This window comes from Akebia trifoliata, chromosome 1, assembly GCF_017979445.1.
Source record: "Akebia trifoliata isolate Shusen 1 chromosome 1, ASM1797944v1, whole genome shotgun sequence".
Taxonomy (NCBI): Eukaryota; Viridiplantae; Streptophyta; class Magnoliopsida; order Ranunculales; family Lardizabalaceae; genus Akebia; species Akebia trifoliata.
Window position 1 is genome coordinate 33,160,954 of NC_141375.1, and position 274,873 is coordinate 33,435,826.

A 274,873-nucleotide genomic window follows, 5' to 3' on the forward strand; every position below is an offset into this window, starting at 1 on the left:
ATATCCATTTTTGTAAATAACATTTTCTTTTTTATGTTTTACAAAAAATTACTAAAAATGGGCATATATCCATTTTTGTTACTTTTAAAAAGACAATTTTTATTTATTTATTAGAAGCAATGAAATTCAATCCCAATCCTACAAATTGTACATTTAACTTTTTATCTGTTCATTTGACTATGTATATATGTTGAGTTGTGCTACATTGGAAACTGTAACCAACACAGTGTTGATGTGATAGTGCATAGATAATCATAAATTTTTCCTCGAGATACACGTGAAAAAATCAATAATTCCATATATACTACCGCATCAGCATAGTGTTGAAAACAGTGCCCAACAAAGTCACTGCAGCATATTCCATATTATTATATTGCTTTTGGGGGTAGTTCTCAAAGATATGTGTGTGTAAGTTCCCAAACGGTTTGACCACTATTACTTTCGAATTTGGGGGTTATTTTAGTAAATTTTGGGCATAATTTTGTAAATATCCTATTTAGTTTAAAGTCCATATTATTACTAAATTAATCCCACAATGCAAAAAAATAAGAATGATTGAACCAAGCAATTCCACATTCAATTGGGTAGATCTTTGTGATCAGCCATTACCTGATAACTTATAAGATCATTGGACTGAGGCTTAGACCTGTAGCTCAGCTGGTTTTGACACATTTCAAACCAACTTTGAGGTTATATTAAAAAAGAATTAATGATTTTCTAATTAGAAATTCTTCACTCGGTCAATACTCAGTTGGTGTGGTATGGACAGAGATCTTTTTCTCGTGATACACAACTGTCCATCTTTGAAGGGGGATGTGCAGTTGTATATCTCGAGGAAAAAGATCTATGATTTCGTGTCCATGCCATGTCAGTTGAGTATTAACCAAGTGAAGACTTTCTAGTTAGAATATTAGCACTCTTAAAAAAAAATTCATTGAATTGACCAAAATTTTAAGATAAGATTCTGATGATGATAATAGTGTATTTATATATATATATTGGAATTGAACTACCATTTCATGAGCTGATTATTTTCGATTCTGGATAATTGTTCATTTTAATTACCAATTAGTCAATTTAAACCTGCAAAATAGTTATTTTAAAAACCTTCGAATTTGTTTTCGTTCACATTTTGGCAATTAAAATGAACAGTGGACCGGAATCATAAATTCGTCAAAAGTTGATCACTTTTTCATAAATATCCCTTTTTCCCCCTTATTTTTGCAGGAGTTTGATCGAGTTTACGGGCCTGCATGGCATTGCATTGTAGGCTCAACATTTGGATCATTCGTGACATATTCTACGGGTAGTTTTCTTTACTTTTCCATGGAAAAGATATTTGTTTTGGTGTTTAAGACAAAGATTCAAAGAGTCTTAGATTGATCAAAAAATTTATATAAGGTGTTAATGATGATATATGTATTTGGTTTCTAGACTTCTTGATGGTTTTGTATATAATTATATATCATTCTTTTAAGTTGCCATTTCCTTTTTTCTAGTTTATATTTTCCTTTTATCGACAAGCCTATTTTTTATGAGATCAATAATTCAATGATGATAGAAAACTAATCGAGGTATACGATATCATCACCCACAGACTTTAACAAATATATCTTGAGAAGTCAAGTTATGGCAGCGTTTCAAAGACTAGATTCGGTGGTCCAACTAGATATTGTAATAAAAATGGTTAGTCCACGATTTATTTTTCATGAACGTAATTTTTCTATGAACATAAGAGAAGTTAATTCAAGAAAAAATATTCATATTTTATTTTTTAAATAATATAAATTAGTCCAACCAAATTGTATCAGAATTCAATAATTTTTTTCGATTCAATCATCTATTTGGTTTTTAAAACATTGGTTTCTCACTTTTCCTTCCTTACCTCTCCCAAGGGTTTTAGACTCTAGGTCAACAAAGATAAGAGCAAGGTATACTATAAAAAAAAAATAAAAAAAATAAAAAAAATAAAAAAAAATGTTAGCACATCTTTAAATTAATTAAATTCATTTAATTTTATGATCAAGGTGAAACAATTATAAGAAAAAGTTGGTGTGATGAGAGTATCAATGTGCCCCACAACTCAAAATGGCAAAAGGAAAGTAGGGATATTTACCAAAAAGTGATCAACTTTTGACGAATTTACGACTTAGAATCATTGTTCATTTTAATTACCAAAACGTGAACGAATTTGAAGGTTTTAAAGTGACTAATGTTACCGTTCAAATTTTGATAATTAAAATTTACAATGAGCCGGAATTGTAAATTCATCAAATTCGGCTCAGGAAATGATTAGTCACCCAAGAAAGTAAGCCTCTTAAATTACATGGGAATGAATATGTAATTCTTCTTCCAAACCATCGGCCCTGCAGGACCTTACGTGACATGAGAGATAAGGTTCCTAAGCCAATTATATCTCAATTAATTTATCATACCTTTTCAGAGAGTGATGGTGATGATTTCTCAACAATGGTTCACAGCCCAGAGAAAGAGATCAAATTTATTGTTTTAGATACATAGAGAGGCCAAATCAAACCATCATATACACACCAATTACTCAATGAGAAATTGTGTTTGTGCGTGTGAGAGAGAAAGATTTCACAATTTGGTTGTGCAGTTCAAGGCATAAATTCTCAACAAATACGACAAATAAAGAGAGAGAGAGATCCTTTATACACAAGAACTACATACGTCTTCTACATCCAAGCCACAGATTACAAAACCATCTCTATAACCCACAACACAACATTAACCAAAACAAAACAAAACAAATCATAATCTATATATATTGTTCTTAGGGATTAACTAAATTTCTCTTATACATATATATGTTGATCATCATAAAGATCCAAAAACATCAAGATCGATCCTCAATGAACGCTAGGGCTTACGCTTTTTAGTTTTGGATTTATGGGCACTAACAGGTTTTCTGAAAAGACCGAAGAATCCGCACCCTTGGCCCTTAGGAGAAGGTGGTTTGAAGGTAGGTGACACCTTACCACCCAAAGCCACAAACCCGTACCCACCACCTCCTCCTCCCGTCGAACGGCTACGTTCCATCATCCCGATCGATCCGACACTATGAGATAATCTAAGATCGTTCAATTCTACAACACCATCTTTCTTCTTCTTTTGATCCAAATCTTCCTTCAAAAACCTATCTTCCCATATTAATCCAGATGAACCTTGTCTTCTAAATGAAGTAACAGATCTTTGCAAACCACCCATCTCTCTCTCTCTCTCTTATGATCTAGAGCTAGTTTTCTTTGATGTGTAGACTTGAATTTCAATCCAAATTCCTTTCCATATATATAGAGAGAGAAAGAGGAGGGGGAGGAGAGAGAAAATGACAAATAGGGAATATAGAGAGAGACAGGTTATAAAATGGCATCTTCATGCTAAAATTCTAATGAGGCACCCCTGGGTTTTGGTAAATATTTTAGATACTTTGTATTTTTTGAACTTAATGACACACCCCTTCACCAAGGTCTTATATAAAAGATTAAGAAAAAATGATCTAAATACCCTTGTCTTTAGCTTCTTACCCAAAACCCTTGATTTTTTTCTCTTGATAATTCATGATTTACAGATCCTTCGTGAGGCTCTCCATCTAGAATTGGCAATGATCCGAAATATACCTAATGTTCAAACTAATCGGATTGGATTTACCTCAATCAGCTTTGAAAAAATCCAATCCAAAATATATTTTGATAATTATTATTTTTTAATTATTCTTAATTTCATATAAATACATATAGATAATACGTTTGTCTTTTTGGTTTCCCCTATATTTGTAGTGGAAGGTAGATTTTTTTTAAATTTTATATTTTCAATTTTTTTTAAACATTGATCATTTGAAAATAAGTCACATGTTCAAATCGGATCAGATCAATTTCATTAAGAATGAAATTAAACGGATCGGAATTGATTCACACATTCATTGATCCATTTGGATCAGATCAAGTACATATTTAAAAAAAAAATTGGATTAGTACTGATCCATTGCCAGTCCTATCTCCATCAAACAAATAATTGAGATAAGTAGAAAGACACAAAGTTCCTAGAGATCAACACCATTCTTTTTAAGGACTAATAAGGATTGAGTTGTGACCCAGAATGGTGTTCCCATATAATCACATATGGTGTTTACATGGCACATTTTGGTTGGATTTAAAACCCATAGGGTTGCGTGCACGACTTGTTTAGGAGTCTTATGTGTTTTAAACACTTACCAAAACTTGCCACGTATATATCGTTCTAGATCCTCTGTTTTTTTAATGCCCTGGGGGGGGGGGGGGGGGGGGGGACGTCCAACTAGGAGGACCAAAAGAGCAAAGATTGGAACCAAGACATATGGGTCTCTCCCTTGGGCACGTGCAATACACTCTCTGGGTAAAGGAGGGTGCATCCTTGCAGGTGACCCCCAAGGAAATATTGCTCATACTAGATATCGAATTCACAAATTACATTGTTTTGGATTCTTAATCTAAAGATTTACCAAGAATACATTTTTATTGAGAATCCCAAGCATCTTAACAATCTGTTTGAAGGAGAGTCTCAACTCTCAACCATGATTTGAGGCTAATTTTTTTATTTATTTAAATAATGAATACCAAGATGATGATATTAGGACTAAGACAAGTTTTTTTTTTTTTTTTTCAATAGGAGATTGAATATGAGGGTATTTATGTCTTTTTCATTAAACTCTATTTCATCAGGTATCTCCAAAAATCAAATGAGTATGTCCAAATTACCCTTACAATTATCATAAAATTTTCAAAATGTGAGGCTTTATACCTCAATTTCTCCTTTTTCAATATGGCATTAAATATGTATACTTAATATTTAATTATTGAACGATATGCCCATTCATGAAATTGGATTCTCTTTCCCAAAATCTTTACTCGAAAAAAAGGAAATTTTCAAAAGCTAACTCATTCAAGTCAACGGTTGTAAAAAGGTTCAATCTGAACCTGGTCAAAATAATGGTTGGATCCGTTTTATTCTTAGTTATTACATTGATATACCAATTAATATTATTGTTTGGATTGGATCCGTTGACCCGTAAAAATGAACATAATCCTAGGGATATGAGCACTCCTCAAGATACAAATTTTCTTTAGAATACTGGGTTTCATATTTTAACGATCAGGATGTAATTTTGTTCATAATTAAGTCATCTGATCTTAAACCTTAGTATTTTATTTATAATGATGAGTTTATATTATATTTGTTTATTAAGCTCTTGGTCTCTACGTACATTTCATGTTGTTTGTATGATGTTTGACTGATTCTTTCAAAAAAGACTGATTCTTTGTCCATCGAACATGATTGTCATCCATTTCCAATAACGTACCACCTTGATATAATTGAATGATCAAAACAATCTCAATTATTAAAATACAATCCCGAAGATCAAGTTTTAAATCAAACTTTAGGTGAGATATTACAAATATGAACAAAGTTGACCTTGACCACAAAAGAGTAGAGTAAAAATTATATTAATCAAATTATCATGATACAAACAAAGTTGACCTTGACCACAAAAGAGTAGAGTGAAAATTATATTAATCAAATTATCGTGATCAAGTCACTATTTCGGAACCCCTGGGATATATATATATATATATGTACGACGGATTTTTTTTTAAAATTATTATAAGGAAGGAGTCAATAAAATTTTGTGGATTTCTAACATGAAGCTAGTTCTAAAATTACTTCATTCCTTATTAATCTTGTAATTTTAATGGTTTGTGATGAAAATTGCTCTAAAAAAAAACAAAGGACTTTTTTGTTGAAGTCCACAAATGGTGGCCCAAACATTCATAGATCAACAAGCCTGAAAACTACGTGGCTTCTTTTGGGGCCTTTGCCTTCGATTAATCTCAAAAGAAATTTAAAAAAAAAAATTTATTATTATTATTTTTGCATAAAAACTTTACAGAAGATATCAAAATTTTGACTTAAACCAATATTGCCTACATAGTTTACTTTTTATACAAAAGGGAAATATAGGCAGTTTAGTCAACTTCCTTAAAAATATTTGCAGTGCAGAATGAAGTTGTAATTAAGTTATTTTCATGGATTCAAGGTCAAGAAGCCGACAAGCTTTTAAGTAATAGAAAATGTATTTTCTGACCTCAAGTTTCGGGTCAGGTAGGAGCCTCAATCCAAAGATTTTTAACTTTATCTTCCATTTTATTTACATTTTTTTTTTTTAATGACTTAAGATATACCCTTTCTTGTTTCTGATCCATATATTTATAATATATATATATATATATTATAAAATATGTATGATATATAAGTAATTGGCTACCCACCTAACCAGCCTAGGAGCTAAGCCTGAGACCAGCCCTGAACACAAAGCAATTAGTTATTTACTAAGGTTGCTCATGTCCTTGGAAGCCATTTGGACATCAGTAGCTCAAGAAGGGTAAATAAACCCAAAAACAAAGTTGATATCAGACATTTTAATCATCTAGCCATGTCACTTTCTAGTAGGGGTGCAACTTGATCGATTCAAATTGAGAACCAAACCAAATTGATGACTTTGGACTGGTTTGGTTTGAAAGAAGTTGTGGTTTGAATTTGGGTAAAAAAAAAATGGAAATTTGAACCGAACCAAACTAATAGCTTTAGACTGGTTTGGTTTGGAAGAAGTCATTCAACTTTGGGTTAAGAAAATAGAGAACTTATGAATTTGGTTCGGTTCTCAGTTCAAAACTTGTATAGAACTGAACCCTTATATAATAAATAAATTTGTATTATTTTAAGAGTTGGAATATAAATTAATGACTTGTCTTTTTATGGATTAATTAATAATTTTTTTTTATGGAAACATTAATGACTTGTTATATGAAATTTCTCCTTTTTCAATAACTATATATTGCTCCCAAACAAGTTCATAGGATATTGGAAACCCATAAAACCGAAATGAACCAAACCAATCTTAGTTTGGTTTGGTTCTGGTTCTTAGTCAGTGGAAGCAACCTATGTTGGTCTGGTTCTGATTTGGCCCCTATCTGAACCAAGTTGCACCCCTATTTTCTAGTCCTGAAGATATCCCAAGTACAAACACCCTGCACACACAAACCATTTACAGTGAATAGATTATGAAGTAATTAGCAACAAACTTCTAAATGGATCTAAACACAATTCGATGACCCTAAGAATATCATAACCTTAATTCAATGATCCTAAGAATATCAAAATCAAAGGTTATCACCTGACAATTAAATAAAATTCCCATAGTAGAAACATGGTGATAGGATTTAAAGGTGTCCCAAGAATATGAAAAATGGGTTTATGCTACAAATTTGACAAGGAGCTAAGTGGTTTTGATGACAAGTCAGTACCGTCTGATGTACCCTGATTGACCCATGAAGAGATCAGGTGGTGGGCAATAGCAAAGGGACCAGGGATGAACATTGGAGTAAGTTCCCCACTTTCAACGTTGAAATCTGCAGACAAGCTCTGCCCCTTCTCGACGCCCTTGCACATCTGGTATACTTTGGCAGTAGCCGTTCTTTGTGCCTTCTCATATTCAGTATAGGTCAATGCTTTCTTGACATCTTCTCTACTGTGCCACTGAGCATCTAAAGAAAGAAAAAAGAAGTCCAGGGGTTGAAGTTATTAGGTTGCATAAAAAATAATAGTATGTTTAAATATGGTGTGTCCACATAACTCAGATCTAACAACTTATAACTCATAAAGGGAGGTTTCTCAATTTGAAAAAAGAGATGAAACCATTGAGTTTTTGAACGCAAGTTGCGCCCTAGGCCATTAGGTTGAGGGCATGTCTACCTGGGTTCAAGCATTGCGTCACCCCAACTCCATTATCTCATAACTAAATCTTTGGAGTCGTGTGGGTGGAGATTGGCCCTCCCGTGCGTTGCGTGCGGTCAACTCAAAAATGAGCCCTTGACGGCCAGTGTCACGAAAAGAAAAAAAGAAAAAGAAAAAAAAAGGAGATGAAACCATTGGTCGTCTTTTCATATAACAATGTAAAGCATTTGACAACAGACTCACTCTCTTTCCCATTGAATCTCCAAAATAATATGATGCAAGTGATCAAGTTGCAGCCCACAAGTGCCCATGAATTTCGGGGTAAGTTCTTGTCAAAGTTTCTCTGTTTTATTGTTGTATGGAACCAAAAAAAAAAAAAAATCCCAAACAAGTTGTGCAAGTCATAGACTTCAATGAAATTTTGTTGAATATTTTTAACTGGGCTTCAGTTTTGTATAGCTTTGGTGGGGAAGTTGTCTTTCAGGAATGCAAAAAAAAATCTATTTTAAGTAGTAGTTTGGTTCTTTAGGCATGCACTATAAATTAATGCAGAGTGACAATGAAGGTGTTGCCTGAACAGCTAAATTCTGATGAGGCGGAGGCAAGGTGGCCTTTTGGAGGTTTGAATATTTTTATTTTGTTTGTGGGTCCTTTGGAGATTGAAGGCCTTCACTATTTCTTGAGTAACTAGATGCACGTAAGGCCTTGGATATTCAACTTTGGCATACCTATTTTATATTTATAAAAAAAATAAAAAATTAAGGGCAAAATGATTAACATACCTTCTAGCTCCTCCTTGTCCACATGTATTTCAAGAGATTTTGCATATGCAAAGAACCCCATCATCAATTGGCATGGCATGCTATTTGGTCCAACTGTAAGCATTTCAAAGTGAAAAGAAAAATTAATTTCCAGACAAGAAAATTATGTACTAACAGTATCTCTCCATTTGCACAACGGGCATAGACGTCATAAAAATATTGCTAGCACAAAATCCCCTAACTAATACAAATATAGAAATTATATATATAAACAGTTAACAAATCAAGTATACGTGAATTCTTAAAAAACTCAAACTGCAAGTAATACTTTTATCTAATATAAAAGTGATTCTAAGGTCATGGGTAGAAATTTTCTTGTTTGTTACCAAAATGACCTCAGAGATTTGGTGTTGAACCAAATCTCCTCCACCTTCTCTCATTATAATAGTAAAGAAAAGTGACACTATAAAATAGGACCAACTTGATAGATTTTTGTAAGATCAAGGTAGCTTGTTGGTTTAAACATTTTCGAAAACCCATCAACATTTCTTGTGACGATCAACAAGGTTCAGTTGCTAATGTGTTTGAACACACAAGTTGCCATGATAAGGTAGCTCTTAAGCTACCTATGATTCAAGGAAAACCAAAATCATCTGAAAGTCATGAAATCTGTACGGAGATCTTTCTTCACACATGCACAAACCATATAAAAATAAATAAATAAATAAAACCCATTTTGCATTCAATGTAGATTTTCTAATATATTTCTATACTATTATAAAGTGAAACATACACTTCATATACAAGCATCCCATATCCAGTATAAAAACATGTTCGGTTGTTAAATGAGGCTCATGCACTGTTCTATCTATAGGGAGAACTTGTGTTGCCAAAATTTCCAAAACAACCCATTATATTATTAACTTCTCTAAGATTTTAAAGACAATTTAGTTCTTTTATAACTGTGTAACAAGGACACCCCATTTTCTATGAATGTGCCATGTGTAACACCATGTCATATCTACATGTCAGAAATATGTTGACACACATTACCAAAAAAAGCTCTAAATTTATATAAATATTTTTTGACTACTTATAAAATAAAATAAAAATTGACAAGCACATTTTCTGAGGAACTATGAAAAACTCAAAGCGATTGAAAAGTTGATTTACGGAATTAAATGAAAAAAATTCAGGACAACTTTTAGTCCTATTGTTGCCTCTATAATAGTAAATTTCTAGTACAGAACCTTGCCATTATATGATGTGCCAACACATATTTTTCCACATAATTTTTTAAATGTTTTGGAAATTGCTTCATATCTGTTAATAATAAAGTAAAACCTTTATAAATCTCCTTGTTTCTTACAATTTTAATCTATTTAAGTTTGACGTGAATGACAGGCAATTGCATGTGCCCTCACCTACTAGTCAATCTAATTGTATATTTAATCCAAACATGTTTCTATTTCTTTTGCTATTACGAACCATACTTATGTAATGCATATAATCTAATTGACATAATTGCACCGACATGCTGATGTATCTGGTATCACATGATGCTTGAGTAACAAGTCATACCCACAACCATTACATGTGTAGTTAGTATAAACCTAAGTTTCCAAATTCGATCCTACTATCTGAACCTCAACTTTGTACGAAGCTAACCAGTTCCTGGTACGGTTCGTCGAATACAACAAACCACATACCAATAGATTTGCAAACCCAATCAATGTGGTTTCTTAGAATTGTTTCATTGGGTTGATGAACCGAGATGTGAAAATACAACAATTTTGATTGAGAAAGAGAAAGGGGCAATGCTAGCGTCCAGAGTTCATGAGAATGTTAGCAAACTCCACAACCTTTGACTTTCCACAAATTCCCTTTAAAAGCATTTATTATTTAGTTTTCTAACAAAAAAATAAGTCAACCATTCTTATTGTGCATTGATATGTTTGTAAATAATTTTTTCAGAGGTTTTTTAATGTTTACAAAAATGACATTACACATTAACAAGTTTGCTTTTTTGCAGTCACAGAAAAATAATTATTCTTTTTAAGGCAAATAAATTTAGTTCTTTTTTTTTCTCAAGGCACGATTCACCATCAATGAATATTTGATTTTTTTGTCATCTTTTAGCCACCACCAAATAAATACTTACTTTTTTGTATGCTTTTTGGATTATGGATACTTGATGATTGTAATTTGACTAATACGACACTTAAACTTTATAAGGCAATGATTTTTATTTGGGATAAGGCTACGATGAAGCAGTGCACAACTCTTCATGCCACCCATTTAAATGTAGGGGGACAAAACAAAAACATGTTTGTGAACAATGTGACACGAAGCTCAAGAAGATACCAGGCCACGGCTGAGAACTATGATAGACAACTTCGCCCACTTCAACACCAGTCTCTTCCCATGTCTCTCTCCTCACAGCCTCTTCCAAGCTTTCTCCTGGCTAAGAACAAGTGTAAGTTACATATCAATACTCCAACCCAGACTTCCATTAAATGGTAATGATGCAATCTTTTACTAACCATTTTTTAACAAATTAGAAATATTAAATTGAAGTGGATACACATATATTAAAAACCCAATCAAAAGGGTGCTTGGTTAGAACTCAGAATCGCCTAAGACAACTACAAGTTAGGGGGCATTGGATCGGATGTCAGATTTAGAGTTGACAATTTAATTGGAAAAATATTATGAAAATAACAACAATACCTCAATAAAACCAGCAAGGCAACTCCACATACGGGGTACAAATCTTGATTGTCGACTCAAAAGTGCACGGTCATTTTCTTTATCGATGACCAACATAATTACAACCTGTTAGAATTTGTTACCCACATGGGCAACATCAAACAACACAGCATGGAAAGCTTCAACTCTATAAATAACACAAACACTGATCAAAATCAAAGGAGCGGTGGGCATCATAACATACTGGATCAACACGAGGATAAGCTCTCTTTTTGCACAGTTCATTTGAGCACTGCTTCCTTCTCCCAGCATCTATGGGGACCATTCTATCTCCACAATGCCCACAAAAGCGTGACATATTGTGCCATTCTAGCAGAGCCCTAGCCTGATTTAATGCCAAAATAAGATAACCCATACATAACTTTCAAAACTAACAAACCTTAGCACTTTATAAATGGGATTTGCAATACTTATATAATGTCACCCATGCTTCTAAAGTGACCATAATTCAACTCAAAATCCCTATAAGATTTCAACAAATGCTCAAATATGAGTTTGTGGATTGGACGCCACAGGGAGTAAAATCAGTTTGCCAGGCTTCAATTTTGGGCTTATTTTCTGATTTATAAAACAGGATTTAAATGATCATCATCTTAGCCTATCTAAGTACAATACTACCTGTAAAAAAATATTTGTAGAAATTTAAAATTCTTCATTTACGTAGAATCAGAGATTGAAAAACCAATTGCTGAATCATGTCCTAGACATTATTGATGAAATTCAAGATAGTATATCTTTGGCGATCTCACGTATACAAAAATTTTGTTAAAATTTGTTAATGCTCTCAATGTAACTAAAAAACCCAAATTTTCTAATTTTTTGTTCAAAATTGAAAATGCTCTCAATGCAACTAGAAATCCAAAATTCACACAAAGCATCACTTACATGACCGGCAATAGCCAATTCCCCCATTGCGTGATCATCAGTCCAATCGGTGGCAACCATTAAAGTCCGCAGTTCGACAAAGCAGAACCGTCTCTCATCCAATTCAGGAACAGAACCGCCATCGGCCGACATATCGATCACCCAATAAACAGTATCATTCTCCAACTCTGATCCAAGGTAGACGAACGAATCCGCACTTAAATGAGATTCAGAATTCTCCAAAATATGCCTGAAATCAGCCAAATTGATCCAACCCAGATTCCAAACTGGTTGGGAATTTTCGGTAGAATCGAAAGAACAGGCCAAAGGCCTACCTTTCCTGAAGGGCAAGACCTTGAAATTCTGTGAAGACCCTTCATGGGTGTTGTTCTCCAAAATTAGGGTTTTTAGGGTTTCAAGAGCTGAATTTGGAGAATATGGGTCACCTGGTTTAGGAGTTTTGGTTAGTAAGGGATTGCCAGCGAAGGCGTGAACCTTCAAGTTTATAGACATGGTTGAAAGTTGAAACCTTTTTCTCTCTCTTAGTGTTAGGGTTAGGGTTTGGAATTGGGATGAGAGTGTGCGAGAGAATGAGATAAGGAAAGTAGAAGAAGAAGAAGAAGAGAGAGAGAGGGAGAAGAGCATTTCTCTCTTTCTTCCATATTTTACAAGGTTGAAGAAGATACTGGAGTTTAGTTGACAGATTTACAGCTTAGGATTATGACACGTGTATTAATATTTCTGTGGATCCCACATATCATTGTTTGGTGATCCGACCAGTTGCGTGTCTGCAACTACCACCTAATAAACTTGACGTTAGAACTAAATTTAGAGATGCAAGAATATTTGTAGAGAAACCCTTTCCAGGTTGATCTACCAAATTTAGAGATACACCTCCAGATTTTGAAGAATATTTGAGAAACCCCAATTGACCATGGTCTTCTATAAGAGATTAACAAAACATACTGGAAATTTTTGGTGGATTGATACACAAACATTCAATTTTATTGGTGACTTTTAAGTAATTAGATTTGATAATTGATCCAACAATAAAAATCACATTTGAACATTTTAGATGAATTATTTCAAACTTTCCATTTTAATAGAGAACAGAACCTCTTTGGTAAAAACAGGAACATTAACCAATGTTTGGCCAACAATCTAATAAAATCGTAAAAATCTCAACCATTTGATTCCATTAACCAATGTTATTCGAATCGAAGGGAGGAAAGAATACAATGTAGTCGATGAAAATGGACATTTCCGTAAAAGACTCTCTGAATGTACCACTCCTAACATCTTCCATGGTGAAAAAAAGATAGAAAAATATCAATCAAACTAACCAACACTATGACCAAAACTGAAAACTGAAGAAAGACAAAATTGAAAAACAAATCACCCATTTCCATGGCCTTGAAACAAAACCCAAACAAGCAAAACCAATCAAAATTCCCTAAATCTATAGAAAAATGGTGACATAGAACTCTGCATTCGAACTCAAAACTTAGTTCTCAACTTTGCTTGGTGAGCTCTGTACAAGAGGTATGTCGTCGATCCAATCAGCATAGATGCGGCTAATCTTCTCAGGTCCTTTCCACTTTAATAAGTTCCTTTTACCAAGTACTTGCTGCTTACAAGAAGCCCCAATCTCTGCCTTAATTGGTGATGTATCTCTGGCAGGAATAGAAAGAGATCGTGATGGAATAGCAATTACATTCCCCATTTCTACTTCTGTGTGGGATCCAAACTTCTGCAATTCTGTGAACAAAGCAACAGTCAACATCATTATTAACCATTAGTTTGCACCAGGAAAGGTTTCAATGATTTCATAGAAATGCACATTCATTATTTTTTTAAACATATGCAACATAAGCTGGCATCAAACAAGAGTCAGTCGGAGTACATTTTACAACTGCTTTGACTAATTGGCATAACACCAAGGCATGATTGAAGGCAAGCTGGTGTTGGACATGATGACTTCAAATGCTTTCAATTATAAAAAATACGTCAGAAGGCCAGTTTCGTCCTAAATAATAATTCCCTAATAATTCCAATCTAAATATCAGTGTTAATGCTTTTGGTACAAGATGTAACAGTATGATATAAAGATACAAAAGCTATAGATTGGAACATTAATGTTCATGAGAAAATAATTTGAGTTATATCCTAATACACAAAAAGAATCGGTCAAATATGTTTCAAAAGACATTTGTATCTATAAAGAAAAATAAATTAAGGTGTTGCTCTAATTTTATGAGAAGATGAAGGTCCCACTGTCACATGGGTATGAGAAGATGGTAAAACCCAAAGACTGAAGTGCTCATGTGTGAACAATAGTTTATTTCTGATTGACAGTAAACATGCATTATCAATGCAACAAGCTTTGTCCATGCCATCTACTCGCCTCAATAACATTAAGCTATTGATATTTTTCAAAAACTAATATCTTTCCTTCATTTTTGAGAGATAAGGAGTGAAGGCAAGTTTAGGACCCAGATCTGGGGAATTAGCACTCATATACTTCACCAACTGACCAAGATGGCACCTTCTTCAAACTACGATCTTTTTGGCCAAGTAATACTTGATTTTATGAATCACTTCTTCTAATAGGGAATTAAATGAAAATGTGTATAAGAAGAGCAAAACCAAAGTACAAAGAGCCCCCTATACAATGAGAGCTACAAAGGAGGGATTGATTCAACCGAGAGTCTGAGACTACAATTCAAATCAATCCAAAGCTACAGCTTTGGTTGGAATGATTCACATTGCTGCAACAATTGGGATAGCACTTCAACATGGATGAAAAGGGAAAAGGGAAATGGGAAATGCGTATTGGAAAATTCAATCCCATGACCATAGAAACTTCATAAATGCTTATAACCTTTAGTGATGGTTAATAAATATATCGATTTCAAGCAGGAAACACGGAAAAAAGATTGGAAACTCAAAGATTGACACAAATTATCCGAGTGATCACGGATTAAGTTTTAACGCTACAGTCCAATTTTTCAAACATTTGGGTATTATACATAAATAGGCCATCATATAGATTCAATAACAAGTTTTTCAGTGAAACATGCATAAAAAATAAACAAATCCACATCAATAACATACAAGAATAATAATAAGAGCTAACGGAATGACAAATAGATTACCTGCTTGTCCATGAGCAAAGTGACACTTCTCGGCAAACGGGCAATGACCCGTTGTTTCCCACTTGTTACACATCCTTGTCTTCCAATACACAGGCTTTTGATTCCCCATGTTATAATCACCACTAAAATTCATGAAACCATTACCGTCTGGTTGATCAGACCCATTCATGTTGTCCAACGAAGAATCTGTATTCCCAATAGTCACCACTGAACTCTCCCTAAACTTTGCCGGATCTTCGTGAAGAAAATTGCATCTCTCCCCATATGGACACTCCTCCCCATTATAAAACTTCTTGCAGAGCTTAAGCCTAGTGATTAGTCTTTGGTCATTTTCCCAATTTGTCATACGTTCGTCCCCTTGGGAAGCAACAATTTCCTGCCAATTGGGCGGAGGTTTACGGACATCTTCGATCCCATGAGCGAAGTTGCAATTGAGCCCATATGGACAAGTGCCCGCTTTGAATCTTGCACAAAGACGGGTCTTAAAGAAAATCCTGCCTATCCCTCTCTGAACAGGAGGATTTGGTGGAGGCATTCTTGAATTTTGAATCGTATTAGGGAAAGAATTTGGGGGGATTTCTTCTGCGTTTCTGGGTTTTTTGAAGGGTGGGAATTCGGCATTTGATACGGGTATCAATTGTTCATTATCGATTGGAACTTGAGGCCAGAATCCCATACCTTCGCTTCCGAAAGGATAGGATGGTGGGAAGAATTGAGGACCTTCGCTTCCGGAAGGATATGGTGGTGGGAAGAATTGAGGTGGAGTTGCGGGAACACTCATATTGGTCGATTCTAGGGTTTGATAACAGATTTGTTTCTGATCCGTCAAACAGACAATTCAATCGGAAAAGAATTTTTTTTAATAAAATCTCAAGAAACCCAGATGAATTCGATCGAAGATTTCTGATTCAGTGAAAATCAAGAGAACCGAAATGAGAGATTGGTCGATAACGAAATTCTACAAAAGAAAATCAAGAATCAGGGATGGAATTTGATCAGGCTAGCAGCCCTAATCACGTTGAAGAAACAATCTTAATGGGAGTTTTAGAAGAAAAACTGCAAAACCCTAAAACCTAATCACACCGATTGTTCAAGAAGAGCTGTATATAAATCTACTGAGAACCCTGTTACGCCAACCTGGATTCGGAACCCTAATTTTTGCTGTAAACCTTACAACCCTAAATAGTTTCCAAAAGCCTAATTCTAACTTTACTCGAATTCCAAAACCCTAATAGGAGTCGGATTTGTTTTAAAATCCTACTAAAACCGTTCCTAAAAGGACGGGACCAAATTTGTATCCCACAAATGGCCCAATCTATAACATTTAAACTTAGATATGTTATTGGCACCCCAACGTTTACTTATTGCACCCCAATTAAAATAAAAAACTTGAAAAAATTTCATAAACATGTGCAACTTATGACAAAATTCCGATTATAGTACACTATTCAGTTTTAATTTCCAAAAATTGCTTTCCAGCTAGATCATCACTTTTACAATCAACGATCTCGCTGATAAATTATCAATGAGGACAAATAATTTTAAAGTAACTTTTATAATCGACAATCACGTTGAAAAATTATCAGCGAGATCGTAAATAATGTTAAAGTCAAATACCCTTGATATTTTTATTGTCGAGATCACTGATAATTTATTAGCGAGATCTTTGATTATAAAAGTGACAAACACACTGGAAAACATGTCTTGGGAATAAAAATGAATAGTGTATTGGAATCAGAATTTTGTTATATTTAGCACACAAAATAGTAATTTACCTAAATACTTAAGTCCATGATTGAGGATAAATAAAAGTTGGGGTGCCAATAGAAACTTTCTCTCTTTCTCCATTTTTTTTTTTATTTCTATTTGTTAGATTCCAAATTTTATGAGGGCCTAATCCTAATTGTAAACAACTTTTGAAGTTGTTTCAATGTGTCACAAAGCTTCGTAACATTAAAATAATAATTTGAATCAAACTTTTGTAATACTTGAATGGTGTGTTTTAATCCTTAAATAAGATGTAATAAATAATTTAAGAAATTGAAGTGTCATAAATCAAAGTTGGGGTGACAATAGCAACTCTCTAAACTCAGTCATGTTGTAAAAAACCAAGAAAATTATTAATTATGGCCTATAATCACATTGTATAATTTTTTAAATTACAAAAATATCATTTACTATATAAAATCTTCAAAAATTCTTTCATCAATATTTTAAATTATAATAAGCCCTTCTTATGCATATGTGTTGATTTGAAATCAAAAATAGATCTCACAAATGCCCCCCACCTTTACATTTAAATTTAACACAAGTAGGTTATTTTGGTTTTAAAAAAAAAAAAAAACTAAGAATTTTCAAAATCTTTTTTTATAACAGGTATCCATGTGAACAGCGACCTATCTCGTATCTAGACTTTGTCCAATCCATAGACCATGGTCTTGTCCGAGGACAAGTCCTGGGGCACGTGCAATGCTGGCACATCACATTCGGGGTGCACATTGGATTGGATAAATTCAAGAGCTGAACCAATCTGAAGTATATATATATTGTATTTAAAAATAAAATCTTTTCTTAGTTTCGTTCTTCTATTTTCTATTTCTCTCTTCTTCATGTTTGAAAAAAATATAACCGTCGTTCGTCTCCTTCACCTCGTCACTTCGTCGGAAAACGAAGAGGTAACCATCTCTTTCTCTCTCTCTCTCTATCTCAATTGTGTTAGTATGTTATGAAGATGTAACTCATCAAAGTTTTCAACTTCATCTCCTCTATTTTTTTTTATAACAAAAACTCATAAAAAAATATATACAAATCTCTCTCTCTCAACTCTCAAATGGATTTACCTATTTATGGAAAAACTTTCTTAAAGAGTTTGATTCGTTAACTTTACAATAACCTTTATGTCGTGTTTGTTATATGAAATATATTATACGAACCTAGACTTGGATTCGTTAATCTATCATTTATGGATTAGTTTTTTCACTAATCCATCAAAAATACCAATTTTAAAATTGTAATTTTTTTTTACTCTCATCGAACTTCCTCTAATTTTTAATTTATACAGATTTTAGTCAAAATTTAATCATAAAATCATTTTCATTTTTAAAATAGGCATTATTTATGATATGATCTAAAGGATTCCTCTTTTGAAAGAAAACATACTAATTTTTCTATTTTGAAAGTATGAGAACCGAGAACTGATCCAAACCAATCCGAACCAAGGTTGGTTTGGATTGGTTCGATTCCAAATTTGTAAAATCGATCATATTTGGTTCGATTTCAATTTTGCTAAAATCCGAACCATGTGCACCCCTACATCACATACATCAGGTAAGTGAGGGTGTACCCTCATGGGTGGCCCCTGAAGAATTAATGCTCTTATTGAGAATCGAACTCACGACCTACATTAATTGCTTATCGATCCGAAATTGCCATTGACTCAACTGCTTGGGTTAAATCTTTCTCAACTATTATAATGAGAGAGGTCCTGGATCCTAAATAGCCCCCTTTACATTTAAATTTGATACAATCAGGATCATTTTGGTAAAAAAAAAATCAAAATAATTGCAATCCCACTTAATTAGTTTTTAAAATTATAAAAATATCTTTTTACTTGAAGAAAAAAAAAAATTCTTGACTTTCCTCTGCCATTGAATTTTAGATGGTATTCGGGCCTTTGGTTTTGTGTTCCTAGATGTAGGACAGTCAATGGATTGAGCCTGATTTAGTGCCAATTCAATAAGGATCCCATTGGGCTCGGGATTAATTATGTAAGCATCGGATCGAGTTTCATAAAATTATAAGCAAATTTTAAGAAAAAAGGTGATGATGGTTTACTAAAGTTTGCAAAGTGAATGAGAAATAAACAAAGATATTTAAAAGTACTTTTAAATTATAACCATATTAAGTTTGGGTTCGAGCAAATCGGGCAACGCAATCTTTATGCCTGAGCCCAACCCGGTTTAGTTTTGTCAAATTTTTTTTTGCCTAAACCCAAGCCGAACCTAGCTAACTATGCCCAGACCTGACCCAAGGTCTGGTTGAACTCATTAGGATCGGTTTGTCCCACCCAAGTTGTAGCCCAATTGAATTTAATTAATTGTCCAACAAGTTGAGTCATCTCCATGACACACAAATCCATTCGGTCGAGTCAACTAAATATATATCAAATATATTATATTTTTAATTATTTTTAATAAAAACATTAAATACAACTACACAACTTGATCGACTTTTTATCCAACTCAGTGAATTTCAAATTGACTTGGCCAAGTTTCTAAGCTGACTCAACAAGTTGCCTTAAATGAATAGTCAATTTGAGATTAAAATCGTGTCGAGTGAGTGAGTTGCGAGTTTTAAAATCTCGGTTTAGACTAAAGAACTGGCTGAATCGCATGTCTTAAAAGAAAAAAATTTGAAATGAAGTTTAAATTTTTAATTTGAAAAAATCAACTACTTCAGAGAAAAAATTTAAAATATAAATTAGTTATAAAGATTACAACGGTAATTATATTTCAATTGCTCATATTTTCTCCATTTCATGCATAAATAATGTGATGCATCCATGGTAAGCTTATGATTGTTTCATTTAGAATAACTTTTTTTATTAGAGTCCCATTTGTAGTTGATTTACAACATTAAGTTTATGACTTTTATTTAGCATAAAGGTTTTATGAGAGTCACATTTGTAATTGATTCATAATGGATTTTGAACGATAAGTTTCGTTCATAGAAGTTATATAATGTTCACATCCATATCATATAGATTATACTCATTGTTTCATGCTACAACTGAATTTTCAAATAAAAATGATGATAATTGAGATATCGGAGTAAACTAAAACATTTAAGCAATTGTTCGGATACATTTAAAAAAAAGTAACTTTCTTACCATTTTTCTCACTTCTTGCCTATTTATATCTACTCATAAATAGTTCTCAACGTTTTCTCATAATCTGGATAAACTTTTAGAAGTATTATTGTGAAAAAATTTGAAGTACACCTTAAAAGCAATTTTGTAGTTCTTCTTTCACTTAATCGCCAAACGACAACCGCCACACCACAGGTATCCATATAACACGGATGGATATAATAGTGGAAATAGAATGGTGTGGAGAATAGGTATTTGAGGAAAAACTATGTCGATTTTGATAAGAACACTTTCATCTTTGGAGATTAATAAAGCTTGTTCACTGGTGGATTGATTTAGAAGCATTTCAAAATTGGATGTTTAAAGTCCGTTATTATCTTTTCAGAGTTCACTCAATAATGAACTCCAGTTGAATGATTTTTTTTTTTTCTTCTAAAGGTTGGAATCCAATCCATTAAAGACAAGGGTTGTATGGGATAAAGAGTTTGAAAATTAAAGTTTTTGAAATTGAGTTTCTAATGGTGCATTGTTTGAGCTGCATAGGTTTGATAAATTGACTAGATATTTGTCGACTTGACTTGCCAAGTTGTGTCCATCTAGTTTTTAGTCAAGTAAAATTGGCTGAGTTGACTTGACAAGTTGTGTCCATCTAGTTTTTAGTCAAGTAAAATTGGCTGAGTTTTGCATCAATGGATTTCAATTGAAATTGATTAGAAGCAAGCTGTTGAATGGACTAAAATTTCATTGAAACAGATTAGAAATTACCAAATTAGAATTACTTACATGATGCATTTGATATATGTTTGATTGCACATAGAAAAATTTGATATACGTTTGATTGCACATAGAAAATAGGTGAGAAAATGATTTATCTTAGAAAATGCAACTTTTGTGCATTTGCTATCAATTTTCCCTCACCAAGCCAACCAACATTCATCGATAATTGATCCAGATAAGTGATATGATTTAATAGATCCATTTTTATATATATATATATTTTTTTTCAAATCATGAGATCATAAATATTTGAATAAATTAATATTTTCTAATAGGAGTCGCACTACCTAGCCTTACTAAGTTTGTAAGGATTTCCCCCTTATTAAGGGTCCTTGGGTTCTTGTTGTGGCAACCAAATACATAATCCGTTGCTTCAAGATTATAGAGGACAAAATTCTTTGAACTTTGAAAAAATTATTCCCAAAAAAATTATTTTTAACCGTTGAATTTCAAATTTAGGTTTGGGAGTTATGTGGAAATTTGGTAACCGCCCATTTTCAAAACGGTGGATCAAACTCAAAATAAATTATTTTTTGAAAAAATTAAAATAAAATTAGATCTGAATTTTTCAATGAAATTCAAAGGGCTATGATGTCGGATTTTACTAATGTGGTAATCCATTTGAGCAAAAATGACCCTTAATAAGACTTAAAATCTTTAATAAGGAAAATGTTTCTCTTTTCTAAGATGATCACCGACCATGAAGAACTCAATTGTACACCATTTTGGGTTGGAATCCTTTCATGAAAAATTACAAAACCATTACCATCAAAAAATAAATCCAACGGTCAAAATTTATCCTAGTAATATATGATATATCCTCAAGAAACAATCCATTAGAATGTTGGATTTTGTATTTCAAAACCAATGAAATATCTACACTAAATTGCCATGGTGCGATGATAATAAAATCATTTTTTTCTTTGCAATAAAAGATAAAATAATAGGAAATTTATGAAATTATAGAATCATCATCAATACACATTAAAAATGTTTTGAAACAAATAAAAGTACCTTAAAATACTGAGTCATGATGAATGCACGCAGTCTTGACACACAGTTGGGTATGCGGCCGATGTGGCAAAGGTACAGAACCATAGATCATTCTCATCGGGATACACAAGAAAAAGATGTGCAGTTCTGTGCCCTTGCCACATCAGCCACATACCCAACCGCCTGCATCATTATTCTAAATATTACATTTGATGCATATAAAATGTTTGATAAATCCTTGTTATTTGATTAGAAAAATCTTAAAAGTAACGAAATTGTTTAATTCTTTGTAACATTTGCCTATGATATATTTCAATATGCTTAAGAAACATTCCAAACATGCCCCCTGACGTGGCATGGGCTAGAACCAAAGATTCTTTCCCTCAGGATACACAACTGTACATCCCCACAAATATGTGCAGTGGTGTATCCCGAGGAAAAATATCTATAGTTCTAGCACATGCAATGTCAAGGGGCATCAAGAAATCATTATTCTTCCAAAAACATTCCAAACGTTCTGAAATATTAAAATTTAAACAATAATAATAAATTGTACGTCGCAATATGTTTCAGTATGTTAAGCAAAACATTGCAATGCATTTAAAATTTCGAAACATACATCAATATCTAGATCCGCTATGTTAAAAGCCCATAATGTTTTAGCTGAAACATTCCAAAACTGAATGGAATCTCAATGATCCAAGTAAAAAAAAAAAAAACACAATATCTAAAATAAATGAGTTCAACAAATAAATTTGCAAAAATATGTTCATGTAAATCTCCATGCCAAATCACTAAAATGCCCGTTAAAGTTTATACTTCTCGACCATGAAGATTGAGTAAGAGAAACATAACTACTGAAACTAAACCACTTACTGAAGCTTTTTTATCCCAGGAAAAGATGGAAGAACTGCAATAAGAGAATCACCATATCCAACAGGTTCTGCAGAGTAAAGCACAACAAATTAACGAGGACACGATACTATTAGTAAATTATAGAAAGTTGACGAAACATACCACCATCTTCTCTTAGTATTTTGGTGATCTCCCCAGAAACATCGGACTGGAAAATAATGAGAGAAAATACACATTCACATAAGTATTTTGTCGCTATATGTAACCAAAAGAAACGGTTGTAGATTGGACCCAAACCTCAATCGGGATCTCGCCACCAAACTGTTCAATGTAGCAAAGCACTTGACCTTCCTTCACTATTTGCTTCTGTTCAAACCAAAGTTCCAAAGATTATCTACAAAGATATTGAGAAGAGAGCTTCTAATGCCACACAAACTTTTGCTAACGCCACACCAAGATGGTGTGCTAATTCTTTTGTGATTTAAATATGAATTGGGGTGGCATCAGCAAAAGTTGGTGTGACAATAGAATCTCTCTATTGAGAAACTTGACGAAAGTAGCTCAGAAAAGATATAGATAATAAATAAATAAATAAAATTACAATGGTACACTAGGAGAGGGACTGACACTAGTTTGCCGGTTTAGGAGTATGCATCATTATGAATATTTAAATCGCTCGGCCATAAAAAGGTAACTCGTTCTTTGGGGAGTTAATTGTTCTGGCCTTGTTCAGAAAATAGCTCGAGAAGCATTTGGGAGGACATACAATCCATAAACCATCCGTAAGCCCAAAAAACATGGTTGATCCAAATGCAATACAATATGGGTACCATAAAAATCAGCACCGTGGGCAACTTAAGCTTCATTACCAAACACCCTCTTTAATATTTGGAAGTCAATCATTTAATTGTAGAAATTTTCTTCTAAAGAACTTAAATCAGCACTATAGCCCTTAAAATTAAGGTAACTGATTCAGTAGTGAAATAAGCAAACATGTCATCTTTGTCTACCAAAAAGTTAACAACTGAGATACCTCTTTACATGATGGAGGTGCACGCTTCCCCTTTATGGTTCGAGACCTCCTAAAATACCCAACCTGCATCACAAATGCTTTAGCAACCAAGATTTTTCTAAAACAAATGATAGTAATTAGTTCTTTAGATTCTCACCCTCGGGGACTGAAGAATCACCAGTCCTTCATCTGTAGCTTTATCAAGAAATGTTTGATTTTGTCCGAAACCATGTATCGATTTGGATATGGCCAGGGAAGTTGTAGAGACTGAACCATTTGAGTCAGGAGTCTCAACGGTTGATTTTGTACTAACAGGAGGAGAGGTTGGTGGAGGTGAAGGTTCACTTTTCTGAGCCAAGTCCCTTGTCACGTATAGTCGAAACCCATCAAGCTAACCATATCAGGAGAAAGGGACATAAAAGAGTTAGAAGAACCACTTTTTTTTTAGTAGAAGACCTTCGTATCTTTAAAAGAAAAATCAAAACAACAATCGAACAGAATGAGAGAACATTTACACACCTTCAATTCAAATTCTGCGATTGAAGATGTATCACAGATCTCCGAGAGCAAAGATTGCACCTGTAAACAAATTTGGATAGACAATACCACATGAAACTTATATGGTCTAACAAGGGCATAGCTCATAAATGATATGAGACAATGACACGACACCTTCAAGAAGCCCGTCACACAATCACATATTTTTTTAATTCCTTGCTCGTATTCATGTCAATATCGACATGTATGTCCATCTCATTGATGTATAAATCGAATTATAAGAGTCTGATCAATTTAAATATACTAAAAGCTTCTTCAACTAATGCACAATTGGAAAATTTTAGTAGTAAAAATGTTTGATTTATTGCACAAATAACACTTATAAAGAAGTGGTACTCACCTCGAATGAATTTGGGATGAGTTGGCTTGTCATCGCAGTAGATTTCTTTTCTTCCAAAGCATCCTCTACATTACTAGCTTCTGATTTTGCATCACCATGTTTGTTAGCTAAACAAATCAATGAACAAGCTAATTGTCAAAAAGCCTTCTAGAAAACAATCAACCATTGATTTCCATACAATTACTAAAAAACCACTTTTGACCCCCTTGTGCACATGAGAACCCCTCAAATGTCCAAAAACAACTGAACATGAAAGGTGACTTTTAGTTTAGCTATTAAATTTTAACTAGGCTCAGTCAAGGAAAAGTTAGCGCACTGTATGCTGCATATCCTTGTTGGCTTTATCCAAAGAATGTATGGATAAAAAAAAAATCTTACTTGATGGAGGTATTCAATGAATTCTAAGATATTAGCTTGAAACAGTCGAATGTTATGTTGGTCGCCTCGCAATGAGGCTCATTAAAAATGCCGAGGCGTAAGGTTGAAACATAAAAGCAGCTAAGGCTTACGGCTTATGCCTCAAACCAAAAGGCTTGCAGAAGGCATATGCCTTTTGGTCAAGGCTTACGCCTCACATTTATTTATCTATTTCTTTCTTTTTTAAAATAAATATTCTCGTCTCTTCTTTTTTTATTCCTTCTTTACTTCTTGTTTTATTAATTAAGCAAGATCTTATAAATTTCATCTTTGTTACCATTTCTTTCTCACATGCGAAGAAAATTGTTCACTTGATTTAATTTATAAATAAGTTTTGGTAGTAATTAATATTATCTAAATGAAGTTATTTTCAAAAATATTTAGTTATATTTTCAGAATAAACATAAAATAGTTACTTACTGTAGAACTTTCAACTATTCAACTATTAAAAATAAAATAATAATACAATATTATTATTTATTGTAATGGATTAATATTTAGAATTCATTTGTGTAATAAACAATTGGGAATATGTGGTTGTTATCCTATTTTTTCAATTGTTTAATATTAGTTATTTTATATCTTGTATTATCTATTTAAAAATATAATGCGTGTGAGGCTTACATTTTACTCCTCGAGGCATTGGCCTATCAAGTGCCTTTCCTCACACCTTAGTGTCTAAAAACATTGGACTGCAATATCATGAATCATATATGTTTTAGGTATCTCCTTCATCCATACCTGTATAAGTGTGAATGATAGGGTCGAATCTTTTGCAAGTGAACATGTTTTCTGTGTTGGTGGTGTTCTTGTACACCAAAAAACTTTGCTTTTATTTTTCTCATTTTGACGAATACGTTATTATCAAGAGAAAAAGGAGTAAAAATCTTACGCAAAATGAAGGTTCCCTAATCCAACATACCATCACAATAAAATCATGCTTCTATATTTTTTATTGTAATTTTTAATACGTATTTTTATATTTACTATGAATATTGTTCTAATGAAATTTCAGCTCTGCATGCAACAAGTATTATATCACATACTTATATAGTGCAAAGACTGTAAAATACTTTAAAAGTCATAACTTTGTCAATGAATAAAAGAAAGAACACTAGACATGTTCAAGGAAGGTTTTGGGCACATAAATTTCTTTACCACCATTTTTGGAGGTTAAAAGTGACACGGTAGGAAATATCTTGATTCCAAATATGACACATACACACACAATTATCATTTATTACGGTAAAAGAGAAAATACATCCGTGAAAAGAACGTACTTTGAATTTCGAAAGGTGGACCACAGCTTACAATTAATGGACTTGCAGATCTCCGTGATTGCACCAAACTAGCAAATTGTTGCGGTTTCTGCCTCAACCAAGTTCTTATAACAGAACAAGGATGTATGTGACCAGACGTGGTTCTGGTAAAATCTGATTTGCAGACTTGAACATTTGGAACTCCTCGTATGCTACCTGAAATAAAAACCAACACAGAAATGACTAAAATATGCCATATTTTCTTCTTGAAATTGTCTCTGAAGTGGATAAGCAAGCTTTAACATAGGAGATAGCAAAGTTCCAAATAAAAAAACCTCAAATGGGCATAGGGCATATTCCGAAGCAAGCCTAGTAACTGTACTAGCAATTTGTAAAATGAATGAGGAGAATGAAGTTCGCATATCAATAAATTGAAAAAATAAATCTCAACGTGAAAGCAATTTAACACCCAAATTTCCAGGAAAGATGAGTTTTTACCGGTCAGAAAGCTACGAAACACACAATAAACAAGAATCTATATAATAAAACAAAACGGTTGTCTTTCCCCAATGTTTATCCCCCATAGAGAACGGTTCAGATTCAATCTTGCACACATCTTGAGGAACAATCTCAACTTTATTCCCTTTACTCTCCTCCCTTTCCAAGAATATCCCTTCAACTTTATTGCATTTTTCTCTTCCACCCCTTTCCGATAATACCCCTCCAACTTTATTCTCTTTCCTCTTCTTCCACTTTTCCAATAATACCAATACAACTTGATTGTCTCAACTCTTTTACCCCTTAACCCCAAAGAGGATGATTGTGCCGTAGGCACGGGCAAAATCTAGTACTATAATATCATATACCAGCTTTGATGTTCGCAACATACAGCGACATGTTCTTTTGTGGTGTGATCATCAAAAGATTAAACACAACTCATCTTTGATGATATTATTTTTCTCATGAACCAAAAAAATGAGATATATAATGATCAATCTGATGTATACTGCATCAATGCCCTATTTCTCCAAATGAAAGTCGCTTCAATACCCCCAATTCCCAGATCACAAGACTCCTTTAGTCACATTTTTTTAATCCTAGGTCTGCGGTATTACCACAGACTTCACCACCTCACCGAGGGATATCTATAGTCACAATTTGACATAGTAAACTACAAATTTTGATTGAAACTTTGAAACCTATTAATTAGATATATATGACATAGATGGACCTAAGTGCTGCTTTGGAAGTTACTGATCCTCTTCACTCTGCCATGGAAAAAATGCTTCTGAAATTCCAATAACTAATGATGAATGTAATCATATAAAATTTCATTGATGGAGACCATCACAGTTATAATCTTCCCTTTCATCTCTTTCTAAGAAGCAACAGTTCTTTCTTTACCCAGTCAACAAACCTTAAAAAAAATATGACGGTATAGAAACTGTTAATTTGGCTATGGTCCTTGAAACCAATTGATCCTAATATGTGTCATGTCGATGGTTCCTCATAAGTGAAATGGGTTTTGGGAAACATATAAGAAAGAGAGAGAGTTGTTGGCAACATTATATGGACGGAACAAGGATAAAATAAAGACCTATAGTGTTTCTAAGCCTAGCCCCACCTTCGTTTACCACACCATCTTCGATTGCAAACATAGGCTTACAAATGGCAATTTAAACTCATACTTAGATCCCAAAATTAAAAGACTTCATACGAGAAAATTTCACTATTAATTTGAATACTGGAGTTTATCAAATTCATATATTTCTATTTATGAGGATAGTAGAAACACAAAACAATACCATAAGTATGAGAAATAGGGAATATATATATATAATACGGAAAGGAGTCTGCAAGGTTTCTTGGCACCATCCATCCAAATAAGTATATACAAAGAGAGAAAAAATAAAAGTGAAAAAGAAAAAGTTCAAGAGACAACTTGAAAAGAAAGATAGCACTATGAGTTTATCATATCCCAATTTTCCAAATAAAATGATAATCTACAACGAAAAAAGCCGGTCCTTGTATTATATATCATGCAATTAAACCCATCGCTCAATTATCCATTAAAGAGGAGGAAAACCAGAATCTAAGAAAACAAGTTTTCTCGACATTGACATGGAAAAATGAGGGTTTAAGTCCAATTTCAAACTGCACAAAATAGATTTTAAAGTATAATAACCATACTTAATAAATAGAGACACAAGACCCAAAGGTACCATTCAAGTAGTATTCTAACTGTAATTGGGTCAAAATACAATGATTGATTACAAATAATAAGATTCTTGAAAATCATGCCCATTTCCTCCTTTGGGAGGGGCATTTATAGCTTTCTGGAAATGTTCATGTCCATAACATTCCAATGACCCATAGCCATGTCATCTATTTCTTCATCCAATCCTCACGCAGAACATGTCCCTTTCCCATTGGACATTGTGTTGACAGGGTATTGGCCTAGAGCATTTCTCTTTCCCCCTTGTTTGGCCTATCATACCCTCACAGCTGCACTTCATCCCATGGTCATCTGATGCCTTGGTGTCCTTTCACACTGCATCATGATGATGCCACGCCACCCTCTACAGCTAACGTCGTCTCCACTTCATCCCAATGTTGGGTCTTCACATTTTGCATCATCCACACTAACAACCTAGGTACAGAGGAGAAATCCCAGAGACCCATCTTTTCATGCATGAAGATCATGATAGATTTACTGGTACCCGCCATTAATGAACAAAATAGATAATAAGAAACAGAGAAGATTTATGGATTCCCATTTTCCCAATCAAGATGATCACACCAAATTTAGTGAAATCCAAGAGCTATACATGACAATTATACTTTTTTTAGGAAGAAAACCAGCATGCAAAAAAAAACAAGATTTTTCAACATTGACATGAGGATTTAAGTCCAATTTCGAACTTCCCACAATAGATTTTTAATTATAATAACAATGCTTTATAAATAGAAATCCAAGACCAAAGGTTAAGACTCAAGTAGTATTCTAACAAGCTAAGAAAATAGGAGAAATCCCAGTGACCCATCTCTTCATGCATGAAGATCATGATAGATTTACCACTACCCACCATTAATGAAACAGAATAAATAATAATAAACAGAGAAGATTTTCAGGTACCCATTTGCCCAATTAAGATAATCACGCCAAAAATAGTGAAATCCAAGAGCTATATGTAAGGTTGGATTTTTTTTGGGTTGATTGTTAAACCCAGAAGAGAGAAAGAGAAAGAAAAAGAGAGAAAGACTTACATGCAGCCATTGAAATGTTGAATCCTCTGAGATAGAGAAGGAACCCAAATAGTGTCTCAGAAGAAACCCAACAATTTCCTCAAGTAGATTACCTCACACAGACACACACACCCAATTCAAGATGTTAGGTGTAGCCACCGCCCAATCCCAAGTGCTAAATCTCACACCTTTTCTGTGTCCAGTTCACACACGCGTAAGATAGCAAACGCCCTTGATTTTTACAAAGCAAAACCGTTTCAGAATCCAGGTCTAGTCCCTGATTCCCTCTGAGAAGAGAATCTTATTGTTTTTTTTAGTACCAAAAATAGCCTCAATATTTTAGGGCTGTCAATTGGGCTGCCTGACCTGCTAAGCCTGCCCAGCCCGCCCAGCCCGCCCCATAAAATTAAGGGTTAGGGCCTTAAATTAAGTCTGCAAAGGTAGGTCCGAATTAAAAAGTTTTCAAATGTTAAATTCAGACCAAACCGAGACTATAATTGTACAATGTAAATAGTAAATATATAACTTTGTATCAAAAATTAACTAAAAAATAAGCAAAAAAACTATTTAGCTCTAATATTTAAGGGCTGTCAATTGGGCCGTGTGGCCTTCTAAACCGGCCCAGCCTGCCCTCCCAAAAACAAAAAAGTTTAAGGGCTTGATGTTAAGTCCGTAAAGATAGGGTCGAGTTAAAATATATTCAGCCGTTAAATTGGGCCTCAACCATACCTGCCTAATATATGTGCAATATAAATAGTTAAATTCTAATCTTGTATCTTAAAATGACTAAAATATTAAGCAAAATTACACTTTTCACTGTTTATCACCCTTAGGCTATGTTTGGATTGAGAGAAATGGAAAGAAGAGAAACTCAATTTTTCTCCATCATGTATGGATTGATTGGAGAGAACTTGGGTCAACTTTGAAATTTTAAAATATCTTAAAAGAGATCTAGGAACAGAGTTGAACTTATTAAATATTTTAGAAGGGTTTCTCTCCTCTTCTCTCCACTTTTAGAGAGAAAGAAAACTCACATTTTTTCTCTCCAATTCTTTTCTCTTCTCTCCCCACTTAACAATCCAAACAGGAGAAATGAAGAGAAACTCATTTATTTTCTCTTCTCTTCTCTTCATTTCTCTCAATCCAAACACAACATTAGAAAATTTCTAACTCTTATAAAGAAAATGGATAGGAACCATAGATGTTTTTCATTTGATATGAGGTTCCAGCCTGAGGTCACTCCAGCACGACTCGTTTGAATATGGATGGATAGTACTTGATTTCTATTGTTCTTCTATTTTATAACCTATTTTGTTTAATATTACTTGGAGTCAGAGACCTTAAAAGTTCGTGAAAGGGTCCACACATTGAAGCTTGATATTATCTTGTAATATAAACTGGTTATGATCTTTCTTATTAGCATTAGTGAGTGTAATTTGATGGAAAGATAAGCTTGATCAAACATAATTATCGGTACAAATGTATTAAAAAAATAATTCTCTTTCACGAACTTAATAATCCTCTCTTTCTATTCAAAGACGGCTCCCCAAGCCTGTGTGGGCTAGATTAGGGTTTGTATGTTTAGGCCCAATAGAGTTTTTGGGTCGGTCTCTCTAGGGCTAGGTTTGTGCTCAGCCAAGCTATGTTGGGATCCACACTATTTCTATTAGAGCGTCCATTATATTGGGTTATAATAAAATAGTACATGATGAAACTCAAGGAGAAAGTATTGATTCATTTCTAAAATACAAGAATCTACGATTAGAGCTAATCAATAAGTTGGAACAACTTTGTACGTATATTTTCAATTTAGAAATCGAAAGAATTCAATTCGAACAAAAGTTGCAAATCTAAAAGTAAATAACTTATGTTGGAATTGATGAAAACTTTTTTTCGATCAAAAGTGTATCACATGGAAATCTATCGTTCGTGCATTTTTTGATAGAAAAAAATCCAAAAGATATGTTGCTACTACTTTGAAGCGATTAAGGATTACCAAAGTAATGTCTAAACCCAATGATTCCACCAGAAAGACACGCTCATTCCCCATCCACCCACACCCACACTTAAAGTGGCGAAAAAACTAATGGGTCCATTCGGTGACCCCTTATTGAACCCCTTCAGAACCAAACGGCAACAAGTTGCCGAGTGAGTTCATTTTTTCCTCTGTAAGTAACTAACCTATTATCGATTGGGGTGCATTTTTGAAAAAAAGGAGTGCAACGATTGTGAACCCACCAAAAATTGTTAAATGATACATTTATGGATCATTGATTCCATGGATTTTTCTTCATTATCTAATGGAATTAGATTAAAAATAATATAAAAAAAAAAAACTGATGGATGATGTCTAGTCATTTGGCTTGAGAATTTCATAATGGGTTTGAAATCTTATTATTATAATTATCTTTTATTATTCTGGTACATGATGAAAAGTGATTTGGTCCAATAATTAGGAATAAGAATAATTAATTTTGGTTCTCTTTTCCATGGAGAATGAGAAGTAAAAAAAATGCAATGACCTTTGAGATCAAGCCCAGCTGGAGCCCACCAATATTATGAAAAAGTTAGGGTGGGCCCTTAGGACAGACCTGACTTATCTGATACTTCCTGTACTACCATTGGTTCTTTTGAAAGGCCACTAATACAAGGGGCGGCTATTTGCACACATAGAAATAGCTCATTTCATCTACTTTCTTGCAACACTCACCTTAATTTTAAAATAACTATCACACACACCTATTAAATATACCTTAATCTAAATTATTTATTTCACCCATGTAAAGATATAAACCATTTTTTTTCTCTCTCTCTCTCTCTCTCTCTCACACACACACACTTACTTACTTCATCTTCGCATCTATAAATATTTTAATGAAGATTTTAAGATTTGATCTTACTTATTTTTTTTACCTTAAACACTTCTAATCGAGTCGAAGTCATTCAAATGAGAAAATTATGTTTGATACGTATATACCGAATCTGTTTAGTAATATTCAGTAGGTACCTACAAAACATGATTGCCAAAAAATCTTCGAATTCTTCAATTCAAAATCCTCGATTTAAGGTTTTAATAACTATTTTCCTTATTTGTTGAAGATTAAATGCAAAAAAATAAAAATAAAAATTCAAACAAAATAAGATAGCTTATAAAAAAAGACTTAAAACCTAATCTTCATTGATTCAACCTCTCTTGAAACTTAGAAAGAGATGAATACGAAGAAGAAGAATGAGAAGAGTAGGAGGAGGAAGGAAGGAAGAAGAAGTAAGTGGATTTTGAATTTTTGTTTGGTAGGTGGTGGTGGGTACAATAAGCCAAAACGAAAGGGTGAAATGATAAATTTTTTTTTTTTACAGAAGTCACTGAAGTGGGTGCATTGAACCATTTCGGTGTGTGCAAATTAGCCACCCCCCTAATACAAAGAGTGGAGTCTGAAAATTCGTTCATCATCTTATTTAGTTGGTCAAACAGATCATTATATGGTCAGCTGATGGACTGTCCAGATTGATGGGTCAGTGAGCCCAAAGAGTGAGGAGCATGGCTTGTAAATGAGATTGGGCAACCAGCTCCAGGAGCTGTCAATGGATCGGGTCATACTAAAAATGTAATCCACTCTGATCAGTTAACTTATGGTAGATTGGAATAAGGACCCGATTTGATAACTTATGGAATGGGTTTTGATCTTGTTTTAGTATATGATGTATAACTTGTGGGAGCCAATTTCCATTGAGATGGATTGGATCCAAATATTTAGATCCAATAAAAACCAAATCCAATAGATGTCAAATTGGACCCAGATTCGACTTGATTATTATCAGATTAGTTCTAGATCAACCCAATTGTATCCGAAAGCGATCCATTGACAGCTCTACAGGATACCAACTCTTCATCAGTCCATGGAAGTCTCATGGGGTCCCACCATTTTAATGGGTCCTTGGAGGACATCATCATCAAAGTCTTATCCCAAAATTTTGGAGTTGTCTAAATGAATCTTCTTTCTTGAATTCTATTAAAAATAAAATAATTCCAATAATTCATGAATTTATAATGATTATTAGATAACAAAATGAACATATAACGTATTACAAGTAAGTTGGTTACAGTCTCTGAGTGTTAATAACAAGACCAGAGTTCAAAACCTTCCTTCACCTATTAATTACTAACCATTAAACCGCTTCATTTGAAAAAAAAAAAAAAACAAAAAAACAAAAAAGTATAGAAGAAAAGTGTACGTAGTTTCAAATCTTTCTTTTTTTTTACACTTTTGTCAGGTATTTATAAAGGAACGAATTAAACGTGCATTCCGCGTGTTTTGTTGAACAAATAATTCTCTTATTGTTGTTTTCAATGATTGTCACAATTCTGATTTTTTTACTTTGCAACGCCTGCTTAATCAAAGCGATTTGACTCGAGCTAAAGCATGTTACATACAAAGGCGTGTACTTGGTGTGGTAGGAATGGTTGGCTGACCAAAGTAATACTACAAGATCATAATTAAAGGTTTTCAAAATGTTCTTTTGAGTCAAAGCGTAGAGTTTATCTGATGTCGTCTCTTTACGATGCTGAGACGTTAAAAGTGTCGATGAGGATGAACTGAGTTAAAGCCAAGAAAACCGAATAGTATACTATTGAGACAATGCTGGGCCCTTTGTTGATATTTTAGAGAACTTGTTCACTTAACATCAATAAAGCATCTGAAGTAACATAAAGCTAACTTAAAGGAAGACAAGAATCTTGCTAAAAGCTAAGTATTGGAGTGTAGGGGGAGACACTAATGACTGTTTAATTGTTTTTGGACCAATAATTTATAAATTTAAGGTCGATAAGGGAACCTATGAAAAGATGTTATCTCAAAAGATACAGAATCCAATGTGAATTATGTTGAAAATGTTCTAAGTAACCTCTTCATGATGAAAAGTCTTTATCAGTAATTGCTGAGGAAGTAGTACTAAGAAATATAGTACTATTAGAACCATAATAATGAGTGGGTAAATAATTTTTCTATGGTTGAAGGAACCCATTAATGGGTTTATCTCTGAAATGGGTCCTCTATTTCTTAAGCCCATGTTCAATATAAGACGATAAAATGATTACTTTATCCCACAGATTATTAAGGTAAGAAGTTGGTGACTAGAGTCCAAGAAAGCTCGAAAGTGGATTATTACTTATTAGCCATGTCCTTAAGGTTTCAAGCTTACTTGTCTGTAAACATCTATGTATTTGCTTTGTTATGTTTGTGCCTTTTATTATGTTGGTGGTATTATATGGCAGAGATTGTTACCCTTTGTTTCAATGAATTAGTTAAAGGATCTCATGTTACCTGTGGACGTAGGCTATCTTGCCGAACCATGTAAATTTTGTGTTGTTTTCTATCTTTATCTTTTATTTGAATTTTTTTATTATTGTCGTTGTTTCTTGCACCCAATTCTACATCATTGTTTAATCTGGAAGTACATAGAGACTTATATTAAGAGAGTGGTCACTTAACAATTCTTAAATAACATTAACCCTTTTGGTTTTGATGTCGTTGGAAATAAATGCCATCAATTACACGGATTAGACTCGCTTGCTCTTGACGATGAAACGTTCACAAACTTCAGAGTCACGATATTGGTTCAGTAAATAAATAATAAAATAAAAAAGAGGGAGAAAAGATGAATTCGAATCATTTGTGGACTTTTTCATGCATCTTATTATTCTCAAGAATTGCATCTTACCTTAATAATGAGCTATATTTTAAGGATTTTTATCTTAAAGGAATCATTTTTCATTTCAGAAATTTCTCTTTAGAGGTAAAATACTCTTAGCCATCCCTTGAATCTTAGGTCTGATAATGGCCAAAGCTCTAAAACTAGTCCATGGGAAAATTATTTTTCGTTGGAGATATGCACAGCTTTGATTTACATTATAGCATTGTCAACTATTCCTTGGGCCAAACCATTAAAGGCAATCTTCTATTATTGATTTTAGAACAATTCCAAGAGAGAAAAACCAAATCAAATCAAAAACAACTTTTGAAGTTTATGCTAAACATATCTCTTAAAATAAAGAGATATTGAAGGGGTTTCATTAGCTCATTGTAAGAACACCATTAACCATATAACAAAGCTAGATACCCTCTCTTAACAGATAAAAAAGACAGTTTTAGTAGCTTAAAATCAGCCAAAAAACACAGTTCTACATGTAATGAGAAAGCTAACAAAACACTGAGGGAAACTGCCCTATGTGGACATAGGTCTTCCACAATGGGTCACTTATAGGACTGGACCCCCTGTGATATTTTACGAAAATCGTTCACCTGACTTAATATAAAAGCTCACTTAAAGGGAGACAATAATCCTCCCAAAAGTCAAGTAATGGAGTGTTGGAGGACAAAGTAAATGCTTGTTTAGTTGCTTTTGGACCTATAGTCTATAAAATTAAGGACAATGGGGGGGAACCTATCATTTTTATCTATAAAGATACAGAATCCAATGTGAATTATGTCGTAAATATCCTAAGTAACCTCTTAATGATTAGAAGTCACAAGAGTAATTGCTGACCAAAAATGTGTAAATCAATTGTTCTATGTTTGAAGCAGCCCATTGGACCGGTCTCTGAAATGGGTCCTCCTCTAGTGTTTAATAAGATGATATAAAATGAGGTATAAAGTACCTCACATATCGTTCAAGGCTAAAAATGATTCTTAAATAAGAATAACTCATTTGGTTATGTTGTTGTGGAAATCAACGTGAGCCATTAAATGGATTGGACTCACCTTTCTAGTCCAATGCGAAGCATGCAAACAATTGGAGTCACACTGCTGGCTTTACTATAGGAGATAACGTGGGATCTTGCATAATACACATTTGAAGAGTTGCATATGGTTCTTATCTCAATAATAAGGAATTTGATTCTTGAAGGAATCATTTTTAATTGGAGCAATATCCCTTTAGATGTAAAATATTCTTAGATATTATTTGAATCTTAGATTGTGATGATGTTGTTGCCTTGGTTGAACCCAAAGCTCTAAAATGGTCCACGAATAAAGTTCTTTTGAGCTCTTTGGAGATATGGCAGCTTTGATTAACATTAAAGCATTTTCAAACATTCCTTGGACCACCCATTAAAAGTAATCTTGTATTATGGATTTTAGAACAATTCCATGACAGATAGACCAAACCAAAGCAGAACAAAGAAAAAAAAAAGAAGAGTTTATGCTAAACATATCTCTATTAATAAAAAAAAGAGAGAGAAGAGATTTGACAAGCTTCTTGTAAGAACACCAAGAACCATACAATAAAGCCAAACTCTCTCTAACACATACAAAGACACTGAGTAGATTAAAAGCAACAAAAACTACATGGTTATACTTGTTATAAGAAAGCTAACAAAATGCTGAGGGAAACAGCCCTATGTGGGCATGGGTCTTCAACAATGGTTCACTTAGAGAACCCAAGCACCAAATGGAAACAAAAGCAAAGATGAGGGTTGGGGAGTGGGGAAGAGTAACTTGGGATATTATGATGGTCTTGTCTTGGTTTTTCTTCAAGACTTCAGTACCTGAAAAATAAAATCCATGAATGTGTTAAGTTTTAAGGAACATAAATGCAACTATGGTTATATTGTATAGGAAGTGAGATATAATAAATCATTAATCATACCCAAACATGGAGAATCTACGGCTCAAACGAAGATTTGCTGCTGGAATCCCTTGGTGCGTTGCATCTGAAACACTCCATCCTGCTAGCAAAATTGTGCTCATTGCACCCAGACCTGTCCAAGTCCAAAAAGAATACACACAAAAGGTTATAAACTTATAATCTTACCCACAAAAAATATGTACAGACACACACACACACACACACATATAAATATATATGTATAACACTCTCTCTCCTTCCTGTTTCTGCTTTTTTTTTGGCCTTTCCAAAGAAAAACAGGACAAAACAGTGGAGAATGGTGGTTCCACAAAATCCATCCTGAAGTGTTGGAAAATATACAAAAACATTTTTTTATTTAATTCAATGAGATTGATAACCAACCCAAAAAAATAAATAATAATAAAATAAAACAATACTTTTCAAAGATTTCATCTTATTATTAGGCCATGCAAACTAGATTTAGTGATTCTATACATACATACAAATACAAAAATAAAAAAGGAAGTTTTTATACCTGGTGCAAATCCAGTCACCAGATTTCCATACAGAGCGGCCACCACTACCACCACCACCGAAACCTCGTGAATATGACATGTCACCTTCATACCCACCACCAGAAGACTCATCCTTGAATGCACCACACCTAAAGCAGGTCGAACGATTTGCGAAGTTGTGGGTACCACAGGTCCCTACTGAGCAGTACCAATCACCGGGTCGAACATCTGACCCGCTAAATCCAAACGAAGAACTTCCCCTACTTCCACCAAAACTTCCATAGTCACTTCTCTCACCAGACCTCGGGTCACCACATCGTTGGCATGAATCACGACGGCTGAAGTTAAGGTGTTGGCATGACCTGCAGTTCCAATCTCCTGGCCTACTCATTTTCTTTGGCTCTAAAAATTCAAAATGAAAGAAACAAAATCTTAGAATATGAAAATCATATATATCTCAACTAAGAAAAAAAAAAACTATCTAAGATTTCTATCTTTTCTATACTAATCTCTAAGACTAAAAGAACAACCCTAAGTCCTTGAACTTGAGGTTTCTTAATGGGTCTAGAACTGATAAAAAACTTAAGCTCACCTTGAGAAAACTAAGGAAGAACAAGAAAGAAGAGAAGGGTAAGAAGTAATACTAGCGGTAGTATAGTAGAAGAGATGGTTTAAGGGAGAGAGTGATTTGGTTGTGTGGGTTGGGGTTGTTTATATACTTGTTTGAGCTACAATAATCGAGATTGTCTGTGGAGGGTCGTGGATGTTCTTTTTAGTGTTCTTCAACTGGCCTACTTGAACAATGGAATCTCTCAAATTTAAAAAGAGAAAAAGAGAGAAAAAGAAAATTTTGGGATGGGATTCCATAGATAGATAATGAGGAAATTAGAGAAAAAAAAAAAAAAAAGCTCATTACTTTTGTGGGGGTTGGGGGAGTGCATTACTGGGAAGTGCACCCACACATGCACTAATCTTACATTAAAGTTCAATTAGTGCCCTCTTTATATGATTCCTGATATATACCATAGTAACTAATTAAGTTCGGATTCGGCAATTATTAGTCGGGAAAATTTCAGAGACTATACAAATGACGTTTTTGGGTTTCTTCCCGTAAACCCATCAACTCCAATCTCCTTATAAACCCTATCTTGTTCTTGAAATTTGAAGGTTAAAGAACAATTAATTCAATGATTCACCAATTTATTAGACTGGTCCCTTTTTTTTTTTTTTTTGAAGAGCATATGGGGGTTAAGGCAGACCTCCCAACCAGAGTATATAGATAAGAGTAAAAAAGAGTAACAATCTCACATAGGGGGTCCCAATGGGATCCTCCCTTACAATGGACATCAACTCAGTAGGAAGATCAGAAGTGAAAATAATCCTAGTGTCTTGAGTAGTTAGCAAGGAAGCAAGCTTATCCACAAGCCTGTTTGCTTCTCAGAAAGTGAAATTGAAGTGTAGGTTTCAAAATTTTCGGTAAAAAAATCACTGTTTATGTCAGTGATCTATACATCTTGTTCCCTTTCAAATATTATTCTCCATATATATCCAATTCTAGATGAGTGATGTCCTCAAATGCTTCCCCCCATCTATAGTTCATGTGTCTGGTCACTCCTTACCCATGTGACTGCCCACCAAAACATGCATAGGGGCATGGGTAACACGACACACATCTTGCATGGATGGATGACTTGTATGCATTCGTTCATGATGGGATAATTAGGGATTAATTCATCCTCCATTGTGGGTTATACTACCCTGTTCATGGGCCCATACGCGATTCTTGTAGCCTTTAGACTCCTATCTGCTAATTATGCCTTCCCTTGAATAGCTCAAAATTCAGGTTTACATGGTTCAAGTTTATATTAGACTTACGTGTGGGGCACTCGAAATTGCCATGGAATCTATTCTCTTTCATATAAATCCATAGCCAAATACCCATATTCCATTCGACATTGTCTACCTTACTTTTCGCAATAATTCAAAAGTCATCAATAGATTCAATGCCAATTGTATGCCAACACAAATCCATAAATTAAGAGAACTTATATTGCCACTCCAGCCTTTTTTTTTTTTTTTTTAATAACACATCAAACAATGAAATTAATGTTTGTGTGGATTATAAGTTGGTCAAGTTAACCTTAATCTAATCCTAATCCAAGCCAAACAACCCATAATTCCTAACTAAAGCAAAACAGGAGAAATTGTAGCCTATATGCACAACAGACCTCACACAAAATCCTCTCAATCTCCAAAACAATGAACCTTACAAAGACCCTTTGACTATGGTATTTATGGCCCACATGTGCTGATGTGGCAAATGGAATCCATGTCCATGTGGCATAGATGATTGCATGTTGACCATAGATTGGATAAGTAGGAATTCAATCACCACTCCTCCTTACCAGACAAAATGAATATTCTACAAATAAAAAACCTTAGACAGAGACCAATTGCTTATTCTTTATCTTTCTTGTTTTCAAGAACACAAGAGAGAGGGGGTCATGTCTCTTTTATCTTATACTTTAAAAAGAAAACCACATCATAACGGTCACTAAGAAAAATAGCTGTTGCTTTTCAATTTTGAATATTCCCTTTTAGTACTTGAACTCAAATTTTCCGTCAGTCAAAAAGGGCTTAAAAACAACCCTAATTTTCACAATTTGCCAAATAATGTGAGGTTTTGGTTACTGTTTTTGGCAAAGTCTATAGAGAAATTTGTTTTCAAATTTTTGGTCAATTTTATACCTCTATAATGTCTTTGAATATAGTTGTTGTATACTTTCCGGAGTTGGATAGCAACCCAACTCCATGTCTCCTTTGCATGGCACCTGGCAAAGTCTTACGAACCAATTCACACACTTTGGTGGACCCACAGTCCAAAAATTGCTTGACTGATGATTTCCACCCTTCTGGTTAGGGCCTGGAACCCACCAGTGGGCCTGTTTTAGCCCAAGTCCAATAGCTAGGAAAATCGATCAAGCTGAGTTTTGATGAGCAGGTCCATTGAAAGGTGGGCCAAATATCTGGATTAGTGTAGCTATCCAACTTCTGAGAGTACAGGATATGCTCACAATGTATTTTACTTACTTGAGTGGAGCAATCTATTCCCCTCTCTCTCTCTCTCTCTCTACCTTATCTTTTCCATTTTTAGTGAAATTTTGATCATCTAGAGAACTAAAAACCCACTTCAATTTGCTTAAAATCCCACCAAAATAAGCCATAAAAAATGAATTCCACGATCTTGGGTAGATAGATCTCATTAGAATCCAAAATAAATCCTTTTTTTTTTGGTAATTTAAGGGAATTTTTTTGTTGTGAAGAGGACTTCAAACTTGAAGTAACACTGCCTTAATATTTTGCCACCTATGTGGACCCACTATCAAATCACATGTGGCCCACCTCTCATTACTTGATAACTAGTGATAGATATATATATTTTTTTTGTTTTTCTGGTGGAGCAACTACAGTCTCACTTTTTCTTTAAATACTGTTCCCACCTACTTGTAATTGTGGTATGCATGTAAAAAAGGGTAGGTCAAAAGTTTCATAGATCGGATGGTTAGGATTATATGTTGAGATTTGCTTATCTGTTGAGGTTAGCTTTTAATTTAAAAGTCAGTTAAATGTTGCGTTGCGACCTTTTTTCGCATGTGTACCACATTTAATTTACAGGTTGGCGTACAATAGGCATGTAGAAGTAGAACGCAAGAGGTAGGAGGCCAAAAGTTTGATTTGCATGGTTTTGGGAAATTTTCCTCTTTTTCATAAATATTTTTATTCAAATTAAGAGACATGGAGAGAGAATATTATATTCAGGATGTCAATTTGACCCGTTATGCAGACCCGACCCAAAAACTAGGTTTAGGGCCTTGATTTTATTTGATCATGCAAATGGACTTCAAAAATTTTCACGTTATTAAATTCGACATCACTGTAGATGCAAAAATTTGCTCTATCTTGAGATCTGCAACTCCTAAGTTGATCTCCTCTCGATACTTGAAATCCTCCTAAGTTGCTTGTGCCACAAAGCTTTTGATGCCTAAGTAGTTTTCAGAGTAATTTTAGTAGAGTTTTGATACTTAAGAACTACGTACCTCTCAATGGTGTAGTCGTGCCCTTTTTATAGACCATGGGATGAAGTTCTCCTTTTTAGACATTTATAGATTCACCCTTATCTCAATTTGATGCCCTTAATTTGTTAGGCTTCTCCTTCTTTTTAAGATTATCCCCAATTCTTTAGAACTTTGCGTGTTACTGCACTGACCCATATGCTTGTGGCCTCTTTACTTCTGACTTCCCCGTGCTTTGAGATGCCACGTATCGCAATCCTGGGCAAGGGTGAACATAGTAAGGAGTTGTGGGGTTAATTGCCCACACAAAACTTTGAGATAACCTTATACTTTCAACTAAGTACATGTCTCCTTTGCACTGCTCCCTCACCTCCCTCTAATTTTTGCCCCTTACCTCTTTCAATTTTTGAAGATGACATTACCTTTTGACGGGGCCTTCTCTCATTGACTAATTGAAAAAGACCTAAATATCCTTCTCTAATTATAATTTGCCCCCACTACAATAAAATCCTGGCTCCGCTCTGTACTCTCGGGAGTTGCATATTTTGACCCTCCACACTAATAGTTGTCAACTAAGATGGAGATTGAACCCCAAATTTTAATTAAAAAATAACTTAAAATGATACGGAATGGCTTTGAAAGGTACATGGATTTAAAATGTTTATAAAATAAGGAAATAAAACTAAGTCTTAACCCATTAGGCCATTCATGCTTGAGCTTAACCGAACTTAGGTCTGATGGAGTTTTGGACTGGTCTAAAGTACAACCCGCCTAATTAGGACAGGGTTAGGGTTCATTCAAACCCGACCCGACCCAACCCAACCCAAACACACCCATTGAGAGTCTCAGGATCCCATGTTATATGAGAGAGAGAGAGAGCTTACGTGGGTATTCTCTTTTTTTATATTATTATTTTCATGGAGATGGAGATTATTATTAGTAAGAGAATTGAACTGGAAAGAAAAGACGAGAAATGGTGAGTTTCGATAAAGATAGTCGAAGCTGATGATGAAGAGAGAAGTCTTCGAGGTTAGATTTGACCATCTTTCTTCATTCATCTTTATGATTTCTGCTCTCCTCCTAATGTCATTTTATTTTAGTTTATTTTTTCTTCTTTCTTTATAACTTTTATTTGAATCTCATGTATTAATTTATTTAAATTGCTCTCTCTTTTGCTTTTCGTCTGTGAAAAATAAAGAAACAAAGAAACATCAAAACCATGGGAAGATCTGCCTTCCATTTTCTTGGGGTCCGTTAAAGGAGTTCGTGTCAAACTGTAAAAAAGCAAAAAATAAAAGAGAGGATTGATTCGATTCTCCTTGGGAAATGCTTCCATGCATGACCATGACGAACCCATCCCCCAACACACCAGTCCCTACTCTCTCTCTCTCTTTTAATTAAGTTCAAGTGTGACTGAAGTTTTTTGGTAAGAGAAAATTACCAAAATGGTAGATGAAAATGTTAAAAATTACCAAATAGGATACAATTAATTTAATGTTTTAGAATTAAAATAAGTTTTCAAAACGATAAAAATGGTCCACTCGTGATTGTAATTAAATTAAGAAAATACCTTTCAATATAATATCCATTTTGAAGATATGTGCAAATGTGTGTGTGTACTCCAGTCATTGGTGTTGATTGTATGATGATTAGAGCACCTCTTGTAATATAAAAAAATCGAAATCAAATTATATAATTGTAGGTATTATATGGATGGAAGGTCCACGAAGAGCCTAGATTGAGATCGTCATTTGATTCACGTAGACTACCACATATGGGCCAAATAACATCTTGGAAAATGCTGAAGTGATTGTGTAGGGCACTACGTTAGATACTGAGCTGACGTGGATATATTCACAAAATCATAGATGCTTGTCAATTCTATTCTACGCAGTGTCCTACGTAGTTCAGTGTGTTTAACACAATGTCTTGCGTAGTCACTCCAACATGACTAACATATTTTATTTCGCACGCGCAATCACTCTAGCACGACTCTAACATCTTATAATTTTTTTTACAAGTATAAATATAAACAAAAAGTAAGACTAGTGTAGATATTTTAAACGAACAATCCATATTTTTAAAATTTGAATTAGGTTTTGATGAATTCAAGTATTTATGAGAATGATATTCAAGGTTCAAACAAATTATTGTACTATTGGATGTCCAAATATATATATATATGGCTTATAATATTTTTTGTTACATGTTATTCACACTAAGGACCTAGTGTTGAAGTTGGGTTGAGAGACAGGTGAAAGTTGGCATCTAAGAGAAATCATTATATCCATGTGTGTTTGGAATGCCAATTTTAGAAAGTTGAAACTCTCTAATTTTCTGTTAGTCTTACAATTCTCTACGCTTATGAGTAGGTGTTATAACTTTTAAATTTTTAATTAATTGAGGAGTCGTGCTGGAGTAACATTAAAATGAACATCAATTCTCACATAACTGATGTGGAGTAAGTGAACACATGGTCATAGATGTTTTTCACTTGTATCTCAATAAGAAGAATCTATGGCTTCGTGCATACATCCACGTCATTAATGTGAGAAACTATGTCAATTTTAATGTTACTTCAACATTTTCCTTAAATATTGAGTTTTGATAACTCACCCCAAAACTCAATATAAGAAAGCAAATGATGATGATGACGATGATTGGAATTGTAAATCTATGATGAATTGTCATAGGTGACCAGACATTAAGATTTTTATTAAGTTTTATAGACAACTTCCTTAGTACAACTATAAAACCAAACAGATCCTAAATATTGCCACTTGACATATTATTCAAGCTGATTCCACGTGGCATGTTTTAACATAGTTGAACATGTAGGACAATTACCAGTGAGCAACATCTCATATTACTTCCAAATGTAAATATTTTAAATTATTAATATATGTAAGGTAATCTATTCTTTTTCTTGGTAAGTTCCTAACAGCTATTTATACTGAATATTTTAATTTTACGTACTCGTTGAGGAATTTTACTATAATTAGATTTGCTGAATTAGGGTACGTTCAGAGTTGGGTTGCATGCACGTGAAAGGGTGATTGGGGTATGATGATGACGTCATCACAATGATGAAATTCCTACTTTTATTTTTTCTTTTGAGGGTTTGCCATCTTTTCATCGTTGAGAAGAGCTGAGTATCACTCTATGCACAGTTCCCTAACCATAAAGCATTTCTAGGGCTTAATTATATCAAGCAGAGATGGGTTGCCTATGGATTGGGCCTGCAGGCCCGCTACCAAGATGGGCCGACATAAAGGTCATAAGCTTTAAGGCCTTGATCGCCTGCAAAGGTAGGATTGAATCAATAAGACAAATTTTGGCTCCCTATATATATATGGGTATATGTTAACACATAATCCCAAGTATTTAAATACGAAATCCAATGGTTGAAATTAAAGATGTATCCTGAGTATACATTATGGATCTCTAAAATAAATCCTAATCGTTGGATTTCATATTTACAACGTTTAAAAACTTGACTAAGAAGAAGTTACGGGGTATTTAGAAAGAAATCCATTTGTTTGGGTTGATTAAGAATCACTATCGTTTGGTGAATTTATTCACAAATATTCAACTTGATTGGTGAGTTCTAACTAGAGCTATCAATTGGTTTGGTTTCGGCCTGGCCATCCTGACCCTACATGGATTGGGTTTGGGTAGTGTAATTAGGCCCGTTTAGTTGTTGGACAAGGATGGCCTGGTAGCTAAGCCCAATGGGTGGCCCAACCATTTACTTTTTTAATATTATAAATGTTTATGATATAAGCGTATAATCATAAATAATTTCAATATGGTCATAGGTCTCAACCCTAGGAATGGCTTCACGCCATTTGTTTTTTTGGGACTGGACTTGGACCAAAGCAATTTATCATTTGTCTCGGCCCAACCATTTGACGGGTTGAATTCAGCCCAAAATTTTAACGACCCGGTCCAACATTAATAATTTTAACACTCCTAAGTTTAGTACCAAAATATGTAGATCCAAAGCCAATTCTGATTTTGATTTTGATATCGATTAATCAAGATCCATCCTAAAGAGAGGGCTATTTTGAAAAATCTAAAGTAATAGGAAGAGTTATGATTTTAACTTTTAATCCTTGAAAAAATCTAACTCAACTCGAGAACGATAGAATGGGCTTAGAGGCTTCGAACTAATTGTCCAGTGTGATTCAGTTACTTATTGACTCATTCAAAATCAGAGTAAATTCGTGCAAATTTTAGAAAACTCGGTCGAGTCAATTGGTTAAATCTTTTTGCAATATATTTAAAATATTTAATGATTTCTTACATGTTAGTGATTAGTATAAAGTGAGATTTTGTACTTGTTGGATCTATTAATTTAGATGAAAAAAAATATATATTTATTTTAAAACACAAACAAATTGGCTTGACAAAGACAAACAAAACTCGGAGTAGGGTGTAAATGGATACCCATTTAATCGAAATTGAAAACCTTGGTTTCGGTTCCCTTTTTATTGGAACCGATTAGAGCCAGGTCTAAAATGGAATCGGAACCCGAAACCAATTTATTTTGTCATTTCTTTCCATACTATAGATGATTTAAAGTGTTTTTTATATTTCAAAATAAATATACGTTATATAAAAATCTTCAATTTTTCGTATAAATTATCGATTGGATATTTACTCTTCTAAAAATTTATTACTTTTATTTAAGATTTTTTTTTTTTTTTGAAAAAAAAAATCATTAATTTGTATCTTTAGTATAATAAATTATAACTATGTTAATAATATGTTAATTTTTTGGAATATATATATATATATATATATATATAATGATTTAATTTTTTTTTTCTCATTCTATGCTTGAGAATCGAAATTAATGGGTACCCATAATTTTTGACAGTTTCAATTCCATTAATTTTGGAATCCAACCTAGAACCGACAAGAATGGAAATCTAACTAAATATAATAAGTATGGTTCTAAGTTCTTTAGGAACCGACCCGTTGACAACCCTAACTTAGAGGACGTTGATATGATATTGGGTTTTAGATCACGGTTTAGACTCCAATGTTGATTCATAAGTTATTTTAGGCCAACAATTATTTATTAATTTATGTTTATAGTTATTAAATGTCTTAGTATTTGCTAGACAAAATCTTATTTTAGAAAATAAAAATATTAAAATCATTAACAAAATTGTTATTTTATTCCAAGAAATCCAGTTGACTCGGCCAACTTGTCGATATTTTTCAAGACCTAGGATGAGTTATCTAGGATCTAAGACGAGTCAATATATTGGACGATTCATAATTTCACATTTGAGTATTTGGCTATGTGACCCGAGCCATCTCGTTCTTTGACGAGTTTTTAAACCCATGGGTTTTGACTTTTGAACATAAACCCTAACTCCGTAAAACCCTCCCTCCAACGATTCAAGTGGAAGATTTTTTTCTTCTCCAAGGGAAAATTTCTCTCCTTCCAGTTGGAAAATTTCCAAAATTGCAGAAAACTCTGTAATGGGTCTCATTGCAGATGCTCCAAGACCAAAGAGAATTCTGAAAAAGAAGAGAGTAGAAGAATCTGATCTAGATCTTGGGAATACTGTTGATGCTGGTAAGTTAAATTTTTTTGTTCTTTGGCTTCTATTGTTGTGGAAGAACCCTAATAACCCCTCTAAATCACCATAGATATTGTTTTTTCCCCCACTTTTAGCTGTAATTGAGACTCTGTGCTTGTTTATGGAGGTTAGACAAATCTTACCCACCTTTTAAATCTGGTTCTTGGGTCTTTGAATGATGTTTTTCTCTATATTGGTATTGGGTCTTTCTAAATTAAAGGTTACATTAATTAGGTCGCATAAATGAGTGAAATTAAGTCATTTTTATAGATATTTTGGGTCTATTTGATTGCAGGGAACTTGTTTTCTAGGGAATCTTAATTCCTGGTGAAATTTTTCATGGGAAAATGAATTTGTCGATTTGATTGACCTTAGGAAAATGTCGAAAAGAGTGTCAGTTTTTTAGTTTTTGGGGATGGGGACTCTCTCAGAGAATAACATTAGGTGGTGGGAAAATCATTTTCTTTCCCTCCCAAGGTGGAAAATCGCTTTGGGTTATAAAATGAATCTTGGAGAAAATGTGCAATCATACACCTGAAAATCACATTTTGCATGCGCAATCATACACATGGTTTAAAATATTGTATCGATTGAATGTTTCGGTTAATGAACAAATTGATACAGCATCGGCCTATACATTCGATACAAACCGATATATTCTGATACATACCCGATACATTCAATGTTTCATATTGGTTTGGGCCAATACCAATACGTATCAATCTATGCATTCCGATATTTTAAACCATGATCATACATACCCTTCATTCAACTCTGTTTGATTTCTTTCAAATGGATATAAATAAAAGAAGGAAGAAGAGATATAAACAGTAGTACTTTTTCAAGCTATATTCTCACTCATTAATGTTGATAGCGTGGTTGCATTTCCAACACCCTTGCTACGGGCCAACTTATATCACTAATGCTGCTACGTAACGACTAATATCACCAATATCCATAGCATACTTACATTTCCATAAACCGATACGACTGTTTATGGTGGCAGAACTTATTTGCAGGGATTAATTAGTCTCACTTCCAAAGGGGGTGGGGACACCCTGTCACATAAATAAATAATTGCATTTGCATCATCCTTGCCATGATACAAATAGCGTCACTAATGTTGTTACATACTGGTTCACAACCTCCAACTAGGCAGTAGACACCGCCACTAAACAATCCTTGATAGATGTTATTCCTCATTAACAAGTATTTAATGTGTCTTTGCCTACTGGTAATTCACTTTCTCGGAGGTTTCAGTTGTTTCAAAACTCTGTAATTTCAAGAGCATTAGTTTTTCTACTGTTGTGTTTCTCTATAATTGTAATAAGGACCAATTTCCTATCGTAACCATTGTTTATTCAACACTTAAGAAACAGTGATCTAATATTACATGCATGCCCAGTCATGTATTTATATCGTCACACGATGATGCTATGCACACCTACCCCTAAGTGGTCACACGTCATGCCATGAAAAAGCCACACATGCTGATTTTTCATTCTGTAGGCTTTACCAACTTGGTAGCCAATCAGATGGGCCCAAACGATGCTTTGACTGAGAAAGAGGGTAATTTGGTTGGGAAAGGATCCATGGATACCTTGGTAATGTCATGCCCTCGTGGGACTCCTTCCAATGCCAACTAACATATCCAAATGAGGTCACTAGTCAACAAAAAAGTTAATATGTAGGTTGTCACATGCGCCGCATATCACAAAGTCTTGATACATGTCAATACTAATGAGGCTAGTCAAAATGAGCACCATTGTCGACCAACTAAGATATGACTTGAACCCATGACCTCAAAGTTGCATTCAATGTATTGGCCAACTAGTCTACGGGTCCAATCCCCACTATAGTCCTTTCACATCACCTCATACTACTACAAATAACACCCCAGGGTCATTAAGAAGGGTTTCACTACTGGTCCACAGCTAGATGACAATGGATATCAAGTAATACAACTTTTGAGAACTATACCTTTTTTTCAAATACTTCCCTCCGGCTTAGCATACTCTCTCTCTCATCCTTGTTTGATGTAACGATGATTGAATACTTGTCAACTCTGTTTAAGAATAAAATAGAGCAACCTTACCCAACGTTTCAACCGACGTGTACATTCTCATGAAAATAATATCTGCATACCCGACATCTAGTAGTATTCGTAATAACCAATGGAAACATTGTGACAAGGCATTACTAATGATGATGTAGTTGTTATTGTTGATATTATAGATCATCCTAAAAATGATATAAAAAATGATGTTTTTGATACTTGATATCATGAGTCTTTGAGGGCTTTTGTTTTTTTGCTTTTCCTCTTTATTTGGGGGCTATCTCGGCCTCTTGTACTTTATTTCTTATTTTTAATCGAAATTTTACACTCGTCAACAAAAAAATAAATAAATGAAATTATGGCGATGAATATATGTACATCATTTTTTTAAATGAAGCCAAGTTTTTCAAAGTATCGTTTTTTTTTTTCCTCTCTTTGGTTGTCATATTGGCGAGATATTTTTTTTAACCTATGTTAAGTACATATCATGCCTAAAATTGACTGTTTTCTAATTCATTGTTGTTTGATCTTCCATTGGCGTCAGATTTTTTTTCATCTATTTTACCTCTTTCATGTTATATCCTGAACCATCTTCTCTACTACCTATTTGATTGAAATAGAGAAGAAGAAATTCATGGTACATGTTGGGTAGATCCTATAGACGTCTTACCAATGGCATACAGTATGTGTGGCTCACATGGAAGATGGTGATAATTTATTTTTTTTATAGGTCAATGTGTCCATTTAGGAGATCTCTTAGTCCAATAGTGGATCTAATTATCAGATTATCATACCATCATATCTTTTCCACTCCTTAGATAAGTCAGATAGTTAGGATAAAAACTAATTGGGATGATTAACACTTGTAAAATCTTATGCCGGGCATACTGAATTATGAGCTCTACACCCTCACATATGCTCTCAATGTTTTATCATACTGTTGGTACACCGTCCTTGTACTCTACTACATGGATACCTTTAATGTCCTCAAGAAAATTGAAAAGGAAAGTTCAGAAGGTGTATCTGCTCGAGAATAACCTCAATGTGGACTTGTATAGGTAATGTAGAGGCTATAGATGGGCTCTGTGTTGATAATGGTCTAGATGAGCCGACCATGGGCGAGAAACTTGTGGGCTTGAACTTATTTGAAGATAATAAAGCTAATAGCTCTAAAAAAGAGGAGCAATCTCCTGGTACGGAACTCCCAAGTGCAGATTCAGTTCATGTCTTGCTTAAGCAAGCATTACATGCTGACGATCGTGCATTATTGTTGGATTGCTTGTACACCCAAGATGAAAAGGTTCGTCATTTGCTTTTAATTTTGTTCATTAGGGAGAAATTAATGTTCAATGCTGTAGTTTATGTGCAATCTCTTAAACCAGCACTGTATGGTGCTTGCAGGTTATTGCAAAGTCAATCTCCCTATTGAATTCATTGAATGTTCTGAAGTTTTTGAACTACTTGATATCTATAATGCACTCAAGGTGAAACCCTCTGGAATTTATCAAAAGACTTCAAATTTTTCCTTTGCGCTTTTCTGATCAAATTCAAGTTTGATGTGGGCACAAACCAAATAAGAAATCACGTGTCCAATGGTGACTGATCGTTTTGGTTTCCAGTATTGAGCTTGATGGGTTTTAATGGTGCATTTTGACTATAGGGGTGCAGTGTTGGCTTGTGCTCTTCCATGGCTAAGAAGTCTGCTTCTTCAACATGCAAGTGCTATAATGTCCCAAGAATCTTCCCTACTTGCTCTCAATTCTCTATACCAGGTCAGAATCTCTGGGTTGAGTCATTTTACTTCAATATGTGAAAGTTAGAAAACAAAGGAGGTCTAGAAGACCTACCTACTACAGAATCAAAAGGGAAATGGTGAAAAGCACAACAAACAAAATACAAACTAACCCCCTAGGGTTGGTGAGGTGGCCAAGACCATGCCTCAAGAAGCGGAGGTCTTGAGTTTGAATCCCCCCTTAGGGGGCCACCCTCAAGGATTTATCCCAGAAATTACTTGGGGTTTGGGTGGGTGGGTGGGCTGCATCTGCCTGGAGAATCAGTTGGGTGGTCTAAGAGGCCCTGATACCTTGGTTCCAAAGTAAAAACAAAAAATGCCTTAAATCCATCCTTACAGACCTACTCCCACTTCAACATAAAATACTCAAAAACAAAAAAAAAAAAGAAGAGAACTTCTATAAACATACCAACTTTCACTTATAACACACCACTCTACAAATAAACAACAGTGTAATTTAACAAAAGGATTTGTGTGTTATAAGCAAAAGTTGGTGTGCCAATAAAATCTCTAAAAAAGAAACCCACACAGAATCTAAAATGCTAATGTTGTAGTCCAGGAGTACATAGAACCTATGTACCCAAAAATCTAATCCACATTTTTTTTTCCCCTCTCATCTCTGCCTACCATCTATATAACCGTGGATTCCAAGAATTTGAAATGTTTTATATGTTATTATTTCTTACCCTTTTCTGCAGCTCATTGAATCTAGAGTTTCAACTTTTCAACCTGCTCTTCAGCTATCAAGTTGTTTGGACTACAGTTTTGTCGGGGTGAGTATGGAACTTTAACAAATAGGGTTAGGGGTCTCATTGGTTGTCGAGCTTCTTTGAGTTAACTCTGCTTTGTGTCTTAAAAACAGATTTCCGATGACATGAATGATGAGATGAACACAGTTCAACCCATTATTTATGAAGATGAGGATGAAAGTGACGAGGATGAATCTGACGAGGATATTGTAGAAACCGATCAAGAGAACGAAGAACACCAAGCAATAAGCGGTTTTAGTGATTTCGAAGGAAGCGATGAGATGAACGAGTGATGGAATTAATCTTGATCTGAAGGATCTTGAGAGGCAAAAAAAATGAAGAACTTGACATTGGTGTGTAAATCACTAGATCCCTGCATTGTGCCCTTAGGGGATATCGTTTTACTGGGCACTGGATTAAGGTGCCCAAAATTTTGATTTTCAACCCTTATTTAGCATTAAAATTTTGATACATCTAAGAAATTCATATTTATCATATAGTTCACAAGGAAAGCGAAGAGGTTTCTCAAATGAGAGATTCTATTGGCACACCAACTTTTACTTGCAACACACCAATCTGTTTGAAATTAAATGATTTTTTCTACATATAGAATGGTGTGTCATAAGTAAACGTTGGTGTGTTAATAGAAGTTCTATTTGGAAATTCAACGTTTTAAGTAGAAATATGTTATTAATAAATAATTTATAACCTATTTAAGCGATTTGTACTGAGGCATGAAGCATGAAGACTTAGACGAGTCAACTCGTTGGGCAAGATGAGATACAACCGTGAATCGTATGGCTTGGATTAAAGACATATTTTGAGAATATTGTGTGAACACGTAATGTTGGATTTTGCATTTACATGTTTGGGATCGTGTGAACACATTTGTTCAATTATTTCTTCCATATATCAGAAGCACAGAAGTCAATTAATTCGGCTGGTATCTTAGAAAAGAAAAAATGGTCAAATGAGTCAATGTGACAAACTATTGACAATGACTTCTCTCACCCGACCTCCAACCCATCTTACTCTCAAACAAGTGTTAAAACCATCTTTAAACTTGACTTGGGGTATTTTGTTTTGGTTATTTATTTATTTATAATAATGACAACTTAATTAACATAAAATTTAAATTAAAAAAAAAAAAAAAAAAAAAAAAAAAAAAAACCTCTCAAGTTCTAACACCAAAATCCTCTTTAGTTAATTTGTGATTATTAAAAGAAATTTTTTATTACCATATCAATTTTTGCTAATACCACTCCAAGATGTGTTAATTTTTTTAACAATTTGGTGTGACATTAAAAAAAGTTGGAGTGACAATATAAGCTCTCTTTTAATAATCATCCACGATGAAGATGATTTGTTTTCCTTATTGGAGGACTTATATGTTGTTTTGAAAATATTGATCGAGTTTTTTATGATAAAAATAATTAATAATTTAAATATTTATTATCTAAATAAAATAATAATTTTATGACTAGGCAATCCTTCGCTTCTCGCACAAAGAAATATTAGTTGAAGTTTTAAAATTTTAGGTGAATGACTTTTGAGAAAATAAAAGAGAAATTGAGGATATAGGTGGTAATAAAAATATAAAGTTGAGGGCAGATTTGTCCAAAAAGAAAAAAATACTGATATTTATCACGTTCAAACAAAAAGCAATTAGTTAGTTCACCTTAACAAAAAGTAATTAGGGATACATACATGTACCCTCGGGATACACAACTGCAGATGGCAGGAAGGTGAGGTCCGTTGTGTATCGCAATGGAGAGAATCTACGGTTCTTTGGCCATGCCACGTCAGTGAGTTTTTGAGTTCAAAAATCAGCACTCTTAAATAATTTATTATACGAGTTAACTCGGCATTCCGGTAAGAGATGAGTTGTACGCATAGCCGATTTAAAAGTCGCGCTATTGGAAAAACGTCCACGTCAGCAAGCGACTTTTAAAGCGAGACTCGTGAGTTAAAATTTTCGACTAACACGCGATAGCTCAATTTCGCTCTCTCTCGGAGAAGGAGCCCTAGAAGAGCTTCTCTCTTCCTCTCCCCACAGAGGACGACTTCGAGATTCTTCGATATTTCTTTAAATCGATTCCTTCGAAGTTCAACTGATCGATTTGCTCTAACAATCACCGAGCTTTGGTAAATCCCTTTACACGAAACCCTAAGAACCATTCCTGTTCAGGATCTGACAAATTTTTAGGTTTTTCTGTCACGTTCTTGTCTCTGATGAGACTTTTTATGGATTTTATGAATAATTTGTTTTGTTTCTTATGTATGTATAGTTTTTCTATGTGTAAACAAGCTGTGATTAGGGTTTTGGTTCATGATGTATGTGGCCACTGTTTGTTAAAATTATCATATATTATATCTTATTTGAAAGTAAACTATTTGAATTTTTTTCTAAATTATGATGTTTAGAATCAGTTTATTTGAATTTAAGGTAATAGGTTGCGGCAAGAGCTAATTTAAATACTTGGGTTGTTTGAATTTGGTGTATGGTGTTTTAAGGAAACTCTTTTAGGCAAAGTTGTCAAAGGCACAATCTGAACTACCATGATCATTTTGTGATATGCTCATCCGTTTTTTCTTTTTATGTGAAATTCACAATTGTATTATCTTTCACCATTGTTTTCATTGGAAGTTTCTTATCCCAATTATATGGGTTGGGGAGGACAAGAATATTGTCGCTCTGTTCGATTATATGTAGAACTATATCTTTTGTCAAGGTTTGTGTTATTAAGTTGCTGGACTAGAAGTGCCACCCATAATCCGACCAATGTATTTCTTATCTAAAAAACAAAGAAATAGAAAATAAAAAATTGAATAAGAAAGAAAGATTGGAAGTTCCAACCCATGTGCTAATTTTTTTTTTTCCTGTGTAACCCATGTACTTACATGATACAGATATCAGTGGGTGGTGTGGTTTTAAATCTGGGTTTTTTTTTTTTTTTTCTGTCTCGTCTCGGTTATGGACGAAACCAAGATGTCTTGGACGAGTTGCCTTGGTTAACAACAAGACAATCGATTTTATCTCATTGTTGTCAGAGAAAGAATCTCTGAATTTTTTTGAAAACGAGTTTGTAAAAATATATATTCATGGTAGCATGGATGTCCTGTGTTTTTCTTGTGCATGGCAGCATGTAGTGATTTGTATCTCTCAAGATTTTTTTTAGCGTGTTTTTGATAAGTAACAATATTTCATTCTAGAGGAACGCTTTTTAGAGAAGCAAAAGAAGAATATTGAAAGAATGCTGAGAAGTTTGCGTAGTAATGGATGCTGTGTTTTTCTTGTCCATAGCAGCATGAAGTGATTTGTATTTCTCAAGATTTTTTTTGAGCATGTTTTTGATAAGTAACAATATTTCATTCTAGAGGAACACTCTTTAGAGAAGCAAAAGAGTAATATTGAAAGAATGCTTATCAGGATTTTGTGTGTGTGTGTGTATTTTGATTGTTTTATTCAATTTTTACTCATAAGTAACAACAATTCATTCTGGAGGAACATTTTTTAGAGAACCAAAAGAAGAATATTGAAAGAATGCTGAGAAGTTTGCATAGTAATGAATTTCCAAGAAAGAGACCCCCCCCCCCCACCCCCCCACCCACCCCCACCCCCACCCCCACCCCCCACACGCACACACACAAAACCCAGCCCAAAAAAAAAAAAAAGAGAGAGAGAAGAAGAAAGAAAAGTAGATGTTTACAATAGATAGTATCTGTGTTTGGGACTTGAGATCTTTTTTGTTTCTGCAATTTTTAATATAGTGGGTTATCTTGTTTGTCAAACAATATATGTTGAGGATGACTCATGTCGAATATCCCTCTCATTCATGAACTATACCAAGATGAGTCAAGTGAGTCATCTTGGTCTCGTACGATATTTAGAACCATGGTGAATGATGGGCTATTTTTCAGTTTACACTGCCTGCGTCATTATATTTCTGTTTTTTTTTTATGCCCCAATCACAATAAGGTTTGATATGAGAAGGGACTGCATGGAAAAAATATTACCTTTGATGATATGGGATAAACAAAGTTTGAAAATAGGAATTTTTTGGAACAGAAGATTGAGTATAGAGAGTGAATTTTATGGTCAATTGATTACATAAGATGCTTGGAAACTCTCCCTACAAAAAAAGGCAAATATTCTTCTGGCTGGAATTTCCTTATCTCTTGATATTGGCGATGGGTGGGTGTGTAAGGGGTCAAAGGAGCTGTGTTCTCAGTGAGATCCTTCTACAGGTGACTGCAGTCTGAGGATGGGATGACTTTCACGTGGCTATTTGAGGGCCAAAAATTCCTTAAAAAATCTCTCATTTTTTTCTCGATGGCCTCCTTGGACGGGACGCTTACTATGGATGGTCTTATTCGTAGGGTTTTGCACTCCGAACCATTGCAGCATATGCAGAATAGATGGTGAGTCAGTTAGTCACCTTCTTTTACATTGCTCTATGGCTCGGGAGTTATGGATGCATTTTTTGGACCTCTTCTTGTTTTTGCTTGCTTCCCTTTGATGGTTAGAGCGGCCTCTTTGAGTCTTGGACGGGATTGGGCTACTCTTTCTCGGTCTAATTGGATTTTCATGACCACTATTATTATCTTTTGAGATTTTGATTGCTTGTCGCATTCATTGACTCTTGATTGTTAATTGTCGAGGAAAGATAATGAAGCATTATTGAAATAGTGCTCTTTTTTTTTTTATGTTAAAGGATTATTTTGAAGCCATCTTATAATTGATTTCTCGAGTTCCATTAGTGTTGGATTTGCTAGCAATTTAGGGTATTTGACTTCTAGCAACCAATGTGGTTTAGGATGATCTCTTAAAAATGAGAACAGAGGTCACGATTGCAGTTTTGATGCAGACCTAGTATTTTATGTATTGAAATTTAATTATATCTTGTTGAGATATGACATCTTTGGGGATCTGGTGAATGAATTTTTCTTTGGCTCAATGGGATAACTTTGGCAGTAGTTTCTTAACGGATCATTTGTTTGAATTTTTATGACCTCTGAAGCTTTTGCTACTGTGGATTTTCTGTTTGTTTCTCTATAATTTTCTTGTCATCTAATGGAATTGTGATTAAATTGGACTCAAAAGTCCAAATGTACTCTTTACACTTTTGTCTTTAGTACTCATCTTCATGTTCCTAACTCACGGCTACGACATCTAATGTAGACTTACCTCCTACATTTGTATAAAGTCTTAGCACTTCGGTTGTGCTGCCGTTGCTGCTTTGGTGAAGAGCTAGATTCTTTCAGCCTTCGGTGTTTGACAGCTGAATTCCTCACAATGCCGAAGGAAAGAAGAGATTGTTCACCATCGTCCAACAGTTGCAGGAAGTCTCCTTATCCCTGCAGCAGCTCCAGACGTGCCATTCGGTCTTCATCTAAAAATCCTTTGGAACCTGTTGAAGATGTAAAAGAATGGGAAGAAACCAGGTGTCCGGTGTGCATGGAGCACCCACATAATGCTGTTCTCCTCTTGTGCTCCTCTTACGAGAAAGGTTGCCGTCCTTACATGTGTGACACAAGCTACCGACACTCGAACTGCCTCGACCAATTCCGTAAGAAAATTGCAGAAACCCCAACAATGCCACCTCAAGAAGAATCTTCTCACTCAAGCACAGACCACCAAACGAGAATCTCCGAAGCCATGCAGAGGTATCTTCCCGATAGAATTTTGACAGGACCCTCATCTGTTGTACCCACTCTACCTTGTGAGAGGCAAACGCCACTAAAGCTCATGTGTCCTCTCTGTCGTGGTCAGATCGAGGGTTGGGTCGCTGATGAGCCCGCTCGCCAGTTCATGAATGCCAAAGCAAGGAGTTGTGCTTGTGAGACGTGTGATTATAGTGGGACATATGCAGACCTCAGGAAGCATGCAAGACTCGAGCACCCTCTAGTGCGGCCATCGGAGGCGGACCCAGAGAGACAACGTGATTGGAGGAGGATGGAACGGGAGAGAGACATTGGGGATGTGCTGAGCACAATTCATTCGGCATTTGGGGAGGAGAGAGCTGATGACAGTGCATTATTGTCCCCTCATGGGAGTATGCTCCTCATTTTTTTCCGGGTTTCCCTATTCGAGTCTGGAGCCAGCAGCACTAGCTGGTCTAGCTCCTCGAGATTGAGAGGGCAATCAAGGGTCCGAAGAAGAACACCGATGACACCACTGTTGGGGGAGATCCTTGAACCGGAGACTGGTACTGACGCAAGAGAAGGTGGTAATGCTAATGATTCATCATCAAGTGTACCAGCTTCACCACAAAGATGGAGGTTGCCAGATGATGAACTTTGATAACGACCTGTTTCAATTCATTTGTTTAGCATATTAGCTTGGAATCTGGAACTGGAAGGAGTGGTTTGTTTACATACATAAAAGAAGAAAACAAATTCTTTGATGTTTGATTTAGCCCTTTTGTACTCCCGTTTAATTGTACTTTATATTAAAAAAAATGTTGAAACTTTCACATGAACGGTTTTGGTGATTCCAAGAGAAGAATTCCGTTCATGGTTGCTTTTCTATTAGGTTGGATAGTCAATTGTGCTGGCAAGGACTCTGGATTACGTCCATTGTACTCTTGGGTTTTGGATTGCAGTAATTACAGAGTACCGCTCCGAGTCTTTTTTTTTATTTTTTAAGGAGTTGTGCTGGAGTAACATTGAAATTGACATCGTTTGGGCGTCTCACTTGTATCTTGATGTATAGCATCTATGGATCCCTAGGCACATCCATGTCGACAATGGCTGAAACGATGTCAATTTCAATAATACTTCAGCATTTTACTTTCTAAAATGAGGTTGGCATCAAGTTCCCGAATTTTACACGATTGAACCTCTCCTTCCACATTTCAATACATGAAGAAAAATGATATAATTTTTAAGCTTTAATTTCTAAGATTGTGGCTTATGGGTGTATGGCCTAACACAATGGATCTACACTTATACTAATCAAATTAATGTCCTGATTTGATAACCACAATTATGTAAATCTATAAGTTTAATCGCACTTGAGGTTAGGATATGTCCAGTCGCATTCAAATTTTGTACCAAAACAATGGTCTAACTATAGTCCTTATGAGATGTTCTCCCGATTCAATTCATTTGGCTCTCATTGTCGGCTGTTTAAGAGGGCGTTGCTGTGTCATTGCTAGTTTTTTTTTTAAGTACAAATAGTTAGTGATATATACAACTGAAAATAGAGTAACAAAAATTAATATTTATTTGAGGTCAAAATTTTCCATTATTAATTGAACTAATTGTTTTAAAATTTTAAAATAGATAGTCTAACTATATAATATGAATCATTTAATGTGATTCAGTAACATATCTTTTTTTATTTAAAATAATATTCTCTAGTGCATTTGCTTATCAAGAGATCAACTAATCTGAGAAGATAAGCAACAAATGTACCTGAAAACAAATGATCATGGAATATGGGTACTACTGTCATTGTAAAGGCCTTTAGGTACGTTTCCCATAGAAGAAGAAATCCTGACAATGCCTATGCCTAGGGTATCATATAAGACCTTACAAGCCTCTGTCAATCAAAGAAAACATGCAATGCAGTAATCAGTTTGTGTAGCAACTAGCATGAGTAAGTTCATAAGAGGATCCAAAACTGCAGACTTGTCTGGGTAGTATACAACAATTACATTGCTCTAATTCTTTAACTCATCCTCCGTGGTCTGACAGCTTAAGGTTCATAGATAATGCTTCGAAAGCCAACCCAGAAAAGTCGAGATAAGCTATCTTTGATGAAACAAAAAGAGTCAAGATGCCACTCCTAAGTAGAATAACATAGCATGATTAAGGTGTATTACGTGAATAAATATTTTAATTAAAAAAAAAAAAAACGATTGATAACCAATCCGAAAGAAAGGTTATGTATCTGGCAGGTGACCCAATGTTACAATGAACTTCGAACTCTTGTCATTCTGATGGCCTCAAGCTGCATTAGCTATAGAAGTTGGAAATGCAACTGATCTCAGTAGGTATGATGGATAATGACGTACAAAAGAAAACTGGGGGTCTGGGAAAAACATGCATTAATTGAGATGTTCTTTCAACCATTAATAGAAGACTAAAAGGAACACAATCCTACTCCACAAGGCACTCCAACAGGAGAATCACTTCACAACACCATGACCTCAGCATCAATGCCATGTGAGGCGAACCAGCGCCTCTGCTCTGAAACCCATATAAGGAATGGCATCTAACTTAAGAGGTTCTTGCAACTTCGCCAAAATTGTACTCACACTGATTAGTGTCCCAAATGTCTTAGGGTACTCTCTTTTTATTTGGAAGTTCCCTGTATAAACATTAAATCTTTGATTAAATAACCCAGGGGAGCAAAGTTGTGGGGTGTAAAGTAACTTCAATTTGTATTCATCTGCTAACATTCATCAATGATGTGAAATAACACCCCTAGATCACATAAAAAAAGAAACAGGACAAAAAAATCATAATAATAACAAGATAAGAATTAAGGACGAGAAGAAATGAGATAGAAGTGTGGAATCAACAATCAACATGCAAGAAGGGCAGACGTGGAACACAGATGCAAGAGCTCTTCAAAAAAAATCTTGTTCATTGAAAATTGTGTGAATTTCCCCATAGACTGTCACATAAACCTACAAAAAAATCTACCAATATTAATTGTTTGTACAGCATATGAGGCTTATAAAAATGACCCTTCAGTTTTCCTCTTTCCATTTTTAAATGGGAGCACAACGTGGCATCGATCAATCAGGTAGATTTTAACCCCTAACATTGCCCCAGATGGACAAAAGACAGAGGATACACTTTAATAGGAACCTAAATATCTTGGAGTTCATTGTAGTGCAGATTATAACCAAGTGTTTAAGAAGGAAATTTGAGGCTTACACCTCGAGGCTCACCTCAGGACAGGGCATCTCCAAAACATCATGTGCCTCATTAAATTTATGTGTGAGATAACCCCCTCCCCCACAAAAGCCTTAGATGAACATTCATAAGCTATTCTAAATCAAATAATATTTAAAAAAAATAAAAACTAGTAAGAAATGGATCGATTCTCTGTATTACTGCATCTAACTTTTATTTATTCATTCATTAATTTTCCATTTAAAAGGAGAGCTTAGCTTATGAGGCTACCTCCACATGCTTTATGCCATGGGTCCCATGTTTGCATTGTAACCATCTATTTTCTCAAAATTGTGAATTACGATTTGAGAACACCCCACCCCTCCAAAAAAAAAAAAAAAAAACCCTTCAAGTAGGGTTGCAACTCTAGCAGTTGTATTGATTTCAAAGTTGCAACCCAACCTTACTGTTGAGATGCTCAACCCAAGCCCAACCTGAAACATAATTATGGGCAAAGTTCCTCCCAAGCCCGATTTCGAGTTGGGTTTCTAGTTGTATAAGTAATACATTAATAATATATATAGAAGTTAAAAACGAAGAGTAGTGGTCAGGTTCAAAATGTTAAGTTGCTTCGCAAGAATAGATGAGTGACGTAATCAACTTGTAGAAATACTAAGAAATGATACAGCAAATTTTCGATAAATAAATTGAACCTAATATTAATTTTTATCCCCAAACAATGCTTACCCAAGTACTAACCAAATTCAAAGGATGCCCATCAATTCTTGGTTCCCGTGGAGCATAAATATCTAAGCAAGTATTCATTGGAAGAACAAGTATCTGCCAGATCCTGATGCAATTTGGTAATTGCCTTCTGCAAGGATCTTAGAGTTGGAAGCAGACTTCTTGAATTCTGCTGAATAGAGTGTCCATGAGCTTTACAGAGCTCCTGCAGTACAAACCAATCACTAATTAACAATGAAATCCGGCATGCATAAACAATGCCTAGCAGCATGAATAATAACAGAAGCTTTAGAAACTATCGCCGCAAGACAGACCTGAGACCATCGAAGAATGAACTCCAAATGTGGAGAACTTTCCAGAAGGTCTGCAAATGCCTCAATTAGCCTCTGCAAATATCTTAAGGGGATTGATGAAGCAACAGCCGGAATATCTACTGGATTCACAGAAACAATGCATTTTTTTATTAGAGAATCTTCATTTAGACGGAGACTGAGTAATAATGCCCTCTGATGTTGATCCTCACTGAGAGCTGCATCAACTGCCTGAAAATATGAAATAAATAAGTTTGTCAGATTGAACAAGTACATGTGATGATAATTGAGAACTCTACAACTATCCTTTCTTGTGGCATGAACAGTCTTCTGAGATGCGAGGTCAGAAGAAAGAAGACTGGGAAAATACTAAGTGAGGAAAAAAGTACCTCAGGAGTAACATCGATGTCAAGATCAGTGGGATCAAAGACAAAGGATTCATCAATTGAATAGACTAAAACACCCTCTGTTGTTGCTGCTGCCCAACATCGACCAGTAGGTGATATCCTCAAGCACTTAGTCTGAATAACAGGCCTTCCAGCATTTGGCATGGATCCGGGTAAATCATACCCCAACTTTCCACGGGTTTGTTTGTCAACACCTTCCTCTACATCGCTATTCTCATCATCAATTAAATCTAAGGGGCCAGTTTCTGTCATTTTCTTTGAGTTTAAAATGTCTAAAACTCCATCCAAGGATAGATTGTGAGTTATTTGAAACCTACGTAGCAATACCTGGTGTGATATGAAACAATCCAAACCATTAGGTTACTCGGTTCATAAGAAACAACTGTCATTCATACATTAACACACACAAAATAGGGGGAAAAGGGGTAAAAAAGCAGGAAAAAAAACAGATTTGAGAAATCTACGTAAAAGCAGACAAGTACAAGTGAATAATATATGTTAGATGTGACATATCAAAAAAATTATTATATAGTAGATGTGGTCTCACTTCGATAACCAAGGCCATTCTCTTCCCGATCAGCTAGAATCTAAGTTAGAATGCAATGCATTCTGTACTGATGAAAATTTGTCACATAATATAATAGTTGGTAAAACAAGATATTAGAACTAAATTCATCAAAAAAATTGTCCATAATTAATAAAGAGGTATCTGAAGACAGAAATCAAGTACTATAAAAAAAAACAAATAAATCATTTTAATCTGTAAATCATAAAAGAATAAATGGATGCAAACCAACCTGATCTGCAACATCATACATGCATATGTATTTGCTACTTCCCGCAGCTAAAATGTAACTGCCATCAGCAGAATAACATAGGCTTGTAAAATACTTTCCTGAGCTTGAATTGGCTGCTGATCTCCGATCAGTCATGAGACGCCCACCAGCAATGTCTCTGCGACCCTCAATTGTGTACATTAACAGGCCATCTATAGGATCCCAGAAATGGATTTGACCATCTAATGTACTGGAAGCCAACTGCTTCCCATCTGAACGATAAACCACTGTAAGAACATCATGTGTGTGTGGAAATGTTTCAACGGCACCTTTCCCTTCGAAAACATCCCACAGTCTAACAGTTTTATCCCATGAAGATGAAGCTAAGATCGCCTGCATGTGTAACCAAAGGATGTTATTAAGCTTTGACACAACAAGAAGTAAAAATGTACTATCAAAATAGAACCAGAAAATCAAGAAAACAATGCCACCAAACATTCCGTGGCCCAAACATAAAATCAAACTTACATTTGTAGGAGAAAACATCAGCCCGTGTACGGGCCCTTCATGTCCACTGAGAACATCCAACAAACGGCCAGTTTTCATTGACCAAACGAAAATCTAAAAATCAAATAGTAAAAAAAAAAACCTGTTAAGGAAAATAATTAGCAATTTCAAAGTATTCTCAAACTCCACACATACCTCGAAAGAATCTAAAGTTCCAGCACAGATTACTTCTCCACTCTGATCTGATGCCAATGAAACAAACTGCCTAGAGGATGGAGTAGTAAATGTCCTAAAATTCCGATAACGGAACAAGTCCCATGCACGGACAGTCCCATCCAAAGATGCACTCAAGAGACAATTGTTACCAGACATAAAATGGAGTGCAGTGACTGCATTAGTGTGCTCAGAGAATGTTACGAAGCAAAAACCTGATGAAACTGTCCATACCTGTAGCAAAATACTGGTGCTTAAGTATGAGGCGTAAATTAAAAGAAGATTAGGAACAAAACAGTGCCTAGCATAAGAACTGCATGTAGAAGTCTCTAAAAACGAAGGTTCAATAAAAAGTCAAAAGGAATTGCAACTAGGAAAATATAAAAGAGAACCTTTTGTAAACAAAGATATATTTCCAAACAAGCTTAGACTTATAGCTCAGTTGGTTTGACTCATTGCAAAGCAACTTTGAGGTCGTGGGTTCAAGTCCAACTTACCCCCCCCCCCACCCCAAAATAAATAAATAAAGCTTTCATGAATTGCTGGAAAAGCTATTGCTAACGGTGCAAAACTAAATTGTATCCTAAATTGAAAACTTGTTAAGGTTGCACCTCAGAATTCCTGCGAACAGATTTCTTATCAGGCAACAAGTTCCATAAATAATTGGTAGTGAAGGTTTGAAGCCATTCATCCCAGATTTGAGTACACTCCTAGTCCTGGAACAACCAGTACCCATGGAGGAAAAATATAAAATACAATCATCAATTCATTTTTTACGAGTATTTTGGGAAATTTCAACCTACATAATTCAACCAAATTTGATACAACCCAGAATTTTGATGAATATTCCAGTAAAATTCCAAATGTGCAGGATTTTTTTTCAAGTTAGACCAGACAAGAGAACTGATGTCGAAATCAGAAATTCAAAACCTAGAATATAAAGACAATGGTATATAGATATATTATCCAAGCTTATTGTAAATATGGACAAGGTTAATAAGTAAAATGCACAAAAGCAGTTTATTTAGGCCAACAGATCCTAAGTTAACAGGGTCAAGCTAAAACCTGCATAACAAACATATCAATGTGCTTTATATGATCACTTACCTTGATTTTGTTATCATCGGCTCCAGTAGCCAAAAGTTGTGAATCTGGTGAATATGCAAGACAATTCACATCAAAGTAATGCCCTTGTTGCTTCAATATGTAACTCTCCGACCGCCACTCCCACACAAGCAATTGCCCAAGTTTTGCACACCCGAATGTCAACCAGTTCCCCGGCTCATTAAAAACCGCAGTCGTAATCTTCTCCCTTGATATCGAAAGCAAGTGAATACAAACAAAATCAGGCATTTGATAGAGCCCAAATACACCATTTGAGAATCCCACAACCACTAGATCAAGGCCTCGATGATAATCACAAGCCGTCAATTTCGCTGGGGCCTGCATAAAATAATCCTTCCTCGATAAATCCCATTTTCCCTCATGAAGAGGAAACTCAATATCGTCATCTAAATTACTATCCGCAGCATCAAAATTCTTCCTTTTTTTATGAGAATCCTTGCCTACATTTTCGTTAGCGGACACACGAGGTCTCTGCTCTGGTGTGCCCGGTGAAGGAGGGTCAGAAACTTTCCCATCCAAATCATCTGTTTTACCATCATTTTCATTATAATTCCAGCTAAAGATTGACCCATCACGTGAAATAGTATAAACCCTACAAACCCTACCCGACTTCTTATCAGTCGAGAAAAATGCACCTATAATTGAATCCCTATGCCCTAGAAACATAAATGGCTTATTAAACCCATTCAATTTCTTCAAACAGAACAATCTCACTGTCAAATCCTTCGAACCAGTAAGAACATAATTCGAATCTGGACTCCAATCCAATGATGTAACAGTTCCATCACAATCGGCAAAAGTCCTTATAAGCTGAAAGGGAAAAAACTCCTTTCGAAAACCTGGGGACCTCCATATCTGAACTAATTTACCAACACCAATTGCAATTAAAGCTCCATCAGGGCTAAATTTGATTGCAGAAACGGGTTTCTTGAACGATATACGATGTAGCACGACGCGACGATGGAGATTGATGAAGAGACATCGAGATCTGTCGTCGATGGAGATGAGAAAGTTCCCATCTGGAGAAACTGCTATACGGGAGATGTTGGAGGAGCTCTCAAATGGTAAAGTTACCGTTTCGGACTTGATAAGGTCTGTAATGGAGATTCGGTTTCCAACAGGGGAGATGAGGTGAGATTTACCAGAAATAATGGCGTTTCCGCCTCTGTAAGGAGCACCGAGAAGGTTTTGAAACCGAAAATTCATTAAGTCTTCGGGTTTTCAATCTCTTCTAAGCTCTGCAAAACGATATCAATCGAAATGTCAGAATTTGAAGAACAAAAATTCCAAAACCCTAACCCTCGTTGTATCCTCTGGTCGGCTCGCGCGCAAAACCCTAAAGTCCCAACCTTTTTTTTTTAATCTTAAACCCCTTCTTCGTTAAAGAAGAAGAAGAAGGGTTTAGTTGATCAGTCCATAATTTTAAAACTCGGTACTCATCTCGTCCAGCCCCCACACAGATGCCGAGTTGAATCGCCTGTTAAACTCTTTAAGTCGGTTTACAATTATTTATTAATCATATTTATGTGTAAATAATTATATAAAACATGATAGTTAAAAAGATTCTTATTTACAAAATCATATTTTTATTTAAAAAATAATCATTTTAATAAAAATAAAAAACTTGGTTGACATGGTATTTTCAAATTATTGAGTGAGCATCTCAGTTGTCAAATAAGATGGTGTGCGAGCATGGTTTTAAATCTCATCCAAGATGGAGACGACTCATCCTATTCATCTCAGGACCGTCCACCAATGAGACGGTTTTACAAGTTGTTTCAAATCTGTTGTGTTTCTCAAAAGTCAGTCTATTGCGTCCTTGTTGAATGAGGAATCTCGAATAAATTAGATTACTCATCTAAAACAACTCGATCTCACCCATATACGAGACAAGACGTCAAAATGAGTTTTAAAATCATGTGTACAAGACAATTTACATGTCTCACCATCCATAATGAACACAATGAAGTTTTGATCATGACAATGCATGTACCTCTTTTGTTGTGATTAGTACCATATTTTAGCTTATAATTGAGTTATGGTTTATATGATTGAAGGAAATTTGTTTTCAAGAGAATATAAATATCTTTAAATTTTATTAGCTCAGTGGAAAAACATTCTCTCTCGAGAACAAAAATCACTTTGGTCGAGAAAATGATTTTCAAAATAATGCAAAATTATACATCCGAAAGTCGCATTTTACATAGGAAACAATTTTCCGCAATCAATCATATTAGACCCTCAATATTATTATTTCTTTCTGATGATGGGGCGTCAACGCCCTATGGGTCCGATTAGCAGAGTGAGCCCACTGGCCTATTAGAGCACCATTTCTCGCTCAAATGAATCCCCGAGGAACATGTAATACCTCACAAAGCATACGTACCAAGTAAGCCAGGATAAAATTTGCCTCGAGCAAAATGTCCTCGGCCATAACAATTTTCAAAAGTTCTATAAGAAGTAATAATAATAAGACCAAAAGTATGTATATATATATATATATATATATAGGGAAATGTTCAGCAACAAACATTTTGACAAACATTTTGGCAAAACATTTTTCAAAATGTGGGTTAGAGGTTTTGAAATGGGCTGATTTTTGGTGATGATGATCTCCTCACCGTAGAGATCATCCTCACCAAAAATCAGCCCATTTCAAAACTTCTAACCCATCAAAAATGGTTTACAAAAAATGGACGGTTCACGATTTTTCAACTTGTAAACATGGGGCTAGAAGTTTTGGAATGGGCTGATTTTTGGTGAGGAGATCATCCTCACCGTAGAGATCATTCTCACCAAAAATCAGCCCATTCCAAAACCTCTAACCCATGTTTTGAAAAATGTTTTGCCAAAATGTTTGTTGCTGAACGGAACCATATATATATATATATATGGGTCACGTTCCTAAGACTCATATTGAGACTCATATTGCGACACACCGTTTTGTCTTATATGGGCAAAAATGTTTGGAATGAGCTGATTTTTTGTGAGGATGATCTCTGTGATGAGGGGATCATCCTGGCAAAAAATCATCCCATTCCAAAACTTCTAACCCATCAAAATTGATTTACAAAAATTGGACGGTCTATAATTTTTCAACAAAAATGGACGGTCTAGAAGTTTTGGAATGGGATGATTTTTTGCCAGGATGATCCCCTCATCACAGAGATCATCCTCACAAAAAATCAGCTCATTCCAAACATTTTTGCCCATATAAGACAAAACGGTGTGTCGCAATATGAGTCTCAATATGAGTCTTAGGAACGTGACCCATATAGAACAGCGTTCCTAAGACTCATATTGGGACTCACATTGCGACACACCGTTTTGTCTTTATGGGCAAAAATATTTGGAATGGGCTGATTTTTTGTGAGGATGATCTCTATGGTGAGGAGATCATCCTGGCCAAAAATCAGCTCATTATGAAACTTCTAGACCGTCCAATTTTTGTAAATCAATTTTGATGGGGTTAGAAGTTTTGGAATGGGATGATTTTTTGCCAGGATGATCCCCTCATCACAGAGATCATCCTCACAAAAAATCAGCCCATTCCAAATATTTTTGCCCATATAAGACAAAACGGTGTGTCGCAATGTGAGTCCCAATATGAGTCTTAGGAACGCTGTTCTATATATATATACATATAGATTGAGATAGTGAGAGCAGATATGAAACATACCACAAATTAACAGGAACCATAACTTGAGACTAAACTGAATGAAGGAACAAAAATTTGTTTTGCCATCATAAGCTAGGCCTAATCAGATAATCCACATAAATAAACCCAAATCATGAATATTTAGATTCCACATTACCAATCCCATTCCCATCTAGATTAATCCTGAATAAATACATTCCAAAAGAAAGAAATACACAAATAAACCCAAATCAGGAATATTTAGATTCCACATTACCAATCCCATTCCCATCTAGATTAATCCTGAATAAATAAATTCCAAAAGAAAGAAAGACACATAAATAAACCCAAATCATGAATATTTAGGTTCCACATTACCAATCCCATCTAGGTGCCAACAAGCCAAGTAAAAAAGATCAAAGTATACTAAAAAAAAGTCTCATTTAGGAAAGACAAGAATCAATACTACTATACCATTATACCCCACACCAAACATCTAATTTTAACCATCCATTTCTATTCATTACAGATAAAATATGTTTTACTTCCGTCTAACTCACTCACTCACTCACGAGCGATCGATTATTCTGAATGAAGAATGGTCTCGGCATTTACGAGCGGGACCCCTCAAGGCTCAACCTTGCATTCAGCCAATTGCAGACTTCATCCATTTCTTGAGGGATGGTGTAGTGCCCAAGCCTGCACGGTTCATCCAAATAATAGATAAAAAAATCTTAAAGATTGGTTTCTAAATCTATCAAATGTAAAACCTGACAAGGTCGAAGCCATACATACCCGTTGAAGGTTCTAAAAGTAAGATTTTGAAATCCGGTTGAACTTAAGACCTGTGCAGATTTCTCTCCATGTTTATATTGGACTACATCATCACCTGAAACAGAAAAATAAAATTAGAATCCCCGTACTAGTCTACTAGAATAGCAGTTCTAGTGCAGAGTTCAGATTTTGATCCTCAAAATAAATAAATTATAACTCATTTAGAAGATCTTTGAGAACCTTGTTATGATTGGCATAAATAAACACATTAAAGCATTTTATTAAACCGAGAAATGTCACACTAGACGTATTATCTAATACCATGGGGATGAAAAAATATTCAAAACTTCGTAACATTGTCTATGACAATAAAATGTAAAATCGAACAAAAAAGAAATTGTCATGTAGGTAGATATAAAGGTTTGTCTGCGATATATTGAAAAGAAACTATTCTTTTATTGGGTCTATTTGAAAGGACTGGGATGGAAAATTAGGGTTTTAGGTGTGATGAGTTTTAATTGTAATGGGAGCCAACTAATGGGGATGAGAACCAGTCCAAAGGCCCCTACTTTTTAGGACAACATTGGAGCCCACTTATAGATTGTTCTAACTGCCTAAAAGACCATTTTTTTTATGGTGCAAACAGCATGATAGACACTGCCTACCCTCCAACTCAGCAAGCTTTTCTCGAAACCTGGGTTGTAGAATATAAGAACTATTGGGAAAACAAGAGAAAAAATAAATTACATAGATGTAGATACTGATTAAGCTTAGCAAATTTTCATTGATAAGCACCTAAGATCCCAAACTTGATGGTAGAAATTCATAAGATGCAACAGGTCATAACAACATAATCTCACATTGAAGTAACCCCATAAACGAAATTCTTATGGTTCCCACAGCCATCATAAATTAAGAAAAGCAGACAAACTCAACCCATATCAATCAATGCATGAATAGCTAAGTCTACTAGTACATGTGCGATGGAGATAAATATGCCCACCTTTTCCATGGCAGAGCAAAAGAGGCAAGAATGCTGCACGCCTCACAGAATCACGTGAACCTTCTATTTTGTTCCTCAAGCTCCTAGAAAACAAAATAGCTGTTGACTGAGATATATATAGAATAGGAATACAATACAAGTGGTGGACTGGAGGTTTGACCGTGTGTGGGTGGTTGTGGTGGTTTGGGTGTGTGTTTTCGTATGTAAGGACTGCATAGCTTGAAAGAAACCAAACCTTGCACATGGAAGCCAGCCACTTAGACCAACAACTGCACTCAAGTTGACTGGGTAAGAGTTGCCATTCCCGTATTTCCCATGAGAAAAACAAATGGCAGAATAGAGAGCGGTTGCAGCACCCATACTGAAGCCCCCAACACCAAGTTTGACTATGACAAAAAAAAAGATAGGCTTGTGAAGTTACAAAATCAGCTCTATGCCCTAAATAACACACTTGTGTAAGATAGTGACCCTAGCAATATATAGATGTATATATAAGAAATATCATTGTCATCTTTCGTTTATGAGAGCATAATATGATTAAGTACATAGAAATACATTAAATGGGTGTGAAGACAACACACATACAGTCCAAAAGTCCAACCTACGTGACTCAGACATGGATGCAAGGTATAAGACATGGTAACTGAAAAAACAAAAAAAAAAGGTTCTGCTACAAATAGCTAACAAAAAAAAAAAAAACCTTATCCCTAAATTTAGGGCGGCTAAACGAATCATGTTCCTCCATTCTGCTTTGTCCAAAGTCAAATCTTCAGTTATTGAAAGTGAGCTTATATATGCTTTCATTATCTCAATGGAAATGCTCAAAAATATAGACAATACCACAAAAAGAAGAAAAAGATATAATCTAAGGTTTTGGGGACAGGAGTCCAACTTAGAATTTGCTTTCAAGCATGAGGTGCATTACACAAGTTATAGAACAAAGCACCCATAAAGAAGAAGGTGAAAAAAAAAATATATATATATATATATATGGGTCCCGTTCAGCAACAAACATTTTGGCAAAACATTTTTCAAAACATGGGTTAGAGGTCTTGGAATGGGCTGATTTTTGGTGAGGATGATCTCTATGGTGAGAAGATCATCCTCACCAAAAATCAGCCCATTCCAAAACTTCTAGCCCCAGTTTACAAGTTGAAAAATCGTGGACCGTCCATTTTTTAATAAACCATTTTTGATCGGGTTAGAAGTTTTGGAATGGGCTGATTTTTTGGTGATGATGATCTCCTCACCGTAGAGATCATCCTCACCAAAAATCAGCCCATTCCAAAACCTCTAACCCATGTTTTGAAAAATGTTTTGCCAAAATGTTTGTTGCTGAACATTTCCCTATATATATATATATATATATATATATATATGGGAAATGTTCAGCACCCTAAGTTTTACCACACACTTTAACAAACGTTTTTTGTCCTACATGGGTTAGAAGTTTTGGAATGAGCTGATTTTTGGTGAGGATGATCTCTATGATTAGAAGATCATCCTCCCCAAAAATCAGCCCATTCCGAAATGTTTAGCCCCACGTTACACGTTGAAAAATCGTGGACCGTCCATTTTTTGTAAATCAATTTTGATGGGGTTAGAAGTTTTGGAATGAGCTGATTTTTGGTGAGGATGATCTCCTCACCATAGAGATCATCCTCACCAAAAATCAGCTCATTCCGAAACTTCTAACCCATGTAAGACAAAACGCGTTTGTTAAAGTGTGTGGTAAAACTTAGGGTGCCGAACGGGACCCTATATATATATATATTGATAAGTGAAATTTTATTGATAAGAGGACAAGAAGTCCTCAAAGCAAAACAAACTACAATATCTCACTACTAACAACAATATCCCACCTAAACAGAAAATCTTCAAAAAACAACCCTCTAAAATCTTTATACTGCTTACACCAAGAGAACAACAAACCAAAATGTTAAAAATCAACTCTTGCATAGAGCTTTGTTTCCCATCAAACGAGCTATGAATGCTATTTTGAAAAGAAACTTGGCAACTTGCAGATTCCAAGACTTCAATTTCTAAACAAGCACAGAATGAGACATCCCAAATTGATGGAGTACTAATATATTGTAACAAAAATATCTTCCTTCGAAGATATGAAATATTTAGTCTAGAAAGCTTATATGAAGAAAACCTACTATCAGCAGGCTCTGTCGATAACAGATTCGCAACATGTGCTGCTGCAGCATCTAAACCCTCCACATCATCAGGGCCATCTTCTGAAAGGTCTCTTACGTCAAACCCTGACATAAATTGAATACGCCCCATTAGAAGATGTTACCAGTGTGACTAGTTCAGCTTTGAAAATTTTGAGAAAGAAAACAAATAACAAAATTATTATTAAAGCTTGCAGAGAACTAGCAATTAATGGTGATAATGAAGCAGCTTATCCAAAGCAATTAATCTTACATGCAGTGCAAGGAAATCCACCAAAAAGTGCTACCGGTCGAGTAGGAGCTGTTGGACATATCCATTTAATCTGCATCATTAGAACCCAATAGAAAGAAATGATAAAGTTACCATGGAAATATGTTACAACGCTCCAAACATCGCAAATAGAGGGAACTAGTGGGACAAGTGAGTGAGTGTGCATTCGCGTGTGTGTGACTGTGTTCCTAACTAAATCAAAAACGTGTATTTCTTATCCTTACATTTGGAAGGGGAAGGGTTTCCAAGAGTTGTGACCAGCTGCACAACAAACCCAAAGCCAAAAAAAAAAATCAGAAAATCCATCTTTTGTAGTCTCCTTTTTGTAAATTTAAAACTGCTCATCAATACTCAAATACTTAAAATTACAATGTACAAGAACTCAGTTGCAGGCAAAGCTGTTTCTTCTCTAAGAAATTTGACAAAACCATTATTGCATAACTCTAAAGATACAGCTTTGAATTTTGTTAATCTATCCGATTGTGACCATGTAGTCAAAGTTGATCATAGCCCCTAGTATCCTCATCAAAGCCTTAGCAAAAACAATTGCGTCGACCAATGTAGTATTGAATCAAGATGACATTGAAAAACCATGAATAAGCTAATATAGATGTCTAGAAAGAAACCAAGTGTACAAACAAAGTAGAACACATCTTAACGTGAATTGTGAGTATAATGTTAATCACATCAAGCATTTAGTTTACTTATTTATTAGTATTAAAATCCTTGAGAGAAAGTGGTTAACCTCTAAGTTCAAATCAGTGGCTCCACTAAGTTGGCTGTATAACCAAGGTAGTGGTCAAGTGGTCCCCTATTAAAGTCTTTCGGCTCATTCACTTTCATGATTCAAGATTGCAAGAAAAGGTATGAACCACAAATCATGTTTATTTACTTCACAGCACTGCTACCCTTTCCAATTGAATCGATTAGAATAAGAATCTTGAGAAGAAAAAAAGGATGTATAGTTTAAGATAGTTAAATTTCATATAAAATGAAAACCCCAAGAGAAGACCAGACATTGACATTCTCCATCCCCTTTTCTCTTGTTTTTTACAACATAAAGTCCGCCATTTCCATACAAAGTATATGCCCCCAGTAAAGAGAAAAAGAATAAAACCACACCTACCATTGTCAAAAAAGAAGAGAATACCATATCAATCTCAGAGAACTTAACTCCAATATAAAGATAAATATCAGAACCTATGTCATGAATCAAGTTGGTATGAGACCCAGCTCACAATGAAGCCTATTCTAACAAGATAAGTTGAAATGAAAGATACTCAAATCATAGCCACGATCTACAAATGTTTAACTGAAGAATTTAAAAATAATAATAATAACACAAAGGACAATGACATTGAAAAATATAGACTCAATACCTCGAGCCATTATCGCCGAGGCCATGTAGCCAAACTATAGTTGCTTGGTGCTTCCCTTTGGGTCTAACCACATGGGTCCTTCCGAACTCAAATGCTCGTCCAGCAGTTCTACTACCTGAAATTTTGCATCGTTGCGGTTTAAGATACAAAGAACCAAGAAAATAGACAAACACCGCCCCCATTCACCTAATATCCATATCAATCTATGGTACATACAAGACCCATATTGAGTAAAAGAAGATAAATCAAATAACTAACAAGAAACCACAAAAGGGCTCCCATTACTAATGACAATCTAGGCTACTATACAAAATATAATGAAGAGAAAACAATTGAAACTAACCAGAACCAACAGCAGGGCCACTAAAGCTCATCTCGACAGCACCGAAGGACCTCGCTAACAAACACAGTTATTACAAATGATTGAGAAGAGATCCTGCAATGAAGAAACAGCCAAAACGACAATCTCTATTTATACACATTTGGGGAGTGTTAGGGTTACAATTGGAATAAAAGCCATGAATATGCATCAGCTATTATTTGCTTACACAAGCTATGAACTGGTCCTGAAAATGCTTAGAACCCCAGAAAGTGAAAGGCACCCACAAAAAGTAGGAAATCTTTATGAGCAGAGAATCCACAATAGATCATAGAAAAAAATAAATCTAAGAGGGTCTCTTTGATTTGCAAAAACAGAGAGAATCTATGCTTGTGGACAGTGTTGGCAAAGTAAAGCAACCTCAACTATAATAACCCAAGAACATTTCTAAAAATTGAAACAGAATAAACCCAAAGTATATTTTTATTTTTATTTTTATATTTATTTTGATTGATGGGTACCCACCCACAAATCACAAAAACAAAAACAAAAACAGAAAAAAAGAGGGAGAGAAGCAAAAACTTGCAGATGTAGAAATAGGAAGGAAATGTGGGTTTTTTGTTTTTTTTTTTTTTTTTTTTTTTAAGATTTTATACCAACCTAGAGTGGACTCACTTTTGTGAAGGAAACACCAAAGCATAAGAGCTTTTCTCCCTTGCCCTTTTCTTCCCTTCGCTCCTTGCCGGCTTACTCACATTTTGTTTGTTTATAGAGAAACTACACACATAGCCAAAGCATCAAACTGGTCCTTTCCTACAAGATTTCATGAATTGACTAAAATGCCCATCTGATTAATTTTTGTTTCCTATCCACACCCACCAACCAATAAGCTTTGTTGCCTTATTGGTAGGTTTGCTTGATTTGAATTCGGGTTCGTGGTTTGTTAATTTAGAATAAATTGCTGTACATTTCTTGATTCACTTAGATGTTCTAGTTCGATTTGTAAGTTTGGTTCGCTTATTTGTTTAATTCAAACATATTGAATACATTTCTTGATTTGCTTAGGTTTTATAGTTCGATATGCAAGTTTGATTTAATTCAAACATACAAGTAAGTTAAAAGTTTACAAAAAAACATCATCATAGAAATTGTCACAATTGTTATCCCATGAACCATCTCTGGAAAGGAAATATATAGGTTATAAGTATTATAAATCAATTAAATTGGGCGTAGACCTATAACTTAATTGATTTGACACATTGCAAAGTAATTTTGAGATTGTGGGTTCAAGTCCATGTTTATGTGCCCAAGAGAAACTAAAGTTTATGAAGATGTTTTTTGAGAAGAATAAAAATATAAATTTATGATTAAAACTCACTTTAATTGCTTATCTTATATGTGTATAGAAGAATACGGCCAGACACAATTGAATTTCTCAAGCAAAATATATTATCTTCACATTATGATTTGTTTGAGTGTTACATTGACTTCATTTAAATGATTTGATGTATTTCATAAATCCAAAATGAAATGTACCATTAATTGTTTTTCTTTAAATTGATTTACATTTTGATTTTGATTTGATAAGAGTGATTTCAATAACTTGGATTTTAAGTTATTTTAGGAAGAGATGAAAGGTCGGATGTCACTTATTATGTAATTGTTACGAAACCCCTTCATAATAATTTGCTTTTCGCATAGAGGGCAATGCGAGCAAACACACAACCCCACAAGCCTTGGGTTTTAGAGACAAAATTTTCTTTTGGATTTTCAACAATGGGGACTGTTAATGTGTTGGATCAGATCCCAAACCTAATTCATTCTGATCTGATAACTTCAGGTCTAGATCAAGGATTCGAACTTCAGTAAGGACCTAAGTGATGGATAATTATTATATATTTTAGTTAGATATGTAATGTATGTTGTATTTCATATGTACTTTTATCAAATTGAATCATGATTTGAAAATACTATCTTTTGGAATCTAGAAAAACACAATATGTCGACTCTTGGTTCCAAAAATTTAAATAGTAGATTTGATTAGGTTTGTATTGGCTAGAGATCAACTAAATTTTGTACCAATTTTGAAGCAATTTGATCCAAACCCAATCTCAACCCTGAGCGCCATGAGACCAAAAAAAATGTGTTGCATATGTCCACAATCTTTAGGGATTTGCTTGCTTGTTGAGGGATTATCACAATTGTAACATTTTATACTTCAAGCCTAACAATTTTATTTGAAATTAGATAAGACATGCAATTCTAGTCGTTAAAACATGAAATTCATTGGGATAAGACATGTACGAGATAGATTTTTCCTATATCTCTATGATATATTTATATTAGAACCCCGAGGGGTTGGCTCAATGGCAATTTCGACCGATAAGTAGTTAATACCCATAGGTCGGGAGTTCAATACATAGTATGAGCATTAATTCCTTAAGGGTCACCTGTGAGGCCACACCCTCACTTACATGGTGCGTATGATGTGCGGGTGTTGCGTGTGCCCTAGGACAAAACATGATTTATGGACTGGGCAAAACCCACATACAACTTGATCTGTTGTCCACATAAAGCTACAGCGTGTTTTGTCTTACATAGGCAAAAGGGTTCAGATTGGGATCATTTTTTGTAAGGATGACCTCAATGGTGAGGGGATCATCCTTGCAAAAAATCAGCTCATTCCAAAAGTGGTTTATAAAAATAAAAAAAATGGACGATTAAGAATTCTTCAACTTGTAAACATGGAGTCAGAAGTTTCAAACCGAGCTGATTGTTGGTGAGGATGATCTCCTCATCGTGAAGATCATCCTCACAAAAAATCAGTCCATTCCAAATCTTTTTTCCGATATAAGATAAAATCAGCGCATATAATATATATATATATATATATATATATATATATATATATATTATTTTAACATTCTAATTTAGGATAAAGTACTTATACATGAGTATCTTTTCATGAGTCCATCATGGATGTCTATAATTATCATTGTTTTAATAATGTATAAGCATCAAATCCGAGAATTCCCATCTTACATGAATCACCACGTCATATGCCAAGGTGTGTTTTGGCATATGTATGTGCCTTCGATTTACTTGACATGTGTCATGTATACACATAACTCTGGCATTTGAATGCACAACACGTGTGAACTATAATTTCACTTTTTTTTAACAAAAAAAAACTTTCTTCTTTTAAGATGATTCAGGAAAAATATTCCCAAACATAAGTAGAAGGGCATTTTTTTTTTTTTTTTTATGTTACTTTAGACCAAACTTGAGGTGAGCGGTGAGCCTAGGTATTGCTTGTGAACAAAAGGGGGCTAGTTTTTCACAAACTTGCCTTTTGGACAACTTTTGAGCAGAAGGCGGTAGTAGCATCATATCGAGGAAAATAAAATAATTTTGATTCGGTGGTTGCCAGCCATTGCATTAAATTGTGGGGTAGAGTTTACTCCGACACCATGCATCTTATAATCGGTAATACTGTGATCCATTTTTAACTTGTTCACACCGACGTTACAAAACAATCAAATATTTTTGTCTTTGAGAATGTTATTTTTTTCAAAAATAATAAAATAAAAAAGATAAATTATTATAGTGTAATACCCCCGTCATACAAACTTAAAATTAGGTCTTGGGATTTATCAACATGATGAGAGAACTATACCTATGTTGGTATTTCTTCGAAAACATATATTTTCACTTCGAGTAGAAGTTGCTTCTTTAGGCATTGGATGTTCAAATGATGGGCCAAGTGTTTCTAGCTCCCCCATAGGAGTCAAAAGTACTCGGAGAAATCAATCCAAACAAAGCCTTAATTATTTATTTACTGTTGTTTTAATTTTGAAATCACCCATATGCCTTTGTTCTGACCCTGGTTCATCTATTCCCTCAAGTCAGACGTATGTCCGAATACCCCCGTCACGAAAAAAAAAAAAAAATTAACCTTGTAAATCAGGTCAACCTTTTTCATTTGGCCAATGATTGGGAAGGCTTGATTTTCGACAATGTTGATTGTCTTAGTGTGGAAATGTTGACGACAAACTATACTTATACCTTATTTGTAGGGCCCAATATCAATAACATTTTAGACAATCATTCTTGGCAAGAATATCATAACCACCAAAAGATTATATTATTTTAAAATTATTAACTATATAAAAATTAAAAATTAAAATATCTAATTCAAGCTTTTAAAATTGATATCGTCATTATTGAGTTTAATATATGTCATCTCAAGGATAAGCCAGGTATCATTCGGATAAATCTTGACTATTGAATTTCGTGTTGTAACGATTTGGATTATGTGTTTTTATGGGAGTAGTTTTTCATAAGTTATATATATGGAACACATGTGCATGTAGCACATAAAATTTTATGGGTACATTTTTTTTACTCTTTGGATATATAAAATTTAAATTTGAGACATCATTGGTCGTCAATTTTCAAAGTCAAGATCTACTAAAAAAAAATTATTTTTTAATTTTCATTTCTTAAATCCAATCTATAACACAAAGTCTAGAGAGTTGAGTTGTCATTTTGACGAATGTCATGATGCACATAGTCCAAATGAGGACCTCGGTCCAAGCTCTACACGGTCCTTCGGCATATAGGTTGGAGTCGATAGATTCATGAATAAACAATAACAATATGTAATCCCTACAACTAAAATGTGAAATCCAATTATTATAATTTATCTTAAGTACATGTGGTGCATCCGTTTCATTTCGTATGTTAATCGTGGGATATACATATATATAACATTAAATAACCACCTTTTTGGTGGAAGAGCGTATAAAGATTTTAAGGCATGACGACTTGGGGGAAGGGCATATGGTGGGATGTATATATATGATCTTAAATAAGAGTGAAAAGACGGCAACTTTTTGTATTTAAAAAAAAAAAAAGATAAAAAGATAAAGTACGACTAGCCTTATTAAGGGTTTTTGGGCTCACTTTGTGGCATCAAAAAACATGATCCAATGCTTCAAGGTTGTAGAGGGAAAATTTTTATAAACTTTGAAAAACAATTTATCTAAAAACAATTATTTTTTACCTTTGAATTTAACCTTTAAATTTGAGAGTTACGTGGAAGTTCAATAGCTATTCATTTTCAAAACCTTGGATCAACATCAAAAAAATGTTTTTTGATTTTTGGATCTGAGTTTTTCCATAAATTTTAGAGGTCTGTGGTGTTGATTGCTAATGTGATCATCCATTTGAGCAAAACTACCCTTAGCAATGCTTAAAATCTTACTATGCTAGTAAGGAAGATATTTCTCATAAAAAAAACTGTGTGAGATTAGGGCATCACTTTTAACTTGTCAACTCTTCCCCTGGCCCACGGGCCCACTCCCAATAAGGATAGAATCAAAGTCATGCTACATAATTATAATATTTAATCCTATAAACCTAAAATGGGATATAAAAGAAATAATACATTTTTGAATTATTGTTTGTTTACTAAGGAACAGCATACCCTGTTTCCACTACTTCTTTAAAGTATTAAAGGTCTTAATTTGACTTAATATACTCTTAATAATACTTCAACTTGAAGATTATACTATGAGTTTGAATAATTAATAGAGAAATACAGGTTACCTAGGCATCCAGTTTCCTTTTTTACTTTTTCATTTTTTTAATTTACATATAGCAAAACCGATTCCCTAGGTAACTTGTATTTCTTGTCTCTATCACATCTGTATCATTGGACATATTGGACCTTAGAAAAGTCGTCAATTTTAATAATGATGTTCGTGTACACGACAACATATGATCTGGCACATCTTCAAGGCACACTAGGTTCACTTTCAATGTCTAGTAAACCATGATTAATATCAACTACAAGCCAAACCAAACCCTCTGAGTCTGGCTCGTTAATCGAGTTTGTCAGAGAAAATAAGAATTAGGGTTTTGATATTGAGCCCACAAAGATTTGGTCAGTAAAAAAAAATTCAATCTTGCAAAGATATTGCATCGTATAACATCAAATGACTTGACCTCTGAATTTTTACTCACAATGCTCACAGACTCCTCAGACCTTACCATGTCAAGCATGTAAGGGTAGTTTTGTAACTTATAAGAGTACTTTGATAAATTAAAAATAATATTCAATACACGTGAGTACATGTGATTGGTGGATCCCACATTTCTGTAAGTTTTGGGGGTAATTTTTTTTTTTCTTCCTAAAATCCACTCATTTATAGTCGTAGTTGCAATGGGCTACTTGACTCTATCAATTACAATTAAGTACTTATGTCATAAATAGTTTCATCTGTCCCGCCTTTCTTTTTAAATGATGGGGGTGTTCAGATCGTAGACCCGACTAATATGAGTGAGACAACTGGTATCTTAAACCACTATATATCGACCAAATCCCCAAAGTACATGAAGACCTTCACAAACATGTTTAAGTTAAAGAGTGCTGATTTTCTAACTAGAAAGTCTTACCTCGGGATATTGTATCCCGAGAAAAAAGATATATGATTTTGTGTTCATGCCACGTTCGTCGAGTATTGACTGAGTGAAGACTTTCAAGATTTGTTTAACTGAATTCAAAGTTTTTTAATAAAACTTTAATGACGATGATGATGGGTGCAAGAAAGAATGGTGCTTTTTTAAGTTTTCTATTAAGTAGGCAATTAGTCAAAAGTGATGATGGCCTTTTTATGTCATGGAAGGACTGATTTCATCATAAATAAGGTCATTCTATGCAATTAGAGTGACTAAGGACATTCCTCTAGAGTGTTACAACATATCAAGCGTAAAAGATTACCATTAGATAGAATTGGAAACCATGCATCCAAACATGAATGAAGTTAAAAGAATTAATATATAATTAGTATTATTTTGATTTTAAGTTGAATTAGTACATATTATAATCACATCGACATTAATGGGATATTAACAGCCACCAAAACCATTTATTTCTTCATTAATGGAGGTTTGAAAACTATAGTTTCATGGAAGAGTTTGGATCGTATGCACCAAGGGTTGAGCATTGAAACCCTCCTCCCACATCCCATGCAAGCCATAATTCAAAGAAATTTTAAAAAGAAAATAATTTAGGCACTAGTTTTGTGGCTTATGCGGCATGTATTAGGGTGTGGGAGGAGGATCTCAATCCTTCGCCCTCGTTGCATATGATCTGCACTCTTCATGAAACAACCATGCATATATGTAAAAGAGTGCGAATCGTATGCACCCGGGGTGGAAGATTGAAACCCCCCTCCCACAAGTCATGTAAGTTGTAATCCAAGGAAATTTTTAAATGAAGATATTTTAGATGCTAAGTCCTTGGATTATGGCTCATGTAACGTGTATTGGAGAGTAGGAGGAGGATTTCAATCCTCCACCTTAGGTGCATACGATCTGTAAACTCTATGTAGAAATTAACATATTTAATGATCAAAATGAACCTAGACTTAAAATTGAAATAAAAGCACCTCATCGACACCCCAAAAGAAGGGAACAGACCTCTGTAGCTCCTTTTCATGTAGTACTTCTTCTATGATGCACAAAACATCACATTTAAAATAATAAAAAATAAAAAATAATAATAAAGAACTACCATTTCAGAACTCTTGTACACATGATTTAGACCAAATTGGGAAAAAAACATTTTTTTTAACATCATCTAAGCCTTTGGAAAGGTATGGCCACTGAACCTCCAACTTTCGAACAATTTTCAACGGTTTACTTTGAATGTGATGTTCACGTGGCACTCTCTTAACCGTGTAAAAGCGCTATAGGAACAATGAACTATAAAGGATCGGCTCCCCCAAAAGAAATGAGAACTTATTTTTCTTAGCATTCCATGTCTAAAACTAAAACCTGTCCCATCTCCCCTTGTACCTGTTATTTTGATCCTAATGGAATCAAAATCAATATTATTCTTTCCCTTTTAGCAATAACGGTGGGTATGTGAGATTGAAGAAAATAGCACATTAAAAAGAGGATTCTGTAAGAAGATCACAGAGAAAAATATCCAATTTTTTTTTTAAAATGGTGGTTTTGTTTAAAATTAGGGATTTAATTAGTGTGATACAGAAAATTCAAAGAAATTATTGTTGGGTTTATGATAAAAATGGTGAATAAAATATTCTATTTAAGTTAAAAAAAAAAGGTGATTCATGTGGAGGAAACTTTCTTGCTTTATCCTCCTATCATAAAATCCTTTTCAATGTCCCTCTCATGTAATAGAAACCAATATTATTCTTCCTTGTGATTATTTATTATTCTCTCATATTATTGGTAAAATTGTGATGTATGCTTTTTGAACAAATATTATTCCATTCTCATCGTGTTTCTGTCACATTGTTCGTGAAATGTATCTCAATGATGATGTGATTGGATTGATGTATGTGGATAAAAAAAATATAGGTACATTCCTCGAGAAATGGGCTTTCCATCTTGATCTTGATCTCACCTAGATGTGGGTCCTTTGAGGTTTGAGCACTAGTGGTGTACTTGTAAAGACACTCTAAGTGACTTTGCAAGCTAATATCTTTTGTTTAGTTTTAGGTTCTATAAATCTTACAAAAAAAAAATCAATAACTTAGTATGGGTTTGATAGCGCTTCAAAAAGTAATTTTTCATAGTTTTTACGATTAAAACTCAATTTCGTGCTGCGATTTGCATTTGATAACATTTCAAAAAGTAACTTTTTTTTTAGTTTTTTTTACTATAGTTTTGACGAACGGAACAAATGAGCTTCTCACAATTGTGTTTAAAAATGAATAACTGAAATGATCATAATACCCTTCATCAAATATCTTATTTCCAATATAAGTCTCTTATTTCCAATATAAGTCCCACAACCTAAAACCCAATGAGCTCTCTCTCTCTCTCTCTCTCACTTCCTGTTTTTGTTCAACCTAAACCCCACAGCAATGGTGATCTACGATCGACGCCATTGATACAAACCACCCAATTTCGTATAGCATAACAAACATCCAATTGACTAATCCACCACCTGATTCGAAACCAAACAGACCTCCCATCATCGATCTTCATGAACCTTACGAAAAAAGCAAAAGAGAAGCCATGAAATGAGCATCACAATTGTTGCCTCTAGAAATATTGCCTAAGATTGCATGAATTTCTTAATTGAATCGAAAGAGAAGATCGTCATGAGGAACATTAGAAAGTAATCGATTCCCGAGCATCTCCCATTCAAGTTTAGAGATTCAAAACAAATTGTAATTTTTTTGCAATCCAGGATTGCAGGCACAAAAGGTTGAGTTGAATCGAAAGGAATTTGGTGGACATGGTGAGAGATTTGCCATCGATTTGTTGTTGCTAATTTCTTCATTTCTCAAATCTTTTTTTTTTTTTTTTTTGAAATTAAGATAGAGAGAGAGAGAGAGAGAGTTGTATCCAAATTCTCTTTGTCTAAACTGAAATGGACAACGGAGTGGACAAGAAAGGAACTCAAAGTTGGTTTTATGACAGGCGCGGATTTAGTAGATGTTATCTTCTTCTTGAATGTCCATGTGAATATAATGAAAATATTCTTTAGTAAAGCTTATAGTACGAAAATATCCTTCGTTTGGGTTGATACTTGTTACATGCTTACATGTAGTTCAAAATGAATTTGTCGTTATAGAAATTTCTGGGCTAATCTATGAACCAATGGCTTGACGCTACATGTATTAAAAATTACAAAATCTGAACTCTTAACCGTTTAGAAATTTTCTCTCCACTGAGAAAAATGAAAAATATATCATGTATGCATTTGTTGGCAATCAAAATTTCAATAGAATTATAAAATTTATAAATTTATTTAAATTAAAATGATTATTTTTATAATTTTTTAATATAAATTTATTATATTTATATATATTTAGTGTAATTATATATTTATTAAGGTATTCTAGTCATTTTGTACATTTTAAGTGCATTATCAACATTAAGGATATTCTGATTATTTTACCAAAATACTGTAAAATCCAACAGTTGTATCCAACAATAATTATCAAATTCTAGTAAATAACACAACACTTTTACAAAACTCTATCAACACAAGTTTTTTAATATTCAAACTTTTTACAACTGCTTCTTACAGTAGAGTTTAACTGCAAATTTTGACAGCATTATCAAACGGGGCCTTAGTGGTGGTGAAAATTGAACCCAAGCCTATAGTATCATCATCTTCAAAGAGTTTTTTTATCGAATCCTTTTAATGTTGGATACTACTGATCCAAAATCTTCCATCCCTGAAAACGAAGAATTAACCAAGTTGATCACTCATCCAAAGTACCTGTTAGTTGAGTCGACCCATTTAAATTATTATTATTATGGGAGCGGTTCGGCAGCCCTAAAGTTTGCTAAACATTTTTTGTAAATCACTTTTGATGGGGTTAGAAGTTTTGAAATAGGCTGATTTTTTGTGATGATGATCTCTACGGTGAAAAGGTCATCCTCACCAAAAATCAGCTCATTTTGAAACTTCTAACCCTAGTTTACAAGTTGAAGAATCGTGGACCGTCATTTGTAAATCACATTTGATGGGATTAGAAGTTTTGGAATATGCTGATTTTTGGTGAGGATGATCCTACTCATCATAGAGATCATCCTCACAAAAAATCAGCTCATTTCAAAGCTTCTAACCCATGTTTTGAAAAATGCTTGGCAAACTTTAGGGCTGCTAAACCCTTATATATATATATATATATGGGGGGCGTTCAATGGCCAACTTTTTGGCAAACTTTTTGGCAAAACATTTTTCAAAACATGAGTTAGAGGTTTTGGAATGGGCTGATTTTTGGTGAGGATGATCTCTATGGTGAGGAGATCATCATCACCAAAAATCAGCCCATTCCAAAACCTCTAACCCATGTTTACAAGCTGAAACATCGTGGACCGTCCATTCTTTGTAAACTGTTTTTGAAGGGGTTAGAAGTTTTGGAATGGGCTGATTGTTTGTGAGAATGATCTCCTCACCGTAGAGATCATCCTCACCAAAAATCAGTCCATTCCAAAACCTCTAACCCATGTTTTGAAAAATGTTTTGCCAAAAAGTTTGCTAAAAAGTTTGCCCTTGAACGCTACCCTATATATATATATATATGGAAACGTTCAGCAACAAACATTTTGGCAAAACATTTTTCAAAACATGGGTTAGAGGTTTTGGAATGGCCTGATTTTTGGTGAGGATGATCTCTACAATGAGGAGATCATCATCACCAAAAATCAGCCCATTCCAAAACTTCTAACCCCATCAAAAATGATTTACAAAAAATGGACGGTCCACGATTTTTCAACTTATAAATTGGGGCTAGAAGTTTTGGAATGGGCTGATTTTTGATGAGGATGATCTCCTCACCGTAGAGATTATCCTCACCAAAAATCAGCCCATTCCAAAACCTCTAAACCATGTTTTGAAAAATGTTTTGCCAAAATGTTTGTTGCTGAACGGGACCCATATATATATATATATATATGGGACATATGTAAAGACATATGTAAACACAGTGGTTTATCAAAATATGGCTTAAAAGTTTCGGATTGAGTTGATATTTTGTAAGGATGGTCTCTATGATGAGAAGATCATCGTCATAAAAAAATCAATTCAATCTGAATTTTTAAGTCCATCAAAAGTGATTTACAAATTATTGGTAAAAAATTGATGATCCATATTCTAAATCACTTTTGATGGGATTAGAAATTTCAAATTGGACTGATTTTCTTTTTTATAGGATGATTTTCTTATCATAAAGATCATCCTTATAAAAAATCAGCCCAATCCAAAACTTCTAACCCATATTATTAAAAATTATTATTATTACATTATATATATATATATATAGGGAACGGTTCAGCAACCCTAAAGTTTGTCAAATATTGTGCCAAACATTTTTCAAAACATGGGTTAAAAACATTGGAATGAGCTGATTTTTTGTGAGGATGATCTTTATGATGAGGATCATCCTCACCAAAAATCAGCCTATTTCAAAACTTCTAACCCCATCAAAAGTGATTTATAAAAATTGGACGATTTACGATTTTTCAATTTGTAAATTAGGGTTAGAAATTTTAAAATGAACTGATTTTTGGAGAGGATGATTTCTTCACTGTAGAAATCATCCTCACAAAAAATCAACTCATTCCAAAACTTCTAACCCATGTTTGGATATATATTCATTCCATAGGGATTAGTAGGTGATTATAGATAAAACATTTTTTTAGCAAAAAAATAAATTTAGATATACATCGAAAATCACAAAACCCAGTTGACACGACAAAAAGAAAAATTCTAATATTTATAAAATATCTGAAATCTGGGATGAATCAATGTGACGGAAGCTTTACTTTAGAGCATGCAACACATAGCAAATGAATACGTCGATACGTGGCCCTCCACTCCACAAGTTGCTCGCCTTCCAGCTGTGGATCTGCTTGGATGATTGGCCGCTTCATTATCACAAGAGGCCAACATCATTATCTCAATTTTGTCCACATTCAATAGCAATGATACCTCTATCCATTCAAGTCTTATTCTAGGAAAAGTAAAATTTTTTTTTTTTTTTTTTTCAGATTTTCAAAAGTCATCATTTTCAAATTTTAAGATGAGTTGACCTATTACCAGATCATGATTAGATGCAATTCCCATCATAAGAAATGGGTTCAACGTCTAATTATTTAAACAAGAAGAAGAGAATTTCAATAAATTTTCTACTACTTTATGTGAAACTCGTTGAGTCGAGGTCGAGGGTCAACCAAACCCTGGATCAAGGTTCGGCTTGGCCTAGTGGCTCACCAGGAAAAATCTATTATAATTTTTTTTTTTTAAATGAAATTACTCTAACAAATTCATCTACTTATCTTCCTTCCACTTTCTCAGTCATTCTCTTTCAGTTTCGATCTTTTTATCCGTTTTGCCCTAAAAGCTCAGATGGGAAGATATTCCTCTTGGGATATTCCTAGGAAAGATGTACTGATCCCTGGAATACTCATGCTTTTCCTAATTTCACTGGTACATTTGAGAATGATTTTTTGCTCAAAGAATTTCTCAAAGTCGCATTGCTCAAACTCTTTTAATGTGTGCCACATCAAGTCTAAGGAGGGTAATTTTGTAAATTTGGGATGCAATCAATACGTGCTGGCTTATGCGATTAGTGGACTCCTCCGTGAGCAAATTTTTTTGAGTTGCGCTGGAGTAACATTGAAATGTACATCGATTATACTTTTCACTCGTATCTCAATGAAATGCATATATTGTTATGTGTGCACCACCACATCAGAATGTAGAATCGATGTACATTTTAATGTTACTTCGGCATTATCCAAAAGAAATTTCCACATTTGATGCTCTTCAAGGACTCCCCAGATTTTCCGTTGTGTTTCTTGGAAAACCAAATAAAAGTCTATATAAAACTCAAAAGAGTATCAAATGACATGTGAAACCTTCCTAGGTTCCAAATCCCTTATTGCATTTACTTGATTTGTATCAATTCTTTACAAAAGAATTAGGTGAAAGTTTTGTGCTCCTAAAATTTACCATTATACTTAACTAGCAAAAACCAAAGCAGACGAATTAGGTGAAAGTTTTGTGCTCCTAAAATTTGCTGGATGAGAAGGAATTTCAAGAAAGACTCGAGAGGTAGCCATTATTTGATACGAAAAGAATCCGAGGTCCAATGGACAATCAGGTCATAAAAGGAAAAAAAATACTGTCGGATACAACATCCCTGAAAACTAAGAATCGAATAGGAAATGAAGCAAAAAAAATCCAGTTATTTGAAGCTACACAGTATAACCAAAACCGTCTCATCATCTCAGTAAAATTTATTCCGGCAAGTAAGTTGCAAGCCACATTAATTTAGTGGTGATCATCATCACCATGGCCATCTGGAGGTCCGCCGGGACCAACCACTTCCAACTGAAAAGAAAAGCATCGAAAGAGAAATCAGAAGCAGCCAAGTTCAGAGAACAATTGAATTAATGTGGCATAACAGTGGTAATTTAAATTCCAACTGTTATAACTCTGGAGTATGCAAATGATAAAATCAAGGGTAATACTCCATTTATTACCATGAAATATTGAGAGCACACTGGACATTCATGCGGTTTGCCTTTCTCCAGCCAAAACCATACAACATCATGCTCATCCTCTGTAAGTAGGAGGGATAATCCAAGTTACACAGTGAATTAGAGGTATGGTAGAATGAATTCTGATGATTATAAAATTACAATTCACATGGACTTACCGCCTTCTCCACCGGGGCACCCAACAATTCTTTTGTCATAGACGGACTTAATAATAGCAGGCGATTCCTAGAGCAGACATTAGACAGAAATACATGTATAAGAGATTATGGTTTGAGAACGAGTGAAACTACGTATTCATGCAAACACACAAAATACTACCCTCAGAAACTCAATAATTTAATAATTGTGTGAGAGACTCTGCATGGACAATTTTGCAAGTCATTGGACTGGAGAACTGATGGGCAGACTTTATGGCATTCACTATTGCAAACATTATTTTTTTAAAGATGATCCATATAGGGTAGAGAAATGGTTTTATACCAATCTCAATAATCAAGCTGCTTCTTTTTAGCTTTTTTTTTTTTTTTTTGAAAATTAAGACCATTTTTAGCTTTCTTCTTCCTATGCCAAGAATAAATAAGCTTCCACGACAGTAATTTATTAAAATAAATAAATCAGAATACCGAGGGAAATGAATAATAACGTTGTGAATCACCAACTTTTGTATTTGCATTTATTAAGAAACAAAGAGGAAAATCATCTGCGTTAGGGACAACAGACCATTAAAAAAAAAAGCAAAATATTTTGGCTCACACTTTTTAAGATATATAAACTAAATAAACCCAGAACAAAAACCATGCACTAATATTTTGAACTTTGAGGATTAGTAGATTTTACTTCAAATGAAACCCCACTTGGAAATTTTTTGTGAAACTCACAATATGAGAACCACCAAGTCCACATAAGATACTTGTATCCCTGTCATGAGATGCATTTCTGACAATGAAAGCATCCAAGCCTAACAATTGGCCCTAAGATTTTTTCCTTATTTGCATATTCCATAGGTCAGAAGACTAGGGATGTTTTTCTTATGTACAAAAGAGTTCCTATTGGCACGAATGAGAATTTTCTGATTCACTGGCACTACCAAGCATGCAGCCCTAAATAAGCACTCAAATGTGGTAAAAGGGTTGATGAACCTTCAACAACCCTTCATAAATTCAGGTGGACAACATTGGCAGCAGAATTACCCATAGAAACCAGGTGAGACCACTGGAAGAATTCCTAAAATCCAGGTGGAGAACGTTGTCACAGATTTTTTATTTTTTATAATCATACAGTAAATAAATGAAGAATTACTCTCATTGGCAAGTCCTCATTAAAATATATATATATATATAAAGAATAAACATATTTCACAAAATGAGTGATAATAAGGCAAATTTATGTATCATTTCTTACTTCATTTCTTGTACCCACAAAATAAATAGGAAAAGGTTTTCTGGGATGTCACCCCAGGCTCCTACTAAGAAAAGGCTTTATGGAATACTGACATGGAAGATCCAAATAAAAAAATATGATTAAGGATTTCGAGATTAGCTATGTGAACAATGACAACAATTCAATTCCATCTGGTCCCAACATTGAGTTATTTGTCCACAGATGCATTAAACCTAAAATAGGAATGCAATATAAGAGGTGCATAACACCATTCATGGCCCAAAGTGCATTACAATCAAAAGTTGAGACAAAGGAATATCACTAAAATGTTCAATTAAAGAAGAAAAAACATAATGAGTGTATCGGACTTTTAGCACCTTGAGCCAATGATGTGTCAAAGCGAAATGATTACACAACTAAGCTAAAAAGAAGTATGTGCATTGCCTCAGAATACTGATGTCAATATCTCTATTTCTTCTCATTTTGATAAGTAAAATTTATTAATTAAGAGATGAAGACAAGTGAACCCAACAAAGATAAAAATAGAGATTATTTCTTCCCGACACAATAAATTAAGGATCATAGATTCAGAGTAGCAGAGATGAAAGGTTGGGATGAATGAACGGAAAGACTAAAATGTAGAAGTAGCTCCAATGGTAATAAACTAAGGGAAAGTTTATTGAGATAGTTTGGCCATGTGCAACAACGGCAATAACATCCATTGTTAGAAGGAAAGTGAAAATAAAAGACTATACAAGAGCGAGAGAAAGACCTACAAGAATGTGGATTGGGGTAGTGAGAGTGGATATGAACACATTTGAATTAACAAATGATGTTGGTGATAATGAAAATAATACCCCCCATTTTAGAAACAAGGAACTCAAATCTCCCCAGTCCCTACAATACAAATTTAAGATGACCAAAAATATATCAGTGTTTTGGTAGCAAGAATGACTACTTTGATGTATAATTCCTTATTGGCAAAGGCCCTCCTCAAATGTCATCTCTCTTCAATTCCAATTAAATGAGAATCAGAAACATATCAAGGCTTTAGTAGCAAGGATGACTGCTTTGAGTCTGCTTCCTTGTTATCTAAAAGGACAAGCGATCTGTTGTTCCATAAGCATCATAGATTGCGATATTGGGAAAAATACGGCCCACATATTCCCATATTTATAACAAATATCAACCCCTCCTTAAAATCTTAGCTAATTTAATAATCAAATTAAAAAAAAACAAACAAACAAATGCCATAGCGACTTATAACAAACATGGAAAAAATGAAAACAGCAACCGGACACCCATTTCAACAATCACGGAGCATAATAAATCAAGAATCAATCAAAAAATTTCGCCTATTTTGCGACCAATAAAGACCCATTTTTTTATTAGCATTTCTCTAAATTACAGCTTTAGAGACATAAAACCCTAATCCCTAAAAAAGGGAAATCTCATACTAACCTTTGTGCCAAAAGGACCAACTGGGGAATCCATATCTAGAAGGTTGTGTCCCTGTAAAAACAACACCACATGAAACACAAAATTATCTCTCCTTCACTGAATTTAAAAATAAATAAATAATCAAAATCAAAGAAAAAAAAAAAAAAAAACAAGAACCTCACCTCAAGCTCCGCTTCAAGCTCCTCACGCTCGTGACCAGTAGCGATGGGCATTACATCTTCAACCCTCTTCTTCTCCTTAGACAGAACTGCACAAATATAAGATCGCAACGAATCAAAATTAAAAAAAAAACCTAAAACAAACACAAGAGAACGAATCAAAGATCTGGAACAAATTAGGGTTGGTACCTGGATCGGAACTAGGCTGGTGAGAGAAGAGAGGAGTGGTTCGCTGGAAGGGAGAAGGATTGGTGGAAGAGGAAGAAGAGGCAGATGTGAGGAGGAGACGATTGATTCTTACATTCTGTTTCAGAGAAGACCGCCATGGCCCTAGGGTTTGGAGCTTAGCAGAAAAACTTCTCCACATGTTCGTTGATCCAAGCGCGCGTGTTGTCTTGACTTGTGTGTGTGATACAGATTACAGAGAGAGAGAGAACTCAAGCCAGGTGAGGTGACCCTCCTTTTAAAGTGCAATAGATACGCTTTTTGGTAATTGGAATATGAGGGTATTTTTTGTTATTAAAAAAAAAATTCTTAAAGGGTTCATGACCCCAACTCTAACACATAAAAGTGCCACGTGGACACGTTTTACTGGACATAAGCACGGATTAGGCCATAAAACCCTCACAGTCATAGAGAGACAACGGATCAGATCGGATCTAGGTCAAATTGGGATAAGAACCAATTATCCGATCTCATTATTTCAATATTTATAAAAAAAATATATATATAACAATATATTTATTTTTCATTGTATTATTGGGTCAAGATAGAAGATATGGCTCTAGAGGAGGAAGGGACTCTAAATCTTTGGAATGAGGCTTTGACGATGATATTATTGAATATGATCCTTATTAGATTAAGACATGGTTGATCCAAAACCAAGCTAACAAAAACTTAGGTAGTCCAATCAACCCTAACTTTATTATCTTTTTTTTTTTTAAAGTAATATTTTTCTAACTTTACCGTTTTACTATAGTCCATTTATATCTATATAATGAAATAAAATATAATTGTGTATCCCACCCCTTCATCCCTCACATAAGTAGGGGCTTAGATTAAATTTCTGAAATCTCAACGTCCACTGTTGATTTTATTATCTTTTTTCTCATCTTTTTCAAGAATGCCCTTATAATTTTATTTTCCTTCTTCTACCTCCCTTACCAAGATTGTCCCACCAATTTTATAGTGTCTTCTATTACTCTTTTCTAATAATATTCTTCTAATTTTATAGTCTATCCTCTTCTCCCTAAGAGTGGAGTCAAGATTTTCTTATAGTGAGGGCAAATTATGATTGGTTGTATAGTCAAAGAACTTGAAGATGAATGATTTTAAAAAGAAATTAAGAGATTTTTTATTAAAAGTTGAAGAAAAGAATATTTAGATAATTTCCAATTAGTATATGAGCATGCGATCAAGAGGCAATGTCATAAAAAATTGGAGGTAGGTAAGGGATGAAGGCAAATGGGGAGAGAGGTGAGGACAAATGGGGCATATAATTAGTTGAAATATATAGGGGTGTCTCAAACTTCTCGGGGGGGCAATTGCCCCCACCACCTCCATACTAGTTCCGTCCCTATTCTCTCTCTCCTTTTCCAATAATCTCCTCTCCAACTTTATTATTCTTTTTTTTTTTTTCATTTTTTACCCCCTTAACACCTACGATAGCACGGGTAAACTCTAGTATAATAAGAAATGTTAATCCCACCCCAGATGCAGTTATGATGTACAAACGTTAAATGGAGTGGGACCCACATTATTCTACAATACTCTTCAACCCTTCAACTTCATATTCCTTTCTCTCGTCCTCCCCCATTTTTCAATAATATCCTTTCAATTTTATTATATTATTTCTTTTACCCATTTTTCAGTAACACCCTTCTAACTTTACTATTATTATCTTTTCTCTTTTACGTCTTTAATCTATCCGTAGGCTCAAACAAAATCTAACAATTCTATAAAGGATAAAAGATACGAAGGGCAAAGCATTAAGAGCACTTCCAAGAGGGGAAAATTGATTATAAGGGTTCTAAGAAATAGAGAATAAGGGTATGCGTTGAGAAGGAGGTTATTCCAAAATTGATTTTAGATGGTAGATGGTTCGAAAGCTTCCCAATCTCTATTTTATAAAAAAAATCATATTTTAGAAACAAAATTAATCAAATTAATGGTCAAAATGAAACACGAAAAATACTTGATCTAGAAACCGTAATGGCGCAAAGTGTTCAACTGCCCCATACCTGCAGCAGATACAACATAAAACCATCTTTGGAGCTCTATACCCCCCCTATCTGCACACACAAAAGTAAACTTTCCTTGGGGCTTCACCTGTCAGTGCTTTTAAACATGAAAGAGTCCTAAGTATTACCTGTAGGATCAGGTTAACAAGGGCATTTTAAAAACTATCTACTCCCACAGTTCTAATATATAATCCACACATTATCACCATTAGTCTAAATATGTTTGATGTAAAATTAACTAATCTAGAGCAAAGATAAATCCCATAACCAACAAACCAAAACCTCTTAACATAAACATGGATAGAAGAGCCACAGATGGAAACAACACCCACAATACTATAAAGCACACATGCCTCTTAGTTCCTCTAAAATGACTAAAAAGTTCTCATGGAGACTCTCGGGTCTTCTAATACCCCTACTAAATTCCTACCTTTGGCCAGAGTCGGGAGATCCATCTCCATAAGAAACCAGGCCCTTACCACCAGCAGGACTACCAGAGGGTGATCTAGACCTGTCCTTGCTTGCACGCTTCGGAGACTGAGAATCAAGCGAGGACCTCGACTCTGATGGACTTTTGCTCCTAGAAGGAGACCGCCGCTTCTCAGGTCGCAAGGCCCCACGAGATCGAGATTTCTCAATGGGTGAGCGGCTGCGCACTGGGCTACGGCTGTAGCCACCTTTTCCTCGGCTCCGATAGCGAATTGGGCTACGTGACACACTCCGACTGCGTGACCAGCTTCTCCTGTTTCTGTATCTGCAGATGGGTTTTTGAAAGAATATGTTTCAATAACATGATACTATTAAATAATAACAATATTTGCAGATTGGATAGATTTGAACCTCAGAGGAGTTCTGGCTCGTGGTGGGCTCCTATAGCGCCTAGGAGAACGGTCAGAGTAACTCCTGTAACTTGAATATCTGCTAAAATAACAGCCATGCGCTCAAAACACATTTGGCAGCCAAAATATGATTCCTTCTGTATTTGAATACATAAATGTGATGGAACAAAGAATTCAATATGGATCTCCGATTGTCTTACCTGTCCCGGTCAATTCTTCCACTATAACGATGTGACCTAACAGGAGAACGGTCTGGAGACGGGGTCCGATACCGCCTTGCATAAGAGTATCGTTGGCTGAAACCACGTCCTCTTCTAATGCGCTTGGGTGATGCATCTGGAGAAGCACTTCTTGACAAACTCCTCTCACGGCTGGAAGGAGGTGACCGTCCCCTGCGCACGGGACTCACAGGACTCCTCGAATAGCTGCGTCTATTAGTTCTGCCAGCAGGCCTTATTGGACTTCGGGTAATGCTTCTTCGTGAGGGGCCTCTCACGGGACTTCTGCTGATACTCCTTCTTGGCACGCTCTTTATTGGACTTCTGCTTATGCTCCGTGTGTACCTTACAGGGCTTCTGCTTACACTCCTGCGTGCAGACTTTATGGGACTCCTGCTAGCAGTTCTTCGTCGTGGGGACCTTATGAGACTCCGGCTATTGCTTCTTCGCGAGAGTGACCTTACCGGACTTCGGCTGATACTTTGCTGCGGCCGAGGTGGGCTCCTACTAATACTTCTTGCAGCCTTACTCCTTGGAGGGCTTCTGCTGACACTTCTAGCGGGACTCCTGCTGCTAACACTCCGAGCTGGGCTTCGGCTAACGCTCCTGCTCTGACGTGGTGCCCGTGCAGGGCTTCTACTAACACTTCTTGGTGTTGGACTCCTGCTCATGCTCCTTTTAAGCCTCATATTTGGGCTCTTGCTCAAACTCTTTCTGGGACTAATACTCATACTCTTACTCATGGTCCTTTTAGGACTCATGCTTCGGCTCCTGCTCATCAACTTTTAATAAAAAATACCGAATCTGGAAGAATCGGTAAGCATAAATAATAACTGAGGTGTGAAAAGAAGAATAGAAAAACCTAGATTTGCTTGGGGGATCATCTACTAAATCAGGTTGACCATCTGCACTTCGATCAGACTTGGTTTCTGTTTCAACTCCATTGCTCTGCAGATTTCCATTTTCCCGTGGCGATTCACCTTCTTGTTCAAGCATATAAGTTGCATCCCCTTTCTTTTGCAGAAGGGAAGTAGCATCCTTCTCCTTAACTGAAGGAGACTGGTCTCCAGCTGCAGAAAGAATTTTTTTTAAAAAAAAAAAAAAAGGGATTCACAATGATCATTCGATAACACAAGGAGATTGATTACAGTTCTTGCTGAAAAGAAACCAGTTGCTATGATAACCTTAGACAAATGGTGAGAGTGCATAACAGAGATCACCGACAACATTGTCTACGGTGGTAGGAAAGACGAGAGAGGGGAGAGGAAGAAGACAAATGCGCATATATGCGTAATGGGATACAAATCTTTCACAAGGGAAGTGGTGAAGGATAATATGAAATTAATAGTGCTATCCCCAATTCTAACATAACTATGAAAGCATGGAAAACAAAATTATCACTCCCATTTTCCATCATGCTGAAGGATGCAGACAAATATATAATCCATAGAACTATAAAGTTTATAAAATGGAACCCCGTGCATTAAAGTACTTTAGAAATATGTGGAAAATAAAATCAAGGTCTACCAGCTATATGAAAGGAGTTTTTGGAGTTCCGAGCAGGCCCTCGAGCACCGGCTCCATCATTCTCAGAGATACTTTTGCTTGTATTCCCGCTCTCAGTACCACTTGGGCTCTCAGAGACCCTTACAGAAAACAAAGGGAAAAAGTTTAGCACAATGTATCTTTTGTATGTCTAAAATAATGCAAAACAAGTAAATGTTTCTCTGCCGCTGAAATAATTTAATGTCATTAAGCGGGAAAAACAACTTGACAGCAGAATAACAGCTATGTAAAATGAACAGCTAGGGAGTGGCCATGAAGGAGAGTCAAAGAACAGATTTACATGGATGAATACATAATATATTTGCTTGAAACTAACTATGTTTATATGGGGAAAAAATGATAGATTTGCATAATGAAAAAGGCATTGCGGTCACTTAACCCCAACCCTGCCCAAAAAAAGATCACCACAATAATCAATTCCTTATTTTTCTCATTGAAAGCATGCTAATGAAATCAATCAGTTGTCAACAATTTTATGTTTTAGATTGAAATAATTTCAACTGCAATTAATTCTTTGGTTCAAAATAAGCAATACCCATCTAAGAACAAATATCCTTGTATTTATGATCTCATGTTGAAAGAGACAAAACTCCTCTATGCCTTTACAGAACCTGCCCTACCTTCGTCCTTGAAGCTCCCAATGAAGCTTCTCAACCAGGCTAATAGGTTATAAAACTAATGATAGTGACTATGGTTTTTCTCTTCAACATGGCAGAATAGAATCAATCAATCAAGCATTGTTTCTGATAATAGGCAAATTAAGTGTTTTAACTGAGTGTTGTAAATGCGAACAGAAAAATAGTAGGAATATTGTAGTTTAGTCAAAGATACTCATATAACCTTTTTGATTTGCGCTTTGATTTCCTATCACGCCGCTTGCGCCTCCTTTCACGTCGTTTATCCCTTCTTTTAACACGTCTGTACTTGTCTCTCTTAGAAGATCTCTTTCTCTTCCTACGCCTGTCATCACTTGAAGAACTAATGTCAGATGATGAGGAAGAAAACGAATCAGAGTCACTATCAGATCCGGACGATTCAGTTTCAGTATCTGATGAACTATCTGACTCAGATGTATAGTATCTTCGTCTCTTTTTTCTTCGTCTCTCCCTTGAAGATTTTTTATGTTTTCCCTTCCGACGTACTTCAGGACTGTCAGCGTCAGACAAGACATCCTTTGATTTTATTTTTTTTGCTTTCTTCTTATCTGCACATAAAAAACCTTAACTCACATTTTCTTACATAACGAAGTCCACTAGCATGAGGAAACTCAAAACTACAATATTTTGTTAATGGTACTTCATGTAAGGTTAGCAAAGTACCACTCTCCATTGTAGCTACTTAACAATTGTTACCTTCAAGGAGTTCGCCGCAATTAACAATTTTCACCATACAAGTAGGTTGCCCTTTTTCAGTACCCACTTGTTCGATTTTTTTCAAAGTTTCTCGGCCTTGTACAAGCTTCCCAAAGACAACATGCTTCCTGTTGAGGCCAAGGGTCAAATAAAATTCAATAATGAAATATTTTGCATCTATTAAACAATGAAAATGTGATGGCTGATCTACATTTTTAAGCATATGGTATAAACCTAACAAACAATTATAAAAAGTGAGACAGTGCACAGATATGAGCATCGAGATATAAAATGTACACATGTTTCAAATAGAGGATGACCTAATGCTTATGAAAAAACTTATGAACTATAAAATTGAATCAAGTATGTTTAGCAACATAAAAGAGGAGAGAAACCAACCCATCAAGATGGTGAGCAGGCTTGAATGTAATAAAGAATTGAGAACCATTAGAGTCACGGCCAGCATTTGCCATGGAAAGAATACCAGGTCCATCATGTGTTAGCTTGAAGGATTCATCTGGGACAATGTCAAAGCTACCACTCGTTACAAACAAGGAAAATCATTAATATAAATTTGGTGGGTCACATAAAGAAGATCAATGACTTGGCCTCACCTGCAAACTTCCCCTCATAAATGCTCTCTCCACCAGTTCCTGCCAATTATGAAAAAAAGAAATCCATGACAAAGTTCGAACTCTATTTCAATGTTTAAAATCAATTAATTAGTAATAACACTAGCAGTACAATAAAATCCAATGGTCAAAATAACCAATATCATACAAATCTACTTCTTGGAATATATCATAAAGTAGTTGAATGCTAAGTGGAAGAACATCTACATGCTAGTTATCTTACTATTTTGAAAAAAGGTAAGAAATGAGAAGAATATTGTTAAAAAGATTACAATAAATCAATGCGGACTTTGAAATAGTGCTTGTGCAATAAAATAAATTTGTATGATGAGAAGCCACATCTGGATATTGAAATGGTTTTACAAGTGATGGGCATTATCAATCCTCTCTTGCCATGGTGGTTAATATTCTGAGTAGAATAACCACATCCCAGGGATCAATTGAATGCCAAATTTAATTGGGCTTCAGCTTGGCCTTAGGTTACCTGCTCACAATAAAATAGCATTTGCATGGAGGGTGGATGGTTCACCTCTGTCCTTTAGTCATCTGAAAAGTTGATCCATTTCAAACTTTACACAAACACACACCCTTCACATTGCCACCTCATTCCATTGTCGTGTGCATAACATCTTCCAATGTTTACATTCCAAGGAGTTCTATGGATTTTAATTTCCATAACAAAAAATAGGAATTCACCTAGAGAAGGAAAAAAAAAACAAACAAACAAAGGACAAAGGACAAGGTGCCTACCTTGATTGGTTGGAGTTTATTCCATGGTATTGTACACTAAGGAAGGTCTATTTTTTTGTGATAATGACCATTTTTCTTTCATAATGTGTAACTATAATAGTTGTAGGAAACACTGAAACAACACTATACCACCTGATCAGGAAGAATAACTAAGTTCATTATATTTGGATTTGTGGCATTTATCATGATCAGCTTTAGTTGCAGATCCATTTGAAATTTTTTGTGATCGTGACACTCAACATTGCTAATATTTACATTTATTGGATGATCCAGTTATGACACTTTTTTTTATAAGTGTTAGCCCCCCCCCCCCCCCCCCCCGCGCAAAAAAAAAAACCAAATTTTTTTTTAAAGAAATAGCAGAAGAAAAGAAAAGCAAGTAAAATAAAAATAAAAATAAAAACCGATAACATACAAGATAATCTACTTATCACAACCCGCAAAATCTCTACTTAGCTTTGACCAAAAGTATAGTAAGCCTTAAATTTCTAGAAACACGGCTTGGGTGGTACTTTCCTTGCCCTGAAATACCCTCTTATTTCTCTCTTTCCAAAGACCCCAAGCAATGCCCGATGGCACCTTAGTATGTTTTAAGCAGTGTTGGGGCATTTCTGTCTCAAAAACAATTATTACTTGGGAAAAAAAAAAAGTTTGTACGTTGGAGGAAGAATTTTCTCTTCTTCTCCCAACATATTCTCTTTCTCTCCATGTTCTTCATCTTATTCTTCTTCCTCTCTCCATTTTCCTTCTTTTTTCTTTCGATTATTCTGATTTATGCATTGATGTCTTCTAAGTCAAGATATTTATCAGTTTCTTCACTAGCCTAACACTTGTTCTCTTTCCTTCTCATAACTATTTGCAATTGTGTATAACATCTTAAAATGTTTTCTTCCAACAAGAAAACTTTCTTCTCCTTATGACATAATCAACACTCTAACGCCTTAGTTTTGAGTATTCATCCCTAAATTTACTTGCAATTAACAGTCATTACAACAGTGCAGTACAGTAACATAATCTCTTCTTTTTTTAGATAATTATTGTTTTTCTTTTGTGATGGGACAGTGTAATAACTGAAATTAAGGGGGGGAAGCCTATATCAACCGTTTAGGGGGGGGAAAAACTACTACTAAGACCATCATATGCCAAATAGATTTAGCCCTAGATCAATGAAAGCCTGTAACTTGCAGTTTTTCAAGATCATGGACAGTGACAATGCCCATGCTAGCTGAACACTTCAAACGGGATGTGCTACCAATGTCACACACTCCAGTTTTAAAAGCGAAACGTACAGTGGTTATGTCATCGTTCAAGTAACCCACACCAACACCATTTCTTCTATTTACTCCAAAGGTATGATAACCACACATCAATCTTACTCCAAAGATCATGCACATATAGCATTTACCTATATAGAATATTCTCAAATTATATTTAAGATCTATTATGCTTTTTTTATGGGTAAGCTGGACTTGAACCCACGATCTCAAAGTTGCTTTGAAATGTGTCAAACCAACTGAGCTATCGATCTAAACCCATGTAAGGTCTGTCATGTTATCCATGATAGGACTAAGCCACATGCACTGAATGAATGTCTAACATGTTAAACACATGAAACATAAAGAATTGCAAAATTGCAAACACATATTTATCCTCTAGTATTGCACTTCCAAAGACAGGACAATATGATGAAGTAAGGTCTGCCAACTCCAAAAGAATACATACCATCTCGTTTCGAAAAATCGCCACCCTGCAACATGAATACCAGTCATTAATACACCAATAAAAAGAGAGAAAAAAGTATCCTCAAAAATGGCTTGGGTAGGGTGAAGCTTATTAAAATTATGAGGATGGACAACTTAGCAAGTACAACCTTAAAATCTACATCACAAGATAAGCATCGTGACCATCATCCCTGTATCCTACAGCATAAACAACGGTAACCGGCTAAAGGACAAAGGCTATCACTTCTAACTCATCTTAACAAGAAAAACAAAGCGCAAAAGCAATGAAGGACAAATGAATCTCTGAAAGAGATATATTAGAGTAAGAGGAAGGATTCAAGGGCAAACCTGAGCCATGAACCCTTTGACAATGCGGTGGAAAATAGATCCTTTGAAGTGTAGAGGCTTTCCCGTTGTAGACCCAATTCCCTTTTCGCCTACAAATGCATAAATTATTTAGAAAAATTAGAGTTGCATTTTTTTTATGTACAATCTACTCTTTATTTGTGTGTGTGTGTGTGTGTGTGTGTGTGTGTGTGTATGTTTGGGGGGAGCGTCTTTAAAATAATACACAAATTTATCACGGTATCTGAGGTTGAATGCAAGCTTAAACAAACAGATAATCTAGATATTAATTATAATTTCTGAACCATGAGAAGTTCACTGGTTTAAAAATTCGAGTCACCCTCTATTTATGAATAAAACTCGTCTTTTACCAAAGGAGGAAGTATTTTACCTGTACAGAGCGCTCGAAAATTCTCAACAGTCTTGGGAACAGCATCATAGAAAAGCTGTAAAGAACAATAATTATTAATATAATACATATATATAAGCAAGTCGGTCTATTTGTAGAGAAAAATAAAAGTGTGAACGTAAAGAAATTTAGGAATATGCTCACAACTAGGTCTAGTAAAGCAATTGACCCATACCTCAAATATCATCTTTTCAGCAGGATCACCATCAATAGATACATCTAAGAAGACCAGCGGATTTTTGTTTTTCGTCATTTTTCCTTAGTTTTCCTGTATCACAAAACAGGTTGGCATCAACAATGATTTGATAAAATAGGCACGATAATACTCTAATGAGCAAACACCTAGATGTCAAACTTATCAACACATGCACACAAACATAAAGAGAAATTTGATAAACTAGGCACGATAATACTCTAATGAGCAAACACCTAGATGTCAAACTTATCAAACACACGCACACAAACATAAAGAGAAATTTGATAAACTAGGCACGATAATACTCTAATGAGCAAACACCTAGATGTCAAACTTATCAACACATGCACACAAACATAAAGAGAAATTTGATAAACTAGGCACGATAATACTCTAATGAGCAAACACCTAGGTATCAAACTTATCAACACATGCACACAGACATAAAGAGAAACAATGAAACCTTCAGTAAATCCATTAAAATTTCATTGAATAATTTTATGAAGGATTTATTCCATGAGCCGAGACTGGATATAGTTTTCCTGTTTCCAAAAAAAAATTCCTTTTGGATTTGGAGCTGCTGTTCAGATTGAATCCTTTTAAATTGCAACAAAACACGTTTTTTAGGTAAAAATCATTACCAAACAGTAACTCAACAGTCCAAATTATAATTCCAGATCACTAATCGGGCAAAATTCAACTTTGCAATCCATACTACAACAGAAAATGAAAGATCTGCTACCAAAACATAAACCCTAGCTGAAAATTGCACTACACCTACTAAAATCGCAAAATCAAACGAGAAATAAGTACACTAGCGAAAACCCCTAAACCCTAGCTGATTTACACAAACCCTAATCCACAATTGAACAAATAAAACTAAATAAACTAACAAAATCAGGAACATACCAAGGTGCATGAACAGAAAAACATAAAATTAGTAATCTGGAAACAGGTAATCAGATCAAAAATTAAACCAGCGTGGAGAGATTAAGTAAAAATAATAAATCGTTGAGAACATCAGATTAGGATCGGAATCTATGGAGATGGAAATTTAAGAGGAAAAATGGGGAAAAATATAAACCCTAGTCTCACCAGATATACGCTGTTGTTGCTCTCCACATAAAATAAGAAGACGATTCGCGAAGAGCAGATCAGAATATGAGAAAACCTAAAAAGGAACTTAAACCTTAGCCTCTTCGGCTTGGATGACAAAGTTACTAGAATGTCCCTGCGCTTTCAATATAATGACGTGTGACATGTATAGTGGCGCGGGCCATCTACACCCACTATTTGCTCGCTGCACCCACTTACTACTTTAACCCACGATACCGTACTTTTAGGTGTACGCAACAAATACTTGTCGGTAAGTTTCACCCACACCCACTAATTTATTTTAAAACAAATAGTAACCTATTGAACCTTTCAATAATTTTTAATAACTATATGTCAAATATATTGAAGAAGGTTCAATAATGACATATCGAACACTTTTCACATGGGATCTCGAGTAAAGAATTACTCGATATGTAACTGCTGCCTATGTAAGAATAATAAATTCGATAGAAACATACTGAAAAATATGCTACTATAGGTAGGTATATACTGAATAATTCTTTCCCTAAGGACCCCATGTGAAAAAATGCATTCGATATATACCTACCGCAATAACGCTTCCTGACTTGTTGAACATACTGATTATTTTGAAGAAGAAAAAAATGATGCAAACGATGAAGATAAAATTGATTCTTAACATGATTCATTTATAAAATGGTTAAAAATAATTTTAAGAACAAAAGATGATGAAAATTAATGATAAAAACTCACTTCCATCTATCAAAATGCTTGATTATATACCAAATAATGGTAAACAAAAATCGTATTTTAATGAATAATGTCCCTACAAATGGATCAAAACATGATTGTTTAATGAATCTACGAGGAAAATCAGTTGGTTATATGGACTCAACTGAACTTTGATAGAATTTTTCAATATGAATGTTTTGGTGGGGTTTAATATGCAATGAATCAGAATAAAGGAAAAGTTTTGTTTGTTCAATGAGTGCATGTAGTAAAACATAATAAAACCCAAAAAGGATATTTATGTACTTGCACATTATTGACATTTTATGTTTAAGTGGATGTAAATAGTGTGTCCCTTATAATTGACCTATGTCAATTCGGTTCCATTTGACCCCAAATCCAACAAAATTGGACCCTACTAAAAACTGGTTTTAGAACCTCAAAGTTTATATTTTTTTCAATAACTTAGACAGATTTTTGAAAACTCAGTTAAGTCAACTAATTCGGACTGATTTTGGTGGTCTTCATATTTATAAACGATTTTTAAGAAATTAAAGCCTATTCATTACAAATCGTCTGCTTCTGCAATAGGAAATTACGTCTGGGAGAAGCTAACTTTTGTGTAAGTGAAACATCTACTGGGATAAACTTGTTCGTTAATTGTGGAGGGATAAAATTGTCTCACATCTAAACATTTCATTTGTGCCATCAATACACATCTCGAGATGGCATGTGATATCGTGTGATGAGGATTCTTTCTAATTATGTTAATTTAGATAAAAGGTAAAAGAGTTAATTGTAATTTAACTAGGATTATGAATTTTTTCCTATCTTTTTTCTATTTAAAAGACTAAAGGCCATTATAAAATAGGAAGAGAAAGGAGAAGGAGGGAGACCGAGGAGAGGATGCTATATAACAGAGATTCATTGTAGTTAAACAGCTCTCTGAGGCCATAAACGTAAGCACGTTTACCAAATCGCGTAAAAAATCATTATATTATTTTCTTTTTCAATAATTGTTTGTTATTTTGTTAGTTTAATAATGAAATCATGATCGAAGTCAATTTATCACAAAATCGACTTCTACATTAACCAAGCTGTTTTTTTTTTTTTCAATAGTGTGATCGAGCACACAACCCTCCAAAGAATATGGGGGAATTTGTAGATTTTGAGTATTTTTGTTCGAATTGTAGAATCCAATGTTATGTTTGGTTATGAGAATAAAAATGATTATTCCATATGCAGAAATATAAATTGGTTAAAATCATAAATGGAACAGGACTTGTTTCTTGTGATTTTGCAATATATTTAGGAAAAATTACTTTAAAGGAACTTGGTGTAGGGATTTTTTTTCTAATTTGTCTGAGAGTTTTGGGCGGTTGCTTGATAGTTCATTTAGTTAACTTTATTTTTCTAATGGTCCCTCAATCTTAGCACAGGTTATAATGTTTTTGAAATACCTAAACTACCCTATTTTCATCTTCTTCGCATACTTAGGTTTTCAAATGCGATTCCAAACATTTCTAACAATTTTTTATTGCGAATGACGGATGGGAATGGTATACTTCTAATTTTGAATATTTAAATGTATTTTTTGACCTATTTTGACGATTTAAAACAAGAAATGAAGAATGAATTTGAGATTTAAAAAAAATAAAAATGCAATGTTGAGCTTATCGCTTTTTATTTATTATTGAGTTTTTTATTGTTGAGTTCGACAGTTTTTAAATAAATAAATAACTAAACTGTCGAACTTGATGACAAAAATGTTGAACCCAAAAATAAAAGAGGTGAGCTCGACACTAGTAAAACCCACTTGTTTTTAGTTTTCAAGTTTTTCTGACAAGAATACATGGAAAGATCGGCTAAAAGCATGACTTGACTGATTTTTATAAAAAAACAAAGGAAAATTTTGGAAAAAAATCCCAACTTTTTACATGAATCTTCAAAATTCTTGAAAATGACTTCTTCCATTTCAAATTCTTTCTATCGTAATGTAGTCTCCAAAACTCGACTATGATGCTGAAAATCCAATTTTTTGGGACAATAGTGGTGAGTTTAAATGGTAAGAGCACTTTCAACATTTCAATTGTAAGAGATGTGTGGAGTGGGGTTCAAGGACTGATTAGAAATAAAAGCTCTACTAAATGGACTATTAAAAGAAGCCCTAGGGCTTAGAGACTAAATGGACTATTAGAAGAAGAAAAACCCCTCCACCAGGGTCCTTTAAGTAATTTTTCCATCTATTTATTGTGTTTTTGGACTTCAATTCATGGTTCAACATAATATTCTCGAAGTCATTCATATTATATTGAACCACAAGCCTTTGCAAATCATGATTCAGTTCGTAGAAAAGAGCCAACAAACTGTTTTGGTGGATTTTAGAGATGCCTACAATATTTTGATAAATATTAAAGAAACTCCCATGTCTTCAAACTGATGATATGCCCCCTGGACACAAGTCTTCTTCTATGAGATTGACGTAAATTACTCAAATATCCTATATGAACACTGCTGTGAAATGGATTCCTTCTGGAGTGGCGAACCACAAACCATGAACCTAAATTCGAACAAGGTAACATAGGTATAACTGTGGAGGATATTTCTCACTAGGAACTGAGAGGTGACACGTGGCACCTATGGATTCGAGTTTGATATGGATATAGAAGGGTAAAATCGATAGTGGGATCCAATTAAGTCCGAAGGTCTCATCTCTATATATATAGATGGACAAATGAGCTAAAAGGTATGATTTTCTCCCCTCTCCAAACTGGACTCATTTTTGTACTAAATCTCTGACTTGGGCGTCGGAGTGGTGTCGATGTAGGTACACCTAGGAGAACGAGGAGAGGGGATCGCAAGGTGGCATCTGAGATCGAAAAGTAGAGCGAAAATGCGCATCTACAATTGGCGCCGTCCGTGGGAATCTCGAATATGAACCACGATTTCACCAAATGGGGTTAATGGACGGGGGAAGATTTCGAAAAGTGGTGGCTGTGTTCGGGAGAAACATAAAAAGAGTCATTTTTGATAATTTGCAGGGGGATCCACCTTTTAAATCGAAGAAAAACGTAAAAACAGAGAGAGAAGATGTATTCAACAAGAACACCATTGTTGGAATCTGAAGGAGAAGAGAGAAAGAGTGGAGGGTGGAAGAAGAAGGTTTTGGATTTAGAGGAGGCCAAGCATCAAGTCTTCTTCTCTACACCTATGATCATCACCAATCTTTCTTATTACTCTATCACCTTAGTATCTGTCATGTTTGATGGTCACCTTGGTCAGCTTGAACTTGCTTCCTCTACTCTTGCTAACTCTTGGGCTACTGTCACTGGTTTTGCTCTTATGGAATCAAGGAAGAGGTGATAGAAAATTGGTTGGAATTTTTACTGTCTTTGTTCTACCTCTCTAGGTTTTGAGGAAGTTTTATCTGTTAGAGGATTTAATACCGAATTACAAATCAATGGGTAATGATGGAGGATGATTTATCCCAACCCCATCGTTGGTAGCGCTGCGAACGATGAATTAAACACGTTGGCAGACTGACCTTCGGACTTCTTGTGGAGCTTCAACTTGAGAGGTCGAAGACGTAGGCATCGGCATTTTCTTTCTTCTATCTATAAGATCTGCCTGCTAGAGAAGAGGTAGCCATTAATGGCGGGTTCCAACCTTGGTGACTTCATCTACAAGGAAAGCTGAAGCAATGATGTCGCCCGAAACTTATGATACATGAGCAAGTTACAGGAAACGTGTTAAGGGGAGGTACAGTGAGTCAGTGACATGCAGGTATTTTTACTTACCTCTTATTTAAATTATTTTGAATGAAAAAAAAAAATAAAAAAACAAGAAAGTGGGTATGATGCGTACAGCTCATTAAAAGTTGATGAGTGATGCTGTGAGACATCCACATCAATTTTTGATGTTCTTTAAGATCAGCAACCATTTAGTAAAATCAAGCAGAACCATAAAGCAGGGCTTAAAGTGGGAATTGAGTTTGGATTTGGTGCATTGATTATACATCATTTTGGTAAATCTCTCCTTAATATTGGGAGAGGAAAATATGCAAAGTGGTTAAAAAATATTGAGGTGTGGTGCGTGCACATTAAAGAAATAAAAGGTAAAAAGGATTTGATTCTAATATAGGTCTCCTAATTCCCGCCAAGTCGCATTGAGTTACTTAATTGTTAACTCAATCAAGTCAATCAACGTATTGTGCCGCCCATAGTAAGGTGCCACGTGACCCAAATTATCTCTCGAGTTAATTCAACATAAAAGTGACTCGGGGGGTTAAGTGCAAGTTCGACTCAAGAATCAAATTTTAGGACTTTGATCGAGTAGAGTGATGTAATTTGAAGGCTTAACTTGGATCCGACTTACCAAATCGTATGGTATAAGTAAGGTCGTGGTATAAAAGGTAACGGGTTTGCATCAAATGTGGTGTCGATGTTCTTTGAGACCCAATTAAATTAGTAAAATGGTATAAATTGGGGGCTTAACCAAGCCCAACTTGTCGAGTCACAAGACTCCATCGAATTGAATTTATTAATTAGAAACTCGATAAGTTGAGGGACTCCACTAAGTCAAGCTACTAAGTTTGTAATTCAAATTTTGATCGAGTCAAAGGTGACTCCGTCGAACAGCGTGACGATTAATTGGGAATTCGTCCGATTCAAATAGCTCAATAGATTATGGGAAAATCTGTGTGGGGGTTCAATTTAATCCCGACTCACCGAGTCAAAGGGGAAACCAACCCCAACTCACTAGCATCGACTCAACGAGCCGAGCGGGTTTGACTTAAGAGATTGATTTATACATTGGATTCGATCAAACTATGATGTTTTAAGCAATGACGTAGATCGACAACATTGGATTGAGAACTAATTGCCTTATTAGTTTATGCAATTATTATTGTTGCGTGTCTACTGTTACTTTAAAGATGCAGGAAGCAGAAGAACTTGACATACACCCGACTCATATGGGGAGTCCGGTCCACATCCTAAGTTGGTCATACGGGACCACTTAGTGCAAAATCCGACTGTTGGGGGTCGGCCTACAAAGAAAGCCTTGGCCCTTCACTGGTGCCGAGCCCAACCGAGGGGTTGGTGTAGCAGAAAGCCTTGGCCCTTCACTGGTGCCGAGCCCAACCGAGGGGTTGGTGTAGCAGAAAGCCTTGGCCCTTCACTGGTGCCGAGCCCAACCGAGGGGTTGGTGTAGCAGAAAGCCTTGGCCCTTCACTGGTGCCGAGCCCAACCGAGGGGTTGGTGTAGCAGAAAGCCTTGGCCCTTCACTGGTGTCGAGCCCAACCGAGGGGTTTGGTGTAGCAGAAAGCCTTGGCCTATCAGGGAACCGAGTCCGATCTGGGATTTCGATCGGTTATTTTATTATTTATCAAAGCCTTGGCCTATCAGGGGAGCCGAGCCCGATCTGGGACTTCGATTGGTTATTCTATTATTTATCAAAGCCTTTGCCATCAGGGGAGCCGAGCCCGATCTGGGATTTCGATCGGTTATTTTATTAAAGCCTTGGCCTATCATGGGAGCCGAGCCCGATCTGGGACTTCGATCGGTTATTCTACCATTTATTAAAGCCTTGGCCTATCAGGGGAGTCGAGCCCGATCTGGGACTTCGATCGGTTATTCTACCATTTATCAAAGTCTTGGCCTATCAGGGAGTCGAGCCCGATCTGGGATTTCGATCGGTTATTTTATTATTTATCAAAGCCTTGGCCCATCAGGGGAGCTGAGCCCGATCTGGGACTTCGATCGGTTATTCTACCATTTATCAAAGCCTTGGCCGATCATGAGAGCCGAGCCCGATCTAGGACTTCGATCGGTTATTCTACCATTTATCAAAGCTTTGGCCTATCAGGGGAGCCAAGCCCGATCTGGGACTTCAATCGGTTATTCTAATATTTATCAAAGTCATAGCCCATCAGGGGAGCCGAGCTCGATCCGGGACTTCGATCAGTTATTCTATTATTTATCAAAATCTTGGATCATTTTGGGATCCAAACCCGATCTGGGATTTCGATCGGGTATTCTACTATTTAACGAAAATCCTGGCTCGTGATAGGAGCAAATCTCGACCGTAAGGGGGTCGACGCGCAATGAAAATCTTGACGAGTGAAGGGAACCAAGCCCGATCAATCAGGGTCGGGTTAACTCGTCTTTGTCTTTTTTATATAACGACTGATTCATAAGGGAGGCAAGTCCATCCATTGGGGGTGGGTTTAATTGATTTATGTTCCAAACCCGACCGTAGGGGGTTATATCTATTGGCTTTGGAGATCGGGTTTATGATGGCACCAAGCGCAATCAATAATCAGAAAATGATAAGTTATGGGATGCGTGACCACGTGTCACATAGTAGCATTCATTTATTCTCGGGCGCTCGGACTAAAAGTCCAAACCCCCGAGAGGGGGTATTGTGGAGGATATTTCTCACTAGGAACTGAGAGGTGACACGTGGCACCTATGGATTCGAGTTTGATATGGATATAGAAGGGTAAAATCGATAGTGGGATCCAATTAAGTCCGAAGGTCTCATCTCTATATATATAGATGGACAAATGAGCTAAAAGGTATGATTTTCTCCCCTCTCCAAACTGGACTCATTTTTGTACTAAATCTCTGACTTGGGCGTCGGAGTGGTGTCGATGTAGGTACACCTAGGAGAACGAGGAGAGGGGATCGCAAGGTGGCATCTGAGATCGAAAAGTAGAGCGAAAATGCGCATCTACAATAACCATGCATTACATGAATTCAAAAACAATATTTATGAAGTTTTGTCCATAATTTAATGTGCACATGAGTCCGTTACTCAATGGAACAATAGTCCTTGGGTTTCACCTATTTAAATCCTTCCGTAATGAACCCTTAATACCTAAAGCACCACACGGGTTAGTCAACATATGCCATGATTTCAAAACTCGGTTTAACGTCATGGATGAGACAAACCATTTGACTCGGTTTATAATATATATATTTATATTCTAAAAAAAAAATTAATTATTTTTAATCAAAATCTACAAAATTCAGGTTGACTCGACCAAGATTTTCAAAATACCGTCTGGGACATCTCGTTTATCTTGCAAGATGATGTGGATGTTGAGACACAGTGTATATCCGTATCGTTACTGAACGAGACCGAGATGACTCGAGCGAGACATCTTGGTATCGGACGAGATTTAAAACCATGACATATGCTCAAGCCTTAAAGAATAAGCCCAACAATAAACATTCAACACAAAGGGTTCAATACAGTTTTTATAATAAGCTTTGTTTATGAATTTAGGAGACAATAGTTACATTAAGGTTTTATTCTCTCTTAAAGGCTACATGAAAGTTTTCATGTCATTTCAACTTGACCAGAAGCTCTAGGTTTAGTAGGTTGTTCAACATCATTATAAACAGAATTCCCACAAGTTGAAAACTCAAGTTTTTCACCTTGACCCCAAATAGCATAGGCAACTTCCCCATGAATAGCTTCATCTCCAATCTCCATGTCTTCATCTGACAATCTAAGGGGCACAATGAGTTGCACAAATAAACATATTATAGTTGTAGTTATAATATTAAGTATGACGACAAACACAATGCCTCCGAGCTGAATACCAATTTGTCGGAATCCCTTTCTAATTTCACCCATTTGGAGTCCATATAAGAGACCGACATAGTTGGATGGTACGTCGGGTAGGTAGCCAAAGAACAAACGATTTAGCTTTGGTTCTGCAAACAATCCAGTGAGGATTCCACCAAGCATTCCTGCAAAGGCGTGTGTGTGTAAGAGTGCCATGGTATCATCAACCTTCTGAAGTAGCACAGATTTTTTGTGGACAACCATCATGGTGTACCAAGGGATGGAACCTGAACAAATTCCCATTATTATGGCTGCCCATGCTTGTACAACTCCTGGGGTCATGGTGCAATCAAACACAAGGAATATCAATCAGTTTTAAGCATAGTGACATAGTAATCATGAGGCAATAGTTAATTTTGTACAATATAAATTACCTGCTCCTGGAGTGATGCACACCAAGCCAGTGATCATGCCTTGTACTGCACCAATCACCGATGGCTTCCCGAACACAGCAACATCAAGGATGAGCCATGTGAGCAAGCTCGTAGCTGTGCAGATGTGAGTGTTCAAGACGGCCAGGGAAGCATCGACACTTACCGCATATGGGCCACCCCCATTGAATCCTGTCCATCCCATCCAGAGTAATCCTGCCCCAGCTAACATTACAATGATGTTGTTTGGGGGGAACCTCTCCCTATCCTTTGTTAATCGAGGACCGACCTGGATAAGAGAAAACACAACGGATAGTTAGTTAATATTCCTAGAAATTCTTACCCAAGAGGACTACGAAGCCATTCTTCGAAGAAGAAAAAGAGAGGCTAAATGTGCAAATTGAATGGTATAAACAAGCAGAAGGAAGACCCAAATAAATGTGGATTGAGATTATGAGAGTGGACACCAATGTGTTTGCAGTAATAGAAGACACCAGGGTTTGCCACTGCCGTAGGGGGTAAAAGAGGAAAATAAATAAAATTAGAAGGGTATTAATGAAAAAGGGGGGGGGGGGGGGGAGAAGAGGAAATACAATAAAATTAGAAAGATATTATTGAAAAAAGGTAATAGAAGACAAAAAATAAACCTAAAGGGGTATCCTTGGAAATGGAGGTAAAAAAAAGAAAATAAAGTTGAAAGGATATTCCTGAAATGATGAGAAAAAAAAAAAGACTTTAAAGTCAAAAGTGATTCTCAAGATTTGTAAGGAGACTTAATCTCAATCAATACTTATGTGAGGGATAAAGGAGTGGGACCCACAATTGTATTTTATTATATAAATAGTTCTTGATAAAATTGAATGAACAAGATTCATTCATCAGACACCAAATTTTTTAGATAAGACCTTGATGATGATTATGGTTCAAGATTGAACCAAATTACGATGGTTGGGTCGATTTTCGCTTTTTGAGATCTTGTAAGAATATGAACCAAAGATTCCATTACACTTGTTTATGTACTCCGATAAAAAATGGTATCGTTCTAGTAGAAAATAAATAGTTGCTTTATCGAAATGTTCCGTACCCAATAAGCCGCTGTAAAACCCGCAACTCCGGATGCCAAATGGATGACATACCCACCAGAGAAATCGATAATTCCAGCCTTAAACAGATACCCCTTTGGTGACCAAATACTAAATGCCACAGACGTGTACGAAAACGTTAGCCAGAGAGGCACAAACATCATCCAAGCATAGAAATTCATCCTCCCTAGTAGAGCTCCAGCAATCAAAATCAACGTAATCGCTGCGAAAACAAATTGAAAAAACACTATTGTCGCGCTTGGAAGTAAACCACTATAGGCCTTCTCAAGGAGGAATTTTTGGTCCATAGCAATATCGACCTTCCCCCAGAAAGGAAGAAATCTGTCCCCAAATGACAATTTGTATCCCCAAATTACCCAACAAATAAGGACACAAGCAAAGGCGTAGAGTGACATGAAGGCGGAATTAATTGCCCACTTCTTCTTCACGGCGCCTCCGTAAAGGAGTATGAGACCTGGAACACTTTGAAGACCAACCAATGTCGCCGCTGTTAGTTGCCAAGCGTTGTCGCCTTTGTTCATCCAGTCTGGGCTTGCATCACCAAAAGCTAAATTGGATGGCAAAGGTGGAGTAGAGTTATTCATCTTCGCCTCTCTAACACTAAACAAGGATGAAGAATAGAGAAAGAGAGAGATTGGGGTGCTTTGAATTTCAGGTTTAATGGAGGATTAAATACCATTTGGGAGTTGTAATTGAAGGTTTGATTTGGTTGATTCTTATGACAAGCTGTTTCCATAGATGCTGTCAAATTTGTCATGGTTCTAAGGGATATTTTGTTTTTTATTTATAATTCTGTTTGTATCTTTGGTGACTTCGATCCAACTTTTTTTTTTTTTTGAATTTTAGCGGGTATTTCAATGGTATCTAACGGTATCTTCTAGGTTCCCACTTCAGACTGCTAATATTCTGGTTTATGTGGATTGGTTAAGGTCTTTGTCAGCCCAAAGCAAAGACTATATTTTTTTTTTTTGTATTGAGTCGTGATAATCTGACTCTCCCACGTGGCATATTCAGAATACTCTCGCAGCTTGGTATGTGTTAGAACCATAGACTTTATGCCTCGGGATACACACTAGACATCTCCATAAATGTGTGGTTGTGTATCCCCATGAAAGAAAATCTATGATTCTAGCACATCCTACATCAAGAGAGTATTTTGAGTAAGTCACGTGGGGGTGTTAGGTTATCATTACTCTTTTATTTTTATTTTTATTTTTATGAAATAATGATTTTCTAACTCCCCCCCCCCCTCTAACATATGCCTCCATCACAAAATCATAGATCATTTGCCTTGGGATATGCATAATCATAAATCTTTTTCTTATATCCCGAGGTAAATAATATACTCTTTTGTGACGGGGGCGTAGGAGAGTGTATGGCAAAGGAGGGCGTTTGATTATCACAACTTTTTTTTTATATTAAAATGTCTCATAGTCATAGTCACTTATAAAATGGGTGCCTAATGTAAAGTCACATCTACGATTTTACCTAATAACCTTCTTGTGATCCCAAATGATAGTTTATTTTTTTATTTTTTTCTAATAAATAAAATAATAGAAAAATTAAAATTAATTTGAAGGTTTGGGATTTCTTTCAAGTTGAACTTAACGGTATAAACGTAAATTTAGTTGGATGGGTACCTTTCGAGAAAGCTATCAATTCATTTGTATGATTTTTATTAATAAGTTAAAAAGGTAAATTCAATTTAATTTCATAGAGTATATACCCATTTTGGTAAAAATAAATAATTATCAAAACAGATACAAGACCCTCTTGACAAATATTTTAAAAATGTGGATAGACTAGTACTTTTGACGAAATACACGACCATTTTTGTACCTTAATTTTTGTTATTATTATTTATGTTGTTGCTTAGTTATATGCATATTTGTGAAGACAACACAAGGATCTACGTGGTTCGGTAGCGTGCCTACGTCCACAAATCAGATCAAGAACAATTACATTTTTTCTTAAGTTTTACAGCCCTAGAGATTTCTATTTATAAAGTAGGAGTTACCAAAACATGTAAATCTCCCCAAATGAGAATCCCCACACCTCACCCCCCAATAAAAAACTCTTAAGAAAATATCACACAATTGCCCTTTTCGTATCCCTGCACCCTCACAACTCTGCGTAACGCAACAAAATACAAGACATTTACACAGCAGTCATACCTGTGGATGAGAGCATTTCACTTATGCATTGCATGAAATGTTTATATTAAATAGAATGATATGGTCTCGATTATTGGAATCCTCGAATTCGAACTTGAGTGTGAACTTATTTTTAAACCTCGTCATGAACCGAAAGAAATTATATACACGCACTTCAGTAAAATTTGACAATAAGTGGAAGATACATTCTCTCATGTATCAGTTGTTCATAAATCTAAGTAATGCAACATCTAACTGGATAGGTATTGTGAATAATTAACATTGTACTTCAGTGAGATCAAATATCCAACAAGGGACTCACCACTCACTAGTTCATTGTTTTGAAACTAACTCATTGATTCGAGAGTCAGATGATCAGAAAGTAAAATAATTTCGTCCTAACGGTTTTTGAGGGATATTATTTGATGAACCTTGACATCTGAGGCATCACATTCTTGAAAAGCAAAAAAATCGAGAAAATTTTGGACCTTACTGTCAAGATTCCTCTGTTCCAATCAGTTACCAGCATACTTTAGGCAGGGCCCATTGGTGGGCTTCATTTTCCTGCATTTTGCAGCTGAGCAGCAATAATCTTGCACTTAGCTAGTTAACTTCTGCTTCTGGTTTCTTAAGTTGGAAGCCTGGCATTGATCTTCCTGCAATTTTCTCCGTAATCCCTTCAAATCTTCTTCGTTCACCAAACCATTCTTGGCACGGTTCAATGCATATGCTTCCCCCATCTTCATCTTACATTCTTTACTAGCGAAAGCATGATCAACCACTGAAACATCACAATTGAAGTAAAGACCAATGAAAAAAAATTATTCTGAGCTCCACATCAATCTAAATCAAGGACCCCAACCCCAAATACGACTAGCAAGTTTGGACGCCTAAGAAATCCTAGTAATGAATTATTAGGATAAATCACCGTAGCATATTTTTGATGACTGACCTGGTTTCGGATAATCTCTTCCAATTATGCAGTTTGCTTTGGTTTGGACGGTTAATGGTGCAGTCCATGGCTCATATATGTACTCCTTGGGCATATCTGGTCAAGGGTATTTGGTTGTGCATGTCAACTTATGAAAAAAATGGTTGAAGATTATAGGGAGATTGTTATATACCTCTTAGTACAGGTAGAAAATGCCGAATGTAATTCCCATTAGGATCATATTTCTTTCCGAATGAGATGGGAGAGTAGACACGGTTATACTGATGATTATGGTGAGAATAAGATTGCAATACTTCAGTCCGAGGTGATTCAATAATATAACAAATATTGATAATCAAGTAGTAGTGTAATTAAGAGAACCTTTTATGCCACATATTGGAAAGTAGGGATGATGCAAACCTGGTAGAAAAATGATGAACAAGAAAGCCACAACCAGTTCCCATTATTTATGGCCCAATCTGAATCGGTCAGCAATCTCTCAAAAACATCGCGTCCCCTTTCCCAATGAATAAACTATAAGCATTAAGCATGAATATATGATATAAGGAAAGAGAAGTAGAAAATATTTGACATATTACGTGTAGTAGGGGTGTCAATGGGTACCCATTTAACCAAAACTGGAACCGAAAATCCCAGTTCTGGTTCCCTTTTTATTGGAACCGATTAGAGTCAGGTCTAAAAATGGAACCAAACCAATAGGAACTGGAACTGTTAGGTTCTATCTGGTGGATACTCACGGGTACCCGGAATATTATAGATGATTCGATGTTTTCTTTTATTTTAAAATTAATACATGTTATATAAAGCTCTTCAATTTTTCATATACACTATGAATTGGAGATTAAAATGGATCATTTATTCTGAAAATTTGTTACTTGTAAAGAAGACAAATTTCAATTTTTGAAAACAAAAATAAAAATCATTAACTTATAATTTTAGTAGAAAAAATAATTACTTGGTTGATAGTTTTGTAGATAATATGTTAATTTTTGAAAGGAAAAAAGGTTTTATAATGATTTGAAATATTTTTTCCTCATTTAATTCTTGAGAACTGGAATCGTAAAGAACCAGAACCGACCGAAAAGATATAATCGTTCTGGTTATAAATTCCGTAAGAACTGAATCAGAACTGACCCATTGACACCCCTAATGTGTAGCAAGGTCATATACCAGATCCCCACGAGTCAGGAAACATGCAACAGAATGCCGTGCAAGATGGTGCATCCAACCCCACTTCCGAAGCTATCATGTCAAACACAAACTGGCTTCAAACATTAACAGCATACTAGTAGACTAAAATTATGCTAGCAATCAAAAGAGGATTTCCACAATTAAAAAAGATCATCCAAACAGATAGAACCTGGACCATAATGGCATCAATCCAAGGGTACCCTGTCCTAGCCTCTCTCCAGGCCACTAGCAACTCGTCATCATCATTCCAAGGTATCTACATTACCATGTTATTCAACTTTTTTTGGTCATGTAAATTTGGAATCAAATAAACATGTTGTACACAGTTAATACTTGGAAATTGCAATTCTAGTTTGAGCTGAAAATATTTCATGGTAAACAACTCATGGGAAGTGAAAATATAAGACGAAGAGTGTGAAAGTTGAACAAGTTTCAAAGAACGCAAATAAACCTGATAAAGTAGCTCCAATTGGCATTATGAAGTACATTATAAAAAATAAAAAAAGGACTCGCAAAGAAAGTGAATCCCTTTGTAGTATAGCTCAGTTGGTTTGATACATTGCAAAGCAACTTTGAGCTTGTGAGTTCAAAAGTTCAGCTTAACCATCTTAAAAAATATATATATATGAACCTCATTTCCCCCCCCCCCCCCCACCCTCCTCAAATGTATTTTCGTAATTTACCCTGTGATTTCAGAGAAGCCCCCAAATATGAAGGAACATTACTATATTAGTCACATAAATTGAAGTCCTTGAGAAGTTTTTTTTTTCTTTAACAAGAACCTAAATATGGCAGACAACATGCTTAAAACACAAAATGGGAAAATTTGATGTAAAGACACGCCAGGGATGCCCTTTGCTTTCTTTGATGCAAATAAGCTTCAGCTTATGGTATTCCCACCCTAAAACTTAAGCATGACATGCCGATCTATCATAAGATCCTCAAACCAGGGAGGAAGGGCACTGATCAAATCTACACGTATTTGAACCAGATTTAGCAACTGTAGTGCATAAGAAGATTAATTAAAACCATTACTTATAGTTACCTGTTTGCATAATCTATTGTCCTTCATTTTATCAAAATTAGGAGTGCCAAAAGCCACTGTGTAGAAAAAATCCCGCCATAACAACTACAAACAGGTTACAGAAATTGTGGTTAGAGAGTTGCACTAAAAAATAATAGTGAATGGCTGGTAAACTGACCTGTCCAACAAGTGAAACTGGTGGCGATGTATGCTTTTTCACATTCTTATAAACATCTTCAATGCACTTGTAAAAGTACCTGGAAGAAAGGCAGCCAAACTAACACACACACACGCACACACAAAAAACGAATTTTTCAAAAGCAATAGAGACAGGAAGCAAAGAAAGAAATATTCTTTCATAGTGAATCTATTCCTAGTTCTAACCCACTTTCAAGTTTTTTTTTTCCTACTCTTACTTACTTTCAAATATGGTGATAAAACAGTTGTTGCAGGCTTCAAAAATGCAGATGGATCTCCCTTTGGTTTCTCAAAGTTTGCTACCCATTCCTGCATGTATACATTAAACTAAGAGAAAATAACCACAACTCCATTTAGCCAAAAATACTGGCTAAATAAATGCATATGTCCTTGGTAGAGTGGATGGCCATTTCATCTTCTGAGTTAAATCAGAATACTTTGAAAATAGGAAGTACCCATACAAAAGAAAACTTTTAAAAAGGAATACCCACCAAGCAAAGTGGACTGAAAACTGGGAAATGGGAACTAAGGATTGCCTTTACAAAAATCATTGATAATAGATCCTTTTTCTCTCAAAGCCTACTGCAGATCGTGTTTTGACCTTATCTATTTGAATTATTTTGAATAACAAAACATGGTTTAAAAATACATTTTTTGTGTAAGAAATACCATAGAAGGCAAACAGGGCTCATGATTCAAAAACATATTTAAAAAAAAAAAAAAACAAAAGACCAGTTTGAGAAAATATGGTTTTGTGTACTGTTTGTGTCTTAAAAATACTGCTTTTGTGTTTTTTATGCAAACCAAGTTTTGTTTCATAGATAGTTTAAAACAATAATAAAAGAAATCTGTTATGGGGGAAGAGTTGAGAAGGATACAAAATAGGACTAATAAATGGGCTGGGAGAGTTATTGGTGGACCAGACCCATAACTTGAAGCTTAGAGTCCCCACCTTCAGAATACAGGTTCATCTTAGCTCTGGTTCATTCTCTAGGATATGGAACTATTATGTTACCAATGCATCCTCAGACTTAACAAGAGAAGAGTAGAAACTAAAGCAAATCAATAGTGAGTTGAAGATCAGAATCAAAGGAAATTGAACAATAAAGACATACCTTATCATTAAGAGATTCTTTCAACCTCTTCAGTGCTTCTGATTCACCCCCTCTAAACATAAGAGATAACTCTTCCTGAAAACATGTTCTCCTTATGAAGAATTCTAAGAAAGGCCATGAATTTGTCTAATGAACAAAGTAGCTTTAAACCTGTGTAATCTCTCCATAGCCAAGTTCTTTAATGGTTGGAACTCTTAACATCTCAGAATCTCCAGTGTTCCCCACAGGAGGAAGCATGGAAATTGTAGTTGTAAGTGGGCATGATGGGTTCCCAGCAATCTTTAGAAATGATTGATAACTCATAGGTGGTTTCCCTCCATTCTTTTGTGGTACCAGACATTGCAGAAGGTCAGCATTTACCATAAATTAGTTGATGAAACATAAAAAATAAGACTTAGGAGACTAAAACGCTTCGAAATTAAAGGTGTAATAGAAAAGAAAGAGAAGAGACATTTTTAATGATATCTGCTGGATTGAAGAGAGTATGGCTCACAGGAGAGAAAACCTCAATTCCAGCTGAAGAAGCATAGTTCTGTCAAAAACAATTAATGGGATTCTAAGGAACTGTATCGAAAACAAAGTAAATATATGATAACATTTTCGTTGTTTTTTCTTCTTGAAAGACAAAAAAAATAGGGGCACTTGACCTTAATTTGATTATCACAGGCTTGGTAATATGGCTCTGTATCGTATTCAAAGCAAAGCCTTTTAACATTCCACTGCAAGAAGCAATAAAAAACAAATAAGTTTAAATCAAAGATTGGTCACAAGACAAATACATCGATTAATATACAAAGTATTTCCAAAAGACCCAATTTGCAGATATTGGGTATCAGTTAATATTCCTTGTTAACCAAAAGCCATATCTAACGATATTTACCGAGCCAAATAATGATCTCAAAGGTCCTATTTCAATCAAAAGTTTGCACATCTTAATGTACCTTTCTCAAACAATCTTTTTGGGTTCATTTCTGCTTATCTACTAACTTAATATGAAATCTATGGACTTGCAACGAAATGGGTCCATCTTATCCATGTTTAATGTTCCGTTGAAATTTAAGCATTTTTTTCAAACTTAAATTTAATAACAAGTTTGGCAAATTAACATTCCCTTGTCTTATAGCACATTATAAGACATTTTCGACAGATCTTTTCGATTCAACTACTCTGTTCTATAACATAGAATTGGGAGAGAGTAATGTAGGTTCTTTATTAGTAACATATATATGAATTATTATAATATATAACAACTCTGAAAATTGGAAAACAGTTAAGATGACCGTTATGACAGTTATAAGCGAGAACTAGTGATGGCTTTTACTTTTAGAAGATAAAATTTTTGACTAAAATTAAACATAAAACGAGCACACCTCCTTCAACAATCGAATCAGAACCTCAACAGGATCTCCTTTAAACACCAGCAAGCGTGATCCAAGGTTCCGGAGACTCAAATCGAGGTCGACTAGGCTTTCGAGCAAGAACTGGATCCTGTTCAAACCGGCACGAGCCGAACCGGGAGAAAAAGCTGTAGGATCGGGTTCGAGAAAATGCGGATCGAGAATGAAAACCGGGTAGAGATGCTTCGATCCATTGCGCGCGTGTTGGAGAGCCGGATTATCGTGGATTCTGAGGCCTTTACGGAACCAGAGCAGAGAGTTTGACGCCATTAATGGAGTTGAAGAGATGTGGTGAGAGAAACGAGAGAGGAGGTGAAAGTGAGAAGCAGAGGAGAGAGAAAGTGAAACTCGCATTCAAAACAGTTGCAGATAGAGAGAGAAACTAGTCTGTTAGCTTGAGAGGAGGGTCACGCTAACGTGCGCCGATGGAGGTCTAAAAGTACGCTATACGCCACCGGTATACGATAGTTGTAGAGAGCAAAAACTTTGAACTTGAGCGTTTCATCAAAATTTGAAGATTCCTTCTACTGAATTGACATGTGTAGTAAAAGAAATAATATGTGTACGTGTTGAATAACAAGTGGTTATCTTAAAATTTTAAACTACCCACCGCACTACTAGAACTCCGTAGATAGTAGCGGCTCCTTTCGCGCCACATCGAACCTTTCAAATTAAGAGAAGTGTCAATACAGAATGAGGCCACATCGTTTGATCCGTCCCGCGTTAATTACAAAATGAGAGCTTGATTGCACACCAATTTTTGCTAACGCCACACCAAGATGTGAGCAAATTCTTCGATGAATTACCATTTCGTGCACTGAATATGATGAAATTCCGACTCTAGTTCACTGCTCATATTAATTCCGAAAACATGTACGAATCATTTTTCAGCAAATCTGTTGGTGGGTATTTTTTAATTTAAAGTGACGAACTCGTTGATAATTACCAACAAATTCACCATTAAAAAATAATGATACTTTATCTTTAAATTTACCTGCGAATTCCTCACTTTAATAACATCGAATTCATCACTTTAAAATCAAAGATTTCGTCACATTAAAATTTACCAATAAATTTGTCACTTTAATACCAACGAATTTGTCACTTTATCTTTAAAATGCCTACTAGTAAACTTGTTGGAAAATGATTCATGCATGTTTTGGGAATTAAAATGCATTGTGTATAAAAATCTGAATTTAGACATAAGTTGTAAAATCAGAATTTGGTAATTTACATATGAAGTGGTGTGGTGTTAGCAAAAGTTGGTGTGCAATAGAATCTCTCTTACAAAAACCTCAGTGGTGCTCGCGGTGGATCAGGTGTGTCCACTGACCGTTATAAATTGATTAATTTACCATTTTAATTTGTTTGATTAATGTGAACTTTTAGTGATTATAGTTTGATTAATGTAATACTAAAATTTGTTGAGACAATGTATTTTAGATCCATTTTTTTAAGGACATAAGTATTAATGAACTAACAAACATAAGTAAATCCAGAAATGGATTATTTGTTCTTACATCGAGGAAGAAGTTCATTCTAGAGCGGCGAATCATAAATCGATGGGCATTTATTAGGAATTTTTCAAGCATTCAACCTTGATATACGTATATCATATTGTAATCAGTTGGATACTTGTAAAACCATTTTGATGCTCAAAATTATATCATTTTCAAACAATTTTTTTAGCTCCAATTGTTGTTTGGACTTTAGAATGTTTAATGATGTTTTTCCTCAACTAACAATTTGTCTAAAAAAAAAAAAAAACTTGTCTAATGTGCAATCCATGTGCCTATTGTTAATTTGTTGAAAGAGTTGTACCGGAGTGATCTTAATGGGGACACACGGGACATATCTTGACGTGGTGGCACGCACATGTCTGTAGATGTGTTTTACTCGTATGTCTAAGAAAATGTATTTATGGGCATGTGTGCCATCACATCAAGATGTCTTCGTATCCTCACTGAGGTCACTCTAGCATTAATTTTGTTGGAATCATAGTTTTGAAACTTGTTAGATTTCAAGGGGACTCGCGCTCACAACTCAATGGAATCAACTAGATTTGTTGACTTGGCAAATCATCAAGTCAAGTTATGAATTTAGTCAATTCAAGTCGGCTTAGAACAGCATTGAATTTTGCTATATATATATTTGTAAAGGAGAAAATAAATATTTTTAGTTATTTTAACATGTTAAAATATATTTTTAAATATAATATATTTTTATTTGACTCATCCAAGTCATCTTGTAATTTTCCAAGTTTTAAAACTATAGTCCCAAACGTATTATTTCACATACATTAAAGGTAAAATAATGTGAAAAAGAAAAATAAAACGAAAAAGGAAATAGTATGTTCAAACATTTTTAACCTGAGAAAATGTTGAAGTAATATTAAAATTAACATTAATTCTCACATTATTGATGTGTATGCATGAACAGAATCATAGATGCTTTTCATCAAGATACTAGTGAAAACCATCTATGATTATGTCCCTATGTGTACACCTCCACATCAACAATGTGAGAATTGATGTCAAATTTAACGTTACTCCAACACGACTCTTTTGCCTGTTATTCTCCTATCCTCTTTTATTGTAGAGTCGTGATAACCTGACTCCCCTCAATGACATACAGCCCCATAACACAATCGTAGATCATTCTTCTCGGGATACAAATTTTTTTATTTTTATGATTTTATGTATCCCAAGGCAAATAATCTAGGATTCAGTGATGGGATATAGGGGGCGTATGTCGAGGGCCCAGAAAATTATTACTCTTTATTATAAGTTCTGTTTTGTATTTTATGAATTTTGAAGGCACTGGACATACTTCAATAGTTGACCAATTAGTTCTAAAGTGGACATTCAACAAAGGTGTGAGGAACCATTGAAACATGTGGGACTAGTTTGGAAATAAAATATTTTTCAACAGTAACTCTAAATGAACATCACCAAAAATAAATAAATAAATAAAATGATTAGAATCATAAATTGACTAAAATCATAAATCATATATTGACATTTATTTCTTGCATTTTTATGCTAAAGTGACATTTGAACAATATGTATGTAATATTTCATTGTAGATTTTGATTTTGAAATTGATTTCTATAAACAATCTAGCCAAATGAATTTCGTCGTTCCTGAAATTACTATAGTTTGATTCCAATAATCCAAAATCTTAATTTGGCAATCTGAGATGGTCGAAGCACTTCTACTCCACTTTCATCGTAATAGTAAAAAAAAAAAAAAAAAGATTTAGACATGCCCTTACATTTTAGCAACTATTAGATATATCCCTATGATTTGAAATCATGCCTCCACGTTTTCGTGAATATTAGAGATACCTCCTATGTTTGGAAACTGACTGCATACTTTATTGACCTCAATCTTCTTAATAGAATAGAAGAGAAATACCTAAATACCCTTGTTGTCAATTTCGAACCAAGAACCCCGATTTTTTTTTCAAAATCGATCATTTTCAAACTCTTTAATCTATATTGTATATCTTTCTTTGATCTACTCAATTTTATCTTTAGTTCTCTTTTTCAAGTTAATACTATTCATTTAAAGAAGGACCTTGATTATTCTAACTAAAATTCTACATTATTTTTTCTCAGAATTATTCATCTTCAATCTCTTCAACTTTTTTGGTAAGATTTCACAATAAAATTCAGATTCAAAGGAAAATAAAAATAAAAATAGAACAATAGGAAAAAAAACATTTTAGGTTGGATTCATGATTTTGAAAGAGAGTTGTCATCGGAGGAAAAAGAAATTATACAATAGGTATTTGATTAAAAAACTGAGAGTATTATAAGTATTTAATCTTTAAAAATAATTATAACGTGGTATGTACAGACACACATGTACATTAAAATGTCTTATTTGTAATTTAAATATTGATTAAAGATTTTTTTTATAAAGATTATACTAAAAGGGATACTTTTGTAATTTAAAAAATTAAACAACATTATACAATCATAGGTTGTAATTTATTTTTATTTTTTTGTTTGTTTAATACAAAACATAAATCTGATTATATGAAATATAAATGTAAAAAAAGGCATTTGTGAGGCCCAAAATTTAGTGTCCAGCCACTTCTACTTTGCCTACTCTCATCATAAAAATATTAGAAGGTGGCATGTGCAAACCCACCTTTTATCCCCTTGCTTTTTAGCCCAAGAGTGTCGCGTGATGTTCAATATCCTCATAGGGACTCTATGAGGATACCATGCATTTTACCCACACACTATGTATTACGATGATACAGATCAAGCCCTGAGGCCGTGTGGGTGCCACAATGTAACTGTCATACTAACACTGTCTCAAGGCGTTCCCTAACACTCACAATAATTCAGGAATGCCATTGCAGGATCGTTCCAACCCGGCTCTATGTTGAAGCAGGGTATGGCCATGGGGAGGGGATGGGCAAGTGTCCCTCCTTAAAACATGTAGCAAGTCATACTAGACTTTTAGGAGGCCCAAACTTGTTTGAAAACCTCGCTCAATTTGACCGTGACACTCTCCTCCACTTAATTTGTCGATGTACTTGTCAAAACTAACTCATACTTAAATAGAATGTTTGGTGAGAAGAGATCTTACGATCACCTAATTGATGCTCCTCCTATTTAGTGAGGATTTATTTGTAATTTAGAATATTGTTTAGATGTTTTTTTTTTTAAGATTACAAAGTAAAAAGGGTATTTTGAAAAATTAAGCAATTTGATTATGATAATTTTCTTAATTTATTATTATTATTATTATAATGACCCTGATTATATTAATTTTAAATATTTAGATGGGGGCATTTTTAGAACCCAAAATTTGATGTCGAACCACTTTTACTTAGCCTTCTCTCATTATGATAGTTAACGGAGTTTGAAACTAAAATTTGATTTTTAAAAATGCCCCTTATCTTAACATTTAAAGTAATTTAATCAAAGTTACTTGGTCACAAAATCCATTAAAATTGCAATCTTACTTCCCTAAAATCACATTTATTAGTTTTAAAATTATAAAAATATCTTTTATTTATTTATTTTTTCTTATGTAATCTTCGAAATCAGTCTTTAAGTAATGTTTTAAATTACACATAAGCTTTGTATTGCCCCACCTTATCATTTAAGTTTAATATAATCAAGTTGGTTTTGATCGGAACAAAGAAAATTACAATTGCACGTCCAAAAGTCATGTTGAATAATTTTTAAAATTATAAAAATATCCTTTTTATTATATAATTTTCTAAACATTTGTTTAATTAAAATTATAAATTATAAATAAACCCGTTAGATACATGTACATTTGCACATACCACCTTATAGTAATAGTAAAGGTAAAAACATCGGTCCTGTTTGTAATAAACAAGCAAGAGTAAGGTCTGCCGAGTAATCTCTGTGATCTTTATCATAGTTAGACTACAATTCAAATACTGGTCGAACTCTGCTTAAATATTTTTTATATGTTACATTATTTCACAATTCAACATCATCCAAGAGAACGAGTTTTCTATTGGAATTTGGGAGAAGGCGAAAAACCCAAATTAAGGTCAGTGAAATCTCTTCGTCTTTGTTCTTTAATTCGATCATTTTTAGGGTTTAATCTCTGCATCTTTAATCTTTAGATTCAATTTCCATGCTTTTCTTTTTGTATTAACTGTTAATATGTTGCGTGTTAATGGAAATTGTAGATTCAATTTCTATGCTTTTCCTTTTGTATTAACTTTTAATATGTTGCGTGTTAATGGAAATTGAAATATGCTTTAGACAAATTTATTTTCTTGTATGTTGAGAGGATGCTTTAAAATTTATTTTTTTGCTTCCTTTTTTTTTTTTTTGGGTGTAGTTATACGTGATTGTAAATTGATTTAAGGATTATGGGTTGATTTCTGGGAAGGGATTGGGGATTTTATGAATTATTTCTGGTTTATTTGTTGGGAATCTGATCGTTACTGGAAAAACTCGATATATATGAATTTTGATTTTTCTAGGGTTTGCACCTTGTCTGGTTTTCACTCTTACCAATTTATGTATATTTTTTTTGAACCTCCGGCTTGTGGGGACCACATGAATATCATGTTGATGATCAAACAGTACAATGAGCTCTCCATATTGTCGGGGAACGTCTTCAAGAATGATCGATCTATAGTGACATTGATTGGATGAAAAGGGTGGAACAGATCTACTAATTCTTTGATTCCAGTTAGTAAGAAGGATCTTGAACTAAGAAATAGACCCTAGAAGCTAAAAAAGGGTATCCTGAGCAATTGCAATAATTGGGTTCATTGATATTCCTGGTATAGTAGATGCTATCACACATACAATCATACTCAATTCGATGGAATTGTTTGATCTTAAAGGAGATCTTCTATAATTTCGCACGTAGGGGTCTCTCCTTATTGTTTGGTTGCGGAATGGGGTGGCAGGCATATTGGGTTGACTTGAAATTGACAAAATTGAAGAAAACTTATCAGTGATTCCGATTCATACATGCATTCTAATTCATCTTATTTGTTTGCTTTCATATATTGCAGTGGTTGTGTTTTTTCAAATTTCATAAATAGTGAATGCACTGTTATTGATTTGCCTCTAGTAATAATTTTCTCTCTCTCTTTTTTTAATCTATTATTATACATGTTCTGATTATTTATTGTGGATTTGCATATTTAATGTCTTGCATTTGGGATGGTTTTCTCACGTAAAGTTTTGAATTTCTCGCTCATAGCAGGTTTCTGAATTAGTTCTGGTTTTGAGATTATAGCCATCATGAGATTGAAGAAAGGGACTAAAGTGGAAGTATTGAGCAAAAAAGAGGGGCCTTTAGGCTCATGGAGTTGCGGTGAAATAGTTTCAGGGAATGGCCATACCTACAATGTCAAGTATTATTTTTCTCTGAGTGCTGCAGTTGTGGAGAGAGTGTCTAGGAAGGTCATTAGGCCTTGCCCTCCACCCGTGGAAGGTTTGAAGGATTGGGTGTCTGGTGACATTGTCGAGGTGTTTGACAATGTGTCTTGGAAAATTGCAACAGTTTCAAAGGTTGTGGATGAGAATTACTTTTTGGTTAGACTCCTTGGATCCTCTAAGGAATTCAAGGCCGACAAATCCAATCTCAGGGTGCGGCAATCTTGGAAAGGCGACAAATGGTTCATGTTAGAAAAGGTAAAATTCATTTTCATCTATCTTGTTACAAATATTTTCCTTGTTGTTTAGGGTAAGAAAGATTTTATGAGCTCTTGTCAGATTTATATTCTCTAATTATAATTACATTTGGTTTATGTTTTCAGGGTGCTGGAATTTGTAAAGATGGGAAATCAAACAAAGTGTCAAATTTGAAGATGAAGATGAAACCTTGTGGAGGAGATGACTATTTTCCTGTTAAGAAGAACATTGGTTTTCAAGAATCCCATGTGGTATCCACAAGAATTTTGAAGAGAAAGTCACCTTATAGAGCATCTCATATTGAAGCAGACGCTGAAGATGGACAGAAAATGAGAGCAATTGAGAAAAAGAGTAGGCATCAACGACTGGTTCTAGGGTATCCTTCTCCATTATTGGAAAAGGTAGATGCTGAATGTTTTATTGCAAGAAGCTTAGAACCTAATGATACTGACTGTAGTGCATCATCCTCTGTTGGTAGTTGTAGTAGCACTAGCAAAAGTTATGATAGGTTTCCTCATCGTTCTTTAACCAATCCTAGTCAAGATTCAGAGATTCATTTTAGTGATGCTGAATCTTTTTGTGGTGGGGGACATGAAAAAGAATGCCCTCTTCCCATGAAAGAGGATTTGGCAGAAGACATCCATAAGTTAAAATTACATGCCTATCGTTGCACTATGGAGGCTTTATTTGCTTCTGGAACCTTGAGTTGGGAACAAGAAGATTTGCTAACAAATCTCCGGATTAGTCTCCACATTTCAAATGATGAACATTTGATGGAGCTAAGGAACTTAGTTTCTGCCGAAACAAACCTTCCCATTTGTTGACAGGAAAACATTTCCTGGTTATCCGAGATTTTTTTGTTGTTCTTTCTCTCTCTCTCTTTATTTTTTATTTTTACATTAGGATATTTTTCCCTTTGCTTTAATGGTCTCACAGAATTGTAAGAAGCAGAATGAGATGTTATAATCTGTAGATATTTTTTTTGGAAGCTAATCTTTAGCATTACAATGACTTTGAAAATTTTGTTCATAAGCATTGAAGTATCTTGGCCTAGAAGGTTTTCAATTCATCCTGTCGTTATTTTATTGTTCTCTTTTTGTAATGGATGCTGTCATTTTCCAAAAATATGATGGGCTTCTAGTTCAACATATAGAGGCTTTCTTGTACGTTTGTGATCCAAGGATTAAGTTATTCTGTCATTTAGTGTCAAATACATCCTATTTAATTGAGTAATAAGGGGCTTTTTCATGCTCGTTAATACTTATATAAACATGCTACCTGCTTGGTCCATTTTCCAATTTGAGGACATTATTGATGCTTCCCTTCATTTTCCAGGGCCAAAGTTGGACTACAACTTGCTTCCAAAGGCCTTAAATGATGATGGTGGGGTTTGCCACCTTTCTTGGTATACACAATGAGCGAATGTCTCCATCCAGTAACCTACAAATAAGATAATATATGTGGGAAGCTACTGGTATCATTAACTTTTTTCAATTCCGTGAGTTCCTTCTATTTCAGGTTTGCTGTGAGCCTTTTATCTGTGCCATAGTGAAGGACGTAAAACCGCAACCACGTAAACGTTCTATTATGGGTGGATGCGTAGAAGGTTCAATTTTTAATTCTTTAACTCATTTACTCTATCACTTTTTTTTTATTTTTAAAATGTGGTAGGCCTGTCATATCATTACATATTTTTTCCTCCTTTGAATTGTTTTTCTATCCATTTACATTGAATTTGCTTAGCAAAAGAAGAATAAAACTTGTTTTTATATCCATATGTTGCATAGTTTTTATCACAAGAATGATGCGTGGTACCAAGGGTGGTCTATAACGTCAACTCATCAAAAATTTGGTCGTCCTACTCTTTCCTTGCTGACTGCTACTCATCATCCATCACAATCATCTTATGTAAGATGCAGGCATGCATGTTGAGGGCAGATACACTTGCGATGCGATGTGTTGTGCGTGCAATTTGACAATGTGACATCGTAGCATCCTTTGTAAGATAAGTTTGAAATATTAGTGCCAACTATTAAGGTGCTCACATTAACCATTTTTCTTAGGATAAAATTCCATCTCAGGCTCCATTGCAAATCATGTACAGAGTGCAGAACAGAATTTTGTGGGAAAAAAAAAAAAGTGTCACCATGGAACCTTACACAACATGGTGAGAGTTTGCATTTTGCATTTTGCAGAAATAGTTTGGTTTCTTATCTGGCACAATTGTTCTGCAGATGTCGAAAAGGTGCCGATTTAATGCACGTCCACTGTAGAACATTTTGGTTGAATTATGGAAAGCCACGGTGTCTTCCAATTATGTGAAGCTTTTATCAGAAAATATCTGGTTCTTTTTCTTATATCCAGGTGTTGGGTTCATTCTTGACTGAATCAGACCTTTTCTTTGTCAAGCTGGTATTATTATTTTTTTGAATCTTCTTGTGTTATCTACTATAATCTTCTACTTTCTTCAAAGCAAACGCAATCTTTCTATTTTTTCGGAAATATTTTTGTACTTAAATTATTTCCTTGATCATATATCATCTTTGACACGGCTCTGCCCGTCCAAGAAAGGGTGATTTGGACATGCCCCTATCGTGAATATTTGAGATAGCCTCATGTTTTCCAAGAGTCTATTGACCTTGGTCTTCTCTTTTAGAATAATACTAAATGACCTAAATGCCCTTATTTTTCAACCACTAACCTAACAACCCTTCATTTTACCAAATTACTACATGTTCAAGCTCCCTTTCAACCTTATCTTCAATCAATTATTTTCACCTTTGGTAAAAAATCCTTCAATTTTCTACACAAAATAACATTGGTTCTAATTGTCCCAAAAAAAAAAAAAAATCATATCTTGCTTTGATGTTTGAAGATTAAGGAGATACAATCTTAAGGTTGAAGATAATTGGTTTTGGCAAAAAAAAAATCTTGGTGATTTATAGAAAAAAATAATAATCCTGTTTTGATGTTTGAAGATTAAGGAGATCCAATCTTAAGGTTGTGAAGATAATCAGTTTTGGCAAAAAATGAAAATAAAAAATCTAGGCGATTTATGGAAGAGCATCATTCATATCACAAGAGCCTGGATTTGGCTCTTGATTTTTCCAATCTATTTGATAGGTGACATCCTTTTAGGTTTAGGTTATGGTAGTAAGTTGCAGGGCTGCCACAAATCTATTGGAGGATGATATTTGTGGAGAGTAAAAAAGAGCAAAAAATGGAAATCTATTGAAGGATGATAACTGTGTATCAATGTATTTTACAAACAAAATAAAAACAAATAAAATAAGTAATAAAAAACGATTTGACAGCTTGAAAAATCTTTGGAAATTGATCTCTCTCAAATTTGTTTCCCCACCCATTTCATGACCTATGTTTCTATATGAAGTATAAACCCCACTACACATTCCCATCCCATTCTTGTAGATGTTTATGTTTAGAGACAGTACTGGAGTGACCACAAGATTGTATCTCATATCACACATCCAGACATGAAAGTGTTTAGGAAACATAGGTGTTTTTTGACTTGTATCACGATGAAAAGCATTCATGATTCTTACATACGTTAGGATGTGAGATATGAGGTACAATCTTGAGGGCACTTAACATTATTTTTACGTTCATCTCTTCTATCCATTTCTTTTACGAGTAATCCTAAAGTGACCTTAAGATTGTACCTCATATCTCACTTTCCTGATGTGGAAGTGTGTAGAAATGATATGAGGTACACACTTTCGTGTCAGGAAAGTGAGATATGCGGAACAATCTTGAGGTCACTCTAGCAAGACTCTTTCTTTTATATTATTTTAGATATACTATCCATATCGCAATCTTTGGTCTTGGCATTTAAGAGATACTCAACAAAAGTCCAGAGAGTTTACTCCTCTCTTAATATAACGAAGAAATGGAGAAAATGTGTAATAGCAACCGACTAGAGAATGGTTTAGATTTCCCGATAAAATTCTTATTTAAAGAAATAATAATAATAATTTAAGTTTGATCCATGATTTTATAAGAAAAAAGACGTTGAGAGGAGAAAGAAACAATACAATAGGTTTAATTCAGAAAAATTATAAGTATTCCTTTACTATTATAATGAGAGAAGGTGGACTAAGAAGTTGACAAAAAAAAAAAAAATAGGATTCTCGAAATGCCCCTATCTTAATATAACTAAGGTCATTTTGATCGAGAGCAGAACCTTTGTAATACTTTCTTCCTTGCAATTCCTTGTAGTGCCCTTCTAATGATAGTGAGGCTATGTTGAAAATTAAAATCTACCACATAATCCATGTTGTGATCGTGATTTTGACCAAATTTGTAAATTTTTTTTTTAAAGAAAAACTTCTTTTTCGGTCTGATTTATGACCATGATGAACAGTTATTGAACTCCAATATTTCAATGAATGGATTTTGATATATTTGCCAAATGGCACTCTATCAATCATCTAATCGCATTACAGAGAATTACAAGAAGAAAGTACTACAAAGGATCCACTCTCACTTTGGTCAAGAGTGAAGAAAATTGCAATTTTACGTACCTAAAATTGCATTGGATTAGTTTTGAAAATTGAAAAAAGATATCTTTTTTACTCTGTAATCTTAAAAGGGAAAATTTTCAAATAATTACTGAAATTTTCAAAATCAACGATAATGTTACATGCGTTCACAAAACTATCATATATTATTGGCAAATCTTTCTCAAAGTGAACATTATTATATAGTTCGAGACAATAGTTTAACACGATTAAACAAAAATGCGTAAAAGTATTTGAAAATTTTCCTATAATCAAAATCACCGTTTATTTAATATTTTAGATTACAAATAAACCCTTCACACGTGCGTGCGTTTGCTTCTGCCGGATAAATCGCTCAAATCTTTATCATAAATTCATAACTGGACTACAATTCAAATACTTGTCCAACTCTATCTATATAATTAGGGAGTCCAACATATTTCACCTAATCTGAATTCAACTTAATTCAAGAGAAAACGTTTTCTATTGAGAAACTTGGAAGAGGGAGTAACCGAAAACCCGAAAAGAAGGTCAGTGAGATTCTTCGTTTCTGTTCTTTAATTCGATCAATTTGGGGTTTAATCTTTGCATCTTTAACTTTTAGATTCAATTTCTATGTTTTTTTTATTCTTTATCATTAGTTTTTAATATGTTGCGTGTTATGGAAATTGAAATATGTTTTAGAGAAATTTAGTTTCTTTTACGTTGAGAAGATGTTTTATAAAAAATAAAATAAGATATCTTTTTTTGGGTTTTTTTTTTTTTTGTTGAGGGATTTTAGGTGATTGTAATTTGCTACAAAGGATTATGGGTTGATTAGTATCCCGAGGTGTTTTAAACACCAACTAAATCATACTGTAGATTTGAAGCATCACATCCCGACAGGACTAAGAAATTGTGATCTTCAAGAAACATCTGGGCGGGACGACATGAATATCATGTTCGATGATCCAACCAAACAATGAGGTCTCTACATGAATATCATGTTTTTTGTTTGTTTAAATCATCTATGATCATGTATGTTCTGATTATTTCTTTTGGATTTGCTTATTTTATTTCTTGCATTGGGATGGTTTCCTGACGCAAAGTTTTGAATTTCTTGCTCATGGCAGGTTTCTGAATTAGTTCTGGTTTTAAGATTATAGCCATTATGAGATTGAAGAAAGGGACTAAAGTGGAAGTATTGAGCAAAAAAGAGGTGCCTTTAGGCTCTTGGAGTTGTGGTGAAATAGTTTCAGGGAATGGCCATACCTACTATGTTAAGTATTATTGGTCTCTGAGAGCTCCAGTTGTGGAGAGAGTGCCTAGGAAGGTCATTAGGCCTTGCCCTCCACCCGTGGAAGGTGTGAAAGATTGGGTGCCCAGTGACATTGTAGAGGTGTTTGATAATATGTCTTGGAAAATTTCAACAGTTTCAAAGGTTGTGGATGAGAATTACTTTTTGGTTAGACTCCTTGGATCCTCTCAGGAATTCAAGGCCCACAAATCTAATATCAGGGTGCGGCAATTTTGGAAAGGCAACAAATGGGTCATGTTACGAAAGGTATAATTCACTTTCATTTATCTTGTTGTTTAGGGTAAGAAAGATTTTATGAGCTCTTGACAGATTTATATTCTCTAATTATAATTATTTTTTATTTATGTTGTCAGGGTGCTGGAATTTGTGAAGCTGGAAAATCAAACAAACTGTCAACTTTGAAGATAAAGATGAAACTGCAAGGAGGAGATAACTATTGTCCTGTTGAGAAGAACATTGATTTTCAAGAGTCCCATGTGGTATCTTCAAGAACTTTGAAGAGAAAGTCACCTTATGAGCATCTCATATTGAAGGAGACGTTGAAGCTGGACAGAAAATGAGAGCAATTGAGAGAAAGGTAGATGCTGAGTGTTTAATTGCGAGAAGCTTAGAACCTAATGATACTGACAGTAGTGCATCATCCTCTGTAGGTAGTTGTAGCAGTACTAGCGAAAGTTACGATAGGTTTCCTCATTGTTCTTTAACCAAACCTAGTCAAGATTCAGACATTCATTTTAGTGATGCTGAATCCTTTTATATTGGGGGACATGAAAAAGAATGCTGTCCTCCCACGAAAGAAGATTTGGTAGAAGACATCCATAAGTTAGAATTGCAAGCCTATCGTTGCACTATGGAGGCTTTATATGCTTCTGGACCCTTGAGTTGGGAACAAGAAGATTTAGTGACAAATCTCCGTATTAGTCTCCACATTTCAAATGATGAACATTTGTTGGAGCTAAGGAACTTAGTTTCTGCCGAAACAAACCTTCCCATTTGTTGACAGGAAAACATTTCCCGGTTATGTGACATTTTTTTTTTTGTTCTTTTTTATTTTATTTTAAATATTAGGATATTTTTTTGGTCTCACTGAATTGTAAGAAGCGGAATGAAATGTTATAATCTGTTGCTTTTTATTTTGGTTATTCATTAGTAGTGATCTGTACAATGAGTTACACTGACTTTGAAAATTTTGTACAAAAATACAAAGCAATGAAGTATCTTGGCCTAGAAGGTTTCCAATTCATCCTGTTGTTATTTTATTGTTCTCTTTTTGTAATGGATGCTGTCATTTTCCAAAAATATGATGGGCTTCTTGTTCAACATATAGAGGCTTTCTTGTACGTTTGCGATCCAAGGATTAAGTTATTCTGTCATTTAGTGTCAAATACATCCTATTTAATTGAGTAATAAGGGGCTTTTTCATGCTCGTTAATTCTTATATAAACGTGTTACCTGCTTGGCCCATTTTCCAATTTGAGGACATTATTGATGCTTCCCTTCATTTTCCAGGGCCAAAGTTGGACTACAACTTGCTTCAAAAGGCCTTAAATGATGATGGTGGGGTTTGCCACCTTTCTTGGTATACACAATGAGCCAATGTCTCCATCCAGTAACCTACAAATGAGACGATATATATGGGAAGCTACTGGTATCATTAACTTTTTTCAGTTCCATGAGTTCCTTCTATTTCAGGTTTGCTGTGAGCCTTTTATTTGTGCCATATTGAAGGACGTAAAACCGCAACCATGTAAATGTTCTATTATGGGTGGATGCGTTAAAGGTTCGGTTTTTAATTCTTTGACTCATTTACTCTTATCACTATATATTTTTTTTAAATGTTGTAGGCCTGTGGTATAATTACATATTTTTGCCTCCTTAGAGTTGTTTTCTATCCATTTACATTGAATTTGCTTAGCAAAAGAAGAAAAAAACTTGTTTTTATGTCCACATGTTGCATAGTTTTTACATTGGATGGTGTGGGGTTTTTATATCTCATTTCAGTTTTTTCAATTTTATATCATCTTTTCCCCATTTTGAAAAAGTCCCGGATTTGTTGACCAGGCTTATACCCCATAAACTTTTGTTTCGAACTAGTCAAGGACTAACCCATTGAGGTAGTCTCTTTACTAATTACTGTATTTAGGACATCAAATCAGTCAACCTTGCAAATTCTGCAGATCTTTTACCTTTTCAGCATTGTTTCACTATCATTTGTTGTCTGTTATTTTACTTGGATTCAGAATCATCCCAAGAAAGAATGATGGGTGGTGTACCAAGGGTGGTCTATAATGCCAACTCTTGGTTGTTATCATGCCAAATTCAAAGAGCAGTTAATTTCTCATCGAAAATCTGGTCGTCCTACTCTGTCCTTGCTGACTTCTAGTCATCATCCATTACAATCATCGTATGTAAGATGCATGTTGACATCAGATGCACATGTGAGGTGTCGTGTGTGCAAGCTGACAATGTGACATGTCCTATGTAAGATACATCTTTGCATCAGAGTTTGAAATATTAGTGCCAACTATTAAGGTGCTCACATTTACCATTTTTCTTAGGAGAAAATTCCATCTCAGGCTCCATTGCAAATCATGTACAGAGCGCAGAGCAGAATTCTGTCAAGCACAAAAATAAGTCAGCATGGAACCTTACACAACCTGGCGAGAGTTTGCATTTTGCAGAAATAGTTTGGTTTCTCATTTGGTACAATTGTTCTGCAGATGTCAAAAAAGTGCAGATTTAATGCATGCCCATTGTGAAACATTTTGGTTGAATTATGGAAAGCCATGGCCATCTTCCAATTATGTGAAAAGCTTTTATCAGAAAATTTCTGGTACTTTTTCTTGTATCCAAGTGTTGGGGTTCATTCTTGACTGAATCAGACCTTTTTTTTTTTTTTGTCTAGCTGGGTTAGGGGTTTTAATTTTTAATGTTTTGAATCTTCTTGTGTCATCTACTATAATCCTCTACTTTCTTCCAAGCAAATACAATCTTTCTATTTTTTCGGAAATATTTTTATATTGAAATTATTTCCTTGATTATATATCATCTTCGACAAATCTCTGTCCGTCGAAGAAAGGGAGATTTAGACATGCTCCTCTGATGAATATTTGAGATGGCCCAATGTTTTAGAAGAGTCCTTTGACCTTGGTCTTCTCTTTTACAATAATACTAAATGACCTAACCGCCCTTATTTTTCAACCTCTAACCAAACAACCCTTCATTTTAGGAGCTCTTTAATATCTATGTTAAATTTCTCTTAATCCATTCTACCTTTTATCTTCAATCAATTATTTTTACCTTTTGTAAAAAATCCTTCAATTTTCTACACAAAATTACATTGGTTCTAATTGCCCAAAAATATCCCGTCTTGCCATGATGTCTGAAGATTGGGCAGATATAATCTTACGGACTTATTAACGTGTGCCCAACCTGTGCCCTTGGGGGAAATTGTGTTTTGTACCGAAAAGGCCTTTAATAAAATATTTTTTTTTACCAAAATGCCCTCGTATGTTTATTCCCACAGTGTATTTATTGCACTTTAACGTGTGCAAGTTAACAAAACCCATAATCTTAACGTTGGAGATAATCGGTTTTTGCACAAAAAAAATTAAAATTTCTTGGCGGTTTATAAAAGGGCATCATTCATAGCACAAAAGCCTTGATTTTTCCAATCTAATTGATAAGTAACCTCCTATAAGGTTTAGGTTATAGTTGGAAGTTGCATGTTTATATATATATATATATATATATATATATATAGGAGAATACTAATATCCAAGACCTCATAGGGACATTAGCATTGTCTACCAAATTCTCTTTTCAATAATACTTCTCCCAATTTTATTTTTTAGTAAAAAAGATGAGGGTATGTTGGCATTTAGGATACTCAACAAAAGTCGAGAAAGGTTATTCCTTTTTTAACATAGAGAAAAAATGAAGAAGATGTGCAATAGCAGTCGAGTACAGAATGGTTAAGCGCCACACCTTCCATATTTCTCTGGCTACATTGTAAAAAAAAAAAAACGTAACATATATTTTGTCAACGAAAATCCAAACCTCAATATAATACTTTAAAATTTTTGAGGCTTGGATTTAAATCCATATCTTTAAGGACATAGGTGTTCTCTATTAAAACCGAACTACTAACCTGGAGCCTCAACATCAATTCTATCTCCCAAAATCATCTTTGTGTCCACATGGCCACTTTGGCAATCCAACGTCTTTCTATTTTTCACGAGACAATTCATATTTAAAGAAAAATAATATTTTTAAGTTTGATTCATGATTTTAGAAGAAGTTAGATGCCGAGAGGAGAAAGAAGCAATACAATAGGTTTAATTATGTGTTAAACTGATGAACCAATGGCATGACGCCATGTGTATTAAATGAGCAAAAGTGATTGGTCGTTGAGAGAAAATTTTAGAGCAGTTTAAGTGCTTTATTTTTAGTATACATGGCTTCATGCCATTGGTTCATCAACTTAGCACATAATTTTTTAAACAACTAATCTATGTTTGAAATATGAGGGTATTATAAGTATTTCTTTACTATTATAATGAGAGAAGGCAGAGTAGATGTTGACACAAAAAATTTGGATTTCAAAAATTCCCCTACCTTAATATTTAAACTTATATAAGCTTTATTCGGGAGCAGAACCTCTGTAGTACTTTGTTCTTGCAATTCCTTTTAGCGCTCTTCTAATGGTGACGAGGCCATGTTGAAAATTAAATTCTACCACATAATCCATGTGGTGATCATTATTTAGATCAAATCTATAAAAAAAGATTTAAAGAAAAACTTTTTTTTCAGTCTGGTCTATGGCCTTGAAAATGAACGATTATTGAACTCCAATATTTCAATGAAAAGATTTTGATATTTTTATCAAGTGGCACTCTATCAACCATCTAATTGCACCATAGGGAACTACAAAAAGAAAGTACTACGAAGGATCCGCTCCCATTTTGTTCAAGAGCCAAGAAAATTGCAATCTCACGTATCTAAAACCACATTGGATTAGTTTTTAAAATTGAAAAAAAAAGAAAGAAAAATCTCTTTTACCATGTAATCTTCAAAGGGAAATTTCTCAAATAATTACCGAAGTTTTAAAAAACATCGAAAATATGACATGTGCACAAAACTATCATATATTGTTGACAAATCGTTCTCAAAATGTCAATTGTAGGGGAAACTACATGCATTGTGAATCAAGTTGAACATCCTCAATCTACATAATATAGGTTAGTATGAAATAAAAATAAATTCATTAATGAATCATACTTACAATTATCTCTGTTGATAGTCAAATCTCTGGATCTGATAAAGAGAGGTACAAAAATCGCAATCGCTTTTGCAATTCCGGACTCTTGGATCTTCACTCCAGATATCCCAAAATTTAATGCATCGAATACGTATGGGGAACAATTATACTATTTAAAGAAAATTAAGAGATTATAAAGAATGTGTTATTATTGTTTGAGTTGTTTTTCAAATAGGTAAGTCCTCTATTTATACTAGTTCGAGATTGATAATTAAATTCTTTTTTTATAAATACTTTAGAAGTTGATATTATTTAATAAACAAAATCCTTTACATGCATGCACATGAAAAATGTGATTTCATTAAAGGAAGAGTCAACTTCATGCTCAGGGGCGAAACCAGGATTTTTTTGTAGTGAGAGCAAACTATGGTTAGTTGTATAATTGAATAACTTGATGATGTTTTAGGGACAGATTCAGAGGTTTTTGCTTAGAAGTTAAAGAAAATGATATTTGGGTCATTTTCAATTAGTATATGAGAAGGTTCGGTTAAGAGGCAATGTCATCAATAAAAAATTGAAGGAAAGGAGGGAGAGGGGGGGGGGGGGGCAAAAATTGGAGGGAGGTGAGGGGGTGAGGGCAAATGGGGAGAGAGGTAAGGAAGTGAGGACAAATGGGGCATGAAAATATAGGGGTGTCTCAAAGTTCAGTGGGGGGCAATTGCCCTTACCAGCTCCTTATTAGCTCCGCCCTTGTTTATGCTTGCATGCTATAGTTCAAGTACAATTCATTTAATAAACAATTTGCATGGATGCATGAATGAGATTTTTGTGGGAGAGAGGTAAGGGAGTAGGGACAAATGGCGCATGAAAATATAGGGGTGTCTCAAAGTTCTATAGGGGCAATTGCCCCCACTAGCTCCGCCCTTGTTCATGTTTGCATGCTATAGTTCAAATACAATTCGTTTAATAAACAATTTGCATGGATGCATGAATAAGGTTTTTGTATTTATAATAAAGATTACAATTAATTATATTTAATAAAAAACTTTATTTGTGAATACACATACAAGTTAATTTAACAACTTTTAAATTTTTATCCATTAACAATGAGATTTTACATTTACTTTTAGAAAATTATCTCGTACAAATGCATGCATTTAATTTTTTTTTTAATTTTTATTTTATTTTATGGAATAATCCGAACTGTTACTAGAGACACACATGTGTTACTTTTAATGAAAGACGTGCAAGAGGTCTTTCATAGATTCTATTATTATAATATATATATACAGTGTACTAAAAAATTAATTTAACCCACATATGTAATCACATCGTGATCCTTCCACGTCACTCAAGTATCTTATTAGATCATTCAGATCATCAAGAGTTTTCTTACCATCTTAATCATTTAATATATAATAGACGACGCAAAAATATTTTAAAAATATAATATAACATATATTAAAATCATTTGATAAAAATCTTATTGGCCGGCATTTTTATTTATTCATTCAAATATTAAAATGATTAAAGATGTGGTAAGTCATGGAGGTGGTCATCTTGTGGAATTCCATATTGATATCATTATAGATTCTCAAAACATCTTGTATATTGGTCAATGAAGACCTTAAGCTTTTGACGAATCAAAATATCATAATTAAAGCTCATAAAATTTCATATAATTCTCATGTCAAAGGTTTAGTGTGAATACACAAAAAAAAAAATCATCAAGAACTTCATTTAATGAGATCAAAATTATGTGACCAATTATATATTTAGTGGAAGGAAATGGAGATGATCTTCTGCACGATTTTCCAATAATATTCACATGCCAATGGGGCTACCCAATCTCGATGGAAAAACTCGAATCTATAGAAAGGATCATCATGAATATGTGAACTATAAAAAATGAGTTGTACCCAAACTCATTTCATAGTCCTGATCAAAATTCGAGATTTACACAGATTCTGTATTTTTGGATTTTCTCCATATATCTTTTATTGTCCAAAATCACCTATAATATTGCCTTTGGACAAAATATCTATATCTAAAGAAAGTTAAAACTAGTTACCCATAATTCATAATTATTGCATAATCATGTTATTTTTATTATAAGTTTTGGGTTATATTAAATATGATAAAGCCTTAGTTATATGATCAAAATCTTTTTTAGTTTATGGATTAAAAATAAAATAATCTTAAAATACAATTGATTTGTATGGGCACAAAAATACTAACATCAACACTATGTCATAACTTTGACGACACTTTGACACGGAATAAACAAAAATGCCTATAATTATTTGAAATTTTTCCTATCTTCAAAATCACCCATTATTTAATATTTTAAATTACAAATAAACCCTTTACACGTGAGTTTTCACACCTACAACCTTCTAGTAATAATCTGTAAAATAAAGTGGCTTCTTTGTAATTAACAACTAACATAAGATCTGCCGAGTAAATCGCTCAAATCTTTATCATAATTTGGACTAGAATTCAAATACTAGTGCAACTCTACTTAAATCATTTCTTATATTTATGTATTAGGTTGTTCAACAAAGTTCACGTCATCTCAATTCAGCTTCATTCAAGAAAAAAAGTTTTCCATTGAAACTTGGGAGTTGGGAGAGGGAGAATCCGAAGAAAAGGTCAGTAAGATTTCTTCGTATCTGTTTCAATCACTTTTAGGGTTTTAATCTTTGCATCTTTAACTTTTATATTTTTGTATTAGTTTTTAATATGTTGCGTGTTATGGAAATTGAAATATGTTTTAGAGAAATTTATTTTCTTGCATGTTGAGAAGATGCTTTTTAAAAAGATAAAATAAGATATATTTTTTTTAGTTTTGTTTTGAGGGAGTTATTGGTGATTATAATTTGATAAAAAGGATTATGGGTTGATTTTTGGGAAGGGATTTTGTGGTTATTTCTGGTTTATTTGGTGGGAATCAGATCGTTACGTTTCGTCTGTATTACGGATTTTTCTAGGGTTTGCATATTGTCTGGTTTTTACTCTAGAAATAAGTCGAGATCCCATACGGTGTCTCATGGAACAATTTGATTAGCAAATAGACACATTGGGCTGCGTGAACAGCTTTTTTTTGTTCAGCCCTTCTATCTCTTATATTTTTCACACACTTATATTATTTAATAATAGCGGGGATAAGAAAATCTGTCACTATTGTCTATTGCCCTACAAATTTTTTTTTTTTTTTTTTTTTTTTTTCACTCTTAATTACACCCATAATTATTTTTTTCACTCTTAATTGTCCCCACAATTTTTTTTTCTACTCTTGGTTGCCCCACATGAGCAAAATCCTGGCTCCGCCCCTAAAAATCAGCACTCATTTCTTTTTTTTAATCTCCATCTTTTGGGGACCACTTTTAAAACTGTTTTGACTTGTCTATCTGTCTTGTTGGTGGACGAAATCGAGACATATCAGACCTGGATGAGATTTAAACCATAATCCTAAGTCCTAAAAGTTTATGTTTATTTATTTATATTTATTTTTTTCTGAACCTCTGGCTTGTGGGGACTACATGGATATTATGTTCGATGATCCAAACATACAATGAATGTCATGTTTTTTTTTTTCTGTTTGATTAAATCATCTATTATTATGCATGTTCTGATTATTTACTGTGGATTTGCTTATTTTATTTCTTGCATTGGGATGGTTTTCTCACGAAAAGTTTTGAATTTCTCGTTCATGGCAGGGTTCTGAGTTCGTTCTGGTTTTGAGATTATAGTCATCATGAGATTGAAGAAAGGGACTAAAGTGGAAGTATTGAGCAAAAAAGAGGGGCCTTTAGGCTCATGGAGTTGCGGTGAAATAGTTTCAGGGAATGGCCATACCTACAATGTTAAGTATTATTCTTCTCTGAGTGCCACAGTTGTGGAGAGAGTGCCTAGGAAGGCCATTAGGCCTTGCCCTCCACCCGTGGAAGGTTTGAAGGATTGGGTGTCTGGTGACATTGTAGAGGTGTTTGACAATATATCTTGGAAAATTGCAACAGTTTCAAAGGTTGTGGATGAGAATTACTTTTTGGTTAGACTCCTTGGATCCTCTCAGGAATTCAAGACACACAAATCTAATCTGAGGGTGCGGCAATCTTGGAAAGGTGACAAATGGTTCATGTTAGGAAAGGTAAAATTCCTTTTCATCTATCTTGTTACAAATATTTTCCTTGTTGTTTAGGGTAAGAAAGATTTTATGAGCTCTTGTCAGATTTATATTCTCTAAGTATAATTACCTTTGGTTTATGTTTTCAGGGTGCTGGAATTTGTAAAGATGGGAAATCAAACAAACTGTCAACTTTGAAGATAAAGATGAAACCATGTGGAAGAGATGACTATTTTCCTGTTGAGAAGAGCATTGGTTTTCAAGAGTCCCATGTGGTATCCTCAAGAACTTTGAAGAGAAAATCACCTTATATAGCATCTCATATTGAAGCAGATGCAGAAGACGGACAGAAAATGAGAGCAATTGAGAAAAAGGTAGATGCTGAGTGTTTAATTGCAAGAAGCTTAGAACCTAATGATACCAACGGTAGTGCATCATCCTCTGTTGGTAGTTGTAGCAGTACTAGCAAAAGTTACGATAGGTTTCCTCATCGCTGTTTAACCAATCCTAATCAAGATTCAGACATTCATTTTAGTGACGCTGAATCTTTTTGTGGTGGGGGACATGAAAAAGAAGGCTTTCTTCCCATGAAAGAGGATTTGGCAGAAGACATCCATAAGTTAGAATTACATGCCTATCGTTGCACTATGGAGGCTTTATTTGCTTCTGGACCCTTGAGCTGGAAACAAGAAGATTTAGTGACAGATCTCCGGATTAGTCTCCACATTTCAAATGATGAACATTTGTTGGAGCTAAGGAACTTAGTTGCTGCTGAAACATACCTTCCCATTTGTTGACAGGAAAACATTTCCCGGATATGTAAGATTTTTTATTTTTATATTTTACGTAAGGATATTTTTCCCTATGCAGAATTGTGGAATGAGATGTTATAATCTGTATAATTTTTTTTATTTTTATTTTTTGAACATAAATCTGTTGCTTTTTTTTTATTTTTGTTATTCAATAGTATTAGAGTGACTTTGAAAATTTTGTACAAAAATACAAAGCATTGAAATTTCAATCCTCCACCCTGGGTGCATAAGATCCGGACTCTTTTATAAATTAAAGCCTCAAAAATATTTTTCAAAATTTGTTTGGATTCTGGCTTACGCGGCAGGCATGTATTGAAGTGGTGGAAACTGGATTCATTCCTCCACCCAAGTGTACACAATCTGGACTCTTTAAAGATATATCATTTGACATGAAAATGGTAACAAAGTCGGAGTTCCGAACCGAAATCATTCCGCAAAAGAATGCTTCCACAAAAATCTATTAAGTCGGGTAAATATCACATAAATTCTAATGTAAAAATAATTGTGCTAAGTATTAAAAATGTTTTAAAAAAAAATGCATATTATATAAAATTGGATTTAATCACGGTTAGTCATGATTTTTGTCACTAAAGAATGGATAGATATACGGGTCAGGTTCAAGGGACATATGAGAAAACATATGTAAAAATAATGTAACATTAATAAATTTTCAAAATATGGGTTAGAAGTTTCGGATTGAGCTGATTTTTTGTGAGGATGATCTCTATGATACGAATATCATCCCCAAAAAAAAAAAATCAGTCCAATTTGAAACTTCTAACCCCATGAAAAGTGATTTAGAATGTGGACTGATGATTTTTTGTTAATTTTTGTCAATAATTTGTAAATCACTTTTCATGGATTTAAAAGTTTCTGATTGAGCTGATTTTTTGTGAGGATGATCTTCTCATCATAGTGACCATCATCGCAAAAAATCAGCTCAATCCAGAACCTCTAACCCATATTTTGAAAAACCATTGTTTTTCATATGTTTTTACTTATGGCCCTTGAACTGCCCCCTAGATATACTGCCATTTCAGTGTGTGCATGACTTTGTTGCATATATTTTTGAGCACCACCTTTACCATTGTTCGAAACAAATTCGTGTTCGTTTGTTTTAATCAAATTTATAGCTGACCAACATACTCTGACTCATGCTCATTGAGCTATAGGCGACCAATTCTGCCAACATTGATCATTGATTGGGGGTCTTATATCACTTACCATACACCTTGGATCAAGCTCTAAAAAATGAAAATTTTGAAGAAAAAAGAATTAATCTAATTTTTTTTTTTAATGAAATTTAGAAGGCTGTGATGTTAGATTGTCGATTTGGTAATTCATGTGGACTCAGTAGCCCTTTTTAGGATTTGAAATTTAAAATTAAAACTTTTGGGCAGAGATTGTGTGGACATGAGAAATTCCACTACGTGAAAATTGAAAATTTTGACAGAAATAATTGATGGGCCAAGGCCCACGAATTTTAGAAACTGAATTTTGACGGTCTAAGACTGTTGAAATTCTTGATGTTCCCAAATTTGATGGCTTAGAGTCGAACTTCTCCCATTCTTCTTTAATTTGACAATTTCGACCTGTCAAATTTTTTTTTTTGACAACGAAAAATTAAATGCCAATTTGACCTCTTGGTCCGTCAAATTCAAGTTTTTTTCACATTGTGTTCTCTCTATTGATTTTGACTTTTTACGTCACATGTCAAACGTCTGTGGTTCTGTGAGTAGAAAATCACTCACACATCTATCGCCATTACCATTCTCTTCTCTGTTGTCATCACACAACTCCATTTTTTTGTGAATTGCCAAGATCAATGATCAGGATATGGATAATAAACCTTAAATAGCATTAAAAATAAATCAAAATAAATAAAAAAGAGATGGATGGGGAAGATAAAAACACGAACCTTACTTTCTCTCCGCCACCATGTTTGGATTGTCATGAGAGAAATTGGGACAATCTTAGAATTTTAAAATATCTTAAAAGAGATCTAGAGGCAAAGTTGGAATTATAAAATATTTTAAAATAATTTCTCTCCATTTTTAAAGAGAAAGAAAACTCACATTTTTTTTTTCTTCTCTTCTCTCCATTTCTCTCAATCAAAGGTTGGGGGAACAAAGATGTGCAACATTAATTTCCTAAGATTTGACAATTTGTCAAATCTTTTTCTATTACTTATTCTATTTTGTAAAATACTCATTTTATTTTATTTTGTAAAATACATTCCACCATTTGTATAACTTTAACATATTTCTATTTTTAGCAAGAGTCGCAATATTCTTCGAAATGCACAAGGAAGAAGATCTATAGTTCTGTGCACATGCCACATTGACTGAGAACAATTCGAGTGAAAATTTTTGAGTCCGATTATCATTAGTCTTTTAGCAGCGTTGCAACTTCTTACCGAAACCAAAATCTTTTAGGATATTCCCTATCAATTAGACTGGAAAAATCAAAGTTCTTGGGAGAAAAGTTTTAAGTAAAGGTAGTCAAATCTCAAATATTTTAAAACATTATCAAATCTTTTTTATTAATTTCTCATTTTTATTTTCTTTGTAAAATACATTTAAACATAGATATCTCTACCTTTATAGAAAAACCATGGTAAAGGAGGATGTCTTTAGGACCCTTTATGTGAGATTGCAACTCTTTTTTCTCTTATATATATAGGGTAGCGATCAATGGCCAACTTTTTGGCAAAACATTTTTCAAAACATGAGTTAGAGGTTTTGAAATGAGCTGATTTCTGGTGAGGATGATCTCTACGGTGAGTAGATCATCCTCACCAAAAATCAGACCATTCCAAAACTTCTAACCCATGTTTACAAGCTGAAAAATCGTGAACCGTCCATTTTTTGTAAACTGTTTTTTATGGGGTTAGAAGTTTTGGAATGGGCTGATTTTTGGTGATGATGATCTCCTCACTGTAGAGATCATCCTCACCAAAAATCAGCCCATTCCAAAACCTCAAACTCATGTTTTGAAAAATGTTTTGCCAAAAAGTTGGCCCTTGAACACCCCCCATATATATATAGGGACCCGTTCAATGGCCAACAGTTTGGCAAACACTTTTTCAAAACATGGGTTAGAGATCTTGGAATGGGCTGATTTTTGGTGAGGATGATCTCTACGGTGAGGAGATCATCCTCACCAAAAATCAGCTCATTCCAAAATTTCTAGCCCCAGTTTACAAGTTGAAAAATCGTGGACCGTCCATTTTTTGTAAACCATTTTTGATGGGGTTAGAAGTTTTGGAATGGGCTGATTTTTGGTGATGATGATCTCCTCACCGTAGAGATCATCCTCACCAAAAATCAGCCCATTCCAAGACTTCTAACCCATGTTGTGAAAATGTGTTTGCCAAACTGTTGGCCATTGAACGGTACCCATATATATATATATAGGAAGGGGTTCCATAGACACATTAAGCTACACATAAAGCAACACCGTGTTTTGTCTTATATGGGCAAAAATGTTTGGAATGGGCTGATTTTTTGTGAGGATGATCTCTGTGATGAGGAGATCATCCTTGCCAAAAATTAGTGCATTATGAAACTTCTATCCCCATGTTTACAAGTTGAAAATTTTAGATCGTCCAATTTTTGTAAATCAATTTTGATGGGGTTAGAAGTTTTGGAATGGGATGATTTTTTGCAAGGATGATCCCCTCATCACAGAGATCATCCTCACAAAAAATCAGCCCATTCCAAACTTTTTTGCCCATATAAGACAAAACGGTGTTGCTTTATGTGTCTACGGAACCCGACCCATATATATATATATATGGGGGGGCGTTCAATGGCCACTTTTTGGCAAAACATTTTTCAAACATGAGTTAGAGGTTTTTGGAATGGGCTGATTTTTGGTGAGGATGATCTCTAGGGTGAGGAGATCATCCTCACCAAAAATCAGCCCATTCCAAAACTTCTAACCCCATCAAAAACAGTTTACAAAAATAGACGGTCCACGATTTTTCAGCTTGTAAACATGGATTAGAAGTTTTGGAATGGGCTGATTTTTTGGTGAGGATGATCTCCTCAGTAGTTTTTGAATGGGCTGATTTTTGGTGAGGATGATCTCCTCACCGTAGAGATCATCCTCACCAAAAATCAGCCTGTTTTGAAAAATGTTTTTCCAAAAAGTTTGCCCTTCAACGCTACCCATATATATATATATATATATATGATTCAGCCTTACTTAGTTATATGATCAAGTCTATCATAATTCATAGATTAAAAATAAAATAGTTTCAGAATACAATTGATTTGTATGGATACAAAAATACTAATATTAACATAGCTTTTACAATACTTTAAAATAGAGTAGTGCTGGTGACACAGCTTGGACACTGTGATTCTCACAGTTCTGACGTGGATATTAAGTCACGTCACCCACTTAATGAGTCAGCTGCCACGTCATGTGAAATTAAAAATAAATAAAAAAACAGCCTCTTCTCTGGTTCTCCTCTTCTCTCCCTGTTATGTCTTCTCCGCTTCTCTCTCTATTTGAATAGAGTCAAAATAAATTTCCACAATATTTTTATAATTTCTAATAAAGTTGTGTTATTTTCATATTTGTAAAAATATTTCACTATATTTTCAATTTGGGGATGCTCCAAAAGTAAATTGGAATCAACATTTAATAAATTGATGATTGGGAGGTAGAATCAAAACTACTTTATTCTCTAGTCCAACTTGTAAGATGTTGTTGAAGGAAACTTTAATCTAGGATACACAAGTAGGGTGGGTTCTGAACCACATATAGAGATCTTTTGTAGAAGATCAATTCTTAGACAGGTGTTTCAGCTGTATTTGTAACAATAGAAGCAATCTTGATACTATGAGTCAACAATCTAACTAGATTGATTTCTAAGTACCAGACATGGATTCAACCTCATTAATTTTAAATGTGATCTCCAACTAGCTCCTCCTCCATTTCAACTCAAGTCTCTTTGTATACTATCTATCAAATTAGTAACCCAATTTCCATCACGCACGCTTCACACATAGAAGGATCTTCTTGAACTAGACTTATCTAACTTATATATAATATATATATTATATATATATATATATATATATATATATATATATATAAAAAAGAGAGAGAGAGAGAGAGAGAATCCGAAGAAAAGGTCAGTAAGATTTCTTCATATCTGTTTCAATCATTTTTAGGGTTTTAATCTTTGCATCTTAAACTTTTATATTTTTGTATTAGTTTTTAATATGTTGCGTGTTATGGAAATTGAAATATGTTTTAGAGAAATTTATTTTCTTGTATGTTGACTGTTGAGAAGATGCTTTAAAAAAAAAAAAGTTATCTTTTTATGTTTTTATTTTATTTTATTATTATTATTTTTGAGGGAGTTAATGGGGATTATAATTTGATAAAAAGGATTATGGGTTGATTTTTGGGAAGGGATTTTGCGATTATTTCTGGTTTATTTGGTGGGAATCAGATGGTTACGTTTCGTCTGCATTATGGATTTTTCTAGGGTTTGCTTATTGTCTGGTTTTCAATCTAAAAATAAATTAGTAGAGATCCCATACGGCGTCTCGTGGAACAATTTGATTAGCAAATAGACACATTGATTAGGCTGTGTAGACGAACGGCTTGATTATTAGCCCAAGGTGTTTTGAGCACTAATTAAATCATGCCACGTAGACGCACAAGACCACTCTCGTCATTGGAGGATTTTGTGCGATTTTTTTTATTCATCACTTCTCGCTCTTATTTTTTTCACACCCTTATATTATTTATTTTTTTAGTTTTCCATTGAGTTAAAAAATCAGCACTCATTTCTTTTTTTAAATCTCTAGCTTTTGAGGACCACATGAATATCAAACGGGACACCCAATTGGATCCTGAGCATGATTTTAAAACTTGTTTCGATGTCTATTCTCAAGTCCTCGAGGATGAGTTTTCTAATATGTTTGAGTCGTCTCATTCAACAATGAGACAAATGAATCATGGTTTTAAATCTCGTCCGATACATTTGACTTGTCTATCTGTCTTGTTGGTGGACGATACTGAGATGTATCGGACCTAGACGAGATTTAAACCATGATCCTGAGTCCAAAAAGTTTATGTTTTTTTTTTTTTTTTCTTCAACCTCTGGCTTGTGGGGACTACATGGATATCATTTTCGATGATCCAACCATACAATGAACTCTCCACATGAATATCATGTTTTTTTTTTTGTTTGCTTAAATCATCAATTATTATGCATGTTCGGATTATTAACTGTGGATTTGCTTATTTTATTTCTTGCATTGGGATGGTTTTCTCACGAAAAGTTTTGAATTTCTCGTTCATGGCAGGGTTCTTACTTAGTTCTGGTTTTGAGATTATAGTCATCATGAGATTGAAGAAAGGGACTAAAGTGGAAGTACTGAGCAAAAAAGAGGTGCCTTTAGGCTCATGGAGTTGTGGTGAAATAGTTTCAGGGAATGGCCATACCTACTATGTTAAGTATAATTGTTCTCTGAGTGCCACAGTTGTGGAGAGAGTGCCTAGGAAGGTCATTAGGCCTTGCCCTCCACCCGTGGAAGGTTTGAAGGATTGGTTATCTGGTGACATTGTAGAGGTATTTGACAATATGTCTTGGAAAATTGCAACAGTTTCAAAGGTTGTGGATGAGAATTACTTTTTGGTTAGACTCCTTGGATCCTCTCAGGAATTCAAGACACACAAATCTAATCTGAGGGTGCGGCAATCTTGGAAAGGCGACAAATGGTTCATGTTAGGAAAGGTAAAATTCATTTTCATCTATCTTGTTACAAATATTTTCTTTGTTGTTTAGGGTAAGAAAGATTTTATGAGCTCTTGTCAGATATATATTCTCTAATTATAATTACATTTGGTTTACGTTTTCAGGGTGCTGGAATTTGTAAAGATGGGAAATCAAACAAAATGTCAACTTTGAAGATAAAGATGAAACCATGTGGAAGAGATGACAATTTGCCTGCTGAGAAGAGCATTGGTTTTCAAGAGTCCCATGTGGTCTCCTCAAGAACTTTGAAGAGAAAGTCACCTTATAGAGCATCTCATATTGAAGCAGACGCTGAAGATGGACAGAAAATGAGAGCAATTGAGAAAAAGGTAGATGCTGAGTGTTTAATTGCAAGAAGCTTAGAACCTAATGATACCAACGGTGGTGCATCATCCTCTGTTTGTAGTTGTAGCAGTACTGACAAAAGTTACGATAGGTTTCCTCATCGCTGTTTAACCAATCCTAATCAAGATTCTGACATTCATTTTAGTGACGCTGAATCTTTTTGTGGTGGGGGACATGAAAAAGAATGCTTTCTTCCCATGAAAGAGGATTTGGCAGAAGACATCCATAAGTTAGAATTACATGCCTATCGTTGCACAATGAAGGCTTTATTTGCTTCTGGACCCTTGAGTTGGAAACAAGAAGATTTAGTGACAGATCTCCGGATTAGTCTCCACATTTCAAATGATGAACATTTGTTGGAGCTAAGGACCTTAGTTGCTGCTGAAACAAACCTTCCCACTTGTTGACAGGAAATTAAACATTTCCTGGCTATGCAAGATTTTTTTGTTTACATAAGGATATTTTTCCCCTATGCTTTAATGGTCTCACAGAATTGTGGAATGAGATGTTATAATCTGTAGATTTTTTATTTTATTTTAAGGTAAATCTGTTGCTTTTATTTTTTATTTTTGTTATTCATTAGTAGTGGTCTAGACAATGAATTAGAGTGACTTTGAAAATTTTGTACATAAATACAAAGCATTGAAGTAACTTAGCCCAGAAGGTTTCCAATTCATCCTGTCGTTATTGAACTGTTCTCTTTTTGTAATGTTGCTTTTTATTTTGATGAATAATGCTGAAGTGACCTCGCATATTTGGCATGTATTGAGGTGTGTGGGAGGAGTTTTTCAGATTGAAAATTTCAATCCTCCACCCTGGGTGCAAAAGATCCGGACTCTTTATAATTAAAGCCTCAAAAATATTTTTCCAAATTTGTTTGGATTCTGGCTTACGAGGCATGTATTGAGGTGGTGGAAATGGGTTTCATGTACACAATATGGACTCTTCAAAGATAATATATCATTTGACATGAACATGATGACAAAGTCGGAGTTCTGAACCGAAATAATTCCGCAAGAGAATGCTTCGATAAAAATCTATTAAGTCGGGTAAATATCACATAAATTCTAATGTAAAAATAATTGTGCTAAGTGTTAAAAATGTTTATAAAAAAATGCATATTATACAAAATTGGATTTAATCACAGTTAATCATGATTTTTGTCACTAAAGACTAGATAGACAGATCATAGATAGATAGATATACTGCCATTTCAGTGTGTGCATGACTTTGTTGCATAAATTTTTGAGCACCAACTTTACCATTGTTCCAAACAAGTTGGTGTTCGTTTGTTTTAATCAAATTTATAGCTGACCAACATACTCTGACTCATGCTCATTGAGCTATAGGCAACCAATTCTGCCAACATTGATCATTGATTGGGGGTCTTATATCACTAACCATACACCTTGGATCAAGCTCTAAAAAAAAGAAAATTTTGAAGAAAAAAGAATTAATCTAATTTTTTTAAATGAAATTTAGAAGGCTGTGATGTTAGATTGTCGATTTAGTAATTCATGAGGACTCAGTGGCTCTTTTTTGGATTTGAAATTTGAAATTTAAAATTAAAACTTTTGGGCAGAGATTGTGTGGACGAGAGAAATTCCACAACATGAAAACTGGAAAATTCAACAGAAAAAATTGATGGGCCAAAGCCTACGAATTTTAGAAATTGAATTTTGATGGTTTAGGACCATTGAAATTCTTGATGTTCCCAGATTTGATGGCTTAAAGCTGTCTAATTTCTCCCATCCTTCTTTAATTTGACACTTTTGACTCGTCAAAAAAAAATTTTGACAATGAAAAATTCAACGCCAATTCAACCTCTTGGCCCGTCAAATTTAAGCTTTTTCCACAGTATGTTCTCTCTATTGATTTTGACTTTTTACGTCACATGTCAAACGTCTTTGGTTCTATGAGCAAAAAATCACTCACACATCTCTCGCCATTACCATTCTCTTCTCTGTTGTCATTACACAACTCCATTTCTTTGTGAATTGCCAAGATCAATGATCAAATATGGTTAATAAACCTTAAAGCATTAAAAAAAAAAATAAAAGAGATGGATAGGGGAGATGAACACCAACCTTACTTTGTTTAGATTGAGAAAAAGAGAGGAGTGAAACACATTAAAAAAATAAAAAAAGAGAAACTCAATTTCTCTCCACCATGTTTGAATTGTCACGAGAGAAATTAGGACAATCTTAGAATTTTAAATATCTTAAAAGAGATCTAAAGGCAAAGTTGAAATTATAAAATATTTTCAAATAATTTCTCTCCATTTTTTAAGAGAAAGAAAACTCACATTTTTTTCTCTTCTCTTCTCTCTCCTACTTGACAATCCAAACAAGAGAAATGGAGAGAAACTCGTTTATTTTTTCATCTCTTCTCTCAATCAAAGGTTGGTGGAACAAAGATGTGCCACATTAATTTCCTAAGATTTGACCATTTGTCAAATCTTTTTCTATTACTTATTCTATTTTGTAAAATATTCATTTTATTTTATTTTGTAAAATACATTTGCACCATTTGTATAACTTTAACATATTTCCATTTTTAGCAAGAGCCGCAATATTCTTCACAATGCACAAGGAAGAAGATCTATAGTTGTGTGCACATGCCACATTGACTGAGTACAATTCGAGTGAAAATTTTTTTTAGTCCAATTATCATTAGTCTTTTAGCAGCGCTGCAACTTCTTACCAAAACCAAAATCTTTTAGGATATTCCCTATCAATTAGACTGGAAAAATCAAAGTTCTTGGGAGAAATTTTTTAAGAAAAGGTAGTCAAATCTCAAATATTTTATAACATTATCAAATCATTTTATTAATTTCTCATTTTTATTTTCTTTGTAAAATACATTTAAACATGGCTATCTCTACCTTTATAGAAAAACCATGGTAAGAGAGGATGCCTCTGCAGCCCCATATATATATATAATATATATATATATATATATATATATAGGGTCAGGTTCCGTAGACACATAAAGCTACAATGTTTTTGTCTTATATGGTTAAAAAAATTCGGAATAGGCTAAATTTTTTGTGAGGATGATCTCTATGGTGAGGGGATCATCCTTGCAAAAAATTAACCCATTCCAAAACTTCTAACCCCATCAAAACTGATTTGTAAAAATTAGACGGTCTAAAATTTTTCAACTTGTAAACATGGGATTAGAAGTTTCATAATAAGCTGATTTTTGGCAAGGATGATCTCCTCACCATAGAGATCATCATCACAAAAAATCAGCTCATTCCAAACATTTTTGCCCATATAAGACAAAACACGTTGTTGCTTTATGAGTAGCTTTATGTGTATACGATCCTAATCCATATATATATATATATATATGATTCAGCCTTATTTATATGATCAGGTCTTACTAGGGGTGCACATGGTTCGGATTTTGGCAAAATTGGAACTGAACCAATCCAATTACCCTATAGAATCAAACCAATCCAAACCAAACTTGGTTCGGATCGGTTCTCAGTTCTCATACTTTCAAATAGAAAAACAAGTATTTTTTCTTTGAAAAAAGAATCCTTTGGTCAGATCATAAATAATGCCTATTTTTAAAATGAAAATGATTTTATGATTAAATTCTGATTGAAATCTGTATAAATTGAAAATTAGAGAAAACTCAATGAGACTAAAAAAAATTACAATTTTAAAATTGGTATTTTGGATGGATTAGTGAGAAAACTAATCTATAAATAGTAGATTAATGAATCCAAACCTAGATTCGTATAGTACATTTCATCTAACAAACACGGCATAAAGGTTCTCGTAAAAAAACAATGAATCAAACTCTTTGAAAAAGTTTTTTCATAAATGGGTTGATTCATTTGAGAGTTGAGAGAGAGCTTTGTTTACATTTTTTATGAGTTTTTGTTAGAAAAAAATAAAGGAGATAAAGTTGAAGACTTTGATGAGTTACCTCTTCGTAACATATATATATTATAATAAATACTTCGGATTAGTTCGGTTCTTAGATTGGTTCGGTTCTATTATACCCCTAATCCGGAACCGAACCAAATCAATCAAATTTTTTTATATACAATCCGTACCCGAACCAAACCATCCTTAATCCGAACCAATCCAATCCAAAAGGCTTCGGATTGGTTCAGTTATCGGATTTACCCAATCCAATGTGCACCCCTAAGTTTTACTTAGTTCATAGATTAAAAATAAAATAATCTCAAAATACAATTGATTTATATGGGTACAAAAATACTAACATCAACATAGCTTTGACAATACTTTAATACGGAATAAAACAAAATGCCTATAATTATTTTGAAAATTTCCAATCATCAAAATCACCCATTATTTAATATTTTAAATTACAAATATACCCTTTACACCTGCGTTTGCACACCTACCACCTTCTAGTAATAATCTTTAAAATAAAGGGACTCCTTTGTAATAAAAAGGTCTGCCGAGTAAATCGCTCAAATCTTTATCATAATTAGACTAGAATTAAAATACTAGTACTACTTACTTAAATCATTTCTTAATTAGACTAGAATTCAAATACTAGTACTACTCTACTTAAATCATTTCTTATATTTATGTATTAGGGAGTTCAACAAATTTCACGTCATTTGAATTCAGCTTAATTCAAGAGAAAAAGTTTTCCATTGAAACTTGGGAGCTGGGAGAGGGAGAATCCGAAGAAAAGGTCAGTAAGATTTCTTCACATCTGTTTCAATCATTTTTAGGGTTTTAATCTTTGCATCTTTAACTTTTATTTTCATTTTTTTTTTTTTTTTTTGTATTAGTTTGTAATATGTTGCGTGCTATGGAAATTGAAATATGTTTTAGAGAAATTTATTTTCTTGTATGTCGACTGTTGAGAAGATGCTTTTTAAAAAAATAAAATAAGTTATCTTTTTATGGTTTTTTTTTATTTTTATTATTATTATTTTTGAGGGAGTTATAGGTGATTGTAATTTGATACAAAGGATTATGGGTTGATTTTTGGGAAGGGATTTTGCGATTATTTCTGGTTTATTTGGTGGGAATCAGATGGTTACGTTTCGTCTGCATTATGGATTTTTCTAGGGTTTGCATATTGTTGGTTTTCACACTAGAAATAAATAAGTAGAGATCCCATACGGTGTCCCGTGGAACAATTTGATTAGCAAATAGACACACTAACTGCCACGTTGACGCACAAGAACACATCTCGGAGGATTTTGTGCGATTTTTTTTTGTTCATCCCTTCTCTCTCTTATATTTTTGAGTCGTCTTATTCAACAATGAGACAAATGAACCATGGTTTTAAATCACGTCCGATACATTTGACTTGTCTATCTGTCTTGTTGGTGGACGATACCGAGATGTATCGGACCTAGACGAGATTTAAACCATCATCTTGGGTCCAAAAAGTTTATGGTTTTTTTTTTTTTTTTTTTTCTCTTGAACCTCTGGCTTGTGGGGACTACATGGATATCATGTTCGATGATCCAACCATACAATGAACTCTCCACATGAATATCATGTTTTTTTTTTTGTTTGCTTAAATCATCAATTATTATGCATGTTCGGATTATTTACTGTGGATTTGCTTATTTTATTTCTTGCATTGGGATGGTTTTCTCATGAAAAGTTTTGAATTTCTCGTTCATGGCAGGGTTCTTACTTAGTTCTGGTTTTGAGATTATAGTCATCATGAGATTGAAGAAAGGGACTAAAGTGGAAGTACTGAGCAAAAAAGAGGTGCCTTTAGGCTCATGGAGTTGCGGTGAAATAGTTTCAGGGAATGGCCATACCTACTATGTTAAGTATAATTGTTCTCTGAGTGCCACAGTTGTGGAGAGAGTGCCTAGGAAGGTCATTAGGCCTTGCCCTCCACCCGTGGAAGGTTTGAAGGATTGGTTATCTGGTGACATTGTAGAGGTATTTGACAATATGTCTTGGAAAATTGCAACAGTTTCAAAGGTTGTGGATGAGAATTACTTTTTGGTTAGACTCCTTGGATCCTCTCAGGAATTCAAGACACACAAATCTAATCTGAGGGTGCGGCAATCTTGGAAAGGCGACAAATGGTTCATGTTAGGAAAGGTAAAATTCATTTTCATCTATCTTGTTACAAGTATTTTCTTTGTTGTTTAGGGTAAGAAAGATTTTATGAGCTCTTGTCAGATTTATATTCTCTAATTATAATTACCTTTGGTTTATGTTTTCAGGGTGCTGGAATTTGTAAAGATGGGAAATCAAACAAAGTGTCAAGTTTGAAGATAAAGATGAAACCATGTGGAGGAGAGGACCATTTTCCTGTTGAGAAGAACATTGGTTTTCAAGAGTCCCATGTGGTATCCTCAAGAACTTTGAAGAGAAAGTCACCTTATATAGCATCTCAGATTGAAGCAGACGCTGAAGATGGACATAAAATGAGAGCAATTGAGAAAAAGGTAGATGCTGAGTGTTTAACTGCAAGAAGCTTAGAACCTAATGATACAAACAGTAGTGCATCATCCTCTGTTGGTAGTTGTAGCACTACTAACAAAAGTTATGATAGGTTTCCTCATCGCTGTTTAACCAATCCTAATCAAGATTCAGACATTCATTTTAGTGATGCTGAATCTTTTTGTGGTGGAGGACATGAAAAAGAATGCCCTCTTCCCATGAAAAAGGATTTGGCTGAAGACATCCATAAGTTAGAATTGCATGCCTATCGTTGCACTATGGAGGCTTTATTTGCTTCTGGACCCTTGAGTTGGAAACAAGAAGATTTAGTGACAGATCTCCGGATTAATCTCCACATTTCAAATGATGAACATTTGTTGGAGCTAAGGACCTTAGTTGCTGCTGAAACAAACCTTCCCATTTGTTGAAAGGAAAACATTTCCCGGATATGTAAGATTTTTTATTTTTATTTTTTACGTAAGGATATTTTTCCCTATGCTTTAATGGTCTCGCAGAATTGTGGAATGAGATGTTATAATCTGTAGATTTTTTATTTTATTTTAAGGTAAATCTGTTGCTTTTATTTTTTATTTTTGTTATTCATTAGTAGTGGTCTAGACAATGAATTAGAGTGACTTTGAAAATTTTGTACATAAATACAAAGCATTGAAGTAACTTAGCCCAGAAGGTTTCCAATTCATCCTGTCGTTATTGAACTGTTCTCTTTTTGTAATGTGGCTTTTTATTTTGATGAATAATGCTGAAGTGACCTCGCATATTTGGCATGTATTGAGGTGTGTGGGAGGAGGTTTTCAGATTGAAAATTTCAATCCTCCACCCTGGGTGCATAAGATCCGGACTCTTAATAAATTAAAGCCTCAAAAATATTTTTCCAAATTTGTTTGGATTCTGGCTTACGAGGCATGTATTGAAGTGGTGGAAACGGGTTTCATGTTACACAATATGGACTCTTCAAAGATAATATATTATTTGACATGAACATGATGACAAAGTCGGAGTTCTGAACCGAAATAATTCCGCAAGAGAATACTTCAATAAAAATCTATTAAGTCGGGTAAATATCACATAAATTCTAATGTAAAAATAATTGTGCTAAGTATTAAAAATGTTTTAAAAAAAATGCATATTATATAAAATTGGATTTAATCACGGTTAATCGTGATTTTTGTCACTAAAGACTAGATAGATAGATCATAGATAGATAGATATACTGCCATTTCAGTGTGTGCATGACTTTGTTGCATAAATTTTTGAGCACCACCTTTACCATTGTTCCAAACAAGTTGGTGTTCGTTTGTTTTAATCAAATTTATAGCTGACCAACATACTCTGACTCATGCTCATTGAGCTATACGCAACCAATTCTGCCAACATTGATCGTTGATTGGGGGTCTTATATCACTAACCATACACCTTGGATCAAGCTCTAAAAAAAAGAAAATTTTGAAGAAAAAAGAATTAATCTAATTTTTTTTAATGAAATTTAGAAGGCTGTGATGTTAGACTGTCGATTTAGTAATTCATGAGGACTCAGTGGCCCTTTTTAGGATTTGAAATTTAAAATTAAAACTTTTGGGCAGAGATTGTGTGGACGAGAGAAATTCCACAACATGAAAACTGGAAAATTCAACAGAAAAAATTGATGGGCCAAAGCCTACGAATTTTAGAAACTGAATTTTGACGGTTTAGGACCGTTGAAATTCTTGATGTTCCCAGATTTGATGGCTTAAAGCTGTCTAATTCTCCCATCCTTCTTTAATTTGACACTTTTGGCTCGTCGAAAAAAAAAAAATTGACAATGAAAAATTCAACGCCAATTCAACCTCTTGGTCCGTCAAATTTAAGTTTTTTTCACATTATGTTCTCTTTATTGATTTTGACTTTTTACGTCACATGTCAAACGTCTGTGGTTCTATGAGCAAAAAATCACTCACACATCTATCGCCATTAACATTCTCTTCTCTCTTGTCATTACACAACTCCATTTCTTTGTGAATTGCCAAGATCAATGATCAGGATATGGATAATAAACCTTAAATAGCATTAAAAAAAATAAAAAAATAAAAAAGATATGGATAGGGGAGATGAACACCAACCTTACTTTGTTTAGATTGAGAGAAAGAGAGGAGTGAAACCCATGAAAAGAAATAAAAGAGAAGAGAAACTCAATTTCTCTCCACCATGTTTGAATTGTCATGAGAGAAATTAAGACAATCTTAGAATTTTAAATATCTTAAAAGAGATCTAAAGGTAAAGTTGAAATTATAAAATATTTTAAAATAATTTCTCTCCATTTTTTGAGAGAAAGAAAATTCACATTTTTTTCTCTTCTCTTCTCTCCCCTACTTGACAATCCAAACAAGAGAAATGGAGAGAAACTCATTTATTTTTTCATCTCTTCTCTCCATTTCTCTCAATCAAAGGTTGGTGGAACAAAGATGTGCCACATTAATTTCCTAAGATTTGACCATTTGTCAAACCTTTTTCTATTACTTATTCTATTTTGTAAAATATTCATTTTATTTTATTTTGTAAAATACATTTGCACCATTTGTATAACTTTAACATATTTCCATTTTTAGCAAGAGCCGCAATATTCTTCAAAATGCACAAGGAAGAAGATCTATAGTTTTGTGCACATGCCACATTGATTGAGTACAATTCGAGCGAAATTTTTTTTTAGTCCAATTATCATTAGTCTTTTAGCAGCGCTGCAACTTCTTACCAAAACCAAAATCTTTTAGGATATTCCCTATCAATTAGACTGGAAAAATCAAAGTTCTTGGGAGAAAAATTTTAAGAAAAGGTAGTCAAATCTCAAATATTTTATAACATTATCAAATCATTTTATTAATTTCTCATTTTTATTTTCTTTGTAAAATACATTTAAACATAGCTATCCCTACCTTTATAGAAAAACCATGGTAAGGGAGGATGCCTCTGCCCCCCCCCCCCCCCCCCCCCCCATATATATATATATATATATTATAGATATAATATATATATATATATATATGGGTCCCGTTCGGCACCCTAAGTTTTACCACACACTTTAACAAACGCGTTTTGTCTTACATGGGTTAGAAGTTTCGGAATGAGCTGATTTTTGGTGAGGATGATCTCTATGGTGAGGAGATCATCCTCACCAAAAATCAGCTCATTCCAAAACTTCTAACCCCATCAAAATTGATTTACAAAAAATGGACGGTCCACAATTTTTCAACGTGTAAACATGGCTAAACATTTCGGAATGGGCTGATTTTTGGGAGGATGATCTTCTAATCATAGAGATCATCCTCACCAAAAATCAGCTCATTCCAAAACTTCTAACCCATGTAGGACAAAAAACGTTTGTTAAAATGTGTGTGGTAAACTTAGGGTGCTGAACATTTCCCTATATATATATATATATATTTATGATTCAGCCTTCTTATTTATATGATCAAGTCTTACTTAGTTCATAGATTAAAAATAAAATAATCTCAAAATACAATTGATTTATATGGGTACAAAAATACTAACATCAACATAGCTTTGACAATACTTTAATACGGAATAAAACAAAATGCCTATAATTATTTTGAAAATTTCCAATCATCAAAATCACCCATTATTTAATATTTTAAATTACAAATATACCCTTTACACCTACGTTTGCACACCTACCACCTTCTAGTAATAATCTTTAAAATAACGTGACTCCTTTGTAATAAAAAGGTCTGCCAAGTAAATCGCTCAAATCTTTATCATAATTAGACTAGAATTAAAATACTAGTACTACTTACTTAAATCATTTCTTAATTAGACTAGAATTCAAATACTAGTACTACTCTACTTAAATCATTTCTTATATTTATGTATTAGGGAGTTCAACAAATTTCACGTCATTTGAATTCAGCTTAATTCAAGAGAAAAAGTTTTCCATTGAAAGTTGGGAGTTGGGAGAGGGAGAATCCGAAGAAAAGGTCAGTAAGATTTCTTCACATCTGTTTCAATCATTTTTAGGGTTTTAATCTTTGCATCTTTAACTTTTATATTTTATTTTTTATTTTTGTATTAGTTTGTAATATGTTGCGTGCTGTGGAAATTGAAATATGTTTTAGAGAAATTTATTTTCTTGTATGTTGACTGTTGAGAAGATGCTTTTAAAAAAAAATAATAATAAGTTATCTTTTTATGGTTTTTATTTTTTATTTTTTATTATTTTTGAGGGAGTTATAGGTGATTGTAATTTGATACAAAGGATTATGGGTTGATTTTTGGGAAGGGATTTTGCGATTATTTCTGGTTTATTTGGTGGGAATCAGATGGTTACGTTACGTCTGCATTATGGATTTTTCTAGGGTTTGCATATTGTTGGTTTTCACTCTAGAAATAACTAAGTAGAGATCCCATACGGTGTCCCGTGGAACAATTTGATTAGCAAATAACACTAACTGCCACGAAGACGCACAAGAACACATCTCGGAGGATTTTGTGCGATTTCTTTTGTTCATCCCTTCTCTCTCTTATATTTTTGAGTCGTCTCATTCAACAATGAGACAAATGATTCATGGTTTTAAATCTCGTCCGATACATTTGACTTGTCTATCTGTCTTGTTGGTGGACGATACCGAGATGTATCGGACCTATACGAGATTTAAACCATGATCCTGAGTCCAAAAAGTTTATGTTTTTTTTTTTTTTTTCCTTGAATCTCTGGCTTGTGGGGACTACATGGATATCATGTTCGATGATCCAACCATACAATGAACTCTCCACATGAATATCATGATTTTTTTTTTCGTTTGCTTAAATCATCAATTATTATGCATGTTCGGATTATTTACTGTGGATTTGCTTATTTTATTTCTTGCATTGGGATGGTTTTCTCACGAAAAGTTTTGAATTTCTCGTTCATGGCAGGGTTCTTACTTAGTTCTGGTTTTGAGATTATAGTCATCATGAGATTGAAGAAAGGTACTAAAGTGGAAGTGTTGAGCAAAAAAGAGGTGCCTTTAGGCTCATGGAGTTGCGGTGAAATAGTTTCAGGGAATGGCCATACCTACTATGTTAAGTATAATTGTTCTCTGAGTGCCACAGTTGTGGAGAGAGTGCCTAGGAAGGTCATTAGGCCTTGCCTCCCCCGTGGAAGGTTTGAAGGATTGTTTATCTGGTGACATTGTAGAGGTATTGACAATATGTCTTGGAAAATTGCAACAGTTTCAAAGGTTGTGGATGAGAATTACTTTTTGGTTAGACTCCTTGGATCCTCTCAGGAATTCAAGACACACAAATCTAATCTGAGGGTGCGGCAATCTTGGAAAGGCGACAAATGGTTCATGTTAGGAAAGGTAAAATTCATTTTCATCTATCTTGTTACAAATATTTTCTTTGTCGTTTAGGGTAAGAAAGATTTTATGAGCTCTTGTCAGATAATATTCTCTAATTATAATTACATTTGGTTTACGTTTTCAGGTGCTGGAATTTGTAAAGATGGGAAATCAAACAAAATGTCAACTTTGAAGATAAAGATGAAACCATGTGGAAGAATGACAATTTGGCCTGCTGAGAAGAACATTGGTTTTCAAGAGTCCCATGTGGTCTCCTCAAGAACTTTGAAGAGAAAGTCACCTTATAGAGCATCTCATATTGAACTAGATGCTGAAGAAGATGGACAGAAAATGAGAGCAATTGAGAAAAAGGTAGATGCTGAGTGTTTAATTGCAAGAAGCTTAGAACCTAATCTCTGTTGGTAGTTGTAGCAGTACTAACAAAAGTTACGATAGGTTTCCTCATCGCTGTTTAACCAATCCTAATCAAGATTCAGACATTCATTTTAGTGACGCTGAATCTTTTTGTGGTGGGGGACATGAAAAAGAATGCCCTCTTCCCATGAAAAAGGATTTGGCAGAAGACATCCATAAGTTAGAATTACATGCCTATCGTTGCACTATGGAGGCTTTATTTGCTTCTGGACCCTTGAGTTGGAAACAAGAAGATTTAGTGACAGATCTCCGGATTAGTCTCCACATTTCAAATGATGAACATTTGTTGGAGCTAAGGACCTTAGTTGCTGCTGAAACAAACCTTCCCACTAGTTGACAGGAAAACATTTCCCGGTTATGCAAGATTTTTTTGTTTACATAAGGATATTTTTCCCTATGCTTTAATGGTCTCACAGAATTGTGGAATGAGATGTTATAATCTGTAGATTTTTTATTTCCTTTTAAGGTAAATCTGTTGCTTTTATTTTTTATTTTTGTTATTCTTAGTAGTGGTCTAGACAATGAATTAGAGTGACTTTGAAAATTTTGTACATAATACAAGCATTGAAGTAACTTAGCCCAGAAGGTTTCCATTCATCCTGTCGTTATTGAACTGTTCTCTTTTTGTAATGTTGCTTTTTATTTTGATGAATAATGCTGAAGTGACCTCGCATATTTGGCATGTATTGAGGTGTGTGGGAGGAGGTTTTCAGATTGAAAATTTCAATCCTCCACCCTGGGTGCATAAGATCCAAACTCTTTTATAAATTAAAGTCTCAAAAATGTTTTTAAAAATCTGTTTGGATTCTGACTTACGTGGCATGTATTGAAGTGTTGGAGATGGGTTTCATTCCTCCACCAACGTGTACACAATCTGGACTCTTTAAAGATGTATCACTTGACATGAGCAAGGTGACAAAGTCAGAGTTCCGAACTGAAATAATTCCACGAAAGAAAGCTTCGGAAAAAGTCGGGAAAACATCACATAAATTTTAATGTAAAAATAATTGTGCTAAGTTTTAAAAATGTAAAAAAAACAATGCATATTATATAAAATTGGATTTAATCATTGTTAATTGTGATTTTTTGAAAAAATCGTCATTTTTGTCACTAAAAAATAGATAGATACATGGATATACGGCCATTTCACTGTGTGCCATGACTTTGTTTCATAAAGTTTTGAGCACCTCCTTTACCATTGTTCGAAGCAAATTGGTGTTCGTTTGTTTTAATCAAATTAATAGCTGACCAACCTACTTTGACTCATACTCATTGAGCTATAGGCAGCCAATTCTGCCAACATTGATCATTGATTGGGGGTCTTATATCACTAACCATACACCTTGGATCAAGCTCTAATTAATGAAAATTTTGAACAAAAAAGAATTAATCTAAATTTTTTTAATGAAATCTAGAAGTTAGATTGTCAATTTGGTAATTCATGCGGACTCAGTGGCCCTTTTTTAAGATTTGAAATTTAAAATTAGAACTTCTGGGCAGAGATCGTGTGGACAAGTCAGTTGTTTTGTGAGCAAAAAATCACTTGCACATCTATCGCCATTACCATTCTCTTCTCTGTGAATTGCCAAGAGCAACGATGAGGATATGGATAATAAACCTTAAATAACATTAAAAAAATTATAAAAAAAATAAATAAATAAGAGATGGATAGGGGAGATGAACATTAACCTTAGTTTGTTTAAATTGAGAGAAGGAGAGGAGAAACCCATTAAAAGAAGAAAAGAGAATAGAAACTCAATTTCTCTCCACTATGTTTGGATTGACATGGGGACAACCTTAGAATTTTAAAATATCTTAAAAGAGATCTAAAGGCAGGGTTGGAATTATAAAATATTTTAAAATGATTTCTCTCCACTTTTGAAAAAAAGAACACTCTCATTTTTTTCTCTTCTCTTCTGTCCCCGCTTACCAATCCAAATAAGAGAAATGGAGAGAAACATGTTTATTTTCTCTTTACTTCTCTCCATTTTTCTCAATCCAATCACATCTACAAGTTGCTTAATTTTTCAAGAACAGAGTAGTGTAAGGTTGGTGGAACAAAGATGTGTCAAATCTTTTTCTATTACTTACTCATTTTATTTTGTAAAATACTCATTTTATTTCATTTTGTAAAATACATTCCACCACTTGTATAACTTTACATATTTCCAATTTTAGCAAGAGCCGATATTCTTTGAAATGCACGAAGAAAAAGCTCTATGGTTCTGTGCACTTGCCAAGTCGACCGAGTACAAACCGAGTGAAAATTTGAGTCCAATTATCATTAGTCTTCTAGCAGTGCTGCAACTTCTTACCATAAGCAAAATCTTTTAGGATCTTTGTAAAATACATTTAAACATAGATATCTCTACCTTTGATAGATTTCCATTTTTTGCTTTTTTTTTTTGTTTTTCCCACTCACCTTCCAATAAAAATTATATTAATTTTTTCCTCTCTCAATTTATGTAGGGCAACCATGCAACATCCTACCATAACCTAAATCATTTAGAGTCTTACCTATCAATTAGGTTGGGAAAAAATCAATTTTTTCCCAAGATTTGTTTTTTTTGTTTGCCAACTATATCTACTTAATCTTCAAATCTACGGCGAGACAGGATTTTTGTGCAATAACAAACCAATAGAATTTTTGGTTGCAAACGGTGAAAACAATGGATTGAAGATAAGGTTAAATAGATTAAAAGAAATTTACCATAGAGATTAAAGAGGTTGAAGACAAAAGGAATTTGGTTTTTAAAAAAAAATGAAGGGTTGTTTGGCTAGAGATTGAAAGATAAGTGTACTTAGGTCATTCAACATTATTCTAAGCAAGAAGACCAAGGTCAATGGGCAGTTCCAAAACATAGGGCCATCTCAAATCATTTTTGACGTACTATAAAACGTCACGTCAAAAATGATAGATAATCAAGTAAATAATATCGTTAATAAAATATTTTTGGGGAAAAGATGACCATGGCTTTCCACGAATCAACCGAAATGTAGCTTCACATATCGCAATGGGGTGTGCAGGGCATTGTTAAATCTGCACCTTCGACACAGGTCCTACCAAGTCGCAATGCCCAGGAAGGTTTTATTTGAGAATCCCAGCCTTAATCGCTCCTTTTCGACATCTGCAAAACAATTGTGCAATTAAAAAACCAAACTATTTAGACAAAATGTCAATACTCACCAAGATGTGTAAGGTGCCATGGTGACCACTTTTTTTTTGACAAAATTATGCTTCGGGCTCTGTTCAAGATTTGCAAATGGAGCCTGAGATGGAATTTTGTCCTAAGAAGAAATGGAAATGTGGGGACCCTTATTGTAAAATCATGTCAAGAACCCTATCAGGATCACAAGTCGTGAAGATTAGTCCAATTACAGAAGTAACATGTCTGACAGCAATTTGAAAAGGAAAAATATAAAATTACATTGTAAGTTACAGGTCAAAAATGGGGTTTTGATCTCCCAGTTCTGAGGAATTATAACACATACTTTACCAACTTCCCAAGTTGGCATCTTAATAGTTAGCACTAATATTTCAAACTCCAATGCAAAGACGTATCTTACATAGGAAGCTAGCATGTCATATTGTCAACTTGCACGCGTGGCACCTCACATCAGTATCTGACATCAACAAGCTTGTCTGCATCTCACATATGATGACTGTAATAGATGATAACTAGCATAGTCAGCAAGGAGGCGGTAGGACGACCAGATTTTCAATGAGAAATTAGCTGCCCTTGGAATTTGGCATGATAAACAACCAAGACTTGGTGTTATAGACCACCCTTGGTACCACCCATCATACTTGTGATGATTCTGAATCCAAGTAGAATAGCAGTCAAATGGTCGGTGCAACCGTGCAAATGAAATGATGCTGAAAAGGCAAAAGCTCTCGAGCATTTGCAAGGTTGACTGATAAGATGTCCTAAATATAATAATTAGTTCAATGAGAGTAACAATAGAGTGTTCCATGGCAAGGAGAGTAATGAGCAAACGGTGTTTATGAAAATTTTAGGGTTATTGTTTCTTTGGCCAAAGTTAAACAAGGAGTTCTTCAGTGTTTCCTTTGAGGATTTTGTCTTTAAATGGGATCGTCTTTATACCTTGTAGTTTTGTTTTGGTGGTTCTTGCACTTTTTTCTTCTTTCTTTTTGCTATCTTCTATGGGGGCTACCTCAGCCTCCTTTGTTCTCTCTTTTTGATATTAATAAAATCTCTATACTTATATAAAAAATTGATTAGTTCAAGAGAGAGAGGGAAAAAAAGAAGCAAAGAGACCATCAATGGGTTGGCCCTTGATCAGTTAGAAACAAAGGTTTATGGGGTATCAGCATGGTCACCAAATCTAGGACATTTTCAAAAGGTTGTCACTTAAAGTTATTTTTGGGGAAAAATGATATAAAAAATGGAAAACCGAAATGAGATATAAAAACTACACCACCAAATGTGAAAAAACTATCATGTGGATATAAAAACAAGTTTTTTCTTCTTTTTCTAAGCAAATTCAATGTAATTGGATAGAAAAACTATGGAGGCAAAAAATATGTAATGATACTACAGGCCTACAACATTTAAAATATTTATAAAAAAAGTAGTGATAGAGTAAATGAGTTAAAGAATTAAAAATTGAACCTCTTACGCATCCACACATAATAGAAATTTACGTGGTTGTGGTTTTACGTCCTTCAATATGGCACAGATAAAAGGCCACAGCAAACCTGAAATAGAAGGAACTCACGGAACTGAGAAAAGTTAGTGATACCAGTAGCTTCCCATATATATTATCATATTTGTAGGGAACTGGATGCAGACATTGGCCCATTGTGTAAAACAAGAAAGGTGGCAAACCCCACCATCATCCTTTAAGGCCTTTGGAAGCAAGTTGTAGTCCAACTTTGGCCCTGGAAAATGAAGGGAAGCATCAATAATGTCCTAAAATTGGAAAGTGGGCCAAGCAGGTAGCAGGTTTACATCAGAATTAAAGAGAATGGAAAAGCTGCTTATTACATGAGGAATTTCCAAACCCAAAATTATAAACTCCATTCGAATGGACCAAAAGTGATCAGAGACACGCAAAAACTAATAAGAAATAGACATGGATTCCATGAGCCATTTGAGATAATATTACAATCCCATCATTAAGTCAATTTCAGCAACCATAAAGATAAAACTCTTATAGCAGTCTTCCAGAGTACTAAACAAACCATCACGTTGAGAAAATCAAATGAGTCTCATCTTTTTTTTGATTAATTAAATGAGTCTCATCTTTTGATCATAAAGTATGGAAATAGTAAGATCATTAAAGATATGTACACAAAATATAATTAGCTGGCTTTTGTCATCACTGGATTTTCAGTGAAATATCATTAAATAATATTTATTTGACACCAGGCCCTGCTTGGTATGAAGCAAATCATTTGCAAATGCAAATGATTTGTTGGAATCTAATTTACAGATGCTTGGTTACATTCTGAATTTTTTTGCATTGCAAATTATTTGCATGAACCTCTTAAGCCCTTCATAAATTTCAGTAAATAATTGCAGCCAAAAAATTGCTGCAAATCATTTGCATAGTACCAAGCAGGGCCTAAATGACAGAATAACTTAATCCTTGGATCAAAAACCTACAAGAAAGCCTCTACGTGTTGAATAAGAAACCCATCATATTTTTGGAAAATGATAGCATCCATTACAAAAAGAGAACAGTTAAATAATGACAGGATGAATTGGAAACCTTCTAGCCCAAGACACTTCACTTCTTTGTATTCATGTACAAAATTTTCAAAGTCACTGGAATTCATTGTATAGACCACTACCAATGAATAACCAAAACAAAAAGCTACAGAATATAACATTTCATTCCGATTCTTACAATTCTGTGAGACTATTAAAGCGAAGGAAAAAATATCCTAATGTTAAAAAAAAGAGAGAGGACAACAAAAAAATCTTGCATAACCGGGAAATGTTTTCCTGTCAACAAATGAGAAGGTTCGTTTCAGCAGAAACTAAGTTCCTTAGCTCCAACAAATGTTCATCATTTGAAATGTGGAGACTAATCCGGAGATTTGTTAGCAAATCTTCTTGTTCCCAACTCAAGGGTCCAGAAGCAAATAAAGCCTCCATAGTGCAACGATAGGCATGTAATTTTAACTTATGGATGTCTTCTGCCAAATCCTCTTTCATGGGAAGAGGGCATTCTTTTTCATGTCCCCCACCACAAAAAGATTCAGCATCACTAACATGAATCTCTGAATCTTTACTAGGATTGGTTAAAGAACGATGAGGAAACCTATCGTAACTTTTGCTAGTACTGCTACAACTACCAACAGAGGATGATGCACTACTTTCAGTATCATTAGGTTCTAAGCTTCTTGCAATAAAACACCCAGCATCTACCTTTTCCAATAATTGAGATGGATGTCCTGGAACCATTCGTTGATGCCTACTCTCTTTCTCAATTGCTCTCATTTTCTGTCCATCTTCAGCGTCTGCTTCAATATGAGATGCTCCATAAGGTGACTTTCTCTTCAAAGTTCTTGAGGATACCACATGGGACTCCTGAAAACCAATGTTCTTCTCAACGGGAAAATAGCTATCTCCTCCATGCAGTTTCATCTTTATCTTCAAAGTTGACAGTTTGTATGATTTCCTATCTTCACTAATTCCAGCACCCTAAAAACAAAAACCAAATATAATTATAATTAGAGAATATAAATCTGACAGAGCTCATACAACCTTTCTTACCCTAAACTACCAGGAAAATATTTGTAACAAGATAGATGAAAAATAGAATGAAAATGAATTTTACCTTTCCTAACATGACCCATTTGTCGCCTTTCCAAGATTGTCGTACCCTGAGATAAGATTTGTGGGCCTTGAATTCCTGGGAGGATCCAAGGAGTCTAACCAAAAAGTAATTCTCATCCACAACCTTTGAAACTGTTGAAATTTTCCAAGACATATTGTCAAACACCTCTACAATGTCACCAGGCATCCAATCCTTCAAACCTTCCACGGGTGGAGGGCAAGGCCTAATGACCTTCCTAGACACTCTCTCCACAACTGCTGCACTCAGAGAACAATAATACTTAACATAGTAGGTATGGCCATTCCCTGAAACTATTTCACCACAACTCCAGGAGCCTAAAGGCACCTCTTTTTTGCTCAGTACTTCCACTTTAGTCCCTTTCTTCAATCTCATGATGACTATAATCTCAAAACCAGAACTAATTCAGAAACCTGCCATGAGCAAGAAATTCAAAATTTTGTGTGAGAAAACCATCCCAATTCAAAACATTAAATATGCAATTCTACAATAAATAAACAGAACATGCATAATAATAGATAATTTTTTAAAAACAAAAACAAAATAAGAGAAAATGATTACTAGAGGCAAATCAATAACAATGGATTCACTATTTATGAAATTTGAAAAAAAAAAACGCAACAATATAGGAAAGCAAACAAATAAGATGAATTAGAAGGCATATATGAATCACTGTGATAAAAAAATTTTGATTTTGTTAATTTCAAGTCAACTTTTCATCCGATCAATGTCACAATAGATCGATCATTCTTGAGGATGTTTCCCAACAATATGGAGAGATCATTGTACGGTTGGACCATCGAACATGATATCCATGTGGTCCCATCAAGCCCGGAGGTTCAAAAAAAAAAAAAATACACATAAATTGATAAGAGTGAAAACCAGACAAGGTGCAAACCCTAGAAAATCAAAACTCATACATATCGAGTTTTCCATAATGCAGAAGAAATCCTAACGATCTGATTCCCAACAAATAAACCAGAAATAACCATAAAACCCACAATACCTTCCCAGAAACCATCCCATAATCCTTAAATCAAATTACAATCACGTATAACTACCCCCAAATTTTTTTTTTTTGTTAAGTATCTTCTCAATATACAAGAAAATAAATTACTCTAAAACATATTTCAATTTCCATGAACAAGCAACTTGTTAAAACTTAAAAAAAAAAAAAAAAAACATAGAAATTGAATTAAAAATTAAAGATGCAGAGATTAAACCCTAAAAATTATCGAAACAGAGACGAAGAAATCTCACTAACCTTTTTTCCGGTTCTAAAGCTTCTCCCTCTCCCAAGTTTCTCAATAGAAAACTTTTTCTCTTTAATTAAGTTAAATTCAGATGAGGTGAAAAATGTTGAAGTCTAGTTGGACAAGTATTTGAATTGTAGTCTAATTATGATAAAGATTAGAGCGATTTACCCGGCACACCTTACAGTTACTTGTTTATTACAACGAGCCACATTATTTTTAAGGGAAAATTACTTAAAAGACAATGGAAGAGGAATTTATTTTTAAATAGTCCCTAAATTTTTCACTCTAGCTTAATAAGACATTTAATAAACCTTTTATTTCTTAACGGTCCCTCGTTACTGACGAATTCACCGGTTTTTTGTTTATTATCGAGTTCACCACTTTTTATTTATTGTCAAACTCACCACCATTAAGTCTTGTATTTATCATTTTTTATTTATTATTGAACTTGAGATTTCTTTTATTTACTGTTGAGTTCACCATTTTTTTAAATAAAAGTGCTGAACTCGACACTTGTAAAGCCCACTCATTTTTTATTTTCAACTAAAATACATAGGAAGATCAACTAAAATTTTGAGATAATGATTTATTTAAATGATTTAAATCCAAAAGAACCCTCAACTAAAAAATAGAGTGAAAAAAATCCTTGATAATGATTTTTTCTTCATTTTTAAATTCTTTTTGACTAAAAATTTACTAAATAAAATATTAAGAGACCGTTCAAAACTTAGGTACTATTTAGAAGAAAAAAAAAATTCCTTCATCAAAGTCCTTTAAGTAATTTTTTTATATTTTTAGAGACTATTAGAAAGTGATAGGTGCAAATACACATGTAAAAGGTTTATTTGTAATTTAAAATATTAAATAAAGGGTGATTTTGAAGATTGTATAGTAAAATATATATATATATATATATATATATATATTTATAAGTTAGAAGTTAGAAACTTTGGATTGTGCTGATTTTTTTGTGAGGATGGTCTCTATGATGAAAAGATCATCTTCACAAAAAATCAGTTCAATCTAAAACTTCTAAGTCCATCACAAGTGATTTACAAATTATTGGTAAAAAAAATCGATGATCCACATTCTACATCACTTTTGATTGGGTTAGAAGTTTCGGATTTAACTAATTTTTTTTTTTTCAGGATGATCTTCTTATCATAGAGATCATTCTCACAAAAAATCAGCTCAATCTGAAACTTTTTACCCATATTTTGAAAAATTATTATTATTACATGAAAAACACAATAGTTTTTCAAAATATGGGTTAGAAGTTTCAGACACGATTTTCTCTAATGTGGGATTGCAATTTTCTTGGCTATTGACCAAATTGTCCCTAATTTTATTAAGTTAATATGTTCAGGCAGGGCCATTTTTTAAATTTAATTTTTTTTTGTGGACTTCTACTCCTCCTTCTCTCATTATAATAGTAAAAAAATACTTATAACCCCCTATTTTTTAAAATTAAACTGATTGTATCGTTTCTTTCTCCTCTCAACATCCATCTTCTTTCAAATCATGAATCAAACTTAAAAATATTTTTTTTTTTCTTTAAATCTAAGCTTTGTCGTAAAATCTAGAAGGGAAAATCTCTCTAAAGAGAAATTATAAAATCAGAGTCCAAGAGGATTTCAAGTCTACTTTGTTAGACAACGAATAAACAAGTGGACCTATTTGTTCACATGGGTTAAAAAAACATTTTTATACGCCTTGGGATACATTTTTTATGGGGTAGTGCAGTCGTGTATCCCGATACGTACAGATTTACAATTCCTGAACTTGTCAACATCAAGGAATCAATTGATCATGCCACTTGATGAGTCATATTATCACGACTCATTACAAAATTACTCATATTATACCATGTTGGGATGATAAACTCCTCAAGGTCTCAAAATATGGGTATCCAAACTCGCACTGAATACAAGAAACTAGTAAGAGGTTGGACAGTGAGAATGATTCCCATAACAGTAGTTCAGATTGTCAAATTATGATTTTAGATTATCGAAATCAAACTATAATGATGTTAAGGAGAAAAAGAAAAGGAAATTTGGTTACATTCTTTCTAGAAATCAATTTCAAAATCTAGCCTAACAACGAAATATTTTGTACACAATGTCAAAATGTCACTTCAGCGTAAGAATGCAAGAAACTGAACCCAAAATTTCAATACTTGATTAATGATTTTTGTCGAGCTATGATTCTATTCATTTTTTTTGTGTATGGGTAATATTCAATTAGAGTTAATTCCCATTGTTATTCTCATCTTCACGTCTTGAATGTCAACTTCAGAAATAATTGGTCAACTATTGAAATGTGCTCACTACCATCAAAATTTATAAAATACAAAACGAAACTCATAATAAAGAGTTGTGATAATCAGATGCTATTTTTTTGTATGTTGTTTGTACGTTACCTTCACAGAATCATCCAAATCATAAATATTTGTTCTTGTGTATCCCAAAGCAATGAATTTACGATTTTGTGAAGAAATCTTACAAAAAAAAATGTCAGATTATCACGATTCTACAATAAAAGAGAATTAGAGGTAAAAATGTTTGAACAACATACTATTTTCCTTTATTCTTTATTTTTATTTTTTTACATTTAATATGCGAAAAAAAATAGTAATTAAATGAGTAACATCTTTGAGAACTTCCTATTAATTGAAGTATTATTAAAAAGAGTCATGATAATATAACTCGTAAAATGGCATACTCCTTCGACTTCTTGACGTAGACAAGTTTAGGAATTATAGATTTGTACGCATGGAGATACACTTTTTTTATGGGAAAGTGCAATTAAGATCCCGAGACGTATAGATCTATGATTTTCGATTGAGTATGTCACCTGAATAGTCATATTGTCACGACTCTATTGAAAATATTACCCCATCATGTACGCTCTTATTACGTGTCTTTAATTTGGATGACTAGAATCATTGAATAGGTTACTAAGCGAAAGTAAGACATTTTGTAACGTTAGGTCCGTTTGACCGTTTCCAGGTAACATGTTTTGGAACATAGTTTGAAAACTGGACCTCGAGTTGAAAACTTACAAGTCATCTCAATTAAAATTTATTAAATAGTTTTTAATATTTATAAATTATAAATAAATAAAAATAAAAATAAATTTTTTTCTTTACAAAAATATTATATATGTATAGCTGAATTCAATGCTATTCTTAGCCGACTTTACCCAATTCATGAGTTGACTTGATGATTTACCAAGTTGACAAATGGAATTGACTCAATTGAATTTCGGGTCGAGTCACTATGAATTATTATTTTGTCGAGTTTATTTGACATTTCTTAACTATGATAACTGCTATTTACTTATGGGTCGTACTGGAGTGATCTCAAGCTGTAACCTCATATCGCATTTCTTGACACGTCAATGATTGCGGTATGAGATTCTCACTCCAGCCTTATGATTTACTTATTATATCTCAATTAAAAATAAATAAAAGGAATAGAGGCATTCTCTCAACAAAAAAAAAAAAATTTGGATGGTGAATCTCTATTTTGTATCGTAAATATGGCAAAATTCCTATTTCGATATACTGTACATTTTAATTCTCGAAACAAGTTCATTCCAATTATTTTGAGAGTTGCTATTGTCACACCAATTGTAGAAATTGGTGTGGCATTAGTAAAAGTTGGTGGCGACAATAACAGTTCTCATTATTTTTAATTGGGGTGCCAATAACAGCTCTCTGAACAAGCGAGGGTAAGGTCTGCCGGGTAAATCTCTCCAATCTTTATCATAATTAGACTACAATCCAAATACTTGTTTTTTGATAAATAATCCAAATACTTGTCGAACTCTACTTCAATCATTTCTTATATAGTTTATACTTTATTCATTCAGCATATTTCACGTCATCTTAATTCAAGAGAAAAAGTTTTCTATTGAGAAACTTGGAGAGGGAGTAGCCGAAAACCCGAAAAGAAAGTCAGTGAGATTCTACGTTTCTGTTTTTTAATTCGATCATTATTAGGGTTTAATCTCTGCATCTTTAACTTTTAGATTCAATTTCTATGTTTTTTTTTTTTTTTTTAATATTTGTTTTTAATAACTTGCTTGTTCATGCAAATTGAAATATGTTTTAGAGAAATTTATTTTCTTGTATGTTGAGAAGATGTTTTAAAAAAAATAATGTCTCTTTTTTTTTTTGGGTTTTTTATACGTGATTGTAATTTGATAAAAAGGATTATGGTTGATTTCTGGGAAGGGATTTAGAGATTTTGTGGTTATTTCTGGTTTTGTTGGGAATCAGATCGTTACGTTTCGTCTGCATTATGGAAAAACTCGATACTTATGAGTTTTGATTTTTCTAGGGTTTCTAGGTAGTATATTATATGTTTTTCTTCATAAACCATTCTCCCTATTTTCGGCTTGAATATCAGCATTAGTACTCCGTGTTGTTGGGGAACATCTTATAGAATGATCAATTTATTGTGGCATTGGTCGCATGAAAAGTTGACTTGAAATTGAAAAAAATCCTCAGGCTGTTAAATTAAATCGCATTCGTCGGATCTTTCTTTCTTGTGATCAGCAAAGTTGGAACAGATCAATTTAATGCAATGTTGATTGTCTTGTTGGAGACGAATCGCATTAGGGTTGTATGGCCCAACATGATATTCTAGAATGGTTTGACCATTTTTTTCCCTTCAAAGCTTTGAAAAAATTGGGAGAAATTTTGTGACAGTGGGTCTTCTATAATTCATCTTAATTGTTTGCTTTCCTATATTGTTGTGGTTATGGATTTTCATATTTCATGAATAGTGATTCCACGTTTATTAACTTGAGTCTAGTAATCATTTTTCTCTTATTTTTTTAATCATCTATTACTATGCATGCTTTGATTAATTATTGTGGGTTTTCTAATATAGTGTCTTGCATTGGTATGGTTTTCTCATGCAAAGTTTTCAATTTTTTGCTCATGGCAGGGTTCTGAATTAGTTCTGGTTTTGAGTAAAATAGCCATCATGAGATTGAAGAAGGGAACTAAAGTGGAAGTTTTGAGCAAAAAGGAGGTGCCTTTAGGTTCATGGAGTTGCGGTGAAATAGTTTCAGGGAATGGTCATACGTACTATGTTAAGTATTATTGGTCTCTGAGTGCCGCAGTTGTGGAGAGAGTGCCTAGGAAGGTCATTAGGCCTTGCCCTCCACCCGTGGAAGGTTTGAAGGAATGGGTGCCCAGTGACATTGTAGAGGTGTTTGACAATATGTCTTGGAAAATTGCAACAGTTTCAAAGGTAGTGGATGAGAATTACTATTTGGTTAAAGTCCTTGGATCCTCCCAGGAATTCAAGGCCCACAAATCTAATCTCAGGGTGCGACAATCTTGGAAAGGTGACAAATGGGTCATATTCGGAAAGGTAAAATTCATTTTCATTCTGTTTAATTTCCCATCCTTTATTAAGTCTGATTGAACTTTATATAAATGAAGGTTTACAGCTTCTCTTAAATGCCTTTTGTGGTATGTCTTGGTCTGTTATAAACATAATTGTGTTACGAGTTCAGTCATTTAATCTCCATTTATTTTTTATATGATCATGATTGGTTTTACATTTAAACTTGTGAATCATTAGTTAACAGAAAGTTTGAAGTCCTCATTTAGCTTCACTCAAGTTCATTTGTTCTTTTGTTCATGTTGTTGGATCAAGTCATTGATCTTGTTGGTTGTTACAAATAGTTTCCTGGTTGGTTAGGGTCTATATAGTCTTTGGTTAGCATCTATTACATATCTTAGTTTCATTCTCATGAATGCATGGTAAGAAAGATTTTTATGAGCTCTTGTCAGATTTATATTCTCTAATTATTATTATATTTGGTTTATGTTTTCAGGGTGCTGGAATTTGTGAAGATGGGAAATCAAACAAACTGTCAACTTCGAGGTATTATCAGAAGTTGAGCTGTCAAGTGCGAGGAATGAGTAGAAAGATGAAACAAAGCGGAGGACATAACATTGGTGTTCAGGAGTCCCATGTGGTATCCTTGAGAACTTTGAAGAGAAAGTCACCTTATGGAGCATCTCATATCAAAACAAATGCTGGTGTTGGACAGAAAATGAGAGCAATCGAGAAAGAGAGTAGGCATCAACGAATGGTTCCAGGGCATCCTTCTCCATTACTGGAAAAGGTAGATGCTGAGTGTTTTATTGCAAGAAGCTTAGAACCTAATGATACTGACAGTAGTGCATCATCCTCTGTTGGTAGTTGTAGCTGTACTAGCAAAAGTTACTATAGGTTTCCTCATCATTCTGTAACCAATCCTGGTCAAGATTCAGACATTCATTTTAGTGATGCTGAATCTTTTTGTGGTGGGGGATATGAAAAAGAATGCTCTCCTCCCACAAAGAAGGATTTGGTAAAAGAATGCCCTCCTCCCATGAAAGAGGATTTGGTAGAAGAAATCCATTTGGCAGAAGACATCCATAAGTTAGAATTGCATGCCTATCGTTGCACTATGGAAGCTTTATATGCTTCTGGGCCCTTCAGTTGGGAACAAGAAGATTTAATGACAAATCTCCGGATTAGACTCCACATTTCAAATGATGAACATTTGATGGAGCTAAGGAACTTAGTTTCTTCTGAAACAAACCTTCCCATTTGTTGACAGGAAAACATTTCTCGGTCATGCAAGATTTTTTTTGTTGTTTTCTTTTTTTACATTAGGATATTTTTCCCTTTGCTTTAATGGTCTCACAGAATTGTAAGAAGCAGAATGAATTGTTATAATCTGTAGCTTTTTATTTTTGCTATTCATTAGTAGTGGTCTATACAATGAATTACAGTGACTTCGAAAATTTTGTACATAAATACAAAGCAATGCAGTATTTTGGCCTAGAAGGTTTCCAATTACTCCTGTCATTATTTTACTTTTCTCTTTTTGTAATGGATGTTGTCATTTTCCTAAAATATGATGGGCTTCTTGTTCAACATATAGAGGCTTTCTTGTATGTTTGTGATCCAGGGATTATGTTATTTTGTCATTTAGTGTCAAATAAATCCTATTTAATGATATATACAGAAAATAACAATCTCTGGAACCGTGTGTTGCACTACATATACTTCACTACATATACTTCATCACGATGACGGAAGCCAGCTAATTATATTTTGTTTACACATCTTTAATGATCTTGCTATTTTCATCCTTGATGATCAAAAGATGAGGCTTATTTGATTTTCTCAACGTGGTGCTTTGTTTAGAGCTATTGAAGACTACTATAAGGGTATGTTTGATTGCACATGGAAAATAGGGTGGAAAATCACATTTTTCATGTGCTTGATTGCATTTTTCCATTGAAAGTCATTTTTCACCCTAATCAAAAAGTCCACCAAAAGCTAGATTTAACTTTCCCACCCATATGGGTAGGAAAATGAAATCCATCTCTATTTTCCATCTCCAAAATAAACCCTAACTCATCTCTTCTTTCCTATCACCATCACACCCAACCACAACCTCACCATCGTCATCACCATCACTGTCGTCGCCACCATCGCCAGCCACCTGCTCTCTCTCTCTCTCTCTGTCTCTCTCTCTCTCTCACCTCCGCCACCACCACGAGCTCCTCTCTTTTTCTTCCGCCCTCACCTCCGTCGACTCCGCCACCACTGCCACTTGCTCCCCCCTCCCTCCCTCCCTCTTCTTCTTCTTCTCATCAAACAATGAATTTAGGTTTTGCATCCTAGTCATTTTTCCACCACCGTTTTTCCATTGATTTTGAAATCCATGGATTTTGATTTTCCATGCAATCAAACACACCCGAAGAGTTTTATCTTTATGGTTGCTGACATCGACTTAATGATGGCATTGTAATTGTATCTCCAAAGGCTAATGCAATCCATGTATATTTCTTATTAGTTTTAGTTTGTGTCTGATCACTTTTGGTTCATTCGAACAGAGTTTATTACTTTGGGTTTTGATATTCCTCAAGTAATAAGCAGCTTTTCCATGCTCTTTAATTCTGATATAAACATGCTACCTGCTTGGCCCATTTTCCAATTTTAGGACATTATTGATGCTTCCATTCATTTTCCAGGGCCAAAGTTGGACTACAACTTGCTTCCAAGGGCCTTTAAGGATGATGGGGGGGTTTGCCACCTTTCTTGGTATAGACAGACAATGGGACAATGTCTGCATCCAGTTCCCTACAAATAAGATAATCTGTAAGGGAAGCTGCTCGTATCATTAACTTTTTTCAGTTCCTTGAGTTCCTTCTATTTCAGGTTAGCTCTGAGCGTTTTATCCGTGCCAAATTGAAGGACGTAAAACTGCAAACACATAAATGCTCTATTATGGGTGGATGCGTAAAAGGTTCAAATTTTATTTCTTTAACTCATTTACTCTATCACAATCTTTTTTATAAATATTTTAAATGTTGTAGGCATGTAGAATTGTTACATATTTTTTGCTTCCTTAGAGGTTTTTTTCTATCCATTTACATTGAATTTGCTTAGCAAAAGAAGGAAAAAAACTTGTTTTTATATCCACATGTTGCATAATTTATTTATATTGGGAAGTGTAGGGGTCTTATATCTCATTTTTTGTTTTTTGAATTTTATATCATTTTTTCCCCAAAAAAATAACTTGAGTGACAACCTTTTGAAGAAGTCCTGGATTTGGTTACCATGCAGGTACCCCACCTTTTTTCTTAGAACAAAAATCCATCTCTGGCTGCATTGCAAATAATGTATGGAGCCAAAAGCATAATTTTGTCAAATAAAATAAAAAAAGTCACCCTGGCACCTTACTTGGCCTGGTGAATATTGGCATTTTGTTGAAGTAGTTTGGTTTCTTAAGTGAACCATTGTTCTGTAGATATAGAAAAGGAACAATTGAGACTGGGATTCTCAAGTAAAACCTTCCTGGGCGTGGTAATTTGGTAGGATGCACCCCTAAACACCTGTATCGAAGGTGCAGATTTAATGCAAGATGGAATGATCATTTTTTTGATTGACCTTGGTCTTCTCTCTTAGATTGATGTTAAATAACCTAAATGTCCTTATCTTTCAATCCTCAGCCAAACAACCCTTCATTTTTCTACCAAATTCCTATGGTCTTCAAGCTCTTTAATCTCTATGGTAAAGTTCTTTTCATTTATTCCACCTTTATCTTCAATCCATTGTTTTCACCTTAAAAAAATCCTTCAATTTTCCACCCAAAATTTTATTGATTTCTAATTGCTTGAAAATCCTATCTTGCCTTAAGTTTGAAGATTAAGTAGATATAATCTTACGATTCAAGATAATTGGTTTTGGAAAAAAAAAAAAAACTTGGGCATTTATAAAAGGGCAGCATTCATAGAACAAGAGCCTTTACTTTTGTCCAATCTAATTGATAGGTAAAATCCTAAATGGTTTAGATTATGGTAGGCAATTGCATGGTAGCCACAAATTGAGATACCAAAAAAAAAAAGAGTCGAGATGTTGAGTGGAAAAAGCAAAAAATGGAAATCTATTAGAGGTAGTATATATGGTTCAATGTATTTTAGAAACAAAATAAAAATGAGTAATTAATAGAAAAAGATTTGACAGCCTTATCTTCAAAGGTTTTTTCCCAATAACCTTGATTTTTCCAATCTAATTGATAGGTAAGATCCTCAAAGATTAGGGTTATGGTAAGAAGTTGTAGCTTTGCTAAAAATGGAAATACATTAAAGTTATAAAAGAGGTTCAATGCGTTTTACAAAAAAAAAAAAAGATTAAGTAATTGAAAAAAGATTTGACAAATTGTAAAATCTTAAAAAATTAATGTTGCATATCTTTGTTGCACCACCCATTTCTATATAAAATCATACACTATATCCTATCCCACCCTATTCTTTTAGCAAGAAGCAACCTGTGGTTAGGGGTTTATGATCATCTCCTTGTATTCTTTCTTATGTTATTTAAGGTTTACTGTCCACATCCTGCTTGTTGTTCCTGGTATTTCACTAAGGAATGGAGATGTGTAATGGTAGCAGAGAAGAGAATGATAATGGCGATAGATGCTCAAAATAAACTTTTGTTTCCAACTTACCAAGGACCAACCCATTGATAGTCTATTTGTTTATTTATTTATCTTTTTTTTTTGGAGGGGGGGTACTAATTATTATATTTAAGACATCCTATCAATCAACCTTGCAAATGCTCCAGAGCTTTTGCCTTTTCAGCATTTTTTCGCAACATGATTTGCACCTATTGTTTGACTGTTATTTTACTTGGATTCAGAATCATCCCAAGAATGATTGGTGGTCTATAACGCCAAGTCTTGGTTGTTTTCTCGTTGAAAATCTGGTCGTCCTACTCTTTCTTGCTGACTGACTCTGGTAGTTATCTTCCTCCTTACAGTCATCCTATGTAAGATGCAGGGAAGCATGTTGATGTCAGATACTCCTGTGGGGTGTTACGCATGCAAGTTGACAATGTGACATGCTTGCATCCTATGTAAGATATATCTTTGCATGGAAGGTTGAAAGATGTAGTGCTGACTATTTAGGCACCAACTTGGGAAGTTGGTAAGTTAAGTCCCTTCAGTCGGTTCGCTCAGGGGGGCTTCCCTTATCTTCCCTTACTTTCAGAGTTATTCTGGTTTGAGTATATGTGATAATTCTTCAAAACCCCATTTTGATCTGTGTAACATACAATGTAGTTTTATGGTTTTTCTTTCTAAATTGTTGTCAAACACATGTTACTTTTATTGTTGGACAAATCTTCATGACTCGTGATCCCGATAGGTGTTATTGACATGATTTTACAATAAGGTCCCCACCTTTTTTCTTAGGACAAAATTTCATCTCAGGCAGCATTGAAAGTTATGTATTGAGTCCAAAGCATAATTTATTGGCATTTTCTCAAAATAGTTTGGTTTCTTAACTGAACAATTGTTCTGTAGATATCAAAAAGGAACATTTTAAGGCCAGGATTCTCAAATAACCTAAATACCCTTATCTTTCAATCCTTAACCAAACAACCCTTCTTTTCTGTTTTTCCAAATTTCTGTAGTCTTCAAGCCCTTTAATCTTTATGGTAAATTTCTTTTAATCAATCAACCTTATCTTCAATCCATTTGAGTGAAAAAGTCAAAAATGGAAATCTATTAGAGGTAGATTTCTGCAGCTCAATGAAATAAAAATGAGTAATTAATAGAAAAAGATTTGACAACCTTAAAAAATATTCTAGATTCGACAGCCTTATCTTCAAAGGTTTTTCCCAATAACCTTGATTTTTCCAATCTAATTGATAGGTATGATCCTCAAAGATTTGGGTTATGGAAAGAAGTTGCAGCTTTGCTAAAAATGGAAATACATTAAAGTTATGAAAGAGGTTCGATGTATTTACACACACACAATAAAAAAAAAAAAAAAAAAAGCAAGTAATGGAAAAATGGTTTGACAAATTGTAAAATCTTATGAAATTAATGTTGTATATCTTTGTTGCACCACCAATTTCTATATAAAACCATACACTATATCCTGTCCCACCATATTCTTGTAGCATGAAGCAACCTGTGGTCAGGGGTTTATGTTCATCTCCTTGTATCCATGTCTTCTTTCTTGTGTTATTTAAGGTTTCCTATCCATATCCTAATTGTTGCTCCTGGCATTTCACGAAGAAATGGAGATGTGCAATGGTAGCAGAGAAGAGAATGATAATGGCAATAGATGCTCAAAATGAATGCACTGCCACACTTTAATTTCATGTCCCATATCTTTGTGGCACATGAATTCCATGACACATTTCTACATAAACACTGCCCCGCTCTTGTAGCATGAAGAAATGTATGCTTTAGGGCTTTATGTCCATCTCCTCTTATCTCTGTCTTATTTCTTTTATGTTATTTTATGATTCCTGTCCATTTTTCGATCATTGTGCTTGGCATTTCTATTTGTCAACAAAACAGTTATCCCTCTTTGAAGAAGAAATGGTGACAATTGTGTAAGTGCAGTTGAGATGAGCGTGATTATGACGATGAGTGTTCCATTCTCATCTCAAAACAAATGTAGTGCCACACTTACAAGGTAATCAGAAAATTTCAATTCAACCCAACTCCAAACTGTTGTTTCATGCTTTAGGAGTGGAAATTCCGTAGTAGTCAGTTCAACATTGGGCTTGTGTCATGCTCAAGAATAAAATCTCTGAGTGAAGGTAACAAAGTGATGGATGAACCAGCCAGGCGTCAAGTTTTTGCATCATAAGACTTGATCTTCCATGGCTGAACTCCCATTAATAGCAACAACAAAAAATGTCTTATTGGGGTGATTTTATGTCCCTGGATAAGCCCCCATTATCATTATAATTTTTTCTTATATTCTATGTAATTGAATTGCTTGAATGGGAAACAAAAACTTATTTAAAAGGAAAGCATACACAATTATAGGAATTAAATGCAAATATAAGTTATTTTTTAGCAAAATGAGGGTCTCTGATCATGGGCATGAATGCTTTAAAGCATGCAATCTATGATTTTCTCCCCAAAGCCAATTATCTTCATTCAACACTGGGTAAAATTTTGTTACCTTTCTTCAAGCTTAACATTCTATCTTCTCCGATCTTCAAACATGGAGAACATGATAGGTGAATTTTATTTGGATGCAAGAAGCACTCCTCCACTTTAACCAACCAACTCTAATTCTATGGGGTAAATCGAATTGAAGAATCACTAAAAGAGATCTCTTCTCAAAAGTAAATATGAGAACAACATCACTGACAGGCTCACAATCAATCACCAAACACCAATACGTGCTAATGGCTAATAAAACAAAAAAGTCAAATTAATATTAAAACTTCTGCTCCCTCAGAAACACAATAAGAACAATTTGAATCAAGAACCACTCCCCAAGCTTGCAACATAAATGCAGGCAAAAGCAATACTTTTGAGACGATTTAAAATTGACACGATTGATCTAAAACTACTATAAACTGAACAACAACACTACAGCGCACATTGCAGATTTGACTTCTCTAAGGAACAAACCAGTAAGTGACTGAGCAAAGTGCCTTGAAATGTGACAGAAAATGATATCAAGTAGTAGTTCTAATCATTGTCCAGAAGAGGCTGAGTGACAGCTGCAGTGACTTGGCTTCAGGCCTGAAAACACAAATAGCTTCATGTCAGTGAAAGAAATCACTTCTAACCAAACAGCAAACCCTTTACGATGAAACACACATTTCCGACTCCCAGAATCATGACTCCTTAATTATTTTAAACGGGTCTAGCCAGACATTTTTTGTGGCATTGAAGGAAATCAATTGCAGATTTGAGTATTGATGTCAAACACAAAGGATTGCTGAATCATTAATATAACAAGGAGCAAACATTCTTTACTAGTTTCTTCAACATGTGCATTTATGTGTGAATAAGAGAGAAACTGACAAAATATTTGGGAATTTTGAAGTGAAGAGCCATGGCAAGTTCTTTCTCCATTAAATGTACCGTAATACAATAATCTGATATCCCACCCAACCCAACTTTATGTAAACAGTGCTTGTGAGCTAGCGCACAGCATAATCTCATTTTTTTCCTCAAAAAGGGTAAGGTTACAGATATGGCACCCTATAATCAAAAAGGGTAAGGGTACATGAATACAGACTCGACAGTAGTTCAAAATCCTAATTAATAACTCCCATCATCCTCGACGTCTGAACAAAACACCAAAACTGAATATGTCATTGACTGCAACAACATCAACAACAAAAAAGCCAATGCATAATGGGGAAAGAGGACAATGAGAGAGAACGTTTGAAACCTTTTGATTGACCCAACCTTTCTATTCAAATGCATCGTCATCGTCATCAGGAAGAGGCTGAGCAGCAGCAGCAGCAAGTTCAGCTTCATGCCTGTAAAATGCCACAAATATCGTGCATGGTTAGTGATATAAGACCCCCAATCAATGATCAATGATGGTAGAATTGGTTTCCTAAAACAACTCAATGAGTCTGTTGTGTTAAAGAGCATTTTGGTGAGCTATAAGTTGGTTAAAACTAAACAAACACCAAATTGTTTCGAACAATGGTAAAGGAGGTGCAACAAAGACATGACACACACTGAAATGGCCGTATATCCATTCATGTCAAGTGATATATCTTTAAAACACTTCAGTTCAAGTACATATAAAGTAATGTTCATTAAAATCTGACTTGGAACACAAGGAGGGAATTTAGAGTCGGTCAGTTGGCTGGAAAAATCAATTTCCATGAATTGCTAAATTGCCGGCATTTGTTTCGACAGTTTTCCAAGAAACTGGGCTTTCCCTTAAAACCCATTTTTCCCACAATTGCAATATTTTCAACCCCCCACCACCTAAGCCCACCCCAGAAAAAAGGAATTTCCGACAGAAAAAAATATGAGGCAGGCTCTCTTCCATTAGTCTCCGTCTTACTTCCTATCAGTCTGGTGTAACCCCCTTTTTTTGCGCAATCAAACGAGAATAATACCCTTGTTGACATGTTTTATCAGCAAATTCAAAACGTTGCATGGTGAAAAATAGATTAGCAGGAAAAAAAAAAAAAGCGACCCAAGAACAGACATTTGAACATAGATTGAAGGTTTGAAAACGGAGACAGCCAAAATAACATGATTCCTACAGCAGGTTACCATACAACCATAGATTTTTCTCTATTTTGTAACTTCTTAAAATGAAAAACTAGGATCAAAGCATCTTTCAATGATGTCCTAGGTACAAACTGAAGCTTCCTTTCTTAAAACAGGTATGAGTACCACAAATAAAAAGAGAGTCCAAGATGAAGAAATGCATACTGTTGCTGTGCTGCCATGTCAATTTGAACTTCTGGAGGAGCAAGAGCAGGAGACTCAACGAAATGGAGATTAGGATCCCTACACCATTCAAGCAGTTTTTGGGCATTAAAATATTTTTCATAGCATCGAGAAAGCATAAAAGAGTACAGTAAATATTTTCCGTTACCCAGCAAGCTTTCTAGCGAGATACAGGAAAGGCTTTTCAAAGTTGTAATTGCTTTTTGCAGAGATCTCATAGTACTGCAGATTTTTCTTCCTGTGGAAAGTGACCTGCTTTGCTTTCACCTGCCTGTTCTTCACATCAACCTTGTTTCCACAAAGAACAATGGGGATATTCTCACAAACCCTATCATCGACGCAAAGTAGTTAGTTAGTAATAAACTGACCAATCATCTTTAAATAATACAATGTCAAAGCTACCAAATAAAATATACAAAGATAGATTACAGGGCACACCTGCAGAGATCTCGGTGCCATGTAGGGACATTCTTGTATGTCAAGCGGGCAGTGACATCGAACATAATGATTGCACATTGTCCATGGATACTACATGAGCAAAGAGAAAGGTGACAGTTAAATACATAGTGATGCTAACCATGGAGAAAAACAAGAAAGATGAGGGGATAAAAACTTGGAAGGCAAAAGGTAAATCATGGGTTCTACTATGTTGGTCATATGCAAAAGAAAAAAAAAAAACCTCACCGTTAAAAAAACTTAAAATGCGTATCCAACTGATGTAAATTCACTTTCAAGAACCGGACTGCATTTCTAGAGAGTAGCTTATGGTTTAGAAAACTGAGATTTTTAAACTTATCACAACAGAAGAAAAATCCAGATTGTTTCAGTAAATATCAGTTGAAAACTCAAGCAATTAAACAATTTAGAACTTGATTCATAAAAGGAACTCCACTAAAACTAAAACTATAACAATAATTCAAGTTGGTAAAGAAAAACACATGAATTGGTCCAGACTCAGTGGCATTATGAAATAATAACAGATATTTGGGCAAATAAATCCTTAAAAAACACCATTTACCCCCATTTCTCTCCAAAGTAAAACAAAATATGTAGGACTGTAATCAATCATCTGAAAAATACCAATCTGACACTTGAATAATCTAGAAGGAAATCAACACCAAATGTATGTTCATGCCTTCAGAACCCTAACTACCCAACAGAGATAAGCTTAGAAAGCTAAACAATCATACATGAACAAGCAGTACAAACCCATATTATGATTAGAAACAATGCACCATTCCGTTAGGATTGTATATGTCGTGATCTGATCTGATCTAAGCTAAGTAACCAAAACAAATAGATGGCAAACTAACAGTAGCTTGAGTATGCAAACCTCAAGAAATAGAAATCAAACATTTTTTTTTTACATTACAAATCATAAATAGGTTAAATTAGTCAAAACTATGGACCAAAAATATCCAATTTTTATCAGATCCAACAAATACGGTAACAGATTAGACGATTTAAAATGAAAATAGTAAAAACAATCAGATCTTATTCTGAAACTTACTAATATCCATCTCTAAGTCCTCCAAACTTTTCCTGACCTGCAGTATCCCAGCAGTAGAATCTGATCTTCCCACAGTTTGTAAAGAAATCCAATGGATGCACTTCAACACCAATAGTGGCTGCAAACATCACAGGTTTCAGGTTTCATCAACGAAATCGTATTGGAAAATCGATCAAAAAAAGAAACTTGATCCGATCTGAGATTTTAAAATATCAAATGCTTACGCTCGTATTTCTTCTCGAATTCTCCAGTGAGATGCCGCTTAACAAAAGTAGTTTTCCCTGCATCGATTTACAGATCTCTATATGTTTCAACAAAAATTAAGCTCGAAAACAAAAAATACCCTAGAAATCAAGAAAAAATTAGGGTTTCTTTCAGAGAATGAGAGAAATTGAAGCTGGATCGGCTACCTGTACCACCATCACCGACAATAACAAGCTTGAAACTTGGGTAATCTACAGTCTGCTGGTTTGGGAGGGCCTGTAGACGAACAAAAAACTCTAAAAATGATCAGAGGAAACCCTAACCCTAACCCTAGAGAAACAAAGAGAGTTGAAAAGAAATACCATTTTAGCAGTCGAAAATCGAAATGAGCTGTGGATGTGTGAGAATGGAGCCTCTAAGGGGTTTGAATATATATAGGAAAGGATCCGATCCCGGCTTTCTTTCAACGCGATCGCTCTTCCCGCTTAAAGTCGGCGCTTGAATTTGGTCCTTACACGTGGCACGATTCTTTTTTCTTTTTCATTAGATCTCTTCGAATCTATATGGTTTTAAAACTCGGTATCTCATCTCGTCTCGTCTCCGGTCATCACCATCAATCCCTGTCATCTCATTTTAGCACGAATATCTTATTTTAGGTAAATAAAATAGGACCATCTCCAATGCTAATGCGAAATTTGTTTTTAACAATTCTATTTTTTAGGTAAAAATATGCCAATATACCATGGCATGTTCCTCACCAATGCTTTTATCTCAAAAATTGTTATCGGAAATTTTTTTATGATAATTTGATTTGTAAAAAATAATCCAAAAGGTACTTTTTTTTTTTTTTTTTTTTTTTTTTTTGTTTGGATGGTAATTTGGTGAAAAATTAATTCAACAGACATCTTTTATAACCTAAAAGTCATATTAGGAAATTATGTGATATGTTAAATTAAATATGTCATTGATTTTTTTATATACTATATTTGAGAAATCATTTGAGACGTGTTGGAATGCATTTATGAGAGACTATTTTAAAATTTGGAATCACCATCCCAATTTGAAATGTCGTTGGAGATGCTCTAACAAACATTTGAATCGTTCTAAAAGTCAATTATTTCTCTGTTATAATAATGAAAGAAGACGTAGTAGAAGTGCTTCAACATCAAATTTCATTGTGTCTTAAGGCTTAAGTAGGAAAAATCTCATTATTTATATAGTTACCTCACTAGAAAGAATCATTCTATGTTGTCTAGAATTTATATCATTAAATACTCATGATGTTTTAAAGATGTTTAAGACCCACTCCTTATGATTCATATAATTTACATGAAGATTTGACCTTAATTACATAATGGGTCCCGTTCAGCACTAAACATTTTGGCCAACCATTTTTGTCCTACATGGGTTAGAAGTTTTGGAATAGACTGATTTTTGGTGAGGATGATCTCTACGGTGAGGAGGTCATCCTCACCAAAAATCAGCCTATTTCAAAACTTCTAGCCCCATGTTTACAAGTTGAAAAATCGTGGACTGTCCATTTTTGTAAACCATTTTTGATGGGGTTCGAAGTTTTGGAATGGGCTGATTTTTGATGAGGATGATCTCTACATTCTAACCCATGTTTTGAAAAATGTTTGGTGCTGAACATTTCCCTTACATAATTGCTTCAACTAGGTAATTATTCAATTCCCCGAGTTAACTTAGTTAAGTCATGCATCTGTGACTCTTTTGCACACAATAGTTATTTTACCTTGGTGATTGAGTTCATTATAGAAACTTTCACTACTTGAATAGTTTTATTTGAGATGACAATTAATGGTATTACCTTGTTATTTTGCTACTAAAGTAACTTTGCACAATTCCCTCTGTGTATCAATCTCTTCAAAGTATAATCTCCTTAGAGTAATTCTCAAGACTAATACTAGGGCAATAACAACAACCAATAGTACCGAGTAGGAATAGCAAGCAATAACAATTGAGCATGAACAGGAATAGTAACAGTTGTCATTGCCAACAGAAATTGGTCGAACCACCTTAAGTATTTGAGAGGTAGGTTGTTCCCCGAGAGGAAGGCCAACCCACCTATAATATAAGAGAGTGATCGGTTCCCGCCAGGAAGGCCGAATCCTTTGTTGTTTGTTTGCCATCGATCAACAAGGGGCCGACCCATTTGGTTCTAACACAAGATTCCGAACAGTTTACTATGGTTGGTCCGGTCTGAGTTGAGTTGAATTAAATCCAACAATTGCACCGATTAAGTCACTTTCTGATCCCTAGGAATGAAATATTCTACAAATCCCATGACCCCAACCCACAAATACCCTTTTTGTTATGCTATCTACAAAATGGCCTCAGTAATATTTTAAATTACGAAAACTCTTTATGATAAAACATGGTATAAAATTAAAATATTAACTTTTCAAGAACTAAAAATTTAAATCATGCACATATATTTATTGTTGCCAACCAAGTAGGAAAATTTAAATCTCTCATTTGGTGTTGGTATGTTTGGGAGGTGCTTTGAATATTTTGATAATTACCTTAGAAGTTATTTAATTAACTTGCATAACTAATTTGATATATAAAAATTTAAATAAACTTTCTCACATTCTGGCAGATGAGCCCAATCTGATTGATTCAAATTGGGACCCAGTTGATCGAAAACCAATCCGAAATTCAATGGATCAGGTTTGGATTGGAACTAAAATGTACCAACTTGGACTAGATCAATCAAATCTGCCAGTTGAGTCCAGAACTGAACTTAATATGTACGAGGGTATAGTTCCCTGTGAGAGCCCATAAGTTGAAGGACCAGATTACTATTCATTGACAGCCATTCGCCATTCACTCAACCTTCAACTTTACCTAGTTATGTTCACTTAAATCTTTTCTTACAAAGATAACCCCTGCAAACAATGATAGAACCTGAAAACTAAGTAGAAAATGCCATAATAGAGATTTATAATAACTGAGCACAAGCTTGATATTTCAGTAAATAAAGAATTCTTCCAAAAACCCTAACCAGTTATCATCATCTAACATCCCTCAATATTTGAATACAATCCTTATAACCCACCCACCCACCACATCCACATCATATACTGCAGAAAATTTTAGAAACCAAAATGCGTAAAACAAGGAAAAAAGACCACGACAAAGAGAAGGAAGACTCTTCGTACCAGCCATTGATCCAACAACCACTCTAATCAAATGCATCATCATCATCATCTGGAAGAGGCTGAGCAGCCGCAGCAGCAAGGTCTGCTTCATGCCTGTAAAACACCGCAAAACAGCAACCGGTGAAATGCAAGACAACACTCATAAAAGTGAATAATTCCCATGGAATAGTAGGGTGGCATAGTATATATAGGGGGACAACTATTTGTTACAATGATTTTTACAACACCGCCTAGATGTCGTCCATTTTAATATTTGCTTTTTACAACACCACGAGACGCCGTCAGATCTCGTAAAATGGACGGCACCTGGGCGTCGCAAAAAATGTGTAACAAATATGTACACACATTGGTAAGTAAAACCTTATGAATGATTCCCAAAATCCTTATGAATGATTGGATGGGTATAGCCAGTTTTAAGGAGAAATCCCAAAAAAAAAAAAAAAAAGTAAAGAAAGAGGGACAGAGACAGAGATGATGAAGTGCATACTGTTGCTGAGCAGCCAAGTCGATCTGCACTTCAGGGGGAGCAAGAGCAGGAGACTCAACAAAATGGAGATTGGTATCCCTACACCATAAAAGCAGTTTTGGACATTAAAATATTTGTCGTATCATCAACATAAAATAAAACAATACACTTAAGAAGACACTAGTTTTACCCAGCAAGCTTTCTGGCAAGATAGAGGAAAGGCTTCTCAAAGTTGTAGTTGCTTTTTGCGGAGATCTCATAGTACTGAAGATTCTTCTTCCTGTGGAAGGTGACCTGCTTTGCTTTCACCTGCCTGTTCTTGACATCAACCTTGTTTCCACAAAGAACAATGGGGATATTCTCACAAACCCTACAATCACCACACAGATATCAATTGTTGGATCATCTTTGAACCACACCATAAGAAAGCAACCGAATAAAATAAACAATTACAGATTATGGGAAACACCTGCAAAGATCCCGGTGCCATGTAGGGACATTCTTGTATGTCAACCGAGCAGTGACATCAAACATAATGATTGCACATTGCCCATGGATACTACATAGATTAAAAAGAAATCCAGTTACAAATAGATGACATAGAGCATATAGACAGAAATCCGAACCGAACTTAATTTTTATGAGATTGGAATTCATTAAAACTATTTCTAATTACTCCCTCAATAGATATTTCCAACACACGTTTGATTACAATAATAAGGACATCATGAATATGTTAAGTTTAGTATGCAAGACTATGTTGTCAACTGTTAGGGAAATGAAAAAAAAAACTAATCAAAAGTTTGTGCGCAATTATTGAGTATATCGACACATGATGTTGAGAGTTTTAAGTGGTGTAATTGAACAAATTGCAAATTGCCCGAGTTCAGATTTTTTGGGAAACATTAAGGGCGTGTTTGATTGCAAGAACAATATTTACCAGGCAAATGATGTATTACTGGCAAATCTTTTTCCCCTGTTTGACACATCATGGAAAATCACGAGGAAAATCTCTCTGTACTCTTTCATTTAAATTGAGTTGTATAGGGTTTTTTTAATCCAATTTGGTAATGCATTTGCATATGATCTCAAATCTTACTAAGTTAGTAAGGTAAGTGTTTCTTTCTTTTCTCCTCTAATTAAATTAGAAGGTGTGAGCTAACAGACATCTATCGAAAGGGCTTATTTGTAATTTAAAATAATGATTAAAGGATTTTTAAATATTATATAAATTAAAAATAAAATAAAATAAGACACTCTTGCATGACTATAGGGTCGTTGATTATAATTTTATTGGTTGACCAAAATGACCCTAATTATATCAAGATTAAACGTAAAAATGAGAGCATTTATGAGATCCAAATTTATGAGGAACATCAAATTACTTCACTAATTGTAATTTTTCATTTTTTCTTACATATTAGTTGTGTTGACTTAAAAGTTTGTTTGCTAGTTGGCAACTTTATCATCTTGGTACTAACATTTACACTAGTTTTTGCTCTTTTTATGTATGACCTTCACTACATATAAAAAATTTAAACATTATGGAGATGATTCTTGTATAAGTTCTCTCTTTTTAAACATTTAAACGAGTTCGGCCCCGCCTAGCGTTTTTAAAAACCTTGCGCATTTATGAGGTTAAATATGGAGATGATTCTTGTATAAGTTCTCTCTTTTTGTAATTCACAATTTCGGTTGAGTTTGGGTCTAGAAGGAGGAGGAATTTTTATGTTGAATATAGAGTCAATAACAATGGAACATGTTAAGGATCGGCGGGTACAAAATTAGTATATGCACAACATTGTGACAAAACATTACTCATCTTCAAGGAATTAAATATACAAAAATATCAGCTGCTCATTATGAGAGATTTGTGAGTGCATATAATCATATATCATTGCCTCAAGACAAGAATCACTATGAGGCAGAGCTATACATCATGAATTGGAATGAATTTGTTGAAGAAAATCATTTGGAGAACACAGAAGCCATTGAGAATAGGCTAGAGGGTACTTCATGATACCTTTTTTTTTATGTGATGCAATAGGAATTCCATTTGTGACAAAAAATTGCCTCTTGGAGACCGAACTCGTCCAGGTAAGCTCACAAACAAAATTATTAGAAGGTTCACATGGAAAGAGACCATGTCTAGAGTTTTTGATTTTGTAGATATGCATTTTTACCTTTTTTCTATTTTTAGAATATAATATATATTTAGGAATAATATTATTCTTCAAGCTTATAAATTGAAATTGAAATATTGTTTTCAATAGGTATGGAAGCTTGACCTGTTTAAGATGAATTCAAAATACTATTTTTAGTTATATAATTCAAACATGAACAATGAAATATACTTCTACAGAAGGCATATTAAGACGCCACCTCACCATTTCCTTCAAATGTAGCAATTATAGAGATTCCATTCAATTTGTTTAAAATTTAAAGGGCTTAAATTCATACAGTACTTCTATATACGATAAGTACATGCATGATATGGTGAGGTGGGAGATCCTCATGATACTCATATGGCTTAGGCATGGAACATCTTACAACATGGGGATTTATTTCACCTATCTAAGTCATAGATACACACAACATTTAAAATCTCATTTCGAGAAATGTTTCAGTCAGGGTTTATATCTATAACGTAAAGAATTCAAAGAATTCAATACCAAGTATATCAACAAAAAAGGATAATTATCACAAATAAACATCCAATAAAGCTATCTAAAGATCCCAAAACAAAAACAGCCCAGCATAAAATCAAAGATGAAGCACCCTATAACTGTTCACAAGTTATATTCGAGCTAAGTAATAGATCCAAGAAATAGTAAATGGCAAAACAAACATTGCTTGAGCATAAAAATCAAACTTTTTACAAAAAATGGAATCAGATAACATGATTTGAAAACGATCAATCAGAGTTTTATACAGAAAACTTACTAATATCCATCTCTGAGTCCACCGAACTTCTCCTGACCAGCTGTATCCCAACAATAAAATCTGATCTTCCCACAGTTTGTGAAGAAGTCCAATGGATGAACTTCGACACCGATCGTAGCTGCAAACACCACGAGTTTCAGTAACAAAAAATCCCATTTGATCATAAACTGAAAGATATGAGATCTCAATCTTTCGAATGCTTACGTTCGTATTTTTTCTCGAACTCTCCAGTAAGATGTCGTTTAACGAAAGTAGTCTTTCCTGCATGGATTTACAGATCTCTTGATGTTTCAACAAAAAATCGAACTGAAACCCTAAAATCCACTAGAAATCGAGGGAAAAAAAAAGTTTTTTCCCCAGATTAAGAGAAATGAGGCGAGAATCGAGTACCTGTACCACCATCACCGACAATCACAAGCTTGAAACTAGGGTAATCAACAGTCTGTTGGTTCGGGAGCGCCTGCAGATGAACAAAGAAAACCCTAGAAAAGATCAGAAGAAACCCTAACCCTAGAAAAAATTAAGAGGAGAGAAGAAGAAAAAAAAAATACCATTTTTGCAGAAGAGAATCTGTTTGGAGGGTTTTTGGTATTTTGTAGGATTCGAATGTGAGACGGAAGAGAAACGCGAAGGGTTTCAATCTATAAATGCAATGGTCTGGGTTTTGGCTTTCTTTCGACGCGATTCTCTCAACCGTCGATTGAATCTCGCTTAAATCTGCTTTTTTGATTCTTGAAGATCTGCTTAGGGGAATCTCGAGAATCGGGACATCGGCTGTGTGGCCTCTTAAATGCTCGGGAATCCGAAAAAGACTATCGACCCATAAAAATAACATGAAACATTATAATAACATCAGTTCTCTATATCTGTCTATCAATCATTTATATTTTATAAGCTTAATTATATTTAAAAAAACAAATTGTGGAAGACTCTCTCAAACGAGTAGATATATGTTGTTAATAGAAAATAGAAATTGTATTAAGCTCATGAATCAATAGCGTGACACCACACTTATAGAGAAAATGTTAGATGTATAGAAAAAGACTATGGCCTCTTTGATGCTCGGGAATCCAACCCATAAAAATAACATGAAACATATAACATCGGTTCTCTCTATCTGTCTATCAATCATTTATATTTTATAAGTTTAATTATATTTAATAAAAACAAATTGTGGAAGACTCTCTCAAACGAGTAGATATATGTTGTTAATAGAAAATAGAAAATGTATTAAGCTCATGAATCAATAGCGTGACACCACACTTATAGAGAAAATGTTAGATAAGCATCTTGGATTTACCGTTTTCCTAGTACATGTGGTATCATCCAATGGATACGTTAATTTAATGCCATTTTTTTTTTCTAATAGTGAATTTGGATTCCCCCTAATACATTCTTGCGTAAATAAGGGCAATTAAAGGAAAGAAACTGCTATAATAACAAATTTGATTGCATGCAAAATATACCGTGGCAGGTAGTTTACATAAAAAAATGTGCATTGAGCCATTGGGTATGATAGTAGGGAATGTATTTCGAGGCTAACAAACCAAGATAATAATTGAAATGACTAAGCCTATGAAACATAGAATTGAAAAGGAAATGTCAAATGACACTTTGCAGGATGAGTAGTTGAGGAAGTCGATGACATTGGTTCAAATTGGTACATGTTGATAGTATGACCTGGGTTTCAAACATGTCTTCACTTAATAATTATTGACCATTTGGTTAAATTTTTCCTAAAGATTCTGATACATTACATTAAAAAATGGGTAAATTCGATGGCAATGTCCATCAAATTTGTTTTGATTTAACTAAATTCAAAGTTGGTAAATGTTGATATCACGACCTGGGTTCAAAACATGTCTTCACCTAACAATTACGAGCCATTTAGTTAAAAATTTCCTAGAGATTCTAATACACTACATGAAAAAATGAGTAAATTTGAAAGTAATGTTCATCGAATTTACTTGAATTTGACCAAATTCAATTAAACCTTCAAAATCTATCCCTTTTTTCACATAGTGATAGTTAATGAGAAGAACTTATTTCAGATTTTGATTTTTGAATTAGTTATTCTTTGTGACCTATATCTTTGTGAGATGGTTCTAGAAATAACATCTAATTTCTTGGGTAAGATTTGATATAGGTTTTCTTGATAAGATCCTCTTAGATTTGTGTCCAGCCATTAATGTTTGATTTATATATTTATTTTTGGATGCAAATATACAAATCTTGCTAGTAAAATTTGGGAACATTTTTCTTTGTGAAAAAACACATTATTTTTCCAAAGAGACTTCCCACATCAAGGGTTAATATTTGGATTTGTAGTGAGAAAATGTTTTGTTGTTATGGGTTGATAACTAATTTATTGATTTGAAGGGGCTTATCAGTAAAAAAATAAAGGGTACTAAGAGATTGTAGCTTAACTTTTAAGCAACGACAGTTTATTGGCTAAAATTTTGCAAAGCTACCTTAGCTTTTGTGTTCATTTGGACTAGAATGTGGAACTTATTCTCTATATTCTAGGTAGATTCAACCCTAAAGCTATGCTCAATATTCTCCATACAGGCTCTTGCTTCTAGAAGAGAAGTGAAAAGTTTGGCAAAAAAAAATTTGGGGAAATTTAGGCACGATGGGCCGAGTCTTTGTATGGGCTTGTAATTATATTCTTGTAACACAAGAGTAGGGTTGCAACCTGGGTGGGTTGGAGGGCAAACTAAGGTTTAATCCAAACTCCACCTGATTTGAAGTCGGGTTGATATATTCTAACTCAAGTTTAACTCACTTTTTACAAACTTGGCCCAAACTAGCCCATCAATATTGATCCCACATTGATTTCGGGCCAGCCCGCCCAAATTGTAGCCTTGCAAAATGCAAGCCGAAACCTCTAAAAAGACTATGACTTGTATTGAGAGATTCTATTATTGCCCCAACAACATTTGTTAACGCCACCCGAATTCATATGTAAAAATCGAAGAATCATGTGTGGCACTAAAAAAAAAATGTCGGTGCAGCATTAGAAGCTCTCCTATTTTACCCTTTCAAGAGTTTTTTCTTTCATTCATAGGCTAGCCAATGTCTTTTACGAAAGGTTAAAAGGGTTAAGGCAAACCAAAACAGCTATAATCTCAATAAGAGCGAAAACTAGAAAAAAGGTTACATGAAGAACCCTCGACTTCTCTACGGGAAACTTCATGGAAGCTGGACAAGAGACTTTTAATAGAAAGAACTTGAACACTCTATGGGGTGTGTAGATGCAGATTTTTGCTCTACCTTGAGATATGTGATGTAACCTTGCAACCCCCTCTCCTTATTCTCGTGGGTGTACCTTCAACGATACCACTCCGACGCCTAAATCAGAAAAGTAGTACAAAAAAAAATTAAAATTTGGAAGGAGAGAAGAACTCTTACCTTTTAGTTCATTTGTCCACCTATATAAAGAGATGAGATCCTAGGATCCCTTTAGATCCCATTACCGATTTTACCCTTCTCCAATTTAGAAGGAGATTTTGGGACTTATCTCCTAAATATTCCATACTCTTCGTGGGGCTTACTCTCGTATATCCATACCAAACTCAAATCCCTAGGTGCCACATGTCACCCCTCAGTTCCTAGCGAGAAATATCCTCCACGGGGTGCTCCAACGATCAGTCGTTGAAATATTAACAGCCATTTTGGAGTCGGTCAGATTGGACCAGAATTCTAAGACAACCTTTAGAAATACTCAGCTTGAGCCCTTCAAGAATGGCTTGCATCTCATGGAAGAGCACTGATTTGGGTGGATCTCATGGATTTAGATAATTTTTCTGAATTTAAAAATAATAATAATAATAATAGAATTTCAGGACTGTAAAATTAACATAAAGTCAACATGATAATTACCGATGGGTTAAATTCCTAATTCGAAAATTTTTTGTAACGATGAGCCCACCACCATCAATCATAGATCAAAATCATTATGCAGTAGCCAAACATAATTATCATTCAACAATATTACAAAGTGAAGTCAACAGATTGATTACAGGCATAGGAAAACACCTAAGACAAACCCTAAACCCTAACCCTAACTTACACGAACCTTTTGATCTCTACAGATCAATCCGATTCGACAGATCTGACGCGAGCCGAGATGCGATTGCCGAGTGGTACATGATATCGTGAAACGTCGTAGTCTCTATAGTCTTCGTCCGAAGCTGCTTCGCCTTCTCTTCTGTGAAACAACCTGGAGCGAATCGAGATCTGGACAGCTTCGAGTCGGAATCGTTCGATTCTCTCAGTGATTTCTTCGATGAATCGTTTCCATCGATGTAATCAGGATCGGACGACCAACCGAAGATTGGGGTCCACCAGTTGGATGATTGGATTTTTCGACGGTTTGGATCAGGTTTTGGGTGAGGGGAAGAAGCGCAGGCATGGATTCCTGTAGATCGAAAGGACATGAGAGTGGACGCCATTGAAAAGAGAGAGGAGTGAAGAAAGGAGTCTGGCGGGATAGATATTTAATGATGGTGAAGGAGAAGACTAGATATTTGATGATGGGGAAGGACATGAACGGATAAGATTGTACAGGTGGCAATTTAGTGGAGCACTTTTTCGCTTTTTCATGCACATATTTACCGGCTATTCCGGTTTTTGTCCGTTTTTCGTTTTATGGAGAAGAGCTTTTTGAGGAAGGGAACCGGGAGTTTGGGAGAAAGTCTAAATCTAAATTTGGCGGATTTGGATTTGGACATTTGGAGTTATCTAAATAAATAAAAAAATGGGTTAAAAGTCCCTTAATCTAAATCAGATTTGAGTCGAATAGAGATCAATTCCTATATTTGCCTATATTAGAATGATATATTGCTTTGTGAATTATTATTATTTTTAAATATTTTTTTTACTATTTTAATATAACATGAATTTTTATAAAATAAAGGAATTACAATAATAAAATATAATACTATAACAATTAACAAAGAAGTATAAAAGAAAAAAAATATTGTAGAGTATATGACCCAAAGTAAACAATTATATTGGTTTGAATTCGGATTAAGTGAAAACAAAATAATTTAGATATGATTTGATTTAGTAGAATCCAAAAAATAATTTAAATCTGAATATGGATATACTTAGATTTAGCCTGACACGTCCCATTTTATGCCCTAGTTATGGGATTATGGATTTGTGTTGCATGGGCATAGCACAAAGTTGGTATGAAATTTAGATAAATTCAAATATAAAAAATTGAAAAATTTTAGGGGATATTGTAACTTCATAGTTTGTCTTTAAACATATGTTGTTCAAGGTACTAGTTTTCTCGGAATACAATCATTCTCAATCCTTCATCTTCACTCTGACACTTTAATGGGAAAATCCACTCCAACGATGTAGAAAACTCACTCCCATCCTTGCGCCCACTCCCCCACTCCGATCTCTAAGAGTTTTATTATTGCCATCCCCAACTTTACTTATTACATCCCAATTTTTTAAATTATTTATGACATCCCAATTAAATATTAAAACACACTGTCAAAACATAACATTTAGTTCAAATTATAATCTCAACATTACAACACTTGTTCAAATAATTTCAGTAGTTATTCACAATTATAAGTAGACTTGTATAGAATCTAGCAACAAACAAAAAACCTTCTATTGGCACCCCTAGTCTTACTTATTGTCAATCACTCATTTAATTTCTTTCTTTTAATTGTTGTATAATAAATAAAAGTTGGGGTGCCAATAGTAACTCTCTAAAATAATTCTGTCAATCAATAAAGGTCCTATACATCATATGCTTAGGATTATGGCTCGTCCAATCTGCAAATGGATTCATTTAGTCATGCTTTTGTGCTTTTGAGATGGGATGGACTATGGAGGGGTATTATATATAATTTTCAAGGAATTATTGATTTGTTTACATCATTTTGATACTAATTTGATTTTGGGATATTCATTGAAAGGAGTTTAAAATTTCATTTAGTCGGATTCAAATTCAATTTTCCGACGCTTTCTTTTATTTTTTTATTCATTATTTTTATATTTTTCCTAAATAAATTAAGTGTTTTGTGCAGCACCATACTAATTTATGGCCGTACTCGAAATTGCTACTTTTGAATCTCCATGAAGTTACTGTATTTAATTATGTAATTTTGAGAGTTCGAAGGGGTGACAAAAAAAAAATTAAAAGATAATTTCCTCTTTAGCGCACATTTTTCTTCGTTGAGAGAGGGGGAGAGTGAGAGTTTTGGAAGCTTTCAAGGAGTTGGTTGTTGACTTGAAAGAACTGAGACACGTACCACGCGTATTTTAATTTTAAAGATTAAAATACGACAAAGAGTTATTCCTCTGGTATAAGGCACGTGCGTACACGTGAAGGTAGGTTGAGAGAGAAAGAATACGAAATAAGACACATGCAACAAAGGTCAACTGTTCCACGCTATAATCCCTTGAGTATAAGATGGACCAAATTGGTCCAGTTGGACCACAACGAACGAACATATTCAGAGGCATGCGAAAGGAAAGAGATCAACCACTACTCCTACCTTACATTCCAAAAATCCTAGATTTCACCTAAAAAAAAAATACTCTAGTTATTAAATTCTATATAAATGAAATTTCCCCCGATTAAAAAAAATAAACCATCCATGATCCATCCTCTATCTACATCATGTCATCATTTAATTTGAAAAATTGGTGTGCTCTTCCGATAGAAGAACCGATCCCTGATACCCACATCTTCCAATGATTTTTTGTGTGACAATTCCAATTATGAGTCCATTGTGTAATAATTCTAAGAGAAACATTGAAATTGACATTGTTTGGGACATTGGTGTGCACAAAACCATAGATGCTTCTCACTCGTGTCTCGATGAAAAGCATCTATGATTTTATAGATACATCCACGTCTGCAATGTCATTGCAGACACGATGTGTTACTTCAGCATTTTCCGAATTCTGATTTGTAATCGTACAATCCTTTTGTACATAAGCATTATGGTTTTGGATAACCAAAGAGCTGAAAATTGTGAGATTGACACACCACTAATTTCATAGCACACGTCTTGGGATGCCCCTAGCTTGGCTCAACCATAATCCCTCGTCCTAGTGATGATTCAATAAAACGTGGTACAGTACATGAGTTGATTGGCAAAATCTGAATCAATCAGCACTGATGATGCATGGCCAGTTAAATGAATTGAGACAAATTCTAACAAAAATAATGTCTCCAGGTAAATAATATTATTAGGAATGATAATGTAACCATTAACAGAAAACCAAAGAGAAGTTTCAAGTTGAATTACATGAAACAAAGATCTGAGCTCCCAAGCTCCTCACGGGAAATGCTAACCTTATTTCCTTGGACGTAACATGATTTGATGAGCTGCAAGCTGCAAAAACACTTAAGGAATGGTTCGCTGATGAAGAGGCAATGCTCCTAATGCCTCACGTTCTGCTCTCTCCCTCTTCACCTGCAACACACATTAGGGGAGCTTATCAAACTAGGAATTCATCCACAGAACAGTAAGGTTTAGTTAGATTTTCAAGGCAAATTAATCTCAGCAGCTACTGAGAGGAGGACACATTGCATAAACATTTACAATGCTTTGTTGACATGCCTTCCATATACAAGATAAAATTAAAATATCAAGTAGAGATTAAAAAAATGGTATATCACTCTGAAAACTTTAATTGGCCACATCGTAAATTTGGCAAATAGGCTAAAGAGTAGGTCAAGAGTGCCCAAACATGGATAGCAACAGAGACACCGGTATGGGAATAAGTATACATCTCTTTGTTGCATGTGAAATAATGGAACTTAAGATTAATGAATTATTATATGCAGAAGATAAGGCAAGAAGAAAATCTGTACAAGAAAGTAGTCTTACTACCCACCAACCGAGCAATAACAAAGACGATTGATGAAGACCTTGTATTCGCAAAGATTATGTAATTGAATTAGTTCGTTGGCACTGCATTCTTCGTAAGCACAATGAAGCTGTGAAAATATGCCATTACAAGTGCACTTTCACTTTTAAAAAAAAAATTCCAAACCAATACTCTTATATACAATATTCTGATCCATCCAACCTTTAGCGATAATGAAAACAACACTGGAGATTATATTTTGAATAATACAAAGTAGCGCATAGATTGTCAGAGAAGGTGTGGGAATGAGGTTAAGATCTGCGACAGGCAATAGCCAAGATGTAGGGCGGCTTCCTTTCTTGTGGCGACCCCCTAAAACCTAGATTTACTGAACACCAACCCATCAGAAAAACCAAAGTTTGATAGAACTTTGTAAATAAAGTCCCATTCAACTCATATTACATTGACCCTTTTCATGGCCTCAAATGGGCTAAGGGGTACATGCCCAGGAACAATAACCACTCAAAATTTAAATATTTGGTGATGGTGACAAGGATTGCCTGGACCTTTCGTGATGGTGGTACAATTGTTGTTGAAGAGGAGACGAGAAAAATGAAATATGAAAAATACAGGGGGATAATTATCATATCCACATAAACTCAGTCAATGTAAATAGCCATGGTTAAACCAACCAAGGATATCTAATATGCCACAATAGTGGGAGAAATAGCAAAGTCAAAATATTAAAAAAAAACCTTTTTAATTTAGTTCTAAAAAGTGAGGTTTGTAATGGAAGAAATAGATAACTTGGGAGAAGGCTTAATGAAAATGGACAAGGAAGAAACACAAAAAGAAAATGACTGCACCGTGAGAGAACAAATGTGGAAAACCTAAATGAGAAGAGAAATAAGACTTCGTTTTCATCTTCTAGATTACCTTAATAGTAGACAGCTTATTTAGCTACTAGTCAATTGGGAAACCTGATATGAGGTAAAAATTAAGAGCTATCTTTCCTCATAATATAATACATCAGTGTCTTGCTACAAATCATTCATTCCATTGACCAAATTGGTTTCAGTTTTTCATCATTACACAATTTTTTGCCAATAAAAAAGGGAGCTGCTATTTCCCAAATATTTTATATTATTGCGACCAATAAATGCACTCTCAGGTAAATGCAATGATTTTGTTGGCTGAAATCACCTGCAGTGCATTTAATGTAAGTGGCAATAAAAAAAACCTGTAGAAATAACAGGTCCCTAAAAAGTGTGCTTTTATATACCTTTTACAAAAATGTGCCACTTGGCATTTCTAGGCAGCACTGTAACATATATTACACCATGTAAGTGCAATGTGCACAGTATTAGATAAAACAAAAACAAAAAAGGCGTGGCATAATAATTGTAATTATTCAAGATAGACCTTCCTATGGTAGAGTTCAATACCACATTATCATTAAGTATTACTGCTAAATCTTCAAATATAACAGCAGCCAAACAATGCCATGGATTGCACAAAACAAAGACATAAAGATGATTGCCAACTCTAATACATTGATAAAAATAACTTTCTAATTGTTATTCACATAATTTAAGTATTTTCATTGTTGTTTAGTTTACTCGATAAAAATATTCTATTGTTTAAGGTTTATCATAAGACTTTCTAAGCTTTATCAACATGAGCTACAACTATTAGGGAAAGTTCTTTGCTTTCTTATTTTCTCGCTCCTATGAAGATGCACCACTGCAGAAGTGCTAACTTAGCTGGTAAGATGGGTGGAGTGTTGTTCCCATGTCCTAGGTTCAAACCCCTCTTGAACCCATCTTCATCTTGCTAACAACTAATCCTTTACCAGAGAGAGAGGTGGTGTGGTGTGGTGGGGAGGGGGGGAGGGGTCAACAACACTGCTGGCAGCTATGGAAATATTTAAGAATAAATTTCTACATTGAGACGGTCAAGTACTTTCTTGAGCACATATTTTCCTCTCATTTGCAAAACTCTACATGAAAAATAAAATAAGAAAAGTGAAACATAAAGCATGGATTTCTACAGAGGTTTAATATCAAGTAATCATCTTGAGATAGCTAAACATCTAGACTCCCGACAAATGGACCAATCCAAATCAATGCATTCAATACATAAAGTTATACTCCCAGCAAATGGGCCACATCTACTGCTTCAATAGCCAAGCTTCAGAAGAAGCGCATAAAAAGGGCAATCAACAACAATATAAACAAATCTGGACGAGAAAGGAAAAAAAATAACAATAATAATAATAATAAAATAACAACATAGCATTGGGTGGTAATATGCACTTACAAGAGCCAACATATCTTGAAGATAATACCTAAATGGTGTCTGCTTTGCCTGTAAACAACAATAGATCAAAAAAGTTAGTTAAGAGGACAAAGACAAGTTTGACAATCCTGACATGGATAAATCTAAATATGGTTCCGAACCATTGTGCATCCTCATTGCTTTAGGAATTCCCAAGATCAATATAATTAGTGAAATAATGGTTAAGTACCTACTTTGTTAAATAGATTAGACGCTTGAATATATACTGTATTAGCCAACATTACAAAAGTATCAAATGAAATGCCATGTTAGTGCCCAATTGATTTCGTCTTCTTTTTTTTTCATTTCAGGACATTGATTCTGAATAACATTAATGGATATAGGTATCCAATATGGTAAAAAGTTGAATAATTCCAAGAAATAGAACACTTGCTTATTTCACTCTAAGCAAGTATGTATATTGTTTCATAAGCAATGAAATTGATGTTTAATTTGCAGCACAATTCCATAAGATTGGTAGAGACAAAGCCGATCTCAAACATTAATGAAAAACTGAAAACATGGTGATTCAAACAAATTTAGGAGACTTTAAGCTTATTTTGCAGTCAGATTCATGTAAGAGCGTCAAAAATAACAACTAAATTGATTTCTGGTTTCAAACTCAATAAAATCTCCGCAAAATTTATATTTTTTACAATCTATCGACCTAAATATCACCTCAATCAAGAACAAATCATCCATTAATCAATCTAGGGCAAAAGCTAACGAATCAAGAATTCAAAGAGGACCTGCAAATCTTCGGGAAGGTATGCGTGTTTCATGGACAGATCCATGGCCCGCTTGAGGCGCTGATGCCTCGCGTCGACGATTTCACGAGGAAGGCGAGCGAGGGCTTCCTTGATATCCAGATCGTAGTACGGATCGTAGAGATCGTCGTATCGGAGCCCTAAAATATCAGAAGAACGTTGATCCAACAAACCAAATTAAGAAACCCTAGAAGAACAAATGAGGGGGGAAAGAAAACAGATAGTTTGACGAAATCCTAACCGTATCTCCTGAGGCGTTTCGAGATGGACTTCATATGCTGTGCGGCAAACCAGTTCTTCGTTGGCGACACTAAGAACTGCATCAACGACGCCATGACTGCAACCAATCAATCTCTCTCTCTCTCTCTCTCTCCTCTCTCCGTGCTTTCTGGAACCATCGCGGTTTGCCAACTATTTATTTACTATGAATTTCGATCGTGTAATTCCTGAAGTCATTTTGTAAAGCTACTCCATGTCTCCTTAAAATGTCACGCTCATGAGCCACTTCCACGTTCTGATTCGGTTCTTGAGGTGAAATGCGAGTCGTCTTTTTTTGTTTTTTTTTTTTTTTTTGTTTAAAGAGCTGCTCTTGTGTGGAAGCATAATAAGAGTAAAGATAAGAAAACTAAATTAATACAGAAGATTTATATGGTTCAACAAATTATTATGCCTAGAAAAAAGAAGAAGAAAAAAAATTTACTATCAACAATAAAGATTACAGTCTCATTGTCCACAACCACGAGAAACCTCATAGAACAAAACAATAATAAAATCCTAATATATATCCCCAAAAAATCGCTTTAGGGCACTTCTCCTGAACCCCCCTATGTGGGCCCAATCGAGTAACTTGACTTTTCGTGTCAAGTCCATTACACATCGGAAAAAAAGTCTCTTTTGATACCGTATTGTCTCTAGAAGTCCAAGCCCAATAAGAATACTAAACATCTTACGACAACTACTATTGTAAGTTGTCATTTATTTAAAAAATAAAGTAAATTACACATATACCCTTATCGTATTAATCTCTAGGTGCACCATCTTCTCCATTTATTCTACCAAATTAAAATCATAATCATCTCATCGTCTTCTCAATTCATCTTGTATTTTCTCTTCTCCATCCTCTCTCTTTCTCTCCTTGTTCTTTTTTTTTTTTTTTTTCATCTAGAAAAGTTTAAACAAGGGTTTTAAGTTTTAATGAGGGTCATTTCCTTCTTTGATCTTACATTTGTTTTTCTTAATATTTCAAAAATCAATCGAGTCGAATCCATTCATAGGAGAAAATTTATGTGTGAAATTTGTAGTTTAATATGTCAGTATTGAATATTGCAATGTTTGGTAGGTATCTACCGATCCTGTACACAAAGATTCGGCACTAACGTATCGAACTACAAGTTTACATGAGACAGTAATACGCAATAGATACTTACTGAACTTGTTTTGTAATGTATAGTAGCTACCAACCAAATCAAGTAAAACAAGTTCAATTTTGAACTTGTCAAAGTTTGTTCGGTGACTTTAAAAAGTCATAGAAAATGATCGTACCGAAGAAGGTGGGTGAGACGAGTAAGTGGGCACTGAAAGAGTATACGGTGGATGCCAGTATCATGACTCATTATTTATCACATCCACAATATTAAACGTATCATTCTCAAACACCATTGACAATTATTTACAATTAGGATTAGGTTCATATAAAATCCTAAATCTAAAACATAAAAATCTAACTAGAGAGATTTATTAATGGGTGCTCCATCTTTTACAATTTCTCAACCACTTGTATTAGTATTTATTTAAATGTGGAAAGCAATGACATGTTGCTAAGAAATATCTTTTAAAAAGAAATCTAATGACCTAAAATTTGCTAATACAAGAAACCCTCAACATCAATCCAAAAACAATCCTTCCGAAGATGATTGCCCTTGTTCTTGGCATTTATCTATCATCATCACTTCAGAGTCATCCTCATAATCCGTCTCTCCAACTCAATGTTCTTTATAATAATGAAGAACTAATGTTAGAATTTTTAAACAATATTAATGACCTCGAAATAAATAAATAAATACTTGAAACAAATCCTAAAAAAAAACTAATAAGAAATAACATACAATACCTAATACCGATGAATCCATGTTTTCCATGAAGTAAGTTTACCCAAAGATAAGTACAGGGAAAACATTTAGTGCCTATCACAATTCAATTTCTATAACAACGACAAAAATCAATTATAATCAGAAATTTGGGAATTAAAATCCGAATGGAATCATTTCAATTTAATCACAAAACACCAAAGATAATCCAAAGATAATGTTAAACAATTTTTACGAGAGATAACCTACAATGGATTTTGAAAATAGTATACACAACTTACTTTAAAATTACACTCCTATTTTTGAAAAAAAAAAATAGTTTCTTTAATTGATTGTCATATATGTCCATGAAAATGTGTTTTCATTCTCATTTAAAAATCCCCTTTGCTAGATTTGATTTCCACGCCTAATCTCATGAGAGAATGAAATTCACCCCCTACCCCTCTATCTCTCTCCTCCAATTCATTTTCCCCCCCTATTTTGTCGAACACTCCCCCTTTCTTGTCCCCTTGCTCTATTGTTCCTACTTTACCTCTGCTCCCAGTATCTCTCCCCCTTCTCCTATTATTCTTTTTCAAATGTTTTTTCCTAAGTATTTCCAAGATACAACTAGATGATGAATTTTCATCTCTCTATCACATCCATTTTTCAAGGAGTTTGATTTTAAATTTCATGAAATATTAATGATTTTTTTTTATAGAGTATATCCAAAGAGAAATCCAAATAATTGTCCACTTAACTTTTCCTACCTCTCCATCATTTAATCTATATAATAAAACACAATAATAGACCTTACTCTACTATAATTTCATAGGGGTATACAAATTGAGATAAATGAGTGGAGTTCACACAACCCACTTTATTGTTTTTACTTATTTCTCTTCCCTTCTTGAGCTTTACTATCTTTCATTTTTTCCCCCCACTTAATAATATCTCTCTAATTTTACAATCTTTTCTATTTTGGGATTGAGATCCGTTTACTATTAAGAATTTATTTATTTTTGACTTGGTAGTTGACTGTTACAAATAATTCATGAAAAAAACACATGATGCCAACCCTTTAAATACAAAATCCAATTATTGAGATTTATGAGTATCTTGATAACACAAATCTTGAAAAAATTTATCCCTAGCATAAATCTCAACCATTGGATTTTGCATTTAAAAAATTGGGATCATATGTTTTTTATTCATAAGTCGGGACCTTGACTGTTTTTTTTTTTTACCATTTTAACCCCGCAAAGTGGATGCTCATGCCTTTTTAGGTAGAAGATGATGCTCGTGCCTTGTGCCTTGATCACAACAAATCTTTTAAAAGGGTATATTTTAAATACATTTTTATACTAAATCCACGACATCTCCATGTTTGATGGAGAATCTCAACCACTTGTCGAGGGATAGTGTGTTTCCTAGTCTATCTAATAACAAACCTCTAAAAAGGTGTTCGTTGATGATAAGGTAACATCAATAACAAAGCAGGGACAAAATTGTAATTACACAATTGAAATTATATCAATTTGAGTATCTCTCTCTATAGTTTATATGTATATATTCCATAAGCGACAAAAATTAACTGAAACGTCCTAAAGGTAGTCGAATAGACGAATACCGGAATGTCACGGAAAAACAGAGTTGTTTACACTTTGAAGAGCTTTATATATAAGACTCACACAGAGAGAGAAAGAGAGAGGTTGCAGTAATGGTGGATTTAAGAAAAACAGGGGGTTTTAGGGTTACTACATGCGGTCAAGAGATGGAGATGGAGCAAATGTCGAGAGAAGGAAGCCATTACAGCCTTTCGAGTGGGATTCTTCAATCTCTTGGAGCCGGAAGCAATCGCAGAACTAAGCTTTGTAGAAACATTATTTCTCCATATGATCGTCGTTATAGGTGATGTTTCTGTTTCTTTGTTTCACTTCGATATTGGGTTTTCTTGCAGTTTTTGAATGTGCGTGTTGTTTTGTGATTTTTAATGAATTTGTAGTTTATTTTTGTTGATGGATTGGTGGAGATACATCTTCTTGAATCCTTTTTATTTTTTTCACAGGAGATGGTTTTGATTTCGATGATTTTCCTTAGAATCAGAGACCCATTTTTTTTTTTTTTCTGATTTTCTTTGCATGATTCAATTTGAGCCTCCAAAAAAAATCTGGTATTGGTTAATTTTATAGAGGAAAAAAAATGTAATTTAAATGCATTATTTATTACCAATCGTGATTTTTTAAATTCCAAGTTGTGGAATTTGGACAAACTAGCTTCAAATAAATTGAAACTTCAGTCTTGTCATGGTTTCATATAGAGAAAACCTAGTTTTTGATTTAAATATGGTTTGATATTGTCGGGTTTATTGGGTTCTACTTGAATTTCTACAAGGAAAATCATCGCTTGATCGATGATATTGTATTAATTTTTGTACTAATTGTCGAGGATTATTGAGGTCTCGTTTATTCTGTGCTCATTAATTTAAAGTAGGTGAAACTGATTCTTGCAGAGCTTGGCAGGCTTTTCTGGTCGTTATTGTCATCTATACTGCTTGGGTATCTCCATTCGAATTTGGATTCATTGTGAAACTAGACGGAGCTCTAGCCATTGCCGATAATGTTGTTAATGCATTCTTCGCCATAGATATTATCTTAACCTTCTTTGTTGCCTACCTCGACAAAACTACTTACCTCCTTGTGGATACCCCGAAAGAGATTGCTTGGAAGTATGTAAGGACCTGGTTGTGCTTTGATATCATATCCACAATCCCAATAGAAGTGGCTCGAAAAATGTTACCCCCAAAACTTCGAAAATACGACTTCTTCAACATGCTTCGTCTTTGGCGACTCCGAAGAGTCAGTGCTTTGTTTGCAAGGTACTATAAGAGAATTTTTTGATTTTTTTTTCTCCCACTGAAATGGTTAATTTGAAACTACTAAGCTATTTTCACTTCATTAAAATGTGAAATTTGTATATCTAAATCATAGATATCTCCTTCGTTCTGACACAGATTGGAGAAAGATCGAAACTTCAACTACTTTGGGGTTCGATGTGCAAAGCTTATTTGTGTGAGTATCAGAAAAAAAAAAATTCTCTAGGAGGGCTTTTTAAGTGATGAGCTATCTTATTAGGTTGGGTTGTTGCTCTTGTAGGTGACTCTATTTGCAGTTCACTGTGCCGGGTGTTTCTATTATTTTATTGCCGCTAGTTATCCTGACCCCAAAATGACGTGGATCGGTGCATCTATGGAGAACTTCCACAAGCGAAGCCTGTGGATTCAATATGTGACTTCGATGTACTGGTCTATCACTACTCTCACAACTGTTGGCTATGGTGATTTGCATCCTCAGAATACAAGGGAGATGATCTTTGTAATCTTCTACATGCTCTTTAATCTTGGATTGACGGCATATCTGATTGGAAATATGACCAATTTGGTTGTCCATGGGACAAGTCGTACTAGAAAATTCGTGAGTAATTCTTACTTATTTCCCTATATCTAGAGTGGTGAGAATTGCACCAAATTGGGTACTCATGTGTGCTTTAGGATTATAATTTTTTTGTAAATGTTCATTGTTTACTCCATATCACTATTGTACATGAAAGGTAATGGTTTTTTCGTACTTTGGGTAACTTATTGACTATTGATATTGTGGTGTTTAAGAGTATTTCGGCATGAATTATGTTTTCTCTCTCTTATTACAAATGCCCATTGGTTTTTAATTCTATTGTTTGGTTTCCTTGTTTCTTCTTTTGTATGTAACTACAGAGAGACACCATTCAAGCAGCCTCCGGTTTTGCACGAAGGAACCAACTCCCGGTGCGCCTGCAAAATCAGATGCTTGAACACTTGTGTTTGAAGTTCAGAACAGATTCAGAGGGGCTGCACCAGCAAGAATCTCTTGATTCCCTTCCAAAAGCCATCCGATCAAGTATTTCAAATTTTCTGTTCTACTCACTTGTTGAAAAGACATACTTGTTCCACGGGGTATCAACCGATTTGATTTTCCAGATGGTTAGTCAATAGAACATCCCTAAATAAGAAATTTTTGCAACTTAGATGGTTATCCTCACCTTGACATCTTTTATTCGATACATTTCGTAGGTCTCAGAGATGAAAGCTGAGTATTTCCCTCCTAAAGAAGATGTGATTTTGCAGAATGAAGCACCCACAGATTTTTATTTTCTGGTTACTGGTGCAGTGGTAACCACTGAACTTATTTTCTGAGTTTGATAGTGAATTTAAATTCTCTGCCCCAAACTTGATGTTTAGGCCCATCGTTAAAGTCAGAGTTTCTTTTCCTTATAATTCTTGCAAATGGTGGCTCCTTACATCTACATTCCTTGCAGGATCTCGTGGTGTTAAAAAACGGAACAGAACAGGCAAGTCCGATTAGTTAAATATTATGGACAACCTTTTATAAAAGATAACCGTGTAGGGATGCTTTGAAATTTAAAATAAATAGTGAAAGACATCATACCATAATGTACCATAATGAAGTGTGCTCTCTAAGATGGAGGGTGTTGGATGCTTGCAGGTTGTCGGGCAGGCAGAAAAGGGCGATTTTTGTGGTGAGATTGGAGTGCTTTGTTATAGGCCACAGTTGTTCACTGTCCGCACCAAAAGATTGAGTCAGCTGCTGCGGTTAAACCGTACTTCATTCTCAAACATTGTTCAAGCCAATGTTAGAGATGGTACCATAATTGTGAACAATGTCCTTCAGGTTATTTTACTTAAATTGATTACAAAATATATATAATTTTTTGAATATCTAATATACGTTGTACTTTATATGGAGGATGAATTGTAATATTCACACTATTGTTGGATGGTTCAGCATTTGAAAGAAATGAAGGACCCAATCATGGAAGGAGTTCTGATGGAAACTGAGAACATGCTAGCTCACGGTAGATTGGATCTCCCTCTCAGTCTATGCTTCGCAGCTACTAGAGGAGACGATCTTTTGTTATATAAGTTGCTGAGACAGTATTTGGATCCCAATGAAACAGATAACAGTGGGCGCACAGCTCTGGTGTGTAAATTTTCCCCTTTTTAATTCTGCATTTTTACATGTTTTGTATTTGCATTTGTATTTCCTTTCTTTAAATAATCACAGTTCGTTAATATTTTCTTCTGTTTAAACCACAACCAGCATATAGCAGCTTCAAAAGGAAGTGAAAATTGTGTTAACCTTCTACTAGATTCTGAGGCAAATCCTAATATTAAAGGTACGTTCTAGCTTGATAATTTGAATCCATATATCATGCCATTTTTTTTATTAAAAAACAAAGAGACATGTTAGCTTTGTTCGTTCTCTACTCTCGTTTGCTTGTTTTTTATCCTCGTCTTAGCTTTTCTGTAGATAGGATCCACTTTCCTTGTTTCTTGCTGCCTCTTTTCTTTTCCCATTCTTCGGGTTCCTTTGAGCATACATAAGTGTTACTCAATCAGGCTAATTGAATGCCCCTTACATGCATCCACCAGGATATTTCAAGTCTACCACACAAAGTGACCCCTTGTCCATAAGTCTTTGTTCATGTAATTTTAAATTTATTCATTTTTATTTTTTTATTTTTTATGATACTCATCCCTCAAGAGGCAATCATGAGTCGACTGAGGTTTAATGAGAAACCGAATTATTTTTCTTAGATTTTTGACATGGCTTTTACTCTTTTAGAGCCAAAACCAATCCTATCTTTCTTTCTTCGAAGTACTAGATACATGCTATTTACATAGGTATATGTGACAGTATAGTGTCACCTTGTCTTGACGTCGATATTCTCTGATTCCAAGTCACAGAGCTTCCACTCTGTTTGAAACATTTTGAACTCCCTTCATCCTCTCAAGGTCAGGGACTCTTTTCAAGTCAACTACAATGAGCTCTATACAAATCTAAACCATAGAAAATCACACTTTTGTGATGTAATATGTAATTTACCGTCTTTTGATCTTGTTGACAACCACCTTTCATACTCAATTAATATTTAGAGGTTCAATTGCTTGTTATCTGGGCGATGAGCAATACGCTTTCATTTAGTTTATGAATAAGTTCTTGTTAACATTACTGGGCTTGTAACTATGTCCCAAGAGAACTATTTTACTACCTACTTGGTCTAGAAGTTTATCCTAAAGGAAAAAAAATATTATAGAATGATTATTGGCATTTTAATTTGATACAGATTTAGAAGGAAATGTTCCACTATGGGAAGCAATTGTTGGGAGGCATGAAAAAGTGGTCAAACAGTTGGTAAACAATGGTGCAAACTTATACTCAGGTGATGTGGGTCAATTCGCCTGTGCTGCCGTAGAGCGAAATAGTTTAGACATACTCAAGGACATTGTACATTATGGAGGGGATGTCACATTGCCTAAGAGCAATGGAACTACTGCACTACATGCCGCAGTTTCTGAGGAGAACATTGAAATAATCAAGTTTCTGTTAGACCAAGGGGCCGATATTAACAAACCCGACATCAGTGGTTGGACCCCGAGAGAACTGGCAGATCAACAAGGACACGAAGAGATAAAAGCGCTCTTCCAAGCCAATCAGGAGACGAAGACAAAGCACGGACCAGCCATTACAGTCCCTGAGCCACCCAAATTGCAAATCGAGCCTTCAATGCGCCCTCTATCCCATAACGACAGACCACCCACTAGGGAGGAACTATGGAGAGAGAACCGCCAAAGTTCCAAGAATAACGACTTTCACAATTCACTCTTCGGGATGATGTCAGTTGCCCATACGGGCATAAAAGGTCCAATTCCATCTATTGACACGACAATGAGACCTCGGACTATTGATTATCCTACAAGAGTAGTTATTAGTTGCCCGAAGAAGGGTGAAATCATCGGAAAGCTAGTTTTCCTACCAGAGTCCATTGAAGAATTACTTGGGCTTGGTGAAAAAATATTTGGCTTCTTGGCAAACAAAGTCCTAACCAAAGATGGTGCTGAAATTGATGATATTTCATTGATTAGAGATGGTGATCATCTGATTCTTGTTAGGGATAGGGATGATGATGATGGGGTGGAAGAACCAAACAACCAAAATGTGGGGAGTTGAAGATTTAAAGGGTTTGTGGTTTGGCCCAATTTTTTTTCTTGGTTAAAGATGACATGAGCCTCTGTGCCAAGTGGCTCCTCTTGAGCAGCGGATTGAGCTGGACAAGGTTGAGGTGGGGTGGATCCCTTCTGTTTCTATTGTTTATTATTTCATTTTAGGGTTGTTCAAGTCTATGAGACTTGGGTTATGGAAAGAGGGGATAGAAAACTACAAGTGAAACAGTAAATAAATTTATGAAGAATTTTGGCATATTTAAGATGCCTCCGACAATAAATTTTTTTTGAATTAGTTCCTAATTGACATGCTTCTTGCCTTGAGTTCATCAGTAATTATCTTTCAACTCAAAATATTAATATTAGCAAATTAGATGATACTGGTTATATTATTGATGAGCTCAGTGCTTTTAAGTCATTTTTAATTACAGTTGAGTTCAACAATATTTTCATAAAAAATCGTCTAACTCAACAATAAAAATGTTGAACTAGATAATATAAAATGGTGAGCTTAACAATAAAAATGTTGAACTAGACAATAAAAAGTCGTGAACTCACTGTAAATGTGATCCATTTTTTTAAATTTAAAAAAAAAAAATTTAATTTTTTTCGACTATATGATATAATATTGGGTAAATCTCCTTAAAATACCCAAAATGCATATATCATAGTTGCCAAATAGACACTCGAATATGTAATCGTCAACATAGTTACAATTTCAATTTTTGTTCATTTTTTATTCTAAATTGTCGAAAAAAAAAAAAAATTACATCTAAATGTTCAAAATTAAGATTATATCAATTCTCCATTCATTATTCATCATAATCGTCATTGGAAAACGAACCTAATTTTGTGAAGAAGATGAAAAAATGGTAGGTAGTTTTGGTATTTCAAAATCATTATAATGTGAGATGAGGTTCATGGACCATTATAAAAGAATTTATCTACTAAATGGACTACTAAAAGAATTTTCCTTTTTTAAAACTCGAAGGCACTACCTCTCTGATATATGTAATATATAAATATTTTATAAAAAACATTTATAGTTGAATGATAATTACTTTTCTATTATAAATGAGGATAATAGATATTAACAAAACCATATTTTACATAAAATACAAAAAAAAAATTAATTTTATTGGAGGAAGAAAACAGGAAAACCAGTTGACTAGATCAAGTTTTCATAACATCAGTCTAGTCATCTCAGATGTCAAACGAGCAATGGCCATGGACTATTCAGTATTTACGAGCTGAGAAGAAGACAAATGATCTTGTCACACTGTTGTGTTTTGTAAGTAGCATATGGCATAAAGGAAAAGAGATTTATTAAAAGTGAGATCTGAAACCCCCAATACCTTGTTACACATCTAAATTCTCACATAAACTTTTTAATTAACTTGTACTCAAAGATTTTTAATTAGAAATTAATTTCATAAGAGTATGTTTTAATATTTTTGAAGTTAACCAATCACACCCTTAGTACCTTTTAAGAATATACTTCATCAAAATAAATACATTTCAATTTCTCTGGCTACATCAGAGTTTGGTGGGCCCAGTTCCCACCACAACTGCTCATTAAGCCTCTCACATAAACACCAAAGCACCACATCTACGACTTGTTAGATGGTTACCATCCATATTGCATATAAAAGCCTCCCAACAAACGAGCTTCAAAGGAGATATTCCTACCCTTGGGAATACAAGTAATATATATATATAGAACCCTTTGATCAACATTCTTCTATTAAATGGAATAACACATGAATCCATGCTAATCTATAAAAAGCCCAAACACATGTTTTCTTCTTTGATGTTCTCTTTTTTTTTGGTTTTTTTTTTACCTTCTTCACCTCTCCCCTCCTCCCATTCCCCATGATTAACAAAGTATTGGACCTTTGTTATGAACATTGTAACACTGGCCCCTCTATCTCATCAAAAGATACTTTCATCTTTGATATATAAGAAAGGTGGTGTTTTCTCCCTACCCCTTCTTCATAGCTACCATCTCCCATTTTCCTTTTAGAAAAACAAAAAATTCATTATCTCACTCATTTTGGTTGATGTTTCCTTCCGATGGATGAATCTGCAGTAACACATGGAGGAGGTGATCGCCACATATAATATAATACATGAAAATTGAAAGAAAGTTGATGAAAAAGAGTCTTTCTTGCCTGAAAGCGCTGCCTGTCTTCGTTAAAGCTTATGGTTCTAAGCTTCAGTTCTCCTCTGCTGGTGGTAAGCTCATCCAAGATCTCAGCGTCACACACTTCTCGTCTCATCTCCTCACTCTCTGGATAGTTAGATTCCCCTTCCTGCTTACATGTTTCACACATTCTTTTCGGGTTAAAATGCAATTGACACAAAGGTTTAGAAAAACTTGTGAGTCAGCTCAGACTCCTTTCTACCTCCCCAAACTTATTTCAGCTTCGCTGACTTCAACTTATGAGCACAGTTTTGAAATTGTCACAAAAAGCATCTCATTTATGCTACTCATTTTACTCTAAATCAACACGAACACAATTCTATGGACAAGAATATAATGGACCAGAGCTTATACCTTGAATGAGAAAGTAAGATTGCGATGTAAGGCACCAGGGATTTCCTCATACTCGGCTGCATCCAATTCCCACAGGTGACGTGGAAGAAAAATCTTGGGGAGAATATGTTGTCTGATGCTGAGGAGCAGGAAGAATGGCAATGGGAACAGTATTCCAGCTATAGGAATCCACGTCACCCCAAAGCACATCAGAAGATATATAAATTGGAAAAGCGTAAACATCGCAATGTACTTAAAGGGTACCGACTCCACAAACGAAGCATGATCGCCTTCCAGAACCCTGCCCGAAACAGTTTCCACACATAGGGAATAAGCCATATTTATAGAACCAAAAAAATATTCGTTAGTTAATAGGAGTATCTGAACTTACTTGTACCGTCTGCGAGGAGTAATGAAGAGAAGCAATGTTCTTTCCCAGAATTGATTCCCAGCGAGGCTGTCAATGGCCATGTATGCAAAGTATCCCCAGAGAACCGATGTAGGTATCATCCGGATTATGGGCACCGCACATAGGGAAGCACCCACAAGGAGAGATTGGAATAGATTGCTCAGTCTTTGCTCGTTAACCCGCACAGGCAAGTGGGCATCGATGTGCTTATCGGGATCAAATTTATCTTTTGCATCTTCTGTGTCATTTTCACCTCTCATTACCGCCTCCTTCAAGTCCTTCAGATCTCTAGCTGCTGAATCTGCCTACATAACAAAATCCACACACGATTTCTGTTTATTTATTTATCGTTCTGAGTCTTACAAGCAGGGGCGGTGCCAGCATTTTCTTGTAGTGGGGGCAAACTATGGTTAGTTGTATAGTTGAAGAACTTGAAGATGAATGGTTTTAGGGAGAAATTCAAGAGGCAATGTCATCAACAACAAATTGAAAGAGGGGGGGGGGGGGGGCATGGAGGGCGGTCAGGGTGTGGGGGCAAATGGGGAGAGAGGTGAGGGAGTGGGAACAAATGAGGCATGTAATTAGTTGAAAATATAGGGGTGTCTCAAAGTTCTGTGGGGGCAATTGCCCCCACCAGCTCCTTACTAGCTCCACCCCTGCTTACGAGAAGAGCACATGATTCAGGATAGAAAGAAAAATAGATTATTGAAATGAACCTACACTTACTAAAGGTGAAATTTAGAAATAGAACAATTCCTTCTAATTATGAAGGGTGAAACAGTCTAGGGAAGCAAAACTTCATAGTTAACTAAGTGAAATAAGTCTATTGCCTTCAAATGTGAATAAAAGTATCCATATGGTAGAAATAAGGAAGCTTCATAATCTAGTGTTACAAGATTCTTCAAGCATTGTGTACATGACCTGAGCAGTCAAGCACTTACAGTCGGAGCTTTGTCCATTTCTATAAACACTGCTTGCATCTTCCCATAGATTTCCGAGTTGCTAGCTTGTTGTTTTATGCATTCTTTTGCACTCTGTACCATCTTCTTTCGAATCAACTGCAAATCGAGCATCGTATTAATTTAGGATCTGTTGAAACTGCAGTAAAAATTATTTTTTTGTAAATCCTTGAACCCACCTGCCTCTTGAGAACAGCGAGGCTCTTAGTGTGCATGGGGGACTGTGGGAGTACTCCATTTGAAGGAGGGAGTCCAATCAATCCACACAACAAAACCTGAAATCATGAATTCAAGGCAGCATGCATGTTGAATATATATATATATATACATGCACCAATAAGTATTCAATAAATGAAAATATACAAAACCTGAAATTGGTTTATACCATAAATCCGAGCAATAAGATGTCATAGTGGTAAGCTGGCGGGTTCTTGAGATTGAATTCCTTCTGTTGTGCCATCTGAGAAGCAACACTATGGTCGAAAAAATAAAGACCTGCTATCATCACAGCTGGTATAATGGCAGCAAAGATGTACACTAGTGGTACCCTCCCCAGATCCTGAAGTTTGGTTATATGAAGCACACGATTCAGTACATAATGTTCTCTATCAATAATTCTGATAATTATTGGCCTACATTGAGTGCTTCCTTTCTTTTCTTTTTTTATCGTCTTTTTATGAGCTCGTTTGGATAGAAAGTAGTTTTGGTAGAAATTAACTTTTAAAAAATAGAAAGTATTTTTTTTACTTTTTTTTTTAAGTTAAGATTAAGATTTTGACTTTTAAGTAAATTTCTAAAAATGAATCCAAACGAACTTTTGAACTTTCAAAAAGTAAAAAAAAAAAAGTTACATTTGTATCTGTATCCAAACGGGCTCGCAGTGGTCAAGACAGGGTTTTGATCCCAGCTCTGTCGCATCATAATTCACAGACTTCACCACCTAACCGGATGGCACCATATTCTTGTGATGATAATAGATCAATAATTCTCACTTTCCGAATTATGATGGTAATGGAAAAATTCTTTCTAAATAGACAATTTCTAATAGAAAACAGTTCTATGTACATCCCCCAAGTCATGACTGAGATAGAGGTCTATGAGAAACAAACAAAGAAGGTGTTTAGCCAAAAATGTTATTACAATAGAAAAAGAGACTGCTTCCATCCTCACTTATGACTCCCAAAGTGGGGTTGCACCAAAAACAGAGAGAAAGTTCTATGGCAAATATGCAAATTAAGACAAGGAGTTTATGTAAGAGATGCATGAGATACATTGTATCATTGTCAATGTATCTCATAATAAAAGGAAGGTTGAGGTAGTGATTGAGAAAATTAAGATATTCTAAATTAAGAATTATAGATAATTAATATATCTATATTAGGTTAGTTACTAATATCTTGATTGATTTAATCTTTATAAATATCATAATAGGATTTATGTAATAATCATCCAAGAATTCTCAATAAAATCAGATTTCTTCATGGTATCAGAGTTCAAGCTCCACTGAGTGCATCGATCCTGGTGCGCCGAATCTAAATCAAAGTTTTTTTTTTTTACTTTATTATTATTATAGTTTTCTTCAATAAAACCACATCTCCTTCTATTTCTCTACAAATCTCTCACGTCTATACATTCATCTCCTACTATCTCATGTTTTTTCCTCATAAAAAAAATTAACGAGAGTTCTTTCATTAAATCGCACAATGCTAATTTCTTTGCTCTTGGGAGAGATCATGATAGACCTAGTCTCGTAAGTCACCGGCTCCGACAGACTAAAAAAAAAAAGAACGGAATGCAACAGTGATGAACTTCACATACATGTGGTGACTATCAAAAAGTAGAATTGAATTTTTGACAATCTAATAACATGCCACTTAATGAGATCAAAAGAAATAATTTAGAGAAGCCAATTACATATTCCTTCTTCAAAGGACCATGCAATTGCGGATGAATGTTAAAGAACCAAATGCAACATATTATGATACATGAGATACATACAATGTATCTCATCTCAAAAGGAAGGGAATATTGAAGAATAATATATGTAGCAATATTAATTAGGATATTCTACGTTAGGAAGTTTTAATAAATTAGAAAATTTATATTAGGCTAGTTTCCTTATCTTGATTGATGTAATCCCTGTAAATATCCTATCAGGTTTCATGTATAATTCATCCAAGAATTATCAATTAAACTCAGATTTCTTCGGTTTAACCAAAATGTTATTACCTTGATTACTGTCCAATGATATAACGAAGCGGAATCCCAAGGAAGTGGAGTAAAAAGCCTCCTGGGAACTCCAGATGGAACTTTGCTCGGTACACTAAATGACAGTCCTGTCCACACCAAAACCATCAAAGGAACCCCGTAGTCCGCAATGAAACTTCTAACCAATCCTGTACAATATGGAAAAAATTCAAGTATACACAACCAATCCTCAATCCAATGAGTAAGCCGTAAAAATTCTCTTGACAGACCTGTTCCATATCGCCATGATCTTGCCCTTCTGCTCCTAAGGGCGGTAAAGAGTAGGCCAAAAAAGAATATGATCCCCAACAATCCATTTGTATAAAGCCACTGGAATTGATATTTTTCAGAATGTGGGTCTTCAGCTTTAGGAATTTTAAATTCACTCACCACCCCCTGTGATTCAAACATTACTTCATCTGCTCTACTACAACAATTTCTAGTTTTTATGGTTAGAGAGGATATATACATATATTCACCTTGATGGCCTCTTGAAGGAAAAGAACAGCAATTAACATGCCAAAAAGTTCCCCAGCAATCCTTGTAAATCTAGTGATAATAGTGCAAGCATTGAATATTGCAAGAAGAAAAAGCAGAAGAGCTGTCCAGATACACACCCTACAAAAGATTATGTTAAAAAATAAAGTTATTATAGAAACCATAAAGAACACAAATATGAGAAATGAGAAAGTTGATTGTTCTTACCATCCAGCCCAAGCCAAGAAAAGTTGCCGACCCAAATCCTCCCTTCCTTTGGTGAAATTGTACAAATAAGTGTACATTATAACAGTAGGCTCTGCAACTCCTAAAATTAACAATGGCTGTCCGCCGAGTATCGAGTGTATGATACCACAGATAGCAGTAGACGCTAAAGCTTCCACTGTGCTCAAGCTTCCATCTACACAAAGAGCATAACTTTTAAGATTTATACTTAAAATTTATTATTTAAAAAAAAAAAAAAAACCTTGTATATTTGTATTTACAACATAATTCAATTTCACAACGTTCAAATCCTACCAAGAAAGAAAATGAAAAAATAAAAATACCAACCCGTTTCTTTGCTCAGTTGCTCTCCAAAGGCAATAACAGGAAGAGCAGAAGCAAAGAAGATATAGGTGGTTGGAGCCAATATCCTGAGGTCATAAAAAACAGAGATTTGATCAAAATAGGGAAATCCCAAGACAAAATTTTACGATTCCTACACTGTTCTGAACCAAACAAAGAAACACCTGAAGCCTGAATGAAGCCCACCAATCCAATCTTGCTTATAGCACACCTTTCTTCCTTTGACATCTTTGGCAATCCCTCTGAATGGAGCTCTGATGTTATCCATTGCTTAAAGCAAGAAACTATAAGCATTAACATGAAACCATGAATATTATATGGAGGAAACAAAGCAACAACAAAACCTCACTAAGATCCATCAAATTTTAAAGAAAGGATGATAAGCACTTTTACTCTTACTCCACTGGGAAATAAAAGAATGAGATATTTACGAAAATGTGACCAACTTTTGACGAAATTACGATTTGGGCTCACCATTCATTTTAATAACCAAAACATGAACAGTACTGAACAGTTAGCCAGAATCGTAATTTTGTCAAATTCGGCACACGAAATGGTAATTTACCCTAAAGGAATAGCCATAGATTTTAAATGGATAACTTTTTACAAAGGAAAATAATTCACTTGAAAAGAATTTCGAACCTAAAGCTTCTCAAAATTCACAGCTACAATTCTTAATCTAATTTTTTTTTGATAAATATCCGTTCATTCATAAAACAGAACTAGGTCAGTTGAGATGACCAACCTGACAAGACTTTACAAAAAGATGCTACTCACGAGAAAGACAACAAATCCCATCCCAATTGTAAATAAAATCTTTGAAAAAAAACCTCCTAAATTCCTTATAGACTTTAGACCAACAAAAAATAAGACTTAATATAATATTATTCAACAACCCAATGCACATCAACCGAATTTTGTGATTTGAAGATATTGGCCTTCTGAAAAATCATCCACTTCAATACATGTATTAAAGACTAAAGACTTAGTAATAGTTGAAACTCCATCAAATGAAGAACAGTATTTAACATATGTGTCCTCTAAAATGAAAGAAACGATCAGAAAACAGAGTTTGAAAACAGTACAAAGCTTTTTATTACTCAAAGGCCTTATATAAAAAAAAACCTTATTTGACATCTAAATGCTTTAAAATGATCCTCCAATAAGACCCCAAGCAATCCAAAACCCATCATGAATGTAGAATAAGGTTGCAAAAACAACACCAAGAAAAGTTCATGTATGAAACAAATTTGGCTTTGAGATGTTTTAATCTAATAAAGAAATCACCATTTAAAAAAAAAACAGGCTTTTCGACAAAATTCTTATTATACAAGAATTCAAGCGAGTGTTGACTTCTGATCCAGCAATCCAAGAACAAAAATGATAAGTTCAGAAAAAGAACAAATCTATTATGAACATACATTATTGATCAAATTTGTTCAAGAATGCTTCAATCAAAGTCGATTTCAGATCTATGGATGATTCAGTCAAACCAGATAAACGACTAATATGCACTTATGCAATGTACATTGGTCAAATCCTAATGTGCTCCATTCTGGACGAAATAAATACCATTCTAAACCTGCATGCATACGAAAAAAAAAAAAAAACTTTATTGTAAATCCAATGGACCTCAAACAAAGACACAGAATCCATAAAACTAGTAAGAATTCACACAGATTGAAAAAACAAACAATAATCACATATAAAACAGAAATTACAATCCTCCATGCACGAAAAAAACTCATTTTTTTATTCAAATACACAAAACAATCCATAAAACATTGTTTTAATATATTCAATCAGATTCTAAATAGCAGATACAAATTAAACAAAAAACATCTTTGTTGTCACTTTCCCACGAAATATCAAATCTAAGATTCGATATCAAAATCAATAATCCAAAAACACTCAAATATAAACTCAAGTTCTGGATTAAAAAAAGATTAAATCACATAGAGATGCTACATTAATCCGTTTCCAACCAAAAGAACACCATTAAAATCCTCCATGCACAAAGAATCTTGATTCCATGTCCAATAATCCAGAAAGAAAAACAAATAAATCATTAAAACACAAAGAGATTCCTCCAGATATTAAAGAAAAATATAAATCAAACCAAACATCATTAAAAAAAAAAAAAAAAACTAATTGGATCTTCGTTTCGAACCTTCTTGATCTCCACGAACGAGAAAGGAGAAGCCAGAGTTCTTCACTTCGACTTAGAGATCCATCAAACAGAAAGAAAAACTAAAACGAAACAGAGAATGAAGGACGTATGTATATATAGGGCGAGGTCTTGCCGGAGGATGTCAGAAACAGTACAAATTCACGGAAATGTCAGATTCCGACGTGAAAAATTCTCCGGAAAACGGTCGAGGAGAAGAAGAAGACGAAGAGTTGTTTCCTCGTTCGGCCGCTCATTCGAAGAGGGACAACAAGAAGATACAACCCTCGCTTCTTTCGAAAAAACATCTGGTGGTCCCTACTTGTTATTTCCTAAAGAATGGTTATCTTACACGTGTCGATAATCTATTGGACAGAATGTTGACAGTTCCGTCTGCGTCGATGTGGTGATGACTGTTTGATCATGTACATCACGGAATACCGTAGTAAAAAGTTATATTTTTTTGTAACCGTAGGATTTCTATATTGTTAGTTAGCAAGAACAGAACATGGGATTTTGTGGTAAGTGAGAGGTAAAATCTAACACGAGGACCGCTGATGACTCAGAAGTCTTTGGAAAGGTGAGAGGTAAATTCGTTATATAACACAAATAATAAGGGTAATTATGTCTTTTAAAACAGCCCTTAAGTTATTCTAATTCTAACTATTGTATGCCCAATACCGAGTTGTCTCGACAAGTCATCTCGTCTCATTCGACAATGAAAATGGTTTTAAACCATATAGAAAAATTTGGAATTGTTTGGAGGATGAGTTAGGCCCATGGGCTTTTACATGGCATCAGAGCGGATAATCATAGGGATGTAGGAGACATGTGCAATAGTCCCACATCTCGCCTAGGTATCAACACCTTGTGCTATATATAAATCTGGACCAATCCTCACTTTACTAGTTGGTTTTGTAAGGATGAGTTAAGCCCACAGGCTTTTACATGGTATCGGGTAATCATAGGGATATAGGTGACACGGTACACGTGAGGGGGAGTGTGACTAATAGTCCCACATCACCTAGGTATCAAGACCTTGGGCTATATATAAATCTGGACCAATCCTCACCTTACAAGCCAGTTTTGTGAGGATGAATTAGACCGATAGGCTTTTACAAATCAAAGGCATACATGCAATTAATTTTATAATAAGGGGGTATCTCAAGTATTCACCAAAACACGGAAGGGTATGTCTAATCACCAAATTAATAATTGGAAAATGCTGAAGTGACATTGAAATTGACATCGTTTCACACATTGCTGATGTAGATGTGTGTATAGAACCATAGATGCTTTTCATTGAGATACGAGCGAGAAGTATCTATGGTTCTGTGCACACCAATGCATGAAACAATGTCAATTTAGGCAGAGCAAGGGTATAGAACCATAGATCTTTTTTTTTGGGATTCACAAGGAAAAAGATCCTTGCCACATATAGACCGACTAGTCTTAGCACATCATTTTATCATTAGTCCTACATGAAAATATTTAAAGTTTCTTTTACATGTTTTATTGATGAATGATGATTTTCTGATACTCGCCCTCTCCTCTCCTGAAGTGGCATGTGACAACCGTAGATCTTATTTCCTCAGGATGCATAGAGAGTTAGAAAATCATGACTCTTTATTGATTTCTTTTACTTTTATTTTATACAAATAAATGTTTTATTGTATTTTAATGTTACTTACCTTTAATTTAATTTCATTTATTACCCAAGTGATTTATTTTGGTTGAGTTCCCAAACTGCTAGGATGCAAGGGAGCAAGCAATTGGTGATCTACAGGCGAGTTAAGAAAAGCTTCTAAGCTTTGGTTGGAAGCCGTGCACATATTTGTTGACAGGAGAACACGAAGTCTCGAACGCATTGATCCCACTTACTCTTCGCTCGACACATCAATATTTTTAGGTTAGTTTATGTTATGTATATAGAAGAGTCGTGATAATCTGACTCCAACACATAGCATACTCAAAATACTCTCCCGACATGACTTGTGCTAAAATCATAGATTTTATGCATTGGGATACACATATGCACATTCTAATAATTATGTTCAATTTTGTATCCCGAGAAAAAAAGATCAATGGTTGCAACAAATTGGATTTATTCATGGACTTTTAAGAGGATAATCATTTAAATATAATTACATCAATTATTTAATTGTAGTTTTTTTTTTTTTTTGTTAGGCTTTGAAGGGGTGCAACAAGTGGACTTTTTAAGAGTGCAACTCACCCAAGCATGTTTAAGTACGGTGTCCTGATAGAATCCAATGTTGTTTAAGGATACTTATGTTCATAGGCTACTTTATTATTTTGATGAGATTTTTGCTACTCACGAAGTACTTTCTCGAATTAACCCCCGATTCTCGGTATGATTCATATTGAGTTCGTAAAATCAAGTGAACCACAAACCCTTCAAGTTTTAGTTGGGTTAAATGGATAAAATAATTTTTTTTTTCATTGTTTGATTTAAAATTTGAATTATTATATTAATTTATTTCTATTTAAATTTGATTTTTTAACATTGTAATTAAACTTATGACTTATATACTTGAATTAAATATATGCACAAACGAACCATCCTAACGAATTGATCTAAGAAACAGAAGCGGACCAAGAAACAAATCATCTCTACCTACCCTTACGAATCAGGTTTGTAGATGTTGTTCTTGGCTCTACACTTTTCCTTCATTTCTTTGCTCGAACGGACATGCGAATTAGCCCACTCCGACGATCAAGTTAGAAACTATGATAATTAAATCTATAAATCTTAATCTAGTTTCAGAGAGAAAAAGAAAAAGAAGCCCCTCCTTTTCCATGGTCTTCTCCCTTATATAAGTATCTATGATGATCGTTTTCTGTGCCATTATTTGATGTGACCCAGGGCAGTTTACTTACTCTTTGGCATGTCAGGTGCAAGGGTAGTTGCAACTGCCTTGCCAATCTTGGAGTAATCAGAACTGATCAGACATGTTATGGGTTGTCAGAGCTGTCAATCAATAGCTCATCTGTCAGATCCGTCTTGCTGATCTATTCTTACATTTGATATCCACAGAGTACTCTATCCGAGTTACTTGATGGGTTGGTGGTGCAAGTTCGAGCTGATTGTCCGTGCATCCGAGGAGTTTAGTCAACGATGCCCATCAAGCAATCCATCCGAGCTTCAAGTCCATGCTTCCGAGAATCATTCAAGCCACGTGTAAATATTCGAGAATTTACCCCCACAAGGTTCATTCTAAAATGGTGAACCCTGAACCCAAATTCAAACCGAGCAAACCGAGAAACGAGTTAACATAGCTTGTGATCTACAAGTAGTTGCTCTCTAAATAAAAAAATCATTTGACGAGTGATTTCTAACCATTAAATTCGAATATTTCATTGTGGGCCTCATCAACAAAAAGCCCATGCGTCCATTTGGCGGGGTCCGATTTTTCTTGTTCAGGTCCACGTGGGGAAAATGCAATGACATCAATACCCTTAACAAATTTTTATATCACCAAAAACACCACACCTGTGTCATTTTGCTCAAAAACCCAGAATAAGAACACTAACCAGATACTCTCGCTCTTGGATGGAAATCTCGAACTTCTACAAGAAGCTCAGGTACTTCTCAAACCCTAATTCTCTGATTTCTACTTTGCTCACTTTCCCATATTCCTCTAAAAAAACCCTAATTTCCGGCATAAATCCTACTTTTACTATTTCTACTTCTCGAAACCCTAACCCTAACGTGAACAGTGTTCGTCTTTCAAATCTCTTTTGCAAAAAACCTAATTTGAATCCATTTAGCTCTTTCTTTTACTCCTTCCAATCGATTTCAATCTCTTCTATAGCATCTTCGTCATCTTCGTCTCTAGATATATCTCAGAGATATTTCATCTCTACCCTTTACAGTCTTTTTAGATCGTTTTCCACCTCATCCTCACATGTATCTCCATTGTCGACCTTTCCTGAAACTCAAATTGATGGAGAAAATTCTGATATTGAGACCTCTAGTAGAGTTGTTAGTGATGAATCTCGGTTTAATAGAAGAAATTTGAGGCGTAAAGTTGATTATCACAAACAAAATGTGAATAAGTTCAGAATTACAGAACTTGTGGAATTAATCAAAAGAGACGAAAATGATTTAGAATCTAAGTTGAATTGGATGAATGAAAGATTATCTCTTTCTTCGATTAGGGATATTTTTGGGGATTTAAACCGTGATGGGGTTTCAGGTTTCCGTTTCTTTGAATGGGTTAGAGAAACGCAGCACAATTTTGACCGAAATTCTGAGTTTTGCAGTTTGGGCATCAATAATCTTGGTAGGGTTGAAGACTACGAGACAATGCTCCTTCTCTTGAAGGATTTTTCTAGTAAAGGAATTGTTTTGATGGAAAAGGCATTTGCTTTTATTCCAATTTATAGTTCTGATGGAGATTTGGTTCGGGGTTCGGTCAAAAGAGTCATAGAGATTTTGAATAAGGCTGGTGGGTCGTGTCGGAATTCTGGAATCCATGCTTTGATTAAGATGCTTTGTACTTTGAACTCCTTCGATTTAGCCATCTTTGTTATGGAGGAAACGGAGAGGAAGACTTCTTATTACAATGTTTTGATTTGGGCCAAATGTAAGAGTGAAAATTTTCAAGAAGGTTTAGATTTGTTGGATGAGATGAAGAAATTCAGTTGTGACCCAAATGCCAACTCTTTTAATTACTTATTTGGTGGCCTCTGTAAAAGTGGAAATAATGTTGAAGTTTGCACTCTACTGGCAGTAATGGAAGAGAAAGGTTACATGCCAAATGCAATAACCTTTGAAGTGATCATCCATTATTGGTGTAATCAAGGGAAATTAGATTTTGCAGTTAAGTTCCTTCATCAGATGATATCAAGAGGTATTGAACCTCGGCTCACAACCCATGCAACCTTCATCAAGTGTTACTTTCATTGTGATAGATTCGAGGAGGCATATAAATATGTAGTTGATATGGGTGTCAAGTATAAGTGCTCTGCAAATATGAATTACAGCTTGCTTGCAAGCCTCCATCAGAAAAAAGGAAGGGTAATTGAAGCTCGAGAGATTCTCGTCGATATGATGGAAAAGGGGATCAAGCCCAACTTTCCAGTTTATATGAAGGTAATGAAGGATCTCCATAAGTCTGGTATGGGAGATTTGGTTGCAGATTTAAAGAGTAGGTTCTCTTCCATCCAAGAACAAAAAGATGGTTGATTTTGTTCCGAGTTAGTCTTTATTGATGCGGATCTTCTTTACATTTTGAATATTTGTCAATGTTCTGGTGGAAATAGAAGAATATTTCAGCTAAGCTGGAGAGCATTTTTTTCCTTGATGTTGTTGTAAATGTCCAACAAATGAAACATATAGAGTGGGTTGGACACATTGCAAAACAACTTTGAGGTTGTGGGTTCAATGAAGTCCAGATTCCCCATCAAAAAAAAAAAAAAAAAGAGAGTGATCGAACCTCATTTCAGCTTTTCTACTCTGGATAAAGATGTGCAATTTTACTAGTTTCTGGTTTATGCGCTGGTGGTGGAAGCATTTCACATTTGTAATTCACTCGGCATTCGGGCGATTTAGATGACTTCGGGCTGTTGAAACGATTTGGTAACTTCCTCCCTTACGTATTTTGCATGTTGGTTTAGTATAGTACAGTTTTGGATAACTGACATACATTAGAAACTGATGCAGATTTTCAGTTATAGATAATGACAAGCTCTTGAGTCATGCATGGTTGAGACTTTCATGTGTATTTGGTTTCCGTGAGCTGTTTCCACACAAAGTTGCAGGAAATTTGTTGCATAGGGGGTGTTGCTATGGGTGATGCTTTAAATTTGAACATGAAATTTTTCTTCAATCACTCACTTGGTGTGAACTGCTCAATTTAGAGTGAGTGAATATATCTAAGTTACTAATGGCCTTAGTCTAATTTAACTCAACGCTGATACAGGTCAACCATGTGTACTTGATGCAGTGTGGTTATCCCCATTCCATTTACACACGGCTTGTTTCTTCTTCTGAGAAACAGAAGAAGAGGTCAGGTATGCGACTCTTAAGGTATTATATGTTTTTTAGTTTATAATTTGCACCGACTGATGAAGAACTGGTGTTGGTGAAAGAGGGAATGTTATAGGAGCAAACCCATCATTGCAGTCACCCAATAGGAGTTGACGATCATTATAGCGCTTGAGGCCAAGATTGTAGTCTCGCCTGGATTTAACTTGGATGTGCTTCGAGTCTGTTTGGAGTTTGACTTAATGAACATCTATGAAAACCTAACTTTTGCCACAAAAGTGCCATTATCGTTGTTTTCCAACTTAGAGTGTGTGAAAGAAATGTACTTGTGGAAGGAGGAAAATCTTTGAAGCCTCCACCCTGCTTCAAAATTTCGGTAGAACCCTTTCCTTTGGATTACATGTGAAATTTCCAAGGAAGTATTTCAAATATCGACTAAAATGTAGGGACGTGAAATTAATACAAAATGCCACTTGACTTGTAACAAGGAGGGATCCCCCAAAATTTTGAAGCGGCTTGGTCGCTTCTAAATTGGGTTCCCTGTCTCATGAAGAATTTTCCTGAAGTGGGGTGCCAATCATTAATGACTTCACATGGGAGTGCATGTGGGAGGTGAGGTCCTACAATAAATTGTGTTCTAATGAAATTCTTTAGACTTTTTTTATATTAAAATTTTAAGAGTCGTGCATTCATCATGCTGTTGGGTACATGGCTGACGTGACAAGGGCATGGGCATGGAACCATAGATCTTTCTCATAGATACACCAAAAAAAGATGTGCGGTTATGTGCGCCTTTGCCATGTCAACCGTGTATCAAAAACCATGTGCACTCATCATTATTCAATTTTTAATGCAAATCCCAACTGTTACCAAATTAAGTCCGGGTTTGTGGCTGCCTACCTCACCACCTCTCTGATACTAATGAGGGAAGGTTGGTCATACCTTTGATTAGAGTTTGGCTGACTTTTCATTTTATTGACTTTGCACGTACGGTAAATGTACTATCACATCACATTTATACATATGGACTAGAACCATAAACCTTCATTTCTAGATCCTTTTTTATTGGAATCGATTAGGATAGGATCCTTTGGGGAGCGGATCTTCTGCAGAAAGTTTTTCTTCAAATTCCCTGTAATCTCATTCGTTTAAAAATTGGAGTTTATGCATCGACCATTTTCAAAGCCTTTATCAGGCTTAAAAAAATTTCATCTACATCATAATCCTTACTATGTTGTGGTGTTAGATTTTCTTTACGACATGTCAACCTATACTCCTTAAATGCCACTACAAGGAAATACTAGAAGAGCTTACTACACAGGATTCGCCGTCGATGTTTTGGAATTGAATTGATTGAGAATTGGAACAAATAAAAATCGTTAGGGACCATGAACTAGAACAGTTGAATGAGAAAATGTTGAATGGTACCAATTATGATTTCATTAATTTGAGAATTGGAATTCAAATTAATAAAAAAAATTGAAGTTCCGGTCCCTAACTGGAATTGACTCATTGACACCTCTACATTTATATGTACTATGACAGTTGTGGAGACAATAAAAAAATGATCTATGAAAAGAATATTAATGATGAAACGTAGGGTTGGGGTGGGAGGTGAAAAATCAAATTCAATTTAAGGAAACATTGTAATATCCGCCAACCGCAATTATTGTTGAGGTTGGTATTTTCAATTTGAAATAAAATTGTTTTATTTTAATATATTATTTTTTGTTTAATAATATTTTATAAACATCATTTCTAATTCTTATCGAACTTTCTAAATTACTCAGATCGATAGTACCTTCCTACAAAAAAAAAAATAATAATAATAATTAATAATATTAATAGAACCTTCTCTTCTTGGTTTATCACATTTTGGTGAAGATTTGGGACACTTTACGTTTTCAAATTGATGACATACATGCCTTGACTTTGGTCTTTTTTTAGAGATGAATTCTGTATGACCAAAATACCCTCGTCTGACTAGTCTTTCATTTTTGTCTACAAAAACCATCATGTTCGAATGATTACAGATCACTAGATAGTTACCACGTGGGGCTCTTATTGATTGGATTCATAGGTCCAAATAGAAAATAGCTCCGCGTCAAAAATATGCTCGACTTTATGCGATAATCCGAGTTTGGAGTGGGACCATTGCCGTCCGTTCCGGACTCATCTTCTATTTTAAATAGTCGTTGACTGCTAAACTCAAATTAAGGCAAACAGTTAGCGAAAAACAACTTGCACAGTAGCATCAAACGAAGTTTGTTGCTCTCGGTCAAACGAATGATTGGGATGGCATAACTACAAAAATGGGCACGTATCCCTAGAAGCATACTTAGTCTTTTTCTAAATTCTTTCTCATTTGATATTGGATGCGAAAGTACACATTAAGGATAGAAATTTGAGAGAGAGAGAGACATACCATTCTGCCATGTCCAAGCTTCAGCTTCTCATCTTTCAATATTTTCTTCTCTTCTCCTCCACAGAGCTTTTTAAGGTTTCTCAGGGCGATGTGGGCACAGCTTCCCAATACAGTCCCCCATATTTACGTAAGTGCCACTCAAAAAAAAAAAAAACAAATATGCCACACCCCCTTTTTACAATTTTCTTGATGTAGCTTTTGTATTTAATTTTGATGATACAGCCACGGCTTGTTATGGAGATGATGTGAGTAGATTTCCACCAAACAATATGTTTGCTTCAGCTAGTGAAGGAATTTGGGACAATGGAGCCGCTTGTGGGAGACAATATTTGGTTAGATGTCTTAGCGCATCATCGCAGGGGACATGTATCGACGGTGAAACGATTCAGATTATGATCGTTGATCGTTCGGCTACTTCAGTATCCCCCCCGTCAAGTGATGGTACCATGACCCTCTCTGAAAGAGCATTTGCACTGATAGCTGATGGAAGCGCTCGACAAATTAACATCGAATTTCAACAGTAAGTAGTTTCTCTCCTTAAATTTTTAAAAATCAAGACAATCTCATAATTGTGAATGTTTCAGACTCAATAATACTAGACATTTTAAAATGGTACAAAATTTTAAATCATGATTTTATGTAGAATTATAGTTATGATCTTTATTTTTAAGAGATATCGCCAATAGGGTGATTGTTTATTATGTCAGATATGAAGGAAGATTCATTCTGACTTTTGAAGGGGAGATCATACCTTTTTTCATAAATAAATGAAAATATGACTTTGTCAATTTGTATAAATTTTTTCATTGACTTATGATTAGATAAATCAATTATCCAAATCATTCCCTCGATCTTCTAGACTATCTTTTAACTATATTATTCAAACCTTCAATATTTTTTTTTTAGGGTGAATTACCATTTCATGAGCTGAAAATGAGTTATTTACCATTCTAGCTAATTGTTCATTTTAATTATCAAAACGTAAATGATCGTGTTTTTCGTTAAAAAAAATCCAGAACAATAATGAATTCAAAGATTTTAAAGTGATTATTTTCGTAGGTTTAGTCACCTTAAACCTACGAAATAGTTGCTTTAAAAACTTCTAAATTTGTTATCGTTCATGTAGAGGTATTTCTCAAGTTATCTCAATTAAATTAGCCCTGTAATTCAAATGGTAGACTCCCAGTTCCGATCACCTTCGAGCACCAGTGTGGTACCTGCCAAAATTCCTCCGACAAACAAGTTAGGCTTCATAAAGAAAGAAGAATCAAAACTCTCTATTGTGCTCGCTTTCGATCGGTCAGAAGTAGAACCCCCTCTCCCTCAATCTTGGTTCTATTTATAGGATTTCCTTCGAATCTAATTCCTGATTTTTCTCCCCCTAATTTGAGATCTGACTGTATAAGATCCCACAATTTTTAGGATCCTAACCGAACTAGAATCATTCCAACTTGGATTCTCTAGACCTTGGGATCTTTCCTTGATCTTCGAAGATTAGATCTATCATGCCATTTTTACTTTCCCTGTCCTGAATTAGGGCAAAAAGCTCATCCATCGCTATTATGCTATTGGATAGGATTGGGTTTTATGACAGATATGGGTACCACCTCTTTTGGAGTCCTACTCAACTCCTACTCTCTAGTTAGTGTCTAGGTATTTACTTAGCCCAGACTTGTTACAGTTTTTGCCCTCTATAATTCGTGTTTTGGTATGAAAATGAATAGTGAGCCGAAATCGTAAATTTGTCAAAAAGTTGATCACTTTTCCGTAAATACCATTTTCTTTAAAATAAAAATAAAAAGTATTGTATTTCTATCATTCCCATTTCTATTTTTTATTTTATTTTATTTTATTGGAAGAAAAAGATTTGGTTTCTTTTAATTCATGATATTGAAACATGATTTTTTTTTTCATTTGCAGGATTTGATCTTTTGGACATGAGCACAAAAGAAACTCTTCGAAGAAAAGGAAGGAATATATTAACTTTTTTAAATTCTTTTGTGTAAAAGTCAAGTAATTGGTTGATTAACAATTGATTGGTTGTACCATATTTAAATAATAAATTATTTTCTGGTCTAGAAGATTTTGGTAGTTTGCCGTCAGTCCAAGTAAAGCGTCATCCAGAGATCTGCCCTGTTTGATGGTTCTCGAGATTCACATCGAAGAATCGTTAGGTCTAGACCTTGGGATGATGGTCTGCTTGAGCTGACAATGATTTTTGCCTGACATCGGAAGTTTCCTATCTCTCGATTCCAAGGTGGGTGTGGAAGAAGCCTAATCTTTCACCAACTTTTATAAGTTTGAACACTAAGAAACTCTGTGTTGCACGTCAAGACATCAAAATCACTTAAATAATGTGGTCAAATTTGTCAAACTAAAATCAAATGGTTTAGCTCTCCTTATATTACAATATATATATATATATAGAACAGCGTTATTACGACCCCCTTTGCGACCCCCTTTGCGACACACCTTTTTGTCTTATATGGGAAAAAATGTTTGGAATGGGCTGATTTTTTGTGAGGATGATCTCTATGGTGAGGGGATCATCCTGGCAAAAAATCAGCCCATTCCAAAACTTCTAGACCGTCCGATTTTTGTTGAAAAATTATAGACCGTCCAATTTTTGTAAATCAATTTTGATGGGGTTAGAAGTTTTGGAATGGGATGATTTTTTGCCAGGATGATCCCCTCACCATAGAGATCATCCTCACAAAAAATCAGCCCATTCCAAACATTTTTGCCCATATAAGACAAAAAGGTGTGTCGCAAAGGGGGTCGCAAAGGGGGTCGTAATAACGTGACCCATATATATATATATATATATATATATATATAGGTCCAGTTCAGCACCCTAAACTTTACCCTACACTTTAACAAATGTGTTTTATCTTACATGGGTTAGAAGTTTTGGAATAGGCTGATTTTTGGTGAGGATGATTTCTATGGTGAGGAGATCATCCTCACCAAAAATCAGCTCATTCCAAAATTTCTAACCCCATAAAAAATGATTTACAAAAAATGGACGGTCCACGATTTTTTAACTTGTAAACATAGGACTAAAAATTTCGGAATGAGCTGATTTTTGGTGAGGATGATCTACTAATCATAGAGATCATCTTTACCAAAAATCAGCCCATTCCAAAACTTCTAACCCATGTAGGACAAAACACGTTTGTTAAAATGTAGGGTAAAGCTTAGGGTGTTGAACATTTCTCATATATATATATATATATATATATAGGGTCGGGTTCCTGCGACACACATATAGACAACGTGTTTGTCTTATATGGGCAAAAATGTTTGGAATGGGCTGATTTTTTTGTGAGGATGATCTCTGTGTTGAGGGGATCATCCTGGCAAAAAATCATCCCATTCCAAAACTTGTAACCCCATCAAAATTGATTTACAAAAATTGGACGGTCTATAATTTTTCAACAAAAATTGGATGGTCTAGAAGTTTCATAATGAGCTGATTTTTGGCAAGGATGATCTCCTCACAACAGAGATCATCCTCACAAAAAATCAGTCCATTCCAAACATTTTTGCCCATATAAGACAAAACACGTTGTCTATATGTGTGTTGAAATGGTTGTCGTTTGAACCTGACCCATATATATATATATATATATGTCCCGTTCAGCACCAAATATTTTGGCTAACATTTTAGCCAATCATTTTTGTCCCACATGGGTTAGAAGTTTTGGAATGGGCTGATTTTTGGTGAGGATGATCTCTACGGTGAGGAGATCATCCTCACCAAAAATCAGCTCATTCCAAAACTTCTAGCCCCATGTTTACAAGTTGAAAAATCGTGAACCGTCCATTTTTTGTAAACCATTTTTGACGGGATTAGAAGTTTTGAAATGGGCTGATTTTTGGTGATGATGATCTCCCCACCATAAAGATCATCCTCACCAAAAATCAGCCCATTCCAAAACTTCTAACCCATGTTTTGAAAAATGTTTGGTGTCGAACAGTTCCTTATATACATATAGGGTCGAGTTCCTACGATCCTTATTGCGACTCACATTGCAACACAGTGTTTTGTCTTATATGGGCAAAAATATTTGGAATGGACTGATTTTTTATGAGGATGATCTCTATGGTGAGGAGATCATCCTTATCAAAAATCAGCTCATTATGAAATTTCTAGCCCCATGTTTACAAGTTGAAAAATTTTAGACCGTCCAATTTTTGTAAATCAATTTTGTTGGGGTTAGAAGTTTTGGAATGAGATGATTTTTTGCAAGGATGATCCCCTCATCACAGAGATCATCCTCACAAAAAATCAATCCATTCCAAATCTTTTTGCCCATATAAGACAAAAACGGTGTCGCAATGTGAGTCGTAATATAGGTCGTAGGAACGTCACCCATATATATATATATATATATGTCCCGTTCAGCACCAAATATTTTGGCTAACATTTTAGCCAATCATTTTTGTCCCACATGGGTTAGAAGTTTTGGAATGGGCTGATTTTTGGTGAGGATGATCTCTACGGTGAGGAGATCATCCTCACCAAAAATCAGCTCATTCCAAAACTTCTAGCCCCATGTTTACAAGTTGAAAAATCGTGAACCGTCCATTTTTTGTAAACCATTTTTGACGGGATTAGAAGTTTTGAAATGGGCTGATTTTTGGTGATGATGATCTCCCCACCATAAAGATCATCCTCACCAAAAATCAGCCCATTCCAAAACTTCTAACCCATGTTTTGAAAAATGTTTGGTGTCGAACAGTTCCTTATATACATATAGGGTCGAGTTCCTACGATCCTTATTGCGACTCACATTGCAACACAATGTTTTGTCTTATATGGGCAAAAATATTTGGAATGGACTGATTTTTTATGAGGATGATCTCTATGGTGAGGAGATCATCCTTATCAAAAATCAGCTCATTATGAAATTTCTAGCCCCATGTTTACAAGTTGAAAAATTTTAGACCGTCCAATTTTTGTAAATCAATTTTGTTGGGGTTAGAAGTTTTGGAATGAGATGATTTTTTGCAAGGATGATCCCCTCGTCACAGAGATCATCCTCACAAAAAATCAATCCATTCCAAATCTTTTTGCCCATATAAGACAAAAACGGTGTCGCAATGTGAGTCGTAATATAGGTCGTAGGAACGTCACCCATATATATATATGGCGTTTTGAGGTTCTAAAGAGAGTCAAATATTTTTTCAATGTATGAGTTAGAACTTTCAAAATGATAGATCATCCTCACAAAAAATCAGCCCATTCCAAAACTTCTAACCCATGTTTTAAAAATGTTTGACTCTCTTTAAGGCCTCCAAACGCTCCCTTAGATATATCTAAACTAAAGAATATGTCCCTTTAGGAAAATGCAATTTTGTTTGGATCATAGGTGAAGGTGGGGCAATGACATTATCACATCATTATGTTATGAATAAATTTAGACTCGCTCACATGGTATGTGAATAGAACCATATATCTTTTTCCTTGTCTATCCCAAAGAAAAAAATATATGGTTCTATGCACTGCCATGTCAGAGAGCATACAAAGAGCATCAATTTATCACGGCTCTATGATAAACATCGTAAGTGGTCCATATAATAAAACACAAAGATACTTATTTCCTAATATGGTTGTGTTTGAAACATCTGTGAAGGTGGGGCAATGATATTACCACATCATTATGTTATGAATAAGTTTAGATGGTCTTTGTATGGTCTCTCATGTGGCATGTGAACAAAATCATAGATCTTTTCTTTATGTATCCCGAAGAAAAAAATCTATGATTCTATGCGTTGTCATGTCAGAAAATGTACAAAGAGCACTAATTTATCACAACTCTAATAAACACCATAAGTGGTCTATTACTTCCTAATGCCCAAATCTCGACGCATCTAATGACTTTATCTCCATTTCACTTGTCTTTTTTTCCAACAATACACTCCAACTTCATTACTTTTCCGCTTCTAGCCTCCCTTCCAATAGTCATAGTGACAACAATCACTATTTTAATAGCTGTCGATTACATCACAATATTTTTTTTCAAAACATTACGAATTTTTAAAAAAAGATTTGATTTATATTATAAAAAAATTTAAAAAAAAATGATTAAACTACAATGGGAGAATGGGCAAATCATTTTTCTAGAAAATTGGGATGGAAAACATTTTCCTACAAAAAGACATGGGAAGGGCAATTACTTTCAATGGGAACATGGGTTTTCAGAAAAATGCACAATCGTACATCCGACTAAAAATCTAGCACAAGAATCCAATGGAAAATTTGTTGGTGAAAGCCAACAGATTTTTAGGTGAAGAGATAGGCAAAGGTTTTGGTCTTCAAAAGGATTAATAAATCTCCTGTACACGCGGAGTTGACTGTGGGGTCTATGGCTATGAGTACAAAGAAATACTAATTTTCAAAGTTTCAATCAAACTTCCAAATTAACGAGACAATTTTGGGTTAACTATTCTTCACAGAGCTAAGAGACCCATTTATTCCTTGTCAGTTGGGAAAAAAATGATGGTCTTTAGGACCAAACTCTTAGGGTTTGTTTGTGATAGATCTGCTTAATTTCAATAGAAGAGCTCTTATAAAATTACTTTTACAGTTGTCATGCTTACAACAATGATCAGTGTTCAAAAATTATTATTATTAGAGTCGTGATGAATGCATGTGGTTTGTGGTTTTTGGTACATTGCCGACGTGGTAAGGGCACAAAATCTAGGTCTTTTTCTTCGGGATACACAGGACAAAAAAGATTTGCGGTTCTGTGCCCCTATTATCACGTTAGTCGCGTACCAAAAAAGCATGGGCATTCATCATTATTCTTTTTTCATTGAAGAAGTTTTGTTGAAGGACCCTAACTCGCCCTAGCCCATAATCAACAGTAGTGTCAACTAGTCAATTTCGATTCGATTAAGTTCTTAGTGTACCTGGAATCGGGAATCATCATATTTCTCTATAAGGGTTCATGTTGATTCTGATTCTAAAATAAATGGAACCCAAATCGAAACTGATAAGCATTGTGAGTACAAATTCAAGGGGTTCTATTCCTCTATTTCTCAAAATTTCTTGGTCTTCAAATCAGAATGGTTTGACTCCATCAATCCAAAATTGAATCTGAAGGGTCCGTTCCTCTGAAGTGTGCAACTATAGTGGTGAACCTTAACCACAAATTAGAATTCTAATTGATGAACCAAGTAAACATAATTCAGGCCAAGTTTTTAATTGAGTTAGCTGAGGTGAGGTTCGGGTTTGCTTCTAACCCAACCTCTACAATTGACAATCAAAATGACAAAATTACCCTCCAAAACAAATGCACTAGTCTTGAGGTAAGGAATTTTCTTGCTTGAAAACCCAGTAACTTTCCTAGCTTTCGCATTCCCTAATGTAATTGTCTATCCATTTTTATGGGTGGAATCCAAATAGAACGCCATTAGTGGCCTACAAAAGCTAAATGGCTCCAAAAATTCCACAAAATAATGCATAGAGTTTACGTCAAAACTTTTTTTTTGTCACTAACGATAATTCGCATTGGTGGATTTAGTGAGATTGTGGTCTCGAACCCCAAAGGATGTTGTAATGATACATGGGGCCCATTAGAACGTGTATGGGGTTCTTATGGGCCATATGCACAAGTCAAAAAAAATTTCTGACTTAGACGATAGCAAATTTTTCCAGATAAAGATGGTGAGACTTTTTTATTTTATTTTTTAAGGAAAAATAGAGTAAACTTTTGATTACCACCTGTAGAGGAAAGATCTGGTGATGCCTTGATAAACTCTGCTCTACTGATCTAAAGTTGTTCCCTCATCCCTCCTGTTAGCACTAATGTGGTATCTGCCAAGAATTCTCCGACGTTCAAGTTAGAGTTACATAAGAACAATAATAAGAATTTCTTCTTTTCTCAATCGGTCAAAAGATCCTTTAGCCTTTGTTAATTCCTCAATTTATAAATCCTTCTTTTGAATCAAGGTTTCCCCCTCAATCGAGATGTGATCATAATTAAATCATTAATTGCAAGGATCCTAAACAGAATTGGGCTTTTTGAGATTGAATTACTAATCCTTGGGAGATCTCCTCTAAGATCCCTGGACTTGATACGCGTAAACCAGGATTATGCAAATACTCAAACCAAGCTTGTCCTGCTAGGCAAACCAAGTTTCCACCAATGTTGTCCTAACCTACCAGCCAGATTAGACTTCTTTGCCTTGGTTTGTCCTGTTGTTGAGTAGGGAAGCATTGACATATACTATAATCCATTTAACTGGATTGGACACATGTACAGTTTGGATAACGCACTATTATTATCCTCTACACAACCTTAAGTTTCACTTATAGCATCTTCAACCCAACAACTATTTGACATGTGCCACAAATAACATCAGTAATAAAGATTAAATTTCTCTCTCCGGTCCGCACATCCATCTTGTGTCCACAAATTTCAAAATCTTAAAATGAACAGGTATCTAAAATTAAAATTCACTCGTGATTTTTTTTTTCTTCATATTTTTTTTAGTTCGTAGAATTTCGTCCTTGAACAACTTGTGGCATTGGATCATGTTTTTGAAGGTCACAAAACGACCCCTTCAAGAAATTTCCATTTTCCCCCTTGTGCACATTTCAAATGGTTGTTGGTCTGTGAGCACAAAAAAACACCAATCTTCTTACAAGTAAAGAGATAGAAACACCACCTAGTACAAATTTCTCCTTATTTGACTGTCAATTGAACACATTTACCCAATCATAGATATTTTTACACTCATATCTCGATGAAAAGCATATATGATTTCTATACACTTCTACGTCAAGAAATTGTGATATAAGGTACAATCTTAAGGTCACTTCAGCATCATGTATATATATATTTTTTTCCATTAGCCTTTAGGAGAAGAATATGTAATTTTTAGACTTATGCTTGGGTGTGATAAATAAAATTTAGGGTGTCAAAAGAAGAGAGAATTTTTCTAAATTAACATCGAGTCTGAGATACGACAGCACTATCTCTAGGAGTGCCGTGTGCGTCTTGCGCACACCCTGTCATATAAAAGAAGAGACCAGATCGTATGCACTAGGGTGGAGGATTGAAGCCCTCTTTCCACACTTCAACACATGCCACGTAAGATATAAGTCTTTTTTTTAGAATTTTTTTATTATGACTTACGTGGCATGTGTTGAGATGTGGGAGGAGGATTTCAATCCTCCACCCTGAGTGCATACGATATAGACTCATAAAGAACATCCTTGAGTTTTCCCGATTTCCTTTTTCGAGAAAGTCATCGTCTTTTTCTTCGAACATTTTTAGGGTTTTTTCATCGAATCTACCTACAAATTTTAGGTGAATTTCTCCCAAATTACCGTCTCAGATCTTCAAAATCTTAACCCAATTTTACGTAAATTTCACTACCGTTCTTCGTCAAATCGCTTTGCTTATAAATCGTGTAGCGTTTTTAAAGCAATTGACTTTGAAAAATTCCATCTTTGCAGCAATCTTCAGTTCATCTAGGGTTTTAGAATTCCTTTTAATTCTTCTTTTTTAGTCATCAATGAGGGGAGAATTACAGCTAGAGCCATCGAGTCAGGAGAATCCAAGCGATTCCGATGCCCTGCTCGAGAACCATGCGAATTCCAATGAGATAAAGGATGAAGAGATGGAAGCTTCATCGGCTGCTTGTTGTCGCATTTGCCTTGAATATGATGGCGAACCAGGTCTAATTATGACTGCTTTTTGCAACAACAACAAAAAAAAGAGATTTTTTTTCCTCTCCATATGTAATTTTTTGCGATCTGCAATCTAAATTTTAGGGTTTGTGGTGTAGGTGAAGAATTGATATCTCCATGTATGTGCAAAGGCACTCAGCAATTCGTCCATCGCTCATGCCTTGATCATTGGCGCTCTGTGAAGGTAATTTTCTTCTTCTTTCATGAGAATGTTAAAATTTAACAAATTCAATATAATTGAACGCATTAAATAGAGAATGTTAAAATTTAACAAATTCAATGTGGTTAACAAGGTTTAGAATGTCTTATCGATTAATGTTTTGGTTAATGAAAAAATCGATATGGTGTCGGCCGATACATTCAATACAAACTGATACATTCCGATACGGACTGATACATTCCTGAAACATTTAATGTTTTGGGGTCAATGTTTCGTTTCTGTGTAGGCTGATACCGATAAATATCGGCTGATACATTCCGATATTTAAAACCATTTTGATACATACTGATACATTCCCAAAACATTCAATGTTTTGGGGTCAATGTTTTATTTCTGTGTTGGCTGATACATTACGATATTTAAAACCATGTTGGTTAAGTTAATGTAATTTATTTACTCTCTCTTTTTTGTTTTTTTTTTTTTTTTTAATATTTAGGAAGGATTTGCTTTTTCGCACTGCACAACTTGCAAGGCACAATTTCATCTTCGAGTCGAAATGTTAGAGGACTACTCTTGGCGTAAAATAAAATTCAGAATTTTTGTGGCCAGAGATGTACTACTTGTGTTCATGGCAGTGCAAACCGTAAGTGTTTCTTCGTGCTATTATTAATATCATTTGCATGTTCATTTGGTTAATAATGAAGTGTAAATCATATTTATGGTCTTATATTAAAGCTATGTTGCTTCTGCTTTATTTTTAATACATCTCTTTGTCATTTAATATTTATAAAAAAATGAATCCTTCTTCTACTCTATTGTTTCTGGTTATTTATTTGAGGTAAGAAACAAAAAAGATTAACCAGGTAACCCCATACCACAATACAATTTCTCCTTCTACGTTACTTGGATTGAGGAGTGAGCGCCTGAGCGGTTGTTCATTACTTGATGGTCTGTGGTTCAAATGAATTACACTTTCACATTGGGAGGTGATTTAAGTCCCAATGTTGTTATCTTATGGTAAATAAACTTATTGCTAGTATTATTATTGGATTCTAACTAAAATGTTGAGATCATAATAGAAAATTTGCCAACAGCATCTACGACTCTGCTATTCTTTGCATGCTGGGGAACCACTGTTTGGATTACGGTTTTGGATGGCTAAATGTGGATTAAGGGGACTGAACATTTGGTTAGTGATAAGAGGTTTACTATCAAAGAATAAGGGAACTGTTAGAAGGCAGGAATTTAGGAAGAATTATGGTTATCGATGGCTGTTTGGACAAATTGATTAGGGGCTGGATAATGGGTTCAATCTTAGTGAGTTAGGGTTTCAATTCCAGAGAGGGACCGGACTGATGTCTTATGGATAGATGGAAGTGAACCAGGCCAAAAATTAAACAAATAGAGAGACTTGTGCCTGGCTAGAATGATTTTGATTAGAGTTGCTCCAATCAAAGCTTGTCCACTAATTGGAAACACCATCCAGAATATGTAGGAATCACACTTAACCTAATTAAAATAAAAGGATTGTAGACGTATATGGAGGAACTCGACGGCAGACGATTTCCTGTTCTTTTGCTTGCCAAATTGGCAAAGAACTTACAATAGCAACTCTATAAATGCTTTTAATATTTGACCCTTCATATTGACCCACACTAGTTCCATTTCTGATGAAATTGTGCAAGATAGCAACCCATTTCACTCAAACTAAAAGAAACTGAAAATGGATGTTATACCTAGGGCTAAAACGTTCAAAATGGTAAACTTTCTAAACATATGTGGACTAGACTATATTGACCCACACTAGTCCATTCGTAATGAAATTGGCCAGATAGCAACCCAATACATTCAAACTAAAAGAAACTGAAAATGGATGCTATACCTTGGGCTAAAATGTTCAAAATAGTAAACTTTCTCAACATATGTGGACTAGACTATAATTAAACCACCATAAGCATCATCATTTATGCCTTTTATCCCAAACTAGGCCAAAAACACAAATCTTATTTTGCAATTCAACTCTATAACAAACTAAATCTTCAGTCAAGTATTTTCCCTGATTTACATTCTTAGTACCTCCTTCCACATCATTTATGGCCTCACTCTCTCCTTTTTAGAGATTAAACTAAGATTAAATATGAAGAAAATTAAGTCTCTATTTATTGAAATAGGAAATTCCCATATGTGTGGAATTGTAAGTACATAGGCTGCTCAGTTGGGTTCGTAGTGACAAAATTCTCCGATTTTTTGAAAAAGTCATGACTAATTCATGATTCTTTCAATCGACGATTTAAGGAGATTATTAGTTGAGTTTTGGGGCTGGGATCACACTCTTCGTGAAATCATTTTTTGCACTATGGGCTTCATGTGTTATTGGAGTAAAATTTTGAAGGAGTTTAGGGCTAAAACATTTGTTTTTTAGATGGGAACGGTTTTATAGAATTGACATGGTGCTTTGCTTGGCTTCTTGTATTGTTTTTTCATGGTTCTTGTCCTGTAGCAAGTTGGTCATCTTGACCACCATTTTAAAAAATTTAGACCCTTACTGATCAAAAATTGAGAGAGAGAGAGAGAGAGAGCAAATTTATTGTGGAACATTAGCCCTATCATTTTGAAGTGGGTAAAACATTTCATTTTCTTACTCACTTTGATTTTAGGGTTATTTTATTTTTAACCATGCCTGTAAATCTAAGATGTACTTCTGATCTTCAGGTGATTGCTGTGATGGGTGGCTTTGCATACTTCATGGATAAAAATGGAAACTTCAGGAATTCATTTAGTGATGGCTGGGACCGTATACTGTCAAAGCATCCGATCCCCTTTTACTATTGTATAGGTAAGCCTTGTAATGTCAATTCTTCCAGACTGCTGTCTCTTCGCCTTGGCCTGTTTCTTATAGTTCCCCAGATGTTTTGCCAAGGACTAGCAGTTACTACAATTGATTAAGTAAATTTCTAGTACTTACAAGTTGCAAGTATCGGAAGGTTCCACTTAGCTCAGTGGTAAAGGCTTGAGGAGAGTTGATCCCATGACCTTGGTTCAAATCCCGTTGAACCCACTTTCACCTCCATTAACAACCAATCCCTTTCTTAGCAACAAAAAAAAAAACAAAAAACAAGATTGGAATGTGATTAACTACAAGTTTGTATATTGTTCTCTCCAACAAATAATGGAGAAATCTAAGGAATCTGTGTCCACCAATGGCACTACCATACACGTACTACTACCACCAAGTGGACATCCTACACCAAAAACTAAAATTGTTGACAATTTTATTTTTTTCTCTTTTTATATCTATTCCTTCCCCTGCTAACCAGAGTTCAGAACATGTTTCCTGATTGTTCAAAAGAATGAGAGAGATTAGATGTTATGGTTATCCAATAATCTAATTTTTGGCATAGAAGATTTTCCTTAGTGTCATTCATCCCATGGTATATTTGTTTTCCATACATGCTTTTGAGTGTATTATTATTACAAATTTCATTGCAGGGCCTTTTGCGACCATACTTTATTAAGATATTTTTAATTTCATTTTTTTTTTCTTTGGGTTGTATCAAGGAATGGTTGGACAAGTGGTAAAGGAAATACACAAAACAAATGATATTTACTTGTTGAGATGTAAACGTAGTATGATCATATAATATTGATATATTTATGATTCTTATCTATAAAAAGAAAATGTGTATTCATGATTCTTTGCCACATTAGAAGAACTAATCAATTTCTTGCAAGCTTAGTTGGACAAAGTGGGAGCCGATGTGGGAGTGGGGAAGAGATTATTGCAAACCAGTTTACTTAAATTATTTTAGGAAACGGGAGAGGGACTTAGATTCCCAAGCAGGAGAGGGGGAATATGCAACTAAGACTGGGAGATAACTAATTTCCTTTAATGATTTCAACTAAAATATTCCCAAAGAGATTTCTCTAGGTTTCAGCATTTTCAGAAAATATTAGACCAAATAGCAAGACTTGAAAAATGTCGCGGTCATTTTGATCCAGACATTTGCATCTATGCCATTTGACAGACCCTTATAAGGACACCCATCTTTGGTTTCGTAGTATGATCAAGGCTTTTGAACATTGCTTGGATACATCCATGTTTTTAACTACTATACTATGTGTGAACTGTACAGGGGTGTTAGCCTTCTTTGTCATGCTAGGATTTTTCGGGCTGATACTACATTGCTCCAACTACAATGACGCTCGCTTCGCGGGATGTCGAAACTGCTGCTATGGATGGGGCATCTTGGATTGCTTTCCAGCATCTATGGAAGCATGCTTTGCCTTGGCTGTCATTTTTGTCATCATCTTTGCCATCCTTGGCATTGCATATGGTTTTCTTGCTGCCACCATGGCCATCCAGAGAATTTGGCAGAGGCACTATCATATCCTTGCCAAGAGGGAGCTCACAAAGGTATGGCTCCATATGAAACCCTTTCTCTTTTAGCCAGATTAGGGTGCCACTGGACAGTTTTGATATTATTCAAGCTTCAGTTGGACTCTGCTTGCCAACAATCCGCTGATTATGACACCTAGGCCTGTGAACCAGGAGGTATTCACAAATCATTTCCCTTTGAGAAACTATCAGAATTACAGAACCATTTTCTTCTATAAGACTTTTTCTTTGTTTGTTTTTTGTTCTTTGCTATCAGTGTTCTTACAATAAATATTCTCTCTCACTTGGTATTTACAGAATATAAATGTAAAAGAAAGCTGAAAGTTTTGTAGTAATCATGATAAGACATAAGAGGGAGACCAAACTTTATTAGACACTAGAATGTCAGTGAGATGTCATGCTTTGCAGTCCAATGACATGTCAGGCTCTGCAGCCATGACTACTTGGGGAAATTTCATGGCAATATGGGATGCCATACTGTAATTCCCAGGTTCTTGCAATGGACTATAGATGTGTTCCACATGCTTGTCAATCTGGATGGCAAGTTGATGGGCCGTTTCTCGTGTCACTTGTGGACCTGAAATGTACCAATCGAATGATCCTATCCATTGTTAAGTCACTTGCACTGAACAATTATGTAAATAAACCTCATCTCTATCTGATACTTTGCGGTGCGCTATCAGATATAGAGCATACAACCTGAAAGTTGCATCATCATCATCGAAGCTTTATCCCAAAGTTTGGGATCGGCCGAACGAATCCTGTTCCTCTATTCAATGATATCCAGAGTCTCATCTTCTGTTATGAAAATTTGTTCATATCCACTTTCAGCATCTCAATCCACATTCTTTTGGGGTTTCCTCTCACCCATTTAGGCCTTCAACTTACATATTCCTTGTAATGGAAATAAAACAGACAACCTGACAGAATTAAGGTGTCACTTTTTCTAGGATCACTTAAAAATTATACGTGGAAACCCATGGGCCCTTGCTTTTAGTTGACGTCAGCCCAGGAGTATATTCCTTTTTTTTTTTTTTTAATATTGGTCCGGGAGGTATATTCTTAATTTCTTACATTTGTTTTTTTTTTTTTTTGTAAAACATTGCAGGAGTACACAGTGGAGGATCTTCGTGGGTGTTATACACCACCCAAGCTTGACCCAGAGCATGAAGAGCGTCTGAAACTGCTCAAGCTTTTGTAGAACAAAAAGAGAGATTAAAACAGGAAAAGAAGAATAATAATATATATGTGCGAGCTTATGTTGGTACCATCTGAGTTCTCACAGCCAGATCACATTGCATGACTAGTTGTCATTAAAGAATGCATGGCTGGGGGAAGAAATTGGTTTTGGTTTTGGTATTTCATTGTATGATAAAAAGATGAGTTTGTGAATCATGGTCAGCAAGCTAATTGAACGAAATCTGACAAAATGTAAGTAAATGGGTACCCACCAATGGATGTTTATTATTATTATTATTCAATCAATGACACTGTATATCTTAAGATTCTAAATTTCATATTGTATTGTCTGCTTGATCCACTCTATCAAGTGCAGATGCTCCCTAGATAGATAGCTAAGTCTGCTTGGGGGGCTTTACTATTACTACTCTCAGATGTTTATTAGGTGCTGTGTTTTTTCAAACCCAGCCCAGTCCCAGTCCCAGTCCCAGTAGACATTGCAATTGACGTAGACGTTTTTACAGAACGAACCATAGATACGAGTGAGAAGTAGCATTTATGGTTCTGTGCACACCAATGTCAATTTCAATGTTACTTGCCCGCACGCACGCACGCACGATTCATTTAAAAAATCAGTTTCATTTCAAATGGAAAATAAATGGTAATAGTCACAAAATCCTACATTATTTTATTTTATTTTTATTTTTTGAAAATCCAAAATAATTGGTTAATTTCGTGCACTTATCACCCTTTCTTCTTCCAAATTTTTTTTTTTTTGCCTTTCCAAACAAAATTGATCTGACAAGCAAGAGAGGGACAGATCTGGGAATAGATGGATATTAGGTCTGGCTAGGTAGTGCCAACAACCAAGCTCGATGGAATCAAATTGCCAAGTCAACTCATCTTCTCAAGGAGTTATGATATTTTCGTTGAAAATGAATATTTTTAAATTCAATATATTTTTTTTTTACCCATGGAAATCGACTACGAGTTATCAACTTGACTCAGTGGACATTCAATCCTCGTATGACTTGGTCAAGTCGGAAAGTGATCACCAATATATATCCTAAACAACTAAGCTGGCTGACCTCTAAACTAGGGGTGTACATTGGATTGGGTAAATCCGAGAACCAAATCAATCCGAAGCCTTTTGGATTGGATTGGTTCGGGTGCGGATTGTATATAAAAAAATCCGATTGATTTGGTTCGATTTCGAATTAGGGGTATAATAGAACCGAACTAATCCAAAGTATCTATTATAATATATATATATATATGGGAAATGTTCAGCAACAAACATTTTGACAAACATTTTGGCAAAACATTTTTCAAAATATGGGTTAGAGGTTTTGGAATGGGCTGATTTTTGGTGAGGATGATCTCTACGGTGAGGAGATCATCATCACCAAAAATCAGCCCATTCCAAAACCTCTTACCCATCAAAAATGACTTACAAAAAATGGACGGTCCACGATTTCCCAACTTGTAAACATGGGGTTAGAAGTTTTGGATTGGGCTGATTTTTGATGAGGATGATCTCCTCACCATAGAGATCATGCTCATCAAAAATCAGCCCATTCCAAAACCTCTAACCCATGTTTTGAAAAATGTTTTGCCAAAATGTTTTGCCAAAATGTTTGTTGCTGAAAGGGACCCTATATATATATATATATATTTAAAAATAAAACTCTTTCTTAGTTTCATTCTTCTATTTTCTATTTTTCTCTCTCAACTGTGTTAATATGTTACGAAGAGGTAACTCATTAAAGTCTTCAACTTCATCTCCTCCATTTTTTTCTAACAAAAACTCATAAAAAATGTACACACATCTCTTTCTCAACTCTTAAATGAATCAACTCATTTATAGAAAAAAAATTTCAAAGAGTTTGATTTTTTTATTTTTTTACGTAAACCTTTATGTCATGTTTGTTAGATGAAATATACTATACGAATCTAAACTTGGATTCATTAATCTACCATTTATAGATTAGTTTCCTCACTAATCCATCCAAAATACCAATTTTAAAATTATAATTTTTTTTTATTCTCATTGAACTTCCTCTAATTTTTAATTTATATAGATTTCAATCAAAATTTAATCATAAAATCATTTTCATTTTAAAAATAGGCATTATTTATGATATGATCCAATGGATTCCTTTTTTTAAACAAAAAATACTAGTTTTTCTATTTTGAAAGTATGAGAACCGAAAACCGATCCGAATCAATCTGAACCAAGGTTTGTTTGGATTGATTCAATTCTATAGGGTAATTAGATTGGTTCGGTTCCAAATTTGTAGAACCGATCATATTTAGTTCGATTCCAATTTTGCCAAAATCTGAACCGTATGCACCCCTACTCTAAACAACACATCCTGTCATCGTAGATATCCCAACTATTACTAAAACCAATTAAAAAAAACTTATTTTGGATTAAAAAATATAAAACTAAGGCATCCATAATTTCAACGAATCTCACAAAAAAATTAACGAAGTCACCCCTAATGTTTGCTTTTTTTTTTTTTTTTTTTAATTCAAAATTACCTACAAAATTAAAATTACATATAACTAAACTCACCAAAAGAGATACGGTGACATCCTAATTTTTAAGGGGGATTGGATGAAAAGAATAACAATTTAGCCACAATGGATAAAAAACACTCACACTCAAACATTCAGAAAATCTTTATTTCTCTAAGAACCAGAGCAGAGAGCGAAAATATATATCAATTAGGCATATTTACTTGACAGTGAGAAAAAGAGCCTTTTCATTGTAAAAGATTTACGGGTTTTAAAAAAAAAATTATTTATACATGCACGCAACTAGGAAAAAGGAAATCATTGTGTTTTAAATGCTCATCCGAATCTATCAGAAAGGTTGATCACAAATAAGAAGTAATGGCTAATATCAAACAAGTCCGAAGAGAACATGAATCAACTTTTGTAAAGATTCATATTTTCAAGTAAAAGTAGAACAACACAACCAGTGAGTGAGATATGCTTGAGTATAGTAGCTTCAGTGTCTGTGTACCCAACTTAAAAGGAGAAAGAAAATGAAACGTAGATATCTACTTCCACAGCTTCCGCAAGGACATGTTTTTCTCAGTCTCTTTCTTCATTACCTTCGCCACAGCCATCTCAAAATCTTCCTGTGTCACATGCACTCTCCTCTCCCTCAAAGCAAACATTCCAGCTTCCGTGCAAACAGCCTACAAACATGATTGGACAAAGTTCAGGCAGATATATAGAGATTGGAATTTTCAACCCTAATGTTAAATTGTATCAGAATGTGAAATCCCGGACAAGGACCCATATTCTTGCCAACAAATACTTGGATAGGGAGTAAATGACGATAGTACAAAAGACTTGTAGGGGTAACATACAATCTAACCCAAATTGCTTCACCCTCTGAAAAAAAAAATGAACTCCAAACTCAATCAACCAACGTTATACTTTGGAATTTTCTTTTTTGTCAGTACAAACCTGTTACTCGGTCATGATAAACAGATGGTGTACTACAGGGTCAATATAAAAATGACTAAAATAGGGGATGTATTGGAAAATAATCAAGACTATGAGATCTGGCTTATATTCAAATGAGGTGGGACATACCTTCAGCTCTGCACCAGATGCACCATTCATCTTCTCTGCAATCTTCTTCAGATCAATCCCACGCATCAAGTTCATCCTTCTTGAATGTATTTTTAAGATGTCGAAGCGGGACTGAAAACAAATGAACAGAGACGAGAATAGATATGTTGCAATTATTACAAAAAAGAATTGTCGAAAAAAATGCACAAAGGACACATCAGAGCATATCATGTAATATTTAATGTATAGATGCAACAATGGCATGATCTATTTTATTACAGGCTTGGGTTTAGCATGGGACACTGCTCATCACCAAGACTGTCATGCATTGATCCCCAACATTCAATTAATCATACACCATTCCAGGGATTGTTCCTCAATGTTGATCAACCATGCACCAGTTGTTGATTGCAATTGAAAGTCCTATGATTTATGATTTAAATCCTCAATTCTTGTCCTAAACAAGTGATTCTTGTGTATGAAACCCTCCAGAGAAAAATCCTCTCATTTTCCAAGTGAATCTTAAAACTTCAGCACAATTAACTAAAAAATGTGTAATTAATTTATAAGTAAATTGTATTCAAGAAAGGAGGTCGAGAAGACCATCTAAAAGAGCATACAACAACAATGCATGATACAATAATGACAGCCCTAACCTTCACAATCTAATGCTGAATTATACACAACCATTCCCATCTACCTAGCACATCGTCAAGAAACACTCCCCCAGATCTTTGAATACTTTATTCCAAAAGATAAAAAAATCTACAATAGAAACACGAGGCACATTTTTAGATGAAAACATTGACTACTATATTTGTACTTCAGAGAGTTCGCAGGTGTTCTCTAATTACTAGGCTCACATGATAAGAAGTGATCGTCCACACAATTCAAAAAATTGACTCTTGATGAAATACGAAAACTTGCCTTTTTAACAAGTAAAACTTGTTTAATTTGAAACTATAGTGATGATGAAGTTTTTGATTCTCTAGCTATATTACGAGTAAAGCACATTGCCTCTATAGAGCACATTTGGACAGCCAGGTAAATTGTTGTCATTATATGTTGAGTGTTGGTTGACAACCTTTTCATATTGTATGATGAGTTATTAAGTGGTTAGGCATGATTTCCAGATACCATTTCAAACATCTTGAACTTGTGAAGAAAAACTTTATGGATCGTACAACACAATGATTTGAACTAAACCCTAAGATCCATCCAAGGGGTGGTCCAACATGTAAAAGGTCCTAAATGATGACAAGCGTGCAAGTGATACATCCACATCACAAGAGAGATTTAGATCGAAAGAACACAGGTAAGGGACACAAGTCTACAAAGCCCATATGAAAAGAAGACAGGGAGAAGACAAAAAGAGAAACAAGAAACAGAACGAGAACGAACATTTGGAACCTAGGAAGTAAACTTTATTCATATCAGCCTAGTTGTTAAGGCCCCAGCTTACCCAACTGCTTTTGGGAGAGGGGGGAGAAGAAAAATGGTAATTTTTTAAGGTCGTCTAATAATAAAGTTTCCACACACGCACGCCAAAAAAATGAGAGAGAAGATAAGTCAAATAAATGCATAAGATGTTTTTTTTTTCTATTAATAGCACAATGGATTTTTTGATCTTTTGTGACCAGGAGCACATATAAAATGTTACACACCTCTCCATTGGGATTTGGAAACTCAATTTTCCTATCAATTCGTCCAGGCCTAAGGAGAGCTTGATCTAGAATGTCAATCCGATTCGTAGCCATCAAAACCTGTGAAAGATCGATGAGGAGTTTTAACAGGTACAGACGTAAAACAATAAGATAAATTTCTAACATTTGGGGTGGGTAAAATTGCCAATTCTCCAATTAAATATTAAGGAACTATTTAAAAAATACTTTTATCTTGTTCGATGCTTCGAATCCATCCAGTTGGTTTAGAAGCTCAAGCATGGTCCGCTGCACTTCACTGTCACCATTGCCAGTCCCAGATTCCATTCGGGCAGATCCAATACTGTCGATTTCATCCATAAAAATGATTGAAGGGGCATGTTCCCTGTGAAAGCACACAAGTAAGAAATGAGAGAGAAGCTAATTTTTTTATAAGTAAATGCAAATTGTATTAAATGTGGTCGAGGTGACCAAATTTTGAAGGCTAAACATGTAAACACTTGGCATTATTTATTTATTTAAAGTGAATAGAAGAATATATAAATGTTAGACAAGTCAACAATTGAAATATCCATATAAGGTTGACCAATAGCGATTGAAACAAACCTCGCCATAACAAAGAGTTCTCGAACCATTCTAGAGCCTTCTCCAATGTATTTTTGAACTAACTCAGAGCCAGAAACCCTAATAAAGGTGCAATCAGTATGATGAGCCACTGCCCTCGCAAGCAGAGTTTTCCCGGTACCAGGAGGTCCGTAAAGAAGGACTCCCTATTGTAATACATTGAAAGAAAAACTTATCAAGATGTGTGGGGTTAATGAACAGTTACCTAAATAATTAGTATAAATAATGGATAAAAGTGCTTTGGGAAATCAAAATTACCTTTGGTTGAGCTATTCCAAGACTCTCGAATAACTCGGGATGTTTGATTGGCAGCTCGATAACCTGAAAAGATTATGACACCACAATTATATCTATTTAAGCATATTAATAACCTGAGGAAGCACAAATTGGACCCTTCCACTTGATAAATGACACCAAATCATAAAACATTAACATATGATGGTTCTAAATATCAAATTCCAATTGTGAAAGCGTATGATTAGAACTTTTCAGCGTACAGACCTCTTTTATCTCTTTGATTTGTTGATCAAGACCACCAATCATGTCATATGTAGAGTCGGGAACTTTTTCAACTTTCATAAGGTTGACCAAAGGATCTACTTTGCTGGGTAAAACCAAGTGAAGCACATAGCTATCATTACGGAGGGCAACTCTAGTCGATGGCGTGATCTTTGTGATATCAATGCTCTTATCGATGTCAACCACGTACTTCCCTTCTGGATGAACCTAACAAACAGAACAAATATTTATCAGCCACCGGAGCTACACCATCCGGTTTTATATGTGATGCAATTGCTTAACAAAAGAAAGGAGCAAAATCACACTGGTAAAAGAAATTGTTCCATAATGAAAGTGACAAAGAATTTTGTTCTAGAGTTGGTTCGAAGTTAGAAAGACTTCTTCAGTGTTGAGCCAACATTTCTTAAGTTTGGATTATTTTCAATTCACACGTTGGATTGAGCCAAAAAAAGGGGAACTTGACTTTCAAACGCAAAGATGCAATAGAGGTCATAAGGGATGCCGCAGTATATATTTAGTTATTAATGTCTCCAAAAATCTATTCTTCTTTCAACTAGTCTGACATGCATGATGTAATATGATGCACATAGGATTACAGGTTTGATTCCTCGCATTTTAGGTCTAAACATGATTTTGATTAACAACCCGGCTCACATGTATGTTCAGAAAGCAGCAATTTGTCTCTTTGGATGTTTTCAGAAGTGTTGGGACTTCCTTTCTCAACCAAATATAACCTAACTTACGCGTCTTAAATCTACACGCATCCAATTCCAAACTCAGCAAAGAGGGCAAGCGAGTGCTTGACCAACATTTGTTTCTTTTCTGAATTGAGAAAAGGTTTCATTGAATCTATTCCCTGTCCAATTGAGCTGTGCCCACTAAATAATTCCACAGATAGCTATGAAATTCCATAGTGTGTCAGAATGCATATAACCCATGTAGAAATTACATCAAATCGTTTTACGGGGTAAAGAAAGGTCGGAGTGTCACTATAAAACCGTCTAGCATATGTTACAAAAACAGAACATTTCCAAGGAAAGTAAAGCACTTCATTACCTTAACCAAAACCTTCGACTTCCCCATAACTTTAACCACTTCACCAACATACGAACCAGGCTCCTGGAGTAGCTGCAATTCCTCTCTAAGCATCCTCACTGCCAAGTTTTCAAACACCCGAACCATTACGTTGCAAATTCAATCAAATGCAGCTAACCCTACCAACCATTACCCGTAACTACAAAGCCATAACCCACCACAATTACAAAGAAAAAGCACTAAAATTTAATATTGGTAAGCTATAAAACTATCCAACCCCTACAAATTGGGAAAAAATAACCTATGGACAACAGATAGAGATTCTTCCACCAACAATCCCCTTAAACTGGGTGACCTTCGAAGAAGAAATTCCCACACATAAAAAAAAAACTCCTTTTCAGTATTTGGATCCGAAGAACCTAGGAAACTACGATCCTGATACATTAATTCTGAAAAAAACAAAAAATTTGTAATCAAGTCGGTAAGATGAAAGGGGGACGAAACTTAAATTGGTCGAGGAAAGACAACAACAAGACATAACGAAATCGAACCCTAGATCTAGGGAAATCATCTCTCTTTCAACTGAATTACCCCCAAAAGAAAGAAACCCTAGATTAATAACCATACCCCCAAAAAAATTAACAATTGACACGAAAAATAAAAGGTTTAAACATAATAGAGTTAGGGTTAGGGTTTGTGGTAGATAATAACCTCTAGAATTGAGATCATTGCGTTGAGCTTCAAGCCGATTGAGGTTGTGTGTCTTTTGGCGAACCTGAAGCTGAAGATCGTGGATATGTTGAAGGTAGTATTGCTTGAGACCTTCACCTTGCTTGATCATGGTTGTCTTACCTGTGTTGCTGCACATCTCTCCTCTTCCTTCTACCTGCTTAGCCTCTATTACGGCTGCTGTCGCCATTACTAAAGCTCTAATATCAGAGAGAGAGAGAGAGAGAGAGAGAGAGTGATTAGAGTCTTTTCTTCTGGATCAAGTCACCTTCTCCAGTTCTCCTTTAATAGTAAATATAGATAAGAGTTTATTCCAATACCAAAACCAACTTTTGCTAAGAACATTCCAATTCATATGAAATGCACACCGGTAAATTAGTACATATCTTGAGGTGCTCTTAATAAACGTTGGTGTAACAATAGAAGCTCTCTCGATGTATATAAGATTTGGGGAAAAAAAGGAGCTTGCTGAGGGGTTCCTTTCTAAATGGTCCCTAAGTTTAGAGTGATATTTTAATATTGCATTTAATAAAATTTTATTTTCTTAATAGTCCCTGAAACTCATTTTATAATATTTTTAAAGGGGAGCGTCCAATATTTTATGGGGGTGTTAGCATTGTCCAACACTTTTTTTTCAATAACACCTTTTTTATTTTGTTTTTTAATGAAAAAGATAATGGTGTATAGGTTTTTTACATGATAAATATTTGTTTACACCATAAATGTTACGATCATTTAAGTATTTTGAATTAAATATTTTTTATTGTAAATATTTTTACAATTAATGCCAACATAATAAATATATTATTTTGTTAAATACTAACATACCTTTATCTTTTTCACTAAAAGACAAAATAATGAGGGGTATTGTTGAAAAAAATTAGTGTTGGACAATGGTGACGTTCCTAGGTCTTGGATGTTAGCATTCCCCATTTTTTAAATACCTAAATTGCCCTTTTTCTCATCTTTTTAACATAATTAAATTTTGCAATGGCAATTGTGATTGTTTCCAAAATAATAAAAAATTATCATGTATGACAAATGGAGAATCATATATTCTTAATTTTCAACATTTAGATGTGTTTTTATTTTGACGATTCATTAAAAAAAAATGAAGATCGAGGTTGAAATTCTAAATTTATGGTGATTACATTGAAACTTTTTATTTGAGTCCATTTTCACAACAATGATATATGCATTTACCTAGTCTTACAATCATAAAAACAAAAACAAACAAACAAAAAAACTGGATCACATTTATAGTGTCAAGATCATCACTTTTTATCGGTGAATTCAATATTTTTTATTATTGAGGTCGACACTTTTTTTTGTTGAGTTTGATGATAATTAAATATGACTTCAAAGCGTCGAGTTCATCAATAATTATCGTCAAACTCAAAATATTAATATTATTGAATGCGATGATATAGGTTATATAGTTTCTATATTTGATGAACTCGACGCTTTTAAGTCATTTTAATTATTACCAAGTTTGACAATATTTTCATTAAAAATTTGTTGAACTCGACAATAAAAATATCGAACCCAACAATAAAAGCGGTTTACTCGACACTGTACATGTGATCCAAGTTTTTTATTTATTTATTTTCATTTTTTTTAAACTTCAATGTTGGGAAAACTTTCTTGAAATGCCTAAAATGTATACACCATAGTTGCAAAATGGACACTTAAATCAAATATTATGATGTAAACATATAAAAAAATAATAGAATCTCAAATTCATTACTCATTTGTTTTCTTTAATAAATCTAAAAATTATGTCTAAATCATCAAAATTAAGAGTATATCATCCTCCATTCGTCATTCATTAAATATAAAAAAAATCGTAATCATGACTGAAAAACATAACCATGTAAAAAATACGAGAAAAATGGTGGTTTGAGTATTTCAAAAATAATATAGTGGAAGATAAGGTTGAGCTCAAGGTTCACAAACAGTTAAGAAAAGAAAAAATTATCAAATGGGCTATTAAGATACATGCCAAGACTCATGGACTATTTAAAAAGGAATCCATCATCTTTTAAGTAAATTTTCTTGTGATTTTTTTTTCCTTAATAGTTTATTTAGTTAATAATGATGATCATGTTGTTCTTTCTTGAGGACTTTATGTATTGACCATTTGTAATTTAAGTTCAATGATGATAGTATCCTCGACGTTGACTAAAATGATATGGGGGAATCTATGTAAATTAAACAGCTTTTGTTGCCTTATCAACTTTCACTTAGAGCACCTGCATTATTGTTATCGTGCGAATTGAGGTGATCTTAGAAAGTTTGAGGTGGCAATATGGCCTCTTGAATTATGTTTTAGAATCGTGATAATCTGACTTACCAACATGACATACTCAATCGACACCCCTGACGTGACAAGCTTAAGAACCATAGATTTGCTCTCCTTGGTATACAGAATTACGATATCCCATAAAAAGGTGTAGTTTTATTTCTTGAGGAGATCATATATACGATATCCGGATCTGTCACGTCAGGGGTATCGATTGAGTATGCCAAGTGCCTAAGTCAGATTATAACGACTCTATTGTTTAAATATATATATGGGTCCCGTTCAGCAACAAACATTTTGGCAAAACATTTTTCAAAACATGAGTTAGAGGTTTTGGAATGGGCTGATTTTTGGTGATGATGGTCTCCTTAGTGTAGAGATCAGCCCATTCCAAAATCTCTAACCCATGTTTTGAAAAATGTTTTGCCAAAATGTTTGTTGCTGAACATTTCCCTATATATATATATATATATGGAAATGTTCAGCACCCTAAGTTTTACCACACACTTTAACAAACGTTTTTTGTCCTACATGGGTTAGAAGTTTTGGAATGGGCTGATTTTTGGTGAGGATGATCTCTATGATTAGAAGATCATCATCCCCAAAAATCAGCCCATTCCGAAATGTTTAGCCCCATGTTTACAAGTTGAAAAATCGTGGACCGACCATTTTTTGTAAATCATTTTTGATGGGGTTAGAAGTTTTGGAATGAGCTGATTTTTGGTGAGGATGATCTCCTCACCATAGAGATCATCCTCACAAAAAATCAGCCCATTCCGAAACTTGTAACCCATGTAGGACAAAACGCGTTTGTTAAAGTGTGTGGTAAAACTTAGGGTGCCGAACGGGACCCTATATATATATATATATATATATATATATATTATTTTTTATAAGTTTAGTTTGTTTACAATGATTATAACTAGGAAAATGCTGGAATGACACAAATGGAGACACGAAAGTAATAAAAATGATGTGGTGGCGCGCACATAATTGTATATGCTTTTTACTCATATCTCGCGGAAAAACATCTACGGAAATGTGCATGATACCAAATCATTTTGTCACCTTTGTGTCTCATTTTGTGTCATTATAGCACAACTCTTATAACTATCTTTTGAGCTTGAATTTTTTTGTTTTTGGGAATAGGGTATTCTGGTCTCTTGTGACACTCGACTAATCATCGGGCCAAGGCTGATTCCCCCACCACAACCCTAGGTAACTAGGTTCGTCGGTTGCATTTCACAATTACATTTATTTTTAATTGGGTCTTGTTAATGCGTGGGTAATAAATACACGTTGGAAATTGGATTTTATACCGAAAATGCCCTTTAAAAAATCCTTTTTTTTTTTTCATATCAAAATATCCTCACATGTGTGTATTTATTGCACTTTAAGGCATGCCCTTAGCAAAATCCTTTTTTATTTTATCTTTATTGGGTTTTTTAACTTACCAAACTTTGAATCCTCTTTATTTGGAATGTGCAATCTATGAACATGCTGTCCTTTGGTTTCCCAATGTTCAACCCAATAAAGTAGATCATCTTATAAAAATAAATCTAATTTAAAATTTTCAATATCGTTTATTTATTGATAATTATTTATTTGATTTCATCACAATTTTAGATTTCATATCTTTAAACAATTTATACTTCCTGCAAATCATTGGGTTGGGCACACCTTAGTGATTATTATACATTAATTACCCAGTGTTCAAGAGTGATGTGGAAATTTCATGTGATACATCTTGTAGATCGTCTCTAGGATGCAGAAATTCCATGTGATCGCCTCCAAATATTCAACAATCCACCCTTCTTTCAACCAACACTCATCGTGATTAAAAGGTGGTGGATTGCAATTTTCTTTTTTTGTTTGGAGCATTTCCTTGAAAATGTCCATAAACTCTTCTTTACTATTATAATTAGAGAAGGCGGAGTAGAAGGGGTTTGAAACCAAAATTTTGGATTTCGTAAATGCCCTCGTCTTTGCATTTAAGTTGATTATGATCTAAGGTCATTTGAGTCAAAAATGAAGTCTTTACTACCATTGGGAGTTGAGTAGAAGTGGTTTGACACAAAAATTTGAGTGATCATAAATGCCCTCACTTTTAAGGGTATGAGTGATCTAAGGTATGTTTGATTGCACATGGAAAATAGGGTGGAAAATCAATTTCCATGGAAAATGATATTTTTCAAGTGTTTGATTGCATAGGGAAATGGAAATTCATTTTCCACCTTAATCAAAAAGTCCACCAAAACATGGATTTCACTATCCACCCATATGGGTGGGAAAGTGAAATCCACCCATATTTTCCATCTCCAATTTTTTCACTCATATCTTCTTCTTCACCACTATCACCACCATTTCACTAACATCGCCATCGTCACCATCACCGTCGTCGTCGCCTTCATCGTCGTCGTCGCCGTCACCGTCATCACCATCTCCGACCACCTTTCCTCTCTCTCTCTCTTTCTCTCTCTCTTCTCCTTCTCCATCCCTCACCTCCGCCACCACCACTACCATGTTCTCCCATCATCTTCTTCATCACTTACCCCCGTCGTCATCGCCACCGCCACCATCACCGTCGCCACCGCTGCTATCACCACCACCGCCACCGCCACCGCCACTTATCTTCTTCCTCTCCACCTTCTCTTATATTTCTTTCTCCTTCTCCTCTCCTTTTTAATTTTCCCATGATTTTATCCAAGTAAAATCAAACAATAGAATTTGATTTTCCTACCCTACCTATTTTCCATCACAATTTTCCCATGGATTTCAAATTCCATGGAAAGTCACTTTCCATACAATCAAACATAATCAAGGTCATTTTAATAAAAAGTTAAAAGAAAAAAAAAACATGATCAAGGAAAATCATTTCGTGATCTTCAAAATTAAAAAATATTATATTTTTTTTCTTTCTCTTTTTTTACCATCTAATCTACGAAAACCCTATAGTCAACCTTTTAAATTAGAAATAAACCCTTTTGATGTACGCGTGTTTGCACATGCCACCTAATAAATATTAGAGTAGTGATGAATGCACATGATTTCGGTATGCGGTTGGGTACGTAGCTGATGTGGCAAGGGCATAAAATCATAAATATTTTTCATCGGGATACACAAAAAGAGATGTGTGATTCTGTGCCCTTTGCCATGTTAGCCATGTACAAAAGTTGTGTGAATTCATCATTATTCTAAATATTATATTTAAAAAAAAACATATAAGGGTTGGTGAGATGGCCAAGACCCATCAGGATTTTCCTGTCCAAATGAGAAAATCATTTCTTTCCTATAAAGGGGGGGGGGAAAAAAAAAATTTGTTTTCCAACAAATGTCCATCCATAAGGAGTTTTCGAGATACGTTTGGGAGTAACTCGAGGATAATCCATGACTAATATATATATCCTCCTGAGATGAGAGTTCAGGACACTGTAAAACCATAGCTCAACAAGAAAACCAAAACGCATCCTTTAAAAAGGACCGATTTTCATTTGTTTAAATGCCGCCATTTCTCCTTTTCTCTGTATAAATCCGAAAACTCTTTGATCTAGGTTTCTCTTTGTTCATCGATTTATCCGTCTTTTATTTCTTCGATTCGCTCGAACTTGTTTGTAATTTGTCATTTTGGATCATCCGGACCTTGATTAGGGTTAGGGTTTTTAGTTCTTGAATTAGAGCATCTCTAGTTAGGATTTGGGATTTCGGGATCGAAAGATTTATTCTTGCTGTGGTATTAGGGTTTTCAGTTGTTGAATTTGTAAGAAATGGACAAGAAAAAGGTTGCGGTTCCTCTTGTTTGTCACGGCCATTCGCGCCCGGTTGTTGATTTGTTCTACAGTCCAGTTACCCCAGATGGATTTTTCCTAATTAGCGCGAGCAAGGGTACGTGTTTTTTATGAATCTTTGATCGAGTATGTTACTGAGATAGTTGTCATTTGGTCTCTCTTAAGTCTTAAATTCTTGATTTGAATGTTGAATTTGGTTGGAATGTTGATGCGCAATGGCTTTATTTTTCCATATTCAAATGGATTATAACTGTTCATTAGTTTGAATCCAAGAAATAATTTTCTTGTCGGTGTTCTAAAATAATTTGGAGTGACAATGAAATTTATTTGCTATAATTTCTCAACCATGCATGCTTTCTATCTCAATTTCTTATCTCACATTGGATGAGTCAAACCGTGGCGGAACAAGTAAAAAACTCAAAAAGATCTACAAAAATTTAGTTCCTTTTTTCTTCAATTGTTCCTGGTTTACAGAATCGAGGAAACTCAACAAAACAAGCTTGTTCTACTGATTTTGGTCCAAAATTGAAGAAGAACTAAATAATAATCCGAGATGAATGCATTCTTATGGAGAAAATAAAGGTTTTGAATGTTAATTGATTTATACTGTTCATTAGTTTGAATCCAAGAAATAATTTTCTTGTCGGTGTTCTAAAATAATTTGGACTGACAAAATGAAATTTATTTACTATAATTTCTCAACCATGCATGCTTTCAATCTCAATTTCTTATCTTGCATTGGATGAGTCAAACCGTGTCCGAATGAGTAAAAACTCAAAAAGATCTACAAAATTAGTTTCTTTTTTCTTCAATTGTTTTTGGTTTATAGAATCAAGGAAACTCAACAAAACAAGCTTGTTCTACTGATTTTGGTCCAAAATTGATGAAGAACAAAATAATAATCCGAGATGAACGCATTCTTATGGAGAAAATAAAGGTTTTGAATGTTAATTGATTTATAACTGTTCATTAGTTTGAATCCAAGAAATAATTTTCTTGTCGGTGTTCTAAAATAATTTGGAGTGACAAAATGAAATTTATTTGGTATAATTTCTGAACGATGGAGCCAATAAAGATTCTGGTGTAATTTTTTCTTTTTTTTGATATTTTTTTCATTGGAATATCTCTTTCAACCATGCATGATTTTCAATCTCAATTTCTTATTTCGCATTGGGCGAGTCAAACCGTGATGGAACGAGTAAAAACTCAAAAGATCTACAGAAATTTAGTTCCTTTTTTCTTCAATTGTTCTTGGTTTACAGAATCATGGAAACTCAATGAAACAAGCTTGTTCTACTGATTTTGGTCCAAAATTGATGAAGAACTAAATAATAATTATAGATGAACATATTCTTACGGAGAAAATAAAGGTTCTGAATGTTAATTGATTTATAACTGTTCATTAGTTTGAATCCAAGAAATAATTTTCTTGTCGGTGTTCTAAAATAATTTGGAGCGACAAAATGAAATTTATTTGGTATAATTTCTGAACGATGGAGCCAATAAAGATTCTGGTGTAATTTTTCTTTTTTTGATATTTTTTTCATTGGTATGCATGATCTTCAATCTCAATTTCTTATCTCACGTTGGACGAGTCAAACCGTGATGGAGCAAGTAAAAACTCAAAAAGATCTACAAAATTTAGTTCCTTTTTTCTTCAATTGTTCTTGGTTTACAGAATCAAGGAAACTCAACGAAACAAACTTTTTCTACTGATTTTGGTCCAAAATCAATGAAGAACTAAATAAGAATCCGAGATGAACGGTTTCTTACGGAGAAAATAAAGGTTTTGGATGTTAATTGATTTATAACCGTTCATTAGTTTGAATCCAAGAAATAATTTTGGTGTTCTAAAATAATTTGGAGTAACAAAATGAAATTTATTTGCTATAATTTCTGAACGATGGAGCCAATAAAGATTCTGGTGTAATTTTTCTTTGTTTGATATTTTTTTCATTGAATGTTAATTGATGCTAACAGCCGTTCATGGTTGACCTGAATACTTCAGGTCTTTTAACCAAATGGGTTTTGGTTTCTTTGGTTCCCTTCTACTGCTTACTCCGTTGTTCAGGCCTCATGTTTCTCAACAACCAATACAGATGTGTTCTTTTTCACAGTTTCTTCAGAAATGAGTAGAAGTGCAACATCTTATGGAAGTTGACTTGGCAAGGTGTATGAGTGCAACATCTTATGGAAGTTTCTTGCAGAAGTGAGAATAGTGCAACATCTTATGGAAGTTGCAAAGTTTTGGATTTGGTTCTTTGATGCTCAACAGCAGACTGTTATTGTATTATAGCCTCTGGTGTCGGTCTCTCTGGTTTCATTAGAGCACCATTGGGAAGTTCGACAACTTTCAATTTCTAGATGTCATTAAACTTAATATACAAAAAAATTTGGGCAAGAACTAAAATAAGAATGTACTGATTGAAGTAGGAAGCATCACATATATGACTTTGGGAACTCCTGGAGAACAGCCATTAGATCCTTATAATACACTAGATTTCGCCTGTGTCTCTTTAGGGTCATGGGAGGTAAAAATGGAAAAATAATAAATTTTGAGGGTTATTATTAAATTTTTTGAGATTAGGGGGTAAAAGAGGAAAAATAATAAAGTTGGAGAGAGATTATTAAAAAGGGGGGGTATGAGGAAAGACAATAAAGTGGGTTAAAGGGATAAAAGAGAAAGATAGTAAAGTCAGAGGGGTATTATTTAAAAGGGGGTAAAAGAGGAAATGTAGTAAAATTGGAGGGATATTATTAAAAAAGGGAGGGGGATGAGAGGAAAGACAATAAAGTTGGAGGGGTGAAATGGAAAGACTGTTAAGGGAGTAGGGTGAACCCCACAAAACTGTATCAAAGTGGGCTTTACAATTGTGTTTTATTATATAGACCAGAGTTCGCCCATGCCTACGACACGGGCATCCTCTTTAAGGTTAAGGGAGGTAAAAACGAAAAAATAATAAAGATCATTAAAAAAATTGAAGTTAAGATGCTAAAAGAGAAAAAATAATAAAGTTGGAGAGGTATTATTAAGAAAGGAGGTGAGGAAAGACAATAAAGTAGATTAAAGGGGCAAAAGAGGAAAGTAAAGTGAGAGGGGTATAATTGAAAAGGGTGGGGGGTAAAGGAGGAAAGATAGTAAAGTTGGAGGGATATTATTGGGGGGGAGGAAAGACAATAAAGGTAGTTGGATGGGCCCTACAGTTGTGTTTTATTACATAGATGTTGTGTATGTAGGGTTCTAGTGAAATGACAAGGTTGATCTAAATGTCTTGTTTGTTTGACAATATACACTAAATGACCCTAGGGTTGGATTCATTAATCCACCATTTTTGTGTTTGTCTCGTACTTCTTTAAATATAAATTAAAATAGTGTGCCCCAGGTGAGTATCTTGTATCATGAAAATTATGGGAAGTGGAGGAAAGACAATAAAGGTAGCTAGATGGGACTTTTATCCCCCCACACAACTGTAGTAAAGTGGGCCCTACAGTTGTGTTGTATTACATAGATGTTGTGTTTGTAGGGTTCCAGTGAAATGGCAAGGATGATCTAAAGGCCGTGTTTGTTAGATGAAATACATTAAACGGCCCTAGGGTTGGATTCATTATTCCACTTTTTTGTGTTTGTCTCGTACCCCTTTAAATATAAATTAAAATAGCGTGTCCTAGGCGGGTATCTCGTATCATGAAAATTAGAGAAAGTGGAATCCCTCAAAATACATGTGGGATTCCACTTTCCCCTATCAATGCTCTTAGTGGTCAAGTCCCTCGACGCCTATCATCTCTCTTTCTCTGACTTAGTTTGCTCATTAATCCATCCAAACTACCAGTTTTAAATTGGGATTCTCTTTTATAGTGTCATTTAGTTTCCTCGACCTTTATACATATTTATAAAGTTACTTTTCAATTTATACATATTTCAGTCATAATTTAATCATAAAATCATTTTTTATTTTAAAAATGGCATTGTTTGTGATTTGATCCAAGGGGATCCTTTTTTGTCATATTTATTTACTTGCTAACTAAGATTTCAAAAGTGGATTTAACTTAAAAATAGTTTTTAATGGATTTTGATTTTTTGATTACCCGAGCTTGAACCACCACTCCACCTTTTGATGTTTTGGAAGCTAATTTCATCATAAAAAATTATTTTGAAAGTGGTTTCTATTTTTTCTTCTATTTTTGGAGATGATTTTTGCCCTTTTTTTTACTTTTAAAATTTAAATTGGCACTAGATTTATTTGAGTTTTAAATACATTTTCTTACTATTTTTTACATGCTTTGGGGATAGATTTAAAAAATGAACGCTTTACGCCTAATGAGTTTCAATTTCCTTTATATTTCATCTTATGAGTGCTTTCTATCCACATGCAATTTCCATTTTTAAAAATAAATCTCAATAATCTTTTACCCTTATTGTAATCTTATTCTTACCTTTGTGTTCATTTTACTAATGTGGAGTGATTTTCAAAATTCATAATGATGAAATATTCTATCCGTTTAATAAGAATTTAATTTTTTGTGCTAAGATTCTATTTTTTGATACTTGTTTAGGGGTTACAATTTAATATGAAGTCAAATTTGAAATATTTAATTGATCATAATAGATTCACACTAATAATGGACAAACAACATGCAAAGTAAACATATTTCAGGATTAATGTCAAATAAAGAACTTGAAAGCTAATCTAGCTTCGGGTTATCCTCACAGGGTGAAGGAAAATTCAATCCAGGATATGTAAGATGATTTTTATCATTGCCAAACAGACAAAAAAGAAAAAGTTTGTTGAAGCATGGTTTTAAATCTCAGATGAGATAACTATGATCTCAAACAAGTTATTGTGATGGTTGAGTCACAATGTAAATCTTGCTCGGATGCCTCCGAGACCGATTCATCTCAGCTTCATCTGAGATTTAAAATCATCATCTTGACTGGACTCCATTTTTCTTCTTGAGGATAATATGGTGTATGATGTACTGTATCTAGTTGTTTGAATTGCATCCTAGCAACCTTCTTTGATACTCAGGATGTTTGAATTTCAATCACATTATTCTTCATTGTTTTTTACTTCCTCGAAGCTTGATCATTTTTTGAGTTTAATGAATGTATGTTTTGTTTTCCTTTGGTTTATTGAAGGTAATAGTTTGTAATTATTGGATATTTACTTTTTATGGTGAGAAGTTTACGGTTTGTTCTGCTGTTTGCGTAGTGCCTTGTTCACGTGTGGTTTTTTGCATTTGTGTTCCGTGTAAAGAATTATCTAATTTTGTTGCCCCTCTAGACAAATATTTGAGATACCCAGTGTTTTTTATGGCTATACTCCTCTTTGTTTTCAAACTGATGACGTACACCTTAATGTCAGCCTTCTCTTAAGACCAGTCAAAACGGCCTAAGGGTATGTTTGATTGCATGGAAAGTCACTTTCCATGGAATTTGAAATCCATGGAAAATTAGTTGTGGAAAATAGGTAGGGTTGGAAAATCAAATTCCATTGTTTGATTTCGCATGGATAAAATCATGGAAAAATATAAGAAAAAAGAAAAAGAGGAGAAGGAGGAAGAAGATGATAGGAGGGGGAGAGGAAGAAGAAGATGACGAGGAAGAGGGAGGGGGGAGGATGTGGTGACGAAGGTGGCGGCCATGACGACGGCGACGAGTACGGTGGTGGCGGCCATGACGGCGACGGCGGCGGTGGCGGCCACGACGGCGACGGCGGCAGTGGCGGCGACGACGGCGATGGTGGCGGCGACGACGGCAACGACGGTGGCGGCGGTGATGGTGGCGACGGAGGTAAGTGAGGAAGATGGGAGGGAGAACGTGGTGGTAGTGGTGGCGGATGAGGTGAGGGATGGAGAAGAATGAGAAGAAGAAAGATAGTAGGTGGTCGGAGACGGAGCCGATGGCGACGGCGATGGTGATGACGGCGATGACGAGGTTAGTATAATGGTGATGGTGATGGTGGTGGTGATGGTGGGGGTGGTGGTAGTGGTGGTGGTGGTGGTGGTGGTAGTGGTGGTGATTGTGGTGGTGGTGGTGGTGGTGGTAGTGGTGGTGGTGGTGGTGGTGATTGTGGTGGTGGTGGTAGTGGTGGTAGTGGTGGTGGTGGTGGTGGTGGTAGTGGTGGTGATTGTGGTGGTGGTGGTGGTGGTGGTAGTGGTGGTGGTGGTGGTGGTGGTGATTGTGGTGGTGGTGGTAGTGGTGGTAGTGGTGGTGGTGGTGGTGGTAGGGAAGAATTGGTGATGGAAAATATGGGTGGATTTCATTTTCCCACCCATATGGGTGGGAAAGTGAAATCCATGATTTAGTGGACTTTTTGAATGGGGTGGAAAATGAATTCCATTTCCATGTGCAATCAAACACTTGAAAAATATCATTTTCCATGGAAATTGATTTTCCACCCTATTTTCCATGTGCAATCAAACATACCCTAAATGTCATCTTCTTCAACCACTAGCCAATGACCCTTGATTTTTCCCCCAAACTCGTCATATGCAACATCTGCTGTAAAAATATTTTTCCCTGTGATTCTATCTCCTTCAACCTTCAAACCTTAAGAACAAGAATAGATTTTAGGAGGAAAGTGACGAATTTTTGGGTGGAAAATGATGGATTTATATATGCGTCTCAACGTGAAAAGTGTGATATATTTCACAAGAATAGCTGTAAGGGTTTTTTTTATGTCGTAAAACATGATTTCTTTCTTTTTTTTTGGCAATATCTATCACCAAAATGCTGTTTTTTATGAATGTTTTGGAATGTTTGGAAAAAAATCTTAAGGTCTCAGAATGATTTGTTTCAACAATGCTTATTTGGTTTTTTTCTCGATCAAATTATTCCTCCAAAATAAAATTTTAAATCTCGGTTATAATAGCTTACTAACTTTGATTTTGGTGTCTAGTATGCATGGGTTTTTTATTTGTTTCGTACATTCCCGATACATCCATTATTGAAGGGATGATATATTTGTGGGTGATTCAGATTCTAGTCCAATGTTGAGAAATGGAGAGACTGGAGACTGGATTGGAACTTTTGAAGGGCATAAGGGTGCAGTTTGGAGTTGTTGCCTGGATACCAATGCTTTACGTGCTGCCTCAGGTTCAGCTGATTTCTCTGCGTATGTGACCTAACTTTTACTGTAAATGTTGTATTTCTGCATTCAAGGGTGTCTTTTTCAAAGATTTCTTGCTGAGATGGGATTGTGGGTGTGTAATATCTCAGTTTTTTTAGTTTGGGCTGATTGGGTTGTGCTTAATGAAATTCTTTACTTATAAAGAAATGTTCTATGACTAGTTCATTGATTAGTAATTACTACACCACAGGAGAACACATAGGTTAGGAGTTTCTTGCTCGTTGATTCAAACACTCGAACCAACACTTTGGACCTTATAACTTATCTACAAAGAAATTTAGGAGTTGACTCATTTATGAAGCTTCATTATCCAGTTGGTAGTACCAATTATATTATGTACTAAAGCATAGCTGCTTCCAGAGCCTATTTGAACACAGGTAATGTGATATAAAGGTTCATGTTAGAGAACTTCACATAGGTGAGACAAGAGGATATAGTCTGGGATCATTGGTTGAGTCAATCCTCGATGGGGGTGTTAATGGTCCGAGCTTAAGCTTGGTTCATTTTAAATTTGAATGGCCTGTGTGCTAGGGACTGACCCGACAGTTCAAATTCAGATCCAAAACCTTTCATGGTATGGCCCTATAGACTCTCTCAGTCCTCAGGTTTCATGATCTCGTAAACTGAACATTGATAGCATCAGAACTGATGTTAACAGATTTTTTGTCATTGTTGGACTCACAATAGACAACTTTGAAATGGTAGTTATCAACAATAATGATTTTACTAACATTATGACATGTTCTATATGCATCTCATCCATTTACAGGAAGATATGGGATGCTTTGACTGGTGATGAACTGCACTCATTTGAGCACAAACACATTGTTCGGGCATGTGCCTTTTCGGAAGTAAGTTGGGACTTTTCTTGTGTTGCTTGACTTACTGTCCTTGAAACAAATTTTTTTTTTTGTTCATGAACAATTTCTGAGAAATCATTAAATGCAATGTTATAAATTTTACTGCAGTCACTTAGTTCATTTAATTAACATTCTATTTCTGTGTGCACTATGAAAATATTGGTTTTTTTTTCCTTCTCAATTCTGGTCAGCGGGAGTTCCGCTGGTTTTTGAGAAATTCCCAATGCTTGAGATACGGTGATCCTTCTCTACTTCTTTCCTATTCAACATAGTCGTGGGGGCTTTTGGAAGATTAATGAGAAGAGCAGTGGTGAATGGTGATTTGTGCGGGTTTGTGACAAGCACTCCCATTTGCAATTGTAGAAGGGACACTGGTTTTTCTGGATGCATTCATTAACCAAATTAGGTTTTAGTACGTGGTTATGTTGTTTTGAGGTAGTTTCTAGGTTGGTGATCATCTTCAAAAGTCTAAAGTTTCTGGTGTGGGTGCAGTTTCTAACCTGGAATATGTCACCGTGTCTTGGGGATGTCAACTAGGATATTTTCCAGCCTCCTTTCTAGGATTTCCACTAGGGGCGATGTATAGGGATAAAGTAATATGGGATTCATTCATCAAAATAGTGCGATGTGGGTTGTATCTTGGAAACGATATATCCTTCTGGGAGGCCGGGGTGGGGAGGGAATGATTTAAATGAAATGCATCCTTGCTAATATACCAATCTATTTCCTATCACTATTTTCAATCCCTGGGATTGTGGAATTGTTGCTAGACAAGTTGAATCGTGATTTGTCGTGGAGCGATAGGGATGGGAATAGCAAATTCTACTTAGTTAATTGGAATTGCATTTGTTTGACAGTGAATAAGGGGATTAATAGGCTTTCAAAGAACTAGACACATGAAATCAACTATTTTGGGCTAATGGCTGTAGAGGTTTTGTTTGATTCATAAAAGCTCATGGAAGATGGTCATTTGGGTGTGTGATTTATATTTTTTGTTAACATTTTTTTTTGGGTTGGGGAGGGGGGATTTTTTGGGCTGGGGTGAGGGGATGGTGACTCGCTATCTCCTTTTCGTTGGGTTTAAGCTTTGATGTTTGGGAAGTTGAGTATACTGCTAAACTTATCAACCGGATCTTTTTAATTCCCTTCTTTCCATTAGACGAGAATCAGAGGGTGTGGGAGAAAAGTCAGAACTAAGTCTTTTAAGTCAAATTGTTTTACAAATCCCTTGCTTGTGCTCATGTGGCTCTTTTTGTTTTCTCTCTCTCTCCCTCTCTTTTTGAATACCCAGCTATAACCATATGGGTCCAAGAACCTGGGGATTTAGTCAATAATAGATGCATTATTGTTGCCATGGGCATCCACTAGGTTTATTTTGTACTCCTTTGAAAAGATTGAGAATTGGCTATCTATAATTTTTTCCTTAAATTTTTTTATTTATTTTGCCATCAACAGTTATGATGTTATCCTAAGTTTGCAAGCCCTGTTACAGGATACACACCTGCTGCTCACTGGAGGAGTTGAAAAAGTCCTTCGTATCTTTGATTTGAATCGTCCAGATGCATCTCCAAGAGAAGTTGATAATTCTCCTGGTTCAGTTAGAACTGTAGCATGGCTTCATAGCGACCAGACAATATTAAGTTCATGCACTGATATAGGGGGCGTAAGGTATGCTTATATCATCTACAATAAATTCTGTTAAGCCACTCATTCTGTTGTTGGGCCATCTCATTTTATTTTAGGAAAGTTGTCAAGAAATGGAGTAACGCTATATTTTGAATGAAATGTCTTTGAATGCTTCAATTTTTATTTATTTATTTTGATAAGTATCACTTCCAGTTACAGGTAGCAATAGGGTAATGTCATTTCTTTGGTTACTTGACCTCTTAGAATTCCTTGTATCAGTGTATGTTTGGTTATCGGATTCTATTTGTCTGATGATGATCATGGTCAATTGATTGTTTAATATTATATGTCTGCTTGGATCATTGAACAGTGTTCATAAAAAGAGAAAAAAAAAATAGTGAATTACTTTTGTGAGACACCATTGTGCGATTGCAAATCTAAGTAAGCTTATGGTAATGCTGTATTTACGGATCCCTAAAACTCATAGGTAATATTTCTACTATCGCCTAGCATTTCTTCCATGTTGAAAAGCTGTCACCAAAAAAAAAAATGTTGAAAAACTGTCATTGATTGTGTCAGAAGTGAGTTTGTTCCAGGACATGCTTAGCATGCATATTCTTTTGTTTTTTTTTTTGGGTTCTTGATAAGCGAGCATGTTAGTGGTGTTAGTAATTAGTAACAGGGCGATATAACAATTTAAATTTCAAAATTCAAAGAAGAATATTGGGGTCAAACTTCATATTCCAAAATTAAAGTTACTTTTGAAACAGGGAATGTTGATCACAACTCACTATTATAATAACTGTCTTCCTCTCATTCTTGCCGTAGTCATTTAATTTAATGGGCTGTTTTTATGGTCTTGTCTTTCTTATCTTATTGATGACTGTATAGGTTATGGGATGTAAGAAGTGGGAAGATTGTACAAACACTGGAGACCAACTCACCTGTCACTAGTGCAGAAGTGAGTCAGGATGGTCGGTATATCACAACTGCAGATGGCTCAAGTGTTAAGTTTTGGGATGCAAATCAGTAAGTTCTAAATCAGATTGCTATGTTTAGTTTTTACCTGGAGCCCTACATGCTTGGTTTATTTATTTATTTTATTATTATTATTTTTCCATCTTGCTTTCTAGTTTTGGAATGGTGAAGAGCCACAATATGCCAAGCAATGTGGAGTCAGCTTCGCTGGAACCGAAATTTGGTAATAAATTCATTGCTGGGGGAGAAGACATGTGGATTCGGCTATTTGATTTCCATAGCGGTGATGAGATTGGTGAGTATTTATGAAAGCTTTTGACATGTTTTAGAAAACACGGATTCATGACTGAACTCCAAATGTTTGTGCAAGAATCAAACCATTTTCTCATTTAAAAAACTTGGATTCATGACTAAACTCCAATGAGTGGCTATCATGGTTGATCTGTATCATGTCCTTTAGTTTTCTGTTTAAATGTGATTGATGATGCCAACCTAATCTGTAATTGTTGATGCAGCATGCAACAAGGGTCACCATGGTCCTGTACATTGTGTGAGGTTCTCACCTGGAGGGGAATCCTATGCCTCGGGATCTGAAGATGGAACGATCAGAATATGGCAGACTGGTCCTTTGACCCGTGATGAAGGTGATGCATATGCAGTAAATGGGAAGGTGAAAGTGATGGTGGATGAAGTGGCGCGTAAGGTCGAAGGGTTTCATGTTACCAAGGACAAGAAGACTGAAGAGACAGAGGATGCAACTGATGCCTGATGTTGGGCCTGAAATTGATGGATGCATCCAATTGTGTTCTTTTTTTTTTCTTTTTCTTTTTTTAAATAGTTTTTCCGCATTGTAACGGTGTGGTTGTGTTTCCTGTCAGGTAATTATCCCTTCTTGGACTATAAACCAAACCGATTATCCCTTCATAGCATAACCAACCCTTTTGTTCAGTTTCTCTAAGAGTTTATATTGACACACCAAACCCTTTTTTATGACATATATTTTAGTAAATTATATATACACCGCAAATCTGGATATAGACATGCCAGAAGGGAGCAACGGCCTGGCAATCTGGTTGCTGCTAACCTTAGAATAATTTCTTGAAAAGCTCAAACATTTTACATGTTGCTTGTGTAGAATTGAATAATGATCGTCCACCAAAATTCTACCACAAGCTATATTTTTTGTTAATTCCACACCGTTCAATCAGTAAAATGGTTGAATGTTTGAGATTTCATGACATTTTTTTTTTTTTTTTTAATCGTTAGATTTTCAGGACATCTTTGTTGTCTAGACGAGTAGGCCTCATCCCCTCTTTTTTTTTTTTTTTTTTTTTTAAATATATATATTTATGAAGATAATAATTTGCAAGACAAATTAAAACCCAAAATTAGTAGAGGAGGAAAGAACATGGATGAGAGAGGGAGATGGAAGAGAATCGACAATTTTATTTTTTAGAAGAAATGAGAGAGAATACGTGACAATTTTTTTTAAGAATTCTGAAGGAAAAGGGGAAGATGAAGAGAAAATAATAGAATATGAAGTAATCGGTTTGGATTGAACAATTGTCTCTCTTACTGTTTCTTCACTTCTCTCCTCACTTAACTTTTCAAATAAGAGAAATGGAGAGAGAACTTATTTTTTTCTCTTCCCTTCTCTTCTCTCCATTTCTCTCGATCCAAACCGATTATACGAGAGAGATGGGAGTGGCATAGAGAAAGACCTTTATTAGGGTTAGAGAGATGGAGAGAAAACTTTAGAGGTCATGATTCAAGTCCAGCTTATCCATATAAAAAAAAAATTGAGAAACACCTTTGTTCGAACAACAAAAAGAACAATGATCCATCCCATGGGTTGTAAGGGGCAATCAAGTATGTAGCAACCAAGGTACTTCGTTGTTCTCCAATCGGATGGTCGACGAAGAATTTGTGTTTTTTTCTCTCTGTAATTCTTGAATAAAATGAAATAGTCTTGTTGTAAGTTTTTGTCTTTCATTATTTCTGATAAAATTGTACGAAAAAGCTAGGTGATGATCTGCTTGAGATATTTGATGGTCATTTATTTTCATTTGGTAATTGGTAGTACGCTATGGTGGACCGACATTCTTCAACGCTGCCCCTAACATTTTGCTGACGTGGTGGTATGCACAGAATTATAATGCTTTCCTCGAGATACCAACGGTGATCATTCGATGTATATCGATGGTTATCTGCACAAACAG

The 274,873-nt window shown here is 34.7% G+C and overlaps 30 protein-coding genes across 85 annotated transcripts in view; 13 read left to right on the forward strand and 17 right to left on the reverse strand.

The window, feature by feature from the left end:
• The window catches only part of LOC147411912 (Dynein light chain type 1 family protein), a 2,149-nt gene extending 722 nt beyond the window's left edge, over window positions 1–1,427 (forward strand). Inside the window, exon 2 of the mRNA XM_086457156.1 lies at window positions 1,228–1,427. Coding sequence (XP_086313282.1) covers window positions 1,228–1,383 — 156 coding nt within the window. The 3' untranslated portion in view covers window positions 1,384–1,427. The remainder of the gene's footprint in view (window positions 1–1,227) is intronic.
• A 5,449-nt stretch (window positions 1,428–6,876) lies between these two features.
• Window positions 6,877–12,872, reverse strand: NUDX19 (nudix hydrolase homolog 19). 2 transcript variants are annotated; one of them, XM_086453728.1, is made up of 7 exons: window positions 12,204–12,872; window positions 11,503–11,643; window positions 11,280–11,384; window positions 10,914–11,013; window positions 8,571–8,663; window positions 7,359–7,598; window positions 6,877–7,082 (listed from the first exon to the last, which is right to left on the reverse strand). In XM_086453728.1, exons 1-7 carry the CDS (start codon window positions 12,825–12,827, stop codon window positions 7,051–7,053), a joined length of 1,335 nt encoding a protein of 444 aa, XP_086309854.1. In that variant the 5' UTR covers window positions 12,828–12,872; the 3' UTR covers window positions 6,877–7,050. The 2 variants fall into 2 exon arrangements, with proteins under 2 accessions (XP_086309854.1, XP_086309846.1); XM_086453720.1 differs by lacking the exon at window positions 6,877–7,082 and having other exon boundaries at window positions 7,112–7,598; window positions 12,204–12,869.
• A 264-nt stretch (window positions 12,873–13,136) lies between these two features.
• Window positions 13,137–16,630, reverse strand: LOC147411914 (Zinc finger (CCCH-type) family protein). Its single transcript, XM_086453741.1, has 2 exons — window positions 15,338–16,630; window positions 13,137–13,940 (listed from the first exon to the last, which is right to left on the reverse strand). The coding sequence occupies exons 1-2, from the start codon at window positions 16,116–16,118 to the stop codon at window positions 13,687–13,689; spliced, it is 1,035 nt and encodes a 344-aa protein (XP_086309867.1). The 5' UTR covers window positions 16,119–16,630; the 3' UTR covers window positions 13,137–13,686.
• A 5,921-nt stretch (window positions 16,631–22,551) lies between these two features.
• On the reverse strand, window positions 22,552–29,943 carry LOC147411915 (Single hybrid motif superfamily protein). Of its 2 annotated transcripts, none has more exons than XM_086453754.1 (9): window positions 29,683–29,943; window positions 26,437–26,631; window positions 24,740–24,846; window positions 24,361–24,420; window positions 23,999–24,232; window positions 23,863–23,925; window positions 23,127–23,195; window positions 22,992–23,037; window positions 22,552–22,917 (listed from the first exon to the last, which is right to left on the reverse strand). In XM_086453754.1, the coding sequence occupies exons 1-9, from the start codon at window positions 29,690–29,692 to the stop codon at window positions 22,847–22,849; spliced, it is 855 nt and encodes a 284-aa protein (XP_086309880.1). In that variant the 5' UTR covers window positions 29,693–29,943; the 3' UTR covers window positions 22,552–22,846. The 2 variants fall into 2 exon arrangements, with proteins under 2 accessions (XP_086309880.1, XP_086309888.1); XM_086453762.1 differs by having other exon boundaries at window positions 24,740–24,819; window positions 29,683–29,942.
• A 6,824-nt stretch (window positions 29,944–36,767) lies between these two features.
• Window positions 36,768–38,563, reverse strand: LOC147411916 (Ran BP2/NZF zinc finger-like superfamily protein). The gene is made up of 4 exons (XM_086457232.1): window positions 38,392–38,563; window positions 37,820–38,201; window positions 37,306–37,417; window positions 36,768–37,204 (listed from the first exon to the last, which is right to left on the reverse strand). Exons 2-3 carry the CDS (start codon window positions 38,188–38,190, stop codon window positions 37,321–37,323), a joined length of 468 nt encoding a protein of 155 aa, XP_086313358.1. The 5' UTR covers window positions 38,191–38,201; window positions 38,392–38,563; the 3' UTR covers window positions 36,768–37,204; window positions 37,306–37,320.
• An 8,651-nt stretch (window positions 38,564–47,214) lies between these two features.
• On the forward strand, window positions 47,215–52,985 carry LOC147411917 (WD repeat protein). Its single transcript, XM_086453774.1, has 6 exons — window positions 47,215–47,465; window positions 50,584–50,825; window positions 50,927–51,009; window positions 51,186–51,297; window positions 52,016–52,090; window positions 52,180–52,985. Exons 1-6 carry the CDS (start codon window positions 47,369–47,371, stop codon window positions 52,357–52,359), a joined length of 789 nt encoding a protein of 262 aa, XP_086309900.1. The 5' UTR covers window positions 47,215–47,368; the 3' UTR covers window positions 52,360–52,985.
• Window positions 52,986–54,032: 1,047 nt separating this feature from the next.
• On the forward strand, window positions 54,033–58,484 carry LOC147411918 (uncharacterized). Of its 3 annotated transcripts, XM_086453798.1 has the most exons (3): window positions 54,033–54,211; window positions 56,315–56,488; window positions 57,249–58,484. In XM_086453798.1, the coding sequence occupies exons 2-3, from the start codon at window positions 56,486–56,488 to the stop codon at window positions 58,368–58,370; spliced, it is 1,125 nt and encodes a 374-aa protein (XP_086309924.1). In that variant the 5' UTR covers window positions 54,033–54,211; window positions 56,315–56,485; the 3' UTR covers window positions 58,371–58,484. The 3 variants fall into 3 exon arrangements, with proteins under 3 accessions (XP_086309924.1, XP_086309933.1, XP_086309944.1); XM_086453807.1 differs by lacking the exon at window positions 56,315–56,488; XM_086453818.1 differs by lacking the exon at window positions 56,315–56,488 and having other exon boundaries at window positions 57,274–58,484.
• Window positions 58,485–59,859: 1,375 nt separating this feature from the next.
• PWP2 (periodic tryptophan protein 2) lies at window positions 59,860–66,379 on the reverse strand. 2 transcript variants are annotated; one of them, XM_086453786.1, is made up of 8 exons: window positions 64,982–66,379; window positions 63,857–64,108; window positions 63,683–63,775; window positions 63,176–63,547; window positions 62,361–62,705; window positions 61,975–62,202; window positions 61,676–61,865; window positions 59,860–60,383 (listed from the first exon to the last, which is right to left on the reverse strand). In XM_086453786.1, the coding sequence occupies exons 1-7, from the start codon at window positions 66,203–66,205 to the stop codon at window positions 61,695–61,697; spliced, it is 2,685 nt and encodes an 894-aa protein (XP_086309912.1). In that variant the 5' UTR covers window positions 66,206–66,379; the 3' UTR covers window positions 59,860–60,383; window positions 61,676–61,694. The 2 variants fall into 2 exon arrangements, with proteins under 2 accessions (XP_086309912.1, XP_086309907.1); XM_086453781.1 differs by having other exon boundaries at window positions 61,664–61,865.
• A 2,590-nt stretch (window positions 66,380–68,969) lies between these two features.
• LOC147411920 (uncharacterized) lies at window positions 68,970–75,383 on the reverse strand. 4 transcript variants are annotated; one of them, XM_086453835.1, is made up of 10 exons: window positions 75,238–75,383; window positions 74,587–74,679; window positions 74,244–74,358; window positions 73,089–73,125; window positions 72,847–72,916; window positions 72,576–72,680; window positions 70,649–70,799; window positions 70,414–70,496; window positions 69,432–69,525; window positions 68,970–69,335 (listed from the first exon to the last, which is right to left on the reverse strand). In XM_086453835.1, exons 2-10 carry the CDS (start codon window positions 74,615–74,617, stop codon window positions 69,248–69,250), a joined length of 774 nt encoding a protein of 257 aa, XP_086309961.1. In that variant the 5' UTR covers window positions 74,618–74,679; window positions 75,238–75,383; the 3' UTR covers window positions 68,970–69,247. The 4 variants fall into 4 exon arrangements, with proteins under 4 accessions (XP_086309961.1, XP_086309970.1, XP_086309952.1 ...); XM_086453844.1 differs by having other exon boundaries at window positions 75,223–75,350; XM_086453826.1 differs by having other exon boundaries at window positions 74,587–74,640; window positions 75,238–75,312.
• A 12,771-nt stretch (window positions 75,384–88,154) lies between these two features.
• On the reverse strand, window positions 88,155–92,092 carry LOC147411921 (cytochrome c oxidase subunit 5b-2, mitochondrial-like). Its single transcript, XM_086453891.1, has 6 exons — window positions 91,812–92,092; window positions 91,626–91,711; window positions 91,465–91,515; window positions 88,782–88,848; window positions 88,606–88,685; window positions 88,155–88,453 (listed from the first exon to the last, which is right to left on the reverse strand). The coding sequence occupies exons 1-6, from the start codon at window positions 91,987–91,989 to the stop codon at window positions 88,394–88,396; spliced, it is 522 nt and encodes a 173-aa protein (XP_086310017.1). The 5' UTR covers window positions 91,990–92,092; the 3' UTR covers window positions 88,155–88,393.
• Window positions 92,093–94,040: 1,948 nt separating this feature from the next.
• Window positions 94,041–103,115, reverse strand: LOC147411922 (Cyclophilin-like peptidyl-prolyl cis-trans isomerase family protein). 3 transcript variants are annotated; one of them, XM_086453873.1, is made up of 14 exons: window positions 102,986–103,115; window positions 101,870–101,962; window positions 101,677–101,731; window positions 101,289–101,377; window positions 100,942–100,966; window positions 98,452–98,490; window positions 98,237–98,354; window positions 97,838–97,965; window positions 97,326–97,689; window positions 96,447–96,565; window positions 95,782–95,989; window positions 94,902–95,690; window positions 94,703–94,780; window positions 94,041–94,616 (listed from the first exon to the last, which is right to left on the reverse strand). In XM_086453873.1, the coding sequence occupies exons 2-14, from the start codon at window positions 101,945–101,947 to the stop codon at window positions 94,289–94,291; spliced, it is 2,418 nt and encodes an 805-aa protein (XP_086309999.1). In that variant the 5' UTR covers window positions 101,948–101,962; window positions 102,986–103,115; the 3' UTR covers window positions 94,041–94,288. The 3 variants fall into 3 exon arrangements, with proteins under 3 accessions (XP_086309999.1, XP_086309992.1, XP_086310004.1); XM_086453866.1 differs by having other exon boundaries at window positions 94,703–94,783; XM_086453878.1 differs by lacking the exons at window positions 101,289–101,377; window positions 101,677–101,731; window positions 101,870–101,962; window positions 102,986–103,115 and adding an exon at window positions 101,090–101,138 and having other exon boundaries at window positions 94,703–94,783.
• Window positions 103,116–111,017: 7,902 nt separating this feature from the next.
• Window positions 111,018–113,499, reverse strand: LOC147411923 (ammonium transporter 2 member 5-like). Its single transcript, XM_086457343.1, has 3 exons — window positions 112,784–113,499; window positions 111,703–111,988; window positions 111,018–111,600 (listed from the first exon to the last, which is right to left on the reverse strand). The coding sequence occupies exons 1-3, from the start codon at window positions 113,384–113,386 to the stop codon at window positions 111,038–111,040; spliced, it is 1,452 nt and encodes a 483-aa protein (XP_086313469.1). The 5' UTR covers window positions 113,387–113,499; the 3' UTR covers window positions 111,018–111,037.
• Window positions 113,500–115,082: 1,583 nt separating this feature from the next.
• UVR3 (DNA photolyase family protein) lies at window positions 115,083–121,268 on the reverse strand. The gene is made up of 14 exons (XM_086453903.1): window positions 120,806–121,268; window positions 120,083–120,154; window positions 119,887–119,967; window positions 119,586–119,756; window positions 119,436–119,510; window positions 118,543–118,629; window positions 118,301–118,399; window positions 118,144–118,227; window positions 117,268–117,354; window positions 117,078–117,149; window positions 116,307–116,420; window positions 116,080–116,167; window positions 115,908–116,003; window positions 115,083–115,736 (listed from the first exon to the last, which is right to left on the reverse strand). The coding sequence occupies exons 1-14, from the start codon at window positions 121,184–121,186 to the stop codon at window positions 115,555–115,557; spliced, it is 1,689 nt and encodes a 562-aa protein (XP_086310029.1). The 5' UTR covers window positions 121,187–121,268; the 3' UTR covers window positions 115,083–115,554.
• A 4,953-nt stretch (window positions 121,269–126,221) lies between these two features.
• On the forward strand, window positions 126,222–130,419 carry LOC147411925 (protein AGENET DOMAIN (AGD)-CONTAINING P1-like). 18 transcript variants are annotated; one of them, XM_086454022.1, is made up of 7 exons: window positions 126,222–126,378; window positions 127,558–127,988; window positions 128,114–128,389; window positions 129,324–129,594; window positions 129,908–129,988; window positions 130,052–130,155; window positions 130,223–130,419. In XM_086454022.1, exons 2-4 carry the CDS (start codon window positions 127,596–127,598, stop codon window positions 129,360–129,362), a joined length of 708 nt encoding a protein of 235 aa, XP_086310148.1. In that variant the 5' UTR covers window positions 126,222–126,378; window positions 127,558–127,595; the 3' UTR covers window positions 129,363–129,594; window positions 129,908–129,988; window positions 130,052–130,155; window positions 130,223–130,419. The 18 variants fall into 18 exon arrangements, with proteins under 18 accessions (XP_086310148.1, XP_086310154.1, XP_086310134.1 ...); XM_086454028.1 differs by having other exon boundaries at window positions 130,070–130,155; XM_086454008.1 differs by having other exon boundaries at window positions 129,908–129,976.
• Window positions 130,420–132,601: 2,182 nt separating this feature from the next.
• On the forward strand, window positions 132,602–135,302 carry LOC147411926 (uncharacterized). Its single transcript, XM_086432504.1, has 4 exons — window positions 132,602–133,035; window positions 133,618–134,048; window positions 134,156–134,353; window positions 134,386–135,302. The coding sequence occupies exons 2-4, from the start codon at window positions 133,656–133,658 to the stop codon at window positions 134,800–134,802; spliced, it is 1,008 nt and encodes a 335-aa protein (XP_086288630.1). The 5' UTR covers window positions 132,602–133,035; window positions 133,618–133,655; the 3' UTR covers window positions 134,803–135,302.
• Window positions 135,303–142,687: 7,385 nt separating this feature from the next.
• Window positions 142,688–143,998, forward strand: LOC147411927 (uncharacterized). The gene is made up of 2 exons (XM_086457441.1): window positions 142,688–143,212; window positions 143,338–143,998. Exons 1-2 carry the CDS (start codon window positions 142,820–142,822, stop codon window positions 143,983–143,985), a joined length of 1,041 nt encoding a protein of 346 aa, XP_086313567.1. The 5' UTR covers window positions 142,688–142,819; the 3' UTR covers window positions 143,986–143,998.
• A 5,990-nt stretch (window positions 143,999–149,988) lies between these two features.
• On the forward strand, window positions 149,989–151,735 carry LOC147411928 (uncharacterized). Its single transcript, XM_086457547.1, has 2 exons — window positions 149,989–150,763; window positions 150,889–151,735. Exons 1-2 carry the CDS (start codon window positions 150,236–150,238, stop codon window positions 151,534–151,536), a joined length of 1,176 nt encoding a protein of 391 aa, XP_086313673.1. The 5' UTR covers window positions 149,989–150,235; the 3' UTR covers window positions 151,537–151,735.
• Window positions 151,736–156,540: 4,805 nt separating this feature from the next.
• LOC147411929 (uncharacterized) lies at window positions 156,541–158,171 on the forward strand. Its single transcript, XM_086457663.1, has 2 exons — window positions 156,541–157,200; window positions 157,326–158,171. The coding sequence occupies exons 1-2, from the start codon at window positions 156,763–156,765 to the stop codon at window positions 157,971–157,973; spliced, it is 1,086 nt and encodes a 361-aa protein (XP_086313789.1). The 5' UTR covers window positions 156,541–156,762; the 3' UTR covers window positions 157,974–158,171.
• A 7,926-nt stretch (window positions 158,172–166,097) lies between these two features.
• LOC147411930 (protein AGENET DOMAIN (AGD)-CONTAINING P1-like) lies at window positions 166,098–171,560 on the reverse strand. Of its 5 annotated transcripts, none has more exons than XR_015181468.1 (5): window positions 171,406–171,560; window positions 170,124–170,554; window positions 169,712–169,987; window positions 167,948–168,216; window positions 166,098–166,441 (listed from the first exon to the last, which is right to left on the reverse strand). XR_015181468.1 is itself a non-coding variant. In XM_086454074.1 (4 exons), exons 2-4 carry the CDS (start codon window positions 170,514–170,516, stop codon window positions 168,178–168,180), a joined length of 708 nt encoding a protein of 235 aa, XP_086310200.1. In that variant the 5' UTR covers window positions 170,517–170,554; window positions 171,406–171,560; the 3' UTR covers window positions 166,098–168,177. The 5 variants fall into 5 exon arrangements, 2 of the variants coding, with proteins under 2 accessions (XP_086310200.1, XP_086310189.1); XR_015181467.1 differs by having other exon boundaries at window positions 166,098–167,132; XR_015181464.1 differs by having other exon boundaries at window positions 166,881–168,216.
• Window positions 171,561–175,027: 3,467 nt separating this feature from the next.
• On the forward strand, window positions 175,028–182,123 carry LOC147411931 (uncharacterized). 6 transcript variants are annotated; one of them, XR_015181476.1, is made up of 5 exons: window positions 175,203–175,354; window positions 176,353–176,784; window positions 177,254–177,547; window positions 179,454–179,728; window positions 181,744–182,123. XR_015181476.1 is itself a non-coding variant. In XM_086454119.1 (4 exons), exons 2-4 carry the CDS (start codon window positions 176,392–176,394, stop codon window positions 179,604–179,606), a joined length of 840 nt encoding a protein of 279 aa, XP_086310245.1. In that variant the 5' UTR covers window positions 175,203–175,354; window positions 176,353–176,391; the 3' UTR covers window positions 179,607–182,123. The 6 variants fall into 6 exon arrangements, 4 of the variants coding, with proteins under 4 accessions (XP_086310237.1, XP_086310225.1, XP_086310245.1 ...); XR_015181477.1 differs by having other exon boundaries at window positions 181,764–182,123; XM_086454119.1 differs by having other exon boundaries at window positions 179,454–182,123.
• A 2,012-nt stretch (window positions 182,124–184,135) lies between these two features.
• On the reverse strand, window positions 184,136–188,494 carry LOC147411932 (GTP-binding nuclear protein Ran-3-like). Of its 4 annotated transcripts, none has more exons than XR_015181486.1 (10): window positions 188,246–188,494; window positions 188,090–188,159; window positions 187,904–187,960; window positions 187,680–187,797; window positions 186,608–186,697; window positions 186,318–186,497; window positions 186,152–186,229; window positions 185,159–185,232; window positions 184,986–185,034; window positions 184,136–184,483 (listed from the first exon to the last, which is right to left on the reverse strand). XR_015181486.1 is itself a non-coding variant. In XM_086454153.1 (9 exons), the coding sequence occupies exons 1-8, from the start codon at window positions 188,246–188,248 to the stop codon at window positions 185,163–185,165; spliced, it is 666 nt and encodes a 221-aa protein (XP_086310279.1). In that variant the 5' UTR covers window positions 188,249–188,493; the 3' UTR covers window positions 184,136–184,483; window positions 185,159–185,162. The 4 variants fall into 4 exon arrangements, 2 of the variants coding, with proteins under 2 accessions (XP_086310279.1, XP_086310269.1); XR_015181482.1 differs by having other exon boundaries at window positions 185,142–185,232; XM_086454153.1 differs by lacking the exon at window positions 184,986–185,034 and having other exon boundaries at window positions 188,246–188,493.
• A 2,350-nt stretch (window positions 188,495–190,844) lies between these two features.
• On the reverse strand, window positions 190,845–195,167 carry LOC147411933 (GTP-binding nuclear protein Ran1B-like). Its single transcript, XM_086454170.1, has 8 exons — window positions 195,026–195,167; window positions 194,865–194,934; window positions 194,679–194,735; window positions 194,475–194,592; window positions 192,001–192,090; window positions 191,722–191,901; window positions 191,553–191,630; window positions 190,845–191,158 (listed from the first exon to the last, which is right to left on the reverse strand). The coding sequence occupies exons 1-8, from the start codon at window positions 195,026–195,028 to the stop codon at window positions 191,089–191,091; spliced, it is 666 nt and encodes a 221-aa protein (XP_086310296.1). The 5' UTR covers window positions 195,029–195,167; the 3' UTR covers window positions 190,845–191,088.
• A 3,395-nt stretch (window positions 195,168–198,562) lies between these two features.
• On the reverse strand, window positions 198,563–198,928 carry LOC147411934 (uncharacterized). The gene has a single exon (XM_086432507.1). The coding sequence runs from the start codon at window positions 198,926–198,928 to the stop codon at window positions 198,563–198,565; it is 366 nt and encodes a 121-aa protein (XP_086288633.1).
• Window positions 198,929–201,664: 2,736 nt separating this feature from the next.
• LOC147411935 (cytochrome b-c1 complex subunit 7-2, mitochondrial-like) lies at window positions 201,665–205,833 on the reverse strand. 2 transcript variants are annotated; one of them, XM_086454208.1, is made up of 4 exons: window positions 205,671–205,833; window positions 205,412–205,569; window positions 204,645–204,692; window positions 201,665–201,928 (listed from the first exon to the last, which is right to left on the reverse strand). In XM_086454208.1, the coding sequence occupies exons 1-4, from the start codon at window positions 205,762–205,764 to the stop codon at window positions 201,860–201,862; spliced, it is 369 nt and encodes a 122-aa protein (XP_086310334.1). In that variant the 5' UTR covers window positions 205,765–205,833; the 3' UTR covers window positions 201,665–201,859. The 2 variants fall into 2 exon arrangements, with proteins under 2 accessions (XP_086310334.1, XP_086310341.1); XM_086454215.1 differs by lacking the exon at window positions 201,665–201,928 and adding an exon at window positions 202,499–203,646.
• Window positions 205,834–209,103: 3,270 nt separating this feature from the next.
• On the forward strand, window positions 209,104–214,852 carry LOC147411936 (potassium channel AKT1-like). Of its 2 annotated transcripts, none has more exons than XM_086454176.1 (11): window positions 209,104–209,406; window positions 210,008–210,373; window positions 210,509–210,566; window positions 210,651–210,968; window positions 211,268–211,513; window positions 211,604–211,702; window positions 211,849–211,881; window positions 212,037–212,222; window positions 212,337–212,531; window positions 212,652–212,727; window positions 213,679–214,852. In XM_086454176.1, the coding sequence occupies exons 1-11, from the start codon at window positions 209,216–209,218 to the stop codon at window positions 214,560–214,562; spliced, it is 2,652 nt and encodes an 883-aa protein (XP_086310302.1). In that variant the 5' UTR covers window positions 209,104–209,215; the 3' UTR covers window positions 214,563–214,852. The 2 variants fall into 2 exon arrangements, with proteins under 2 accessions (XP_086310302.1, XP_086310308.1); XM_086454182.1 differs by having other exon boundaries at window positions 209,269–209,406; window positions 210,018–210,373; window positions 213,679–214,851.
• A 1,186-nt stretch (window positions 214,853–216,038) lies between these two features.
• Window positions 216,039–224,222, reverse strand: LOC147411937 (putative boron transporter 5). 2 transcript variants are annotated; one of them, XM_086454198.1, is made up of 15 exons: window positions 223,942–224,222; window positions 223,193–223,353; window positions 221,936–222,055; window positions 221,757–221,839; window positions 221,412–221,604; window positions 221,186–221,324; window positions 220,937–221,102; window positions 220,689–220,855; window positions 218,845–219,018; window positions 218,639–218,734; window positions 218,442–218,558; window positions 217,483–217,805; window positions 217,113–217,392; window positions 216,727–216,867; window positions 216,039–216,638 (listed from the first exon to the last, which is right to left on the reverse strand). In XM_086454198.1, the coding sequence occupies exons 3-15, from the start codon at window positions 222,037–222,039 to the stop codon at window positions 216,600–216,602; spliced, it is 2,022 nt and encodes a 673-aa protein (XP_086310324.1). In that variant the 5' UTR covers window positions 222,040–222,055; window positions 223,193–223,353; window positions 223,942–224,222; the 3' UTR covers window positions 216,039–216,599. The 2 variants fall into 2 exon arrangements, with proteins under 2 accessions (XP_086310324.1, XP_086310315.1); XM_086454189.1 differs by lacking the exon at window positions 223,193–223,353 and having other exon boundaries at window positions 216,040–216,638.
• A 3,236-nt stretch (window positions 224,223–227,458) lies between these two features.
• On the forward strand, window positions 227,459–234,546 carry LOC147411938 (EG45-like domain containing protein). Of its 14 annotated transcripts, XM_086454279.1 has the most exons (6): window positions 229,924–229,974; window positions 230,053–230,560; window positions 231,982–232,264; window positions 232,438–232,500; window positions 232,596–232,893; window positions 234,294–234,454. In XM_086454279.1, exons 3-6 carry the CDS (start codon window positions 232,261–232,263, stop codon window positions 234,298–234,300), a joined length of 372 nt encoding a protein of 123 aa, XP_086310405.1. In that variant the 5' UTR covers window positions 229,924–229,974; window positions 230,053–230,560; window positions 231,982–232,260; the 3' UTR covers window positions 234,301–234,454. The 14 variants fall into 14 exon arrangements, 7 of the variants coding, with proteins under 7 accessions (XP_086310395.1, XP_086310379.1, XP_086310387.1 ...); XM_086454269.1 differs by lacking the exons at window positions 230,053–230,560; window positions 231,982–232,264 and adding an exon at window positions 234,456–234,546 and having other exon boundaries at window positions 227,472–229,974; window positions 234,294–234,340; XM_086454253.1 differs by lacking the exons at window positions 230,053–230,560; window positions 231,982–232,264 and adding an exon at window positions 227,473–229,753 and having other exon boundaries at window positions 229,884–229,974.
• A 6,980-nt stretch (window positions 234,547–241,526) lies between these two features.
• LOC147411939 (RING/FYVE/PHD zinc finger superfamily protein) lies at window positions 241,527–248,152 on the forward strand. Its single transcript, XM_086454299.1, has 6 exons — window positions 241,527–242,067; window positions 242,178–242,263; window positions 242,736–242,882; window positions 244,952–245,075; window positions 246,373–246,653; window positions 247,744–248,152. Exons 1-6 carry the CDS (start codon window positions 241,905–241,907, stop codon window positions 247,834–247,836), a joined length of 894 nt encoding a protein of 297 aa, XP_086310425.1. The 5' UTR covers window positions 241,527–241,904; the 3' UTR covers window positions 247,837–248,152.
• Window positions 248,153–250,692: 2,540 nt separating this feature from the next.
• On the reverse strand, window positions 250,693–256,260 carry LOC147411940 (26S proteasome regulatory subunit 8 homolog A-like). The gene is made up of 9 exons (XM_086454311.1): window positions 255,956–256,260; window positions 255,266–255,363; window positions 254,192–254,416; window positions 253,949–254,011; window positions 253,673–253,836; window positions 253,295–253,451; window positions 253,070–253,168; window positions 251,427–251,537; window positions 250,693–251,023 (listed from the first exon to the last, which is right to left on the reverse strand). The coding sequence occupies exons 1-9, from the start codon at window positions 256,161–256,163 to the stop codon at window positions 250,883–250,885; spliced, it is 1,266 nt and encodes a 421-aa protein (XP_086310437.1). The 5' UTR covers window positions 256,164–256,260; the 3' UTR covers window positions 250,693–250,882.
• A 5,429-nt stretch (window positions 256,261–261,689) lies between these two features.
• On the forward strand, window positions 261,690–273,602 carry LOC147411941 (uncharacterized). The gene is made up of 7 exons (XM_086454321.1): window positions 261,690–262,157; window positions 269,040–269,175; window positions 269,960–270,041; window positions 271,543–271,718; window positions 272,568–272,705; window positions 272,810–272,949; window positions 273,170–273,602. Exons 1-7 carry the CDS (start codon window positions 262,040–262,042, stop codon window positions 273,421–273,423), a joined length of 1,044 nt encoding a protein of 347 aa, XP_086310447.1. The 5' UTR covers window positions 261,690–262,039; the 3' UTR covers window positions 273,424–273,602.
• Window positions 273,603–274,873: the final 1,271 nt, after the last annotated feature.

What these genes read in the sequence shown, in the direction of transcription:
- NUDX19 (XM_086453720.1), bottom strand. Translation starts at nt 12,827, where the DNA reads ATGCTCTTCTCCCTCTCTCTCTCTTCTTCTTCTTCTTCTACTTTCCTT. An exon ending in GCCTTGCTGGTTTTATTGAG is followed by an intron (nt 11,014 to 11,279) that starts GTATTGTTGTTA and finishes ACTTGTTCTTAG; the next exon opens with CCAGGAGAAAGCTTGGAAGA. An exon ending in TAGTTCTCAGCCGTGGCCTG is followed by an intron (nt 8,664 to 10,913) that starts GTATCTTCTTGA and finishes AAATGCTTACAG; the next exon opens with TTGGACCAAATAGCATGCCA.
- LOC147411914 (XM_086453741.1), bottom strand. Translation starts at nt 16,118, where the DNA reads ATGAGTGTTCCCGCAACTCCACCTCAATTCTTCCCACCACCATATCCT. An exon ending in CTTTGCTCATGGACAAGCAG is followed by an intron (nt 13,941 to 15,337) that starts GTAATCTATTTG and finishes CTTTGTTCACAG; the next exon opens with AATTGCAGAAGTTTGGATCC.
- LOC147411915 (XM_086453754.1), bottom strand. An exon ending in TCGCAGAATTTGAATTGAAG is followed by an intron (nt 24,233 to 24,360) that starts GTGTGTAAATGT and finishes TGATATGGTTAG; the next exon opens with CTTGATGGGTTTCGACTATA. An exon ending in TGATTCTTCAGTCCCCGAGG is followed by an intron (nt 23,926 to 23,998) that starts GTGAGAATCTAA and finishes TTTGTGATGCAG; the next exon opens with GTTGGGTATTTTAGGAGGTC.
- LOC147411916 (XM_086457232.1), bottom strand. Translation starts at nt 38,190, where the DNA reads ATGAGTAGGCCAGGAGATTGGAACTGCAGGTCATGCCAACACCTTAAC. An exon ending in GGTGACTGGATTTGCACCAG is followed by an intron (nt 37,418 to 37,819) that starts GTATAAAAACTT and finishes GGACTTGGACAG; the next exon opens with GTCTGGGTGCAATGAGCACA.
- LOC147411917 (XM_086453774.1), top strand. Translation starts at nt 47,369, where the DNA reads ATGGGTCTCATTGCAGATGCTCCAAGACCAAAGAGAATTCTGAAAAAG. An exon ending in TGTACACCCAAGATGAAAAG is followed by an intron (nt 50,826 to 50,926) that starts GTTCGTCATTTG and finishes TGGTGCTTGCAG; the next exon opens with GTTATTGCAAAGTCAATCTC. An exon ending in TGGACTACAGTTTTGTCGGG is followed by an intron (nt 52,091 to 52,179) that starts GTGAGTATGGAA and finishes TCTTAAAAACAG; the next exon opens with ATTTCCGATGACATGAATGA.
- PWP2 (XM_086453786.1), bottom strand. Translation starts at nt 66,205, where the DNA reads ATGAATTTTCGGTTTCAAAACCTTCTCGGTGCTCCTTACAGAGGCGGA. An exon ending in GAACTTTAGATTCTTTCGAG is followed by an intron (nt 63,776 to 63,856) that starts GTATGTGTGGAG and finishes TTTGATTTTTAG; the next exon opens with ATTTTCGTTTGGTCAATGAA. An exon ending in TGTATGATGTTGCAGATCAG is followed by an intron (nt 62,706 to 63,175) that starts GTTGGTTTGCAT and finishes ATATCACACCAG; the next exon opens with GTATTGCTACGTAGGTTTCA.
- LOC147411920 (XM_086453826.1), bottom strand. Translation starts at nt 75,262, where the DNA reads ATGCTTTGGTGTTTCCTTCACAAAA. An exon ending in CTCGGCGATAATGGCTCGAG is followed by an intron (nt 73,126 to 74,243) that starts GTATTGAGTCTA and finishes TTTGTTGTGCAG; the next exon opens with CTGGTCACAACTCTTGGAAA. An exon ending in TGGATTTCCTTGCACTGCAT is followed by an intron (nt 72,681 to 72,846) that starts GTAAGATTAATT and finishes AATTTATGTCAG; the next exon opens with GGTTTGACGTAAGAGACCTT.
- LOC147411921 (XM_086453891.1), bottom strand. Translation starts at nt 91,989, where the DNA reads ATGTGGAGAAGTTTTTCTGCTAAGCTCCAAACCCTAGGGCCATGGCGG. An exon ending in GTGCCCCGGTGGAGAAGGCG is followed by an intron (nt 88,686 to 88,781) that starts GTAAGTCCATGT and finishes TCCTACTTACAG; the next exon opens with AGGATGAGCATGATGTTGTA. An exon ending in TGTGCTCTCAATATTTCATG is followed by an intron (nt 88,454 to 88,605) that starts GTAATAAATGGA and finishes TTTTCTTTTCAG; the next exon opens with TTGGAAGTGGTTGGTCCCGG.
- LOC147411922 (XM_086453866.1), bottom strand. Translation starts at nt 101,947, where the DNA reads ATGACGAAAAACAAAAATCCGCTGGTCTTCTTAGATGTATCTATTGAT. An exon ending in TTATGAGGGGAAGTTTGCAG is followed by an intron (nt 98,355 to 98,451) that starts GTGAGGCCAAGT and finishes ACATTGTCCCAG; the next exon opens with ATGAATCCTTCAAGCTAACA. An exon ending in GATCCCCCAAGCAAATCTAG is followed by an intron (nt 95,691 to 95,781) that starts GTTTTTCTATTC and finishes GTTGATGAGCAG; the next exon opens with GAGCCGAAGCATGAGTCCTA.
- LOC147411923 (XM_086457343.1), bottom strand. Translation starts at nt 113,386, where the DNA reads ATGAATAACTCTACTCCACCTTTGCCATCCAATTTAGCTTTTGGTGAT. An exon ending in GTTTTACAGCGGCTTATTGG is followed by an intron (nt 111,989 to 112,783) that starts GTACGGAACATT and finishes TCTCTTATCCAG; the next exon opens with GTCGGTCCTCGATTAACAAA. An exon ending in GTGCATCACTCCAGGAGCAG is followed by an intron (nt 111,601 to 111,702) that starts GTAATTTATATT and finishes CCATGACCCCAG; the next exon opens with GAGTTGTACAAGCATGGGCA.
- UVR3 (XM_086453903.1), bottom strand. Translation starts at nt 121,186, where the DNA reads ATGCGAGTTTCACTTTCTCTCTCCTCTGCTTCTCACTTTCACCTCCTC. An exon ending in TCCTGACTCGTGGGGATCTG is followed by an intron (nt 116,421 to 117,077) that starts GTATATGACCTT and finishes TAATGCTTATAG; the next exon opens with TTTATTCATTGGGAAAGGGG. An exon ending in AAGAGATTATCCGAAACCAG is followed by an intron (nt 115,737 to 115,907) that starts GTCAGTCATCAA and finishes GTGATGTTTCAG; the next exon opens with TGGTTGATCATGCTTTCGCT.
- LOC147411925 (XM_086453915.1), top strand. Translation starts at nt 127,596, where the DNA reads ATGAGATTGAAGAAAGGGACTAAAGTGGAAGTATTGAGCAAAAAAGAG. An exon ending in AATGGTTCATGTTAGAAAAG is followed by an intron (nt 127,989 to 128,113) that starts GTAAAATTCATT and finishes TTATGTTTTCAG; the next exon opens with GGTGCTGGAATTTGTAAAGA. An exon ending in CTTCTCCATTATTGGAAAAG is followed by an intron (nt 128,390 to 129,323) that starts GTAGATGCTGAA and finishes TTCATTTTCCAG; the next exon opens with GGCCAAAGTTGGACTACAAC.
- LOC147411926 (XM_086432504.1), top strand. Translation starts at nt 133,656, where the DNA reads ATGAGATTGAAGAAAGGGACTAAAGTGGAAGTATTGAGCAAAAAAGAG. An exon ending in AATGGGTCATGTTACGAAAG is followed by an intron (nt 134,049 to 134,155) that starts GTATAATTCACT and finishes TTATGTTGTCAG; the next exon opens with GGTGCTGGAATTTGTGAAGC. An exon ending in AGGAGACGTTGAAGCTGGAC is followed by an intron (nt 134,354 to 134,385) that starts AGAAAATGAGAG and finishes AGAAAGGTAGAT; the next exon opens with GCTGAGTGTTTAATTGCGAG.
- LOC147411927 (XM_086457441.1), top strand. Translation starts at nt 142,820, where the DNA reads ATGAGATTGAAGAAAGGGACTAAAGTGGAAGTATTGAGCAAAAAAGAG. An exon ending in AATGGTTCATGTTAGGAAAG is followed by an intron (nt 143,213 to 143,337) that starts GTAAAATTCCTT and finishes TTATGTTTTCAG; the next exon opens with GGTGCTGGAATTTGTAAAGA.
- LOC147411928 (XM_086457547.1), top strand. Translation starts at nt 150,236, where the DNA reads ATGCATGTTCGGATTATTAACTGTGGATTTGCTTATTTTATTTCTTGC. An exon ending in AATGGTTCATGTTAGGAAAG is followed by an intron (nt 150,764 to 150,888) that starts GTAAAATTCATT and finishes TTACGTTTTCAG; the next exon opens with GGTGCTGGAATTTGTAAAGA.
- LOC147411929 (XM_086457663.1), top strand. Translation starts at nt 156,763, where the DNA reads ATGGCAGGGTTCTTACTTAGTTCTGGTTTTGAGATTATAGTCATCATG. An exon ending in AATGGTTCATGTTAGGAAAG is followed by an intron (nt 157,201 to 157,325) that starts GTAAAATTCATT and finishes TTATGTTTTCAG; the next exon opens with GGTGCTGGAATTTGTAAAGA.
- LOC147411930 (XM_086454063.1), bottom strand. Translation starts at nt 170,516, where the DNA reads ATGAGATTGAAGAAAGGGACTAAAGTGGAAGTACTGAGCAAAAAAGAG. An exon ending in AATGGGTCATGTTAGGAAAG is followed by an intron (nt 169,988 to 170,123) that starts GTAAAATTCATT and finishes TTTTGTTTTTAG; the next exon opens with GGTGCTGGAATTAGTGAAGA.
- LOC147411931 (XM_086454111.1), top strand. Translation starts at nt 176,392, where the DNA reads ATGAGATTGAAGAAGGGAACTAAAGTGGAAGTTTTGAGCAAAAAGGAG. An exon ending in AATGGGTCATATTCGGAAAG is followed by an intron (nt 176,785 to 177,253) that starts GTAAAATTCATT and finishes TTATGTTTTCAG; the next exon opens with GGTGCTGGAATTTGTGAAGA.
- LOC147411932 (XM_086454153.1), bottom strand. An exon ending in ATTCGAGAAGAAATACGAGC is followed by an intron (nt 187,798 to 187,903) that starts GTAAGCATTTGA and finishes TGATGTTTGCAG; the next exon opens with CCACTATTGGTGTTGAAGTG. An exon ending in TGGCACCGAGATCTCTGCAG is followed by an intron (nt 186,498 to 186,607) that starts GTGTGCCCTGTA and finishes CGTCGATGATAG; the next exon opens with GGTTTGTGAGAATATCCCCA.
- LOC147411933 (XM_086454170.1), bottom strand. An exon ending in TGTCGGTGATGGTGGTACAG is followed by an intron (nt 194,736 to 194,864) that starts GTACTCGATTCT and finishes AAATCCATGCAG; the next exon opens with GAAAGACTACTTTCGTTAAA. An exon ending in GTTCGAGAAAAAATACGAAC is followed by an intron (nt 194,593 to 194,678) that starts GTAAGCATTCGA and finishes TGGTGTTTGCAG; the next exon opens with CTACGATCGGTGTCGAAGTT.
- LOC147411934 (XM_086432507.1), bottom strand. Translation starts at nt 198,928, where the DNA reads ATGGCGTCCACTCTCATGTCCTTTCGATCTACAGGAATCCATGCCTGC.
- LOC147411935 (XM_086454208.1), bottom strand. Translation starts at nt 205,764, where the DNA reads ATGGCGTCGTTGATGCAGTTCTTAGTGTCGCCAACGAAGAACTGGTTT. An exon ending in ACCTTCCCGAAGATTTGCAG is followed by an intron (nt 204,693 to 205,411) that starts GTCCTCTTTGAA and finishes TGTTGTTTACAG; the next exon opens with GCAAAGCAGACACCATTTAG. An exon ending in TTCAAGATATGTTGGCTCTT is followed by an intron (nt 201,929 to 204,644) that starts GTAAGTGCATAT and finishes TGTGTGTTGCAG; the next exon opens with GTGAAGAGGGAGAGAGCAGA.
- LOC147411936 (XM_086454176.1), top strand. Translation starts at nt 209,216, where the DNA reads ATGGTGGATTTAAGAAAAACAGGGGGTTTTAGGGTTACTACATGCGGT. An exon ending in CCATATGATCGTCGTTATAG is followed by an intron (nt 209,407 to 210,007) that starts GTGATGTTTCTG and finishes TGATTCTTGCAG; the next exon opens with AGCTTGGCAGGCTTTTCTGG. An exon ending in GGCAAATCCTAATATTAAAG is followed by an intron (nt 212,728 to 213,678) that starts GTACGTTCTAGC and finishes AATTTGATACAG; the next exon opens with ATTTAGAAGGAAATGTTCCA.
- LOC147411937 (XM_086454198.1), bottom strand. Translation starts at nt 222,039, where the DNA reads ATGGATAACATCAGAGCTCCATTCAGAGGGATTGCCAAAGATGTCAAA. An exon ending in GCAACTGAGCAAAGAAACGG is followed by an intron (nt 221,605 to 221,756) that starts GTTGGTATTTTT and finishes CTCTTTGTGTAG; the next exon opens with ATGGAAGCTTGAGCACAGTG. An exon ending in TCCTTCAAGAGGCCATCAAG is followed by an intron (nt 221,103 to 221,185) that starts GTGAATATATGT and finishes TTTGAATCACAG; the next exon opens with GGGGTGGTGAGTGAATTTAA.
- LOC147411938 (XM_086454269.1), top strand. Translation starts at nt 229,902, where the DNA reads ATGCAGTGTGGTTATCCCCATTCCATTTACACACGGCTTGTTTCTTCT. An exon ending in GAAACAGAAGAAGAGGTCAG is followed by an intron (nt 229,975 to 232,437) that starts GTATGCGACTCT and finishes TCTCCTCCACAG; the next exon opens with AGCTTTTTAAGGTTTCTCAG. An exon ending in ATACAGTCCCCCATATTTAC is followed by an intron (nt 232,501 to 232,595) that starts GTAAGTGCCACT and finishes TTGATGATACAG; the next exon opens with CCACGGCTTGTTATGGAGAT.
- LOC147411939 (XM_086454299.1), top strand. Translation starts at nt 241,905, where the DNA reads ATGAGGGGAGAATTACAGCTAGAGCCATCGAGTCAGGAGAATCCAAGC. An exon ending in TGTTCATGGCAGTGCAAACC is followed by an intron (nt 242,883 to 244,951) that starts GTAAGTGTTTCT and finishes TCTGATCTTCAG; the next exon opens with GTGATTGCTGTGATGGGTGG. An exon ending in CCAAGAGGGAGCTCACAAAG is followed by an intron (nt 246,654 to 247,743) that starts GTATGGCTCCAT and finishes AAAACATTGCAG; the next exon opens with GAGTACACAGTGGAGGATCT.
- LOC147411940 (XM_086454311.1), bottom strand. Translation starts at nt 256,163, where the DNA reads ATGGCGACAGCAGCCGTAATAGAGGCTAAGCAGGTAGAAGGAAGAGGA. An exon ending in GAACTCTTTGTTATGGCGAG is followed by an intron (nt 253,452 to 253,672) that starts GTTTGTTTCAAT and finishes GTGCTTTCACAG; the next exon opens with GGAACATGCCCCTTCAATCA. An exon ending in TTCCAAATCCCAATGGAGAG is followed by an intron (nt 251,538 to 253,069) that starts GTGTGTAACATT and finishes ATTTGTTTTCAG; the next exon opens with TCCCGCTTCGACATCTTAAA.
- LOC147411941 (XM_086454321.1), top strand. Translation starts at nt 262,040, where the DNA reads ATGGACAAGAAAAAGGTTGCGGTTCCTCTTGTTTGTCACGGCCATTCG. An exon ending in GGTTCAGCTGATTTCTCTGC is followed by an intron (nt 269,176 to 269,959) that starts GTATGTGACCTA and finishes ATCCATTTACAG; the next exon opens with GAAGATATGGGATGCTTTGA. An exon ending in CCATAGCGGTGATGAGATTG is followed by an intron (nt 272,950 to 273,169) that starts GTGAGTATTTAT and finishes TTGTTGATGCAG; the next exon opens with CATGCAACAAGGGTCACCAT.